We start from the raw sequence: 288,358 nt of genomic DNA, 5'->3' as shown, positions 1-288,358 counted from the left end.
GAACAAACATTTTGCCTTCAGGTTCAGACCTTAGGCCTCTTTTGGAAAAAAAAAGTGTTGTCTTAATGAAACTTTTGACATCATTAAACTTGAAGAGAAAGTGAACTTATTAATGCAATGTTTATTTTGACAGCTGAAAGTACAACGCCGTCTTTGTCTGATCAATTTAACAGGAATGTCTATTCTAGAGAACTCTATCTATGTGTGTGAAATGGATATCCAACTGTGGTTCACAAAGATAGTGTGTGTGTGTGTGTATTTTCATGATCAGCAGCCTCTGAGCATCATCAAAAACTCCTTCATATAGTTATCTAAGACCTTCTTTATGCTCTTAAAGACATGTAGATGCTACAAACTGCTTTGCAGAGTCAGCATTACACAATGGACTGAGATAAGCTTAAGTCAAGAAGAGGTTGCATCCTAGCCTGCGCTAGGAAAGCTTTTTGCTTAGCCAAAGATTCTCATCAGAGATTGAGTAGTAAGCTGTTTCTGAATTCTGTTACCTAGGTAGAAGTGCTTCAGCAGTGACTTGTACACAGAATGAGCTGATTGACCAAGAAATTGAAAACCTAATCAAGAATGCCAACATGGAGGCTAGTTGTCAAGGCATAGAAGCACTGTGACATAAAACCAGACCACAATGAAGCTTTTCAGTGTCTAATCTTTTTTACAGCCATGTGACTTGGACCTATTGCATGTGTGACTTTTTGTATCATTCCATAAGTTTGTTTGAGAAAGCCAAGTTTATTAGATGGTTAGAGAGAGCATTTATTAAATACTTATTATGTGCTAGACACTGTGCTGAGCACTTGGGATGAAAATACAAGAAAACAAGGTGGATGTCTGCTCTCAAGGGACTTAAATTCTAAAAGGGAAGGAAAATATAAAGAGGAACTTAAAAGGGGTAGGGTTTGGGGTTCAGGACGTAGAGCAGACCAGAGAGTGAGAATTAGGAATGCAGTAGGCATGGCTGGGTCCCCTCGTGAAATGGTAATCCCCACCAGGGACTCACAAATCAGCTCCCATGAATCTTCCATAAAACTGACAGATGTTGGAACTCCATGTATTAGCACTGCTACCTAGCATAAGCCAAATACCTGCTAAAATGTAGCGTCCATTCTTGGATGCCTCATTGTAGCATGGAAGGGATACTAGCTTTTCAAATGCCATGCCAGCAGAGTATAAGCTCTGGCAGGTCTGAGAGAGCTTGAAAACTTTCAAGAATGGGTCTGGTTTTGTTTGTCATCTGAAGGCCAGCCTAGCCAAATTCAGGGAGGCTCATCAAATCAGGTTGGTTTCGGAGTAATGGATTTTTTTTGGTCACAGCGACTATTTCCTAAGTCATTGATAGTTTGTTATTTGTATCAGGAGAGGGAGTATCACTGCTGATGAAATCGTAGATCCACGAAGTGCTGAAGCATCCCGTGGTACATTTCAGTAAATTTTTGACAGAGAGGCAGCATGGGGTCATCAATTGCATGCTAGCTTCAGGGATAGGAAGACCTAGGTCTTTCTTTCCTCTGTCCCTTACTAGATGTGGGACCCTGGGTAGACCTCTTAACTTCTTTAACCTTCAGGCATCCCTCTAAGACTATGAATCATTGAGACTCTAAGTTGTTGACATGTCATGCATAAAATTCATGAACCTCATCAGAAGTAAAAAAATCAGCATTCCTCAATGTGATTGCAAATCATTGGTTTAGGGTTGGGGGTGGGATTTTTTGGGTTGTTGTTTGTTAGAGTTGTGGTTTATTTTTTTTTCTCCCTAGGAATGTCTCAGATTGGCACATGATTCATTGCTTCTATAGCACACATTCAGTGGTATGTGGACTGTGTAAATATATCACTACAAGTGACGCAGATGGGAGATGTTGTCTAGCAATAGCAAATGTATGCTTAGGGAATTTCCTTATTGACCCATGCATGTATGCAGAATTTAACAACTATAGGACCAGGTGTCGTGTAACCAGAATCTTGCCAATGTCTGCAGATCTTTCAGTGGTTAGCTATTTCTCACATACAGATGAGGAAAAGACAGTCCTGGAGAAATTAATTTAGTGGTGTTTTTGTTTAATTTTATCAACTTTCTTTGCTATTTAAATTTATTTAAAAAGTTACATTCTCAGAGAACTGATAATTTTTCTTGCATTTCCCCCATATAGCCAACTCCTAATTATCCCTGTTATGTATGATGTATTAGCTTCTTCCCTCTGGGTTTTGGTGGATAAGCAAGCTTCCTGCCTAATTACAGACTGACCTCCTGTCTTCCCAAAAGGATTGCACATTGCCATAGCCAAGTTTATTCCTCTGTTAACTTTTGCCACTTCCTAGGCAAGTCCTACCTTCCTCTGTCAAGCAAAATTCCTCGGGTCAGCTTTGTTCCTGGTTAGGCAGCTGCCCATCCTAGTCCTTCAAGCTGAGTTCATTCATTCCAAGTATGCATCCCCATTGTCTCTCATTAGGGGTCCAATTTTGCTCCTTAACCTACCCAGTACACCATAGTGGGGGATCTCAGCAGAGAAGCTTTGAATGCTAAAAAGTATTCTCTTTCTTAGTTGCTAAGACACAGCCCTCATAAATACTCCCCACCAACCTCTGAGAGTTTTCAGCAATGGATTATTTAAATTTAGAGAAGTGGAAGCTTGCTTTGCCTCTGGGAATATCGGGAAGCAATACTTTAAAGACCAGAATTCCTTCTGTGTGGAATAAGCCCTCCCTTAGACTGGCTGAATTTCTTAGAACCTGAGAAGAATGAAAGTCATGACTGAACAATAAGGAGATAGCAAAGTAAGGCAAGTCAATGTATTAACTTCTGCCTGCCCTCAGCTATACTGGGTGGGTTAATAAAAAGCACTTCCCTGCCAAGTTTGTTGTGAGGATCAAATGAGGTAATATATATGAAGTGTTTGGCACACAGAAGATGTTAACAAATACTTGTTCCCTTTGTCACATTGGAAATAAAGGATAAAGGACATTGTAGGGGAAAAAAATCTTGAAGAAAATTTTTTCTCAATAGGATGGTTATATCAGTGACGACCCTATAATTGGTGAAAAAGAAAGGAAGAGGAAGCACTCCAATCTCTATAGGTTCCATGGTTTTAAAATGCTGTGAATTGCACTGTCAGAAAATTCCATGAGTGATTTTAGATTACTCACCATTCTATCTCAGACATTCCCGTATTTGCCTTTCATTTTTACCTTAACTTCAAAAAATCCATTACTTAATTGGCATAGGTGCCCTAGCTGATGAAAAAGGGAGCAGACCACTAATACCTTATCTGATTTATGAGTTGCCACAATAAAATCAATTCATTACCTGGCGCTCGGTTTTCTAATACTTTCTAAGGCTTATCTTCACATGACAGACATCACAAGTACATTGCCAGACCTGTCCTTGATGTTCTTCTGTGCTGATAGTGCCTCCTGGAATTGATATGCTAGGACTGTAGCCTTTGAGGACACAGAGTCACCTCTCTATTGTGGAGTGGGTAGTGAAGGACTGTCTTTTTTATTCCGGGAATATAGGAAGGATCTGTGATTTCATCAGTCTGGGGAATCCCTGATGATTGGATTACCTAACCTCTACCCAAACCATTTGTAATTTACTACACAAAGTCCTAAGAACTTGCCTGAGGCATGTATAGATTAAATAACTTGTGGAGAGTACTGTAGCTACTAGGAGGCAGGATCCATAGTAGCCCTGTTTTCCCTAATTCACCAATATAGGTTTTATTAATGTGACTAATTGAAAGTTGTCATTTTACCACCTTCAACTAAGGCAATATCTTCGTGACTTTATTCTTATGAAATTTAAATTAATTTTACTATTCAGTGAACTATATAATGGCCATTTTCTATAAACTCTGGAGGGGTCCATTTCTTCTCTTTCAGATCTCATGTTGTATAATCTGTTTCACAAATGGAATCCCAAGAAAGGATGGCAGTGAAGGCAGGGAAGAAACATTATCCCATTTCTGTTGGGTATGTTGGCCTTAGTAATCCAATAATAAACATTAGCTCTTTGTCTTGTAGAATTTGGGATCGTAAATCATTGTTTGCTTCGGACTGATGATTTTATAGAAAGGGAGTTGTGATATGTGATTTCCATCAACAACTTTTTTTCTCCTCTATTGAGTTGTAAAACATTGCATATTTTCCCTTGTGAGTAACATATGAATTTTTATGCCATCCTTGGAGTGATTCTTTTTTTCTTTATTATTATCTTTTTTGTCATCATCAAATTGTCACAGGGAGGAGCGTAATTTTAGGAAGAACTAAAGAAGTGTTTATTTACAAATTAGAAACAATAGTATAGTCAGTTTCTTAGGGCAACTAATTAATCTTTGAGGCCAAGCAGATGGATGGTGATCCAGAAACTTAAAAAAAAGTGTCTCATAGACCATTACAGATAAGAAAGGTATACATTGGTGCAGTATCAATTTAAGTCAAATCATCTAAGAAAAATTGAAATTGACTATAACAGATAGTAAACAACATATTACTAATATTAGACTGCCAAAATCAGTTGGATAATTTGGATTGCCAAATCAGCTGCCTGTAGAGTGAGACTTCTGACTTGTTAGAATAAAGGTAACAATTAATATAAAATTAGAAGAAGGAATAAAAATGAGAAACAAACATTATTTATAATTAGAACAATTTCAAACAAGATTTAAAGGCCTACAAATGACAATAAATGGAAAATGAAAAGAGCAGTGGCTGTAAATACCAATTATAACAATTTCCTAAAAAAAGTTTACACAGTGCATGTGAATTTTGTGAATGAGCAGATCAAAAGAGCCTAGAGATCTTCTTAAGCAGCAAAAGTGGAAATGTATGGCAGCCAAAGGCAATCAAAGTTTAGAATATAAGTTTGTTTGCAAAAATCTTACAGGAAATTCTGGTGCCTCATAAAATAGTAAGAAACAGCAGAAGGAAAAAAAAAAAGTTTAAAGAAAGCTTGGCCAGAAACCACCCTAAGCAAAACTACCCTCAGAACATTGAAAGATGAAAGTGGAAAGTCAACAAAACACAGGCAAATAATCGTGAAAGATCTATAAAGATTTGTATAACAAACTTTTTGTCCCATCAAATGCAACAAAACTGTTAACACATTTTAACTCTAATAGCACAATCCTAGCTATTCTATATGAGGAAGTAGAAATGACAATGAAGGAAGAAGGAAAAGGCAAAAGTGTAGGAAAAAAAAAAACCAAAACCAATATTACCTGTCCAGACCATATTGCCCATCCATGTGATTGAGAGAATATCAGTATCTAAATCCCAATATTCCTACTTTCCCATCTATAAAAAAATATGACTTTAATCTTCACCCACTGGGAACACATTTGAAAGTGAGAGAAAGCTTTCACAGGCATGTACCACATGTGGAATCTTTGGTCACACAATTGTCTGAAAAATGTAGAGAATACAAGATGTGCCAATGTGCCTATTGATAGACTCAAAAGGCTTGATTTGATAGAGCAAAAATGTTGCCTTAAAGACTCTCCTGTGAGGTGTTTCTTATAAGATCTTTTGAAAGATGTAATAGCAGTGATATTTTTGTTTGATGACTCTCTGACTACCCATCAATTTATCAATTAATGAAAAGAAACTTATTAAGCACTTATTCTTCCCTAGGCATTTGGCTAAGCACAAGGCATAAAAAGCAAAGCTAAAAGCTGTCCCTGAAGTCCAAGAAGGCTATTAATATCAAATAAGACATAAAAAGGCAGATGGCTAGTCATCGAAGGTGTTTACCTTGGTCATGGAGGAAGTCCAGGACAGAATCCAGATTGCCAAGAGTTTCCCCGTGTCGTGAGCGAAAGATGAAATGACTGAGGAAACAAAGGTTTGATCTTCTGAGCATTTCAATTTATTGAGGAATGCCAGTTGCCCAACAATTCAGGACCAGGCCGTTTCCTCAGCTTAGGGGCTAGACCTTGAATGCAGATTTTTCTATATCAAAAATAATTAATCAAGGAAGAGCAATTAATTAAAAGAAAACAATTAACCAGGATACAAAATTAGGTGATCTGATTTCTAATTGGAGGAAAGATTGGGAACTTTCTAATTCGGGGGGGGGGAGGGTGAACAGGTATAATTCCCTGAATTCAGAAAAGGAGGTATCCCAATTCCTGATGTATCTATAAATAATCAAAGGAATATGGAAACGATAACTGGTTGATCAATATGAGGCCAGTTTTAAGATAAGACATATGAGGTGCTTGAGATGTACAATTTGAGAAAATTCCTTGCATCATCAAATTCCTTGGGCCTGACTGGGTTTCTCGTCAGCATAACCTAGGTCCTTGGTTAAGGGTCTCTAAGCAGCAGGGAGAGGTGGTTTAGTTTCCCAGCCACACAGTGCTAAGTTCAAACAATTTAGGTTATCTCCCTCTGCTTATAGCTGATATTGGGTTGATTGAATCAAGTCCTAGTACACTTCAGAGTCTCTCAAATGATTGACATACTCAAAAGAGTTTAGCCTAATTATTTACAAAGAAAAAACCCAACAAAATGGGACAGTAATGCCTATTTTTCAATGTCATGCAGTCAGATGGAAAACCAATAAATTTCATGCATTAATATATGTATCTTATACCTACTACAAGTAGTAAGCCAGGCCTATAATTGAACAGGAGTTTGAGAGCTAGTCTTTGGGAAATCGCACAGTTTAATTATCTAGAACTTATCCGAAACTAATAGGTGTGTGTGTGTGTGTGTGTGTGTGTGCACGCATGCGTGTGTTGCCCATATAGGTTATGTATCCATGTGGGCTAGCTAAATTCCTCTTGCTGGGAGGCATGAACGAATCTTGAACACTCCTGTACAAGGGAGAATTTGAACTCTCTCCTAAATTTCGCTAGCCTGCAGGAAATGATTTTTAGGTTCAAATTGTTTCCCTGGTGACTATCCCTTTAAGAAGACAGGGTTGTAGTTTGTACCTGAAGGCTTAGTTCCTTCCCACCAAATGCTAGTATCTGTCTTCTCCCCTGCGTGATACAGTGGATACAGTGCTTTTTCTGGAATCTTCCTGAGTTCAAATCTAGCCTCTGACGACTACTAGTTGTGTGACCCTGGGTAAATCACTTAACTCTTTTTGCCTCAGTTTCCTCATCTGTAAAATGAATCATAGAAGGAAAGGGCTGACCACTCTAGTATCTTTCCCAAGAAAAACCTCAATGGGGTCATGAAGAGTCAGATCCCACTGAAATGACTCAACAACAAATAAGAGGAAATGATTTTTAGGTTTAAGTTGTTTCCCTGGTCTTTCTTTTCTGAATCCCTTGTCTTTTTGATGGTTAGTATTTATAAAACCACTACCTGTGCCCCTATAGTCTTTGATTTCTTGTCCAAATTTGCAATTTTTAGCAATGCTTTCTGCATCCCTTCTGACACTTATCATTTGTGTCTACCTGAATCGCCAAAAATAGTCATAGTCCTCAAGTACGATAAGTGTTTTTGTTTCATAAAAATTGTCATTTAGAACATGGAATCAGAATAATATAATTTATTATTTATGTAAAAACAATATATTTCCTGATAATTATGTCTATGTATTATATGACATATAATTATATAACTATATTATTAAGTATAGTTTTTTTCATAATTGTATCACCTGCATCTAATGTAGTAAGGCAGAACTAAAGAGAGAATACAGTTTGAAAAAATAGACCATGGAGCCTGATTCAATTATACTTGGGAAAAAAAATGGTTCAAAGGCCATACCTAAGGAGTTTTCACTTTAAAATTTTCAATTTTAATTTGGAAGGTCTCCAGCAGAGTGCCCAAAGGATGTGTCTTTGGGCCTGTATTACTTCACATTTTTATCAATGATTTGGATAAAGCCATGGGAAGATATACTTATCATATTTGCTGATGACAAAAAACTGAGAAGGTTAGGTAGCACATTGGATGATCGTCAGAGTTTAAAGAAATCTTGGTGGTGTGCTGAATTGGATTAAAATGAAAATCAATAATAGCACATTTAAAAATTTTTTTTTGGAGGGGGGATGTCAGGGCAATTGGGGTTAAGTGACTTGCCCAAGGTCACACAGCTAGTAAATGTGTCAAGTATCTGAGGTCAGATTTAAACTCAGGTCCTCCTGACTCCAGGGCCGGGGCTCTACACTCACTGCGCCACCTAGCTGCCCTCACATTTAAAAGCTTACATCTATATTAAACGATAGGTGTGGCTAATATCCTTTTATTGAGGGAATTTGTTCTGTGAAGTTTGAATTCAGTCAAAAGGCTGCATTTGAAGACCTGTAGGGCCACATGTAGGCTCAAGGCCACAGGTAACTATGTATGTTCATCTATAACATACCAAGGGGTTTCAGTGGACTGCTAGCTCCAACAAGAGTCATCAATGAGATATGAGAGACAGAAAAAAAGAATGCAATCCTGGGCTTAGAAGCATACTTTCCAGGACTAGGGAGATGATGGTTCTTTATCACTCTATCCTAGTCAGACTACACCTGGAGGATTATGTTTAGTTCTGGGAGCCATGTACTCAGAGGGACTTTGATAAACTGGACAGCATCCAGAGGACAGCTAGAATGAACGAGAGTCTTAATTTCATGCCAAATGAGAATCAATGGAAAGAACTTGGAATGTCTAGGGAGAAGAGATCATTCAGAATGAGTTCTCCATTAGAATTCTAATCTGTAGCTTCCTGCAATGACCAACTCAAAAGCTACCTTTTACATGATGCCTTTCCTGGTCTTCCCCAGCTACTCCTCCCCCAGTGCATAGTAGATAAAGTCTTGAGATAGAAGTCAAGAAGACCTGAGTGAGTTCAAATTTAGTCTCAGTTACTTAGTAACTGGGCAAGTCATTTAACCTCTCTCTTCCTCAGTTTCCCCAACTGGAAAATGTGGATTATAGTAGCACTTACCTTTCTGGGTTGTTGTGAGGTTCCAATGAGATAATATTTGTAAAAAGCACTTAGTACAGTGCCTGGTATATTGTAAGCATTAAATAAATGTACGTTCCCTTCCCTTTTCTCTCCATCTTTTATTCATTTTGCATTTACATGTGTGAGCATATTTTGTCTCTCCTATAAAAAGTATACTCCTTGAGGGCAGGAAGTTTTTGCACTTTGTGTCTTTGTATTTCTAGGGCCTAAAACAGCATCTAGTGTATACTAAGTGAATTTTAAGTGCTTAGTACATGCTTGTAAATTGATTAATTGACATGATAATTGTCTTCAAGGACTACATTAGTCTGTTTTGACTTCAAAGGGGAGAATTCAGAACGAGAGGTTACATTTATGAAAAAGTAAATTCAGCCTGGAGGTCAGTTCTTCATTAGAGGCCTTCAAGTCAAAGCTGAATGACCATTGATAAGGGTTATTGTAGGGAGAAATCTGAGTCTGGTTCAGGAGACGATGGATAGGGCTCTAAGTTCCTTCCCAATCCAAAAATTCTGTGATTCCGTTATGACTACGAATTTGGAGACATTAGTGTCAAAAAATACCCCAGTGGGAATTGATTGTGGTGATTTACCCACTATCAGGCACTCGTCTTTTCTTTCTGTCCCCTTTCTGCCCTCTCTTCCATCTGCTCCAGTATCTTGGTCTCATTCTTTGTCTTCTCTTTTTTTCCTTTTCTCATTGCCTGTGGTTCAGCTCTACTGATAGCCCTGGCAAAACTAGAGGAAGTTAGAGATAAAAGGGTTTGCCATCCATGGGCCTGCTAAGTACATAGGGAGGAGAAACCATGGAAAAATTAATCTTCTTTACACAAATTCCTCTCAGTAAAAACTGTCCAAAATAGTACATGAAAAAAAGGCACAGAACCTTTTTTAGTTTTAAGATGTTTAAGGTCACCATAGGGGAGATGACAAGCAAGTTAATGTTACCTTAACTCAATTTGATCTCTAGGATGTCTAAGATATTTCTTGGAATTTTATTTCTGAGTATTTATGAATAAAGCTCTCACTTAGAACTAAAAACAAACAAATCATTCAAAAGTGAATTCCTTTTTTTAATGTTTGGAAAGCATCACAAGCATTAGAAAGTTCTATGAACATTCTACATTTAACTAAAACATCCCACTTGCCACATATTTAGGTGTTAGGATGATTGATAGTATATACGTGTGTGTTTGTATTCATCATTCCTCAGACACTTCAATACTTTGATTGATTTATGATCTTAGTAATCAAGCTCTTAGAAAAAAGCTGACGCTAATTGACTCCACTTCCTCTCCTTTCATTCACTTCTCAATACTTTTCACTTTAGCTTCAAGTCTCATCACTCAACTGAAACTGCTCTGTTCAAAGTCACCAATGATCTTTTTTTTTAGTAGGAAAAAAATAATTTTCATTGATATCTTTTTTTACATACCTACATTTTCCAAAATATGTCTCCCAGACATACTTACAAAAATGAATAAAAATGGCAAATTTAACATATAAAATATGAAAGTGTCTGATATTTACTGTTTCTTGTCCATTGTCTCCAACCTCTTCAATGGAGGGTGTCTTCTCATCTCTCTTTTATGAATGATCTCCTATGGGACATTTTTAATTCTCATCATTCTTGACTTCAGCATCTGACAATGTGACCATCCTCTCATCCTGGATATTCTGTCTTCTCTGTTTTTCCTGATGCAGCTGTCTCTTGGTTCTCCTCTCATTATCAGACTATTTCCTTTTAGTCACTTTTGTGGGCTCATCACATTTATCATGCCCCTTAACTTTAAGGCTCTGTCTTGAGCTCTGTTCAACATGCCTGGAATATTCTTCCTTTTCATTTTTGCCACCTGGCTTCCCTTGGCTTCCTTCAAGTCCTTGTTAAAACCCTGTTTTCTATAAGAAGCCTTTTCTAACCTCCTCTTCTCCTTATGCTACTGCCTTCCCTCTATTATCTTCAGCTTATCTTGTATATATCTTGCTCATACATGGCTGTTTTACTGTTGTCTGCCCCATTAGACTGTGAACTCCTTAAAAACTGGGATTGTTTTTTGCCTCTGTTAGCCCAATACTTAACACAGTGCCTGACGCATAGCAGGCACTTAATAAACGCCTGTTGGTTGACTTCTCTCTCAAAACTTGTTTTGTGATCTCATCAATTTTCATGAGACTATCATCTCTATGCAAATGACTTCCTATTTTCAGAAGTTGTTTAGCACCCCTGTTGCTTGTTTGCACTCCTGTCACTTGACTGTTTCTTTTAATGGCCTTGCCTGGGTTATATATGGGCATTAGGGCCATCCTTGTGGAGTACTGGCCTCCCTGGAGTCGTCCTCACTGCTTTTGCAGCCATTGCTGAAGTCTCTGCCGTTTCAACTCAACACCCTTTGCTGTAGCCCTGCCCAGCACCCTAAATACAGTGTGGCTATGGATATATACATGAAACTAGTCTTTTAATGAATGGGAATTCGACTGCTTTGCAGTCAACTTTGTGGGTATAGGTGCCAGAGAATGCACTTGTGCTCCTATGGCCAGCAGCTAACACTTTTCTGAGCTCTTGACATGTAAGTAGATGTTTTATATACTTTTATCTTTGAAATTTATTATTTGTTTTATTATTTTAACTTGATTTAATTATTTAATTTAAATTCTCTAAATTCATGCTACTCGATAGAACATTTAATTTAAATATTTATTTATTACATAATTATTTTCATTTATTATTTTAATCCCTTGTTTGTAAAGATGTTTTATTTTCACTATATGATCCATGATAGCCTTATTGCATTTTAACACTAGAAACTGAATCAGTGGATTGATCTATGTGAGGCCTAGACTAGAATAATCTCAGGTCTATATATCCATCCCCAGTCTCTTTCCTGAGCTCTAGTCTGGCATATTGCACATTTCAAACTGGGTGTTTCAGAGACGTCTGGAAATGAACATACTCATGAACAGAGCTCATTACCTTCCCCTTCAGACCTGCTGTTTTCCCAAACTGCTCTATTCCCATCAAGTCTAACTTGTTCTTGCTGTCGTTGTTCAGTTGTTCAGGCATATCAGACTCTTCGTGGACCTGTGGACCATATGGTTCATGGGTTTTTCTTGGCAAAAATGTTGGTGTGATTTGCCATTTTTTCTCCAGTGGATTAAGGCAAACAGAAGGTAGGTGACTTGCCCAGGGTCACATAGATAGTGAGTGTCTGAGGCCAAATTTGAACTCGTGTCTTCCTGACTCCAGGACCAGTCCTCTATCCATTGAACCACCTACCTGCCTTCCAGGCAAATGGAGTTAAGTGACTTGCCCAGGGTCACAGAGCTAGTAAGTGTCTGAGGACAGATTTGAACTCAGGTCTTCCTGACTCCATGCCTGGCACTCTATCCACTGAGCCCTTTAACTAACACTGTACTCCTAAATTCTTTGACTTGTCACTCCCTCTCAAACATCTTTAGCATATGACCACTTCTCTCTTCACGCAGCTGTCACCCTATCGAAGGCTCTAACAACCTCTCACTAGGACTACGGCAAGTGTTCTAAATGCTCTCTCTGCATCAGTCTTTTTTGGTCCAGTGCATCCTTTAAATGTTGGCCAAAGTGATTTTTCTCAGGACCATGTCACTCCTCTCCTTAATATAATACTGTACTTCTAGGTGCTTAACTATGATCCTAGACATTTCAAGGCCTTCAGAAGCTGACCTCTCCAGCCTTATTATACATTACTCCCCTTCATGCACTACATAGCCCAGCCAAACTGGCTTTCTTCTTTAGAAGTCCTTGTTCTCTTTAAGACTCAGCTAAAATATAGCCTTCTCCATAAGGACTTTAATGATCTCAGTGCTCCTGTTCCCTTCCTCCAAAAGGATGTTGCATTTATTTTGTATGTATTCTTCATGTACATGTTATTTTTTTCAATAGATTATAAACTGCTTAAGGGCTGGGACAATTTCATTGTTGTATTTGTATCTCTAGCACTTAGCACAGTGCTTGGCACATAGTAGTATTTCATAAATACTTGTTGAATAATTGAGCAATGTGTCTATTTCCTCTTGCAGTGAACATCACAACCCATCCATATTTTCTCAACCTGTATGTCTCTTGTTTTCATCCTCTGGTAAATCCTCAGCATGTAAGGGGCCTTTTTCTAATCGCTTCACAGTATGTGGTTTTCTCAATGTAGCAGGCAGGCTATCAATCAATCTTGCTCTTGCTACATGGCAGCCTCACTTCCTTTTTTGGCCATATACTTCTTTGATGAAAATATCATCTCTGCCAATTTTCTTGCATAGTTCTTCATTAGTAATGCTCAACATGCTCCCCTCTACTCAGCTTTGAGAAACCATAAATTTTAATTCTTTAGACATTGTGGTATTCCATAACTTACAATCATGTTTTCAGAAGATTTTTTTTGGTATTGAGGGATAAGAACTGTGATTTCATTGGAGTAGAAGTAAAGAGACTCTCCCTACTAGTGCAAGTAATCAATCAATCAATAGGTACATATTAAGCACCTACTATGTGCCAGGCACTGTGCTAGGCACTGGGGATAATGGGAAGAGGAATGAAATAACCCCTACTCATAATGTACTTACATTGTACACTTGTTCTCCAGTTTAATGCTTTACAAAGGTACCCAGGGAAACTTAGAGGTTAAATGACTTGCCCAAGATCACATACCAAGCATGTGTCAGACACAGAGCTAAAACCCAGAATTTCCAGACTCTGAGGAAATACAGCTTTATTTATTATTTCATGCTATTCCATACCATGTTGAAGTTTAAAGGCCAAACCTCTGTTTTGAAGAGAGGGATGTAATCACCAAAAACACCACAAAATTACCCAGAGGCAAGTTAGCTTGTTTTCCCCTTCTTTTTCAATTCTAGACCAGGTTCCTTCTTTATCCACGTTTTTTTGTGGGTTGTGCATCGAGATGTACAACATAATCTGCAAAAGAGGCATCTTTATCCACTTGTTTTTTTGCCTTTTGTGTATCTGTGAGCTAAACTTCTTTGAAAGCTGTAGCAACAGAAGAAACTTTGTTTGACAGTCCTCTGATTATTAATATCAAGTGAAGGATAAAAAAAGTGATACATATAAAAGGTATTCTAAAGGTATTTGTTTCTGTCATTCAGGTTGCTCATTGCAAAATCCATATATGAGGGATTCCTCATAGATAGTAAAGTCTTCCAGGTGCTCTTGTTATAAGATGGCATTTTGTTGATTGAATAAGCTCTGGGGCATTGCCAGAGTCCCTAAATGAATACTATAATCACTCAAAATCTTAAGGAAGATCTAAGTTACCCTGAATGCATTGTTCGTCCATTTCTGCATTTACAGACAAGTCCTAATTTAGGCACAGGAAAAACTTACCTCAGTAATGAATGCACACCTAAGAACATCCGAATGGAAGCAGTGTCAGGCAGTCACGGTCATCTGAAGGTTTCTTCTATTCTTTCAACAAATATTTATTGATCACCGAATATATATGTGGCACTCTTCTGAGCACTGTTGTGTAGAGTGATATATAATCCATGCCTTCAAGTAGTTTGCAGCCTGTTTGGGGTTACCTAACACGCTCCCATGAGAAGTTGAATCAATGGTATTCACAGTCACAAGGAAATGGTGGAGTAATGGCAGGGGCTCCTCAATTCTCCTCCAAACAATGTTAAAATAATGCCTCAAAATGAATTCTGAAGTGGCAGAATCAACAAAATGATAGGGTGAAACAAACGGTTAGTTGGATTCTATGCCATACACATATTTCATTGCTTTCTTTTTTAATGATTTTTAAGAATGAACTCCAAGAAAATGTCCAAAGATGTGGTTCTGAAGGTACATTTGTAGTGGCTGTTGGTATGGGTAAATGAGATACTTCAAGGATCATTCAAAGACAATGAAATAGAATTCAGTCACACTGGAGCACAAAGGAAAATTGTGATCAGTAATGAAAAACACCAAAACCTGATGAACTATTACTGCATAACAGTCTAATTAATTTTTTTTTTTGCAGGGGGAAGGCAGAGCAAATGGGGTTAAGTGATTTGTCCAAGGTCACACAGCTAGTAACTGTGTTAAGTGTCTGAGGCTGGATTTGAACTCAGGTCTTCCTGACTTTAGGGTTGGTGCTCTACCATCTAGCTGCCCCCTAATTAAGTTTTACAAAGCAATCAAAGACCTTGAAAGAGACCTAGCATTTGGATGGGTTACTATTGATTTTGCTACAGAGAGGCATAGATGAAGATCAGTTTTAAAAAAAAAAGCTGCCAATTGTTGATTTAAAAAATATGCTTCTTTGTTTTCAAGACAATAAGAAGACTGGGATATGAAAGACTGAGAAAATATGTTTTTCTGATGAAGTTCACTTTTTCATCCAAGGCTATGTGAAAACTTTTGTCAGAAGTAGTCTAGGATGATCCCATAAAATCTGATGCTTTCATCAGACTATAAAATATGTACCCTCAAAAATGCTTTAGAAGTTTTTTTTTTAAAATTCTAGTGTGCCTGGAAGTCTTGAGACCAGTGAGGATTTCCAGTGAGGATGAATGCTGATAAATATATTGTTATGTTGAGAAAATAGAATTGTTCCACAATTACGAACATTCCCAAATGAAAACAGAATACAGCAACATGACTTTATGCCATGTTATATGTCATGAAATGTTAAGAAATTTATCCAAAAGATGAAGGTAAATATGTTTCATTGGCTTTGGAACTTGCCTTATTTAAATCTTATTGACAACCTATGGGCTTATAGTCAAGGGATATCCTTAAAAATGGCTTGTTCCTTAAAAATTCACTTAATATTCAATGCGATCAATGTGTTTTCATGATGAAGAATTTTATAATATGTATAAAATCTTGTGATTTTAATACCAATAATGTAAAACAAGTGATTATAGCAAAAGGACCTATTGTATATTACATTTTTATAAGATTTAGAATTGTAAGGTTTATTAGATGTCTTCTAATCCTTTCATAACTTGCCACCTTGTTTCTCTCACATCTCCACTCTGTGACCCAGTGACATAGGGCTCCTTGCCCTTCCTTGAACAAGAAAGTTCATCTCCTTGGGGCAGCTAGGTGGTGCAGTGAGTAGAGCACTGGCCTTGGAATCAGGAGGACCTGAGTTCAAAATCTGGCCTCAGACACTTGACACATGTATTAGCTGTGTGACCTTGGGCAAGTCACTTAACCCTAATTGCTCTGCCTTCCCCCTCCAAAAAAAACAAAAACAAAGAAAGTTCATCTCCTAACTCCAGGCATTTTTATTGGTTTTCCCCAAAGCCCAGGATACTCTCCTCATCTCTGCCTCCTGGCTTTCCTGACTTTCTTGAAGTCCTAAATAAAAATCCAACATTCTACAGGAAAACTTTCCCAATTTCCTTTAATTCTAGTGCCTTCCCTCTGAGACTATCTCACATTCATCATATATATAGTATATCTATATATCTTATATTCATATATTTGTTTGCATCTTATGTACATAATAGGCATTTTAGTGCTTTGATGGGATGAAAATGCCTATATTGTATTGATGAATCTTGAACTACTGCTAAAGTCAATGTTAGCCAGTCAATAGTTCTATTATTCATTCATTCAGAAGCTATTACATGTATGTCACTGAACTAAATGTTAAATATATCCCCCTAAAAGTAGGTTTTATAATAGTCCAATTTAGCTTTATTCCCTATTCCCATTTATTCAGGAGAGAGCTGCAAATGAAAAGTAGGAAGTGATATTCTCCTGGACCCACTTTTGATCAGCTGGAGCTAACTTGTCCAGCTTCCTGGGGCGAGAGTAAAAGTTGACACAATCCCGGTTGTATTTCTTCATAATCTATAACTTCCGAATGTAGTGGTAGGGGCAAAACTTAAGGACGAATATTTGCCACATGATATATCAGGAAGAATGAAGATGATCCTGTCTATGAATATTAAACTGACCTTTCATAGGACACAAGTGAACTCTTCAATGAACAGACTTGAAAAAGGTTTGACTTCCTTGGCACGCTGTGGAGTCAGGACCATTAAAATAAGTCAGCACTTCATAAAATTGTGGGGCACAGAAAGGCTAGGGGCTTAGGAATTTGCTTTGGAGTCCAGTCTTATTATCATTTTGAAAATATTTTTTGTCCATTCCAATATATTTTCATTGCAACAGTAAACCATATATTTTTATGTTTGGTTGCTCAATAGAAAAACCAAGAGGGGTTTGATTTTCTTGTTGGAAGCCTGTCAGATGAAACTTGTCAGAGATATGTTTCATTAGTACCAAATACAAACTTCTACATGCTCACCACCTCATAATTTTTTAGATTAAAAATATTTTAACATGTACAAAGAAAAAGCCAAATTAAAAAAAATATTTGGTCATATAAAGAGAGGCGTGGTATTTTCTTAGGGAGCCAAGTTACAAAAGAGTTATCCATTTAAATAGCCAAGTTAAACAAGAATAAGTAAAAGCCTGCTTGACACTCCCAGAATTAATGAAGAAAGTGTTGGTACTCATGAATTAGATCTGGGGTAGGGAAGTTAAGACCAATTATTTGCCCAAAGTAATTAAAAAACACTTCATTTCTGCTATTTGTAACAAATATGATCAACTCCAATAACAATTTCTCATTTTTAAGATGAAAAGTCTTCAGTAACCATGGGGACTTTTCTTAGTATGAACATATTACATGTAAGACAAATATAGTTTCTTACTGAACGAATCCCATTTTGCAGTTGTAAGGGCTGGTGACATACTTACTCATATGTCTAGGAATTAGTGGATAGAAATAATATCCTTATTCCACCACCACCCCCTCTTTGGAAAAAGTTAAAACAAATACAAGACAAAGAAAGTAATTATTAAAACTGTCTAGAGATGTAAGACTAGTCATAGAAAAAATAATATTTTAGGTCTTAGATTGAGCTTAGTCAGATATGACTATCTTCTTCACTAAAGGATCTAAATACTTTGATTAACCCAGCCCTTACGGCATAGAAGAACTAATAGTTTCTTATCCAGAGAGACATGTAGGACCAGTTACCCACTTTGAGTTTGTTAGAGGAAAATTTCAAACCTTACAAAAAGCTGGCAATTATTCCTATAGATTCCTTATAGATGAAGACTTGTTACATTACACCATCCTCGTTAGCTTTATATTCTCTTACTGACTTTTTTTTTACTTATTCTTACCCATATTTGCACTGAATTACAATACCGAGTTAAAATAAATATGAACATTGGGTAATATTTTTCTAAACTTTGTAGGACTACAGTAGAATGTTACCTGAATAAATGAATGAATGAAAAAAAAATTCATTGAGCCTTAATGTGTGCCAAGAACTGTGCTAAGCACGAGGCACACAAATCAAACATAAAAAAAAAATTCCTGCCATCCAGGAATTTATAGTCTGATAGGAGAGAGACATGTTAAGGGAAGTAGTATAGTAGCCTGACAGATGTATTTTAACCTGAAAAGTTTGGGGGATGGTTAGTAGAACCATAGGGGAAGATATTGACACATCCTTTCCTGTATCAATGACAGTATTGATTATATTACAGTTTTAGAACTAGAAAATGTGTGTGTGCGTGCGTGTGTGCGTGCGTGTGTGTGTGTGTGTGTGTGGAGGGCAGGGAGAGTGTGATGGGAAGTGTAGTGGAGGCTTTATAAATGACAACAAGGTTGCTGGTGAGGTTATGGGGGTAAAGTATTTCCAGAGTCTGACTTTTTATAGTAGACCATGTGAGACCCTCATCAATTGTTCACTTACATAAGCAGTTCTATGGTATGTGGAATGTTTATGTTAGAGAGAACTGGTAGAATCCTTTTCATGGGAAATACTGAAAATCAAGTTGTTAGCTATTTCAGATTGTTAATAATCCATTTACAAATGGATTATTTTACAATTTAAAAAAATAGTGTTTTGCAGTTATCCCATTCCACAAGTTATCTCCCATAAATTCTGTGCTCAGCATAGCATTCTTTCATATCTACCTTTGCTCTCATTTTTATCCTTTACCTAGTATTCATCCCCTTTCCATGTCTGCCTTATGAAATCATATTATTTTTTTCTAGACCACATCAGATGTTGCCTCCTCCAGGAAGTTTTCCACGATCACTTGCAGGCAACTAGATAGTTTAGTGAATAGAGTATTGGACCTGGAATTAGGAACACAAATTCAAATCTGGCCTCAGATACCTACTAGCTGTGTGTGTGACCTTGGGAAAATCACTTAATGTCTGTCTGCTTCAGTTTCCTTCCAACTGTAACATGGAGATAATAATAGCACCTACATCCCAGGGTTGTGGTGAGGATTAAATGAAATAATATTTGTGAAGCACACGGACCTAGCGCATAGTAGGTGCTTAATTAATATTTGCTCCCACTTCTCTCCCTCTTCCTGGTAAGAATTTATTTTTCTTTTTCCCAACCTCATGGAACACATTGGAGTTCCATATTAAATTACTAACTATAGCTCGAATAATATTATATACTTGTGCAAGTTTTATTCCTCTTCTAGACTGTAAGCTCCAAGAGGGAGCAGAACATGTCTTTCCAGTTCTGTAGTCCCTTATATGAGAGGTGTCAAAGACTGGTCTTGGTAGCCAGCAATACTCCTGAGTGTTGCCTGAACCAGGTTAAAATGTAATTGGTAAATTTAACAAAATAAATAAAAATGATAGAACATTGATAGTGTTAATATGTGGCTTTCTAAGTCAATATGTGACCTGCAGGTGTATATGTGTACATATATATGTGTATATATATATATACATACATACATACATATAGATAGATAGATAGATAGATATGGTTTAGTGGCTTTTGTTTCTATCCGAGTTTGACACAACTGCTTTATGATTCTATGGCTTAATTTCAGTTATTGGTCTGCTAGAAAATTTAGGCTGAATATCAGAGCTATAGCTAAAATATGAGTTGAGAAATGCAAATATACTTAGAGAAATTTGAACATAGTGTCATTTACTGACAGGCCCTGATGACTAGGAAAGTCTGGGAAATTTAGTTCAAACAAACAAATGATTAGAATTTCTGAGCATAAACCTGACTGTCCAATGTGGGCAGAGATTAAAAATGTCTGCTTCTAATTTCAACTTCTCCCTCAGGGAGAATTTATCATCCCAATGAAAGACATATGTAATAGTACGTGCTTATTACTGATTCTCACGTATATAGTTTTGTTGTGATAGAGTAGTGGGTCAGATATTTAGAAATTCACCCCTATCTAACAGTGTAAGTATAAATAAATGCTTTCTTAACTCTTAAATTAGTTGTTTTAGAGCATCTAAAATTTAGACTATTTGACTGTATCATAATTTATTTTTAAACGCATTTTTGTTAATGTCTCATTTCTTTACCACAAAAATTTCCCCAGTATCCTTTCCCTTCCCACATCCCCAAAAGTCATCCTGTATAATAACTTTTTAAGAAATAAGAGAAAAAGGAAAGAGGAAAAAATCAGCCAAAATGATCAGTAGATCAAAAATGCCTAAAAATATAAGTAATTACCATATGTATGAACCTCTCATATCTGCAGAGGGGTGGAGTGGAGGTGTTTCCTCATATGTCTTCTTTGGAGTCATGCTTATACTTTATAATTTTGCAGCATTTGCTTTTGATTGTTTTGTGATTGTTCTCATTTACATTGTTGTAGTCATTGTGTTGATTATTTTCTTGCCTCTGCTTACTTCCCTCTGCATCAGTTCATATAAATCTTTTCATACTTCTCTGGATTCATCATTTCTTACCATTAAGTGATATTCCATTATATTATGTACCATATTTATTTAGTCATTCCCCAAACGATGGGCATTTACTTTTCTATTTTCAGTTCCCCCCCGCCCCCCATCACAAAAAATGCTGCTGTAAACATTTTAGTGTTACATGAGGACTTTCTTCTTATCAGTGGCTTTCTTGAGGGTATAACCCTAGTAGTGGAATATTTGGGTCAAGGGGTATGGACATTTTGGTTACTTTATCAGTGTTACAGACTTTAAAACTATCTACTATGTTATTGCTAAAGTACTGTGTTATTCATCTTATTTCCTTTATGATTAAAGCGACAATAATCATTAGTAAATAGCTCCTTGATTCTTGTGAATTCATAGACACTTTTTTTCTAAAGAAGTTATTATTCTCATACTTGAAAAGACCTAAAACAAGAGGAGTAATAATAACCAACTTTTAATAGAATGAATTAGCTCACCTGTATATAGAAAAAAGATTCAAAATTGGCCTAGTTTCTGTTCTTTGTACTGCCGTTGTTGGAGTTTTTACAATTTATTAACTTATTTTACATATGTAGATACTGTGTAAGTATTTACACTGGCCTTAAATTAACTTTGTGCAATCAATAAATAAACGTTTATTAGGCACCTATGATGTTCAGGCAATTATGTTTAGTGCTTAAGAAGAAAGTGCATTGACCCTCCCGCTCTTTTGTGTATTTTAATAGTTAGGAATGGAACATATTTCTTAGCAACAATAGAGTTGTTAAGAAAATACAATGAAGTCACATCTTACATGGGAGTTAGGTTCTAATGTCAGTATGGAAGGTGAAAATTCTATAGAAACAAAATTCTCTCTGTCCCTGTGTGTCTCTCCCCATGTGTTTTTCTCTCCCTTTCTCTGTCACGCACATACAGTAGTTAAGTATACGTATGCTGTATTGCCAATGAATCCCCCTTTCTACTGGTGGAGAGTTATAGTGTCTTTAAATGATGTACAATCAATTCTATAGCAGTATATGGCCAGATCACTCCAGATCAATCCAATCTAGTCTGATCTCAGCATCTTATCATACGGAACACAAGCTCTAAGTGGAAACAAAAGACTTTTAGAGTTGGAATTTGTTGATGTGGAAATGCAGCCTTTAAGAAGGTTGGGGTTGGGAAGGGACCAAGCGCCTGTTATCAACAGCAACAATTATGTACCAGGCCCTGTGAGAAGTCCTTTACAAATGTTTTCTCGTTTGATCCTCACAACTCTACGAGGCAGGCGCTATTATCCCCATTTTACACCTGAGGAAATTGAGGCAGGCAAAAGGTAAGTGACTTGCCCAGGTCATAGTTGGTAAGTATCTGAGCCAGATTTGAACTCAGGTCTTCCTGATTCTCTCTCTCTCTCTCTCTCTCTCTCTCGACTATATGTGTATGTGTGTGTGTGTGTGTGTGTGTGTGTGTGTGTGTGTGTACACACATATGTATAGTTAAAAAAACCTAATAATTGTCATGCTTTATTTTCTATATTAGGAGATTACATATTATTGTATGTTCACATCTTCATGTGCAATTAAAACCTCTTTTATACAGAATGCTTAGGGAATTATACACTTTGTCCCATGTGAGCAGCAAGCCACAGCAGAGGCAGAAGAGAATACATGCAAGACACTGAAGAAAGTAGAGAGGCAAACGATAGTTTGAATACAGTTTTAAAACAAAAAAAACCCCACATCCTCTGACTAATGATCTTTTGCTTTTATACATATATAATATGTATATATATGTATATGTGTGTATATATATATGTATATATATACATATATATATATATATATATGGAATTTTATCTGGATCTTGGGGTAGGCACTCTCAATGGATGTAGATGGCATCCTATCTGTCACTTATAATACTATAAGGTTTCTTAGGGAACTGAGCAGTTAAGTGACTTGTCCATAGTTAACACAGCTGGTGCAAGTTGTACTAAAAGTCTTCATGCTTATTAGTATAATTAGCTTAAAACTGCACCAAGACTTTTGGAGCACCCCGTATACGTCAGAGGAAGAATTTGAGTACAGGTCTTTCTGACTCCCAGGCCAGACCTATATCCACAATGCCACATTGCCTTCTATGCATTTAGAAAGCAATACAGATACACACACATGCACACACACACGTGCACACACACACACACACACACACACATTATATCCAAGGTAACAGAGGCAATAACTAGTGCCACTGGAATTTGAACCCAAGTGCTCTGATTTCAAATTCAGTGCTCATTGTACTACATTACATGTTGGCTTGATTACTTCAGAAACCCTCTAGAGTACTATGGCATTTATAGCATTTTAAAATATTGTCTTGCTTTTTTGATCAAATGTTATTATCTTAAAATAGGATTAATTATCATATTAATGATTAGTGCAATCTATGTTCTAAAATGCAAAAACCCCTCAAAATTATATTCTTATTTGAAATAATATGAAATATTATTTTATCTTTTTCATTTTGACCAGGATATTGGCAAAGAAAAAAAAAAGATCAAGTTAATTGTACCGATGAAGCAGAAACAGGCCTAAGATGTGAGTGTAATCTACTTAGTCACATAATGTTAAGGGGTGTTTATAACTTAAGAGGTGACTTGGAGTAAAAGATAGACAGCCAGACTTGAATCCAGGAAGGGCAGTCTCTGACACATTCTGGCTGTGTGACTTTCAGTTTCTTTTCTTCTTAGTGCTCCAGATGATTCCTTAAGACTATAAATGCAGAGAAGGTGCTGATTAGCATGAGAAAACAAGATTCCTCATCTGAGAGTTTCACAAGGCACAATCCCTATCTCTTCCACTCAAATGGGTTTAATAATTTCTTGTGCATAGTAGGTACTTTATTGAGGTTTTCTTTGTTATTTTCTTTAGGCTATATGCCCTTGCATTCCAAATATTACTTTGCATAAATGATTATTATGTAATAGAGAAATTGCGTATGTAATACAGGGGAAATCTGTCTATGAGCAAGATTTCTCGTTCATGGGAACTCCCTTGGGCAAACATAATTTCCTTATTTGTATGGTGAGGGACTTGGGCTAAATGACTACTGAGATCCCTTCCAGCTCGAAATCTATGATCTTCTTGCAAAATATCATTCTGCCTATAAATTTAGTTGTTTCTCCCTAACCCCACCCCCTCTCCCTGGTAAGATCACCAGGTATTGGAATTTTGTCTCCATAGATATTATTTCATGTCATCTTTGGTTCATCTTTCTTTATTTCCCTTCATATTCCATCCAAGACAAATCCTGCTGGTTCTTTCTCCAAAGTTTCTCATAGATCTAGGACTATAACCATAATGCACGATTGGAAGCATTGGTCCTACTTCCCTTTTTGGCTCAGAGGAGGTGTCAAAGGAGATAGTAAACATCAGACTGAAGATTCTGCGGCATATTGTGCAAGCTCAGACTGCTGCCTGGGCCTTTCTTTCTTTGTTGAACTGGTGGAGGGTGAGGAAAGGGCACATGACCACACTAGGATTCCTAGATCTTTCCTCTTTTTGACACAGGTCGAGCTGTCCTTCATCATCAGACATATTAGAGATAGAATATAAACTCCATGACAGCAGCGATTTTCACTTTACTCTTTCATTATCAGCGGCTACTCTGATGCTGATTGACAGGTCAGCAAGCCAATGATATTGTTGGAAAGAGGGATAGCACAACTATTGTCTTATTTTAAACCTTTTTAATTCCGTATCTTGAAAATTGGAATATCCTACAAATTTATGTTACATAATGTCACCTGGATCCTCACTGCTGCTAGCCAATCCAACTATACCTCCCTCATCAACTCACTATCCCATTCTCGACAGTGGCTTTTCCAAACTTTTTATCCCTCTTCTAACTTCCCATGCTTCCCCCACCTCAACTCTTTCATAGAAAAAAATGAGGCCATTTGCCGTGAACTCTCTCTTCTCCCCTCTTCCTCACTTTCTATCACTGGGATGCCTTCTGCCCCTATGTCCTCCTTCACCCTTGTCTCACAGGGTGAAGTGGCCTTACTCCTTACCAAAGCAAACACCTCTAATTATGCAAGTGATCTCATTTCATCCCATCTCCTTTCCTATTTCCTACAAATATGCCCGTGTCTTCCTATCCTTAAAACAACTTCACTTGATCCTTCCAACCTGCTATCATCTTATACTTCTTTTGCTTTTTGTAGCTAAACTTGAAAAGGCCATCTGCTTTCTCTCCTCTCAGTCTCTTTTTAACCACTTGTTATCTAGCTTCTGACCTTATTTTACTGAAATTACTCTCTCCAAAGTTACTAATAATTTCTTAGTTAACAAATCTAATGGTCTTTTCTCAATCCCTATTCTCGTTGACCTCTCTGCAGCCTTTGACACCTTTGATCACTCTCTCCTCAATCAATTCTGTCTTCTTTCTAGGTTTTTGGGATACCACTCTCTCCTGGTTCTCATCATACCTGTTTAACCACTCCTCTGTCTCCTTTGCAAGATTCTTACCTGGGCCCTCTTCTCTTCTCTCTCTATTACTAATTTACTTGGTGATTTCATCAGCTCCCACAGATTTAATTACTATTCTGATGATTCTCAAATCTAACTATCCTACCTCAAACTCTCTACTGACCACCAATCTCACATCCCCAACTGACTTTCAGACATTTTAAACTGGATATCCAATAAACATCTTAAACCCAACATGTCCAAAACAGAACTCATTGTCTCTCCCTATGGTGTATAGAGTGTGTTCAGGGAAGACTAGTACCTCTGATGTGAGGGCTTCTGTGTCCTTTTCAGGGCTGCTTTCTACCTTTGGTTTCCACCTGATCCACCCAACTCTCACCTGTAGCTCCAGGAGACTATAGCATGCACAGCATGATGGGCTAAACCAGGTTGAGGATTACCAAAGCATCTCAAGCCCCTCAGTGAATTAGGGGGTTATCTATGTCAAGCATGTGAAGATTTTCCCCCGCCCCCAATGATGGAATGGGCAGATGAGAACACTTCTTTCCAACAGCCATGAAGGTGGCCATGAAGTCCACAACTGCTGTGGACTGAAGCTTGAACACCAAGGTCATCCACTGTCTCTTGAGCCATTGCCATTCATCTTGACTTTTGTCTTGCCACTGCACTTTGATTACTTTGAAAGAGAGCTGATGACTTTGTGCAACTCTGCCTCACTTAAATACAATTTATGTTCAAATCAAAAGACATTACTGTACCATTTTAGCATTTTTACCTACCTCAAAGTCCTGTGGCAGGCAAGTAACAAAGCACCAGACACAGATACGCTGGAATCTGTAGTTACAAGCCTGTCTTCTTCTCGCTGAAGTGAAGCAGCAGTGAGATTTGGCAGCTTCCTGGTTGTCTGAGCAGCCTTTTTGAAAGATGGCAATGCTCACCTCCTGGCATGAGGAAAGGGCTAGATAAGATGTCCTAAAAATTGTCTGTTTCACCCAACCTTGGCCTGCTTACTACAGCAGGCAGGGATCACACCCTGAGGTTGAAAGACAAAAAAATGTACAAAACATTTGCAAAGATGATTCCACTACCATTGGTACATGGAACGTGCACATACTTATGAACAACACAAAATCCAGCAGACCTGAGACAGCTCTTGGGAGAGAACTCAGCAGGTATCTCATTCAAATAGCAGTCCTGAGTGAATCAAGGCTGGCAAATAAAGGCCAGCTCTCCAAAGTCAGAGCTGGATACACATTTTTCTGGGGTGGCTGCAATGAAAGGGAGAGCTTTGAAGCTGGCAAAAGTTTTGCAATCAAAACTACTCTGATCAAGAAGCTTGTATGCATGCCAAAAGGAGTGAATGAGGCTCATCACAATGAGATTGACACTTGCAGGAAAGTGCCACACCACCATCATCAGTGCCTATGCTCCAACCATGATGAACCATGATGAGGTTAAGGAAAAATTTTATAAGCTCCCGGAGACTCTCATTATCAATAGGTCAAAAGAGGACAGGCTTATAATTCTGGGTGACTTTAATGCAAGAGGAGGCACATACTACTAGACATGGCAGGGGGTCCTTGGGAGGAACAGAGTCAGAAAGAGCAATAGCGATGGTCACTTACTAATGAAGATCTGTGTATCTCATGACCTCATCACCAACACTATCTTTCATATGTCTAAACTCAATAAAACTTCATGGATGTACCCTCGCAGCAAACATTGGCTTTTAATAGACTATGCCATTTGAGATACTGCAGTTCTGCTTCGCTCATAGAGCACAGCACCTTCTTTGTGCATAGGCACACCACACTGGACAGTCCTTTGCCAGCTTCTCCCATGTCATGCAGTCAATTCCAGAGTTCTTCAGAGAGACCTTCGGAGTATCTTTGTATCACTTCTTGTAACCTTCATATGAGTACTTGTCTTGTGTGAGTTCCCAAGGCAAGATGACTACCAGAAGACTTAATGTCAACAGATTAGAGTGCTTCTCTGAGGGGGAAATTTGTTGTTAACTTGGAGGAAAAGCTGAGCCAACACATGGTTGGCAACAGTGGAACAGAAAAGGAGTGGGCAGCACTGCATTTACTCTGGGCCAGAACAAACATCAAGATTGGTTTGACGAAAATGGTGGGGCAATTCAGAAGCTACTAAATGGAAAATGAGAACTCCACAGGGTTCATCAGCAGGCTAGTTCATTTGTCTCTAAGGAGACAGCATTTAACTTCATCAAAAGTAAAATGAAAACAAACAAAAACAAAGAGGTGCAGAATTCTTGGCTCAGTAAGAAGGCAGATGAAATTCAGTTTGCATTGATAGTAACAGTCCAAAGTGCTTTTATGATGCCCTGAAGTCTATTTATGAGCCAAAGACCTATGTCACATCCCAGCTACTTAGTGCTGTTGAAGCCACATTGATTAATGCTAAGGACACGATCTTGGAGGGATGGGCTGAATACTTCCATAATGTTCTCAACAGACTAATGCTGAAGCCATTAACTGTATACTTCAGGTCAAAGTCAATCGCTCTCTAGCTGAACTTCCAACTGAAGAAGGGGTTTTGAATGCCATTTGGCTCCTTTCATGTGGCAAAGTACCTGGTGCTGATTCTATGCCAGGAAAGATTTATGAGGTAGAGGGTCTACTGCTCATACAAAAGTTGACCAAATATTTCTGGATTATATGGCAGGAGAAGGTTCTCCCCCAGTAGTTCAAGGATGGCCTTTTGTCCATCTCTATAGAGGCAAAAGAAACAGATTGTCCTGTGATAATCACAGGGGTGCAGGGTATATTCCTCTTAGTCACTACTGGCAAGATTCTTGCCAGAGTCCTCCCGATCCTTCACCTGGAAGATGGTCTTCTACCTGAGAACCAGTGTGGCTTCAGAAAGGACTGAGCAATAGTTGTTATTGTGTTTGCTTCCTGACAACTCCAGGGGAAATGCCAGGAGCAGAACAGAGGTCTGTATACAACATTTGTTGATCTGACCAAGGCCTTTGATAATGTCATTCTTGAGGGCTTGTGGAAAACTATGGCAAAGTTTGGGTGCCCAGAGAAGTTCTTTAGTATAGCATGTCAGTTTCATGATATCATAATTGCGTGGGTTCTGGATAACGGGTAATGCTCTTGGGCTTTCCCAGTCACTAATAGAATAGAGCAAGGCTGTGTGCTTGCTCCCGTGCTTTTTAAGATGATGTTTTCAGCAATGTTGTTAGATGCCTTCAAGGAGGCAAAAATGACATCACACTGATGGTAAATTATTTAAACTGAAGGTCAGCTATCACACTGATGGTAAATTATTTAAACTGAAAAGACTACATACAAGCCAACACTAAAGTGAAGGGAGAATTGGTGCGTGATTTTTTGTTTTCAGATGATTGTGCACTCAATGAAGCCTCTGAGGCTGAGATGCAACAAAGTATGGATTAAATCTCTGCTGCTTTTGCCAATTTTGGCCTAATGATTAACACCAAGAAAATATAGGTTCTCTATCAGCCAGTAACACACCATCTGTATGTGGGACCATATGTTACAGCAAATGGAGAAATATTGAATTCTGTGAATAAGTTCACTTACCTTGGCAGTATACTTTCCAGGGATGTACACGTGGATATGATGCTGTTAGAGCTAGTTCCATGTTTGGGAGGCTCCAAAAAGAGTGTGAGAGAGAAGAGGTGTTAGACTGCTTGCCAAACTGAAGGTCTACAGAGCCATTGTGCTGACCTCATTGTTGTATGCCTCTGAAACCTAGACAGTCTACCAGCACCATGCCAGGAAACAGAATCTCTTCTATTTGAATTGTCTTAGAGGATTCTGAAGATTACTTGGCAATAGAAGGCACCAGACACTGATGTCCTTTCCCAAGCTAAACTGTCAAGTATTCAAACTCTAATGGAGAGAGCACAATTCCTATGGGCTGGCCATGTTGTTCAAATGTCAAATATACATTTGCCTAAAAGACTATTTTATGGAGAACTCACACAAGACAAGTGCTTAGATGGAGGTTACAAGAAGTGATACAAGGACACTCTGAAGGTCTCTCTGAAGAACTCTGGAATTGATTGCATGACATGGGAGATGCTGGCAAAGGACTATCCAGTGTGGTGTGCCTACATCAAAGAAGGTGCTGTGCTCTATGAATGAAGCAGACCTGCCGTATCTCAAATGAAACATGAGATGTGCAAATTTGGAGATATCTCCACTCCACATTTTCATATAGATTATTTGTGCCTGACTGGTGTTAGAGCCTCTTGAGCTCATATTGGTCTGATCAGCCACAGTTAGACATACTATACTTTGACCTCAACAGAGTGATGTCATTTCGGTCCTCTTCAAGAACTAAAGAAACAACAATTATCTTTCCCCCTAAAACCTCCCTGTTCTACCTTCCCTATATTTGCAGGGGGGAATACCATCCTCATACACCCTTCGTTTCACAATCTAGGAATCATCCTAAATTTCTCATTATTTCTCACCCTCTTCCCTTTAACCAATCTGTGGCCAAGGTCTGTTGATTTCATCTTTACAATATCTCTTGAATATTATCCCTTCTGTCCTCTGACACTGCATCTATGTGGTACAGACCCTCTTTACCTCTTTCCTGTTGTAATAGCCTGATGCTTGATCTGCCGGCCTCAAGCCTCTTTCCACTGCAATCCATCCTCCATCCAGCCACTAAAGTGATTTTACTAAAGTGCAAGTCTGATCATGTCACCTCCCTCCAACCCCTACCACCCCTACTACTCAATAAACTCTAGCAACTCCCTATTGTCTCTAGGATCAAATACAAAATGTTCTGTTTGGCCTTTAAACCATTCATAACATAGCTTTCCTCCCTCCTTTCCAATCTATTTTACAACTTACTCTTGTCACGTACTCTTTTATTCAATGACACTGGCCACCTGGCTTTTCCCCAAATAAGATATTCTGTTTCTCCACTCCAGGCATTTTTTTCTGACTGACCCATGACTGGAATGTTCTCCCTACTGACTTCCCTGGCTTCCTCCAGGTCCCGAATAAAATCCCATCCTTTACTGGAAGTCTTCCCCAACCCTTCTTAATTTCATTGCTTTCCCTCTGTTATGTTTTTTCCTATTTATCCTGTATATAGTTTGTTTTATATGCATTTGTTTACATGTTGTCTCCTTCCGTTAGATTGTAAGCTCCTTGAGGAATTGTCTTTTGCTGCTTCCTGTAACCCCAGCATTAAGCACAGTACCTGGCCCATAGTAGGCACTTTATAAATGTTCATTGATTGATCCTACCTTTCTCTACTATCCTCCCCACAACCAAATTCAAATCTATAAGTGCTAGAAGTCTTTAAATTCTTTTTTATCATGGCTTTTCCTTATTTAGTGTTCTACATTAGCTCTGTTTCTTATTGTGTCAAGTGCAAATTTCCCCCTTTTTACCTTTAAGATTTTTTGAAAAGCCAGATCTCCATTGTTGTAAGGCCAATTTGTAAATGAAAGATCTTTTCTACCCATTGAATAGGCTTCAGGTGGGGCCAAACAAGGGAGGCCTGATCAGAGGCAGGCCCAGGCCTTTGTGATGCAGATCAGGTATTAAACACTCTTCTGGCCCCCTAATAGACCTCAGGTGGAGCCAACAAAGTGAGGCTGGATTGGAGACAGGCCCACACCCTTTCACTAACTAGGTTTGAAGCCCCAGGCCCCAAGCCCCACACCTTTTTGCTAAGTAGGCTCTGAGCCCTCAGGGCCATGAACAGGGTACATAAGATCTGAGGTTGTTTTGTTTTGGGGCTTTCACTCACTGGAAGAGTGTCCAGTGCTTTGATCAGATGAGACTCTGGGTAGCTGCTGGAGTCCCCCAGCTTTGAAAACCCAGATATTGGTGCCTCTCTGTCTGGTAAATATGTATTCTTTGGTCAGACAGATAGAAGCCTGTCTGTTGATCTCTGTGTGTTATTTGCTCTGTTTATATAATGTATGTTTGTAATTTCTGTTTGTATTTGCTCTGAAGTTCACGGTGGTGGCCTTTCCCCTTGAACTAAGGGAATAGTATACATATGTTTAATTAAAGTAAGATTGTTAACCCCTTAAAGTTGCTTTCTTTAGAAAAACAGACCAAAGAATCTGTGCTAGCAGCCCTCCTGTGTGCTGGTGTTGTTGGTCTTACACAGCCACAGTAGCAGTAAGCAGCATTGTTGCAGTTGTGCATCTATAGGCGGCCAGGTGGTACAATGGTTAGAGTACTGAACCTGGAGTCAGGAAGACCTAAGCTCAGATCAGCCTCAGATACTCCCAGACTCGATGCAGGTCACGGTCTCTGTCTCTGCTTCCTTAACTCTATAGTGGAGATAGTAATAGCACCTGCCTTGTAGAGTCGTTATGAGGATCCAGTGATCTGTGTAATACTCAGTGCAATGCCTAACACATAGTATATCCTTAATAATTGCTTATCCCCTTCTCTTAGTCCCTCTTCCCATTTTACCTTGTTTCTCTAGCCTGGATACTTTGTCCAGCTTAACTGGCCCATATAGTTGCTTGCTATTTCTCGGCTCAGCAACAAATGAATGTTTAGTAATTCAGTGTGTTATTAATGGACTATTATAGTTAATGATTTTGTGGGAAATGAGATCCAATCAAAAATGAATCCCCTTGCTTCTTCAGAAGCAAAATAATTTTCAGAAGCTCATTTGATTCACCTATTAAATGGGGAAAGTAATATCTATCTCACAGAGTTATTAGTAGGCTCACACGAGACAGTATACATCAAGTATTTTGCGAACCTCAAAGCAATATATAAAATCAGCTATTATTATTATTATTATTGCTTTTTAAGGGAAATGAGAGTACATAAGATCAATATTCCACATTTGTTTTTTTAAATAAACTTGTTCTAAACATTTTTCCTTCATTCAATAACAATTTCTTAACTTATCACTATTGAAAAGCACTAAAGATACTTAAGTTATTGTGGCTGTGGTCCCAGAACCTACTAGAGCATCTTTGACAATGTGACACCAACAGAAACATAAAATTTTGTTATGATTCTGGGGAGCAGGAACATTCTAGAGTTAGTTTTAAGTAATGCAAAGCTGTGGGCATGTGTTCATTTTTCCATGTTTTAGTTCTTTTCATATCCTGGTTTTCATTTTAAAAACTATTTGGATTGGGAGCAATGCCACCTCCCCATCCCCTTTTTTCTCCCACTGCCTTTTTTTTTCTCTACCTCCCATTTTTGATCTGTTAGTACTTATTCTCTTAACCTTTTACTATATTAAAAGTCTATAAGGTTGGTTTTCCATCAGGATTTTAAGTCCAAGTCTTTGGAACTTGCAGCATGTGAATTAGTCTCACCAGCTGCAATGAATCTTTTATGGTTTTAAAGCTATTTTTCTTGAGAATGTCATGCATTGCATGTAGACTAAGCTTGTCATGGTAGGGAAGAATAACAGACTAGCTATAGTGCTTTGGTGCCTGATTTCTTTTTTGACTATTCAAGCCATAAATATGGAAGGTATACTTTTGCATATCCTAACCAAAAGTGGAAACCACATTTTATCCCTTTCCTAATAACATTTCAAGTTAGTGCCAGTTAGAAGAGGACCTATGTTTTAGTCTTGATTCTATCTTTCACTATCTGCGTAACCAGGGGCAGACCACTTCTCTCAGGCAGTTTCCTTATTTGTAGAATAAGAGGGTTGGACTAGAGGAATTCTAAAATCGCTTTCACTTCTAATATTCTATTCTAATAAAGCCTGGCTATCCTAAGTGCAGCCTTCCAGAATCCTCAGACCTTAGGTATATCGCTTCACCTAGAAGTATACAAAATAAAAACATCAAAATCCCTTTTTGAAGGGCAAGGCCCTGATCTTGCAGTGATGAAAGAGCATAGAGATGGGAAGCTCCAAGAACTCAAAGATTACAGTTCCTGACCTGATGTCCTTGGTTAGTTTGTCATATGAAAAGAAATGTATGATCCGATTGACCATTCATGCAGAAAAGGCCAACTTTTTTGTGTGAAAACAAACATGAAAGAGTGAAGGGCAGCAGGAGATGAAAAAAGGGACAAATAGAAGAAGAAAGAGAACAGAGAATCACAAAGGCTAATAGAGCTTCAGAGCTGAATAAAAGTGGGAATGGGAACAACATTTAGCAGATATCCATATGCTTTTAAATAGCCCTTGAAGGCTCAGAATTATGAATTTGTGTTTGTGTCTGTGTGTGCATATAACAAACAGTGCCATGAGCTTCCATGACCCTACAAACATCAGAGGGTATACCTACCAGTACAATTCAATACAATTCAAGATATTGGGGCAGGGTGTAAATTTTAATAGGGAAGTTACAAGCTAAGCTATAAGAAGTGTATCACTTCAGAATATTACTGTATCCTGCATTGTGGTATATATACAAGTAGTAGAGAAAAGCTATCATTTTATGGTAGAAGCCATCCTATCAGTGAGCACAGAGCCAAAGCACCCTTTGCTAGAGACAGGAAACTGGGGAAGCTTCTAGCTCAGTTGATAAAATTCAGATATTCCTGCTTAGCCTGGATCTGACTTCACAACTTCATGATTACTTTCTTCTTCATCCTGGTACATGATTTGTGAGTGTACTGGAGGAACCAAGTCATGACCCTGGATCAAAACAAACATTTGTGGACATCCTTTACACACCACATTGACAACACAAGGAGAGCTGACCCAAGGTCAAAAACCATAGGTAGGTGCTGTGGCAAGGAAATCCCAGTATACCACAGATCTCTCCCCCTGGAGCCTTCCTAATATTTACCACAAAGTTCATTGCCTCTTACCAAATACTCTATCACTACTATTCTTTCATCACTGAGGCTGGTCTACCAAAGTGTTAATAAATAGTACATCTTCCCACTCTCTGCTACCTCCTAAATGACCCTGCCAAAAATATTGACATGGTCTTGCACTTTGACTCATCCTCCGCAGTGGTTAGCAGAATCAATATTCAAAGCCTGGGCTTTTGATTCCAAATCCAATGTTCTTTCCATTACACAGCACTGACTCTTGAGTCCCACCTTGGACATGTTTTCTGTGAAACCTTGGCCAAATCACTTCAATGTTCTGAACCATATAACAAAATCCATGTTGATTGTCTTTCCATAGTACTTTACATTAAAAAAAAAAACCATCATGAGGTCTACCACTTCACTGAGAGGGTACTCTTTTCAATGGTAGAGATTCTGACCCATCCATCCGTGCCTTCTTATCAACAACTATTCTTGATCATTAAAAAAAGAATTGGGGCTGGACTTGTGGCTTTAGTGATGAAAAGTTATTCTATTTATTTCGTTTTCTGGAATAAAATGACCCTGAATATATTTGTAGGTTTCAGAGAAATTGTCAGTGGATCAAATGAGGTTGAAGATGAGAGAAAAGAGAGGAAAATATGGAGAGGAGAGGTTCCTAGAGGGGACGATAAGGGATATGCTTGGGAGCAAGATTGAAAGGGTTGACCTTAGCAAGGAGAAAGGGCACTTCTTAAGCAGAGATTACAACAAAGGAGGAGACAAGGGAAGATGATAAAGAGGGAGTTTTAATACAGAGTACAGAAGAGGAGAGACTCAAGATTTGCCTCTATTTCCCCAAAGAAGTAGGAGGAAAGATCTCCTGCTAGGAGACAAGTAGAGGAAGTGATATAGGAAGTTTGAGGAGACAGAAAAAGTTAGGAACAGCTATTACGAAGATTATGATATTTGATCAAGTAGGAATAAAAAGATTTCCTTACAGCCATGGTAACCAGTTGAGATTAGATATTGCTGTTTGTAAGTGAACCTATTGGTCATGATTGGTTGACTTTTCCTAGGATCATTTTATAGTACTCAGGTAAATGGAGAATGTGGTAGATATAAAGAGTAAGGGATTCAAGTAGCTGATAGTGTATATGCATGAAACTACTTCCGGAGCTTCTCCAAACATCTTCTACAGTGATGGCTTCCAGATCTTTCTACAGAGGATTCTTTTTGTATTCTTTCTGAATATTTTTATGTATAATTTTTTGAGTGACGGTTGCCATTGAGTAGATTTTAAGCTTTTGAGTATATTTTTAGCCTAGTGCCTAAATTTTCCTATTTTATAAGACACATTAGCTAATTTTCATTTGCACAATTTATCTAAATTGTTATTCTTTTTTTTTTGCCCTTGATAACTAACTCCCAGTCCTTACTGTTTTCCCTCCATTCCTTAACCCTCATTTCCATTAAGATTCTAGAAGTATGTTCTGAATCTTTTTTTTTTTCATTTCTCCAAATTACAGAGGACAATACTTTAGAAACACTTCTCTAAAAATAACAAAACGTTACTCAGTATTCTGTTTATAATTGGAATGAGGCATACGGAAGGTGTGATAGTTGCCATTGAGTAGCATTCTCATCTCTGTTTATTCATTCCACAAATTTTTTTAAGTGCCCTACTGTGTGCAAAGTCTGTAATTGACTAGTGTATGTTATGTTACTTTTCTAAACCATTGCTCTGTTTAAGTGTCACCATCATTATTGTGGTTGTTATACTAATTATCTGCTCATTTTAAAAACTGAATCCACGTAATACATTTTGAGACCAGGTGAGGACTATTACAATGCAATAATTTTTATTTCTGACTACTTGACTATGTTTATTTGTTACAAGTATCATGTTTTCCCCTTTTTATTTGGCAGGAAAAGGATTTGCGGAAAAGGAACCTAATAATAGTATTGCCAAAAAAGGAGAAAACAAAGAAAAGTGAGTCATAGAGGCATCTTTAAAAACACACAGAAGAGAAGAGAAAGAAGTTCAGAGGGAAACACAAACAAGTAAGACAGCTTTGAAAGTAATGTTGAATTTATATTCTTTCTTTAAAAAAGTTCCTAATAGAGTTTAATGGTTTCACATATAAAAAATTTTTAAAAATTAGAGTACAGACATTTTTATGGCGTGACAAATCAGTATTAACATATCACAATAACGTGATTTATAAATTAAGTGAACAATTCTATTTGTGTTAGCTATAGTTTGCCTTCATGAGGTGTTAATACTAGATTAGCCAAAAGAATTCACAGACACACCTTTTTACCATCAACAACAATAGCTAATAATAGCTAACATTTATAAAGTGCTTTTTATGTCAGGCACTGTGCTAAGAGCTTTACAATTATTGCCTCATTTGATTATTTAATTATCTCATTTGAATAACAGTAACTCACTCTTACACAGCACTTCACTATCACAAAGTCCTATGTATGCATTATCTAATTGGATTCTAATAGCAACAATATGAGACACAGATACTAGTCTCTCAGTTTTACAACTAGTGCAACTATGAATGAAAAGTATTAAATGAATTGCTCAAGGTCTTACTAGTAAGGAGCCGGGGTTGAAACCCGAACAATACTTCCTGGGTTTATTATACTTTTGTATCATATGAAGACTCTGAGATGAAAGCAAGGCATTTTGTATACAATGTTTCATCATCAACTTCATTAAGCTGGTGTATCACTTGTTCATAGATTTACAGCTGGATAGAATCTCAGATGGCATCTAGGTAATTTTACAGAGAAGGAAACAGGGGAGGTGAAGTGATTTATTCAAAGTCATGTATCTTCCAACTTCAGAGTCATGGTTCTTTCAGATGTATTATATTGTCCTTGCTGATGACACAGAATTCAACCTACTTGAGCCTCTGTTTTCTTTTTCTTTCTTTCTTTTTTCGGAGGAGGGAAGGCGGGGCACTTGGAGTTAAGTGACTTGCCCAAGGTTACACAGCTAGTGAATGTGACAAGTGTCTGAGGTTGGATTTGAACCCAGGTTCTCCTGACTCCAGGGCTGGTGCTCTACTCACTGCACCACCTAGCTGCCCTGTGAGCCTGGGTTTTCTTACCTCAAAAATGATATGTTTGAGGGCATGGTAGTTAGACTAAGTAGATGTCCCTAACTTTCATTTTCAGTCATCTTTACAAGGGAGGTGATAATAGTACTTACCTCAAATGATGGTTGTGAGGACTAATTGAGATAATGTATGCAATATGCTTTGCAGATCTCAACGTGTTATATAAATGTGAGCTATTATTATTAATAAATGTTTGTTGAATTAAAACTTAAATATGCCATAAACTTTTCCTGAATCATGTACTTCATTAATCAAAAAATCCAGAAACAACATAATCTGGCTTTATTTTTATAACTGATATTGTTTAGTGAAAAAAGTCTATAGCTCTACAATTATATTTATTTTGTTGGATAACTACTATGGGGTAATTTATGTTTATGATATTTTAATTAATTTAGTTTATAACACTATATATACGTGTGTGTGTGTATACACACACACACACACACACACATACACACACACACATATTGCCCTAGAAGTAGAATGGTTAAATGTTGGATTAAGATTGCCAAAGAACAGTCTAGTTGAGACCTAGCGCAGGACAGGAGAAAGAACAGAACCCTGGGTCCAACCTTACCTGTGATGCCTCTTAGCTGTGTAACCTTGGGAAAGTCACTTAACTTTCCTGGATTTCAGTTTCCTCATCTGGAAAATGAGAAGGTTTTACTAAATAGTTTCTGACCTTACTATTTGCTCAAAGATCTTAGATATTAGATACCATGCCATGACTTTTGGAATTTTTAATAAATGCATTTTAGGATATTAGGAACCAAGTGTCTATACCTGCATCTACCATGGCAAGTGGAAAGCAATATAACATAGCTGAAGGGGCACTGGAGTTAGGGCCAAAGGATCTGGGTTCACATTTTGCTTCTGCAGCCTATTTTGGAGAATTTTCCTGTTTCTTCCTTTGTTAAATGAAGGGGTTGGACTGGCTAAGCCCTCTGAACTCTTCCTGCTCTCGATCCTATGGTCCATTAAGGACCAATGTTTCTTGTCTTCTTCTTTGGCTATATTTAGTATGTCCTCTATCTGTGTGCATCCAGTTTTCTTTCTATGATCAGTTGCCATCTATTCTGTTGATAGGAACAGATTTTTGAGCCCAAATTTGCCATGATGTTTGTGGTATCCCTCATTATTTAAAACAATAACAACAGCACACCACCACCAACAACACTAAAACTATTCTGAAAAATAAAATGTGTGTGCCTTTGGACCCAAAGGAAAATTGTTCTTGTTTATAACTCAATGTAAGATACAATTTTCTTTCTGGAAATATCATTAACAATGTACTATACTGATCATCTGGCTTGAGAAATTCTTGTGTTATTTTGGAACCGGTTGCTGGTGAGTCAGAACATATTGGACATTCAAGCTGTGGTTAAGTGGTAATCAGGTTAGGAAATTCTGTTCCCATTAACTCTCCCTTTCTTAGACCCAGACTCCTCCCCACTAAACTGTTTTTTTGGTTAGTCATGCTTATGGTCTCTGCTGGGTTTTAGTGGGACCAAAAGTGGAAGCAGCGAAATACCCTAAAGAAGGACTGTTCTTGCTTTATTTCCAGCTCAGCTAAAAACAGGAAGTACTGGAAATTTCGTGGAAAAGCCCACTTTTGTGATATTTCCAATCCAGAGAGGTTTGGATCAACTTTGGATGGCATCTGAACTTTTGGCCACTCACCTACAGCAAACCACCAAACCTTTAGGATTGTAGCACCTATGACAAGTTCTTCCTTAGGGGTGGAAACTGCCCAATTTAGACAATTGTGGCACTTAACACTCAATTTCCTTTTTGCAAAATAATTTAATTTTACTAAGTACTTGCATTCCAAAGATGCATGGGAAAATATAATCAGATAGTTCAGATGAAATGATGGGTTATTCACCATAACACTAAGCATAAATCTAGCCAGTTCCCCATCTTAATTATTTCATGCATACTTCATAATTAACTTAGAATGTGACTATCAGCATAAGACTTCATGGTGAGTGTTTCTTGGAGGAATTTATAATTTAAAATAAAACCAGAACCAGAAATTCCTGGTAAGGGAAAATAGTCAGATGACTGGTTTATGCTAGGAAATGCATAAAAGTATGAATTGCAGTCATGTCTTGAAGATCAATCAGCTGGAATTCAGTTATTCCAGGAGACTGAAGATGTTGTGAGAGGGTTTTTTACATAAAAAAATTTAAAGCTCTTTCTTTGTCCCTTGGAATTAAAATCCAATGAATATTAAACTATGTGATCTTGAGTAACTCACCTAACTTCTCTGGGCTTCAGTTTCTGAATCTGTAAAATGAGGGAGTTGGTCTAGATGTCTTTGGAGGCCTGTTCTGACTCTGCATTTGTTATGCTTTGAGTATAGCTTGAGTGGTAGGGACAACAATTGTGTGCCTTTGGCACATGCTATAGCTGAGCAGATGCCAAAAGAAATTCAGAATTGTTTTAATTTGCATTTCTCCAATAAACAGATGAGTTAGAACATTTTTTCAAGTGGCCATAGATAACTTTGGTTATTTCATCTGAAAACTGTTCCCATCCCTTGATCATTTATCAATTGGAGAATGACTCCTATTTGTATAAATTTGACTCAGTTCTCTGAGAAATGAGACCTTTTATCAGAGAAATTTTTTCACAGTTATTCTAATTAAATGTATTTCCCTCCATCCTATTTGCCCTCCTATTTATTCTCTTCTCTCCTTTCACCCTATCCCTGCTCAAAAGTGTTTTGCTTCTGACTACCTTGTCTGACAATCTACCGTCCCTTCTATCACCTCCCCCTCCACCTTCTCTTATCCCTTTCACTCTTACTTTCTTGTAGGGTATGATAGAGTTCCATACCCAATTGAGTATGTATGTTATTCCCTCTTTGGACCAGTTCTGAGGAGCGGAAGGTTCACTCACTCCCTCTCCGCCCACCTCACCCCCTTTCCCTCCATTGTAAAGGCTTTTTCTTGCCTCTTTTATGTCAGATAGTTTATCCCATTCTTCCCCTCCCTTTCCCTTTCTCCCAATTCATTCCTCTTTCTCACCCCTTAATTTTAATTTTTTTTAAAGATATCATCCCTTCACATTCAACTCACACCTGTGCCCTCAGTCTATATATACTCCTAACTGCCCTTAATGAGAATTTTTATGAGTTACAAGTATCATCTTCCCATGTAGGAAAGTAAAGAGTTTAACCTTATTAAGTCCCTTATGATTCTCCTTTCCTGTTTACCTTTTTATGCCTTTCTTGAGTCTTGCATTTGCAAGTCAAATTTTCTATTCAACTCTGGTTGAAAGTCCTCTATTTCATTGAATATCTATTTTTCCCCCTGAAGGATTATATTCAGTTTTGCTGAGTAGGTGATTCTTGGTTATAATCCTAACTCTTTTGCCCTCCAGAATATATTCCAAGCCCTCTTGATCTTTTAATTTAGAGGCTACTAAATCATTTGTTTTTTTGACAATGTCTGCACAATACCTTAATTGTTTTTTTCTGGCTGTTTGCAATATTCTCTCCTTGATGTGGGCATTCTGGAATTTGGCTATAATATTCCTGGGAGGTTTCATTTTTGGGATCTCATTCAGGAGGTGATTGATGGATTCTTTTGATTTCTATTTTATCCTCTAGAACATCAGGGCAGTTTTTGGAAGGTTTTTTTTATTAATCATGGCTTTCAGGTAGTCCAATAATTTTTAAATTCTCTCTCTTGGTTCAATTTTCCAGTTCAGTTGTTTTTTTTTTTCAATGAGATATTTCACATTGTCTTCTATTTTTTTATTCTTTTAGTTTTGTTTTATTGTTTCTTGATTTGTCGTAAAGTTATTAGCTTCCATTTGCTTAATTCTAAATTTTTAAGGAATTATTCTCTTCCATGAGCTTTTGTACCTCCTTTTTCATTTGGCTAATTCTACTTTTTAAGGATTTTTTTTCAGTAAATCTTTGTGCTTCTTTTACCATTTGGTCAATTCTGTTTTTCAAGACATTCTTCTACTAATTGGCTTTTTGTACCTCTTTTACCATTTGGCCAGTCTGCTTTTAAGGTGTTATTTTCTTCAGTATTTTTTTGTGTCTCCTCTACCAAGCTGTTGACTTGTTTTTCATGATTTTCTTACATCACTCTCATTTCTCTTCCAAATTTTTCTTTTACCTCTCTTACTTGATTTTCAAAATCATTTTTGAACTCTTTCATGGTGTGAGACCAATTCATATTCTTCTTGGAGTCATGGGAAGTTGGAACTTTGACTTTGTTATCTTCTTCTGAGTGTGTATTTGGATTTTCCTTGTCACCATAGTAACTTTCTTTGTCAGAATGTTTTCTGTTGTTTGCTCATTTTCCAGTCCATTTCTTGACTTTCAGCTCTTCAGTAAGGTAGGGCTCTGCTTCCAAGCTTCAAGGGTTTTGTGCAGCTGTTTTCAGAGACACTTCTAGGGACTTTTGAGTTTTCAGTTTTTCCAAGGTAGTATGGTCTAGATTCTAAGGAGAGGTGTATTTGCTACTCTTCTGGTCTTTGAGTGCCCACAAGCACTCTCTTCTGCCTTGGAACTGTGAGGGGGGTCCTCCCTGCACTGCTGCTGCAAGCTCTTATGTGTTAGTGCTTCTTCTTGCCCTGCAACCTTGCCCTGCCACCTAGGACTGCAACCCAGATCTGAGCATGGGCAAAGCAACAGAGTCCTGCCCCCAGTGCCAGCAAAGAGACCCCTGTAACTCTTTCTGATCAGTTATTTGACCCCTCACCATCTGTGGGCTGAGAGTTATGGAAGCATCCACTGCCACTGCTGATTCAGTGGCTCCCAAGGCTTGCTCCTAGTTTGCTAGGGCCTGGTCTGTGTTGGCCTGGCCTGTGCTAGCCTGTGCCAGCCTGTGCTCCACTTTCACCCAGGTGTTACAGACCTTTCCTGTCAACCTTCTAAGTTGTCTTTGGCTGGAAAATTATTTCACCCTGTCCTTTTGTGGGCTCTGCCACTTTAGGAATTATTTTATGACATTATTTAAAGGTATTTGAAAGGGTTTTGGGGAGAGCTCAGATGAGTCACTGCCTTTTCTTTGCCATCTTGACTTTGCTTTGTTTCAATATTTCTGCTCTAGACTAGAAGCAAAGATGCCAGTTTTCTTAAAAGAAACCATCTGTGAGATCTCTAGGCTATCATGTAGACTTGGCCACCAGAAAAAAGATATGTAGACTTTTGGCTTCTCATTAGCATGTTATACACCAATATCAAGCTTTCTGTATTGGATTGACCTTGAACTAATGGTCCTGCAGGGGCCATCTCCAGTAATCCTGATTTATATCTTGCTGCTAGACCCAGATAGCTCTGGAGGAGAAAGTGAGACTCATGAATTTGCACAGCTCTCCCTCACTGAAATCCAATTCACTTGCAAGTCATGGCATCACCTTCCTGATGACACGGTCCTCTTCAAGAATGAAGAATAGACAAACAAACAATAATAAGATCAACAGCTAATGGTCCCACATCTCCAAATGCCTACTGAACATCTCTACCCAGATGTCCTATAAACATTAGTTAACATGTCCAAAGCAGTACTTATCTCCCCCTAGATTTACTCCTGCTTGTAACTTCCCTAGTTCTGTCAAGGAATCATTATTTTCCTAGTCACCCAGATTCACAATTTAGGAGTCATCCTTTCCTTTTCACCCTCCATCACCCAACACAAGCAAACTATTGTCTAGTATTATTAATTCTGCCTCCTCAACATCTCTCAAATCTGTCCCCTTCTTTCCAGTAAAAGCAGAAGCCATGTAATTCAGGCTTTCATCACCATTCATGGGGTCTATTTCAATAACCTAGTAATTAGTCTTCCTACAGCCATTCTGTTCCTTCTCCCATCCATTCTCCATGTAGTTGTCGAGTTGATATTCTTGAAGCACAAGTCTGACCATGTCACTCCCCTTCTCAAGAAACTCCAATGACTCCTTATTATCTCTAGGGTCAATCTTTTTGACATTTAAAGTAATTTACAATTTGCTTCCAGCTAACTTTTCCAGTATGATTATATATGATTCCCTTTCATACACTTTGCAAATAGCCCAATTGGTCTATTCTTTGCCCCTCACACATGACATTCTAGCTTCTGCACCTGTGTCTTTGCACAGGCTGGCTCCTGAATACTTTCCTTTCTCATCTCTGATTCTTGAAACACCCAACTCCCTTCAAGTGCCACATCATCCCCCACATAACATCTCCCCCTAATCTCCTTGTATTTGGTTTACATATATATATATATGTATACACATGTGCTCATGTAATATATGTATATATGTATAGCAATATACACATAATAGGCATATATATGTATAATATATGTATAACATTTTACCTCGAAATGCAGATATTTATATATAAACACATGCATACAACACACACATATATCCAACACTTACTTTTTGGAAACATGTTGTATTCTGCCAGTAGAATGTAACCTCCTTTAGGAATGTGAACATTTTCATTTGTGTTTGCATAGTGTTTGCTCCTTGGAAGAAAAGCTATGACAAATCTGGACAGCATACTAAAAATCAGAGACATCACCTAGCCAACAAAGCTCCATGTTGTCAAAGCAATGACTTTTGCAGTAGCAATGTATGCCTATAAGAATCGACTATCAGGAAAGCTGAGTACCTCAGAATCAACACTTGAATTGTGGTAGTGGAGAAGACTTTTTGAGAGTCCTACAGGCAGCAAGGAGATCAAATCAGTCAATAATTAAAGAAATGAATTCAGATTATTCACTGGAAGGTCAAATACTGAAGTTGAAGCATAACTGCTTTGGCCACATAATGAGAAGGCAGGAGTCATTGAAAAAGATCCTGATGTTAGGAAAGAGTGAAGGCAAAAGGAAAAGGCATGGCAGAAAATGAGATAGATAGATAGCAACACACATGATCTTGGACTGACTTCAGGAAATAATGGAGGGTGGAAGAGCTGGGTGTTATGGTCCATGAGGTCATGAAGAGTCAGATGTGACTGAATGACTTAACAACAGGTTCCTAATGCAGTGCCTGATGCATATATACTAGGTGATTTGTAATGTTTTTGTGTTGACTGAATAATGAAATAAAGAAAAGAATAGGAAAAGAAAGTAGTAGTTTAAAGAACTATATGAATAAAAAAATCTATTATTTTTTTATCAGGTGATATCCAAAACTTTTCCCCCCTCTAATTCCTGGAAAAACAATCCCTTGTGAACTACAATCTTATGTTCCAAATTTCAGCTCCAGCTGAATAACACTGCACAAGTTAGAAAGTCCACAAAATAGATTTATAATAAAAATGTCGACAAAACCTAGATTCTTGAAGGACTCATGGGTGCTGGGATTACAATAATGGTCTCCTTTAATACTCTTCCATTCAATGTTCCAAACTGTGGAATTTGTAGTTTTTCCTTTGGTGCAAAGATCAAAAACCTGGGCAATTTGACATTTCTAAGATTGGACACAGTTTGAATTTCCACAATTTCTGTGGGAATGCAATCCACCCTCTTTCAGTTTTATTAAAAACCACCTTCTTGGCCATAGCCTATGCCATTATAATAGGCACTTCCATTATGTCTCATATCTCATTATAGGAAATAGAAGTCTACCTCATATTCCAAGAGCCATGGCACAGGGAATCTAGAGGACACCACGAAATTGAAGGATAGTATGACTTCCTTAGATGACATCTTCTTTGAATGTTGTGTTTTTTAATCTTCAAACCTAAAATAACTTTAGGTAGAGATGACTATTTGAAGAAGAAGAAGAAGAAGAAGAAGAAGAAGGAAGAAGAAGAAGAAGAAGAAGAAGAAGAAGATGATAATTGGTAATAATATGAAAAAATTGTTAAAATTACCTACCTTAAAACAAAATTGAATTGAAGCTGATTTTTGATTTGGGAGTCATTAACGGTATCTGGAAAATTCAATTGAAAAATCAATACTGAATGCTGGCTAAAATTCATTCTTAATTTTTATTTTGGAAAGTGATCCTAAAATTTTTATTGAAGTAGAGATACATCATATATTCTGCTTAAAATGCTGTAGAGGTATATACATACAGACAAATAAGTGTATATAGGGGTGTGTGCATATACGTATATATGTATGTGTGTGTATGAATGCCAAAAACCCTTATGTGAAACCACAATGCAAGATGTCATTATTTCCGTTGTTAGCATGGTGTATATAGTTTAAATTCATGTGAAAAGGATATGTATTCATTAATTCATTCAACAAACACCAAGCATCTCCTATTCTGTGCCAGGCATCGTGTTAGGTATACAAAGACAAAAATCAAGAGTCCTTGCCCTCAGGGAACTTAGAATTGAATCAGGAAGGGAGATCCAACATGAACACAGGTAAAGAATACAAAATATATACAAAATAAATACCAGACATTTTCTTTTTTTTAAAAAAAATTTATAGCATTTTCATGCAAGTTATGGAACTAGCAGTTGGAGGAGTGAGAGTCTCAATGGATGTACCATATAAAGCTAATTCCTCATATTAAAGCAAAGAACTAGCTTCTAAATTCTATTTGAAAGTAAATTTAGTTTATAATATTCCCAACAGAAAAGAAAAACCTAAGGAGAAAACTTGGTCCTAAGAGGCAAATCTAAATTCAGAGTTCTATTTTCCAAGGAAGAGGAAATGTTATTCTGAATGACAAAGTTGTATAGATACTCTAACAATTTTCCCTTCAGTTTTATTTGGAGTCTTTTAATTGATAACATTTGATTCAACATTAAAGTATTGAGGTTAGCAGTTGTTGTTCAGTTGTTCAGTCATGTCTGACTCTTCATGACCCCATGCCTTTCTATCCTCCACTATCCCTCAGAGTCTGTCCAAGTTCATGTTTGTTGTTTCCTTGACACTATCTATCTGTCACATCTTTTGCCATCCCCTTTTCCTTTTACCTTCAATCTTTCCCAACGTCGGGGTCCTTTCCAATGAGTCCTGCCTTGTCATTATGTGACCGAAGTATTTAAGCTTCAGCTTCAGTATTCGACCTTTCAGTAAATAATTGGGATTGATTTCTTTAAGTGTTAATTAATTTGATCTCCTTGCTGTCCAAGGAATTTTCAAAAGTCTCCTCCAGTACCACAATTTAAAAGCATCGATTCTGCAGCACTTGGTGTTCATTATAATCTAACTCTCACAGCCATACATTGCTACTAGAAAAACTATAGCTTTGACTATGTGGCAAGGTGATGTCTCTGATTTTTACTATGCTTTCCAGATTTGCCATAGCTTTTCTTCCAAGAAGCAAGCATCTTTTAATTTCATGGCTGTAGTTACTGTCTGCAGTGATCTTTGAACCCAAGAAGAAAAAATCTGACACAGTTTCCATTTCTTCTCCCTCTAGTTGCCAGGAAGTGATTGGACCGGTTGTTAAGAGATTTTTTTAGATGTTAAGCTTCCAGCCAACTTTTACACTCTCTTTTTTCACCATCATCAAGAGGCTTCTTAATTCTTCATCACTTCCTGCCATTAGAGTGGTATTATCTGCATACATGAGATTGGGGATATTTCTCCCAGAAACCTTCAATCTGTCTTTTTATTCATCCTGTCTGGAATTTCACATGATGTACTCTGCCTATAAGTTAAATAAATAGGGTGACAATATACAGCCTTGTCACATTTCTTTTCTAATCTTAAACCAATCAGTTCTATGTTTGCTTCTTGGCTCACATGTAGGTTCCTTAGGAGACAGATAAGATATCTTATCTCTTATTATCTCTCCTTGCTATACTCTGGAATTCTATATTCAGTTGGGTATATCTTTCCCTTTCTCCTTTACCTTTCATCTCAGCTATTTCTAAAGCCTCATCAGACAATCATTTTGATTTCTTGAATTTTTTTTGCATGTTTTTTTTTTGCTGTTTTCTGTATAATATTGTGAATCTCTATTCATGGTTCTTTAAGCACTTTCCCAGATCTAATCCTTTTATTTATTTATATTTATCACCTCTTCTTCATATTCATAAGGGATGTTATTTAGGTCATACTTCTATGGTCTGATGGTTTTCCCTATTTTCTTCAATTTAAGTCTGAATTTTGCAATAAGAAGCTCATGATCCCAGCCACACTCAGCTCTAGGTCTTGTTTTAACTGACTGTATAGAGCTTCTCCACCTTTGGCTGCAAAGTATATAATCAATTTGACTTTTATATTGACTATTTGGTGATGTCTATGTGCAGAGTCACCTTTGGGGATGTTGAAAAAGAGTATTTACTATGACCAGTGAGTTATCTTTTTTTGTTTGTTTTTTGGCAGAGCAATTGGGATTAAGTGACTTGCCCAAGGTCACACAGCTAGTACGTGTCAAGTGTCTGAGGCCGAATTTGAACTCAGGTCCTCCTGACTCCAGGGCTGGTGCTCTACTCACTGCATCACCTAGCTGCCCCGACCAGTGAGTTATCTTGACAAAATTTTATTAGTCTCTACCCTGCTTCATTTTGTACACCAAGGCCAAATTTGCCTGTTATCCTAATTATCTCCTACTTCAGCAATCCAATCTTCTATGATTAATGTGACATCTTTTTTTTTTTTTGGTGTTATTTCTAGAAGATGTTGTAGATCTTCATAGAACTGATCAACTTTGGCCTTTTACTTTGGCCTTTTTGGCATCAGTGGTTGGGGCATAGACTTGTATCCTGTGATGTTGAATGGTTTGCCTTAAATTTGAACGGATATTATTCTGTCATTTTTGAGATTATACCCCAGTACTACTTTTCTTAGGTTAGCTATATTCAGTACTATTCACCTTTTGGAAACTCACTAAATATTTGTCATTGAATGGCTTTAAATGCTGGATTTACTACATTGTAAAACATGATACCTTTGTGGCTTGTCTTTTATTTGCATAGATAAACTATTGTTTCATTCAATAAGAAAAACTGAGTTTTTTGAGTGAATGTTCTTATTTACATGGTTGCACCTTACATTCATCTGAATTGTCAACTTTTGAGAGATTTTACTCACATATTCAAATATTCTACTAACATAAATTTAGTCTTTCACACTTTTACTGGACTAGCGTGGTTGAGTAGAGAGTGCATACTTCATTTACCAGCACTCTGGCATAAGGGAAAAGACATTGCTGGATACCTCATTTACCTACTTGCCTCTATGAAGGTGATGTACAAATGGCTTAATGGTAGCTTAGCTCAATATTGGAACAAAATGAAGCATTTTTATTCCTTATGACAGTAAAGAAAAGAAATTTTGCTTAGTTAGCAGGGGAAAGATTCAATGATAATATCATATTGATTCAGCTGCACATAGTTTTCTAGTGTTGGTCCTTACTGATTATCCATGATCAGAAACCTCAGAGGGTTGGAGCTGCTCATCATCTTTTGTACTCAGTTGACCATGAAGCTATGTCAGCAACCTGAGACAGTTTCCTTAGCCAATCAATTCTCAAAGAAAGTTTCAATAACTCTTAAGAAATATAACTAGTAGGGACTTCTAGGGTCAGAGTCAATATGTTAGATTAGAGAAAACAATCATATGAGTTCTCCCAATATTCCCCTCTGAACAACTTTAAGATAATGCCTCAAATCAAATTGTGGAGCATCAGAACCAATAAAAGTCAGAGTGAGACATTCTTCCATCCCAAGACAACTTAGGAGGTTAGAAAGAGAGATTTGTTTCACAGGAGTAGAGGTTGACTCAAAGCCCACATGGATGAAATAACAGTGGTGGGACCAGGTGGTGAAGAAAGAAGCAGCTTCTGGAGCTCTCAAGCCAGAGACAGTAAGGGGACCTGAGGAATGGTCAGAAAGAGATTGTAGGGGACCCCTGTGCCAGCACTGGATGCAGGACAAGATATTGTTTGGTAAATCCATTTCCTATACCCATTTCTGGGTCACAGTTCTAGGGGGGAGAGGAGCATTTCTGGTTAAAAGGGAGCAGAAGTCCAGAGGTGGCAGTATCAATTTTGGTGCCATCTTCCATCTTATGGGCAAGTTCATCACATTTACATTTGTAAAAATTATTTATGGATTTGTTTTTCCCTCTCTATTATAAAAGTTGAAGACATGGGTCAATGAGATAACCAAGTGATAAGTATAAAGAGAAAAGAACAGAAGACAAAACACAGAACTTTGTGGGCAAATTCAGAGTTAGGATACTGGAGGAGGAAGAGGAAATATCAAAGACAGAAATACTAGTCACAGAAGTAGGAAGACAAAAATATTTAATGTCATTGAATTCAAGACAAAATTTTTCTGAGTCAATAGTCAATCATGTCAAATGTAGAATTTAAGGATAATTAAATTAAGAAAGAGCCATTTGTTTTGATAATTAAAAAAATATTTGGTAGGGTGGAATGGGGGTTGAAGCTATGTTATAGGGGATTAAGAGGGAAATTAGCATGTCTAGGAAGGGAAGCTAGTGGATGTAATTCATATATTGACAATGTTTGACTATGAACATAAGAAAACAGAGTAGAGATCATAGGAGAATAGCTAGATAAACGAAGCAAAGAGGTAACTTTGGGGTTGGTGTTAAGCAAATAGAATTGGTAGAATTTTATAATGTTCAGTTAAATTAAATGAGTATTTATCAAGCAATTACTATATAGTCACCACCATGCTATTGCTAGAGAGGTAGAAAACATGTAAGATGCAGCTCTCTTAAAAACCTCCTATGCCAACATAGTGTACCAAATGGTTCAGTTTATACCATCGGGGGATAAACAGACAAAACAATGCTATCGAGGAGTGTACATTATGCTGACAGTCTTATAATTTTGTTGGAGATAAAAGACATACATATAAACAATGTCAATGGGGGTAGGCATGTGAAATGCTGAGGCAGGGTCTGGGAATCCATTTTTAACTGGTGGGCTGGTATGATGATAATTAAGGCTGGTATAAAGGTAATTAAGTATTTTATGCTAGTAATTTTTATTAAATTTACAGAACTAGAAATTATTGTGAAATCATAAGGACTTTTTTTTTTTATACTATTTTCCCTTTTGGAGCACTGAAGTAATCAAGTGCCTTTGAGGAGTCTGGCCTTTGTTTCTTTGATTGAATCAAGAGTCTTTGACCTGCTTAAGAAACAAGAAAGCCTAGTTCGCATAAGTTTGAGTCGTATGATTGTGATACCCTTTGACCCTGAACAGAGTATATAAACTCAGAGGTTAGTGTTTTGTTTGGGGCTTTCACTCTCTGGAAGAATGCCTTGTGATTTGACCAGACAAGACTCTGGGTAGCCCTTGTTAAGGAGCCCCCTGGCTTTGAAAACCCAGATATTGGTGCTTCTTTCTCTGGTAACTCTTGTTGTATTGCTTGGAACAGACAGCTGGAAGCCTGTCTGCTGATTCATGTTTATTTGCTCTGTTTATATAATCTATGTTTGTAATTTCTATTTGTATTCTCTCTGAAGTTCAGGGTGCTGGCTTTTCCTCCTGAACTAAGTTAGTGAATGATATATGTATGTTTGATTAAAGTGAGACTGTTAACCCCTTAAAGTTGCTTTCCTTAGAAAAGCAGATCAAAGAACCTGTGATAGCAGCCCCTCTATGTGCTGGTGTTGTTGGTCTTACACAGCCACAGTAGCGGCAAGCAACATTGTTGTTACAGCAGGGCGGGAAGCAGCTATCTTTCTCTTTGCATCAGTCACGTATAATATCCCCCTGCTCAAAAACTCTGTATTCCAGACAAACTGGCTTACTAGCTTATCGCAGATACAAAGTCCATCTTCTAATTCCATGCTTCTGTATCTGTGACTCTGTGTGCTGGAGTCAACTTAAACTGAAGAGAACCAATTGTTAAACTTTCAGGTTGAGCCTTAACACCTAGGAAATCAGCAAATGATACAAATCAGGGCTTTGATTTATTGTCTTGTTGATTGTCTAGACTTAAGAAGGAGAAAATGTTATTAATGTTAATAATGCAGATTAAACTTAAATGTGTGCTGTGCACATTTTTTTTTCTGCAGAGATCTGGTTGTTAAAAAATCAACTGCACAATAGGCCCAGTCTCTGTATCTGAAATGCTTTTCTATATCACTTCTACCTCTTGCAACCCCTTGCTCCTTTCAGGACTCAGTTTATGTCACCTCCAAGAGGTTTTTCCTAATCCGTTCAGTTCTTAGTTGCTACCACCACCAGAAATCACTTTCTATTTATTTGTAATATCCTGTATTTATATCCTACCCCCAGTTGAAAATAAGCTTCTTGATGGCAGAGACTGTATGTCTTTTGTGTTTGTATCTCCAGGATTTATCATAATGTCTAGCCTACAGTAGGTGGTTAATAAATTCTTGTTGATTAAACAATATAACAGGGTGTATAATTACATACCAAAGGGAGATGTACAGACAGTGTCTGAGTTCAGAGTTCATGTGCTTGATGACTTATACAAAGCTTCATGGAGGAAGTAAGACTTTTATGAATTTTGGAATGTGAAAAGAAAAGAAAGGAACGTTTCAGGTGGGAAAAAGACTAACAACATGGGTTAGAGATGGAATTCTAATTCTTTTCTTCATGGATTTGCTCCTAGCTCAATGTAATCTGAATATTTGATGAGCATGCTCTTTTATTATTTAGGTTGCATTATATTAAGGTTAAATAGCCCAGAAATAACACTCACTCATGTAGAACACTGCTTTCTCTACTAATACAGTTTGCCATTGAATCACCCTTTGTGTACAACCTTCTAAAAGAACAGTAAATTCTAGATAAGAGGTGGGCAAAAGGGAGGTAGATCAATTTGAGTCTAATAAACTTTTTATCTTTTCATGGTCCACTGACTCAGCTAACTGACAACTAAGTACTAAGTCTGGTGTACCCAACTTAGACTGGTGGTAAGATGAAAAAAAAGTAGTAGGCTGGGCTGGCATAGTTTTTGACCTAATCTATCTCTAAGATATATAGATAAGACATTTACTAAGTACTTAATGTGTTCCAGATTTACACAGTGCTAAGGGGCAGAAGAGGAGTGGGGAAGGTAGAATATAGAGAGAGTCATGGGATGACAAATTTTAGTATTTTATGTTAGTAATTTCTATTATATTTACAGAACTAGAAATTATTGTGAACATAAATTCTTCCAAGTTTCCCCTTTAAAAATAATATAGACATTCTTATGTCAGGAATAAAAGTTAGATAAATTTCTTACATTGTCAAGAACTTTTTTTTGCAAAGTTATTTCTCTCTTGGATTTAAAGCAAATAGAAAGTTCTGAATACTCTTTAGACAGTTTAAATTAAGTTGCTTCTAAAATAATATAAGGCAGCATAGTATAATAAAAAGAATGCTAGATGTGGGTCTGAGTCTTGCCTCTGCCACTTACTGTATGACATCAGACAATTCCCTGGGTCCCAGTTTCCTCATCTATAAAAGGAGAATGATATTGTAATATATATAATACCTACTTCATAGGGTGAAAAAAGTGCTGCTTAACCTGTAAAATGCTATATAAATGAGGTTTTAAAGAAATTTTCTTTTAAACATTTTGAGAGAACTTAGAGCCGTTGAAAGATACCAGGATGGCAGCATTAGACACTAAAGTCTGTTTATTCTCAGAGTGGGCACCAAATGGTAATAGTTGTCACGATCCAGCTGGATCTCCTTTAGACTAGGGTGTGGCACTGAGTTTCTTGAGTCCAAGTCACAGTTTAGCTGGGAAGTTGCCTTTCAAGGATGATGGGAAGGAAAACATAAGAGAGTTTTTACCATGGAAGGATCTGAGTTGGCAGGGTCTTTTGCCAAGATTCAGCCCATTCAACACAAGGGGGAATACAGTTGTGATGTAACCAGAAGATCAGACCAGGATAATTTGCCAGGCTATGGTAAAGAAGCCAGAGGAGAGAGAACAGTCAGAAGGGAGTTTCTGAAGTGGATGCAGCAGAAGTGTTTGTATGCCCATGGATTACAGGCAGGTATCTCTTTTTCTATGATATCTCTTCCATGCATATCAATTCAATTCAATACATTCAATAAACATTTATTAAGTATGTACCAGGTGCCAGGCACTGTGGTATAGTAGGGATAGGAATACAAGAAAATAGTTTCCAACTTCAGTTTACAATCTCATGGCTCTAATTACAATCAAATGCAGATGATATTTGATTGGCAGTTTTGCTTTATGTCCCTCTCTAATATGGTGAAGCCATAACTAAAAGGGGCTTCTTGAAGAGATAGAAGATTGTTTTTGAAAGTACTATAGCTGGAGGGTGTTATCATTTAAAAATGATGCCAATATCTGGTATGGGGAGATGTTATCTACACTCTAAAATCCTTCAGACAGCTAAGTAATGAAGAAAGTAGAATATTGGACTTAGAGTTGGGAAGACCTCATTCTAACTTTTACCTCAGATATGTACTGGCTCTGTGAACATGGGCAAGTGCCTAAAACTTTCTCAGTTTCCCCATTTTTAGAATTATAAGGTTGCATTCAATGGCCTTTAAAGCCTCTTTCAGCTCTAAATCTATAAAGCCTGGCCTTTTTCACTAGGTTCGTTTATACTTGGATTCATTCTATTGAATCATCCCAATTTTAACAGGAATTCATGACACAGGAAAAAAAAAACATTCCAACTCTGTCATTTGTGCATCTTTTGAATACATTATAACATGAATGCCATGCTAGATCAATGCCTTGTTGTGGCAGAGTGGCTTGCACGGCTCAATGAAACTATGAGCTATGCCATGCAGGGTTACCCAAAGTAGACAGGTCATAGTGAAGAGTTTTGACAAAAAGTGATCCACTGCACTATCTTTTCCAAGAGAACCCCATGAACAGTACAAAAATTATAAAAGAAATGATACTGGTAGATGAGCTATTCAGGTTGGAAGGTTGCTAATATGCTACTGAGGAAGGTTCAGATGGCACAGAATGACATAGATAGTTCCATGGAAACAGTAAACATGAACTTAGACAGGTTTCAAGAGATAATGGATGATAGATGTACTAGGGTCCACTGGGTCATGAAGAGTCAGACATGACTGCAAAGAATAACAACAACATAGCATGGATGAAATAAATCCAGACCTTTTCCCCAAAGTGTCCTCATAGCGTTCTTCTCAGATAGATTTGTGATCTCATCAATTTGGTTGTTCCCTCCAACGATACAGATGCCTTCTGTGTGTTGTCCATTTTTCAGTTCTTTAGAGATTATTTTGTTCCATGTTTTGAAGTCACAGCAATCTTTCTTTCTTTCTCAAGTCATTAAGATAGTCTATTTGTTCACTCAATCTAATCCAATAAATATTTCTTAAGTGCTTATGACATGCCAGGCACTGTGCTAAGTGCTGGGGATGCAGTTAATAAAAAGAAAGTCATCTTTTGCCCTCAACAAGGGGGAAACAACACAAAAAAGGCAGAAAAATAGTTGGGGGGGGGAAGAAACCAGGGAATCTAAGGGGCAGGAGCACCTTGTTACATGGAGTTGAAACCAAGGCAGGGCAGAAGATGCAGAGTGGAGTGGGTTTCTGCCTTCTAGAAAGGAAAGCATTGAGAAGAGTTTGGTGCTCCACCCTCTAGCCCTCCAAAGAGAGGAAGAGGAGACTGAGGAAAGTAGAGTCAACGGAGGCTTGAGTTAGCAGCATGGTGGTGAGTTTAGATGGGAGGGTCATCTTATTTCCTGAAATTGAAACCAGGCAGGGCAGCAAATGCCTGGTGGAGAGTCTTTATGGTTAATCTGTAAGTAGGACTGTGAGAGTAAGCTCAAAGACTTCTAGGCTTTTCTGGCCTCACCTGTATAAGGAAACTTGAGGACGATGGCTAGGCAGATAGGAGAGACAATGATATTGCCTCTTGGTCTTGGTTTTGTTTGGCCTCTGTGCTGTTCCCTAACTGACTCAAGAACAGGGAAAGAGATTGAAAGTCAGAAAAAAAAAATTGGAAAACTGGGGAAACCATAAATGTTTAGAACTGTTTAGAACTGATTGGGAGTAATAATTCCCACATATTTAATCTAGTTTTACGAGATTGAAAAGTAAAGGTATGCAAAATGATCACCATAAGTGAGCTTTAGATCACCTGTGGAGATACCCAATGACCAGGAAATACACTCTAAAGAAAAGATTAAGCCTGAGGGCATTAGCTCTCTGTATAATGTTCACAGCAGGAGGACTCTGTTGTGTATACTAATGAGCTTGACGCTAGGAGGAAAGAATGTCTTGCTGGGGATTGAAAGGCCTTATAGCAGGCCTCTGGAAAGTAGGAGACAAGATACTTCTTAAATGGGAGTAAAGAGGGAATGGGCAGGATTTTCTACTGAGTAGGGCTACTGCAACTCCTATGGCTGAGACAAGGGCACTTGTTTGCTTTTTTTTTTTAAAGGCTCCTAACAATATATATATACATATATATATATATATATATATTTTTAAACTAAATGAACTTGACATATCTCCCTCTTCCCTTGAGGAAGAAGTAGAGTTGTAGGCAAAGACTTCAGTTGAAGTCAGATGCCAGAAAGAGAGGAAAATGCCACAATCACATGCCACCTGATGCCATCCAATGGAGACTATATATTCAGCAGAGCAGCATTGAAATGAGCAGTATCTGGTGGAGTTCAGTGGAAGGAGGCCTGATAAGAGCAGGATTGGTAGGTAGGAGCAGTATGATAGGAACTATAAGATGATATTTCTAGAGGATGTCAGAATTGCCTCTTTGTACATTTATTCTTCCACATGTATGCCTTGGCTGCATGTGATCTCTAGCATGTTGCCTTACACATGTGCCTCATCTGCTTGTTCTCTCCAGATGTGATTCTCTATACATTTTCCACATCTGCTCTTCCCACCGATGGTGCGTATATTTGTTATGTCTGTATTCTAGTTTTATCCTAAAATGTTTTATTGCTACTTTTCATATTGTACCACTTCATCAAGTGTCTGCTTTGCACTAATTATGCTTTTACCAAAGGTAAACATATCACTTCATGCTTCTAAGCAATGATTTTATGGCTGTAGAGCCATAGAGTTCTTTGAACTTTGAACTTAAGATAGTCTTTTCGTGAACTCCCTATGATTGGAAGGGGTTTAATGGCATTTATTTTTTTCTATTGTATGATGTGGAGAAACATGAAAACAATTGTTCTTGCACTCATGGAGGTCAGAGCACTGAACTTGAGGAAATCTGAATCAAATTTAACCTTGGCTTATTCCTAAACTTAGTTCCTAGTCCTAAACTTAGAAGCTGAGTGATCTTTGACTCTCAGTTGTCTCGTGTGCAAAATGAGGATAAAAGAACAAATGACTCTTACAGAGAACCCCAGTACTCCCTTAACAGTGGTCATGGCACGCAGGGAGCTTCACAGTCAGATCAGAAAGACCCAATACCTAAAATAACAATGGCACCATGGACAGGGACAGGGTCATTGTCAATGAGGAAAGACAACAAACAGATAAATCACGGGGACCTCAGTGGTCTTCAGGCCATGACAAGAGAAATAAAGGTGGTCAGCAATTGTCCCGTGAAGAAGCTCCCTTCAGACTTGGCAGTCAGTTTCCTGAGGTCTATGATGAAATGGATCAAACACCAGACTTGGATTCAGGGATTTGAATCCTTTTACTAGTTTTATAACCTTGGGGAAGTCACTTAACTGTGCTCAGCCTATTTTACTATCTGTAGAATGGGATAATAATAATCCACCTCACAGGGTTGTTGTGAAGATTAAGTGAGAAAAAAGTTATTTTCAAACTTTTAAAGTGCAATTCAAGTGTTAGTAATTATTCATTTGATTTATGTGGGATGTCTGGCTTTCATTCTCCTGCATACCAGGGCAGCTCCCTGAAGCAACAGAAGCTAATGTGTTTTGCAGAGATGGGCAGGTCCTCACTCAGCCACATTTTGTTAGTTTCTTATCTCTGATGCCACAGGTTGATGCTAATACAGAGGGCATCCTGAAATAGAAAGTACAAGCATGAGCCATGAAGGTTTCCAAGAAATATCAGAGTAGGAGATTCGGGAAAGAAAAATGGGTTTTTCAGCATTCAAAGTCAAAGCAACCTGCTTAAAGCAAGCCTTACAGATATCAAAGAGGCCCAGAGGTTCCATGTTTTTGAACTATATTGTAGAATTGTTATAAGGATCAAATGAGATCATTCATACAAAATATTTTAGTATACTTTAATATACTACGCAAATAATGGCTCTATCTGAAAAATACATATTAAGTGCCGGTTATGTGCCAGGTACTATGCTAAATGCTTGTGATAAAAAGGTGGAAACAGTTCATATCTTTAAGGAGTTCATACTTCTAGCAGGGGTGACAATATGGAAATACCTTTGTACATTCACGATATACACAGTGAAAACAGAAGATAAATAAATAAAGGGAAAAGGCAACTAGGATGGGCACTAGATAGAGCACTAGGCTTAAAGTTAGACGATTCATCTTTATGAGTTCAAATCTGGCCTCAGACACTTACTAGCTGTATGACCTGGGGCAAGTCATTTAACACTGTTTGCCTCAGTTTCTTCATCCATAAAGTGAGCTGGAGAAGGAAAAGCCAAACTACTTCAGTATCTTTGCCAAGAAAACTGCCACAATGGGGTCATGGAAAATAGGGCATGCCTGAAATGGCTGAACAATAGCAACCACAATCACAAGGGGAAGGCAGAAGCCTGCAGAGCACAGCAAATGAGTTGAGTTTTGAAAGAAGCCAGGGATTATGAGATGTCAAGAGGTGAAGGTAAAGGGGTAAAGCATTCTAGGCATGATGCCCAACTATTATAAAGACATAGAGAAAGGATATAGAGTGTCATGTGTGAAGAACAGAAGATAAGTCATTGTGACAGAATCACAGAGGGTGATGAGGGAAGGAAAATGATGGAAACCTAGAAAGTAGAAAGGGATCAAGTTGTAGAGAGTTTTAAATGTCAAACAAAGGAATTTATATCAGATGATAAAGATAATAGAGAACCATTGGAGTTTATTGAGTATGCGGGTGACTTGATTAGGTCTACATTTTAGGAAAATAACTTTGGCAACAGGGTAGCACATGGACTGGAATGCGGAAAATGAGGCAGGAAAATGGAGTAGAATGAGAACACTAGTTCAGTTAAGAACTGAAGGCAAAGACACAAGCACCAATGGAATATTTGAGTGTTTAGAAAGATCAGAATAAATTTGGATTAATGGGAAAGAAAGCTTTCCCAAACACGACTCTTCTTTTAGCTTTCCAGATATTTACCTTTATAAATATATAAAAATGATAGAGATGAATTCTTCATCTGACACAAACATCATTCACTTGATATAAACTGTGGGGAACTGATTATGACTTTAAAAAATGTTTACATTTTCTAAGAAAGCTCAAGAAATGCAATCCCTGTGTTTCTTCACAATTTCATTTGTCCTTCCATTGCTCAAGAGCTTTGTATCATCATCTAACTCTTCCTTAATTGCTTATTAACTTTCCAGACTTGACTTATTATAGTGTTCCTTGTGTAAGTTGCACTCACCTTGCATAATCTTGCTTATGTAGACCTTTATCATGCATGATAGAGTCCAATTTTTAAAGTGTGATAAATAAATGTACTGTTGGCATCTCTTCAGTGAATATATTCTCTCTGGTACAGTGGTTGGTATATCACAGGCTGCTAAATGTTGATTGATGATTAAGATGATAAAGGTGAATATAATTTGATGTTCAGCATTTGGAAGATAGTTTTTTTTCCTCTTGGAGAGTAGATTAAGTATAAATTTAAATATTTTGAAATTTTTCTATAAAATTGAATATTTTACTTGAAGATATCTATTTCTATTTTATTAATCTAAGATTTTAAATGGGAAGCTTACTTTTTCAAGTCCATACTTTGGTAGATAACTAATCTCATCAAAATCCATTACCAACATAGATCACAACCCATAAAAATCTTTTTATTCTCCATAGAGTATCTACATAACACCTGACTGGCATTTCTTTGGATCCTTTAAGACTTTTAGAATACTTTTGTACTTTATGTAACATGCAAGCCATGTATCTGTTATCTCTTGCTTTTGTTACATGGCTAGGCAACTTCTTTTCCTGACTACTCATGTCCTTCTCGATCTTCACCCCTATTTACACAAGAAAGTCACTACTAGTAGTGACCTTTTGATTTAACCCACCATGTGTCTCTACATTGCCCATTGGATCGATTGGAATTTTAACTCCCCATTTCCCTAATTTCCCATGATTTACATGCATATGATTATCCCCATAGCTGTAGAACATGAAAAATTATGAAGAATCAAAGATTGATTTTATTTTTGAGAAGATGGGCTTTTTTTGTAGTGGAATAGCTTATTGTTAGTGAAAGTGCTACACAACTTCCTAAATGCTATCAAACTTCCTCTCTATTCAACTTCGGGCTTAGCTCATTGTCCAAGGTACATGTACTGATGGACTCAGTGGGTTGTCCATCAAAAAGCTAACATTAGTAATATGCATTTTTATTCATTTGTTTTTTCTCCCCAGCATAGAATTTAAATATGATCTCCTTTTCATGGCCAGGATTTCACTGGGGAGGCTCTTTAATGTTCTTGAGTTTAATGTCATCAGCACAATGCCATCTATAAGTAGGAGCATCTGGAGAACTCACCATCTGTACAGAATTTTCTTCCATTTGGATTCTGTACAGAACATTGTCCATGAAAATGGTGAATATTTTTGTGTAGCATATGTCTATACTTCCCTTGATGTTTATAATAAAAGGATCATTAAAAACAGGTACTTCCTGTTGTTGAAATGCTAGAGGAATAATATAATAATAGAAGAGGACAATGATTTGCACTTATGGAACATTTTAAGTTTTTACCAAATTCTTTCTTCAACATAACTCTGTGAAGTAAACACTGCAAGCATTATTTCCACTTCATAGATGAAAAAAAAAAACAAGCCTAAACCATTTATCTATTTTATAGCCTATTTGGAGGAAAGCCTATAAAGTGGAGTTCTACTCTACTGAGTCAACTGTTTGTATTCAAGAAATAGCAAATATAGTGGAATTATATGTTTTTTATCTTGTGTAGTCACTTGTGTGGCTGTGAATATGTGATTGGCTGTGAAAAATCACCTTCAAAATCCTGAGCATTTTACCAAGGACATCTTCAAATAGACCATTTCCGTAAATGAGAAATTAGGTATGTGAGTTAGTAGATACTGAAATCTTCTCAGTGGCTTTTTTGGGGATAGTAAGGAGAATGTCTATTAATGTAATATTAATTTTTTGGAAATCTCTTTTCTTTGAGACATCTTAAAAATAGAGTGCCATTGATCTTGTATCATTGCCACAACAAATTTCTTCTCTATATATTTGTTCTGGTAATCCAGAAACTTTTTTTAACTTCATTTTTGTGGATCATTTCACTTAATTTTATAGCACATCAGAGAAGAGGTGTTAGAATCCAAACATCGTGGTGTCAATGTTATCAATGACAAGAAAAACTTGCTATAGAAATGCTAATCGGTATATTTCATTTTCATCTATTTATTTTCCCCCTTTCAGTTTCATGTGTAAATGCTCTTTTTTGGTTAATATGAAAATGTTTGCCTGACTTCACATGTATACCTTATACCATAGAGCTGCAGGGAGGGAGACTCAAAATTTTTAAGAATGAATTTCTAAAAATAACTAGATTAAAAAATGCTTCTGATCCAACTTCCTAAATTTGTCCAAACTGGGGAAAAGGTAGGGTCAGTATCACATTAGCACCATGCTCATGCACCATGCTTTGAGTCAATATCACATCAGCACAATGCCTTGAGTGGCAGGAATCTTTTGATGACTTGACTAATCTTTTCTGGAATGTTTGGTTGTCTTGGTTTTAAAATTTGTATATGCTTATTTGGCCCTGATGACATTCCTGACATGTTCAGATATAGCAGATACTCTCAAAGCAATTGATAAAAATGTCTTTAATTTGCTCAGCACTGAAATACCATAATTGATTTCAAATCAAGCTATCTGTAGGTATGTTTTCCTGTTTAATACTTCTTGCTGTTTTATAAAATTATATTCTTAATAATAGTTCTAATAGTTACCACTTATATAGAACTTTAAGGCTTGCAAATGTAGGTAATGTTATCTCAATATATTATATTTATTCTTCATAATCTTTGTAGTTTTCCTGTACAACATTTTGCATATATACCTGTACTTAAAATTGGTATGATCCTTTGGTTCATTCTGATTCTTGGGAAGTTTATAAAGTGTTTGGGGGCTATTGTGTTTGTTTTTGAGGGGTAATCTTCATTGTGGTTATTGCTTTACATTTGCTAAAATTTTCTAAGAAACACCAGCACTAATTCAAGGGTTTAACTTTTATTTATTTCCAATTTGTCAGAGTCAACAGCTTGTTTTTTTGGTCACATTGAGTTCTTATTGATGGACCCAATGTTTTCTTCTCATCTTTATCCTCTTTTCTTGACTACTTAGTCAACAACTAATTATACACACAGTTGATTAGAAAATGACTCCCACATCTCCAACTAGTCACTTCCAGTGTTTTAAGATTAGTAACTTAATTTTTTCCCAGTGATTGGTGCTTCTTATGTCTAGAATCTTTAAAGTTCTTTTCTTGAATAAAGTATTCATAATATTACACATAAGGTTTCCACATAATTCACATGCTTTTTGCTTCTTTAATTTCTTGATCCTGAAACATATTTTCTAGCACATTTTCCATTATCTGCCAGCCTTTGCATTAAAATCTTTAAATATCAAAGAATATACCAACTTAGTTTAGAGGCTCTTTCTCTGCACTATTTTTTAAGCCTTAGCTGAAATTATGTTCATGATGTACTTTTACTTATTTTTCATATGCTCCTGATAACCACTATAGAATGAGATGAATGAAATAGTTACCAAAATGCATTTTTAAAAATTCACAGGTCCTAGGTCAAGAACCTCTAGTCTAGAACAGTAGAGGAGGAAGTATTGTATAGGAAAGGACACTAGCAAGAACCAAAGGCTTGTGTTTGAGTTCTGATTCTGCCACCTACTAGTTGGGTGATCTTGGGCAGGTCATATTATCTTTCCATTCTTCAGTTTCTTTATCTGCAAAATGAGGATGTTGGAATAGATGGTCAATTTTAGGTATTACGTTCTTTGTGAATATCCCAGTTGTGAGACGGGGGTGGATTTGATTCCAAATGTTATGTATTAAGGCTAAATAAATTGGCCTCCTATCCTGTGAGTTGTGTTTCTCATTTTGTCCTTCACTTCTCTTTTGTTGTGTTTCCAGGAAAGAAGGAAAGGGACCTATTGTATTTTAAAAAATTGTTTATAGTAAATGTAATACTTCTTTTGAAACACTTTTTGCCTGAGGAATCAAGAATTTCCTTTTATATTAGAGATAAGAATCCAGATCTTTCTGCTTATTAAGTAATAATAACATTCCACTGTGGTTTTAAGTATGCCCCATATTTGTAAAGCACCGTGTTTCAGCAATGGTAGCTACAATGGTAGCATGGTGGTCTGTAGGTCTCATGGATTTTCTGTGCCTTCTATCTTTGTTAAAAATGTCAGGACTTCAGAATTAGCCAGTGGCAGCCTATAGACCCTCATTCTGGACACTATGTCTCTCTTAATTAAGTTCAAGATCATGATGACTCTTTTGGCTGCCATGTTACACTTTTGGCTCAGATTTGACATAATACTTGCTAGAAGAACACTGGATTTAGAATTAGTTTTGACTTCTGCAAATTAGCCAAATGAGCTTAGGCAAATCACTTCCTTTTTGGGTGGCTTCATTTTCTGATTCACAAAATAATAGTGTTGCACTAGAATATTTTGATAACTGTATTTCAGTATAACCAGTTTTCTTGGTAATCCTATGTATTTTATGCATTTAAAAATATTCTTCTGGATAGGATGAGTGGAGAGATGAAAATCTGAGTAATAGCCTAGAGTTCGTATTCAGGGGTCATGGTGGGATTGGCATGGATATAGTGAACGTTGGAGAAATAAATATAAATGGGTAGCACGTGGCCAGATGGCATAGGAACTTGAATGCTAGGCTAAGGATTTTGCATTTTCCTCTCTACAGCTGTCAAATTTAAGAAGCTGTTAAAGATTTTTGATGAGACCATAGGATCATAGATATGGAGCTGAAAGGAATATCAGAGGTCATCTAGTCTTCTCCCTTCATTTTAGAGATGAAGATGAGGCCCAGAGAGGTTGAATGACTTACCCAAGATTATGTAGGTATTAGCATAAGAATGTGGATTTGAGCCTAGGTCCTCTGATACCAGAGTCAGTTAGTATTATTTCCACTGTACAGATGAACATGATGGAAACAGACTCTCAGGAAGAGTAATCTTCAGGGAGACTAGTAAGAGATACTTGCTCGGGTACAAGATAAAGAGGACTTGGGTAGAGTGATAGTGGTAGAAAGGATGGAATGATTGAATGAATGCAAAAGACATTTTAGAGGAAGAACTGACAAGTTTGGTGATTAGATATGGGAACAAAGGAGAATGAAGTATAAAAGGTAATTTTAAGATTTCTAGTCTAGGTGGCTGGGCAAATAATGATAAGATTTATAGAAACGGGACTAGGCATTGGGAAGTGTTACATCCTCTGTGCTGCCTCCCTCCCTCCCCCCTGCCCCAATCAATTAACTCTAGCAGCTCCTTTCCATCTTCAGGATGTGTAGTATTCAAAGCCCTTCCATGCCCCCTCCTCCCTTCCCAGTCTTATTCTTCACTCCCCTCCATGTACTCTGATCCAGTAACATTGTCCTTCTTACTCTTCCTCAAACAAGACACTCCATTTATAGATTCTGGGCATTTTCAGTTTCTGTTCCCCATATTTGGAATACTCTCTCACCTCATCTTTGCTTCCTGCCTTCCCTGGCCTCCTTCAAGTCCCAGGTAAAGTCCCATCTTCCATAGATGCCTTTTCTCATCCCCTTTAATGTTAATGCCTTCTCTCTCCTAATTATTTTTATTGTATCCTCTACATGTCATATTTGCCTATAGTTGTTTGCATGTTGTTTCCCCCACTAGAATAGGAACTCCTTGAGAGCTGAGATTATCTATTGCCTTTCTTTGTACCTCTAGCACTTAGCACAGTGCCTGGAACACAGTATGTGCTTAACAAATGCTTATGTGTTGACTGACTGGCTCAGAGATTTAAGTGGCTTGCCCGTGGGTATGCAGGTAATATCAGAATCAGGATTCAAGCCTAGATGTCCTGACTGCCCCTTTATAGTCATCTTATTGACATCCTGGGCTAGAATGGGGAAGGCAACATATAGAATGAACAGAGACACAATCATCCAGGAAAATTTTAATCTACAAACAATATACAAATTATTTAAAGGAAGGCATAGGCAGCAGAAGTGATCACTAAGCAAAATGAGAGAAGGGTGACAGGGAAAATTAGAGGAACTAATCTTACAATTGCTCATTTATATGTCATTTCAAGGTTTGCAAAGTGCTTTAAACATGTTATCTCATTTCAGACAAAATCAATAGAGCCATTGCTTCCAGAAGGGATGTGTCAATAGCTTGTTCTTTGAGTCAACATCATATCTTTGACTTCCCAGAACAAACTTCCATTCCTTGTCACCATTCCTCTGTGTGTATTGTTTTCCCCTAGTAAAATGTAATCTCCTTGAGGGCAGGGACTACATCTATTTGTAACTCTAGCACTTAGCACAATGTGTACCCCATAGCAAATACTTAATAGACATGTGTTTTCCTTCCATCCTTCCTTCCTTCCTTCCTTCCTTCCTTCCTTCCTTCCTTCCTTCCTTCCTTCCTTCCTTCTTTTCTTCCTTCCTTCCTTCCTTCCTTCCTTTTTTCCTTCCTTCCTTCCTTCCTTCCTTCCTTCCTTCCTTCCTTCCTTCCTTCCTTCCTTCCTTCTTTCCTTCCTTCTTTTCTTCCTTCTTTTCTTCCTTCTTTCCTTCCTTCCTTCCTTCCTTCCTTCCTTCCTTCCTTCCTTCCTTCTTTCCTTCCTTCTTTTCTTTCTTCCTTCCTTCCTTCCTTCCTTCCTTCCTTCCTTCCTTCCTTCCTTCCAACTTCACAACAACCTTTGGAAGTAGGTGCTATTATTTATCCTCCTTTGGCAGATGAGGAAAGAGAAGTTCAGAGAGGTTGTGACTTGCCCAGGTTCACCCAGTAGGTGTCTGAGATGGGTTGCTAACTCACCTTCCCAATGCCAGTCTTGTGCTCTATACACTATACCAACACTACTGATTAAATTTGTTGAAGAGATTATGGTAGGTTTAGGATATGAGTTGAAATCCACTACTGTAACTTCTTTCTAGTTAACGTATAGATGGCTATGTTTTAATTCTTGGACCGATATTTTTAGGCTTTCTGCCTTTGTTCCTGTGATTTACTCAGATGGACTTTTCAAGGAGAGAATTCTTGTTTTCTTTATTTTTTATAACATTTTAAAAATTTATTTTTAGTTTTCAACATTCATTTCCACAAGATTTTGAGTTACAAATTTTCTCCCCATCTCTACCCTCCCCCCACCCTAAGATGTCATGTATTCTGATTTCCCCTTTCCCCAGTCTGTCCTCCCTTCTATCACCCCAGTCCACCCCCACATCCCTTTTCCCTTTATTTTCTTGTAAGGCAAGATAGATTTCTATACCCCATTGCCTGTATATCTTATTTCCCAGTTGCATGCAAAAACAATTTTTTTTAACATTTTGTTTTAGAACTTTGAGTTCCAAATTCTCTCCCTTCTTCCCTCCCCACCCACCGTCCTTGAGAAGGAAAGCAATTCAATATAGGTTATACATGTGTCATTATGCGAAACACTTCCATAATAGTCATGTTGTGAAAGGCTAAATATACTTCCCTCCATCCTATCTTGTCCCCCTTTATTCAGTTTTCTCCCTTGACCCAGTCCCTTTTCAAAAGTGTTTGCTTTTGACTACCTCCTCCCCCAATCTGCCCTCCTTTCTATCCTTCCCCCTTTTATCCTCTTCCCCCCTACTTTCCTGTAGGGTAAAATACCCAACTGAGTGTGTCTGTTATTCCCTCCTTAAGCCAAATCCAGAGAGCAAGAGTCACTCATTCCCTTCCACTTACCCCCTCTTCCCTTCCATTATAACAGGTTTTTCTTTTCACTTTTATGTGAGATAATTTACCTCATTCTATCCTCCCTTTCTCCTTCTCCCAATATATTCCTCTCTCACCCCTTAATTTTATTTTTTTTAGATAGTGTCCCTTCATTTTTAACTTACCCTGTGCCCTCTGCCTATGTATATATTTGCCTTTTCATGCTTCTCTTGATTCTTGTATTTGAAAGTCAAATTTTCTATTCAGCGCTGGTTTTTTCATCAAGAATGCTGGAAAATCCTCTATTTTATTGAAAGTCCATATTTTGCCTTGGAGCATTATGCTCAGTTTTGCTGGGTAGGTGATTCTTGGCTTTAATCCTAGCTCCTTTGACCTCTGGAATATCATAGTCCAAACCCTTGGATCCGTTAATGTAGACTCTGCCAGATCTTGCGTTATCCTGATTGTGTTTCCACAATACTCAATTGTTTCTGGCTGCTTGCAATATTTTCTCCTTGACCTGGGAACTCTGGAATTTGGCTACAATATTCCTAGGAGTTGAGAATTCTTATTTTCAAATGTGAATCATGTGGAAGTGTCTTTTTAAGATATTTATTCATTTGTTTATCTATCTACCTATCTCTCATTTATTCATTCATTTTTTTTCCTATGAGGACATGGTCTCCCCATCTCACTTAGGCTGGAAGTACAGGGGCTACTCAGTAGCCCAGTTCCACTATTGACCTCCATTTTTGATCTGTGCTGGCTCACCCTCCATCAGGTGAATAAGCTAGTCAATCCCCACTCCTTGGGGGATTACCACATTAATGGTGAACTTAGTGAAGATACCCCATTGGCCACTGCAGTTCAGAACTCATGAGTTCAAGAGTAATTGTACTTTCTTGCTTTTCTTTTCCTGTCCCCCCACCATTACCCAAATACTGAAATGAGATTTGTGATCTTGTAGTTGTGTATATATTTTCTTTTCTTTCTTTTTTTTTTGGAGGGGAAGGCAGGGCAATTGGGGTTAAGTGACTTGCCCAAGGTCACTCAGCTGGTAAGTGTGCCGAGTGTCTGAGGCCGGATTTGAACTCAGGTCCGCCTGACTCCAGGGCTGGTGCTCTATTCACTGCATCACCGAGCTGCCCCCGTTGTGTATATATTTTCAATGATACAGACTGCAATCCATCTATGCTTGCTTGTCCATCTTTTCTCATGTTTACCATAGGGGACTTTCCCAAGGATCTGGAAACAGCTTAAAAAAAGTTGTTATTTGTTTTTGACTATGCCTTTCAGAACTGGCATCTCAAAATCAGTTCATGCAGAATATTAAATTGATAGAGACATCAACCCTTGTGGTATCTTGCATAGAGTAGGCGTTTATTTAAATATTCATTGACTGCTTGATGGATAAGAAGACATTGCTTAAAAAGAGCTGAATTTGTGGTTCAGTGGGTTTGATAATAACACGTCTTGTATAACAGAAACACCTTCACACACGTCCATTTTCTTATACATGAGTAGAAGATGAAGAAGAGGGACAGTTGATTCTGCTAAGTAGATTAGCTGACACATTGCTATAGGCTAAGGAAATCAAAGTTAGAAACTCTTGCCAAGTTTAAAGAGTAACTTTAATAGGTATTATTCTGAAATGTAAAGGACACTCTAGTAAGTGACTGTGAAGCTGTTGACCTTGTCATTTAATGAATATGAGTCACAATGGCCCTTAGATTATTGCACTAGGGAATAAAATGGACTCTGTAGCATTTCAGACTCAGACCTGACTTTTTTTTTCTGCATCCCATACCTGGATGATGACTCCTGATGATACAACAAACAATAACATGAAATACAGATGTTTATAAGCCTTTCCACATACTTCTTATGTTCAAGACCTGAGACTGTTATAAAAGAAAGGTTGTAAAGTCTGTAATAACTTGGGCCCATAGGAAGGTGTGAAAGCTATACATTGATTAAAGCTAGGCAGTTAGGTGTCACAGTGGATATAGTCCTAGGCCTGAAGTCAGGAGGTTCAAATCTGGCTTCAAATGCTTGCTAGCTATGTGACTCTGGGCATATTACTTAACCTCTGTCTGTCCTTGTTTTCTCAACTATAAAATGGAGATGATAACAAAAAGCATCTACCTCCCAGGGTTATGATAAAGATCAGATGACATATCTTTAGCTATATCTTTATATCACTTTGAACAATGCCTTGCACACAGTAGGTGCTACTAAATGTGTATTAAAAATAAAACTTTGTAAGTTGAGGTTTAGACTCACCTCTGAATTTGACTCTGGCTGTGCACAGACAGGATTCATTCTTGGGAGCATCTCTCATAAATTCTCTCTTTGATGTGTGACCACCCAGGGTTTTCCTGGGCAACATTAAACATCAACATTTGATTTGCTACCTAGTTTTCCCACCCTGGGCACTTTAGAGTTTGGCTCGTGGCTAGATCTTTACAGGAAAGAGAAAGAGTTGTTAGCTCCCATGCTTAGCTCCCAACCAGGCTAATGCCACATTGAAGAGGATAGTAAGATCACAGATTTAGAACTGGAAGGGGCTTCTGAGGCTATCTAGTGCAACCTTCTCATTTTCCAAATAAGGAAACTGAAGTCAAAGAGATGGAGTGAGGCCTAAGGTTACAGAATGAGTATATGGTAGAGCTGGGCTTTGACTCTGGGTCCTCTGATTTCAAATAATGGCTCAGTTTGATAAATTACAAAGGGTGGTGGAGGGTGGTCCCTGGTTCTCATTTCTATGAATACACAGTAGACACTTCTAATATTCTCATGATTCTATAACGCTGTCAGTTTGGGTACTCCATTCCTGGAAATCAGGAAAGTTACTAGGGAAAATAACACTTGATATGCACATACATATATACATATATATATATATATATATATATATATATATACATACACACATAAGTGTATATATATGTATATGTGTGTGTGTATGTATATACGAGAGAGGAGGGGGGAGAGGGAAAGGGAGACGGAGAGGGAGAGGGAGAGGGAGAGAGAGAGTAACATAATAACTTGGTTAGTGGACAAAAAAACTACAGTACCTCACAATCAGGGAAAATCTGGGCTTCAGTCCAATCTCTGACACACTCTGGCTGTGTGACCTTAGGAAAGGAACAACCTCTCTGTGCTACAAACAAACTCTCTTTAAGACTTTAAGTTATAGAACAGGTTCTTACCTGTGTTGTTAGAGAAATTTTTTCTCATGGGGAGGAAATTGTACCAAGGAAAGAACAGATCTAGTCTAAAAGTGGGGAAGAAAAGCATTGATTAAGCATCTGCTATGTGCTAGGTGCTTTAAAAATGTCTCATTTGATTCTCACAATGATAGGCGCTATTATTATTATTCTTATTTTACAACTGAGAAAACTAAGATAGATAGAAATGAAGTGGTTTGCCCAGAGTCACATAGCTAATAAGTGTCTGAGGCTAGATTCCAAGTCAGGTTTTCCTGACCCAAGGCCTAGGTCTCTATCCACTGTGCCACCTAGCTTCCATGTCATAAGTTTAGAAGTGGAAAGAATTTATTCTCTATAGAATCAACAAGGGTTCTTATACAAATAATCTACTGAACTCTGCATAACTGAAAAAAAATTGAAGTCAGATCTGAAAATGTTATTCAGATTTTCCATTTACAAGATAAAGCCATGATATTTAAACAGATCGATTATACCAGGCAACCCAAGTGACCCTTTCCCTACTATTCTGATTTTAAACACAGAAGTGGCAAGTTTAATGAAACATACTGTGCTGTAATATCTCCTTCCTAGTATATTTACAATTTTTTTCTCTTTAATTGTGACCCAAACAATCATTAACAAATATAAACATTTCAATATGCAAAGAACAAGGAAGAAAATTGTAAAAGAACCATGAACTTCTGTTACATAGAATTTTTAAGATATATATATACATATATATATATATATATATATATGATACAAATATAATTGAATAAGGTAGTAACAAAATTGCTCTTTTTTTGTGTGTGTCCAGCTTTTTTTGAGATGAGCTTTTGAGTCAAGTGGTCACCTAACATATTGTTTAAACTAATGGTCATTTATAGTTATTTTTCAAAATCGATGCTCTTGCTATGAAAGCAAACACTGTAAGTAGCAGAAAATTTATAATTAAAATGTACTAGTGTATGTTAAAACCTGATTCAATATATACTACCTTCTATATAAACAAAGACATGTATACAGACTTTCTTAATTGATACCTCCTTTACCAATTAGAGCTAGGTTCTTCTAGGATCAAGTTGTTTAATTCTGTGTAGGTTCACACATATACACATACATATACATAATAAGTACATGTATATGAATGTATATGTAAACATATATTATTAATTTATTTTAGGTGAATGACAAATTTCTCAGAACTTTAAAATATTTTATAGGTTTAATATTGAAATATGCACAGAATTAACTTAAACATTAGAGGAAACAATCACAGTTTGAGAATATGTTTCCTAGAATATCAAATTTGAAAAATGATCTTAAAGACTACATATTTTCCACCCCTCTCATTTTACAAATGAGGGACCCAAGGTTCAAAATAGTGAAGTGATTTGCCTTCTATCACACAGTGGGTAGAAGAGCCAGGAATATGAAGCTGGGTTTCCTGACTCTCACCTAGTCCATGCCAATTTCTATTATACTACATGGCCAATTCTGAGGTGCATAGACTACAGTCTACACTTTACCAAATAATTTTTTCACTATGCTGGGTCTGCAAGTTGATAATCTAGATTGAAATAGGCCAAGGACAGGTCATGAATCTTAGATGTGAAATAAATTCATGTGAAAAATCACTTTCTTATTTTTTCTTTCATTTGTCAGACAAGTTATGTGTTCTGAGATAAATGTACCTATTTTTAGACATTTTTAGGAAAACTTAAAAATCTTATAAAAGATATTGGAATGTAAAACAAAGAAAAAATGTTTTTGCCAGGAGAAAAATATTTAAAATACTTTTGATTTCTAGAAGGCATATGTGTATGTCTACTCATCTCAAGTAAGACAGGCAAAATAAATCATTCATTTTTAAAGAAGCTATTCAAATTTGATAGAATATTTAAAAAATGAGAAACATACAGACATGCTTGGAGAAAATAGGCATAAATTATTCATTTCCCCTACTATATTTTTTAAGTCTCAGGGTTGTTGCTATTGTTTTAAAAAAAATTATTTCCATTGTGATAGCCTCTACCTTCCTGTATGATTTGTGATTATTGCATGGGAAAACCTAAAGAACAGGTGTTTCCTTTAGGTCAAGGGAAGTGCATAGTATCCTCAAGGGTTAGTCCCAAGCTGGAATTCCATAGATGAGAAAGAACTCTTTCTACTACTAGACAAACAGCGACATAGGTTTCTAGCACCTGTTGGCTTTTTGATTTGTGAATTCAGAAGGTTAGGGATGAAGGGTTGCAGAAAGAACTTGTAAATGATTATAAAATCATGGAAATGGCATGAAATAGAAAACAATTAGGGGAGTTGAACTAGCTTTGCGTGAAGTCAAATGAGGTATTATGATAAGGGAGATACAAAACAATATTGATATATGAGAGTGAGCAATACAAAAAATACATCACTTATGTAGTTATCCTACCTAGACATTCATAGAACCCTTGAGCTAGAAGGCACTTTGCAGATCACACAGTCTCATTTTCTCACTTTACAGATGGAAAGACTGGCCCAGGGTGATGAAGCAACTTACCAAAGTTACAATTGTCTTCCTCTTGGGGACTATGTCTAAACAGTGTCCCAATTATTGTTATTGCTTTTATGCATGGAAATGTTTTGTAAGTGTTATGGGAGATGATTAATGCTTAGAGAAATATTATTGAATATTTCCTGTTTTTAGGAATCATTTAACTACTAGTATCTAAAAATCCACTTGATAAAACAAAAAAAAATTAGGTATCATGTAGAATTAAAAGATTTGAATATTTTATTGTAGTAACATTAGTCATTGTTTAGGAGGATTTAAATACTTTTTCAGACATTTTAACTGAAACTTTTAAAAATTTACTAAATACTTTCACATCCTATCGTTGCACAGATTTATCTTTGATTTCAAAGGATATTTGGAGCAGGGGGATTCATTTGAAGGTGAGCATCTGGGCTGGAATGGAGATAAAGACTTGGTAGAGAAGTAAAGGAAATATTTCTAGGAAGCCTAGGAGATGAGCTGTGTGGAAATCATGAGGATGGAAATTGTCAAGTGTGGTAGTTAGAATAATGTCAGGTGGGAATCCCCTAAGAGAACTTTGGATAGAATTCCGGAATATTCCTACAGATATATTTTAAGAATCTTTGATGTCATTGGTATTGACACTGCCTCCATAGTCCCTTGATACCTTAGTTGATCGTATTTCTCAGTTACTGTATCTGAAGAATATCATCCTCACCTAGATGCCAACTTTCTTTTAAGGAGCATCTCGTAACTTGACTAAGATGGTCCTTGGAGGTTGATATATATATGTATATAGACTGTTCTAAGGCCCTTGAATTCAAAGCCTTTCTAGCTTGAGAAGATCTACTAGAACTCCATTGGAAAAGCTTTTGAGATTAGTGGGTCATCTCTATGTCACAATGAGGCATTGACTAGGGAAGGACTTTAGTGGAGAATGTACACACATATACATACACTTGCACACATGCACATAAATGCATACACACATATATCTATATGTTTGTACATACATACATGGTGCCCCAAAAGTATATAATGTATAAAGACATGCATATTTGTGGGTATGTATAGGCTCACATATAATCTATTTTTATACACTCATGTTTGCATATATCCATACATGTGTGTGTTTGATGTATGTGTGTATACGCATATATTCTGTACTAAAGTCATGTGCATGTGTGTTTGTGTGTGTGTGTGTGTATCAGAGAGGAAGCTACAGAATAGTGAATAGGGAACTGACCACAGAAGGTTCTGCCCTCTGGAACCACATTGAATTAATCCTATCCATTTTTCTATATGACTACCCTTTAAATATTTGAAGACCATAATCATGTTTCCTCCAAGGTCAGGTGTCCTTAAACCCAGGCTTCATAAACTTGTGTTTTAAAAAATATTTTAATAACTACATTTCAAAATAATTGGTTTTCTTTTTAATTCGATGTATTTTATTCATTTAAAAACATTCTGAGAAGAGAGTTGTGGGCTTCACCAGACTGCCAAAGAGACCCACAACCTCCAAAACCTCTAAGTATTCTCTTGTCCATATTAGTCATCCCTTCTTCATGTGACTTGGTTTTTTTCCCTCTCTTTCTATGGGGTACTTTGGACATGCTCCAAGTCATTTTTTCCCCTTCTCATGACATTCCCCAGCAATTTTTTTACATTTCTTATAAAACTTGTCTTTTCTTTTATTATAGTTATTTTTGGATATGTCATCTTCCATGCTATATAATGCTATGGGCAAGGTCCATGTCATATTCATATTTATGTCTACATCCCTGCCAATCTCTCATTTGCTGACATAGTAATAAGTGCTCAATAAATATTGAATGCTGAATGAGTAAGAAAATGCTTAAGAAATATTATATTCAGACTCACAATGTTTTTTGACTCTCATTTCCAGTTCTAATGATCGCATCATGTTCTCTAAGGCAGCATTTGGGTTCTGATGAACAGATCATGGGGAGGCTAATTCATCTGAAAAATCAGTCAAGCATAAAGTCAGGGGTTCTTGAGTTTGACCTTAAATAACAAACATTCTGTGAATGAAGTGACAAATTGTTTACATGCCACATAAAAAGACAATTACAAATACAGGTATTGTGTTTTGATTCCTAAAGTATAGCCTTCATACAAATATGCAAACATGTGAGTATATACGTGTATATCCAGATGTCTACATCTATCTATCTATCCATCTATCATCCACCCATCCATCTATCTATCCAGCTGTCTATCTGTCCATCTATCATCCATCTATCCATCTATCCAGCTGTCAATCTGTCCATCTATCATCCATTCATCCATCCATCCATCTGTCTATCTGCCTGTCTATCTGTTTATCTGTCCATCCATCTCTCCATCTCTCTCTCTCTCTTCCTCTCTCTCTCTTTCTCCATCTGTCATCCATCCATCCATCTATCTATGTATCTGTGTATCTATCTATGTATCTATGTATATATCTACCTATCGATCCATCTATCATCCATCCTACTATCTGTCTATCCAGCTATCTGTCCATCTATCATTCATCTATCTATCTATCTATCTATCTATCCATCTATCTATCCATCTATCATCCATCCATATCTCTCTCTCTCTCTCTCTCCATCTGTCATCCATCCATCTATCTATGTATCTATATATATATATATATCTACCTATCTATCCATCTACCATCCATCTATCCTACTATCTGTCTATCCAGTTGTCTATCTGTCCATCTATCATCCATCCATCCATCTGTCTATCTATCTATCTATATGTCTATCTCTCCACCTATCATCTCTCTATCTATCTGTCCATCTATCATCCATCCATCTATGTATCTATGTATCTATCTATCCATCATCCATCCACATCTGTCTATCTATCTATCTGTCTATCATCTATCTATCTATCTGTCTGTGTGTCTGTCTGTCTATCTATCTATCCATCTATCATCCATCCATCCATCTATCTATTTATATCTATCTATCTATCTATCTATCTATCTATCTATCTATCTATCTATCTATCTATCTATCTATCTATAATCCAAGTCAAGAGGTGAAGAATCTTGTTCAAAGGACAGCAATGTCACTGGATTACAGAATGCATGGAATGAGTGAGGTGTAAGAAGACTGGAAAGGGAGGAAGAGGTGAGGCTATGAAAGGCATTGAAAGCCAAACTGAGGATTTTATACTTGATCCAGGATATGGGATGATGTGGTTATACCTGCATTTTTGGAAGATCAATTTGACAACTGAGTGGAAGATAAGCTGGGGTGGGAAAAGATTTGTGGCAGGGATACAGATAGATATAGACATATAGGTATCAGGGCTATGTAGGTACAAACATGCATACATACAGGAACACACACATGTGTATACACACATGCATGCATGACCACACACACACACACACACACACACACACACACATATACCCATGCAATATCTTTGTGTATTTCTGTTTGAGGACGTTCTCCATTACTGACAGTGGACATTTGTAAAGGCTTCATCAGCTGAAAAGAGACTTTAATTATTGAAAGGTGTGTGCTTAAATAATGGTTGAATCAACTGAATGCCTATGAAGTTAAAGGATCTTTTTTTTAAATATTACTTCCCAGCATGGTGTATATGGTCACTAGTGACTGTAAGGATCCAGAAATGGCTCACAAGAGGCCTCTAAATACTAGGCTGCCTTGGGTTCTTGGCACTAAATTCAGACAACTTTGAAAAGCAGTTCAAATCTTCTGTTTTTTTATTTCTTACTTTATATTTCTTTCCGTAAGAAAGCAGAGTCTGACCTATTTTTAGGCTTTGGCCTGTGGAGTTGAACTTGGTGGTTTTAGGTTCCCGGTTGTTGTTCTTCCTCCCTTAAGTTAAAAAAAAAAGACATAGGAGTTCTGGCTGTCACGATCAGAGAGGCATGAAGACTTTCTTCCTTTTAATTACATACTCAAAGGTGTTCTAGGGTGGAAAAGTTCTTTATATTTCCTGTGAAAAAGAGGGTCCTTGATTCCTTTAAATCCTTATAACCTTTTCCTGTAAATAACTCACTGATTTCAAATGGCCCTTAAAAGTCTGAAGGCATCAGCAAAACACCTTAAAGTTAATGTACCTTAACACTGGCATTAATTTTATTTGAAGGAGTACCTTCTCCAAGGTACCTTCTCTATTTTTCCTGGTTTTGTTCTCTATTTCATTCCCTTGGCCATATTTTGTAGCTTCTGCTAATCTCTTGATAACTGAAGAGAGCTGATCCAAGCCTACTAGCTAGTCAACTAGCATTTACTAAGTAACAGCTATTTTCTAAGCACTGGGAATTCAAAGAGTGGAAAAAACAAAACAAAGCAAAACCCTGCTCTCAAGGAGTTCACGGTTTAATGAGGGAGACAACATGTACAAACAAGATATGTACAGAGTGAATTGGAGGTGATCTCAGAGGGAAGGTATTAAGATGAAGGAGGATCAGGAAAGGCTTCCTATGGAAGGTGGGACTTTAGCTAAGACTTAGAGGAAGCTAAGAAAGTTAGGAGGTTGAGGTAAGTAGTGTGAGAGTTCTAGGTGAGAGGCAGCCAGTGAAAACACATGGAGTTGGGAGATGGGAGTATCTTGTTCAAAGAACAGCAAAGAAGCCAGTGTCATTAGATCACACAATACATGGGGTAAGTGAGGTGTGAGAAGACTTGAAAGGGAGGAAGAAGGTGAGGTTATGAAAGGTTTTGAAAACCAAAATGATTTTTGATTCTAGATACGGTATTTGATTCTAGACGTGATAGTCACTAGAGTTTATTGAATAGAAGGGTGATGTGGTCAGAGTTGCATGTTTGAAAGATCAGCATGACAGCTGAGTGGTGGATGAACTAAAGAGGCATGAAATCTATGGCAGGGTTTAATAATACAGGCTTGAAGTGAGCGAGAGCCTACAGCATGATGGTGGCAAAATCAGGAGAAGAGAAAGGGCATAAACAAGAGATGTTACTAAGAAAGAAATGATAGGACTTGATTGGGGATGGGGTAGGAATTGAGGACGAAAACTAAGTTGCAAACTTGTGTGACTAGGAGGATATTGGTATCTTTAATTGTAATAAGAAAGTTAGAAAGAAGTAAGGGTTTGTGGGGGGGGGATGAATTCATTTTTGAACATGCTGAATTTAAGATACCTGTGAGATCCAATCAAAAGTTCAACAAGCAGCTGAAGATGCAAGACTGGAGGTCAGGGGAGAAGTTAGGGCTGAACAAATAAATCTGAGACTCATCTGCATAAAGATGATAGTTTAATCCAATGGATGAAGTCACCAAAGGCCATAACATAGATGAAGAAAAGGAGAAAGTTCTCTATAGTCCTGGGGGACAAACACAGTTAACAGCCCTTTCCTGAATGAAGATCCAGCAAAAATGACTGAGAAATAACTGTCAGACAAATAGGAGGAGAACAAAGGGAGGATATTATCATGAAAACCTAGAAAGAAGACAATATCAAAGAGAAGGTTATCAAGCTAGGGTAGAGGGATATGCTGAGATACTTTATCTATCAGAACTTGGCTATGTTATTTTTCTTTTTCTTTCTGTTTAGAAGCTTGCCACTTTTTCCAGTTAAGTAATATTTTGTAGTTAAATAGCATTTTAATTATTACAACAATTTTGTGAGGTTGGCATTATTAATTTATGTCTTGGCCAAGGTCCCAAAGCTAATGAATGAGGGTAGCAAAGACTAGATCCTAAGTTTTTCAAATCTGAATCTGAATCTAGGTCTCCTGATTCCAGTTCCAAGGTTCCTTTCACTATGCTGCACCATTGCTCATCAGTCTGATTTGAGCTTTTGTTAGAATGTGTGCTTAGTAGATTGGTGCAAGATCGGCTATCGAAACTTTCTATTGGAATATGTCTTGGACCTACAATTTCATTGTCATTGGGAACCCTCAGGTGAGGAAACTCCCTCTAACCAATGCAGACCAGCACCCCTTCTACAACTTAAATCCTTCAAGAACTTTCTAGAATATTGATAAATTAAGTAACTTGTTCAGGGTAACAAAGTCAATATTTGTTAGGAGATATGACTCAAACCCAAGTCTTCTTGGATTATGATGCCAGTTATCTATGTCCTGTACTTCATTGTTCCTTGTCATTCATAAGACCTTTTCAATAATAGCTTTGTATTTGTAAAATTTTAATGATCTGATCATTTGACCCTTATCAGCTTGTCTGGTGGGATTGGGCTGTATCTCTCTTTTTTCATATTGAATTTTCATTATCGCCCCTCCTGACAGCTGTGAAACATTAGTTGTAAGTCATAGGAAGCAGGATTACAGATATGAATGAAGCCCAGAGGTCCCACAAATAATGGTTATAACAGTTATCAAGAGCAATTGATTTAGCTCAGATAAACTCAGAAGAAACACTGCTTCATTGATTCTCTGCAAGGAGTATCCTCCATCTTGTGCCAAGAAGTCACCAACATGTGACTCTTGACCCACTTCTTTATTCCAAAACTCAAACTTCAGTAGCATCTAATGAACTTTTCCCCTATCTTAGCACACCTCTCTGACTTTGCAGAGTCTGGCCAAGATGGGAAGCAGAGGTGTGAAAGAATTATGAGAGTGGCTGTTTTTGCAGTATTTGGGGCCAGAATGGAAATAATCAGGAAACACTAAAAGGTCATGAAAAAAAAGCTTGTCTTCAAAAGAATTTTTGCCTGATTTTCCAGACTGGGATTCAGACACTGGGAATAATACATAAACACTGGAAATTGTTGTTAAGAAAAACAAAAAAAATAACAATACTGCATGTTAATATAGTACTTTATTATTTTTCAGAGTACTCTCATATGAGAGGTAGCTTGGATAGAGAGATGACCCTGGAGCAAGGAAGACCTGTGTTCAAGTCTCACCTCTGATACATTCTTGCTATGAGACTCTGGGTATGTTACTCAATGTCTCAGGGTACAAGACAACTAGTTGCAAAAATGATGCCAACATGTATTGGTAACCGAATTTCCTCCTTGCGATCTTCCTAAGTTAATGACATCACAGGTCAATACCTTATCATGACTCATATATTATATCATCTGATCTCCTCTACTATGCTGTCACATTGGTGGGACATATGTTTTTTATTCCCATTTTTCCAATGAAGAAGTTGAGTTGCAAGGTTACACAGCAGTTCCATATCAAGAATCAAGATCACAATCCAATTATACTAGAGTTCAGGAAGGTTAGACTGTATTCCCAGTATCATGTCGACTTCCTTATAGACTTTTGGGAATGTGCTGAGTTTCCACACATTCTTTGGGAATGATGACACTTAGGTGGTGGCATAGTGGATGGAGTGCTGGGCTTGGAGTCAGGAAGACCTCAGTTCAAATCCGGCCTCAGACACTTACTAGTTGTGTGACCCCTAGGCAAGTCACTTATCTCTGTTTGTCTCAGTTTCCTCATATGTAAAATGAGCTGGAGAAGGAAATGGCAAATCACTCTAGTATCTCTGCCAAGAAAACCCCAAATGGGGTCATGGAGAATTGGACATGCCCGAAACAAACCAAAGTTAGGTGGTACAGTGGAGAGAGCACTGACTTGGGGTCAGGAGACTTGAGTTCAAAACTTGACTACTAGTTGTTACTCTTAGGCCAGCCACTTAAATAGTGGAACTCACTTTCTTTATCTATAGCATGGGGATATAAAATTATCACATCTCTCACAGGGTTGTTTTGCATACTGAATGATATAGTGTATGTAGTGAGTATCCTCTGGCCAGGCTTCCCAGCGTCTCCACATGGGGAATTTGCATTAGCAAAGCAAGCTGCTGGGGGCTTTCTTACACTAGCCCCCAATTACATATGTAAAGTGCTTTGCAAACCTTAAAGTATTGAATAAGCAGGATGTGGCAGCACAGGCTTGTTAATCTCGGAAAATGGCAAGTCTAAATTTAGTGGATTGCTTAAGTTCGGTAGTTCTGAGCAGCAGTTGGGTTAAAGCTGATGGAGCCATCACAGTAAGTTTGACACCAATATGGTTAGTCATTGGGAATGGGGGACCACCAGACTGACTAAGCAGGAGCCAACTGGTTTAGATCACAAACAGAATAGGTCAAAGCTTCTGTGCTGAACAGCAGTGGGGTCAGGCTATAAATAACTCCTGTACCTACAGGCGTCAGTGAGAAAGGAAGATACAAAACAAACACAAACAAACAAAAGGCCTCTTGAAAACAAAACCAAAAATTAGCCCCACTATACAAATGCTATCTATTACGATTATTATTTTCATGTTTATACTTCAGATTCATCATCGCAAAAAATTATTAACAATAATTCAAGCTGGGGCAGCCAGGTAGCATTGTGGATAGAGTGCTGGCCCTGGTGTCAGGAAGATCTGAGTTCAAATGTGGCCTCAGACATTCACTAGCTCTGTGACCCTGAGTAAATCACTTACTTTGTAATTACTTACAAAAAAACCTCAAACTATATAGCCTTTTCCCAACATCCCTGTGAGAGAGGTAGTATAAATATTATCCTCATTTTACAGATAAGGAAAGTGAGGCACTGGTCGGTAATTGTATTACTTGTGGTTGGGTAGCTAATAAGTACAATCAATTGAGCTCAAGTCTTTTGATTCCAACCCCAATGCTCATTCTGCACTCTGGCACTCTGCCTGTCATTAGATGCCTAATGTTGCATGATGTTATGTTAAGGATTGTGTAATCTCACTGAACCATATCATCAAGGTGTTCAAAAGGATGGAACAGTGAAAACAAATTTAAAGATTGTTCCAAATATCGTAGCACGTTCTAGGATTTATTTGAAAGCTGAGAATAAGGAGCATGATAGGATATCTGATAGTAATTTGAGAGCTGGATGACACCTCAGAGGTTTCATCTAGTTTAACCCTCTCATTGTACAGATGAAGAAAATGAGTGTAAGGAAGCTTAAGTGACTGGTCCACAATCCCCCAGGCAAAGACCCCCTGTCTCCAGAGCAAATATTTTTTCCACTCATTGCACTCTGATGCCTCCCCCAAAATATATAGATATGCATTCACTCGAGAGGAGGAGAAAAGAGAGAACGCGGTCTGCATTACTCTAAGTCCAAAAGGGAGAGGTAACCTGGTTACTGGATCCAACTCCCTTTTCCTTTTATCTTATGCTACTCTCTTTTGCATACCCTACTCCCCACTTAAGCAATTCTACTTATCATTCCCTGCATGTACTGTGTATTTACCTGACTCCATGAACTTGGCCACATTGCTCACCATACCTGGAATTCCATCTTCCCACCAAAATCCAGCTCATTTTTAAGGGTCTCTCAAATACTTCTTTTAGCAGATTTTTATACAGTTGTTTTTCAGTTGTGTCTGAATCTTTGTGACCTATTTTGGGGTTTTCTTGGCAGAGATACCAGAGTGGTTTTCTTTTTCCTTCTCCAGATCATTTTATAGATGAGGAAAGTGAGGTAAACAGGGCTGAGTGACTTGCTGGGCTCATATAGCTAGGAAGTGTCTGAGGCCAGATTTGAACTCAATGAGTCTTTCTGACTCCAGGTCCAGCACTCTATCCACTGTACCATTTGGCTGCCCCAACCAATACCAGATAGATTTCCTTTATTCCTTCAGTTACAGGCCATGTGATCCTTACAGATATGCACAACACTTCCTTTGTTGTTCTTATGTATCATCATATTGTATTTTGTTTTTTTGGGGGGTATGTTTTTGTCTCATTCTTCTCTTTTACTCCTACCCCTTAGAGTAGGACTTCAGTCTTATTTATTTGCAACTCTCTTAGCATAGTGCCTTGTATACATACAGGAGACAGTCAAAAAGTGTTTTTTCCTATTTAATTGGATAGTGACTGAATGAAAGCAATTTCTGGGGTATATAAGTTCATTTTTTAAAATGGCATCATTCCTCTAGAAGGAACAATATGCCATTGAAGAAGCTATAAGGAAAAGGACTGGTGATTTCATTAGTGTTAGAACTATAATAACTAGTAGAGTGCTTTATTTGTATAGGGAACTCTCAGGAGTGGTGTTTCTCTCTCTACCAGTGTAGGTAGTTACCTTCTCTGAAATTTATAGTCTTAGAGAATTGATTAGGGCACTGAAAGGTTAAGAGAATTGTCTAGGGTCACACGTGTAGTATGTTTACTAAGGAAGACTTGTGCCTAGATTCTCAAGAAATAAACATTTACTTTGTCAATATTAATCATTCAAGTCCATTAACCTAAAAGCTAGTTTGCAATAGCTTTTCACTTGTCTTTTAAGGAAAGAACATTTATAGAAAATGTGGATCTACTAACTAAGGATCTGGGTGATTAAACTACTCTAATGTTGCTGCTGTGTTTTACGTAAATCTGACTACAGCATGAAACGTTTTCATTGCTGTTCTGAGTATGTACACATATAAATGAAGAAAGGGGTGTGTGTGTGTGTGTGTGTGTGTGTGTAGAGTTATATCCTATCCTTTTCTCCAGAGGTTAGGTTGTATACAAAGAACAGCAAAGTAAGGATGGAAAATTTAGTCCACCCAATGTTGAACATTCAAATGGTTCAAAATAGTGTCGTGATTGATGGGCTTTGATTATATCCAGTTTGATTCCATTCAAGGCAATTGAACAGATGTTTATATTAAGTGCTTATTAGGTACAATGCAATGATTTTTTCCCTAGATTTTGCTTGTGTGTGGACTTGACCTAATCTTCACAGGAAAAGATGTGCAGTATGTATATTCCAGGAAAACAATCATAATTTATGTGGATAGACACACATATCTGTCTCTTCATATATACAAAAAAGACAACATCAAAGTAATACATGATTTAAAAAGATGGGTTGGTCATGTAATACGAGTTCAGGATAACTGATGGATAGGCACCTGCTCCATTCATATTGTCCTGATTTCAAGTGAAAGTGCAGACAGCCCCTAACATATTGAAAACCTCTGATGTGCCAGGCACTCTGCTAGCCAGTCGGGATAAGAAGGCAAAAATGAAATCGTTTCAACCTTCAGAAAGCTAGCATTCTATTAGAGCAAGAAATGTATGACAACAAATAGGTGTCTAGTCCTATTATTATCCTGACAGTAGAAAACATCTGTAATTATACTATTTGTATATACTTTACTAGTAAGTCTTGCTACGAAAGCAATTTTGCTTAATTTTAAGTACCTGACTATTTAGAGAAATTATAAACAAAAGGGTAGAAGTACCTTATTCCTGATACTCTGATGTTCCTGTAATACAGATATTATTTATATTAATTAAAATAGAATGAATTTTACAAAATCATAATCCTGATTATGGATAGGCATTGTTATACAGTTCAAGCAATGCTAATTTTCTATGTTAATAGAGGGGACCATCCATATCATAACAGAATCATAATTTCAGAGGAAGAGAGAATCCAAGAAATCACCCAGTACAAGAAGTTGTATAAGAAAATAGAGGACAAAACAGGGTGAGTGACTTCCTCAGAGTTACACAATTAGTTTGCTACAATCAGGACTAGAATCCAAGCCTCACAAGTCCTAGTCTGGGGCTCTAACTTACTCCATAGTGCTTGTTTTTGAATTTGAAATGTATTTCATGTTCTTTCATTCCTCTCAGCCTTCCTAAATAGATTTATATTCATAAATGGCCATAATTAAAGTTAATGATAAGCATTACCTTCTTTTTATGTGCCAGGTACTATTAGGGGATACAAATTTGTAAAAGATTAAAATTAGCTTGCCTATCCTTAGAATCAACTGTGAGCAGTGCTAGGAGTCAGTCTTGGAGCTTGCTGGTTGGTAGGGAAAATTAGGTATAATGCCAAAATTATGTATTAGTGGAAGTATAGAAATAGTTATAGACATATAAAAAGCTAAGTAAATGGAGTTAAAAGAGAGACACTTTTGGCCGTGACCTGGATATCCTTGAATGGGCAGGGATCTCCATGTGGCTCAATATGTTTATTCAGCATGGGAAAGTACCAACTGAGAGTGAAAATCTACTGCAGACAATACACAAGTTAGATACTTTGTGCATGGGAGGAAGCCATTATATAGTGAGAAAAATAAGACTGCCAATGAATTGATCTGGATTCTTATATAACTACAGAATTTCAGAAGAAATTGTGATCTCAAAAGTCATCTAGTGTAACCTGTACTTTATCAGCAATCCCTTCCATAAATATCTCCAATGAGTGGTCATCTAGCTTCCTTTAGAATATCCTCAGTAATGAGAAACTCATTATCTATAAGAGATCTCATTCCACTTTGGGTCAACTTTAATTTTTAGGAAGTTATTTCTTTTGCTGAACTGAAAGCTGCTACTGCATCTTCCAAACCTGTTGCTCCCAGTTCTAACAAAATAAGTCTAATTCTGTTCTACAAGACAAACCTTCAGATACTTAAAAATAGCTATCATGTACTATTAATGTCTTCTCTTGTCTAAGATAAATATCCTCAGTTCTTTTGACATGGCATGGATCCTAGTCCTGTTACCATCCCGGTTGCCTTCTGCATATGCTGTGTCTTTCCTAATTTGTGGTGCCTCAATGTCTTTCCTAATTTGTGGTGCCTAAAACTATATATGGTACAGCGTATATGATCTTACAAGGATACCAAAGATAGGGCAGAGTGGTATTATAATCTCCTTTGTTCCGACCATCATTTCTCTATTAATCTAACCTAAGAGTTAGCAGGCAGACAGACAGACAGATAGATGTATGTTCAGTTCAAAGCCACACAGATAGAAACATCACGTGGAAGATTTAAACTTGGCTCTCCCTTATTCCAGAGTCCAGAACTCTGATCCATTCAGCCGTGTTGTTCAAATAGTGCAGCATTATTATCTAGGTCAATAATACAGAAAGCATGATGTCCAATGGTTGCTAAGGGCCCAAGCTAGGCATATTTTTAAAATTATAAAATCACATTAGCACATGATATATCCTATATTTGTATTATAAAATGTGTATGGAGATACAAGCATGATGCTATTGTTTTGTATATATTACATTTATGAATTCAAATATAATGAAATGCAGCGTGGCAAAGTGTAGTGAATAGGATCATTTTCTTTTGAGTTGGGGATCCTCGAGTTCAAATCCTGCCTCTGTCATACTAACTACATCACTTTGGGCCACTAGGCAACTTTCTAAGACGAAAAGTTACCAACGAGTTGGTGTGCATTGATAGAGAGAATTCGTACACGGGAAAATCTATCACATAGTCAGTGATCCATGTGTCACAAAGCAACAACCACAACAAGAACACCATCAACAACAAAACTTTTTGTCACTAATTACTTGGATAATAACACAAGTATGGAGTAAAGGAAAATTATATATTATATATAATGCAACATACAACATGGAATATAGAATACTTTATTATAGATGAGTAGATTAAGTTGAGAGAGAGATCCCAATTAGTGTGAATATTGAATTCGCTGAAGTGCTCACATGTATTCAAATTCACACTATTTAAAGTTATATAAAATATGGCAATTGGTTCCAGCTCAATGGAAATATGCAGCGTGAATCTGAATAATTGAATAAATTGAATAATCCCACTTTAGGGGATTCATTAGTCATACCAATTGGGTCCTAGCTGTAGGGAGGTAGGGAAGTAGGTAGTTTGGTAGATTGGTAGAGAGAGAGATAGAGAGATAGCTGGGAGAGGCATTCTGGTATAGCAGATAGAGAACCCAAGAAACCTGGGTTCAAATCTTGCCTCTAATACGTACTGGCTGTGTGACCCTAGGAGATTCGCTTAACTGCTTAATGCCCACAGACAATCCTTTAAGGCTATAAGTTGCAGAGCAGTTACTGTGAAACATTGGTAAATGGGAAATTCTTTGATAAATATAAAACATTATGCTCAAGAGTTTATTTTTTATTTTTTAGAAAGTCCATTTCAGTGAAAAGAACCTGTGAAGCAGACTCTCTTTGTTGACTTGTTACAATCTACCTGTCAGAGTTTCTGCAAAACATACCCAAATCTAACTTCACACTAGTACTTGGAAACCAGAATGATCACTAGTGTGACCTCATTTTTGGGTATGAAACTTCCTTCGGTGATCTTTAAATGGGGGACATCTGGCCTTATTAAAACAGCGGCAACATAAGATGAGTAAACAATGAGTCAGTGTCAAAATGATTTGTGGGTGGTGGTGGTGAGAAAGGGCTTTGGTCCTGTTTTCTGGGTACACAATTAAAGTCAGATTTTTTGAGAACATGCAGTGTTTTGCGCATTTCAGACAATGCATGGTTATCGAAGAAGGCTAGATTAACATTGACTTAAACTTTCCTGTAATAGGTAGCAAGTCCAAATCAGTCCTGGCCAATGGATTCTTTTCTTGAATTCTGAGCCAGTGAAGAGGTGAGGCTTAGGTTGGATAAAAGATGGCCCTTGGGGAAGGCTGGAGCAAGAGACCTGTGCATTGTGCCTTCCAGACTTGAAAAGGGAAGTCAAATTTTAATATCTTTGGCTTACAAAATTAATAGCCTCCAAAGAAAATCCACCTGCTGCCAATTCTGGTGCCAGGTTCTGGATGCTTACAGTTCCTCCAACACTCCTGTTTGTTTTCTTTACTTTTCTTTCTCCTTCCTGTAGAAGATGCCAGAGTTCCCTGGCCTTTATGACATAAACACCAAAAGACTTCATAATCTGTCTTGTTGATGAGATACTTAATCATAAGCCTACATTGAAAACAGACAAATGTTTCTGAAATTTCCATTCTTAAAAATAACCTTTTTCCTTTCTATAGATTGCCCTCTCTGAGTTCCCCACCCATATGTAAGTACATAATTTGTTTGTGATTTTAATGTGGCTTATTTGAGACTGAAATCTAACTTAACTAAACATTAAACATTCTTTTTTAGTTAGGTGATGCAGGAAAGCAAGGGTTTTGCTAAACAGAGATTCTCTTGGCCTAAGAGCCCAAGCACTTCTCATTTTTGTTCCCTGCACCCTCATTTTTAGACAGTACATTTTTCCACCCACATAGGCAGTGGACACCTTCCTCTGTTTCACCCTAGCATCCACTCTTCCCATACTCTGACAACCTAAAACTTCTCCTTTGAACACAACATCTGCTCTAGAGCTCCATACTCAGACTTCCTTTCTTCCTGACATTCCTCTCCATCTCTTCACACAACGATTGCTCCATTTTCTGTTCTGTAACTCTCTCTCTCTTGACATCCTTTTGTATTTTACCCACTTCATTACTGCTTCATGGTTTTAACTATAGCCTCACAAACTTCTAGGATATGAGTCTTGATGATTTGATCTTCAAGAAAGCCTCTTATAGCCTGGGAAATAACGAAAAGTTGTAGATGTAGAAGACATCTAGTATACTGGCCAGAAAATAGCACACAACCAACTTTTATTTATTCACTCATTCATTTACTTTTATATGTTTGTTTGTTTACTTGTTTGTTTGTGATTGGAAAAGATATGTAATAAAGACAGGAATTTGAGCCCAGGAAAGTGGGAGGCAATGACCTTGTCTTTTTCACTTGGCTTTTTTTTCTTGATCTGGTGCTGAAATTTCATTTGCCTGGCAGTTGAAAAGGATCTTGAAAGTAAAATAGGCTACAGAGTTATGCCTTCACAAAGCTCCTCTAGAATTGTGGCAGTGCTCTGTAATAGATTAAATCAGTTGCAAGGAATTTTTCGACCCTAATGAACGAAGAAGCATTTATTAAGCTCTTGCTATGTACAAAACATTCAACTAGGCACTGAAGTACAAATAAAATGGTGAGACAATGTTTTCTCTCAAAGAGGTCATGTTCTAATAAAAAGACAAATAAAAGAGGGTTTAGCAAAAGGGCAGATAAAAAGGATCAGGGTCCTTGGGGTGTAGTGGCAATTCAGATGATAATATATCTTCTTTTATGTTTTTTCCCTTGTTAAAACCATGTCCATTTCTTATGTCAGTCAATAAGCATTTATTAAGTGCCTGCTATGTTCCAGGCGCCCTGCTAAGTAAGTGTGGGGGATTCAGAGAAAGAAAAAAGAGAGTTCTTGCCCTCAAGGAGCTCACAGTCTGATGGGGGAGACAAAAAGCTAACAAATATCTATAAACAAGTGATAGATTAAATAGGAAATAATTAACGGAGGGAAGGCCCTGGAATTGAGAGGGATTGGGAAAGCTTTCCTGTAGAAGATGGGATTTTAGCTGGGACTTTAAGGAAGGTGATAAGAAGGAACAGAATTGTAGGTATGGGAGACAGAGAAAATATCCAGAGCCAAGAAATGCAGTTCCTTGTTTGAGGAAGAGTCAGGAGCCATTGTCACTAGATCAAAGAGTACTGGGCAGGAATTAAAGTGTAAGAAGACTGGAAAGGCAGCGGGGTGGACTATGGTTATGAAAGGCTTTGAATGTCAAACATATCTGGTATTGGAGATGAAAGGGAGCCATAGGAGTTTAATGAGCACGGGGTACATGGTCAGACCTGCACATTTGGAAAGTCACTTTGGCCACCGAATAGATGATAGACTGGAGGGGAGAAAGGCTTGTGGTGGGTGAGCCAACCTGTAGGCTATTGCAATAGTCCAGACATGAGGAGATGAAGGCCTGTACCAGGGTGGTGACAGTATCAGAAGAAAGAAGGTTCATTAGAGAGATGCTACAAAGATAAAATCAATAGGCCTTGGTAATAGGTTGGATATAGGGGTGAGAGATAGTGAGGATTGATGGATGACACTTTAGATTGTAAGTCTGGGGGGCTTGAGAGGATGGTGTTGCCCTCAGTTGTAATGGGGAAGTTTGGAAGGGGGAAGTGTTTGGGAGCAAGATGATGAGCTCAGTTTTGGATATGTTGAGGTTAAGATGTCTACTGGACATCAGCTTAAGGTGTCTGAAATGCAGTTAGAAATATGAGTTTGGAGATCCCTAGAAGGGAAAGAAAATGGAACATGCATTTATATAGTACCTACTATGTGCAAGGCACTGTGCTAAGTGCTTCCCTCCCCACCCCCCCAACGACTCATATCTCATTTGATTCCCTATATTAACCCTGCAAGGTAATTGCTATTACTATCCACATCTTTTACTTGAGAAAACTGAGGCAAACAGAAGTTAAATGACTTGTGCATGGTCACGCAGCTGGTAAGTATCTGAGGTTAAATTTCATCTCAGGTTTTCCTGACTCTAGGCCCAGCATTCTATCCACTATCCACTATGCCACCAACTGCCTCAGTAAAACTTACTGGACCTTGTGTCCATCACCTCTCTATTGGCGTATGAGTAACATAGTTCAGCGTAAGTCCTCGAGAGACAAGGAACAAGCACTTCTTATTCACCTACTGTGTCCCGGGTACTGTGTTGAGCACTTTACAAATATTATCTGATTTGATCTCATTCACTCCTTATAACAATCCTGGGAGGTAGGTGCTATCATTATCTCCATTTTACAGTTGGAGAAACTGAGGCAGGCTGGTTAGAAGCCTTGGCAGAAGTCAGATAACTAATGAATGTTGGAGGTTGGATTTGAACTCATTCTCCTGACTTGAGGCCAAGTACTCTTAAACCATTGTACCATATAGCAGAGAAATTAGGGCTCATAAGTAGGTTTGAGAATCATCAGCATAGGAACACTAATTAAATCCATGAGAGGTGATGAGATCACTAAGTAGTATAGAAGGAGAAAAGAAGAGGAACCAAGGTAGAGGCCTACGGGTCACCCATGCTTAGTCGGTGTGACCAGGATGAAGATCCAGCAAAGAGACTCTGAAGGAAGAGTCAGAAAAATAGGAGTACCAAAAGAGGGGAGAGAGTGTAAAGGAGGAGAGGGTAATCGATAATGTCAAAAGCTGTAGAAAAGTCAAGAACTGTGAGGATTTGGGAAAAGGCCATTGGATTTGACAATTAAGAGACCATTGTCTCAAAGATAAGGCCAGAGGCTAGATTATAGAGAGGTGTGTTTGTCCTTTGTCCTCAAAGAGGACCATGACTTCAGGGAGATGATGACATGGCTTGCAGTTGACTTTGATTTGAGTGAGGGAGAGCTGTGCAAGGTCACCAGCCTCACTTTCTCCTCCAGAGCTGTCTGGGTCCAGTGGCCTGATATTCACCAGGGTAACTGGAGATGGCCCAGGATGCATTGGGGTACCCTGGCCTTTCCCGGCTAAGGTCTTTTCAAGTTCTCATTTTGAGTGAGGTTACACTCGTTCAGTGAATAGGCTTCTTTAAGACGTTAATCAATGGATGGCCCCTTTAATCAAAATTCAAAAAAAAAAATCAAACTGGGAGGGGAAAACCTTCAGGATTCCTGGCCAAAAGACAAACAGTATTTACATTCACTCTGTGCAAAGAGGGTGGCGACCTATTGTCCAATCTATGAGCTCCAGAGTGAATTGGGTTTAAGGCTTGGTTTTTGCGAAAGAAATCTAGCCGGTAAACCTGGAAGTTAAGGACAATGCCTAAAGAGAATGAGAGGAGAGGAAGGTTTGGCACCTACTGTAGATAACCTTCTTAAGGAGTTTAGTTACAATAGGTACAGGAAACATGGGACCATAGTGGGTATGGAAGGATTTTGCTCCACTTTGCATCCGCTGCCCTACCTGGTTTCATAAGATCAGAGGAAATACCCAACAGAGATAATGCTACATTCTAAACAGAGATGGCCAACCCAGAATAGAGTGAGGGTGCACCCAGAAGAGACAGCACACCTTCTAGAGAGCAGAGTACCAGAGGAATTTGGCAGTCCTGCAGCATCTGGGGTATTATTCTGTTTAAACTCAGGGAACAAAAGATGAGCAATTGATAGAAGTTGGAAAGGTGGATTTTGCCTAAATATCAGGGGAAAAATTTTTTTAACATGATTATCTAAAAGTACAATGACCTGCATACCTGGGGATTTTCAAATGGAGGTAGCACTTTTTATTGCAGGGAGGATTCCTGTATAGGGTTGGGTTGGAGGAGACAATATCTGGAGTCCCTTCTGATGCAAAAGTTCTGTGATTCTGTTTGCAAACAGGCTTTCTTTTTTTTCCCCCTTTGGGATGGATCTGCAATTTCATTGAGGAAGGGAAATTTTGGTTCAGAACCTCCCTCCACCAATGTAGACCAGCAACTCCTTTGGATTTCAGAGACCAGTCCAGTAATCTCACCTTCTTCTTCCTCCCTTCTCAGAGTCCTGTGGAAGTGGGGGAGGGTAGCTAGTGGGAAGCAGAGGAAGGAACCTGGATTAGCTCGGTTGAAGCAAGGTGAGTCCTCAGAGCCTAGGAAAGCTGCCTGCCTTTTCCCTAAGGGCGCTCAATCCTGGCAGCTGTATCGTGGTGAGGGGGCTTTTGGCACATTAGTGTGTATCTGGGCACACTTAGCACAGCCTCTACACAGGCCTACAATTATACATGAGAATGCTTTAGTTTGAAGAATTAGTCATCTATTATCAAATGAGTTTTAGATTTTAGTAATCATGTACAGTATTTCACATCAAATAAAATATCAGCCTTCCTTTGTAAAGAGGTTTAAGCAGAGTTAAAAAAATAAATAAATTAGCCCATTGAAAAGTACTGTCAAGATATCTTTCTCACATGGCTGTTGTGAAGAATCGAGTTAGATAATTTGCAAACCCTTTTAATATCATATAAATGTTAGCTGTTAGATAAAAGGTTCTTAAGGGGCCATCCATGAACTTTTTTTTGTTTGTTTTGTTTTTAATGGATTGATAACTTTATTTTAATATAATGGGTTTCTTTTGTAATTCTATGTATTTCATATTATGCATTTAAAAATCATTATTTTAAAGAAAGTACCAAACCCCTTTATCACATAAGCACAGTTGAGCAAAATGAAATCCTGCATTGGTCACATCCAAGCCTGTATTTCTTATGCTTCATATTAGTCTGTTTCAACAATTTGGCTAGCAGCTGCAGTGGGGGTGGGGGCAGACGGGGTGTAAAACCAACAACAACCAGCACACAGAACACTGCAAAAGCCCAGATCCTTTTGATCTGCTTTACTAAGGAAAGCAACGTTAGGGGGTTAACAATCTTGCTTTAATACAGCATACAAATATCATTCACTTAGTTCAGGGGAAAAAACCAGTACCCTGAACTTCAGAGCAAATACAATCAAATTACAAACAGAGCAAATACAATTTGTAGTTACCAACATCTGAGTTCAGCTGGGGAGCTCGACAACGACTGGCTCAGAGTCACACATCACTACTGCTGCAGCTCAGAGCTCCAAAAAAAGAAAGCCAACCCCTGGTTTTATATATCTTGTTCAGGGTCAAAGGTGAGTCACACTTGCAACTTACCCACGTGACCTAAAATCGTCACAAAAATGCTACTTAAACCCACGTGGTCTAAAAGCCTCTGATGTCATGAACATGTCACTCAAACCCATTTTGATTGCCAATATGCTTAGTCCATCATCTCTCTGTGACGAGATGAGAAGCATTTTTCTTTTTGGCACAGATGATAGCACACTGGGCCCAGAGTCAAGAAGACTTGAGTTCAAATGTGACCTCAGTCACTTATTAGCTATGCATTTAACCTCTGTTTGCCTCAGTTTTATCAATTATAAAATGAGATAATAATAACACCACCTCCCTCCCAGGGTTGTTGTGAAGTTCAAATCTGAACTTCTAAAATGATTAGCATATGCTTATTCACTCCACAAAATAATTTCCCATAAATTCCTTTTAACTAGTATTTCCCTTTAGTGCTATTATATTAATTCTATTTACAAAAATAAAATTTACAAATATACTTTCAGAAGCTTATTTATGTTTTTTATATATGTGTTATATTTATTATTTTGTTGCTGGGATACAAAATGCTGTAGTGGAAGGAATGTTAGTTTTAGAGTTAGAGGTCCCAGTTTTCAAACTCAGCTCTGTCACTTACTACCTGGGTGATTCTGGATAAATTTTCAGTGGAGAGCTCTGCTCCTCAGTATCCTCTCCTAAAAAGTGAGGTAGAACAAATGACCTCTACGGTCACTTTCAGCTCTAAATTTATGATCCAACATTAAGCAAAGCAAATCACCAATAATTCGTTGGTTGAGTGTTAAAAATTTATTGGGGGAAGTGAGGAGGGAAAAAAAAACTATTATGGCATCATTAAAAGGTTGATTCTCTAGGGCAGTATTCTATATTTATTTCTGAGAAGGCTTTTTGCTCTTATCTCTCCATAATGTGGATAAATACTTTTGTTCTTCCATTGTTCAATAAACTAGGAACAAGGAATGAAAATTGACCTTGGCCTACTGAAGTGATTCAGACAGCTAAATTAGTAGATGGCAGAGAGGCAAAGTACTCCAGGAAAGCTTGCAGTTTAACCGAGTTGGAGGCCTGATGATGCCAGCGATAGGAATTGATGTCAATGAAGGGATAGAAAGGACAATCATCAAGGCAGCTAAGTGAGAGGTGAGTGGGGCACCATTTTCTGACATGCTGTGTCAGGGCCTTTATAGTATTTCTTAGTTTTTTAATCTTAACTAAAGCACAAAATAGGACATTTCCATGAATGTAGTAGAACAAAATAAAGTTTTTATATGAATACTGCTTACTTTAAAAAAAAAGTATATAATGTATCCTACGTGTTATTTTCAACACTATCTTGCTTGTCTGGGCTTCTTTCTGACCTACTTTCTGTGCATTAAAAAATGTTATAATTGCCCTCTTTTTCTTTTGACATTACTCTTGCTAATCTCCTCCCCTGCCCCCCAACCCTCTAGAACAAAGAAAAAGAGGAAAGAGAAAACACAGCTCTAGTAACAAACAATCATAGTCATCATAGTCAAGCAAAGCAGGTCTATACAGTGGCCATGTCCAAAAAATGTATGTCTCTTCACTTTTCTGTCAGGAGTGAACATTTTTCATCATAGGTCCTTTAGAGATATGGTCAGCCATTGCTCTGAGCAGAGTCTTTTAAAAATTAATTTTTTTAAATTTTTTTTGGAGTGGGGAAAGCAGGGCAATTGGGGTTAAGTGACTTGCCCAAGGTCACACAGCTAGTAAGTGTATCAAGTGTTTGGCGCTGGATTTGAACTCAGGTCCTCCTGACTCCAGAGCCAGTGCTCTACTCACTGCGCCACCTAGCTGCCCCCTCAAAATTATTTTTTTCATGATGTTGCCGACCCTATATAAATTGTTCTGATTCTGCTCACTCTACTCTGTATCAGTTTGTAATGATACAGCAGAGGTTCTTAAACTATGGTATGAGGACCCTTTGGGGTCTCTAAGACCCTTTCAGGGGATTTTGCAAGAGATTTGCAAAAATATGTAGAAAAAGGCCATTCTTCTCACTAAAGATTTTGTTTTGGAAAACATTTATTTTTCATAAAAATATATTTTTTATGTTAACATTTTATGGGTTTATTACTGTTACTTAAAGTGAAAGAATAAGTATTTCTAAACTATGTCAATTTAAATTTCTAATATGGTAAATATTGATAGCTATAACCCCCACAAAAAAGTCTTTGGAGTCTTCAATAAAGAATGTAAAGGGGGCCATAAATCAAAAATTTGAGAATCACCGCTATATAGGATTCTCTGAAATTGTCTTTTTCATAATTTCTTTATATTCCATTACATTCATATACCACAATTTATTCATGCATCCACCTGCTGTCTAAGAGGCAGGTTAAGGCATCCCTTAGATCAGGCCTGCATAACATCCAGCTTGCAAATGATTTTGGGTGGTTTGAGAAAAATGTGGGGTTACCACTGGGCCGTCTCCTGTTTGTTGTATGACCCACGACAACCAACCATCCTCAGTCTGTCTCTAGTCTAACCTGTGTGTGGCGCGATGAAGTTTAGCCTCTTGATTTTGGTACCTATCTACTGCCAAGTTGTGTAGGTCTGCCTTAGGTTCTGGTATTTTTCTTCCTCTTAGGTCTTTCCTTCAGGATTGGGGAATTTGTTTTGCTTGTGAATATTCTGTCCTTGATAGTCTCTTCCCTCTTATCCACTTATTCCTCCCATTCCCATTTGTTTTCTTGTTGCTGGTTTGACCATTAGTTGTGTCTGACTCCCCACGATCCCATTTAGGGTTTTCTTGGCAAAGATACTGGAGTGGTTTTCCATTTCCTTTTCCATTTCATTTTACAGTTGAGGAAACTGAGTCAAACAGGGTTAAGTGACTTGCCCAGAGTCACATAGCTAGTAAGTGTCTGAGGCCACATTTGAACTCAGGTCTTCCTGATTCCAGGGCCAGCACTGAATCCATTGTACCACCTAGCTACTAAAAAAAAAATTCCAGTTTAGTCATTTTCATTTTTGTCTGCCTCTTTGTGACCCCATTTGGGGGTTTTCTTGGCAAAGATACTTGAATTCTTTACCATTTACTTCTCCAGCTCATTTTAAAAATGAGAAAACTGATGCAAACAGGGTTCAGTAACTTCCCACGGTCATACAGTTAGTAAATGTCTGAGGCCATATTTGAATTCAGGAAGACACGTCTTTCAGACTCCAGGCTATTCATTTTGCCACCTAGCAGAGAGGCAGACCTAATCCAGTTTCTTTTTGAGTTTGATGTATTTTTACCCCAAATTGTGTGATTTTGTGTGTGTGCATGTGTGTGTGTATGCGTGCTAAACCCTCTCTTGTCCTTTTCAGATAAGAATAAAGTTCATTTGATCATTCAATACCACTCCCCCAACCTCTTCCTCCATGTTTTTATGTTGTTTGTATATTCCTCTGGTGCATTTCAATTTTGAGAAATTACAAGTTCTATCTCCATTTTTCCTTTCTACAGTAGTGTATTCTTCCTTTTACCCTCCCTTAATTCCTCTTAAAACCCTCAAAACAGAACCAATTTACTCCAGTACCTCTGTTTTTCTTATTTATTTCTCATTCTGACTTCAATACCCTTTAAATGATATTAAGGTTCTTAAGGGATATTTGCTTCTTTTCCCTCTATTAGAATGTTAACACATCATCATGTAGATCCTTCTGAATGCTCAAATAAATTTACCTTTCTTGGTTTTTCCAGATTCTTGTGTTTGTATCTGAAAGTTCCTATTTAGTTCTCTTCATCAGAAATTCTTGAAAGTCCTGTGTTCCATTAAAGGTCCATCTACCATGTACCTTTCTTATGCTTCTCAGGCTATGTTATTCTTGATTTTAAGCCTATGTATTTTTATGTGTGGAATATTGTTTTCTAAGATCTCTGATTTTTAGTACAAATTGCTTGGTCTTGTGTGATGCTGACTGTAATTCCTTGGTACTTGGAATTTTCTTTCTGGATAGTTGCAGTATTTTTTCTTTGATGTGGGAGCTTGGGATTTTATTGTCACATTTTTGAGACTTCCTTTTGGGGTTGCTTTCAGGAGATGATCAATTGATTCTTTTTACCTTTACTTTGCCCTCTATGTTTAATAGATTTGGGCAGTTTTCATTTATGATTTTTTGAACTATAGCATCCAGGTTTTTTTTTTCATCATATTTTTAGAGAGTCCAGGGCATGTTAAATTTTCTCTCCTCAACCAGTTATCCAAGTCAATTGTCTTAACATTTATATTATTTTTTATATTAAAAATCTTTTGATTTTTTCTAATATTTTTTGCTCTCTCATAGTGTCATTGATCTCTGGTTGATCTATTATAGCTTTCAGAGAATCCATTTCTTGAGTAAGGTTTATCATGTTCTCTTCTAAGTTATTTATTTTCCTAATCTTTCCTGCAGAGTTTTCTCCCTTCCTTCCTCCCTCCTTCTCCTTGATTCCCTCCTTCTCTCTCTCTCTCTCTCTCTCTCTCTCTCTCTCTCTCTCTCTCTCTCTCTCTCTCTTTCTTCCTTCTTTCCTTCCTTCCTCCCTTCCTTTCTCTCTCTTTCTTTCTTTCTCCCTTCCTTCCTTTCTCTCTCTCTCTCTCTCTTTCTTTCTTTCTTTCTTTCTTTCTTTCTTTCTTTCTTTCTTTCTTTCTTTCTTCCTTCCTTCCTTCCTCTCTTCCTTCCTTCCTTCCTTCCTTCCTTCCTTCCTTCCTTTCTTTCTTTCTTCCTTCCTTTCTTTCTTTCTTTCTTTCTTTCTTTCTTTCTTTCTTCCTTCCTTCCTTCCTTCCTTCCTTCCTTCCTTCCTTCCTTCCTTTCTTCCTTCCTCTCTTTCTTCCATTCTCTCTCTCTTTCTTTCTTCCTTCCTCTCTTTCTTTCTTCCTTTCTTTCTTTTATTCTTCCTTCCTTCCTTCCTTCCTTCCTTCCTTCCTTCCTTCCTTCCTTCCTTCCTCTCCCTCTTTTTCTTTCTTTCATTCTTTCCTTCCTTCCTTCCTTCCCTTATACATCATCATACCATGCAGGTGACCTTGACTGTTTCACAAGAGTTGTAAGCTAGAGCAAGTCTTACCAAGCTGCAAAGGCTTGAAGAATTAGCCTGGTGATAGATTTTGCTTTCAGAAGCCCATCCTAGCTAAATTTGGAGAAGTTTATTCCCAGGTGATACATTTTTTCAGAAACACACAACAAATCACAAAAAAATTCTGCCAAGTCATAGAGGAGCTATGATCTATGTCTGTGGACAAGAATCTACACCAAAGAAATCAAAAGTGCTTGAAATGTTGCAGGATACATATGTAGAGCACCATACTGGGTACTGGGAAAGATATATAATGATGACATATTCCTGTAATCCCTTGCTTCTGGGGAAAGCTAAAGCTGGTAGATTGATTGAGTTTGGGGATCCTGAGCTTCAGTGTGCTAAGCTCATCTGGTGTTTGCATTAATTCTGACACCAGTATGGTGAGCCCCTGAAAGCAAGAGGCTACATGATTGTCTAAAGAAGGGGGAACTGGCCCACATTGGAAACAGAGCAAAAGCTTCTGTGAAAGCTTCTGCAATGATCAGCTGTGGGATGGTACCTGTGAGTGACTGCTGTACTTCCAGCCTGGGTGAGATGTGGAGAGACAGAAAAGGAAGGGAGAGAGGTAAGGGAGGAGGAAAGGGAGAGAAGAGAAGGAAGAGGAGAAGGAAGAAGGAAGGGAGGCAGGAAGGAAGGGAAAAAGGAAGCAAAGAAGAAAGGAAGGAAAGAAGGAAGGAAGGAAGAGAGAGGGGGAAGGGAGTTACTGTTTGAGATATTCTGAACTTTTAAAGTGAGAGGAAAAAATCAAAAAGGAAGGAAGGAAAAAAGAAGGAAGGAAGGAAATTACTGTTTTAGACATTCTGAACTTTTAAAATGAGAGGAAAAAAGTCAAGAGGGAAGGCAAGAATTGAGGTTAGTTTAGGTTAGACAGGAAACTTGCCTTCATGGGACTTATGGTTTGGTAAGGAGATAGAACATCAGTACTAGCAGCTAGAATACTCAATATCACATGATGGGGCATAAAAGAGGTGTGGACAAAAGTCCTATTTGTGGATCTCAGAGACCTGAGCTGTTTGTATCAGTATTGTCTCTCCCTGTTGGAGAGGAAAACTATTGCATTATCATTGCAATCGCAGAAGTATGTCTCGATCACTCCTTGATTTCCAATCAGTTTGGGGAGTGTCCTTCATTCTGTGTGTCCTCAGACACAGAGAAAGTCCAGTGGTAGATGGTCCTATCATATGCAGAGCTGGCTAGCTTTTCCTCCACTGATCGAATGCCTCCCTGGGCCTTTGCTTGGTGTGTGGCTGCTGTTTATACCTGCTCTCTGTGTTTGCATTGGCACTGCCAGGCTGACATGCTTCGAGCCCTGAGTTGTTCATGAGGTCTGTCTGAAGGCTTTGAAAACCTATGAGTCGGCGGCTAGGGCTAGAAAATGTCTCTCTCAGTTTTTTGGGTGAACTCCATGTTTTTTCCAAGAGGTTAGATCACTGTCCACAGTCCGAGGTTGCTAGACAGAATGTAACAGTTACTGTTTGAGACATTCTGAACTTTTAAGGCGAGAGGAAAAAAAATCAAAAAGGGGAAAAAGAGCCAGGGTCACCTCAACAGTTTGAAAATGAGCATTTTTATATCTGGTCAACAAAGTCTTGTTATTGGGTTGAAAAGGTTCATCACCATGGAAGGAATTTTTAAAATATGAACAATCCTTTTATGGTTTTTCTAGTTTGCCAGTAGGACATGCTGACATATCAACTGTCTATTTCATGTGTGAGGCCAGATGAATCCCAGTGGCTCTCTGGGCAGGGGAAAGAATTAGAAGAAAAGTGCTTTCTTCCAGCTGCCTCTTCTCATTCCACTGGTCCATAGAGAGGTTTATAGATGAGCTTTCATGATCTATGAGTAGGGAAATTTGTAAAACCCTGAAAGCACTCCTCCTCATCTCTGTTCCTACTGCTGATCATTTCTTCATACAAATGTGAACATCACTAGACTTCTTTGGCCTGGGACCTCACCATCTCACCTGTATCCTTTTAGTGCACGACCCCATAGTGAAAAAAAATCATTCTGCCACCTGAGCGTGTGTGTGTGTGTGTATGCCCACCATAATGTCTTTTCCTAGTACCCCAACTTGGTCTCCACCACCTAAAGGCCAAATATGTTACATTTCTGCTTTCTCCCAGGGTTCTCTGGTACGTTTAAAGGGATGTACTGGTGTATAGGCTCTCTGCAAATGGCTCCAACTCCTACCTATGGTGTTGCCCAATTCCATTAGCTGCTAACAGATCAGTTTTTACACAGAAATGTTTACTTCAAAAGATGTAATCACAAATATATAAACTTACTCCCCCAACACGTAGGAGGCAAAATCCTCTTCCTTGCCACCCCTGACAACTTCAGTTTCTGGAGTGGGGAAGAGGATTAGGTTTATAGCTTAGGTTTGTTCTCATAGAACATAGTCCATGTTCCACATCCCAAACCACTTTTGGGCTTGAGTCCTAGGCACACTGTCTTCTCAGGGCTTCCATGCTGAACTGGCTGGCTGCACTATCCTGCCTGTAATCCTGGGTCCAAGGTCATCATGGCTTGAAAACCTTGGCCTGTGGGGATCACCTTCAGTACCTGAAACTGAGGACAAATAACACAGAAGAGAAACAAACACGCCTAGGCCCATTTCTCAAAGTGAGGGTAAAAGAGATGGATCAAAGGAAGAAGAGCCCTTCCACTTTTACTCAAAGTGGGAGTGCCCAGACCAACCCAGGTTATGAAATTTGCCATCCCTGACAAATAGGCAGAGGTATGTAATTTTTTAAAACACAATTCTTGTCCCAAATTGAGAACAGTTCCCTATCATCTCTGAGGAGGCATAAGCAATAGCCATTCGCTTGCTTCCCCAGTGCTATCCAATGAAGTCTCAAATATCACAGGCAATATCATAATACAGATGAAAATAAATTATTTCCAAATACAAAATCTTGCAGATTCACGGAACAAGGAACATTTCAAAGTTCACCAAATAGTCAAACAAGATAAGAAGCATTTCACAAAGTTTACCAAGTTATCTCTGCTTGCTTAACCTTACAGGGCCTTTCTCAATCCATAAGCAAAAGAAAGCAAAGACAAAGAAAATTGACTTGTGTCTCAATCAGAAACCTTGTCCACAATGAGCTTGCCAAGCTACATGATGCTGTCTTGCACAGGGATTTTGGGACCTGGAATCAACTTAGCATTACCTCTTTCTCAAATGAGAAAATTATCCTGTGTAGAAACTCTTCCAATGACCTATCAATAGATAAGGACATCCAATTGAGATCTACACAAAAAAAGTATGCCTTTCTAGACAAGGCATTCAAAAACAAAAAAATGTCCCTTTTCAACACAAGCCTCATTAAAATTCTTTTCAAGTCTCTCTAGTAGACATGATTCCCAGGTCTAGATAATTTCCTTTGGTTCCCTTATCCCAAAGGGCACCCACAATGCCCCCATGGATCCTTGTAACTTGCCAGGGCAAATTAAATGAAATTGTAAATTCTCTCACCAGGACAGTAAGAAAATTAGGCTCAGTTACAGAAATAGCACAGTATATCAACTCCTTATTGATTTAAGGCATAGGTATTCTCACCCTACACAGTTGTAGGGCATTTTGCCTTTATAAAAGGCAAGCAGTCCAGGTCTGCTTAAATGCAAAAAAACCAACCAACCAACAAACAATGTAAACATTTTGACTATATAGTAGCAATTTAGTGATTCTAAATTTCTCAGTTAAAATGTATTTCAAGTACTTATATGAGATCCAGTAAAACAGAATGTCAGTGTATGAAATCTTATACAGAATTGAATAATATAAGAAATATAGAATTTAATAATACAAAAGTATCAGTATTTAAACAATCAAGCAATCAAAACATGAAAAGTTCTCAAAATTAAACTAATGTAAATGAAATGTATGAGTGATGTACACATATGTAGATTTGTAAAGCTATAAGGACTGCACCTTTAGAGCTGGAAAGGATGTCAAAGCTCACTTTAGTCAATTTTACAGAGGAGGTTCCTGAGACCCAGGAGGGTTAAAGTGACTTGCCTAAGGTAATAGATGTAGTAAGAGTCAGACGTGAGATTTAAACCCAGGTTCTCTGACTCCAAAGTTAATATTCTTGCCACTATGCCATGCTCCTTCATCAAAGGTATTACTGTAGTGAATTACTAAGCTGAAGTAAATGAAAAGGTAAGGACTATGAAAAATAATAATCTTAGAGTTGTGTATTGCTAAATTTCAAGGCTCACAGTATCTTCATTTACAGGAAAAGCATAAAATATTCTTTGTTTTTTTATTTTCAAATACAAGGGCTGTGTACTTGTAAATATTTTGAGAATTTTGTCTGTAATGTTTGCCTGTGGAGACCATAAAGAATGCTTGTGAATGGGACAGGAGGCAGTGCCACTTGACCAAGCCAAGAAAGGATGCTCACTCTTTGGTCTCCACCTAGAGAAATTCCAGTAAGAAATTGCTGGAGTCAGCCTGTTCCTGTGAAGCAGTACATTTATTCTGGGTTCAGAGGCAGTGGTCTTCCATTATTTCCAATTGCAGCAACAAGACTACCTTGTCAACATCTCTCTGGAGGGCCTATGGTTTAGTGGACATCACTTTGGGTTTCAAGTTAAGTATATAAGTCTCCTATTTACTAGTAGCATAACCTACCACAAGTCACCTCACCTCCTCTTACGGTCTCAGTTTCGTCATCTGTGAAGTGGGTAGATGTAGGTAAGGGTCCTTCCACCTTCAAACCTTCTGAAGTTCCTTTCCATATTCACACTCTACATCTCCATCCATGTTTTTTACCTAGTATAGCTATAAGGTCTTTACCTGGAACAGGAAATTTGACCATATACAAGACTAATGTCATTAAAGACTCATTTTGTTCTAGCTCTAATTTGATTGAACTGTTCCAAGGTACAATATGGTTTTGTTTGCCATTCAGGAGTTTTATCGGCGACACAGCATACATTCCCCTGGTCCTTTTTATGAAAGAATGTTTATACCTGTGGGCAAGTGCTAATGGTAGTGAAAGACTTGCATTCATGGGAACAGCACTTGGCCATTCATGGTTGCCAAGGTAAGCAGCAAAGGCATGCCCTCTGCCACTCCATAGCCTGGAAAAGAAACAGTCTCTAAGGGAACAGGCTAGCACCCCTCAAGGCCAAAAATCCTTTGCTTTTTAGACTTCTTTTTTAAGGGGAGAGAGAAAGAAAACATGAAATAATACTAAGAAAAGCATATTCTTTTTGTCCAGGCATTTAAAAAAAGACAAAGCAAAACAATAAAAAGGGGCTTAGAATGTTCTATTTTTAGTTCTACACAGGAATTTAATTCAGGCCCAGCCCAATGCATTGTGAGCTAAATGCCCCTTTCATAGTTTAATTTCAGGGGCACATGGGACTAATGAGGCAAGGCATGACTGCAGTTGGAGTCTACAGGCTCCCAGGCCTGTGATTGTTATGTAGTGAATAGGCAGTTTCTCTGATGAATTTGGAATTTTCTGCATTCTTAGGACACTTGTTTGCTGCATTATATTTTCCCCCTTAATCCCATCCCATCAGAATGGGAAAATGTCACCTGAAAAGAAACGGTTCTCTAAAGGCATTTACTATCATGCCTAACAAATGAGGAGAGAATTTTTCTCCTTTGAGACAAATCAAAGACAAGTGACTTGGCCAAGTTCAGTGATAGTTCAGGTGACTTTCATTGCATTCCACCCAAATAGAGCTTAGATTGTGCTCTCAAAGGGGAATGCTGAAAGATATTGTACTCCTTTATGGTACGTAGTATAGGCTTGATGCTTCGTGTATGAGATATTAGGAGCTGGCTAGTTTTTGCTTCAAAAAAAAAATAGTTTTTGCTTCAAAATTTTGGCATTCCCCCATACTTAAAGAGTATAATGGCTTCTGGGACGGAATCATAATATCTTAGAGTATGCATCTGATTGATTATTATACGGAAAGAGAAAGAATGATTTTTTAAAAGTTGAAGTGATCAATATTCAGAATTTAACTTAATGACTATGACAGTGTCAATGACTTGAAAAATCATTCCATATCTGGTCTTATTCAAATCCTCTGAGGGAAGTGTGTTTCTAGTTAAACCTAGATCTCCCTTGTCTATTATATTAAATCAAATAATATCACGATAGGAAGAGCATTTAGGGCTTATCTAGTTTGCTTTTGTGGAGCAATAATCCTTTCCATAGTATTCCTGGCAAGCGGTCATACGACTTTTTTCTGGAAGATTTCCAGTGACAGGAATCTGTAAGATAGCCCAATCCACTTTTGCATAGCACTTTTCTTAGAGTGAGTCAGATTCCATCTTTTTCCAATTCCTTTTGCTGTCTCTCACCTCACTCACAAATCACGGTTCTGGTTCTGCCTTGTGAAGCCAAGAAGAATAAATATATAAACATTCTTCTACGTAATAGCCAGAAGAGTGTATGAAAACAGCTATCATGTTCCTCTAAGTCTTCTCTTCTCCAGGCCAAACCCTTTAGGTGCTTTTCAGCAGATAATTGTATGGCATGGTTTCTAGTCATCTTGGTCCTTCGTGGTTCATTAATGTCCTACCTAAGATATGGTATTCAGAACTGGATGCAGGACTCTAGATGGTCATTTGAAAAGAGCAAAATTCATCACAGCTAACAATTTAATCCTTTGGGACACTAAATAATCTGTCAATGCCATATAAGATCTTATTACCTTTGTGCCATGTGACAGTGTTAATTCATACGGATTCAATTCAACAAATACAAATTAGTTAACATTTACTGAGTGCTAATCGGGTACAAGTTGGGCAGCTAGATGGTGCGGTTTATAGAGCACCAGGCCTGAAGCCAGGAGGACCTGAGTTCAAATCTAGCCTCAGACACTTACTAATTGTGTGACCCTGGGCAAGTCATTTATCCCTGTTTGCCTTAGTTTCCTCATCGGTAAAATGAGCTGTAGGAGGAAATGGCAAACCACTTGAGTATCTTTGCCAGAAAAGCCCCAAATGGGGTCAGTGAGAGTTGGACATGATTGAAATGATTCAATAACAACAAAATTGAGTGAAAGGAACTCTATCTGGGGATGCAGAGGTAAAAATAACACAGCCTTTGTTCCTAAGGAGTTTATATTCTATTCTTTGGAACTGGGGCAGGGAGGATGCTACATCACGTTCACAAATAAATCCAAAGTAATCTGATGAGGTAATGAACATAAACCACATAAAGGAGTTGACACTAGATGAATCTTAGAGGAACAAGCATTTGCTAAATGACCTCTGTGTTGCAGGTACTGTGCTAGGCTTTGGGGATACAAAGAAAGGCAAAAAGACAGCTATTACTAAGGATAGACTGAGATTGAGTTGGGGTTTAGAGTGGAGGGAGGGGCCGACTTATTCCAGGAATGAAGACTAGCGTGAACAAAGGCACAGAGATCAGACACGACAAAATGATTTCATGCAAATTAAGAAGATTGTAATTGGTTTGAAATTGATTATAATGCTTGAAATCACATTGGTTTGAAATAGGCAGACTTTCTCATCTAAATCTGGCATTCACAACCTATGTGTGGGTTTATAACTGATGTTACTCTTCAGTATATACTTATATATAATTTTCTATAAAATGTATCTCATTTGCAGGATGTGACCTATAGTATAAGGTAGCCAGAATCTGGAACAATAGTCAGTCAATTCAGTCAATAAATATTTATTAAGCACCTGTTGTGTGTCAGGCACTGTGCTTGGCACTTGGAATATAAAGAAAGACAAATCTTAGTCCTTGTTCTCAAGTAGATGACATTCTAATGGGAGAAGATAAATGCAGAATAAATTGGAAATAACCAACAGAGGGAAGGCAATAGAGGGGAAAGAATTAGAATTAAGAGGTTTCCTATAGAAGGTGAGACTTTAGCAGGGACTGGAAGTGAGTCAGGGAATTTAGGATGTGGAGATGTAGAAGGAGAACAGAGGCGACTGCAAGTGAAAATGCCTAGAATATGGACTGAGATTTCTTATTTGAGGTCAGTGTCACTGGATTTCAAATTATGGGGGTGGGGGCAAAAGAGCAAAAAAGATGGGTCTTTGGAGGGAGGGAGGTTTTGAATGATAAACAGAGGATTTTATATTTAATCTTAGAGATCTTAAGGAAGTCCCTGGAGGTTATTGAGTAAGGAGGGCCATGATATGGTCTCTTACACTTACATTTTTGATTTGTAAAAAGTATTTCTAAAGAGAAGGCTTTTATTTGCAATTTTAGTATTCCCATCCAAAGTTAAACAGTTAATAAAAAGATTTATCACAAAACGGCACATTTGTCATTATGGAAACAGAAGGAAAGCAACAATATGGGCACAGTCAGAATGCTCAGTAGTGAAGTTGGCAGGGGTTAGTTCCACCTGAACCATGTCTTAGGTATGTGACCCTGGGCAAGTTACTTAACTCTGATAGGCTCAGTTTCCTCATCTTTAAAATAATAGTTAACAATTACTTTAAGCTTTTCAAAGAACTTTACATATATTATTACATCTGATCCTCACCCAAACTTTGTGAGGTAGATTCTATTATTATTGACACTTTAAAGATGAGGAAACCAAGGCTGAGGGAGGTTAAATGACTTAACAGGGCTATGCAGCTATTAAATGCGGAGATCGTACCCCCAGACTTGTGAGAAAAGTACTTTGCAAGCTTTAAAGGCTGAATAAATGTTCGATATTGTTATAATGACAAAGAACAGGGATAACTCGTAGAAAGATTGGAAAAATCTCTTAGGCCTAGCCTTTCAGGAACTTACAATCTATCTATTTTATATATCTATATACATACACACATACATATATATATGTACAGATATAGATGTAATTTATCATATATACATCCATCCATACATGTGTGGATATTTTATATATAATTATATATATATACAGAGAGAGGAGATTTTAATATATAAATATATTTTTAAATATATACGTATACGTGTATTGTGTATCTATCTCTCTATATTTGTCTATCTGTCTTATCTATGTATCTATATATCTGTCTATCTATCTGCTGATGCCATAACCAAAGGAGAGGGCATAGAGAGGCAAGATTCTAATCTTCCCTTCTAATAGATTAATATACATATTAGATTAGAATCTTCATTCTCTAGAGGCCCTGGCATCAGCTTCCATATTTTCAATTATCATCTCTGTACAGATGACTTTCAAATATAGCTATCCAAACGGATAATTTGCTAGATATTTCAACCCAGAAGTCCCGTAGGTATCTCAATATCAACATGTCTAAAATGGAATGCATTATTTTCCCATGCTTTTGTATAGATTGTCCCCTGTTCTCATCTCCATCTTGGAATCCCTAACTTCTTTCAAGGATCAGCTCATATGTCAGATCCTTTGCAAGGCATTTCACAATCACTCCAGTTATTCCATCCTAATGCCTTGGTCATTGATTTCTTTGGCTGTGAAGCATTCCTATTGCATGTTAGTAAAGCATCAAATACTGTGAGAGGTATCATAATAATGGTTATTTGTCTATTTCTCTTGAAGTGTTACTTCCACTGGTTGGAATGGAGTTTTTGTACTTGAGGGCACAATTCTTTTATGGTTTCTGTTCTCATTTATCTTATAATTAATCCAAAATAAATTTACCAGAGTTAGCAGGGTGTTGGAATAACTGTTCTGGATGAAGCCTTCAAATGAAAATTCCCAAGAATGTCACTGCTAAAACCCAAAACTTTCAGACAAAAGCAAAGATACTGCAAGTAATCAAAAGAAAGGATCAAAATGTCAAGAACCACAATCAGGATTGCCCAAGATTTAAAACCTTTCACCTTGATAGAGTGGAGCACATGGAATGAGGTATTTCAAAAGGTGAAAGATAAAGGTCCACAATGAAAAATAACTTATTTAGCAAAACTGAGTATAACCATACAAGGAAAAAAAATTGACCTTGAATGAAATAGAAGACATTCAAATGTTCCTGATGAATATATTGGAGCTGAAAATGAACTTTAAAATAAAATGATGAGTCAAAATAGAAACTAAAAAATGAACACAAGTGAACAATGAGGAAGGACTTTATAAGAATGAACTCTTTACTTTTAAATGAAGGTGGAATGTTAAAATGATTCTTTCAGAATCCTCATGTCATGAAGGTTAATAGAGGCAATCAGTTGAGCCAGAAGACCTATAAGTAAGACCTATAAGAAAATATGATAAAAATAAGAGAGGGGAATGATGAACTATTGGAAAACGGAAACAAAAACAGGGGAAGTTGTTAATACAAATAATGGCTATGTAGAAAAGCTATATGCAAACACAGAAAAAGGGAGGAAACCATACTTATCTTGAACCCAAACAGGTTGAAAGAGAATAACACAATTCACATACACATAATTTGGCATAGTGTTACAGAGGATTACAGATAGGAACAGGAAGTGGGGAAAAGAAGTAGATTCACAAAGGGATTAGTCATAAGCACAAAAACCCTAAACTTAGGAGATAATGAAGAGGAAGTGAAAAGTAAAAAATAAAGTAACAACTTAAACAGAGAATGAGACGTATATGATTTCACCTATACAAGATGGGGGTAAGACATGGTTAAACTGCTTTTTATTTGAAGAAAATCTGACTATTTTAGTGGATTAAAAGCTCAATATGGGTCAACAGTGGGATGTGGCAATCAAACGAGGTATTCTTATCTTGGTTGCACTAAGAAAGGCTTCCAGGGATAATAAGAAGGTGATAATTTTGCTGTTCTCTGCTTTTGTCAGACCACACCTGGGGTACTGTTCATTTCTGAACTACAAAGTTTGGGAAACAAGCTGCAAAGATTCAGATGAGGGAATCAAGGATGGTAGAGGGCTTTGGGTTCATGCTGTATAGAGATAGGTTGAAAAAGCTCCAGATGTTTAGCCTGGGGAGGATGTGTTAAGAGTCAGGGATATGATGATGGGGGACATGATAGCAGCTTCAAGTAGTTGAAAAGCTGTCAAATATAGATTTTGTTGTTGCTGTTTAACTTCAGAAGACAAAACTAAGAGCAATGTACAGAAATTGAAAGGAGGAAAATAGAACTAAAAAACAAACAACCCCCCCCCCCAAAACAATTTTTCTAGCAATTAGGTCCAGGTAGATCAGGAAATAGTGAGTGATCAACATTGTAGATCTTTAAACAAAGGCTAGATGACCATTTGTTGGGTATGTTGTAGTGAGGTTTCATCCCTGGGTGTGAATTGGACTAGATGGCCATTGCAGTGCCTTCCTACTCTGAAATTGTGTGATTAATTCAATAATTAAGCCATTCAGGAAAGATAGCTGCCTTTTCTTAAATACTTCCAGTGATGGAAGCTAAGAAACTCCCCTACAAAGCCTTTCCTTGGCTCCTTTTACTCCATTATTCTAATGGAGCTATGCTTTAACAAATCTCTCTCTCTCTCTCTGTCTCTCTCCATCCAACCATCCACATATACATACATACATATATGCATATGTGCATACACGTGTGTTTATATATATATATATATACAAATATATATAATATATATGCTCCCTCCATTGATGTAAGTAAACCTGTTTCCTTACTTTGTGAAAATAACCATTTTCCTTTCATCTAATCGATATAATAATAGATAATAAGAGCTAACATTTACATAGTGTTTATTACATGCCAGGCATTGTTCTAAGCACTTTAAAATTATTATCTTATTTGCTACTCACAACAGCTCAGGGAAATAGGTGTTATTACAATTCCCATTTTACAGATAGGGAAATTAAGGCAGATAGTGATTAGTAGACTTGCCCAGGGTCAGAAAGCTAGTAATTGTCTAAGGCCTGATTTAAAACTCAGGTCTTCCTGACCTCAGACCCCATACTTTAGCTACTGTGCCACTTTTCTTCCTTATTTTAATTTAAGCTTACTTCCTCTTGTTCAGTCATCTACAAACAATGACATCTGGCTCCATTCCTCCTTTAAAAAATCCTCTTATATGAACTTACTCCTGAAATACTCTTCTGCTGCAGAAGGAAAGTATGTGGCTGTATCAGTATGGCTGAGGTCATCTGTTTATCATACCTACTGGGCAGCCTCATCGCTGAAACTACACTACGCTTCACTAAATGGAGGTGGCATTTGGGAATGACAACCCAAACTTTGCATGCCAGTGCTCAAGGAATTGCTTTGGCAGGGTTCACAAGATGTAGTGGTCTTTACTATTTCATAAATATTATTTTATACAGTAGTGTCCCCAAAGGATGTGGAGGATTTGGAGATGATCCAGAGAAGGGCAGCAAAAAAGACTGGAAAACAGGATCAAGGTAGAAAGGTTAAATAAATTGGAATTATTTAGCTTAGAGAAGAGAAGGCAGATGGATGACTTGCCAGTCCTAACACACATCCAAGAAAATACCTGAGTAAACAGGTGAGGCTTTCAGTAACCTCCTCCCCCAGTGGGAAGGCAAATTTCAGAGAGATCAGGAGGAATAGTTAGGTCTGATTTATCTCAACAGCCAGAGGTGATTTCTGAGGAACTTTGGCCAAAGCACCGGGGTGATTTATGGATTGCTTCTTCTGGCTGCGTCCTTGAACATTTGAACTATAGTACTCTATGCCAATACTGCCATTTGCTAGTCTTGAAGGATGTCTTTCCTCTCTGCTGTGCTGACCTAGCTGGCCTAGCAGTGGAACTCCTGGTAATGGGTGTGGCCAGGTTGTGCTGAGGGTAAAACCTGGCCATGGCTTTTGCATGCATTTCTCTTGGGGAGTCCCCTGCAACATGCCTTAAAGTGGAAGGAATAAAAAACACCTGGGTTTACACAACAGGTTTCCTTGCTGCGACACTGAGGATCAGGAATCATGATTGAAAACCAGGAAGGATGTAAGCAGAAAGGAATAGAATGAACCTAGAATAGAACTTATAATAGAATGAACACTGCATTTAAAAAAAGGTTTCCCCCAATTACATGTCAAAACAATTTTTAAACATTCATTTTTTTAAAGTTTTGAATTCAAATTCTATCCATTCCTTCCTTCCTCCCTCCTTCCCTTCCCTCCCTGCTCTGTGAAATGGTAAGCACTCTGATATAGGTTATATATGTGCAATCATGTAAAACATTTCCATAGTAGTCACTGAAAACTTAAACAAAAAAAGAAAGGAAGAAAGAAAGAAAGAAAGAAAGGGAAAAAAGAAAGAAAGAAAGAAAGGAAGGAAGGAAGAAAGAAAGACAAAGAAAGAAAGAGAAAAAAGATAGAGGTGGTATGCTTCAATCTGTATTCAGACAATATCAGTTCCTTCTCTGGAGGCATATAGCATGTTTGATCATGAATCCTTTGTCCTTGTCTTGGATCATTGTATTGCTGAGAATAGCTAAGTCTTTCACAATTCTTCATCATATAATATTGCTGTTACTGTGTACAATGTTTTCCTGCTTCGGCTCACCTCACTTTGCATCAGTTCATGTAAGTCTTCCCAGGCTTCCCTGAAATCATCCTGCTTGCCATTTCTTAAAGCACAATGATATTCTGTCACAATCGTATACCACAGCTTGATAAACACTGCATTTTGAGCCAAAGTACCAAAGTTTGAATTCTGGCTCTGCCACACAGCATTTTAAGACCTGGGGCAAATTATTCAATCTGTATAAGCTTCAATTTCTTTAGCTGTAAAATATTTAAGATCCCTTCTACCTATAAATCTATTATCTGTTATCCTATGATGATCCTCACTGAGCTGTAAGGCAGCCAAAATAATTAGATTGACAATGTAGTAGCTTCAGGATTTTGTATAAAGAAATCCATCCTAATTACAGTGGTATTAAAATGCATTTATAATGTTTATGTATAATCAAATTCTAAGTTTACATTTTGTGAATTCTGACAGTAGCTCAAATCTGAAATTTCTTCCTCCCTCCCATATTTCTTTTGGTAGGTTAGAAAAGAGGTAAAAATGATATAACTTACCTCAGAGTTAAGAAGACCCTGGGTTCATATCCCACAACTAACATATGCTGGATGTGAAACCCTGGGTTAGTTACTTAATTTCTGACTGTACCAGGGAACTCTTGAAGACTTTATAATGTAGAAAATGGTCATTTGCATTGGTACAGGAAGGTTCCTCAGCAGGAATTTCTTGTTACTCATGACCTCACATATCTGGTCAAATAAAAATTAGAAAAATGTTCTGGAAACTTATGGGGAGACAGTTTTTTTTTCCCTGCTGAAGCTCTGATTTGATTTATCAAAATGTTCTGAAATAACTTACTGTATTTTTACTTTTTAGAAGTGGTATGGGAGAAGCTTTTCAGATGATAAAACAAAATTTCGAACAATAAATTGGAGTGATTTAAACTAGTGGGGACATATCTCCAATCTTCTAGGAGATGTTTTCATTCACTGAATGCCACAAAGAATCACACCTTCTAGTTCATGATACTCTCAAAGAACAACCCGAAAGCATTTGGGGTAGGTGGGCACTTATGTGATATGACTGGAAGAGTACCAGTATAGACCACTGCACAGAAACATCTTCCTCATTTAACAGAATTGCTTCTAATTTTATCATTAGGAATTCATTCCTTTGGGGTTAAGGAATGTTTTCCAGAGCCTCTTTTAAGGTTAACACATTTAATTGTTATTCATCAATACTTTAGTTTGAGTTACTTTTTCAAGGCAATGAAAGAAAAAAAATTTTTTTGGAGGTGGAGGAGTAGGAAAATATCTTTCTGGGTTATAGGGTCACTGACTGGGAAAGGAATGCCCTGTTAGAAGGTTGCAGTGAAGGATTCTGGGTCATCAATAGTCAGTCACAGGTTAACTATGTGGGAGAGGGAGTGGAATATGTCTGATGAAAAAGAAAAGAGGAAGACATTAAATTGAAGCTTCACAATTTTGCCGTAGGCTAAACCTCACAGTGGCTGTCTATGTGCAGAATTGATTAAGAAAATAATAGTAGTAACATTAGAGGAAATAGTTCACATTAAAACAAGAGCAAGGATTTCCCTGAATGTATTAAGATACAATAATGAATTTCTTGGACAAGGAATAGGAAAACACTGATTTCAAAGTTATTTTTAAAGGAGGTATTGAAAATGGGTCATTCTCAATTAGCTATGGGTGACAGACTTGAATACAATCATAAAAGATTAAAAATGGATGGAATTTGAGGGACCTATTCAAATAATCTTGATTAATAGATTAAAACTACTAGTACTTCTACATAAATGCCTACAGATGGTTTATATTATATTCATTAAGCACAATAAGAACAATCTTTAAACAACAGGAAAAAAATCCTAGATTCCATCCCAAATATGGAATGAATTTCTCTGTTTGGTTTTGGGGAATCCATCATTAGTGGAATAATACAATTGAGTGTAGTATGATGAATTTAATTTTGAGATTTCTCCAAATGTCTGGTCTATATCCAAAGTAGGCCACTGGAATGAAATTATTCCTCTGGAATATTGTTATACAACAGGCATCAGTATGGGATAGATGAGTGCAATGGAGACTACATTTGACTAAGAAATCCCTACCACATTGGCATATAGGTTACACAGTCTCCCCTTTTTGGGTCTGGAGTGAAAAGCCATGGCCGTCACTTCCCTGAGAACCCCTTTATTTGAAAGTATGGAATTGCCTACCCAAAGCCACCAACCTGTATGGCAACCAATTCTATAAGTGTTTTGTTCAATTTTAAAATGACATTGACACAGTTTTGGAGTGACAGCACAGGACCATAAGAAAATCCTGTCAACATCAGGCGGCCACTATCCCAATGGAGCTTAAATCGTCTATAAAGCATAGTCACACCATCTATAGTCAATATCAGTTCATTTGCAGACTAGAGGAAAACATGCTTCATTGAATGGTTCTTCCCTGAGTTAGAAACATACATTTATTGAACAATAATTTATTTATTTAATATATATTTATTAAGCACTTACTATGTATAAAGCACAGTAGGTAGCGTGATGTAGCAGGGGTGGGGAACCCAGGGCCTCGAGGCCACATGTGCCTCTTTGAATCCATACTTCACAGAACAAATCCTTTTGTTAAGGGGATTTGTTCTGTGAAGTGTGGATTCAGTCAAAAGGCCACACTTGAGGACCTAGAGGGCCACTTATGTATGATTTAGTGGCCCCTGTTTCTATTTGAGTTTGATCCTACTGGTCTAGACAACAAATGCTATATGCTTTCTAGAGAATTTCCTCACCTCAGAGCTCCCTACACTAATGAAGTCATGGCTTCAGTTCCTATCCCTAGTCCCTATGTATAAGGCACTGGGGAAGAAACACAGGTAGTTAAGACACTATCCCTGCCCTCATGAAGTTGAAAATCTATTAGAATGGAGAAGACATTCCTCTTTGTATTGAGGGAAATAAGCTCCCTGATGTACAAATAGGACAAGTATGCAGTCATTTGGCTGAAATCTTAAATCAATGACTCTGTTGGATGGGAGGTTAATTTATGAGGGCACTGGTCTTAGAATGAGATGTAGGTTTAAGCCTTTGGTACTGCCAGTTACTAGCTGTGTGACTTTAAGTAAATCTCTTTGTTCTTTAGTCATTTCATGTATAAAATGGAGTTAATAATGCTTGCCTTTGCCTACCTCACAGGGTAATGTGAATAGATCAAATGAGATCTGTATATATGTACATAAATATGTATATAAAGTACTTTGTATACTATAAGCTGCATAAATACCACTGATTTTTTTTATAACTCAAATGCACATACTTAAGTGGACCTGCGACTTCAAAAGTGTGAATGCTTTGTCCAGTGACACGGATCAGAGTATTCATATCTATTCACCTTGTCCATGGCCTCCCGTAAATTCATCATAGGTCCTGCAAACATGCTGAGGGTTTTCTTTGCCTTTTCTTGACACGATGGGGATATTAGTGCAGAATGTGATCTGTCACTCAGGTATCTCTTGCTGTCACCATTTGAACAACTTGTTTTTCTATTTTTTTGCTCATCCATTTCTTTGACCACAGGTTTTAGATATCTTCTTCACAATTCCTTGTTTGCAATGTGTTGTAGCTTCAGAGTAAGCCTAGTATGATAAATCACTCATCAATCAATTTATTAAGCATTATTAAGATCATTCATTAAGCTCTCACTATGTGCCAGGCAATCTGCTGGGTGCTGGGGATACAAAGAAAAAGCAAAAACAGCCCTTACCCTCAAGGAATTTACATTCTAATGGAGGAGACAATGTGCCAGGAACTATGCTTCATGCTGGAGTTACAATCAACACCAGAGCAAAAATTATCCCTGCTCTCAAGAGGCTTACATTCTAATGGAGGAGATAATATGTATATAAATAGATATATACAATGTACTCAGAAGTGATAGAATGTAGCTGTAGGGGAGAAGGGATTAGGAATTTGTGTACCTGTTGTGGGGAGAGGGGAACTGAAAAAAAAAGCTTCCTTTAGAAAGTGTTGTTCAGTTTTTTCAGTCATGTACTACTCTTTGTGATGTCCTTTGGGGTTTTCTTGGCAAAGATATTGGAGTGGTTTGCTATTTCCTTCTCCAGCTTATTTCATAGATGAGGAACTGAGGCAAACAGGGTTAAGTGACTTGCCCAGGGTCACACAGCTAAGTTAGTATCTTAGGCTAGCTTTGGACTTAGGAAGATGTCTTCCTGACTTCAGGCCCAGTACCCTCTCCATTGTGCCTCCTAGCTGCCCAGCTTCAGAAAGTGTTACTAAGTCAAGCCTTTAAATAACCAGGGATTCAAAGACCTAGGAGTGAAGTAGGTAACATGCTAGCCATTTGTGTGAGGTGCAAAGGCAGTGAGATTGGGCATGGATTTCATATACTGGTTGATGTCTTTAGTGTACTACAAGTATAGAGAAGTCATCTCTAAGAAATTGGTGGCTTGAGAACACTAAAGAAATGAAGTAGAATATTTGATGATGAGATCTAGAGAGGTTAAACAGGGCAGCTGCATGGCACAGTGGATAGAGTCCTGGGCCTGGAGTCATGAACACTCATCTTCCTGAGTTCAAATCTGTCCTCAGACATTTACTAGTTGTGTGACCCTGGGCAAGTCACTTAACTCTGTTTGCCTCAGTTCCCTCATCTGTAAAATGAGCTGGAGAAGGAAATGGCAAACCACTCCAGTATCTTTGCCAAGAAAACCCCATCTGGGGTCATAAGGAGTTAGACACAGCTGAAAACAACTAACCCACAAGAAAAGGGAGGTTAATCAATTTGCTCTGTTGTCATCTAATTATCATCTTCATCAGCAGTGTGCTGGTAAATGCTTAAGATATACACAATACTCTAGCATATTTAATCTGCATGGTTAACATTTTATCCATCACTTTCTTAAGTCGAGACAGTTAACACAAAAAATAAATCAAGCCCTGATTTGTAGCACTTGTGAATTTCACACTGAAAATTTAGCAGTCAGCTCTCAAGAGCTGCCAGTTGGCTCTGGTACACCACCATTTGTGCCCCATAATCCAGAGAAATTCCCATCAGTCCAGCTCTGGTCTCACATGGACTGGATTCCTCCTGGAGGGATCCTGACCCTCAGAAGGGGGGGCGGGGAGTAAAGTATCTCTTGATCTCTGGCTTGTTTCCTCCATCTAAAGTCACTCTGGGAAAATTTCTAAGGTTAGGTATGGCTCACATTAAGGTTCCCTCAAAACATTCCCTTCTAGAAAAGGTATTCTGTGCACACTATGGATATCAAATAGAGGATGGCCATTTTCTCTAACACACACAAAAGAGCTTGATACTAAATATTTATAAGCATATATTAAATATATGACATAAAAACTTTAAATGTATAACAAAATAAAACAATCCATCATACTCATTATATTCTTCTGGGAGGTAAGGACAACTTGTGAGCTGCTTCTACATAGATCCTTCACATATTTGCTCTGACCTTGGACCTTCACTGTCTGAGCTAATCACAGTATTTCTTGGCCAGCTAAGAAGATATAGCTTGAGTTTTCTTTAACCAACCTAAATCAACTCTTAGTGGACAACTAGCACCAGACTCAGAAACACAACCTCTCACACTAACAAGGTTACCACCAGGGCTGGAACTATGCATTCCTCGGAGTTTCTGGTCATTGGCCCATGTTCAGGGAAGAAAGCAAAACCAGATTACTGTGGCCATGATTTAGAATTATCTAGGGAAGCAGATATTTTTATTGCCATGTACCTTTTTCTGTCATACCTCAAGGCAGGGGAGAGGGGCAAGACAAGAAAATGCCCCTTTCCTCTTGTTGGAAGTCCAAGAGAGAGACCATTGGAAGCATCTCCAAACCAAAGCTCTCAAAAGAGATGGAAATCATCCTCAGCTCCTCTACGTAAGTTGTTTTTCTTGGCTATGTGGGAAATCATATTTGATGTAAGCCTTATTTAACAGGAATCTAGAATAAGTTGTCTGTGCCATTTTTAGTAGGGTGAATGTCTTTCAGCAAGGCCTAATGAATGTCACACAGGATGGATGCATGGTACATATCCAATTCCATGGGAGGTAGCCCAGTACAGAAAATCAAGGGATTCCTCTGATTATACAGAAAACTTTCAAATCTATATATCCTTCTCTAATCTCTCTTCTTAACTCTGGTTAGATATTACATAGTTCCACATTATTAGCTGCCTTCTGGATATGTCCACCTAAATGTCCCACTTGTCTACCAAACTCAAGACATACAAAAAGGAACTAATTACTTTCCCCCTAAACTCATCCCTAGGTCAGCTAGCTGAGACAGTGGATAGAACTCCTGGCCTGGAGTCAGGGAGATTCATTTTCCTTAGTTCAAATCTGGCCTCAGATACTTGCCAGCTGTGTGCCCCTGAGCAAGTCACTTAACCCAATTTGCATCAGTTTCTTCAGTTGTAAAATGAACTGGAAAAGGAAATGGCAAACCACTTCAATATCTCTTCCAAGAAAATCCCAGTTGGTATCATGAAGAGTCAGACAGGACTAAAACAACTGAACAACAGCAAAACTTACCCTCTTCCAAATTTACTTATTTTTGTTAAAAGCATCACTATCCTTCTTACCTTCCAGTTTGGACTTCCAATCTTACTCCACATGTCCAATTAGTCGCTAAGTCTTATAGTTTTTACCTTTACATCTCTCACATTGGTTTCTTTATCTTCACTGTCCTCATGCCTGGATGATTGTAATAACCTGCCAATTGGTCTTCCTGTCTCGAATATTTCCTCTCTCTAATCCAGCCTTCACATAGCTGCCAAAATGATTTTCTAAAACATAGGTCTGACGCTGTTACTCTCTTAAGCAATAAGCTCCAGAGGCTCCCTGTGCCCCTAGAATAAAATATAAATCTTTCTTTTTGGCATTTCAGGTTCTTAACAACCTTGATCCAATATACCAGAAGTATTCTCCTTCGTATACTTTATATTCTAGCCAAACTGGTCTTGATGTTCCTTACGTAGGACAGTCTATCTTTGGTCTCTAGACCTTCTCCTCTTCCTGGAATTTACTCCTTTACCTCTGCTCTTTAGAATCCCTAGGTTCCTTCAAAGCTCAGCTCAAATACCAGTCTTTCCTGATCCTCTCAGTTTCTAGTTTATCTCTCTGTAATTACCTAGTATTAACAGTGCGTTAATATATGTATATATGTGTGTTTATATATGTATATATGTATGTGTGTATATATACACACATACACACATACATACATACATAAGTGTGTGTGTGTGTGTGTGTGTGTGTGTGTGTGTGTGTGTGTACACACAAACTTGGGTACTTATGTCTCCCTCCCTCCTAACTCCCTCTTAATGTAAACTCCTTGGGTGTAAGCTGTTTCATTGTTGTCTTTGTATTCCTCCCTAACACCTGGGACAGTGCCGTGCACTATTAGACACTTCAATGTTCTTTAAATTGACTTGGCCAAGCTTATACAGCTAGTAAGTGGAAGGCCAAAAACTATATAACAGGTCACTTTCAAATCTAGCTCCTTTCCATTCCCTTGAGGAGATTATCTAATTTGAAAAGTTCTATCAGTTTTGTTGTTGCCAAAGCTGTATGTGCTTGAAGGCCAGTGTTATCCCATATAGAAAAAACATACGGTATTTTGTGTAGGGCATGTTAGCACACCTCTTGGCCATGCGATAGTAATTGCCAATTTCCCTTCTGGAAAGTACGAGTAAAGAAGGATAGATTTTTTTTCCAAACTCATAGCCCAAAGAAATGCTCAAGACAAAAGAGGAAAACAAACCGCTTCTAAAGGTGATTTTCTGTTAAAACGATAAAATAACTTAACTAGAGTCTTGAGGTCCTTCTTTTTGTTCTTCCCATAAAAGAGATTCTAATATTCAAGGAAGGATATAATCTCTGCTTGAAAATACATGTTTCCAGACAATTCACAATTAAAATGATATACTATGATAAAGTTTTTAGGGTTACCAGATAGTGAGCCTGGGATTCTCATCTAAAATGTGCTGTAAGAGTCAGTGTCCTTATGAGGCCAAGTGGGTGAATGAAGACTAGAAATAAGAAAAACCAGTCAATCAGAAGGATGGTTCCAAACAGCTAATGTCAATCCTTTCAGATTATTTGAACCCCAATAATATCTAAAGCCTCCAAACTGCTTTTGCTCTATTCTAAAAATCCCCTTTTCCTGCCTCAGCAACTTCAAAGACCAGGAGCATCTTTATTATCTGTGGTGACACAAAGTCTGGCAGCCAGAGCTGTGGGCTAGAGACATTTGCATCTCTAAGTGACCCTACCTTGTCATTTGTCTTGTTTACCTAAGAACTTCCTTTCTTTGACATGGAGATCATAAACCTTGGCTCTGAAGTGTTACTTAACCTTCTCTCTCTCTTGTTCAAGTGAATCAGAAGCTTCCATGATCATGTACAAGTTAGCTTAACGGAATAAATCTGTACTAATTTTTATTTCACCTAGTCTGTTTGCCTCCTTTAACTAAACTAAAGGTCAACACTAGAAATTGATAGCCTGTAGACAAAACAACTGGATGGCTGATCATTGTTTTCAGTTTCTATCCTGAAATTTTCTGTCATGGTTAGTCTTAGTTCACTGTCATTGATTAAAGCAAAAAGAAATGTGGATTCCTGATAGGAATAGGGCTCATTTTTTGACCAACTTTAACTATTGGCCTCTAAGTAAAATGTTACCTGTATAGTTTGAACGAAGTTTATAAAGTGTGTTTTCTGATTACAGACCTGTTGTGTAGCCCAGATATTGACAGATATTTTTAGAAATTAATCATTTTGGCATCCTTTCATGTCCTTTGACCTTTAAAAAATGAAAGGAATTTTGGACCAAAAAAATCTGCACTACTATGAGGGTGACCTTAGGTAGCTTAACCTTAGTACAGGGACTTGACCACTGCTAGTATGATCACTGGATGCTACCAGGCTATGAGGCTCCCGGGGTGCGCGTCATTGTGGCCAGGCCCGTTCCATCCAGGTGGTAAAAGGAGAAGAATTTTCTGCCGGTAAGTTCTGCCCGCCTGCAGTCAAGCAATTTCATGACTTCTAAATCAAGCTCCCTCTCCTCCACGTAGGCCTGTGTCACCAGCATAAACCACATTTACTACCAAGAGACCCAATACATTCTTCTAAATACAGAGATGGGGTGAATGCTTTATTTCTCCAATTTCTCAATTGGAAAAAAAAGTTCCTCATGTTGAAAATGATAGGCATTGGATCCCTCTAAGCTGAGAAAGCAGTAGATACTTCTAACTCTACATCCTCTGATGCTGTTATCTGTTGGAGAAGCATTGGAGAAGAATTATTACTAAGCATCGAAATGATAAGAATATGCCACTTCTATTCCAGAGAGCCAAAGACAAATTTACAACATAAGCAGAAGCAGAGAATGAAGTCTAAATGACAATGTTTGAGGTCTTTTATTTTAAGTAAAAAAAAAAAAAACCTTTTCTTTCCAACATTCAGAAAATAATATGCTAATTAAAATAATAGTGTTGCTTTGTGAGATCTGGGTTTAATTATGATCTAGCTCATGCCCTTCTCATCTAGCTCATGCCAGGAGCTCTGTGGCAACAGTACTTTCTCAGCTTCATGTTTCTTGGTAACAACTAAAGCTATGCAAGATAGTTTAGTTGAAATAACCAGTCTAAATTCAAAATTTAGACCACAATTTTGATGACCGCTTTTCTTAATTAGAATAGTTCTTCTGGGTTTGTTCCATCCCTACCCACCCCCAGCCTCCACTTTTAGCCTTCCTTCCCCCCACTCAACTCTTCTCTCCAAGATCAGGCAGAAAAGAGCTGACTTACCATTCAAGAGGTTGTTCTCATGATCACTCTGGCCAGCCAGCCCATAAGGAAATACCAGATGATATTTCATGAGAAAGCTTGAATCAGGATTCTTCCAGACCAATATAGGGAGGTTCAGATAAGCATCTGAATTCTTCATGCTTATCCAAACTGTTTCTGAAATCTGGATAACTTGAGATTTACTCATCTGTACAATAATCCTCTGGTCTCTTAAGGACACCAAAAGACATTATATAAGACTTCATTTGTGCAATGTTTCACAATTTTCTTTTCTTGGTTGTCCGTCTTTGCAATGGTAAAGCTTCATTAATTCTTGATAATTAAGGCCAAGGCCAGAGAATTCAAATTGCGCCTGTGTTCTTAAGGCTTTTACAGGAAAGTATGAGCTCTGACAGACTCTACTAAGCTGGAAATGATTATGCCTGACAGTCAGTTGTAGGACCAGCCAGTCTAAATATAAAGAGCCTCATCACCAGAGAATTAAATACAAGGTAATGATTTTTTTCTTTTCTTTTCTTTTCTTTTCTTTTCTTTTCTTTTCTTTTCTTTTCTTTTCTTTTCTTCTCTTCTCTTCTCTTCTCTTCTCTTTTCTTTTCTTCTCTTTTCCTTCCTTCCTTCCTTCCTTCCTTCCTTCCTTCCTTCCTTCCTTCCTTCCTTCCTTTTTCTTTCTTTCATCATAGTAACTTGTTAAACCATTAGGCATGGGTGGATTACAGTCTTCATCAGTGAAGAGAGAATCTAAAAAATTGTGAATTTTGAACAACAGAAGCAAGAAGTGAGTTTAATTTCAATCTTCCTCTTACTACCAAAGTGACCTTGGTCAAATCACTTTACATCTCTGGTTCCACTTTCTTCATCTATAGAATGACAAGATTGGATGGGGTTGCCTCTAAGGTTTATTTTAGCTGTAAATCTGTGACCTTGAATTTTATAACTTTCAAGCTGAAACTGTAACTGTAAGGAGAAATGACCTTATATTTACCTTGTATATAAATATATCTGTGTAGATAGATAGATAGATAGATCATTCAGCAATTAAGAAAAGGAGATTTACTTAACCATAGCTGGAGAAGGATATTCAACAAAATATATATTGAGGATAGCTCAGTTAATTGAGTTGATTCAGCTAAGCTTTGCCTTAGTTGTCCAGGCCTGGAGAGGGCCTGGAGATCTTTATATCTTTTTATACTCAGTGAACCAGGAAGTAATATCACAGCCCAAGATGTTAATGCTCTGAGCTAATCAAGTTTCAAGGGTGATTTCAATACCACTTAAGGAAAAATTAACCTAACTTGCCTGGAACAAGGGGTTCAGCTATTGTTCTCACCACACATATAGACTATAAGATCCTTGAGGGCAGAGGCTGTTTCATTTTTGTCCTAGCCTCTGGTACGATGCCTCACACTAGTGAAAATTTAATAAATGCTTGTTAATCAATTTACTTGTGTTTGTTTATACTTTTGAAGTACCCAAAGGATATGGAAAACAGCTTGCTTAATTTGTTGCTCCTGCCTTCCCACCCCAGATAGCATAGAGGGGAACCTCAACCTAGCCCCTGTCTGAATTCCATATGAGAGGAGTATATTGTATATAGCCTCCATTTGGGAAAACAGGAAGCTGAGGGTCAAAGAGGGGGTAGGTTCCCATTAGTTCCAGCCCATGTACCCCAGTTAGTGGTAGACCAAACATGGAAGCTTCCTAAGACCCATTCCCTTTTTGCCACATATTGAGCCACCTCTTTTGTTTCATCTAGGATTAGAAAAATCCTAAACCATGATCCAGAGATTGGGGTGGGTTTTAACTGCTACAGCTAAGATCCGACAAGGACAAGAAGACCCCCTAGAGAAAAATAAAGCACTCTGGATATATTAAAACACACACACAAAAAAACAAAAAAACCAGCTCACTGGTGGGATGAGAGGATCATTCTCGCTTTGCCAGTGTCTTATTGCAGTATTCTGTAGCCAGACCCCAAATAGCATTTGGCCTTACCATAATTCCTGCATTCCATTCCTGGTGCATTGCTCTCATTACCCGTGGTTAGCTTTGAGCCTTTGAAACTGTGGTGTGTGACTAGCTTAAATATTGCAGATTAAAAAAAATAACTAAACCATAATTTAACTTTATTTTCAAATATTCCTAGGGGCAGTGTGGAGTAGTGGATAAGGAGCTGGCCTTGAAGCCAGGAAGACCTGGGTTCAAGTTCTGTTTCTGACAAATATTAGCTATTGGACCCTGAGCAAGTCAGCCAATCCCTTAGTGTTCCATGCACTGGAGTCAAAGTCTATGAATTGCAAGATGCTAACTCACATTGGTATAAGGTGTTTTCTCACCTGTGAGTTCCCTACACAGATAAAATGACAGGTCTTGTGCCTATCTCTGTCTCCTTGAAATTTCCCAATGAGCCAATGACTTAACTTTCTCAAAGACATTCTTTCTCAAAGACATTCTTTCACAAAGACATTCTTTCCCAGAGACATTCTTTGAAGTTAAAATGGGATAATAAATGAAAAATTCAGTTCATAAAAATAAAAATTCATGTATGCCAGGCAGCTTAGAATAGTCAGAAATGAAATCAGTCAATCAATCTACCTCAGTACCTCCTCTGGAGATACATATAAAAGACTAAGACAGTCCCTGCCCTCAAGAAGCTTATATTATACAAAGGGAGATATAATATGTTCACAGATATATAAATGCAAGATATATAGAATATAAGTACAAAGTAATAGAGGGCACTACAACTTCAGGAAACAAGAGAGACCTTTTGGGGATGGGATGACACTTGAGTAAAGCCTTGAAGGGCTCTGGGGAGTTTTAAGAAGCATGGAGGACAGCAAAAGTATTGAGGTGAGAGAGAGAATGTCATTTTTGAGGAACAGCAAATAGGCCAGCTTAGCTAGAGCACAGTTTATCATTCAGTCGGTCAGTAAACAAAGACCATCAACAGAGATTTATTGTACACCTACTATTCATTCATTCAATAGACATTTATTAAGCACCTACTATGTACCAGGCAATGTGCTAAGGGCTGAGTATACATTAGGAAAAATTAATCCACCTCCCTGCCTTCTTCCTTCCCTCCAAAACAATAGGAGTAATATATAATTAAACTGAAAATGCAAGCTGGAATAATTAATAATAATAACTAATATTTTTCTAGCACCTACTATGTTTCAGGCACTATGCTAAGCACTTTAGAATTACTATCTCAGTTGATTCTCACAACGACAACTCTGGGAGATAGGTGCTATTATTATTCTTGTTTTACAGATGGGGAAACTGAGACAGATGGGTTAAGTGATTTGCCAGGGGTCACACAGTAAGTGTCTGAGGCCAGATTGAACTCAGCTGTTCTTGACTCTAGGTCCAGGACTCTATCCACTATGCTACCTGATTGCCCATTGCCTTAGGTGGCAGAATGGGGAGAGTTTTAAATGCTAAATAAAAGGGTTTGCATTTTATCCTAGAGACAGTAGATTGCCACTGAAGCTTCTTGAGCAGGGGATCACCATGGTTAGGACTGTGCACTAGGAATATAATTTTGGCAAGTGAATGGAGGATGAATTAGAGAAGGGAGATAGACACTGGATGCCGGGAACACAATTGCAATTGTCCTGGCAAGACGTGATTGGAGACTGGATTAGGGTGGTTGTGAACTAAGTAGAAGGAAGGGGACAGATAATAAGATAGAAGTGATGACTCACCAAGGATGTGTGGGTGAGGGATAGTAAAAAATTGAGGATGAATCCTGTATCGTTAACTTAGGTGACAAAAGAATTTTGGTACTACCCTTGAGAGAAATAGGCATGGTAGGAGGAGTGAAGATATCCAGTGGATGTTGGAGATGCTAAAATGACACTGGGTGGGGGGAGGGAGGGAGAGGGAGAGGGACAGGGAGAGGGAGAGGGAGAAGGAGAGGGAGAGGGAGAGGGAGAGGGGGAGAAAGAGAGGGAGAGAGAGAGAGAGAGAGAGAGAGAGAGAGAGAGAGAGAGAGAGAGAGAGAGAGAGAGAGAGAGAGAGAGAGAGAGAGAGAAATAGAGACAGAGACAGACAGAGAGGGAGACAGAAAGAGAAATAGAGAGACAGAGAGAGGGAGGGAGGGAGAGAGAGACACTGTGAGATTCAGATCAGTTGCTGATCTGAATTGGTAGAGGGGATTCCCCCCCCCCCAGTCACCAATGAAATACGGTTCCTTATGAAAATGCAATCTGTCAATCCATCATATATGTATTAGCATGAATGTATATGCATACATATACAACATATGTGATATATGTAATTTTACATACATCAGAGGTATATGTATACATAGAGTTTTTGTCTTTTATAATTTTAGGGGTAAGGAGAAAAATAGTTTCTGAATTAGTATGGTAAAAATAAGCCTTAGCCATGTCTGAATTCCATAAGGAAAACTGATGAAGCAAGGTTGCTTTTCTAACCTGGTGATAGGGTTCAAAGAAGGACCACAGCAGCTGGAGTCAGGAATGTTTTAATGTCCTGGCAAAAAGTGAATACATTTTCTGTTCGTAAATCCTCTCTCTCTTTCTCCTTGTTTCTCTTGCTCAATGGAGATGGGAGCTCTAAGATTCTGGAACTCCTGTGGTTAGGTGTCCCAGCAATGGATGGATTGTACCCTTGAGGGATCTCTCCAGCCCCTTGCCCCCACCAGGGTTACTGCATGGAATGTGCTAAAAGCACCCCAGGAAGTCATGATTTAGACACTCGTGTAAAAGGGCTAGGAATTCCATAAATGTGGAAGCTTTTAAGGCACAGCTACCTCTCAAAGCAGATGTATGCAGTTTTCCATTAATGCCATTTCGTATGTGCTAGCCAGGGCTGAGAAAACAATAGCAGCAGAAATGAAGGCCACAGGGTTTTAGTTATGCAATGAGATCTTTAACTTAGATCTTGAAAAGGTACTGGAAGAAATTGAAATGCATCAGGGGTTGGACTGTGACACTATTCCCTGATTCCTTAAAATTTACCTAGGAAGACCCTGTCAAGGGTCTTTCCCAAGTCTGTGGGAAAGGGAGGAGTAGAGGTAAGGGGTAAAGACGTAGTCATGGCAGTCCTATTGAAATATTGTCTTGGAACATAAGCTCTTAGAAATGAAGTACAAGGCTTTTCTTTCTCTTCCTTTTTTTTCCCCTCTCCCAGGGCAAACATATTGTGGCCACTTAAAACATGCTAAAGTTCTCAGAATTTAGGAGCCCAGATCTCATTTTGCAACAATTATTGAGCTCAGCAGATACAGTTAGGCACTTCATAACAATAACTGACAATGATAAAAAATTAAGGATTGCAAAATGCTGTTCACACGTTATCTCCTTGATTCTCCCAACAACTCTACAAGATAACCATTTATTATCCCTATTTTGCATATGAGGAAAGAAGTGTTCAGAGACTAAATTGAGAGAAACCAGAGGAGAACAGCTGGGATGGTAAAGGGTCTTAACATTATAGCATATGAGGATTAGTTGAAAGAATTGGGGATATACATTTTGGAAAAGAGAACACGTAAAAGAGATATAATTGCCTTCTACAAATACTTAAAGGTAGCCCTTCACATGGAAAAGATATTAGACTAAGAATACTTAATCCTAGAAGGTGTTAGTAGGGGTGGGGACAGGGTAGAGGAAGATTTGGCTTTGTGTAGGGAAAAATGAACTAATTAGAGTTAAAGGGAAATGTAATGTGCTGCTGGAGATCTTTGAACAGAAGTTACACGTCCACTTTGGGGCATGTTGTAGAGGAGATATTCTATTAGTCAATTAACAAGCAGTTATTATGCATCTGTCACGTACTTGGCACTGCCTGATGCCTGACTGTGACTGATTGACTCACTAGGTGCTAGAGGTAGAATACAAAAATGAAACAGTTCCTGCCTTCAAGAAATATATAGTCTATTGATGGGAAAATAGCACATTCACAGATAAATACATGATTTGGCAAGCCAGCAATTGATTTAAACAATGTGGTAGCTGGTGACAAAAGGGAAGCAACGCCCTCTCAGGTAGATGATCTGGGTGCCACCTTTTTTTCATCTGTTGGAGAGGAGCTTCTCTAAGATTCACATAAGGGTTTCCCCATCTGTTCCTCTGAAGAGCCAGAGAGCTGACAGAATGAACCTCCACCTCTGCAAGCTTCCTCTATCCAGGTTTGGTTACTAAGTAGACCTGTGTAGACAGTGGAATGCTCTAAGAGCCCATACCACTGTTATAGTAAAGCAATCTCTTGGTCACGTTAACACCTGGAATGAATTATTTTGTCAGAATAGAACAGATTTCAAATCTCAGCTCCAGATAGCAATATATACAAAACAAATGTGAAATGAAGGCATTTTGAAGGAAATATCATTTGAGTTGAGCTCTGAAGTGAGCTAGAGGTTCCAAGAGGCAGAGGCTGAGGAGGGGTAGTATTTGAGACATGGAAAATATCTGATGCAAAAGTTTGGAGGCAGAAGATGGAATGTGGTCAGCAAGTAGATGAGTTTAAGTGAAACATGGAGTATGTTGGGGTAGTAATGTGTAATCTTATTGAAAAGATAAACTAGGACCAGATTATGATGGGCTCTAAATGCTAAAAAGTGGATTTTATTCTTTATCCTAAAGGCAATGGAGAAACTCTGAAGCTCCTTCAGCAAAAGAGTGACTTTATTAGACCTGCATTTTGGAAACCTCAGTTTGAAAGCTATATATAAGATGCAGCATGGAAGGGAAAAACGATGAAGAGAAATAAATTAGGAGGCTGTTGCAATAGTCTAAATGAATGATGATATAGTCCTGGAAAAGGATAGTTGTAGTTTAAGTAGACAAAAGGGGATAGATGCAAAAGATGTAAGGAACATAGAATTGAAAACACTTGCCAACTGATTGAACATGGGGTCAATAAGAGTGAGGAGTTGAGGATTGCTCCTAGGTAGTGAATCTGAGTAACTGGAAGAGTATCTCAACATAACCCTCAACAGAAATAGGGAAGTTATGAGGAGGGTGGGTTTAGGGGAGGATGAAAATAAGTTCTGCTTTAGACATCTTGAGATGATGCTTGGAGATCCAGATAGAGTCTGATTCAGGTCTGAGATTCACGTGGAGGTTTTTGAGATCTCTTCCAACTCTGGGATTCTGTGATCTAATAATTCTGTAAGAGACTTACTCATGGCCAGTAAGTCTTGAAGGTAGGATTATAATCAGACAAAGAATAGAAGAAATTATAAAAATGAAATAGAATATTTCATTTACATAAAATTTTAAAAGCTTTTGTACAAACAAAATCAATGCAACCAGAATAAGAAAAAAAAGTAATGGATTGGGTAGAAATTTTGCATCAAATATTCCTAATAAAAATTTGACATTCAAAATCTTAACATAAAATAATTATTTATATAGATATTTAGGAATTGGAGCTGGGGAGTCATTTATCTATCAAGGAGCCATTCTTTAATAAATAGTAGAAGGATATAAACAATTTTTTTTCAAAAAATACAAAGTATAACAACTATATAAAAATGCTTCAAAACATTTATAAGAGAAATAAAAGCCAAAACAATTCTGAGGTGTCATTTTATTTTAATTAAATTTACAATGATTACAAAAAAGATAGAAAGAGTTAATAAGAGAGGAACTTTGGGGAGGCATGTATTCTAATACACCATTGGTAGAGCTATTAATTGTGTTAACTTTTCCAGAATACAACTTGAATTTATTCAATTGTTCATTATTAAACTATTATTTCCTTTGATCCAGTGATCTTCCTACTGGATTTTTACCCTGCCATAGTCGGTGACAGAAAGAAAAACCCACAAATACCTGAATGTTCATTAAAACACTATTCGCAGTAACAAAAAGCTAGAAACAAATTATGTGCCTAGTCACTGGACAGTAGTTAAACACTTTGTAGTATATGTGTATATGAACTTTAATGTAATGAAATGTCATTCTCAAGAAAAGTACAAATAATAACATCATCAACAATAATATCTATCTTTTTTAGTGCTATTAACTTTTTCAAAGTGCTTTACAAATATTATTTCATTTTATTCTCACAACAATAGTGGGCAATAAGTGCTTTTATTACCCCATTTTACAGATGATGAAACAGAGGCAAATTGAAATTAAGTGACTTGATCAGAGTCTAATAAGTGTCTGAGGCAGGCTTCAATTTCAGGTCTTCCTAACTCTAAATCCCATGTAATATTAACTGTACTGAATTCAGAAAAAAAACAAAACAAAACAAAACAAAACAGGGGAAGGTTTGTATGAACTGATGCAGAGTGAAGAAGTCAGAACCAAAATAGCAATATTCACAAAGACAATGAAGGCAACATTAAAAGACAATAATAACTTACCAAATGGCATATTAGATGATCAAGGAAAGTTAAAAACTCACTTTCTGTTAAGAGATGGTAAACTATAAGTGTTAAAAGTTATTCTGTGCTACCATTCACAATTACTGTTTTAGACTATTTTGCTTACCTCTTTTGTTTTGATGTGAAGGTCATCTGGGTGGTATGTTAATTAAGAAGTACTATCAAAACCATATCAGTAAAGGTTTTATTTTCTTTTAAAACGAGCAATGGACTTGTAAACAGCAGACTTAAAGTATTCAAATTCCAGCTTGATTCAAATCAATTCAGCCAACATTTATTAAATTCTTACAATGTACATGACTGAAATTGACTGAACAACAACAATAATGTATAAGGCATTGGGCTAGGCTCTGGATATAAGAAAGAAAAAAGGGAAATAATCCTCTCCTTCATGGAGCTAACATTTCTACCGGGGAATGCAGAATTTATTTCATTGTAGCAGAGATGGTCAGAGGAATATCTGATTTGGCATGCTGGAGCACCTTCCTTCGAGCTAGACATATGCTATAGTCCTTTTCTGAAGAACACATGACTTCCTGGGATATCACAATAACTATTGAAAACCCTGGTTACTAGGGTGTAATTGGTAGTTGCTATGTCAGGAATTGCCTTGTCATTCCAGCGAAGCAATTCTCTCTCTCTCTCTGTAGAGGGTCAAAATGTATATCCAACTCTGTGGGAGGTTCTCCAGTCCAGCAAATTGAGGTTCCCTAGATCACATTATTTACACAGATGACTAAAAATGGTAATATCAAGTAGAAGAGAAGTCTGACAACAAAGAAGATCAGGAAAAGTTTTTCTTAGAAAGTGGCACATGGGTGTGGGGAGAGCCAAGGTGGTGGCTAGAAAGCAGGGACTTGCTTAATCTCTCCCCCAAATCCCTCCAAGCACCTGTAAAAAATGGCTCTGAACAAATTCTAGAGCTGCAGAACCCACAAAATAGCAGAGAGAAACAGGTCTCCAACCCAGGAGAGCCTGGATGGTCACCGGGAAGGGTCTATTGCATGGTGTTGAGAGCTGAGGGCAGTCCAGTGTGGGCTGCACCAAGACAGACAAGACCCAGAATCAGCCAGCTGGAACAGGCCTTGGGGCCATGAAACAGTGAGCTGTGCCAGTTACCAGACGTCTCAACTCACAAATACCAAAGAGCAGGTTAGGAGGAAACTGCGGGATAGAGTTCAGAGCTGTCTGGCCGCCAGCTCTGGGGGTGGAGGAGGTGATAGCAGCAGCATGAAGAGCCTGAGGCTGCTTCCAGAAATCCAGTGTCAGCTGCTTCCCAAGTCCCTGGCTCACACAGTGGGAGGAATCTAGCAGTGGATCAGAGTGGGAGTGCAAGGAGTGCTTTGTGGGCACAAAGACAGATTCTCTTGCTGTGCCCTGCTTGGATCTGGATTGTGGTCCTGGTTGGCAGTTCTTGGGGGAGGAGGAGCGCTGCTGGGACAGAGCCTGGGGTGATGGTAGAGTAGAAGAAGCTCTGAAAACAGCAGTGCTTGGACCCTAAAGCTTGGGACAAAGTACTTTCTACTCTACAAGCAGTCACATCCTGACAAAAAGCTCAAGAATCAAGTAGTTGGCTGGGAACATGAACAGGCGGCGAAAATGAACTCAGACTCAAACTCAGACTCAAACTCAAACTCTGGATTCCTTTTTGGGTGACAAAGAAGATCATAACATACAGCCAGAAGAAGTCAACAAAGTCAAAGAGCCTACATCAAAAGCCTCCAAGAAAAACATGAATTGGGATTAGGCCATGGAAGAGCTCAAAAAGGATTTGGAAAATCAAGTAAGAGAAGTAGAGGAAAAATTGGGAAGAGAAATGAGAATGATGCAAGAAAATCATGAAAAACAGGTCAATGAATTGCTAAAGGAGACCCCAAAAATACTGAAGAAAATAACACCTTAAAGAATAGACTAACCCAAATGGCAAAAGAGCTCCAAAAAGCCAATGAGGAGAAGAATGCCTTGAAAGGCAGAATTACCCAAATGGAAAAGGAGGTCCAAAAGACTACTGAAGAAAATAACTCCTTAAAAATTAGATTGGAACAAGTGGAAGCTAGTGACTTTATAAGAAATCAAGATATTATAAAACAGAACCAAAGGAATGAAAAGATGGAAGACAATGTGAAATATCTCATTGGAAACACTACTGATCTGTAGAATAGATCCAGGAGAGATAACTTAAAAATTATTGGACTACCTGAAAGCCATGATCAAAAAAGAGCCTAGATATCATCTTTCAAGAAATTATCAAGGAAAACTGCCCTGATATTCTAGAACCAGAGGGTAAAATAGAAATTGAAAGAATCCACCAATTGCCTCTTGAAAAAGATCCCAAGAAGAAAACTCCTAGGAATATTGTCGCCAAATTCCAGAGTTCCCAGGTCAAGGAGAAAATACTGCAAGCAGCCAGAAAGAAACAATTTGAATATTGTGGAAACATAATCAGCATAATACAAGATCTAGCAGCTTCTACATTAAGAGATCGAAGGGCTTGGAATGTGATATTCCGGAGGTCAAAAGAGCTAAGAATAAAACTGAGAATGACCTACCCAGCAAAACTGAGCATAATGCTCCAAGGCAAAATATGGATTTTCAATAAAATAGAGGACTTTCAAGCTTTGTCAGTGAAAAGATCAGAGCTGAATAGAAAATTTGACTTTCAAATACAAGAATCAAGAGAAGCATGAAAAGGTAAACAAGAAAGAGAATTCATAAGGGACTTACTAAAGTTGAACCATTACGTTTACATTCCTATATGGAAGGATGATGTGTATAATTCATGAGACTTTTCTCAGTATTAGGAGAGTTGAAGGAAATACACACACACACACATATATATGTATGTATGTATGTATGTATGTATATACAGACAGAGGGCACAGGGTGAGTTGGATATGAAGGGATGATATCTAAAAAAAATGAAATAAATTTAAGGGGTGAGAGAAGAATATATTGAGAGAGGGAGAAAGGGAGAGATAGAATGGGGTAAATTATCTCACATAAAAGTGGCAAGAAAAAGCAGTTCTGTTGGAAGGGAAGAGGGGGCAGGTGAGGGGGAATGAGTGAATCATACTCTCATTGTATCCACCTTGAGGAGGGAATAACATCCACACTCAATTGGGTATCTTACTCCACAGGAACGTAAGGGGAAGGGGATAAAAAAGGGGGGATGATAGAAGGGAGAGCAGATAGGGAGTTGAAAAGAGACAAGGTCAAGGGAGAAAATTTAATAAAGGGGGACAGGATAGGATGGAAGGAAATATAGTTAGCTTTTCACAACATGAGTATTGTGGAAGTGTTTTACATAATGATACATGTGTGATCCATGTTGAATTGCTTGCCTTCCTAGGGAGGGTGGGTGGGAAGGGAAGAGGGGAGAGAATTTGGAACTCAAAGTTTTACAAAGAGATGCTTAAAAAATTTAAAAGAAAGTTGTTTTTTGCATGCAGCTGGGAAACAAGATATATAGGGAATGGGGCATAGAAATCTATCCTGCCCTACAAGAAAGTAAAGGGGATGGGGGGGGAGTGGGGTGAAAGAAGGGAGGGCTGACTGGGGAATGAAGCAATCAGAATATATGCCATTCTGGGATGGGGGGGGAGGGTAGAAATGGGGAGAAAATTTGTAACTCAAAATCTTGTGGAAATCAATGTTAAGAACTAAAATATTAAAATAAATGAATAAATAAATAAAAAGAGGAAAAAAAAGAAAGTGGCACATGAACTAAGTCTTGATTAAAGCTAACATGTCAGGCTAAGGAATTTATTGTTTATCCTAGTGTCAACAAAGAGCTGCTAAAGATTTTTGGATAAGAAAGTGATGAGGTCAGACCTATGTTTTGGGAATACTATTTTAGCAATTGCATAGAGCATGTATAGGGGAGGGAAGTGACAGATAGAAAGGAGACCAACACTTTCTAGCTGCTTGATATTGGAAAAAGAACTAAGTTTCTGCGCTCCAGTTTTCTCATCTTCAAAATGGGAATTAAAAACATTTGCACCATTTATGAGTTGTTATAAGAAAAAGACTTTGTAAACCATAAAGTTCTATAGAAATATAAGTAATGATGGTCATGATATTTTTGACATGAATTGAGAACATGAATCAGCAAGAATTCATTAAGCACATCTCATAGGTGTTCCTAAAGTCTGGACACATAGGCAAAAAAGCGTATTTCCAAGAATTTTCAATGAACGAAAATTTCAACAACATTTTATTTAATTGGAATATAAACAAATAACATCTTCAATATGATTTCCATCATTTGTGATACAAAGGTTGATGCGCTTGGCAAGATTCATGTGAACTTGATGCAATAACTCCACATTGCTGTCAATTTTAGCACATTGTCTTTATGCATTCAATCAAGTGTGTTGCATCTATGATTTTCATTGAGTACACCTTCTTCTTTAGCATACATCAGAAAAAGAAGTCAAGGGGAGCTAAGGTCTGTTAATATTCCAAATATTTCAAAATATGCATTTTTGCCTGTGTGTTCAGACTTTAGGTACACCCTCTACTGTGTTGGGTACAGGTATTAAAAAAATAAAAAATGAGGCAATGTCTTCCCTCTAGGGCTTGGGGGTGGGAAACCTGCTGCCTTGAGCCCACATGTGGCTTTCTAGTTCCTTAGGTGGGGCCTTGTGATTGAGTCCAAATTTTACAGAACAAATCCTTTTATTAAGAGGATTTGTTCTGTGAAGTTTGGGTTCAGCCAAAGGTCTGCACTTGAGGACCTAGAGGGCAACATGTGGCCTCAAGGCTGCAGGTTCCCCAGCCCTATTGGGAAATTGATTCAAAATCAGAGGTTCAAATGGACCTGCCTAATGTCAACCTTGTGTTCATCAGTAAATGCTAATTTGGTGATCTTCCTTTTCAAATTGAAGGGAAGAAATTAATTTCATCCTTTTTACTGGTCTTTGGAGACTAATGAAGAACAGGAGTGAATTCATTGTATAATATAATAAACATTCCTTTTCAAAATGCTAAGTGATATGTTAAATTGTCTTTTTTTTGATTCCAAATTCATGATAACATTTAAAACATACCTGTTCGGATTGTACTTTGAAACTTCATAAAGCTCAAAAATTAGGAGATAGACTTTTTCTTCTTCCATGTCTTCTTTACTCAGAATTTTAAGCTAATCAAGCATAAAATTAGGAAATACTCCTGAAACAATGGCATGATTTTCACTTTTTTTTTTTTCCAGGTCCCTTTTCCCTTCCCTTCTAATATTTCCAAATGAACAGTTTAAATAGGAAATCCCACCCAGCTAAGGGTTTTCCCTAGGGCAGATTTTTTTTTTTGAGGGGGTAGAAAGCAGTGTAGTTGACCTTCAGGGAAAATTAGAGTGAGCTTCGAGGATTTGAAATTTGAACCTCAAACCAGGTGGAGTTCCACTTAGCTTTGGGTCTGGTTTCAAAAATTACCATAATGTTGACTCAGCATTCTCCAGAAATCAAAGTGGAATAATAAGGGGAACAGGTATCCTAATGTAAAATCTGACCATCTGGAGACCATTTTACTCTGTTAAGCATCTACCTTCAACTTCAAACCAAACAGGAAGAACCTCGGCGAAGGAACCTCTAAAATTTGGGAGAATACTGCCTGCATTTTAATTTTTCAATTACTTCTGCAAAACACCTTTAGTTCCTCTTGACAACCTGGAATGTTTCTGTTAACATGAAATTCAGTAGGGTCCAGGTGGGCCATTGCCCATTTGATCCTTAAAAAATGTTCTCTCCTTTTCCTTTCTCCCTTTGGAATGCATGCTCTTGGATGTACATATCCTGAACGATGAGAGGCCTTGCTTAAGGCCTACCTCCCCACTCTTGATATTGATACCACAGCCACCTTGCCTACACCCAGATTCTTCCCTTGCCTCAGTTACAGTGAAAGCATAATATCCATCTTCATTCTCCCTCCTTTGACTTTGGATTTCAGGCCAGGTACCAAGCTATAAATTGAGGTGAAATTTACAGCTGGGTCAATAAAGCTGATGGACAGATAGGAAAGTGAAATGGGTTTCCTATCGTTTTTCACAAAGTTTGAAAAACAGAGTTGGCAGAAGGGGAAAAAAAATAAAACAGGAAGGAGGGTTGTACATATAAATTAAACTTTTTCACCCCAACCCTTTTTAGATAGCCCAGAAGTAATAAGAACGTGTGTGTTTTGGAAAGGCTAAGCAAGCATTCCAACAGTAAATGGCTTCCTGTTCAGTGTGTTCGAAGGCTGGGCCTGTCTTTTGGGGTTGGTTAAAAATATGTGTGAAATATGTACTTTAATTTCAAGCCAAATCAAATGTTTTTAATCATTCGTATCCCCTTGCAATTTTCCCCTCCCCCCTCTCCTGGAGTTTGCCCCCTAAAGACAGCAAAATGTAACCCAACTGTGTTTTCCTTCTCTAAGGAAGTTCCAGGATTAATCAGGAGTTATCTATAAACATTTATTATTCCCCTCAGAGCTACTTAGCAAGGAACTGGCCAATGTCATCCCAAGTTGGCATTTTTGCATTTTAGGCTGTGGGCAGTAGAGGGGAAGAGAAGTATGCAGGAGACCAGGTATTTGGCTCAAGTACAAGAGGGAACCAAAAGATATTTGAGGGTGAGAATTGGACTACAACATTTCACTCTACTGGTGATGAACCTATAATTCTCAAATTGTTCATACACTTTTTTTCTATTTCTACCACGTTAGTGTCAAATATTATTTTGTACTGCCTGTTCCCTGTGGATTTTTTCTTCAGTAAGGTCCAATTACGGATGTCCCAAAAGAAAATAACATACCTGGGGTGATCTTGGGTAGCAAGAAGTGCCACAGATGTTCTAAGGGAAGGATACATAGTCTCTTGGTGAAAGCCACACACAGTCCCTTTTTGCAAGACATTTCATAAATGTTCCTCAGTTTTTGTTTAGATTTTTTGTTGTTATTATATTGGCTCTAATTAGAGGGATCTTTTAGTTATACAAATTTGACATCATTTTGTCTAGGAACATTTTGCTTTAGCTTTAGCTTCAGAGTCTATAAGCTTGGGTCTGGAAAGATCCAGTATTTTCCTTTGAAGTAGTTTCCCATTTGCCATACTTTACTGAAATTCAGGGCTGTGTCTAGTAGGCTACTTTGTACAATGTTAAAATCAACTGTGATTGTCCCAGTAGGGCTCTAATACATTGACACTAGGTGTCCTCTGGAATTAACCCTTGCAGCTCTTTTGAAGTTCTTGCTTCATGGAGGGAGGTGAACATCATTCCTTTCATGTGAAAACCCTGACTTGTGAAGTTTCTAATGAAAGCTTTGTTGATGATTTAGTTACAGAGACATAGCTTGAGAAAAGGAGTGTGGAAAACACAATCTTGAATTTCCAATTTCTCAATGCTCAGGTATAATATGTAGTAATATAAAAATGTTACAAAAATTTCGTAGAAAACAATAGTGGTGAAACACAAAGGGGAGATACCACAGGTGTTGAACAGAAGTAGATAATGGAGTGCAATAACAGTGTCTGCTATTATAGTAAACATACTTAATTTTCTCTTTTGCCATAGGTCTGGCAATGTCTTCTTAATACCAATAGGAAGCAGTGTGATATAAAGAGTACTGGGTCAGTAGTCAGAAGGCTTGGGGATCTAGCCCCTATTCTGCAAATGATCTTGCTATGTGACCTTGGATAACTTCTTTCATTTCTCTGGGTCTTGGTTGCTTTGTCTGTAAAATTAGTAAGAGGAGAGAGTACACTCAGGAATCTCAAAACTGAGACTTACCAACAGCTAATGGCTCCCAAGGTCTTATGATGTAGATTTTTGTATTTTATATTATGTAATATCACAACACTTTCTTACCTGGTCTCTCTGCTTCTATTCTCTCCCCCATCTAATCCAAACCTTCTGCTGCCAAAGTAATCTTTTTAATGCATAAATCTGACCATGCTACTACCCATCAGAGGTCCCTTTTTGGCTCAAGAAATAAAATATAAATTCTTTAGCCTACCATTTAATACCTCTGGAATTTGGTTTTCACCAACCTTTCCATTCTAATCACACACTACTCTTTTTTGTTCATCCTGTTCTACCCTGTGTCTTTGCAGATGCCATTCTCCACACCAGTGAGAGATTCTTTCATTCCTCTCTCTACCCGCTGAAATCCTTCCCTTTCTTCAAGCCCCAGCTCAGATGTCACCTATTCCAACAAACTCCCTGAACTCTCAGCTATAAAACATCCCTCCCTTTTCAAATTTCTACAAGCAATCCATTTAAACTTCTTCTATGGACTGGTCTGTTTCTTGCAATATAGTTCTCTGTATGTATCTTAGTTTAAAAAGGCCAAGGTCTCCACTGCATCCTGGGCCATCTCCAGTCATCCTGATTAATATCTGGCCACTGGACCCAGATGGCTCTGGAGGAGAAAGTGTGGCTGGTGACTTTGCACAGCTCTCCCTCACTCAAATCAAATTCAGTTGCAGGTGGTGTTGTCACCTCCCTGATGTCACAGTCCTCTTCAAGAATGAAGGACAAACCACAACAATCTACTCTATTGATTGTGATCCTTTTGAAGGCAGTCACTATGTTTTATTTTTGTTTTATATTTTATATAAGTATATAGCATATTTATATATTTATTTATATATAATATATATTTATATGATATAACGTTATAATATATAATATATAGAAACATTTTTATATATAAATATATAACATAATATATGTATATACTATAAACATATAATACATAAATATATTTTATATTTATATTTGTGCTTCTAGCACCTGGGACAATGCATACACATAATATTTAAATACTTAAAACATTCATGATCTCACAAGAATAGGTTTATTTCTCATGAGTTGCAGATCACAATTCTTACTATATTCCTGTGGTTAAAAATAAATCATTATTTGATGATGAGCCTCTCAACTCAGTTAGGGTGAGGGTATACTTGAATATTTTTTTTGAGCGGGTGAATGCTGTGGCCAAATATGTGACATAGAAGATAGGTTAAATAGGAGGGAGAAGAGAAATAGGAAGATTCCTTACCAGGTTCTCACTGTGGTCTGGACAAGTATATTTAGCTTCTGAACTAGGGTGGTGGAAGCATAAGGAGAAAAATACAAGAGATACTGTGGAGTTAGAATGAAACAGACTTCATAATTCTTTGGATATGGAACCCAAGAGAGAGAGAAAACAAATCAAAGATGAAAGGCATCATGGTACAGTGAATAATGTTAGACTCTGACTCAAGAAGGTCCTCATAAAGGAGCATTACTCTGTATGGGTAGGGCCAACATATGTTTTGTGGACAAATGGAGATTTTATGATCTAATGAGTTTTAAATATCATTTATAATGCTAGTTTAAAAAATTATTTTCAGTTCCAAATTCTCTTCCTCCTTGCACCCCCTTTGCCACCCATTGAGAAGGCAAGAAATACAACATTTACTATATGTATGAATTAATGAAAAAAATCTTTCTATATTAGCCATATTGTGAAAAAGCAAGAAAAATTTAAAAAATAGGAATGGATATTGTTAAAAGCTTCTGCATCTATTGATACAATCGTATTATTTTTATTTGGTTATTGACGTGGTCAATTATGCTGATAGTTTTTCTAATACCGAATGAGTCCTGTATTCCTGGCATAAATTCCACCTGATCATAGTGTATATTCTTTGTGATATATTTCTGTAGTCTCCTGGTCTTCAATGACTCTGGAAGAGAGAGTAAGGCTGAGAACTTTGTGCAGCTCTGCTTCACATATCCAGTTCACACACAAGTCAAGACATCACCCTCATGAAGTCATTGATCCTCTTGAAGAACAAAGGACAAACAATAACAATGACAAGGATTCTGCATGAGATCTCTACACAGAAAGGACTTCTAGAGCAGGTATTGTGAGTTAAATCTCATCACACATATTTCTTACATGTGTGTCTCATTGACATTATGGTCTAAGTTTAAGCTTACCCTTCCTATGGATTCTGTGTGTATTTGTGGGAAGGAGTAAATCTTGTTCTTAGGAGAATATTTTGTATTAACTATCTTTTCCTTGTTATCTGAGAGTAGTAGTAGCTGCCCTCTGGGGATCCAACCTGCCTATTCAAGCAGAAGTCAGGGAATGCTTCTTGTACTTCTCATTCCCCTCCTCCTCCTCCTTCTCCTTCTCCTCCTTTTAATCTATCTTTCCAAAATCCTTTAGTGAATATAATTTTTATTGCATTGTGTTACAAAAGACTACATTTAATATTTCTTCTTTTCTGCATTTTGTCACATTTTTATGCCCTAATACGTGGTCAGAATGTGCCGTGTACAGCTGGGAAAAAGGTATATTCTTTTCTATTCCCATTCAATTTTCTCTAGAGGTGTATCATATCTATTTTTTCCTAAAATTATATTCATCTCCTTAACTTCTTTCTTATTTATTTTTATGGTTTCATTTATCTAGTTCTGAGAGGGGAAAATTGAGGTGCCTCTTTAATAGAGTTTTACTGTCTACTTCCTCTTGTAAGTTATTTAATTTTTCCTTTAAGAATTTGGATGCTATGCCATTTGGTACATATTTGTTTGGTATTGATATTACTTCATTGTCTAAAGTACCTTTTAGCAAAATGTAGTTTCCTGCCTTTTCTCTTTTCATTAGATGCATTTTTGCTTTTGCTTTTTATGAAATCTTGATTGCTACCCCTGCTGAAGGTCACAGGACTAGTAAATGTCTGAGTCCAGATTGGAACTCAGATCTTCCTGACTCCAGGGTCAATACTTTATCCATTGAACCAATTTTTTTTTAAAAAGCTGTTTCTTTCAGAGTACCAAATAGAACTAAGTGAATTTGAAATATTTTCAAGGATCTGACCAAATATGGAATTACCAAGTGGGCAAACCCTATTCTTTATTATGTACTATATCATTTGTCCACTATAGACTGTTTACATCTGCCTGAGTAACCATGGAGGGTGGGAGCCAAAGGCAATACATCTGGAATTGCTGCTGTATGTCTTGGAGTTAAAAAAGAACACCCTGACTGACTCATGAAATTAATAATGTATCTGACCTGCCAATATTGTGTTCAGTGTCTGGGAAGCCAATATGATATATTTTTGCCCATATTGGTCGTGGCTGTGATTCACTGAGACAGTTTGAACTATGCTGGGATCATGTAACAGGGTTTAGAGTTCTCTACCTGGCAGCAGAAAATGTAAGGTTTCCAAACTACTGTAAATTATCCATGAAATCATCCTTTGACCTAGTTCTCCTTCCCATATTTAGTCAGATTTTGCTTTGCAGAGTATAGTTCAATCAGAAGGACTATTGGCATAAAAATTCCAATATATTCATGTATTTTCTCTTTCCTCTGTTTAAAAAAAAGGATAGAGAGGGAAAGTAAGGGAAACCTAGGTTTTACATGGAATGTATAGTTAGATGGATACAGCACTTATTATGTGCCAGGCACCAGAGCTAGTGATCCAAATTCAAGTTTAAAAAAACAGGTGGTATCAACCCTCAAGGAACTTACATTTGAATGGGAAAAAACACATACAAGAAACTAAAAAAGAGAGAGTGATGAGGGAGAAGATATGAGGCAAGGCTGCTGGTAAGTGGTTGGAGAAATCTGGAGAGTGAGGAGTGGGGACAGGATGGAAGTGAAGATAAATGGCCAAGGCTCCCCATGAAATGATGGTCCAGGGCAGGGATTCACAAATCAGAAGAGAAGCATAGGTAGAAACATCTCTAGGGTGAAAAGTGTATTGTCAGGGAGGAGGAAAAGCCTGGAGACTGAGCATTAGAGTTTGGCTTTTGTAAGAGCGTACTAGAAGATCTATTGATTAAAAACTTTCCCATATGATCCTTGATCTCTTGTCTATGATCAGTGATCTAAATCAATAAATAATTTGTTATGTCTTCAATGTAAAAATTGGAGTAAGAAAGAATGGTGAGAAATGTATAGGAAAATATCTATAGAGAATGAGAAATGAAAAATTTATAGAATACAAAATTACCAAATAATCATTACCTTTTTTAAAAGTCCTATTATTTCAAGAACAAGGACTGTCTTTGACATTAAGTCCTCCCTGATCTCCAGGCACTAGTGCCTTCTCCCCAAATCACCTTGTATTTATTTTGAACTTGCTAATATATTTAGGGGGCAGCTAGGTCATGCAGTGGATAGAGTGCTGGGCCTGAAGTCAGGAAGACCCATCTTCGTGAGTTCAAATCTGGTCTCAGACATTTACTGGTTGTGTGACCCTGGGCAAGTCACTTAACTCTATTTGCCTCAGTTTCCTCATCTGTAAAATGATCTGGAGAAGAAAATGGCAAACCACTCCATTATGTTTGATAAGAAAATTCTGAATGGGGTCATGGAGAGTCAGACACAACTGAAATGACTCAACAACAACAACATATTTAGATGTTTTCTTCCCCTGTTAGATTATAAGCTCCTTGAGGTCAGGGACAGTTTTACTTTGGTCTTTTTTTTATCTCCATGTCTTATTAGCGTGCCTGTGACATAGAAATCTCTTGATAAATTATAGGTGATTAATGCAAACTAATTCTATTAAATTATATATTTATTTATATTATTTATAATATATAATATGAATATAATAGATAACATATATTATGCATATAATAATTATATTATTTATTTATAATATATCTATTCTTTATATCAAAATAATCTGTTAATACAAATAGGCATTAAATCTGTAATTGCTGCTGTACCTTCCTCTTTTTCAAGGCCTGGTTCAGGAGAAACCTCCTTTTACAGGTCATTTGGCTGGGCTGGGTAGAAGTAGCATTTTCATCCATCATATAGAGTATATTGGGGATTACACCTCAACGAGCATATATGGAGAATGTAGCCCTTGTCACACTCTATAGCACTGTGACATTGGTGAATCATCTGGTCATAAAGGCAGTTAGGTGGCACAGTGGAGAGAGTGCTGGGCCTGGTGTCAGGAAGACCCACATTCAAATCTCACCTTAGATACTTACTAGTGTTGTGACTGGGCAATTCACTTAACTTCTGTTTGCCTCAGTTTCTTCCACAGTAAAATGGAGATGATGATAGCACTTGCCTCCTAGAGTTGTGAACATCAAATGAGGTATTCATAAAACAATAACAGTGCTTGCCTGACACATAGTAGGTGCTTTATAAATACTTATTCCCTTTTCTTCCCTTCCCCTCTCCAATCTGTGCTGCTAATTACTTTCGATTAGGCTGAGCATCCTATGTTTACATCTCCGTATCCATTGGGGCCTTTCTGCTAGCACCCAACAGATTCCCACAAAGCACTGACCCCTGTGATGTCGAAAGAATGCTCCTTACCTTGCCCATCAGCTAGGGAGGTAGACAGTGTCTCACTGGATTTTTGCTAATGTCTACAATTTTACTCATGTATTCAGTACACAAGTATCTGTTATGTGACTAAACTGTTCAGAGCACTTGCTAGTGGCTGCTGATGGCTGCTAATGGCCACCCTCGTGATGGTTAGAACTGAACAGGCTGACTTAGCTGTACTGTGAGTTTGTTTTGGGGAAGACCCCAGCAGGGAGTCGGCAAGGTTTTGGGATGGTGAGTCTCCATGTTGTGATATTGTGTGTGGAATGTTTCACTACTCTGATAATGGCTTGTGGGATAAATGGTGTCTGCATAAATGGTTTACTTCTTCTAGCTTCTATGTGGAGAGTCTTATATACTTTGCAATAAAGAACTACATAGACATTTTGACAGTTATCGTCTACATTATTATTACCTTACTGATACAAAAGGATAGTAATTATATTGAAATATAATTATCAAATTAAAAAAATAAGTTCATAGAACTCAGGTTAAGAATTCTTGCTTTGAAGGATGAATAAGAGTTGAATTGGCAAAAAACCAAAAAAGAAAGGAAGGAAGGAATTCTGGATGTGGATCTTGGAACCAGAAAGACCTAATTTTAAATCTTGCCTCAAATGCTTGCTAGGTTTCTGGGCTTGTCACTTAAATTCTCTCAGACTTAGTTTCCTCATTGGAAAATGGGGATTATAATATACTACCTACTCACAGGGTTGTTTTGAGGGTAAATTCATAAATTTAAAGTGTTTTATATACCTTAAAGTACAACATAAACTACTACTATTAACTACTAGTTAATTACTACTATTATTGTTTATTATCATTACAATTATGGGTTTAGGGAATAACACAGCAATAATACAACATGGTGTTCAGAATGAGGCAAAGAGTACTCATTTGGATGGAGTATGTCTCAAGGGGTAATATAAGACTGAAAAGGTAATAGAGCTATTAGATTGTTCAGGGTCTTGAATTTTATTTAGACAATAATGAGCCAGTGAAGATTTTCAAGTAGAGGAGCAACATGACTGATGTTTATAAATAGGAAAGATTATTCTAAAAGATATATGGCAAGTGGATTGGAAGGAAGAAAGACTAGAAGCCAAAAAATCTGTTAAGAGGATAGTTTGATAGTTTAAGTGGTTGGTAGTAAGAGCCTGTACAAGGTGACTGCTTGATTAGAGATGAATATGAAAGATATTGGACAGGTAGAATTAATGGTACTTAATAATTGACTGGGTAATAGAGGTAAGAAAAAGGAAAAAAAATCAAATATAATTTCAGGTTATGAACACAGTGTTGTCATTGGCAGAAAAAAGTGGTCAGAAGGAACAAGTTTAAGGAGACAGATAATTTAACATTGGAGACATATTCATTTGGAGGTGGCAGTGGAACATTCCTATAGAGGTATTCTATTGATAGCCTGTATATATGGGTCTCCTTGTGATTTCAGTGAGGGCTGAATAAAGATAGTTCCTCTCTACCCTGCCATAATGGCAGCAGGAGTAATCACTCTGAGTGCTTTAAGACACCAGAAGTCACAGTAAAAGTGGAGTGTGGGCCTAGTTTGATTAGGAGAACAGCAGAGCTATAAAGATAGAAGTTTATGATTGGGGAGTAGAATTTCAAATATCGAGATTTGAGATGTGTTGAAATTCTGAGAAATGGTTGGGTCTAACATGATTATCTCAATTTCCAGCTAAAATGGGGTAGGGAGAGATAGAAGTCATTGGGATCCAAGAGGTTGAGCAGTTGAGAGGTCAAGTTGGTGAAGAGGTCACCAACATGACTAGAAATCTTTGAGGATGATGGATTGGAAAAGAAAACCGAATCAGATACCAAAGTCACTGAGAATGGTGGGAAAGTGATCTGGAGGTCAATAGATGATAACAACAAGGATTGGGAGAAATTGGAATGGAAAGATTGTATGGACCTCAAAAATGAAGAGGTACACCCATCCACCTGACCTTGTGATTCTTAGCAAAACTAAGCAGTCAGAAGGAAATTTTGATTGTTATGGAACTTTGCATGTGGGTTTTTTGAGAAACAAATTGCTAATGAAATGAGCTAGTTCTATTATTTGTAATTTATCTCTTTTCATTAGAAATTTCCATCTTCCTAAGTTTCATTTTTTAAATGTAAGTAAATGGACAGATATGCAACATGAGGACATTGAATAGTGAAGCAAAGAAAGACACTGAAAGGGAAGAAGAGAACATCAATGGTGAATGCTGAAGAAGTCTTATCAACTTCCTAATTTTGCCTTCAGCCAGTCCTACATCTCTAACACACCAGATGTCTTCTAAGTACATGACAAATATTAATAGAGTTGTTTTCAAATTATGGAGATAAATTAACAAGAAGTTGGATATTCCATTTGAGGACCTGAATTGTGAAATGTGTGCAGCACATTTCCCCCTGCTTCATTTCTACAAGGAATTTGAGAGTAAACTAACCAAAAACAAAAAGTAATTTCTGAGATTCTTGTGCTAGATATAGAATAAATGATATTGAAGTTGCAAACTCAGACCCAATTTTTCTTCCTAAAATACAATCCACTTTCTTTATTCAAAGATGAACCCAGAACTCAGATTTTTTGCTTTGTATTAAAATACACACACATAAGCTCCCAGGGTGTCTATTTTTGAAAACATCATGAAATACTGAGAGTCATTTTGTCATGGTATTATGAGGCCTCTACTTCTTTAAACAACTTCTAAAACTTACAAATTGATCTCTTCTCTTTTCTTTTTAAATTATCTTTTTGTACTGCTATCTTTTGTGTTTTTATCACTTTTATTTCCCAGTACATTTTTATACCTTCTCTCCATGCAGTAATCCATTCCTTATCATAAAATAATTTATTTTTAAAAACCCATAAAACTAAATGACATATTGTTCATGCTCAGGTGGCTATCCCAGTTATCACTCACACTGACCACTTGAGTTTCCAGGATTCTAAGGCACCTTTGGAGTTTGGCGGTCATCTTTATATCAAGCTCTTACCAGTATGCTTCCCATCATGATCATGGGTTGAGTATAATTTATTTCACAACACTCCATTTGCTTTTAGAAAGGGGCATTAACTAAGGTGGTACAGTAAGGACAGTTAACATAAAACATTCCTCTAAAGATCTGTGGTGCATTCTCCTACAAGGACATCCAGAGTCTCGGGGAAAGTGGGCTCAAGTTTAGAAAACACAACGGGTAACTCACAGCTCCTGAAAATCTCTTTGCTGGAGTTTTCAAGACATTCCCTTTCAGAGCTAGGTGGTGCAGTAGAGCTTTGGGCCTGGAGTGAGGAAGACCTAAGTTCAACTCTGGCTTTAGACACCTCCTAGCTGTGTGACCCTGAGTAAGTCATTTAACCTCTGTTTGCCTCAGTATCCTCATTAGTAAAATAGGGATGATAATAGCACTTACCTCCCAAGGTTATTGTGGGGCTCAAAAGAGACAGTAAAACACTTAGCACTGTGCCTGGCAAAAAGCAAGTGCTGTATAGTTGTGGTTGTTCAGTCATTTCAGTCATGTCTGACTCTTTGTGACCCCATTTGGGGTTTTCTTGGCAGAGACACTAGAGAGGTTTGCCATTTCATTCTGCAGCTCATTTGACTAATAAGGAAATTGAGGCAAACAGGATTAAGTGACTTTCCTGAGGTCACATACCTAGTAAGTAAGGATCTGAGGATGGATTTAAAATCAAGTCTTCAACCCTAAGCTTGGCACTCTATCCACTGTGCTACCTAGCTGTCCGATTGTTATATAAATTTAGATGGTGATAAAGATTATGATGATAAACTTTCTTCTGGGTTCTCTGGGTAGCTGTTAATACCCATCTAGGTTTGTCCTTGATTTACTGTTTGTTTCCTCCTGATTATCTACTCCTAAGCTATTCCACACACCCTGCTTGGACAATAGTGGGAAGATGGACTTCCAAAGTTTGCAAGGCTCTTCAAGAGGGTGTGTTGGTAAGCAAATGGGCTCCTTAGCACTTAGTTCAACAAGTGCCCTTGAAGAGTTTGGCTTTTGTTTGCTTTGAGTAATTCAGTGTATTTCATTGACCCTTACTAGGTGCTAAGCCCCAGGCCCAAACCCCTATTAGGTGTGGAACCTATGTGGGTGTGGATTGGTGACTGGGGTGGGGCCCAAGATGGGGCTGGCTAAGGGGAGGTGCTAACTCCAGAGCCATGCCCTATTAAGTGTTAACCTAACCTATGTGGATGTGAACCTCCCAGGGTCCTAAGGGGAGGGGCTAACTCAAGCCAATCATAGCAGCCTAAGTTCTGGTCATTCAGATGACGTTTGATGATGTCTAAAGCCCTATAAGAAGGGAGAAGGGAGGACAGAGCCATTTGTGCGGGGCTCTCGAGATGGTGTTGATGAGGAGACTCCGGGCAGCTGTAGCTAAGGAGCACTCCAGCTTGTAAACCCAGATGCTGAGACTTTGTTGAACTCTGGTAACTATGTATTGGGATTTGAATCAGACAGGGTCTGTCTGTCGATGTTTGTAATTTGTTTGTATTTTGCTCTGAAGTTCAGTGTGCTGGCTTTTTCCCCTGAACTAAGTGAATGATATTTGTGTGCTGAATTAAAGTAAGTTTGCCAACCCCTTCACCTTGCTTTCCTTAGTTAAGTAGATCAAAAGAAACTGTGCTGTTGGCAGCTTTCTGGGTGCTGGCTGTGGGTGGATCTTACACCCCCACAGAAGCTGCTAGCCGGATTGTTGAAACAGAGGGGAGGTAGGCGATGGAGGCCATGGTCAAAGCTTTCCTCCCTCAGAGGATGCTTCTCAGAGGAAGCTTTTTCTCTTCTCTACTGCCAGAGGCTCACTCAACTCTGAATCTCTCTCTGGCCTGAATTGGTTTGATACTTTATCATCAAACTCTAGGGCATGGACAAGTTTCTTCGGCCAGTCTGAAAACTCTTCCTATGCAACATCAATTTCCTGTCATCCACTGACTTAACATTGTTGTTGTGTTGCTCTTGGTGACCCCATTGTGGGGTTTTCTTGGCAGAGATACTGGAGTGGTTTGCTATTTCTTTCTCCAGCTCATTTTACAGATGAACAACTTAGGAAAACGTGGTTAAATGACTTGCCCAGGGTCGCATAGCTAGTAAGTGTCTGAGGCTGGATTTGAGACTTTCTGATTTCGAGTTCAGTTCTCCAAACACTGTATCATTGAGCTGCCTTCTATCCACTGCCTCAACAGCAACCCCTAAACTGATCAAGGCTTTTTTCATACTTAATTAGAATGCCTTTGATTGATTTCATCTAATCAATTCCTACCTGGTTAAGGCACCAGATCTTAGCATTTTATCATTTACTTTAATGTGGTGGGATAATTTCATTGATTAATTCAAATGTTCTGTGCCTTTCACAAGTGTGACATTGTATATTATCCTCTACATCCATGAGCCAATCTTATGTTACATTATGAGGGTCTAGATCTAGGATGGGCAGTTAGGTGGTGCAGTGGATAGAGTGCTGGGCTTGGAGTCAGGAGGACTCATTTTCATGAGTTCAAATCTAGCCTCTGTCACTTATTAGCTATGTGACCCTGGGTAAATAATTTAACCCCATTTGCCTCAGTTCCTCAACTATAAAATGAGCTGGAGGAGGAAATGGCAAACCACTCTAGTATCTTTGCCAAGAAAACCCCCAAAGGGGTGACGAAGAGTAGGGTATGACTGAACAGCAAGAAAGTCTATGAAGGTGATATTAGTGCTGTACTCTGAACTGGCCAGCCAAGTCTTAAATTGTCACCATGCCTGCAAGGGATGGAGCTGCACATGTACATGCACACACACCTGGCTTTTTCCTGTCTGCAAGAAGGAGAGAACTATCGTTGTATTGCAATCCTTTCACCTATCCCTTCTTGTTCTTGTTTTTGTCTTCCTGGAAAGGAGAAAAACATCATTCCATCCTGCTTCCTCTGTCAATCTCCTGGCCTGGCTTGGCCTATCTTTAGGAGAAAGGAACAGCCCCACTCACTGCTCATCTCACTTGAGCTGCCTAATGCCCTCAAAAAAAACTAGAGCCTGAGGCTGAACTCCTAGAGTCCTTGATAACCTACCTGAACTCATTCCTCAATGATTAACAAATTCTCACCTGGTCGTATTCTAGACATCAGTGATTCTAAACCTCCTCTTGTTATTATTCAAACCCTTATTGCAAGTGCAGAAAAGAAAGATAAATAAAATTCCATGTGACTTGGAGAAAAGTTATTTTTAATCAATCAGGGAAATCTTCACAGAGGAGAATATATTTAAACTGACTTTTGAGTGTTCCATAAATATGGAGTCTATCCCTCCATGATGAAAAGAATTAGACTCTGTAATATATTTTCCCCACATGTCAAGAAAATAATATATTTACATTACATTACATATATTAATGTGTGAGGTTTTAGACACAATTTTTGTCCTTTATTGAACTCATTTTACTTAGCAAGAAAGATAGGAGAATATTAATATAAGGACAAATGAATCATGTGGTAGACTTTTTCTAATATATCTTTTGAATTTTATCACCACAGAAAAATTTTCTAGAAGATACCCCTTATTCACAGGTTGTTATGCTTTGTGTATCCTCTAAGAAGAATTTTTTGGAAAAGCATAGGCAAGAGTCACATAAGACAAAAAGACTCCTAAAAGTTCACACTTCATTCAGAATATCAAAAGAAAAGCATTTTGTAGTGCCCATACTTTCCTTTATCTTCAGGTATTTTTTAACACTTTGGCCCAATATGTAAGAAGACAAGACAGTAATTTTTAAGAATGCTGTTTCAGAAATTTTAACAATTAATAAAATTGTCATTCTTTGACTTTCCTGTGTCTTCTCATAGAGAAAATGCCTTTAATGTTTAAAACAAATCATGAGAAAAACTGAATAAGAGCTTTCTGAGGCTACCAAGGATTACAGGCCTTAGAGTTTAGAGGGACAACTCCCTTTACTCCCACCCTCTCATTTTACAGAACACGAAAGGTAACCAAGAGAAACGTGATTTGCCTGAAGTTAAACTAATCCGAGGCAGAAGTCAAATCCAGCTCAGCCTCCAAATCCAGTGCTTTCTACTTTTCTGCCACACTGCTTTTTCAGATATTTGATGAACTATTTGGGACTGGAACAGCAAGAGAATGGAAGACATAATAAGGAATCTAAAACAGACACTATCTCTGGGCCTAAGAGACAGAGGAAAAGTTTCAGGGAAGAACAAAATGGTTTTAAGTAGCAATCTGTTAGGTATATCAAGAATACTCAGTGGATTACATCACTGGGAAAGAAAAGAGTAAATATTTCAGCAGACAATTAATCTACCTTAGAGCCAACAAGAGAAAACAAAAGCATCATTGATATACTTTACTTCCTTTTCCTGGCTACAGTGCTGGAAAGAGCTACATGAGCTTACGACTTTTTGTTGTTTTGCAAGGTCGCATGTTTCCAGATTACTCTGCAGCTGTTGTAAGGTTAATTGCTGGAGCATCATTGGTTGGAATGAGCCTAGCATCAGCCTTTGGATTTTCATAACAACGGAGAAAATCTTGGCAGGGATTAACTGGGAACAGTTTGTAAATATGAATCTATTTAGATCAATTCCCTGAAAACTGTTTAAAAAACTAATAAACTGAATAATTTATAAGTTTTAAATATTCTTTTGGTACTTTGTTACTTTGGTGAATTCATGAGCTCACTGGTGTGAATATTCCTTTCGCCAATGGAGGTTGAAACATAACTAGACTTTTTTATCCTGTGTGATTTTTGCCCAAGTCTTCCCAGGAGTCAGAGGACCACAGAACTAGCGATGAAATGGGTCTTGGAGGTCATCTAGTCCAACCGCCTTATTTTACAAATAAGGAAACTGAGGGACAGAAAGTTTAAGTGCCTTGCCCAAGGTGAAGGATTTGCTCAAGATTCAAACTCAGATGTTTCAACTCCAAGTTCACCATTCTTTTCATTTCACCACACTGTTGCCTTTCATGGTGGATTTGCCTGGTAGAAATTACTAATCATATAAATTATTTCCAAGATTTAAGTTTTATAGAAACACTCACATTGTTGACAGCCACCTCTGGTAGTTCTGAGTAGTCCAATAAAGCATCCAAGTAATTTAATGTATGATTAAGAGTTGAATAGTCTCCACAAAGTAGACAGGCCCAAATCCCAATGTACCAGGGCACTAAGCAGAGTTTCCAGGAAAAGTACACAAAAGGTCATTACCCTAAAGATGCTGGAAAACCCATTGGGAGAGATAGTCTGTTCCTGACTGTGACTAATTCTGTACGATTCAGGAATAGACTTGGAATAAATATATTTGAGGTTCATTATTTCCTTTGCCTTGTGTGCTTTTTGTAGAAGTGCTAGTAAGTAGGCATAGGGCACCAAATCCTGAATATATCACTAGGCCAGGTAAGGAGATCAGAGCCCTTAGTTAACCTTCTATCATTAATTACCTAAGCAACACAGGGCAAATCACTCTATCTTTCTGAGTCTTTGTTTCCTCTTCTGAGAAATGAGTTGTAGATGGTGTCCAGGGCACCTTCTAGCTCTAACATTTTATGAAAACCAAAGGAAGAAAGGGGAGCCTGACTATAACCCCTAGATATTCTTTCTGTTCTGAAAAATTGAGGTACTTGAAATTCAGTTTTGGTTCCTTAATGGTCCTAATAGACACAGTTCTCTAAGTCTTCTTTTCTACTAGGAAGTAGGCTTACCTAAATTAACATAAAAAATAGGTGTTTAAAATGAAATGGTCCATCATTAAGGAGTAACCAGCTTCTCTGATAAATTATTGGTTATTAGTCAAACATTGACTCATTGGCAATTCTTCTAGGGACTAGCTTATAAATGGAGAAGACTATAGTACAAAATTCCATTATTAACCTTGAATGACAGAATTATAGAATAGGAGAGTAGGGAGGAATCCTAGAAATAATCTAGTTCAAACCCCTTGTTTTAGGGATGAGGAATCTGAGAACTAAATTATATTGAGACTCTTACTTCAGTGGTCCAAAAAAATGGAGTCTTTTCAATGTGTTTGCTAACTCCATCAACACATTTCATAGTCTATCCATATCTTTTCATGCAGTGCAATTTTTGTTCATGTTTTCCCACAAAGCCTGCATAGAAGGCATACTTTTCCTCTTTGAATTTTCATTTTATTTTTTTGAATGTTTTAGGGATTTCATTGTAGCACCTGACTTGGAAGGAAGACAGCATGGTAACAGTGGAAGGAAAACTGGATTTATAAGGACAGGAAGAGAAATTCAGTCCTGACTCTTCTGCTTGCTATCTCCTGCATGCTGGGCAAATCACCTAACCTTGCCTGGCTTTCAGTTTCCTTATCCATAAAATGGGGAGTTTACATTTCTAAACTCCTGTCCAGCTTTATGTCTGTAATTCATAATCCTATATTTTTGTTGCACCTGCACTGTCTTTTGAAGCTGACCTGTGAAATGGAAGCTTGAATATAATCTGAAGTAAAACTCCATTAAGGTCTTGATCTCATGATATGCCATGTTCCAAAGAGAACTCTGGGGCATTAGACTATGAGCTCCTTGAGAGCAGGGCTTGGGGTTTTTTTTTTTTTTTTTGGTTTGTTTGTCTTGTATTTAGTCAACCTTTTTTTTTTGTTTCCCCAGCACTCAGAAAAGCTGCTAGCACATAGTAGGCACTTGATGCATATTGTTGACTAGCTTATTTACTGATTCATGAAACATAAGCTCTCATTTGTTGTTGTTGTTCAGTTGTATCTGACTCTTTGTGACCCCATTTGGGGTTTTCTTGGCAAAGATACTCTAGTGGTTTGCCATTTCCTCCTCTAGGTCATTTTATATGTGAGGAAACTGAGGCAAAGAGGGTTAAATGACTTCTCCAGGGTCACGTAGCTAGGAAGTATCTGAAGCTGGATTTGAATTCAGGCCCTTCTGACTCCAGGCCCAGCACTCTATCTACTGTGCAACAACAACAAATGGACAGTAAGTCTATTGTTTGAAGACAACTTTACTAAGTTTGGAGACATTCATCAATACTTTTCATTTCCCACCAAACAGCACTCCTATATACTCCTCCATCATGGCCCAGGAATCTCTTCATTTCGCAAGATCGCTTCAGCCTTGGAAATCAGTCCTAGTCCTCCTCTACTCCTGAGGCTGCTCACTTTGAATGGAAAGTGGAGAGTCCTCCCCAGAACCTCCATTTAAAGAGGGAGCCCAAGATAGCTTTCTCTTCATTTTCCTCCAGTCTGAATTCCTCTGGAGTTCTCCATCATTTCCCCACCTCCCTTCCTTTTATTTTCCTTTTGTGGGTTGTCTTCTTTCATTAGAATGTAAGCTCTTTGAGGGCAGGGACTACCTTTTGTCTTTTTTTGTATTCTCAGTGATTAGCACATAGTAGGTGGTTAAAAAAATGTTCATTGACTGACTGACCAAGTAGGTTTCAATGTGATATATTTTTGTTGTCACAGTAACTCTTGAAGATGATCTATTATATTTAAGGGGGTTGCAATTTGTATCAGTGGAGACATACCTATAATATTAGAATCTTGGATCCTTGAAGTAAATTAATTGAGACAAAAAACCTTTTTTTTTAAAATAACTAAAACCTTATGCAATCAAACTTTCCTGATATACACTAATTAGAATATTAAATCTATATTATGACATATTTTGAAAGAAAATTATTTCATTACTGTTAACTGTTACTATTAACTTCCCCATCATGCAGTGGGGATTAGTGGCCATTCAGTCAATACCTATTCAATTGAGTTTAATGTAATTATGCCAATGAATTTAATTAGAAAAAAAAGTACTTTCAAGTAGAGGTCCTTGGGAATTTGCTTTAATGAATGCCAAAAATAATTTGTAATTAGCATATTAATTATAAATGGTAATTCAGTGGTTGAAATAATTTGTTCAGTTAAACATCTCTACAATCTCATTTATCTCATTCATTTGTTTAGCAACTCCTTTCTTCAGAGATAGATCAAAAGTAAACTTCAGCTCCACCAGTACCTAGATGGTCTGAAATTCTCACAGAACACAGAAAGCCTTAGCTCCCAGGTGACTCAGAAAGCCAGGAAGTAAATGTCACCTTATTTTCTTATTGAAATTCATTACATTTGAATCTATCATCCCTGTAGATCCACTGAAGAGCTGATTTGAAATTCTACTCTTTTCATTCTTTGTCTAATTAGAGACACATAATCACACAATTTCATGGTTGGAAGATAATCCAGCATCCTTCTAGTCCAAATCATTCCAGAAGAATTCTCTCTTCAACATATCTGACAAGTAGTAGTCTAGTCTTTACTTGAAGAATTTGGAGACATTAGTAGAAGAAGGGAGAAGAAATGGTAGAAGAAAGGGAAAGTATCATTATCTCCTAAGGCAGCCCATTCTACTTCGGGGTAGCTAAATAGTGCAGTGCATGAAGCAATGGACTGGCAGTCAGGAAGGCCTGAGTTCAAATCCAGCCACTAGCTGCCTGGCCTTTGGTATATCATTTAACCTGTCTGTCTCAGTTTCCTTATCTGTTAAATTGGCTTGATAATATCATCTACCTCCTAAGGTTGTTGTGAAAATAAATTGAGATGATGGTTGTAAAGTATTTTGTAAACCTCAAAGTGCTATGGGTATATTAGCTGTTATTATTTTGAAAAGCTCTGATTTTTAGAAAGTTTTTTTCCCCTTCTTCTTCCTTATGCTTCCTCTACCTAAATTACAGTCTTTGCTAAAGTCCACCTTCTGCTCCTAAGTCAATCTTCTGGGGTGAAATGGAACCATTTAAAATCCTCATCTCTATGGTAGTCCTTCAAATTTTTGAAGATAGCAATCAGACCTAGTTCCTCCTCCTCCTTTTCCTCCATACAAATACAATACAGTTTTGACTTCCCATTTGGCTATTCACAGGTTCCAATCAGTTGCATTGATGGATGGTCTGCCCTTCATTTTATAGCTAAGAAAACTGAGACCTATAGAGGTGAAATGGTTTGTGCAGGACTAGAATTCAGGTCTTGTTGCTCCTAGCTCAGTGCTCCCTCTACTATCTACAAGGATCACACTGCTCCTGAAATTAATAGATTGTTATTGACTCTTTTTCCCTTAAAAAATAAAATAGCCCTTTTCCATAAAGTTGGATTTTCTCCAACATATAAATCTACCTCCAAAGTTCACCTTGGGAATTTCAAAAGATTCTACTCTTGGTAATGAGATAGAAAAGCTATTCATTATTGAGGGTTAATGTTCTTGATGGGAATAGAGTGCCAAGCAATTAACACCTTGTAAACTTGATTAACTGCTGAAACACTCCTGGGTGCTAAAGAATACATTTAATATACAGACATTCAAGACCATAACCATCTATTTGATTACAAGGCCAAGAGACAAAACAATGTCTAAATTATACCTGTAAAAAATCACCATTGGACTGTTTCCTTCATCATCTTACCTTTGTGATTAAGGGACTTGGAGATGTTTTGCACCTTCTTGTTGAAGTCTCTGGAGGATGCCAGTTTCAAAATGAGCAATGGGAGGTGAGAAGAAATTATCTTCTCAAGGCAATTAGGCAAATAATTGCTTAATTTTATTGCTGACATGAAGAAATGGCTGTCTCAGAGACACCAGGGGGCATCCATCAGGCTAAGTGCCAATTAAGAAGGTAGGAGAATGAGGGAGCCAGCAGTACTCACAGAATTTAACTTTTAGATTAGAAGGAATAACTGGAGTTTTCCCCACAAATTCTTCAGTTTTTTAGTGACCCTCCTGAATGGACTTCTAGAGACTGACTGCTCTTTAATCTCACTCTGGGGGGAGTTAATCCACTCAGTTTTGGGACTCAGCTCAGGCAGAGTTGTCTTGGATTGGAGGATGTGTGTTTGTCCTCTCCTCAGTCCTCTATGTCTTTCTAGCCCCAGACAATGCTTTAGTCTCTTCAACAAGACACCAGGGCCCAGTCATCACAGGCCTGATACTGTGTGTGTTCTACCCATCTGATCCTTTTCTTGTTCCTTCCCTATGTTCTACTTGCTCAGGTGACAATAACCAAATCAACATTACCCTTACTACTGGCAAGGGAGTGAGAAGCTATTGTTTTATGATTCTATTCACAATTCTTGGTGTTGCAGAGACTGAAATTACTCAATGGACACACCTAAAGCATGGTATAGTGGAAAAATCATTGAATCTGGAGTCAAAGGACCTGGTTTCAAATTTTTGCCTCTGACATTACTTGTGTGACTTTGAGCATGTTTCCTAGCCACTTTACCTCACTTTCCCTATTTGTAAAATGAGATTTTATTAGATAGTTGGAATGACTAGTCAACTAGAAACTATATGGCTTCTGAATTTCCTTCTGGCTGCATATTTATGATTCTGTGATCTATGTTGATTAATAGAATGATGTCAAACTGGATAGGGCAGGGGTCTCTAGCTGAGTATTGCAGAGTTATGTCCTATAAAATATTTTTCTCAGTGATCAAATGAAGATATAGATTGGCAGTATAGTATAATGGAAAATAGAATGCTAAACTTGCACTGGGAAAGCCTGAGTTCAAAGCCAGCATCCAACACTTACTAGGTGCTTGACTACGAACAAGTCACTCAATCTCTTTAAGTCTCAATTTCTTACCCTGTAAAATTGGAATAATAATAACTGTGGCATTTACTTCAAAGGTGTGTTGTGAGACTGAAATAAGATAATATATCAAAATTTTTTTTACCAACCTTAAAGCATAGCATAAATTTCCATTATGGAATACTTATTAAATTTGGACATAACATGAAGCTGAGAGGAATGGATAGCTAACACGTTGGATGATAGCATCAAAATCCAAAAAGAATCTCATATACCAGCAAATCTTAACAAGCTAAGACAGACTGCTCAGGTTAATGGAATGAAGTTTATTTTTTTAAGGGGCAAATGTAAAATCTTGTTGTTAAGTCACTCAGTCATGTCTGACTCTTTGTGACTCTATGGACTATAGCACATGAGTACGGTCCATGGGGTTTTCTTGGCAAAGATACTGTAGTGGTTTGCCATTTCCTTCTCCACAGGATTAAGTCAAACAGAGGTTAAGTGACTTGTCCAGGGTCACATAGCTAGTAAGTGTCTGAGGCACTTTGAACAAGATCTTCCTGGCTCCAGGCAGCCAGATAGACATGACATGGAGAGATTTCAATTTGAGTAAAACAACCTAGCACTTTTAGTGGATTCTGAATAAAATATGAATCAATAATGTAATGTGACTGACTAACAAGCTAATTCTATCTTGGGCTCATTAACAAAAGTAAAAAAGTCCAGAATGAATGAAATATTTTTTAAGTGCTTATTATTTTCAGAGCACTTATGCTGAGCACTAGCGACACAATTAGCAAAGTAGAACAATCTGTGCTTTCAAGTTCACATTTTAACGGGGGAGGCCACACATGAGCTGCTAGTCAGAGTGAGGTAATTGATCCTTTAGCTGTACTAGTCAGACTGCTTCTGGTATACTGGGTCTAGTTCTGGGTGCCACATTTTAGAAGGGGCTTTGACAGGTTGAAAAGAGTCCAGAACAAGGAAATCAGGATAGTGGAGAGATTGAAAGTCATCCCTTGTGAACACTGATTGAAGGAATATGGGTACTTAACCTGGAGAAGGGAAGACTCAGAGGAGGCCTGATAGCAGTCTTTAAATACCAGAAGACTGAAAGAGGAATTATTTGTATTTTGTTTTCTAAGGAAAGAACCAATTGAGTAAAAGTAAAAAAAAATAAACACAAACATTTGCTCAACATAAGGAAATTTTTTCTAAGAATTTGAGCAGCCACAAAATATGATGGACTATCTTCTGAGACATTTGAGTTCCCCACCAGTTGGGGTCTTCAAGCAGAGTCTATTTAATGGGTTGTCACAGTGATAGACTGAATTGATACTTTAGATCAGGATTGTACAAAAGTACTTTCTGACCTCTTTAAAATCTTATTTTGATGCATAGGATATTAGAATTTAGAACTGGGAGAAATTTCAGAGACCGTCTAGTTTACTGCCTTCATCTCTGGTACAAAAACTGAGTTTCACATAGCTGAAGTGAGTTGTGTAAAGTTACATGGGTACTGTAGTTGGTTGGCTGTTGTCCATTTTCAGAGGACCAAAATGACATCACTATGCTAGAGTCAAGTTACAGTTTGTCTGTGGTCGATCAGATCAATACCAGCTTGGAATGCTCTACCACAGGTCAGGCACAAACAGACCATGTGAACATTTGGGCTGGATTCTCTAAATTTGCACATCTCACTTTTCTTGAGTTACTTCAATTCTGCTTTGCTCATAGAGCACAGCACCTTCTTTGATGAGGATATACCGTACTGGGTAACCCTGTGTCAGTGTCTCCCATGTCATGCAATCAATTCCAAAGTTCTTCAGTGACACCTTGAGGGTGTCCTTATATCGCTTCTTCTGACTACCATGTGAGCACTGGCCTTGTGTGAGTTCTCCATAAAATAGTCTTTTAGGTAAGAGTACACTGGCATTTGAACAGTGTGGCCAGACCATTGGACTTGTACTCTCTAGTATAGTTTGAATGCTTGGCAGTTCAGTTCAAGAAAGGACCTCAGTGTCAGCTATCTTATCCTGCCAGGTGATCTTCAGAATCTTCCTAAGACAATTCAAATGGAAGTAATTCAGTTTCCTGGAATGTTATTGGTATACTGTCCTGTGTCCTGTTCTATATCCTATACTACAGAAACAGAATAGCAATTCCATATTTTAATTCTTGCTGAAATGTTGAAGCTAGGGTTGTCTGTAACAACCACTCCTTTAGTCCAAATAAGTGTATAAAGATATGTTCTTTCTAATTATAATTTCTAAATTATAGGTATGAAATCATGAATCCTCTCTGGGCTAAGTACCTATTAATACAATCAGGGGTGTAGCATGTTCTTAATGTCAGGGCCAAAGAGAAAGTTGTACTGTAGCAATTTATGGAGACAATGTTAATCTCCTAGAGTAAGGAATAGCTCATGTCATAGTTTTGCTATCTGTTTTTGTAGAGGATTGTACATCTATATTCAAAAGTTTGCTTTTGGTTATTATATTTTTCTATTATTTCATCTTTCCATTATTATATTTTTATTTTGATTTAGGGCATGCTTTTATGCAATACCCATTTCTAATATAAATTCAGTCAACAAATGTCTCAGAGCACAAATTTTATTTCTTGGTAGTTAGGACTGATCATGCATTTTAGTATTTGATGGTTTAAAAAAGTCTATTTCCAGTCTAATGGAGATATTTTCTTTTTTATGAAAATTTAATTCTGCTTAGTCAAAGAAATAGAAATTGTACAGAAGAACTTTCTTAAGTTTCTTTATATTTACTTACATATTTACACTTGGTTGAGGAGCAAATGGCTTGATAGGCTATTTTCCCCCATTTGTTAGTAGTTATTTTAAATATTCCTTAATTCAACTCAACAAACATTCACTAAGAGTAGAACACTGTGTTTAGCACTGAAGAGGCTGAAAAACTTAGATTAGATTCTCTCTCTGCTCTTATTTGGAATGGTTACCATGGGAAAGCTGGTCAGTGACTAGGATTATATGTCAAGATGTAAAATTAGTTGAAGCCTGGTATGGCACATTTGTAATCCCTGCCTCCATAGAGGCTGAGGCTGGTGAATTGCTTGAGCTTAGGTGTTCTGAGGCGCATGGGCTAACCCTATTGGTTGTCCACACTAAGTCTAGCATGAATATAGTGATTCTCTGAGAAGGGGGTTGAACACTAGGCTTCCTAAGGAGAGGTGAATTAGCACAGGTAAGAAATAGAGTAGGTCAAACTTTTCATGCTAGTCAGAAGTGAGACTGGTCTGTCAGTGGCTATTGCATTTCTAGCCTTGGTGATATAGGAAGACCCAGTCTCTAAATAAATTGAGGAGAGAGCGAGAGAGGGGGGCGGGGAGAGAGGGAGAAAAAACAAAATTAGTTCATCTTATTCTTCTGAGGCAGATCAAGGTTTAGTAGAAAAAATGCTAGTTCTGAGACAGTAACTGCATTCAAATCCCAACACATACTATGTGACATTGGCCCATTACTTCACCTCTCTTGGCCTTGGTTTCCCCATCTGTAAAGTGAGGAGATTTTACTAGATGATCAATAATATCCATTCCAACTCAATCTCTGATCCTATGGAGACTGCTGTCTAGATTACAACAATGAACAACAACCTACTAGTTCTTAGGCCCTGTGTTAGGCATTTAGTATACAAAGTCACAAACTACAGATCCTTCTCATCTTCATTGTTAAAGCATGGTTGAAATTCATTGGTAGTTCAAACTGTTTGGTTTGAACTGGAGGTCAGTAAGATGTGAATATGAATCTTGGCTGTTGACTCGGTACCTTTTATGAAGCCTTAAAATGCATTTTTACCAAGTTTTTTTTAATACATTGAAACAAAAAGACCCTTGAATCCAAGAAACTAGTTATTTGTTATTTTTTAAATGGTCTAAGATAAAAATATTAGTGTGGGGTTTTTACTTCAGTTCTGTTTCTTAAATGGTCCTTGACAGGAACTGGAAATAGTTCTTGTCAATGCATCCATTATCTCCTGTTACCAGAAGGGATGTGGGAGGCAGGCAGGGATTTCAGAGTCCTTTGTACATAGGAATTACATGTCTGTCATTTAATTAAAAGAAATGATTGATTTGTAAATCAAATGAAAACATTGACTCTTCACAAGCAACTCCTATGCCTGGAAGTTCGAGTTTGCCTCTTTTTTTTAAAGAAATGTTTTTCTCCATTTTATGACTAGCCAATTTTTTTTAAAGTGACCAAACAAAAACATGTTTTGGCATTCATGAAACCCAGAAAAGCCTAGGCAATTATAGGCTAATCCCAAAAGGTTTGAAGTTCCTTTATTTACCAGGAAAATGAACCATCCACTTTCTTATCTTATGAAGTAGGCAAGTTGAAAACATTCTTTGAAACAATTACAGTACTTAAAATCTTTTTCCTCTAGAGACCAGTGTACATACAAAGCTCAAATTTTTTTTTCCATACCTCATTACTTTCAAGTTTCAACTGAGACCAATTATTTGTGTCTGTTAGCAGAAGCTCAGCAGTTGGGATGGTCTCAAGAATAAGACAAAGTAGTGGTTTAGAACCATTTAGTGGAGGAAGTGGGATAGCAGTAGTTTCTATGCAGCACCAAGGTTTTGGTTCACTCCTGGGAATAGAAGTTGAATAGGATTTTGATTCTAAATTCCATAGCTTCAGGACTTGCAAAACTCTGCTGATCTACAAAGAGGCAGTGGGAATGTTTGAGGAATGACTGACAGACCTATTCTTTCTAGGATTTGGAAAGCCTTTTTTTTTTTTGGAGGGGGGAAGGCAGGATAGTTGGAGTTAAGTGACTTGCCCAAGGTCACACAACTAGTAAATGTGTCAAGTGTCTGAGGCCGGATTTGAACTCAGGTCCTCCTGACTCCAGGGCTGGTGCCGCTCACTGTGCCACCTAGCTCCCCCTGGAAAGCCTTTTATAAAATGCCATTCAAAGTTCAGTTCAATGGTATTGACAATATATATATATATATATATGTATATATAAGTGGTGCAGTGGATAGAGTACTAGGTGTGGAATTAGGAAGACTCATCTTCCTGAGTTCAAATCTGGCCTCAGACACTTCCTAGATGTGTGATCTTGGGCAAGTCACTTAATCCTGTTTGCCTCAGTTTCCTCATCTGTGAAATGAGCTGGAGAAGGAATGGGCAAACCACTCCAGTATCTCTGCCAGGAAAATCTCACATGGGGTCACAGAGTCAGATGCAACTGAAATAACTGAATAACAGCAATACCTCAAAGATTAAACCATTTAGTGTTTGTTCTGAAGAGGCCTTTGTGAAGGCTGCATAGTGTAACAGATTCAAGGACAGCTTTCGAGTCAGGAAGATTTTCCTTAAAGTCCTGTTGCTAACATATACTGACCATAGACAAATTACTTAATCTCTCCGTGTTAAGATTATAAGTAACAATGATGCTACTCTACATTTATGGAGGGAATTTCCACACCACAAAACTACCTTGATGAAGTCACAGGCTTAGACAAGGCCAAACCTCATTTAATAAGAATCCACTTTCCTCTAACAGCTCCATGGCATTTCTTATCTGCTTCCTGGTTGCTTGCTTCTTTTCAATAGTTTGGAAAATGAATCAACAGTTTTCTGAGCTATTAGAATAGTTTAGAACATATTTCTATAGTATTTCTGAAGTCATCTGACCAAATTCCCTAGCAAACTGCTTAAGTCTCATAAGGTCATTCCAGACCATTTGCCTTTCTCTGTTATGTACTGAGGCAGGAAATGTTTTTCTCCTTTTTGATATGAGCAATTTAAGGAGCTTGGGGAGAATGCAAACAGCTCAATATGCTATGCTATCAGCACCCTCCAGTTGTTTACCATGGCCTTTGCAATCTTAACTGGGACATCAAGTTCTCTTGGATACTAGTTAGGCCAGCATGGTTTTATATATAAGACAAAATAAACACTTCCTGTATGGCTTCAGAGGATTACTTCCCTGAGCCTTATCTCTCAATGTCATATGAGATAGGGAAGAAGAAAAGATTCCTTTTGACTGAGCACTCTCTTTCTTCCGTTAGAGGGTTACGGTAGTATGACTTCAGAATATTTGGCTTTGCCTCAGATGAGACAAAAAGCAGCACTCCTTCCCTCCCTGCATGTAACCTTTCTCTCTGCCTTCCCCTTCCACCCCCCACACTTAATTTTTCTGTTTGTGAATGGATCTGGCTCATGTTCAAGGTCATCTAAAAACAATAAAGCACCTCGAGCCCTCCCATTCTTAAGGTCCTGTTTGAAAAGGATTGTTTTGCGTTGCCAAAGTCTCATGAGCTGTCAGTACTGCATGCCAGAGATGCTGAGGAATTTAACTATTTCCAAAGGAAATTTTCTTATTGTAATGGGCCCCCATAGCGAAAACACTCAGTTATTGCAAAGTAAATGTAGACTTTGGCTTGGAAAATGCTGTCTGCACAGGGAAGGCCTGAGACCTTTTCATCAAGATAGGCTTACCATGAATTATTCTATAAAGTTAACTTCATGTGTGGGGAGATCGCAAGAGATGCCACCCACCTGAAAGACATCTTTCCTCCTTTTATCCTGTTATGAATTGCATTGGCTAGTATATCTCTATATACATATTTCTTTCCTCACTTAGAAGAAATAAGACCACCTTGATTGTTTATCAGATATGTTTTTCATCAAAACCATGCATTCTGCTCTTCAGTGTGTGCAATGGTATGAGGTTTTGAGCAAATAAATGCACATAATGTCTACTTTTTAAAAGTAAGACACAGTGGAAAGATTACTAACCTAAGCATGATATGTCATAAGTTTGAATTCATGCTTTGTCACTGCCTATGTAACCTTGGGCAAATCTCTCAGCTTTTCTGGGCAATTAGTTTCCTCATTTGTAAATAATGGACTAAGAAGTCACCTCCATGGTCCCTTTTAGTTTTAAAGTTATGATTCTATGAGGTAACACTTCAAGGCTGTGCAAGTAAATACTTAACAACCAACTCTATTAAAAAAATACATATGGCACCCTTTCAAGTTTAATCTGCTTATTACTATTTTTCTCTATCACTTTCGTAAGTTTAGACAATCAACAAAACAATAAATCAAGCCCTGCTTTGTAGCATTTGCTAATTCTCAAAATAGAAATGCTCATACTGAACATTTAAGAGCTGGCTCCCCAGGAGGTGCAAACTCCAACATTTCTATAACACTTGTACAGATGGTTATGCCCACATATTCTACCAGTCCTTGGGCATACCATCAATAGAATAAAAAAAGCATTAAGCAGTCCATGAACAGATCATACATTTTCATCACTTTTAAGCCATGCATAAAGGCATTTTAAGGGTGTGGAACAATAGTAATACATGAGAGTTTCAATATTGGGAGGGAACTCATAGGTCAGAAAGTCTCCCACATACCTAAACAAGAATTTGCTCTACATCAAATGGTCATCCAACTTCTGCTGGAAGAGCAACAATGAAGGGGAAACCACTTATGCATATCTCTGATTGTTACAAAGGGTTTTTTGTGCATATGTCAAGCCTATATCTTTCTTCAACTTCCACAAATCCTCCCTAATTCATGACAGTTTCAACATTGGAAGGGAAATCATAGGCCAGCCAGTCTACACATACCTAAAAAAGAATTCGCTCCACAATTCACCTCTCAAATGGTCATCCAACTTTTGCTGGAAGAGCAACAATAAAGGGGAATCCACTGTTATGCACATCCCTGATGTTATAAAGTTTTTTTCCCCATATATCAAGCCTATATCTTTCTTTCTTCCACTTCTACTAATCTTCCCTAGTTCTGATCCCTGGGGCTCAGGAGAACAAGTTTAATCCCACATTTATGCCAGCCCTTCAAATACTTGAAGACAAAGCTTGCGTTAACAGCTGATGTTCGAATGATCTCAGCAAAGTAGCTTTTGTGCTAGGTACCAAACCTTGTCTGCACTTAATGAAATCCTAACCAGTACCTCATTGGGATGGGAAGAGTCTGACTGTCTGGAAACAAATGTCTCCTTTACAATCCCTAGAGAATGCCTGCAAGCTATAATGCAGTAATTTTTTTTTGACTAGACCTGTGATTTCTTTGTTAGAGGGACCTTCCAATGAGGAAACTCTCTCTACCAGTGCAGATAAGAAACTGTTCCACTCCTTTCAGTCTTAAAGATTTGCCTGGTACAGCAAGAGGTTCTGTGACTTGGCTGGGTCAAACAACCAAGAACCTGACCTTCTTAGAGGGAAGGTTCTGACATTATTCCCTTGGCTAGAGTTCAAGTTCAGCCAACTTAGAAGAGCCTAGGGCTCCTTAGGGCCTAGCTATTGTAGCCATGGCAAAGCAAATTATCTCTCATTTTCCTATGAATGTTGTGACTTTCCTTTTATCTTTTCAACATTATCTTTTCAATTATCTAACTTTTTTTCTGCCTCTAATCTCCCTTTCTTTCCCTTCCAACCTTCCTAAAGAAAGAAATACAGAGTCCTTTTACCAAAGTTGAACAAAACATTTTCCATTTGGGGCACGTTGAAAATATATTTCCCATTCTATGTATTAGAGAGATGATGATTTCTTGGTCATGACACTGACAACATTCTCTTCAGTCCTCTTAAATCATAGTTGATAGTTTTGTTCATCAAAGTTATCTTCCAGAATTACTTACTTTTATAATTTGCATGTTATGGTATAAATCATTCTCCTGATTCTTCTCACTTCTTTCTGCATCAGGCCTTACAAGTCTCCCCAGGTACACTGACACTGTCTCTTTCTTCATTTATTATGGCACAATAATACCCTGTTACCTTTCACGTGCCAAAATTTATAAGATCACTGGTATGGATATTATCCTTCTCTTTGGATTTAGTATATTTGAATTCCTGTCCTCTATTCCCTGAGAAAGTCCAGTATAGAGGTAATCTATTATAGAGGTCAATTTTTTCTTTGCCTTACCTTTAAGATTTTACCACAACAAATACACACACACACACACACACACACACACACACACACACACGCTGATTTGAAAGAAGTAAACCCAAGGAACATGGAAGCTTCAGAAGTATTTCTGCATAACTTCTGTGTTACACCTTGAATTTATAGAAGGAATATGTCAAGGAAATCTTTGCGGTAGCTTGGAATTTGACTGTATAAAGGAACATATAAGACAATTTGTATTTTTTTCTGACATTGATTCATGGAAGGAAAAATTAAAGCTTTAAATGATTGATTCTAGAAAAGATTGCAGTTTAGGGTAGCTCTTCTAGGCTAAGAATTAGAGCTGTGATGTCAAGGGAAGTTGAGTTTTTGAATATAGAAACTGAGCCAGAGGGGCAGCTAGGTGGTGCAGTGAGTAGAACACTGGCCTTGGAATCAGGAGGACCTGACTTCAAATCTGGCCTCAGACACTTGACACACTTACTAGCTGTGTCACCTTGGGTAAGTCACTTAACCCCAATTGCCCTGCCAAAAACAAAACAAACAAACAAAAAAAAAAGAAATGAAAAAAAAAAGAAATTGAGCCAGAGCAAGGAAGTCAGAACATTAGGCCACCAATAAGTATTCTTATCCTAGTGGAAGAGCAACAATGAAGGGGAAACCACTTATGCATATCTCTGATTGTTACAAAAGTTTTTTTTTTTCCATATGTCAAGCCTATATCTTTCTATCTGAGTCCTCCCTCCTAAGGGGAATTCCTGATGCCAAGTTTGACCACTGAAAAATGAAGAGCATGGCTTTTTGCTAAAGGAAAGGATTAATTAGGAACAAGCATGCAGTCTTCCTCTTGTTTTGTAAAGAAACTCATAAGTGATCTTTTGTTTTTAATTAATGTAATTGATTGATTAATTAAAGTAATTTAATTAATTATTTCTTTCACAAGGCTCTTCTAGCTCCAGTGTCTCATGACTCTGTTTCTACATTTTTTTATTTGAAATACCATTGCTTGATTTATCAGGAAAGAAGGGAAACCCGCCCCCCCCCTGCAGAATCCTATGAATCCATGGTGAACTTGTTTTCAGTCATTTTTCAGTCATGTCCAACTCTTTGCAAGCCCATTTGTGGTTTTCTTGGCAAAGAAACTGGAGTGGTTTGCTATTTCCTTCTCCAGATTTTTTTACAGATAAAGAAATTGAGACAAACAGGGTTAAGTGACTTGCCCAGGATCACACAGCTAGTAAATGTCTGAGGATGGATTTGAACTCAGGTCTTCCTGATTCCAGGCCCTGCACCCTATCCACTATGCCATCTAGCTGCCCTCTGTGGTGAACTAGCCACCAAGAAACCATAGTACTGAAGAATAGAATTCAGTGGCCATATTTCATTTTTCATACTTCCCAAATAGGGACCATTTATGGGGATGAGAGGAGTAGACATATTCTTCAGAAGTGTTAGGTTTTCTTTGTTCCTGTTGCTAAATGCTGTTGTGTACCATAACCCCTTACTGTCACTTGACCTTACAGAGCTGTATTTTAATGTAAACAGTAAATGTTGGCTATAGAGACAGAAGACTTAGGTTCAAATCTTGGCTTTGCAGCTTACAAATTGTGTTACTTTGGGCACATCTTTTCACTTTTCTGCATCTCAGTTTCCTAATATGAAAAATTAGGGACCAAAGGGACTGAAATACTTTGTATATAGTTCTGCATTTGAGCCTCCCAACACCCTTGTGAGGTCGTTGGTATTATTATCCCCATTTTGTAGGTGAGGAAATTGAGGCTCAGAGACATTAAGCAATTTGCCCAGGGTCACATAGCTAGTAAGGGCCTGAGGTTGGAAATAAACACGTCTTTCTGACTTCAGGCATAGACCTGTATCTATTATTATTTTTGTCGTTGTTATTGTTGTTCTGTCTTTTTAATAGTTGATCAATAGACCTGCAATTCTAATGATCAGATACAAAGTAGGAATAAAATGTTATTCAACCATTTAACACAGTAGATGCCATACGATTTCCTGTTTTATTTTCTCTGCTAAAGCTAGGAGGTATGTTGTTTTATTTCTGGGACTCTCTAGGCAAACGTTTATAAGTTATCAACAATTAGGCATTCCAATTTTAAATTATTATTGCTTGCTTTAAAACATGCATTGTCAGACTGGAAAAGGATTTTAGCTTCCCAAAACCTAAGTGCATTAGCTGAACATCAGTTATATAATAATGTCCCTCTAGGTTCCCAAAATGTGAAAGTAAATACAATATATAATAACACTTGTCTACATTCTGCTAACTGAGAAATCACACAGAAATCTCCTCAATCTCCATCTCCAGTCCTGAGTCTATTCCCTTGTTCCAGGGCTACATCTCTCATCTTCAACTATTTCTATGATACCTTCACTTAGATGTCCCTCTGGAACCTCACATCAAAATGCTGGAAAATGAGCTTATTTTGTTTCTCCCTAAACCCACTTTCCCTCTTGATTTCTATGTAAGTAATGCCAACAACAAAACTCCATCAATGACAGTTTAAAAGTTTGCCATTACTTTGATTCTTCTGTGATAACAATGTTACTCGCAGCTGCTGTGGAGGTGGTAAGACCAACAACACCAGCACACAGGAGGACTGCTAGCACAGATTCTTTGATCTGCTTTTCTAAGGAAAGCAGCTTTAAGGGGTTTACAATCTCACTTTAATTAAACATACATATATCATTCACTTAGTTCAGGGGAAAAAGTCAGCACCCTGAACTTCAGAGAAAATACAAACAGAAATTACAAGCAGAAGTTATATAAACTGAGCAAATAGCACTAATCAGCATACAGGGCTTCTAACTATCTGTCCATAGCAATACATACATAGTTACCAGAGAGAGAAGCACCAACATCTGGGTTTTCAAAGGCAGGGGGCTCCTTAGCGGCTACGCAGAGTCTCATCTGGCCAACTCACATGAACATTCTTCCAATGAGTGAGCCCCTGAAGCAAAATGCTGACCTAGGAGTATATATATACACATATTCAGGGTTAGAGGGTATCACAACCAGGTGACTCAAACTCACGTGACTTAGGCTTTCTTGTAACTTAAGTAGGTGATCAAAGATTCTTGATTCAATCAATGACTCTTGATTGAAACAAAGGCAAGACTTAATCAAAGGCACTTGATTGCCTTAGTGCTGAGAAGCATTCCAAAAAACAAACAAACAGCAAAAAGTCCCACTTTGCTTGCCGTTACATCTTCTAGTTCAAGAGACACATATGGACCCTTTTCCTCCTCCTCCTAGCAAACCTACTTTTCTCTGCTTCTCGTTAGTTGGGTGAGCCAGCTTGTTCATTCCTAATTTATTGATTTAAATTTAGATCTCTTTGACCTGACATATAAACCTATACATTGCCATAGGTTAGGGCCCTGATATTCAGAACTGGCTAATTATGTTTCAGGTATGTTTTGCTTATATGTAGTAAGTGAATGAGGTCTGAAATGCAAACAACATATGAGGAACCAACAAACTTGCTTATCCGGCTAACAAGAGTAAAAGAAATGACTAGGGCTAGATGGAAGGTGTTTGCATTTTTACCTTGGATTGGTTCTTGCTGCCCAAGAGTAGGGAATCACTGACTTGGGTGATCCTGTATCACAACACAAGATCACTGCATAGCTTTTGATGATCTGTAATGGCTTATCTCTCAGTTTGCTGCCTACTTCAGGTCTGGGATCAATATTACCTTCAGCTCTCTAGTGCCTTCTTCCTGCTTATTCACTTCTTGATTTTCTTCTTCCCATAAGTCCTTCTTTTGGAGCAAACCTGAGAGTCAAGCTCAGCCACCCTCTACCCCAACTGGATTACGTGTGACATATGACATATGACATATGATATGACATGATCAAATGTAATATCAGAGACATTATTATATGGTGAATAGAGCTGAACTTGGAGTCAGGAAGACTCAATTTAAATCGTGCCTCTGACACTAATTATATGATGGGATGATTATATGATTATATGAGGCACTTAATCTCAGTTTCCTTATCTGTAGAAAGTAAAAAGAGAGGATTAGATTCAATGACCTCTTATGTCCTGTCTAGTCTTAAAGCTATGATTCTTGGAATGTGACGTGACCACGACAGGTTTGAGAGTCATCCAATAGAAGGTTGAACTATATCCTCTGAGGAGGAAATAGCTTTCTGTACTCTACAGAGGACTGTATAGCTCTAACAATGACAGTAGGTGTAATAACACCCTTTGCCGGCCTTGAAAATTCGTTTCTGAGGGGTGCCAGATGTCACCTGGTGTGAAAAACAAGAAGGTATTCTACCTTTCTGGGGCATATATGTGAGACACTATGGAGATCGCTTGGATTTGTCAAAACTAATTATCAATCCCTGCTGTTGGTGATAATGTGGGGATTAATGAAACAACTTTAAGGAAAATAAAAAAAATGAAGATCCTACAGACCTGGCCACATTTTCATGATTATTGTTTATTAAAAGGCAAAGGCTTTAGAAGATAAAGGAAGATATGAGAAGTAAAAAGATGATTAGGAAGATGGTGTAGATAATTTAATTGATTCATTTAGCAAACAATGAGTAAATACCTGTTGCTTACAAAGCATGCCACTAGGCCTGAGTAATAACAGAGTTTAAGGTTCAGTTACTCTTGAACTGAATCTTGAAACTGATAGTTTATTATAGGGATAAGACACTACAGAAAACTTTAATGCATGATATTAAATGATAAAATTGCATTAGAGAGTAGCAGAATAAAATGCCACAGGGGTGGATAGTGATGAGGAAGACGAACTCTGAGTCATATATGTGCTTAATCCAACAAAATAAAGGAATATATATGTATGCAGACATACACATGCACACACATGTATATGCATGTATGTATATGTACATATATCCATATACAGTGTATATATACATACAATGTACATAATACATAATATATGTGTGTATATGTGTGTGTATATACACACACACATATATACACACATACACACACATTTAGATATATGCATACACACACACACACACACACACACACACACACACACACATATATATATATATAAAATTTTCCTGGAAACTTGCAGATATGACCAAGAGGATTTTAAACAGATAATGAGAGAAGGGGGAGAAAACCGAACATACATAACTGTTAAGTCAGAAATAAGAAAGTATGACATCAGAAGACTATTATCAGGAAGGTGCTCAGAAATAAGCAGAAAATAATAGCTGGGACTAGTGGTAATAATAAAATTTTTGATTTCAGATGTTTGTGTAAGGATGTACCAAGTATACTAATTAACCCAATGAACTAGATTCTTTGACATAGAAAAGTAAATATGATCTCATGAGTATCACTGAAATTTGGAAGGGCATGATTCATGATTGGAACAGAATAACAGAACATGTCTCATTCCAAATGAAGAGGTCAGATAAAGGGGAAGGTGGAGTCACATTTTATATCATGAAGAATGAAAAGAAATCAACTGGGAATCCACTAACATGAGGAAGAAAGATGTTGTAGAGAAATTGAATGAAGATCAAAGGAAAAAATGATGGTGTTAATAATAATGTCTCACATTTCTATACTATTCTAAAAGCATTCTCATTTTGCATATGAAGAAACCGAGAAAGATTAAGTGACTTGACCATGGTCACATAACTAATAAATATCAGAGCCTGGATTAAAACCCAGCTCTCTCCTGACTCCAAATCCAATGCTCTTTCCAAAAGGAGGAAATAGGTGGTGAGTTGTAGAAAGAATTCACAAAGCTGAAATGGAGGTAGGATATAGTTTTTATAGGCAACCAATTATCTAAACATATCCTGGAAATCTTATTAAGAAAGGAAAAGATTTGGCATGCAACTGATTCCCCCTTCCCAGCCAGTGATTCTTGAGATCATTCAAACAAGTGAAATATAAAATGCTAGACTGCCAAAAGCCCACTGAATAAACAAAGACAGGCTTGTTTGAGAAAGTAGGAGAAATACTAGTTGAGGTCTTACTTGAAAGCATATGGACTTTGACTGTAGATCTATACAGACTTTCAAGTCAATAAAAAATAGTATTTACAGATTGTGTTTACTATTCTTTGCTAAAGATACAAACTTTTCTGTAAATGGAATGGAGTTTGATTATTTATAGGCCCAGTTTGGCATGTGGCCGTTTAAGACCCATCTCCAAAATAAGGGAAGATAAAGGTTAGGATAAATTTAAAAAACATTAGCAGGTCATCTAGTTTGACCTTTTCATTTTGCAAATAAGGCAATTTAGGTCCCATAGCCATGAAGCAACTTGTCCAAATTCGGGTAGTAACACAGGTAGATGGTTACACGGCTTGGATTTGAGGACAGTTGAAGGTGCTACCCCATTTATAAGGGACCAGCCAACTTTTCCAGTCCTATCAAAACATAAACCTGTCTCCTTAATTTCCATATTACCTGTTGTTGCCCTCTCTTTATGAGACCTATTATTTAAGATGGTGTTTCCAAATAGCTAGAAGGGAGTCATAATATTGCTAAGGAGAGCTTAGCAGGCATGCTCCTAACAGCATCTTTCTGCCAAAAGCAGAACAGCTTATCAGTCTTGACATGTTGATAATTTCAAGTTTTAAAAGGCAGAAGTAGCTATCATGGACCTGATTCTGACCAATAAGGAGAAACAGAGTGCTCAAAGAGAAATGAGTATAACTTTCGGAAGAAATGACCAATCCCATATTAGATCTCATGACTGATTTTTAATATCTTATTCATTAGAATCATATACTTTGTTATAGAATGTTTATACTTAGCTATTTTAATAGGAATAGTCTTGCCTTGGATCTAGGATGACCAGAGTTCATGTCCTAACACTGATAGGTACTGGCCACATGACCCTGGCGAAATCACTTAATGCTCTGGGCAACTCTCAAGGACTCTGTGTTTCTAATAGGCACGGGCAGAGGTAGTTTCTCCATATAAAAGTTCCTTACATCAGTGAAATCACAGGTCCAGCCCATATCTTTACCTTATTTTAATAGAATTACATTTATTGTTAGGAGGAGGAAGAAGAAGAGAAAGAGGATTAAAAGAAGGAGGAAGAAGAGGAGAGAAAAAGAACTGGTAGTGGTAGTATCAAATATAGTTGAAAGGAAAGCATGCTAATTTCACACTTTAAGGGAATCTGGGTGATTTGACTCATAAGTGTATGGATAAGACACCATTTATCTCCTAATGTCTTGTTCCAGCTATGTTGGCTGTACTGGAACCATCACCGTTAACCCTTCTCTACTTGGATGTCACCCCTGGAATCCTTGGTTCTGATCAGTCAGTTTTTGCTTTATATTGCTAGGGTCCAGCCCTCTATGTCTTTACTTGTTCTATGCCATATCTGTACCTCCCCTACCCCTTCTGAGCTCTTTATATATCACCTTCCCCTGTTAGAATGTAAGCTCCTGGAGGGCAGGGGCTTTCTTGTTTTCTTGCATTTCTATCTCTAGCATCTAGCACAATGTGTGGATACATGGTAAATACTAAATAGATTCTCTGTCTCTGTCTCTCTGTCTCTTTGTCTTTCTTTCTCTCTCTCTCTCTCTCTATATCTGTCTATCTATCTATCTATCTATCTATCTATCTAGCTATATATCTATATATCCTTGCCCCTTTCTTTTTTCCTTTCTCTCATCTACTACAGTGGTCAGCAAACTATGGATCAAGGACCAAATCCAGCTGCTTATTTATACAGCCTGTGACTTAGCTCATGGGTGATACAAAAGCAGGCAGCACACTGGTGGCCCTGATCTGGTGATTAAAAAAAATAGGTGATGTCATTAAGAAGAAATTGCCTTGAATGCTAAACCTGTAAACCCGACTTTATGAGCTGACAGTCAGCACAATAGTCAGCTCTGAAGTCCAGTAACTGAGAGCCATTAATTTATGTATGATATTTGAAATGATTATGAAACATTGTGCATTCCAATGGTCAGAGAATTAAAATATTTTCTTTCATAGGACTTACACTACATGTTCAAATTTTCAGAGGAATTAAAAAAAGGAATGAATTTTATATAAGAACTCTGTATTTAAAGCTGTTTAATGATTTAATTTGTACAGATCTGTTTCAAAGGTCAGAGTTAAGAATGGAGCATTCAGAGGAAAAACAATCTCATTAAAAACATATACACCACTACATCAGCATTTACCCAATTTCCTTTTAAAACTAATGGGAGAATTTCAGAGAAAAAATATGCAGCTATAAATTATAAACATTATGATCACATTGTTAAGCCTTAACCAACATGGTTTGACTAACAACAGCAACTAATGCCAGAGAAAGCCTCCAGGTCTGAACAATGAGAGTATTTTTTTTTTCATTGCACAACAAAATTCTGTTCACGCAATCACTTTTACTTCCCCAAGATTAACTTTATTAAAATACAACTTTATAGTTGCATTGTATACCAATGTACTGTTGCTTGTTGGCAAAAGGTTACCCTGAACCTCTGATGTGTATTAGTGGTATACTGTTGCAACATAAAGTACAGGAAGATGCAAATTCTGAGATTTCAAGTGATAAACTGAAGAGGCTTAACATTCTCCTTTGAAAAATTATTTCTGATTGGAAAATATGAAATAGTGATTTTATCCCAAAGGAAAGAAGAATACAGGGCACATATTTATGAAATCCCGATATTCTACATGTGTTGGTGAACCCTTCATATTCAAGCTCGTATACCTTCTCTCTCCTTTGAATGAACTGTTACGGGAAGAAGAGATATGGTATGATGGGCTCATCTAGTGTGAAGGCATCCATGTACAGGAATGGGAAATTTCTAACATCAATATTGCAAAACAAACACTGAGAGAGATTTTCTTAACTATTTTTAAACACACGAACAACATAATTAGCATTATAATACAGTCATATTTACACAGATGTTTTTGAGATAATAACCCAGGAGCTACATTTGCTAAAAACCACCACATCAAAAATGTAGCTATGGAAAGCCTGTGATTATTACTAAAACTATTCATTAAAATATTAAAGTAGGGATATAAACAGGAATACCACTTATTAGTTAAAATGTGGAAAATGAAAAAATCTACTAATTTTCTTTCTTAATAATCTTAGGCTATTTTGAATTATAACCTTAGCTGTTCATTCAGAGGGCATGCATAAATACCCATATTTGTTTCTATAAGAGAGGACAATAGCAGTTTAGAAGATGATAGCTGTTCCTTTTATCAGGTTATGAGTGTGCCAATGTTTGTAGTTAGCTGTTGTATTAGGACAATAAGTTTTCCCAATTTCTCTTCATTCTTGAAGATGTTGGGCATTTGGTTCATGTATAATGAGTTTGCTGTGCCAAAGAAGCAGAACAGATTATTGGGATCACCTAAAACATGCTAAATTTAACCACTGGTTCTCACTGAGAGTTTTAATATTTAGGGCAAACCTTTGTAACACGATGAGAAGCATGAAGATGAAAATGATAACGATGATGATGGCATTAGGTGGTACAAAGCACCAAATCTGAAGTGAGGAAGACCTGAATTCAAATATGACCTCAGATACTTACTGTGTAACCCTGAAAAAGTAACATAACCTCTGTTTGCCTCAGTTTCCTCATATGTAAAATGTGGATAATAATATCACTTACCATAGCATAGGGTTATTGTGAGGACTAAATGAGGAAATAATTATAATGCACTTAGAATAGTGTCTGGCACATAGCTACTTTTTAAAAGTATTTACTACACATAAAGGTTACATATGTCCACATCAGTTGTCTCTACAGCTTGTGGGAAGGCATTGGTAAGTGCAACAAATTCAGGCGAGGCTTTGTCTGGCCATCAAGACCCTGGAATTCGTAGTCCAGCTTTGAAAGAAAGGAATCTAATGGGAGATCAGCCATTCAGCAAAAGGTTTTTACTTGTACCAGGAGTTTTGAGGATTGAGGAGAAGAGAAGAAAGTGGTGATCATCATCCCATGGCAGCAACATAACCATCATGTCTGCTGTTCGCCACACATGTAGTTCCCTTCATCAAGACCATGAGAGGTCACTTCTAAATGACTAAGCGGAGTTCTGGTATGGGAGGGTGCTGGACCTAGCAGCAACAATGCTGAGAAGAGAAATAAAAAACAGCTGAAAAGAATAGGTAGTCTTTACTTTCCCTTGGCTTATTTCTCCTTAATTGAGTTTTCCTCTTTATTCTGTAAAATAATGCTTTTGCCAGATTCAGTATTCTTTCTTATGAACACTGTTGGTTGATCCTGTTCTTGTGGTATCCGGTTTAAGGCATGGAGATGCAGTGGGAGCCACACAAGACTGATCTTTCCTAATACAGGGCTGGGAGCTCAACTCCTCTGCCCATCCTTAGACAGCTTTGCTCTCTATCTGGGGGCATAAGCACAAACCATTTCATAGCTACACTTCCAATGCTGTGCAGAATTATTATGGATAGCAACTAAATTGAATAAGTCTATCTGATAGCTAAGAGTTTGGGTACAATATTAAGTGGATATTACAAAGGTATTTTACTCACCCCTCTTTAAGGAGACTTCAATTCCTGCCTTGAGGGAAGCAAGAGGAGAGGCCATGAAGTTGGGCTACTCTCTTTTCCTTTTAGAGAGGGATATAGGACTATAGTTTCATCTACCTGCTATCCTAAATATTGTTTGTCTAAGGGAAAAACTGGTTCTGAATAAAAAGTCATTTTCTCTTTAGGTGCCCCCCCATCAAGCGTATCCTAACTTTATACCCACCAGCTTCGCCTCTTTCTACAAATACTAGCTACACAAAAGACCATCACAAAAAGCAAATAAGGAGTAAATCCATTTATCTAAGCAAATAGAAAACAGAAATCAGAGGAATTATATAGATTAGAGTATAACAGAAAGCAAACAGAAGAGATCATGCTCAGCCAAAATAGCAGCCCTGATATCACTGAAAAGGAAAGTCCCTGAAATCTCTTTCTCTTCCTTGGATATTCTTGGAGATATTCTTGGAGAGAATAGTTTGGAACCATAGGTATCTCTCTCAAAGAAGAAACAAAGAATACTTCTTCTTTAAAGCTCTCACACCAACTCTGTCCTCACTTAGGCATCAGCATATTTGCCACCAAATAGGAGAGTTTTATGCAAAATTCTCCAAGTTTGTCCAGAACCAGTACTTGGATATGGGTACTTTTATTCGTGTAGACCAGAGTTGTCAAACACATAGCCCAATGTGCCCACAACGCTACTGAATTCATTGGGACCATGTTAAAATATAATTGGGATATAGTTAACAAACTAAATAAAGTATAGCAGAATCTAAATAATGTTAATGTGTGATTTTCTAAGTCAATAGTGACCCGTGAGGACCCTTATGTAGAGCTTACCTTCAGTGAGGTGCCTATAGTGGTACCTTTTTCTACTCAATGTTGACACCACTCATGTAGACCATACCTAGCCATGACTTTTTAATCTATGTGCATCTTTATTAATAAATCCACCATAAAATATCTGACCAAAGTATATGAGGCCTTCCTGTGATTCCTTCCATAGCTACCAAGACAACACTTGAACTGTTTGTCACCTTTGCCATGACTGGTCCACATTTTTATAGTCATATATGACCTTAATGCTACTTTTCAGGCAAGTCAAGACAGGTAATATTTTATAACCTTATACTTATCATGAATCTTTCCATTGATTATTGAACTAGTGACAGTTTTGACTCCTTCAAGATATTGGTATGCTATGATTCTTAGTCATAACAAGTATACTAATATTAAAAATGAGAATATTATTGTCTAGTGATGAGCTTTGGAAGCCACAAACAAAGTGGGATCTTGGAAAGCACTCAGTTATAGGCCCAACTCATTATCCACCTGCAGGGCCTGATCAAACACTAAGTATTGATAAGCTAACACAAAATATGCATGGCTTCCCATCCAACTCTATATCACCAATATAGCAAAGAAAACATCCTTTATCCCTAGCTATTTCCTGCATGAATTGTAAGGCTAATCTCTTAAGATACTGAGACTTTCTTTTTAAAAAAAATTGTTTATTTTTAGTTTACAAAATTCAGTTCCACAAGCTTTTGTGTTCCAAGTTTTCTCTCTCTCTCCCCCTCCCCTCCTGCCTCCCCAAGACAGCATGTAATCTGATATAGGCTTTACATAGACATTCATATTAAACATATTTTCACATTAGTCACGTTGTAAAGAAGAATTATAACCAATAGAATGAACCACGAGAAAGAAGAAACAAAACAACAAAAATTCTGGCATGTTGTTTCATTCTGCTCATTTTCTTTCATATTATCATCAGTATTTTGATTCACTAGTTATTTAAAAATTCCCTAAATCTCCATTTGTGTCTGTCTTTTGTTTGTGTTCCCTGAAATTATTAATATTTTTATCATATTATGGTCTATAAAGGATATATTTACTGTTACTGCTTTAAAAAACATTTTTTTAGATTTCTCTGTTCATAGTAAATGTTCATGAAAGTTCCATATCTGAGAAATATATGTGTACTTGTAAATATATATATATGTGTGTGTATATGTGAATATATATATGTCTATACACACATATAAATATATTCTTTTGTGGTTTCATTTAGAAGATAGTCTAAGTCCTTTAGCTTATTTCTCCACCAATTTTTTTTTCAGTTCTATATTTTCTCTTTTGTTTATCTTTCTGTTTGACCTAATTAAACCTGAGGGAGTGACATTGAAATCAGTCACTATTGTGTCTGTCTATGTCTTCTTGTAGTTCAGATAATCTTACTTTTATTAATTTAAATGCCTAGGCATTTGAAACATATAAGTTTAATGTTGATTTGTGGTATATGGTTCATTTTGGCATGATTTAATATCATTATCCCCTTTTATATTTTGAATATTTGTTTTTGCTTTATCTGATAACATGATTTGCTGTTTTTTTTATTCACTGGATGCACAGTAATTTCTTCCAATCTTTCATTTTATTTTGGGTATATATTTGTTTTTAAATCTGTTTCTTGTAAGCAAGAGATTGTGTAATATATGTTTCTTTTCCAGTCTATCACACTTTTCCATTTTGTTGGATTATTTAATCCATTCTAATTTACAGTTATGAGAATTAGGCTTCCCTTTTGTCTCTAATTTGCTTTCCCCCAAACCATGATTTCCGCCTCTTCCTTTGTAAATATAGTATGATGTCTCTTCATTTATTTTAGCTTAATCTGCTTTAAGCCACCCTCTTCCCACTTCTAAGTTCCCCATCTTTATGCCCCTCATCTTCTTTGCTGCCCCTTTCCCTACTTTTGGAGATTTTCTTATTAGTCCTTTTTTCCCTTTTATCTAGTTATAAATTCTTACCTTCTTCCTCTCCCCCCCCCCCAAGTTAAATAGTCAAATAGAATCCCTTTTCCTCTCCTCCCTTTCAAATTCTTTTGTTCATTAATTTTTAAAAGAAACTAATTTTTGTACCTTTTTCCAAAAAAAGTATTTTTCTCATCCTTTTTAATTATTTATCTTTTCTTTCTGCTATTCTAGACTTTTATCCTTTGGTTCATGGCTTTTATGCTTGTTTAATGTCTACATTTTAATATTCTTTATTTTCTATGTTTCTCAGGAATTAAAATTGTTGAGTTACTGATTTGGGGTTCTCTTTTCTGAACAGTTATTGTTATTGCCTTGTAGATGTTGCCAACCATCACATCATCCTTAGAAATGCTAGTTTCTGAAGGCGATAGAGACGATATTGTTCCATAGTAGGAATTTTTATGTTTCTCCAATTATACAATTAGTTACTGACCTTTGCCCTCTCCTTCATCATTTACTCCCACATTGACCTGGAAATCCATGATCTTCCAGTCTTCTGCGGGGTCAATTGCCCTTATGAGCTCTGATTCCCTTTCTCCTGAGGCAGGATGAATGCTATCTCTATGCACCAAATTCCTGCAGATCATACCCATTATAAGGCTCCCATCTCCCTTTGTAAAATATCCCCCCTCCCATCTCTGAATCAAAGTTTCCCCATTTTTTCCTTTTTTAAAAATCCTTCCCTTTGCATCCCTGCCCATTTTCCTACTTTCCCCTTGATATTAGTCTTTGACCTGATTAGGGTACATCACATATTCCCCTCTATCTTCTTTCTTTCCCCTCTCTACCTCCCCATTCTGTAATTTATTTACACAGGCACAAACAGAGACACACATACATAAAACATTGATTCAACCATAGATGGGGCATTGTGGTTTTTTCCATGATGTTTCAGACTTATTTCTCCATCATCATTTCTGTTTGACTTCTGCTTTCAACATTATCTTGTTATGTATATTTAGCAAAAAAAAACTCTCCTAATGCTCTCGCTGTTATTATTTTGTTGTTTTTCTTGGTTGCTATATTTATTTACCTTTCTTGTATTTCTGTTGTCTGGGGTATTTGAGAAGCAAATAATTTCTTCACAATTAGTTTTCCTTCTAGGAATATTTTGAATGCTTTCTTTTTATTGAACATACATATCTTTCATTTGACTGTATGTTGCTTAAAGGTGGGGATCTCATTTTATTTATTTTTGATTTTTCATAACAAACAGAGCAAAAATGCCATAGACAAATAGTACTGTAATTGTGGTCATAAGAGATCCAGGTTCATAATCATAACTCTGACACTTAGTACCTATTCAATTCTGGGCAAGCCACTTAAACTCGCTTCACCTCGGTGGATTTATCTGTGAAGTGGGAACAACAATATATGCGCCACCTACTTCACAAGGTTGTAAGGAAAGCAATTTTGAAATCTGAAGGCCCAATGTACATGTGAGCTATCATTGTTGAATGAATGAGTAGAGTTTTATTTCATTTAGCATTCAATTATTAATAGTTTATGAGCATCTATTTCTGAAATGTTTATGGAATTTTACTTTTAAAAATATTGCATATTTCCTCTTAAACTAGTTAAGTAAATCTCTCTCTAACCTCATTAAAACTGAGTTCATGTATAAAGCAGTTACTAAAAAATCTCGCACAATTAAAGGTTCTTTGTATACTTTGAATATTATAGATTGTCCCAGGGCTAAGCTGAGGAAATATAGAAGGGAAATTCAGGGAATTTCTTCTTTCCAACATAGTTTTTAATTTCCTCATACAAATTTCTGCTTTGGGAGTGTTCTCAAACTATCCAATATATTAAAATTCAAGTTATCATATGATAAGTTCATATGAACTTACAATAAAGCATAGTATTTGTTCCTTATTTCATAGTAATAGATTAGGAGCTAAATTTTTGCACAGGCTTAGTCTTCTTGGGTCCTTCAGTTATTCACCTTTGAGTTTCATCTTGTTCATAGAATACTTAAGTATATGCTCACTACAAGATTCACAAAAATGCCTAGAGATGCATTCCTTCACTGTCCAAAGAAGTGTCAACTTCATTTGAGTGGGAGGCATAAAGACTGTGCTATTTTTATTCTAAAAGAAGGAGTCCATAGGATCACGGGCTCATACATTTAGAACTGGATAAAGTCTTTGAAGTCATCCAGTCCAACCTCTTTATTCTACAGAGAAGGAAACTGAGAAGCAAAGATTAAGTAACTTGCTCAGGATCACACAGGTAGAAAAGGACAGAGGTCAGATTTAAATCTAGGATCTCGATTCTTTTCTACTACACCAGCATTGCCTACCCAAAACTTATCGTTTAACTAACTGGGAATCAATTCTGGACCTCATGACTACAGAGTGACAAGTACTTTGCTTACTTTCTCATATGGCTCCTGGAAATCATTTTCATTCATTCAGGCCTACTGTTTTTTTTTTTTTTGCATTTCCTCTAAGTATCTCTTCCTACATATTCTCTTTTCTTTGTTTTTGGTATACTAGAAGGTTGAGATTTTTGACTCAACCATATCTGAAGGCAAAGGGATGGAATTTCTTAGCTCTGAAGGTAGGGTAGATGCAACTAGAGGTAAGACTTGGCAAATCATGGGTCACATACATTTTGCTTCATTGAAAAGGATATCACTGATCTTGTTTTAATACTTTTGGTAATGCTCCTAGTTCTCCCACCCTCTCCACTTTTTGGACTTGAGTATATCACTCCCAGAGGTGGGAGAATATGTTTGGTTAATTTCAAACTGAATGAAAGCTTAAATATCTTTGTATAGAACTGAATGTTGGCTTTCTGTTTCCATTTTGGGGAGAAGAAGTATTAGGGAAAAATCTTAAGATTTCTATTCTAATTCATCCCTCCTACACAAAAAAAGTTAAATAACTAACATATACAAAAGCATCCTTGAGGGACTTTAGAAATAATATCTTTTCCCTTCATCATCTATCCAGAATAGATTAGTGGAATAATTCCTAGAAGCAGAGTGATAGAACCTCAAAAATTCCCTCTAGACCTACAATTCCAAAATCTGCATTAAATAAGCAAGCTCCTAATTACAATGGGCAAGAGATTTGCTAATGCCACCTGATCTCAAACCCCAAGAACCTCAAACCAGTCCTGCCCAGCTTAACTTGGAAGAAGTTGGATTCAGAGACTGCCTCAAACTATTTTGCAAATGGTCTAGGTTTGGCAGAACTCAAAATGAATTTTGTTAGGCACCTTTTCCTTCTAATTTTCAGACTCTGTACTTTAAGGGAAATTCATCCCATCTGCTTCTTATCCTATCCCACTAAACTCATAATGTTTCTTGGTATGTACCAGAAACCTTATGAGTGAGGATTAGAAAGCTTGAAAAATATTCCTTATGAGGAATAAGGAGGTTTTCTTTTTCCCAAGAGTAAACAAGCCTGAGTTCCAATCCAGACTCAGAGGTACAAAGGAAGTTCTCCCACTAAATTCTTCAAACCATAGGAGGCATAAATCTGCCCTGTCAAAGAAAAAATATACAAACAATAAATTTAGGGGAAATAATAAAAAGTTCAGATTGTTTTATGTTCTTGTTATGGGCACAAAGGACAATTATAACAAATCTCCACTCATCAGCAAAGGAATGGCAGCTGGATGACCCAATGCTATAAAATAGCCCATGATCCTGTTGCTAAGGGAACCTCATAGTTGTTTAGGATTTGCAAAAGTTCATGCTATCTTTGTATTACACAAATTTAGCTTTCCACATTGCAACTTGTATATCTATGGTAATTGATGCTGACCAGACCAACAGATGCTCATAGGATTCAACATCAAAGAAGCTTAACTTATAATATTTTCTCCTCTTTCTTTTCTTAGATTGTTGGACAAGTCTAAAAAGAGCACAAGTCCTGTGGTCCATTAGTCTAAAAAAACCCACTTGTCTAAATGATCTAAAGTTACCCTTTGCTTGGAAGGCTTAGTGATGTAGTTGAAAGAATCCTACATTTGGAATCATAGGACCTCACTTCAAATCCCAGTTCAAAGTAGAAGTAATAGGCTCTTTCACTTAATTGGGTGATTTGGGGTAAGTCACATAGACTCTCTGAGACTCAGTTTCCTTATCTATAAAATGAAAGGGTTTTATGAGCTATCAAGTCCTTTCTAGTTGAAAATTTATGGTATTGGTAGCCAGGTACTGCAGTAATAACAATAATAATAATAAAGATCATGTATTTGTTAAACTTGAATAGTCTTTTTGGAATAGAATTATTTGCAGATAATTATGTGCTTGGGCATAGTTGGGTGGCACAGTGGATAGAGTGCTAGGCCTGGAGTAAAGAAGACTTATCTTCCTGAGTTCAAATCTAGCCTCCAACATTACTAGCTGTGTGACACTGGGCAAGTCACTTAACTCTGTTTGCCTTCCTTCTTCATCTGTAAAATGAGTTGGAGAAAGAAATGTTAAACCACACCACCATCTTTGCCAAGAAAACTCCAAATGAGATCACAAAGAGTCAGACACAACTGAAATGACTGAGATGATGTCAGGAAAGACTTCCAAACAATTAGGGTGCTCTAAAAGTAGAATGGGGTGATAGGTTCCCCCTCATTGGTGGTTTTCAAGCAAAGATTGGAAGATCACTTGTTAGGTATATTGTAGAAGGGATTTTGGGGGGATGTGTGGGTTATACTAAATGTTCACTTGGCTCCCTTTCTACTCTGCTCCAAAATTCTGTGATCTATTCTAAGCTTCTAATTTGATGAATGAGGAAAGTAAAGCCCCAAAAGACTTAGTGATTTACTGACAGTCGTAAAGCTATTTAATGGCAGAACTTGGACTAAAATCTTCATCTCAACTCCCATACCAGTATATTTAGCACAACCCCACATTGCCTAAGAAAGTAAACATACTGTCATAAGGAACAAGGAAAAATCAATTTCCTTTCTCTTTGATGGCAGCATTATTCTTCAAATGTTTTCCTCATTCTTCTACATATTTTGTCTCCCACTGTGTCGTCCCTGTGGCATGAAGCTATTTAATGACACTGTGAGAGAACAAATTAGGTATCCCTATCAGTTAACAGCTTCTAACTAAATCTGTTGAAGATTTGTTGATAATAATTTAAATTTGCTTCCCAGAATTATTCAATCCCTTCTGAGAAGATAGCCGACTTGCAATAGGTTACATAGTACTCATGCAAAAACTTCACCATAAAAATAATAACCCACTGAAGGATAAATATCTACAAATAGACAGATTTGTCACATCTATGTTAGAGAATTATAGATTTCAGATACTTATGTTCATTTTTCTCCCACTGGAAAATGAATGCATAGAGATTTTATCTTTATCCTTTTATCTCAGAGGCCTCTCTGAGTCTCAATTTTTTTCCCTTAAAATGAAAGGACTGCAGGTTGAGTTGACAAGTAGTCAAACCATATCAACAAACAGTTTAAACAATACATTGTTGATGGAGCTGTAAATTTGTTCAGTCATTCTGGAAAGCAACTTGGAATTAGTCTAATAAGGTGACTAAAGTGTCCATGTCCTCTGACCCAGAGGTCCTACTGCTAGGAATATATTTAGAGGGAGTCAAAGCCGGTAAGAAAGTTCCCACATATGTTTACAACTATTTTTAGTAGTAAAGAATGAAAACAAATGTATAGCAATTATGAAATAGCTAAGGAAATTTTGGTCCATGAATATAGTAGAACATAGATGAGTCATAAGAAATAATGAGGATGAAGAATATAGAGAAGCATGGGAAAACATATGAATTGATGCAAAGTGAGCTAAACTGAATCAAAAAATAACATATGCAACAACTATAACGATATACTTGGAAGGAAAAAATAGCAGTAAAAATGAAATTTAAGGAAGTATAAGTATAATGATCATTATTGGGCCAGTAGAAAAGATGAGGAAAAAAAAGACAAAACCTTCTCTCCCTTCTTTGCAGAGGTGGGGGATTATGTCTGTTGAATATTTCACATACTGTCAAACCCAGTTGATTTGTCAGTTAGTTTTGTTGAACAGTTTTTTTCCTCTCTCCTTTAAAATTCTTTGTTATAGGATGTGGCTCTCTGGGTAAGAAATATATTCAGAAATGAAATTGGTATAAAATTTAAAACTGTGAAAATAATTTTTAAAAAGATATATGAGAAGATTGCATTCTCTTTCTAAGTTTCTTCCAAGTCTGACCTCCTCTGGCTCTAATTGCAATTATAAAGTGAGACCTATATTATCTGAATCACAAATTGACTGTCCCTTGGCATTAGTCAGAGGGATTTGTGTATTAATCTAGCCAGGCAAAAATATTTCCTCAAGTTTACAACTGATTTTGTAATTAAAATAGAAAACTTATTCTTGACACAGTTGTATGTATAAATATTGCAAAATTCATTTAGATAGTTTGAATGATAGCTTTTAGGTGTGTGATATGCCTAGTTTTATAGTTTTATGCTTGCTTGACATTAGTATTTGATGTGTATGGTTGCGTTTCCTGATAAATCACTGATTTTCCTCCTTACCCCCTCCATTGTGCCAAAATTTTATTGGAAGAAACCAATTTTTCCACCCTTATCTTAAAAAAAACACTTAATGGCTTATTTTATTCAAAACTTTATGGTAATTGCTAGGGGGTAATTCAAATTTAGATAAGACAAATTCTCTCCCCTCATTGAATTTAGAGTCTAGGGATATGACAGATATTCCTCAACAATCTCTGTTGGGTTTTTCATTTCATCTTTGTGTAAACTCCCTCCAACAATGAAGATCAAAATCCTGGGTTCTGCCCAGTTGCTGGAGGGCTTCCATGCAACAGTTCATTGATTTTCTCCTATAAGACTGACTGATCTTTTATTTTTTGTCATACAATATATTTCTCTGATGACATACTTTATAAAACTTATGCATAATTCTTTATAATATGTGGTAACCTAATTATACCTACCACTCACCTTTTCATGACCCTTTGGGTAATCCTCAATTTAAATTCTTTGGACACTATGGTATTCCAAGACTTTTTACCATATTTTCACCAATTAATGCTTTCTCAGTTTTTTTTTCTCTTTTTAAAAATTAGCAATATTTTGCCCACTTCCACTCTTTTTTGATTCTCAAGGACTCTTCAAACAGTGTTTCAGTGATCAGATATGCAAATTCTGTTAGTAACTTGGAAAATAATTGATCTGGGCCTTGAGCCTGAACTTTTTATTCTTGTTCCAGTCTCTTTCCATTCCAATTCATCCTTTACACACACATTTGAGAAACTGATATTCCTAAAATGTGGTATGACCATGTCAATTCCTGGAGGTTCCCTCTTGATTCTAGGATAAAATACTTGTTTCTTTCTGGCCTTTCACAATCCGGCTCCAGCCTACCTTCCAAAGTTTATTGCTTATTATTCCCCATTATGTATTCTATACTTTAGTTAAATGTGCCTTCTTGAAAATAACCTCCTATCTCATATCCCTCTGCCTTTGCATGGACTAGCCCCCATTCTTTAAATGTATGCCTTTTCCAACCCTGCCTTGTAGAATTCTGAGCTTCCTTCAAAACTCAGTTGAAGGATGACTTCCTAAAGGAAAACTATCTAGTACTGTCATAAGGAAACAACATTTAATATTGATACCTCTTACAAGCTCTTATTTACAAATATGTATTAAAAATTTAACTTTACTTTGCTCATTTCCTTTATATAGTACATTATTATATAGCCATAAGAGGCCAGAAGCATTGTTTATGACCATAACTAAATCATGGCATAAAGGGCATTGAAATTAAGAGAGTTAAAAAATTTACACCAGGGGAACAGCTGAACCTGCCTACTCCTCTCCAGTTGGTGATCTATCCAATACTAACCTTGTGGTATCCCTAAGGTTCCCCAGATAAGGGTTAGTGTCTTGGAATTTTTCTTACTCTGAGACATTATAGTATAATCTCTACGAAAATGAATCTAAGTCTTAGGATCTCCCTCATGGGGTCAATGTCAGACAGTTTCTCTTCTCCTAACCATGGCTGATTTAAGGTTGTGTTAGTACTATTTTCCCTCAATGTTTCAAGTTGCTTACCTGAAGCATGACATTTGCTAGCTAAAGCTCTGTTTGGAAACATGGCATTTGCTAGCTAAAGCTCTGTTTGGGACTCTAGTCTCAGTTATTTTATTTACAAATTATGGGACGCATCCTCATTATTATTTTACCGAAGTATCATTCTCATTGCCCTCCATAGTATGGGGTTTTAAATTTATTAGGGGCATTTTCTTCTTCCCTCTTAATTTTGACTGTAGAACTTTCTTAATCAGATCTTCAAGTCTCTGGCCAATTTTGTTTTTCCACCCTTAGCCAGGAATTCATTCTGACATTTTAAGATCTGATTCAAGAAAGCAAACTCTTTTAGGATAGACATTCATAACCCTATTAAATTTTTATTCTGTGGATGATGTGGCTCCTGGATTTTCAACAACTTTTGATTTGAACCTGGTAAGGGGGCTGAAAATAAAAATAGATAACCCAAAACATTTTTCCTTCTGCCCATGCAACACATAGAACTCAATTAGAATCTGCTTGTGTGTTTGGTCTCCATGGAAAAGGATTATATTTTACTCTTAAGCCACTGCCAAGATGTTATTTATGAATGAATGTTACTGTAATTAAACAAGTCCATTTGTGCATCTTGGAATGACTAGAGGCCATTTATCTAAGAGCAGTGATGTACCGAAAGAGATACCACATGCCCAGCATATTTCTTCTATGAATGAAAAGAGGTCTAGAATATTCTTTTCTTAGAAGTGATCTGAAACACCTCATTGAGTGGCCTACATTAGGCCTGTCAGAAAGTGACACAAGTTATTATAATTGGTGTAGTTTGTTTATTTTTGTCCTGTTTGAACATGGCAAGGCCTAGATGTCGACATTATAGTATGGTCTTACTGAGTGGCCACTAAATTTTTTTCTTTCTCATCCTAGAACTGTCTAAATTTAGATAGATTTCTTCAGTTTGCTCTGCTTTTTTCAGGATGGAGTGACAGAGGAAGCTACAAGATGAAATGGAGATAACATTAGAATTTATTATGCTATATACATTAAAATAATACGATATGTTTTTGAATAATAAATTCCCACTTAGCTGGAATCCAAACAACCTAGAATTCAAATAACCAGAATTTTTTTTTCATGGCATTTCAGTCATAAGCTGTTGTTAGTAATGATTCCCAAGGCACCTAAAGAAACTGAAGGATCTTCTGAAAAATGAAAGATTAAGTGAATGGTGCTCTATAATCTTGTTTAAGTGTATCTTACATTGTGCTTTAAGTCATTCTGTTGACGAGCATTTATTAAGTACTTACTATGTGCAAAGCCGGAGATACAAAGAAGGACAAAAACACAATCCGTGACCTCCTGCCCTCATTCTAATGGAGCAGGCAACATGCAAACAACCATGTATATACAAGATGCAAATGACACGAAGCCAGGAGAGATAACTAACATATTGGATGACAGAATCAGGGTTGAAAAAGATCTCAACAGTTTAGAAAGGGGGGGGGGAATAAAAGAAGATGAAATTTCAAAAAGAGAAATGTAAGGTAAGGTAAAAAAACCAACTTCATGCGTTCAGTACAGGTTTGAGGTGAGAAGATAGCAGTTTGAAAAAGCTCCAGGGGTTTTCCTAAGGTAATACACTTTGACCTAGAAAGGACCCTAGAGATGAGAAGACCAAGGCATAAGGAAGTTAAGTGACTAACCTGGGGTCACAAAATTAGTAAGTGGCTGAAGCAGGATTTAAACCCAAGTCCTCTTCACTCTAAGTTCCATGCCCTATCCAGTACACTATGCTGTTGATCTTAGTGGACTACCACGTTAAGCCTCAACAGAAGCAAAGAATGTGACATGGCAGCAAAAGCAAGGTAAAATGACTTTAGGCTTCATTTGTAGGAGATAGTTTCCAAAATGAGGAAGGTGATAATACTGTATGCTTAGAAAATACTTGGAGTATTTTCTGGGTGTCACATTCATTCTCTGGAATCTGCCACCATGTTTCAGCTGCCTCTGACCCTATCATTGCCTTCTGTCATCTTTCAGCTCCCTTTTATGTTATATTGTTGCATTAGAAAGTAAATTCCCTGAGGGCAGGGACTGTCTTTCTTTTCCTTTTTGTTTGCATCTCCTGTGTTTGGCACAGTGCCTGGTACATAGTAAGCACTTAATTGTGCTCTTATCTGTGTCTACAATGTTTCTTTTCTGTAGAATGTTAGATATTTGAAGGCAGGCGCTGTTTCTTTTGTGTCTTTGAATTCCTAGCACGGAGTACAGTGTCTGGAACACAGTGGTGCTCAATAAGTGCTTGCTCATTGAACTGATTTGCATCATAGGAAGGATTGCAACAGTGAAATCTCTTACTGATTGAAGAATAATCATAATATGCTTACATCCTAATTCCCCACTCATGTAATTCTGAAAGATATTATGAATCTTGTATTATTTCTACTTAAAAGAACTAGATTTTGGAAAATACTGTGTAAGTGGAAAACCTCATTTGCATTAGTAATAATATTATTATATACTCCTGGCCATTTATTATTTATCAATTGATCTATTGATCTATCATTTTATCACTGTATCTTTCTTTCTTTGTCTCTTTGTGACTATCTCTCTGTCTCTGTGTCCCTGTCTCTCACTCTCTGTCTTTGTCTCTCTCTCTCTGTCTCTCCTCCAAACTAAATCTCCTCATGTAGAGTAAGTGTTTAATCAAGCTTTTTGAATCTTCAAAGATATCTCACAGCATTTATTGACAATGTTACTAAAATACAGGGTGTTCCTAAAGTCTGGACACATAGGCAAAAATACATATTTTCAAGAAATGAAATGAATGAAATTTTCAACAACATTTTATTTAATTGGAATATTAACAAATAATATCTTTGATTTCCATCATTTGTGATGTAAAGGTTGATGCACTTTGCAAGATTCATATGAACTCGATGTAATACAACAATTCAGCTAGCAGCTACTGTGGCTGTGTAAAACCAACAACAACTAGCACACAGAAGGCTGCTAACATAGGTTCTTTGATATGTTTTATTAAGGAAAGCAACATTAAGGGGTTAACAATCTCACTTTAATCACATATACAAATATAACTCACCTAGTTCAGGAGGAAAATCCAGCACCCTGAACTTCAGAGCAAATACAAACAAATTACAAACAGAGACAATATAAATGGACCAAATCACAATTCATAGTTACCAGGAAAGCATCAACATCTGGGTTTACAAGCCAGGGGCTCTTAAAATGGCTGCCCAGAGTCCTACACTACTCTCCCAGTGACTGAGAGCCCCAAGGGAGAACATCAACCTTTGGGTTTATGTATCTTGTTCAGGGTCAGAGGGTGTCACAATGTGTGACTCAAACCTACTTGATCTAAAAGCCTCACAAACCTGGGACTCAAACCCACGTGGCCTAAAAGCCTTTGGAGTCACAAACGTCATTCAAAACCATGCAAACCAGGCTTTCCCTTGAGGCAAGGAGGTCATCAAAGACTCCTGATTTAATCAAAGAGACAAAGGCCAGACTCTTCAAGGGCACTCTATTAAATAAGTGCTAAAAGAGAAAACAGTAAAACAAAGTCCCAACTTAGTTACCAATACAAATAACTCCATATTGCCGTTAATTTTAGCACATTCACTCTTTATGCATTCAATCAAATATGTTGCATCTGTGATTTTCATTGAGTATATTTTCTCCTTTAGCGTACCCCAGACAAAGAAGTCAAGGGGGCTAAAGTCTGTTAATATTCCAAATATTTCAAAATATGCATTTTTGCCTATGGGTCCAGACTTTAGGGACACCCAGTAATATAATAGACTTTTATGGAACCTTCTATCATGTTCCAAAAGTAAGGAATGATGATTAGACATGTGATTTCATTGAGATCTTCAGCCCCTAGGAAGGGAACTCATCTACCAAGGCAGATCAGCATTTTATCTGCATTTTATAGTCTTAAAGATTACCCAGAGCACAGTGAAGTCAATTGACTTGCCTGGAATCATACAACTGATATATGTCCAGAACCCAGGACTTCCTTGGTTTAAGAACAGCTTTCTAATTATTATGCACCATTGCCTTTCACTGTATTGAATAAATGGTTATCTTTCTAAACAAAAACAACCCCCCCCCCCCCCAGCTCTGCCACACATACACCTGGAGTATCTTTCCTCTGCAATGCCATGTACATAATTCCTATCCATCTGTTAAGTCTTATATCCTTTACCTCACTCAAAATGAGAACCTGAAAAGACCTTAGCCTGAAAGGGTCAGAGTCTTCCAATGCATCCTGGACCATCTCCAGGCATCCTAGTGAATATCAGGCCACTGGACCCAGATGGCTCTGGAGGGGAAAGTGAGGTTGCTGACCTTGCATAACCCTCCCTCACTCAAATCAAAGTCAACTGCAAGTCATATCATCATTTTCCTGATGTCATGGTCCTCTTTGAGAACAAAGGACAGACACAACAACAATTCTAGGGCTCTTTTTGGTCACATTTATCCCTCTATTCTCTGAACTCCTATTTTACTTATAGTTCCTACCATAACATAAACAGCAACAATAACAGCCACTACCCTTAGCTAGTCTCCAGTTGTTCAATATAGACTAGTATTAGCTTACCAAATGGACGGTAATTAACTATTTGAAAGTTGAAGCTTTGCAAAACACTTTCATATTTGCTACAGGATCTACAATAATATGAAAGCCTTAAAAAAACAAAACAAAACCCATTAATGTTTGATTGACAGATGGAAAATTAGTTTTTATCTTTAATCTCTTAATTGGACCTCTGGAGTGGGCAAACAATGATTAGTTTGCTTCTCTAAATAGCTGAAATGGTGAAGATTGTTTATCCAAAATGATTTCAGATCTTCTCTGTATTAAAACTTATCCTTTGACTTCTCAGTATATCCCTGTTATGTGCCTACCAGACGACACTTCTTTTGGAAATACTTGCACAGTTTCCTTTCTCGGCATCTAAAGAACACTGTAGCTTGGAGGACTTTGCCATGTTACCATCTGTGGTTGACTTAGCTCAATAAAGTGCTGAGACTATGGTGAAATGGAGAATTAAGGAACACAGCAAAGTTACGTTTCCCCCCGGTCAAGGTTATTTTTACCCAATTTTCCCCTCGGAGCTAGAAAGTGAATCAATTGGACAACAGAGAGAAAACCTGTATTTTTGTCAGGTTCCTCTGAGTCAGCACTTTTCACAGGTGCATGAGATGATGAGACTTGCTGACATTAATTTTGAGAAGTTTAAAATGTGAAGAAAAGGAGAAATTAGAGCCTCACCATGGTTTTAACTGAAATTGAGATCAAAGCTCATAGTTAGGGGTGTGGATGCATTTTGAAAGTAACTCTAATTTTAATGTAAGACTTTTTTTTTAAATGTGTGCCCACTTTATCCTGGCTAAGATTCCATGTCTGTAGCTCTATTTATTTTAAATGTCTTCATTAAATTGAGGTGGGGGGATTGGTATTTTGATTTTTTTCCTTTTAACTTGATAGGACAATTATTCAAAACAGATGAATATGAGTTAATATCCATGGTATTAAAATAATAAAACTTAGAAAGACTTCATCACTTATATAGACATTCATTTGTTAATATACTCTTACCTACCCAATACCTGCCACTGTCTCTAGTTGTTATTGTACTTGCCATTTACACGTTATAAAAAAATTTAATTAAAGAAATTAATTTTCGGATTGTAATCCCAAAAGAAGTACTGAGTTGAAGTTATTTCTACCTCCCTGTTTTGTTAAAAAACAAACTTGCTATTTTCTTCTTTAAAATAGATTTTCATTGATATCTTTTCACTTTTTTAATTAAAGAAATTTCAATTGCTAAAATGTGTTTTCTCTTCCTCATGCCCCATTGGGGAAAAAAAGGAAAAAAAAGAAAAGGAAAATCCAATTAACAAACATGCATAGGCAAGTGAAATAAATTTCCACATTGGCTATATCCAAAAATATGTTTAATCTGCACCCTGACTCCATCACTTCTCTATCATGAGGTAGAGTCCTTCATCATGAGTCTTCAAGAATCATGATTGGCCCCAAGGCTCTATATTGTCTTTCAAAGTTGTTTGTCTTTGTATGGTTCTTGCTATTGTATAAACTCTTTTCCTCTTTCTACTCCCTTTACTCTGCATGAGTCTTTTCTTTGTTTCTCCAAAACCATTCTTTTCATCATTCCTTATAGCACAACACTACTACATTAAATCAAGTACCATAATTTGCTCACCCATTCTTTAACTGCTCATTTGTTTTTATGATGCCTGTCTTTCTCCCTGCACCTCTCCAGAGCTATCCTCTAAATAAAGATTTTTAAAAGAAAAAAAAATAAAGAGGAAGAAGAAAAAAAGTTAGTAAAACTGATCAATACAGCAAAAAAGTGACATTGTTGACAATGCTCCACACCTCTGAACACTCCACCTTTGCAAAGTAGTGGGAGGTGAGCTAAGAGATGACAGGCAAACAGCCAGAGTGCTCCACTCGTACACTCCAATGTCAGGAGAAAGTAAGGAAGACCTTCAGCACTTTGAGTGTATTTCTTGTGGTGACCTTGTGGCAGTACATGGACAAGAGTCATACAGGTTACATAGGCATGGATAGATCACAATCTCATAACTCTTCCTTGGGGCCAAGATTATTTTTTGGAATTTTGCAATATTCATTTTAAAAGTGGTTGTTCTTTCATTTGCATTGTCATAGTCATCGTCCATTTGTTTGGCTCTGTTGCATCAGTTCATGTAAGTCGTTCCTTGCTTCTCTAAAATCATCTTATTCATCAGCACAATAATACTCCATTACATCCACATGCTAAAATTTGTTTATCCATTCCCCAATTTATAAGCATCTACTTTTCACCCCAGTTCTTTGCTACTAAAAATATGCTGCTACAAAAATTTTCCTGTATATAAATCCTTTCTTTTTGTCAATTATTTCCTTGGAATGTATATGCCTTTTCTATTTTCTTAATTCTGAAAGTAGGCAGATCAGAAAAGAAGGTGGACTTCTCAAGTAAGCATGACCTGGGCCTCAAAAATATTGCCCTTTCCACCATAATTTCTTTAGTTCTTTTTACTGGATTGTGTGAGATTTGCAAAATGGAAATGAACTTAAGAAAGCAAAGAAACTTTCTCTTCTTTAAGTTGCATTTACAGCATGAATCTATCTGGATGACTCTGTGTGTGTATGTATGTGTGTGTGTGTGTGTGTGTGTTTTCCTTTGCATCTGAGTCTTTCAGTGGTTACATGGATACAATTTTAAAATGGGCATTTAATATGCTAGGACAAAGGTGACCCCTCATGACTGGGTTGAAAAGAGTATCTGGAGACTTCCAAGATAGGAAATATTTGAAATGATTCTCATAAATGAAAAATTCTCCATTAAAGAATTTGAGCTTGATGGGCTATGAAATTTTTAGAAGGCCCTTATGTAGAATTTTATAGACTTTTTAGAAGTCTAACTCTCTGATTTGACCAATGAGGAAATGTGAAGAGAAAGGAGATAGGATTTGAATACAACTTTGGATAAGAGCACAAACAATTTGAATTAATTTTCCCCCAGCATCTACTACCAGAATCCAAGCTAAGTACTTGTGAGACAATAATTTTTTTGGGTAGTCAGTCTCCTGTGTGTGTGTGTGTGTATACATATATACATGTATATATGTATATTACATATACACACATACATACATACATATATATATATATATGTATATAATCTAGGAGGGAGAAGATATATTCAAAGACATAGACGTGACATGCCAAAAGCAGCCTAGGAAATTCAATTTTTAAAATAGCCTTGTACTGGCACCATGCATATTTTTACATATAAATATTGGTACTTAAAATAAAGACAAATACTGATCCTGCTCCTCTGCATCCAAAAGCCAATGTTATTTAAGTCTTGCAATGTTATCCCAGTGGACTTCAGACTGCTTGCTCAGCATTTGAGCTAAGGACAAAAAAAAGTATAGTAGGCCCATCCTAAATTTTTTTATAACCCTCACCATTTCAATAATAGTTATTTTGATTATTAGTAAGTGAGCATACTGTACCCAAAATTCTACTTATGAAACTTAAGATAATTATTTCAATCATTGGTTGTCATTTCTTATTCCAAGTCCAATATTTCATGTGCATTAGAAGCACATCATAGTCATATGTAATTTTCTGGTTGAGTTTTAACCATGATATGTCCTATGAGATTAGACCAAACCAAAACTCGAAACTTTTCACTGAACTGTTTAAACTCAAGCCTCGGGTTTTAGATTTCCTCAATGCATTGTATATCATCACATGTGGTACATCCAGATGTTCCTGATGTGACCAAAACCTCTTTCCTCTTCGAAGAACCTAGAGTTCTTAGAGTCTAGTTTCCATGATGGTATCAGACTCTGTAACCACAGGACAAGTAAGAATCACTTTCTAAAATAAGAATTTGCTCTACACTAAAAATATTTCATTGAAGATCACTATAAAGTACAGATAGCTTTATATTCTAAAAGAATTAGGGAAATGCAAAAAGTTCAAACCCAGGATAACCTTAAACCAAGGACCCAAAGTTCTATCTGATGCTATTTTACCTTGAAGTAGGATTGAGAAGAGGTTTTCTAAGGCTCAGGAATCATAATTTCGTAGTTCCTTTTGGAAGGTTACACAGGTTCCCCAAACCTTAATAGTGATATTTTAAGCAGTCATAATACCACTTAAATGTACATTTTTCCTAGTGTCACTTAATGATCAGAAAGGGAATATAAAAGTCAGCAAAGGCACATGAAGTATGTAATCAGATTGCAACATAGCACCAACAAGGAACTTCCTAGAAAATCCAGAGTGAAAAATGACATCAAAGAAATGTAGGATATTAAGTGAAGATGTACTGGTCGCATGGCAAGTCTGAGAGTTGACAGTGAACAATAAGAGTGCTCCACTGGTATACCATCATTGTTAGGAGAAAGTAAGGAAGACCTCCAGCAGGATGTATACCCTGCGGTGGCTTCATGAGAGTACATGAACAAGAGTCATACAAAATGGGTAGGCATGGATACATCATGATCTGCATTGTTGAAGAGATTAAGCAAACTGATTAGATCCCAGACCCATTTGAGTTTTGAGAGAAAATGGCAATTTGCTTAAACACTCTGTATGTGGGTCTAAGTGAAAATACACACATAGAATCATAGAATTTGGAGCAAGAAAGAATCCCAATGATTATCTAGCCCAGCAGTTCCCAAAATTTTCAGTCTCAGGACCCCTTTACACACAATTATTTTCTTTTTTCTTCTTTTTTTTAATTTATGGAATAAAACAAGCATTTCCATAACAGAGCATATAAAAAGATGATTGCACATGAAACTGCAAATCTATTATGAACAACTTGCTATTCCTTTTAAATAATGATAAAGTTATCCTGTAAATTTATTTCTTTTTTTCCTTTTCTTTTCTTACCCTTTGCCCTAGAGATGGGTACCATTAGACACAAATATGTGTGTGTGTGTATATATATATATATGTATATACATACATATATATATATGTATGTAGACATACATATATACATACATGTATATGTAAAATAATTTTATACATACTTCTATTTATCAGTTCTTTCTCTGAATGCAGATAGCATCTTTTTTCATATATCCTATGTAGTTAATTTGGGTGTTTATAGTAGCCAAAGTGACTTATTTGCTCAAAGTTGTTCTTAAAACAATATTGCTGTTACTATATACAAAGACCCCTCAAAAAGCTTATGTTTTTGTGTTAGGTCTATTGATATTCACAGTATTAGAAAATGAAGCATCTTAGCATTATTATGAAAATAGTTTTAACCTGGATGACTCCCTGAAAGAGTCTCAGGGACCCCACCAAGGGCCCCCAGAACATACTTTTAGAACCAATGATATAGCCTAATGACTCACTCTTCTTCTCTGTCTCTGCCTCTCTCACACACACACATACACAAACACACACGTGCGCACACACCCACAGACATGTCACGTCATAGTGACAGAAAGCTTATGTAACTTACCCAAGATCATATAGGTAGTCAATAGTAGAACTAGCACATAAACCAAAGACCTATGATTCCAAACCAGTAGACCATAGATTTACAGCTAGAAAGAATCTTAGAGGATAGCTATTCCAATCCTCACTCCTCTCCTTCCATTACAGATGAGGAAACTGAAGCCCTGAGAAGTTGTATCTTGCCTCAGATCATACAGGTAAATAAGTGGCTGAGCTGGGATTCAAATTCAGGTCCTATGACTCCATATTCCTTTTAGCATCATATATTTAGAGCAGAGGTTCTTAATTTGGGACCCATGATTTTTTTTATATCTATACTTTAATATAATTGGTTTCCTATATAATTCTGTGTTTATGCATTAAAATTACTCTTAAAAGCATTCATCAGATTGTCAAAAGGATCTATGACACACAAAAAAGCTTAAGGACTCTTGAACTTGAGGGGACTTTAGAGACCATTGAGTCCAATCACTTAATTTCATAGACGAAGAACTTGAAATACATAAATGTTAAGTGACTTGCCTAGGGAGGTAAGGTTTGAACCCTGTTCTTCATTGCTCCAAGTCCTATGCCTTATCCTCCATAAGTGTTTTACTAATAATTGCTTGTTTCCACCTCTCTATTTATGTAGGCATATATCTATGCCTCTGCCAAAGTCTTAGCAAAACTTCTCCTCCTGAAATGAAAGTGACCTGGGATTCTTGAAGCTAGGACAATGGAACACAGGTCCAACTATATTGGAATAGTTTTGAGTATAGACTCAGCGGTGTACTTTGCTTTATTCTATTTTAATTATGATCTTAGAATGACAATATATAGAAGAAAGTGTAAGCAATAACATTTTAAAAATAAAACCAACAATTATTAGTAATTTCAAAGAATACAGGAGTGTTTTCTATCTATTATACAGGAACCTCTCCCTGAAGAGACAGGACCAGGTTCATCAGAGGGTGACACATGTTTTTGACCATGAAAATTCTCAAAGACTATCCATTTGTTTACAGAAAGTTTGTGATCTGAACAAGCGAAAGGAACACCGATGCTCACTAAATTTTTTTAAAGATTTAAATTGTTTGCAGTATTGAAACTTTTGTATAGATGCATGTTTGTATGTGTGCATACTTACTGTACCAATATGATCATATCACTCCCTGCTCACATACCTTCAGTGACTCCCTATTCCATATAAGCTAAAACATAAACTCTTTAGCCTAGCTTCCCCCTCCCCCCATCACATCCTTGTATGGAAAAACACAAAGCAAATCCAGTTTCCTGAGGCTTTATTACTGAGCTCATTTAATGACACTATGGCATTAACTCAGCATCTTTTGTAATGTGTTTACTAGTTGCTTCATTTATTGGCTCTCTAGATGTCCTTTTTGGACCAGCCCTTACATGAACAGTTCTCATTCCTAGAGCATGCAGGGTGACTGTACAGTTTTGGTCAAGATAATGAGAGTGCCTTTAAAGGCCAACTTGAGAAGGAAGGGACTGCTTCAGCACATTTTTACCGCTGATGTAACTGCCTCCTTTTATTTTTATCCATAAAACATCACATCACTCCCAAGGTTGAGAAACTCATTGGCCAAAAATGTATGGCTCCCTGTCTAGAGGAAAGTTTGGGGAATTTTTTAAAATCAATATTACAGTTCAGGCAGCCTTCCTGGGTGCTTCATTCCTTGGCTATTTTACATTCTTTCCCAGTGAGAGAGATTGATAAGCACCAGATTCTATTTATAATGGATGGCAAGTGCTATTTAGCTATGCTCTACTTGGATAAAAGCAAAAATCTCAACAAACTGGATAAATTTGCTCTACTCCTTCCATTTCCAATAAGGCATCCCAGTGTCCTTTGGGGAAATCAGTCCTGTGTAAAATTCAATACAAAACAACCTATGCTGTTTAAAATAGAGTGACTCAGGCAATTATCATACTTGGTGACACTTTTTATTTGTTAAATAATAAAGCTCCATCCCTTCCGACATTACTTTTCTGTCATATAGCCAATCTAATAGGTGTGAGGTGGTACCTTCAGAGTTTTAAATTTTAATCAGTAATTATTTAGAGCATTTTTTCATGTGACTGTTGATAGCTTTGATTTCTTCATCTGAAATCCACCTGTTTATACCCTTTGACCATTTATTAATTGGGGAATGATTTGTATTCTTTTAAATTTGATTCAGTTCTCTATATATTTGAGAAATGCAAGCTTTGTCAGAGAAAATTGCTTTAAATCCACCCCCCACCCCCAGTTTTCTGATTTCCCTCTAATCTTGGCTGCATTGGTTTTGTTTGTGTAAAATTTAATGTAATTAAAATTATCTATTTTACATCTTGTAATGTTCTGTCTCTTGTTTGGTCATAAACTCTTCCCTTACCTATAAATCTGACAGGTAAACTATTACGTGGTCTTCTAATTTATTTATAGTATCACCCTTTATGTCTAAATCATGTACCCATTTTGACCTTACCTTAGTATATGATATGAAATGTTGATCTACATCTAGTTTTTGCCAAACTGCCTTCCAGGTCTGTCTCCCCCCCCTCCCCCACCATATTTGTAGACTATTGAGTTCTCATCCTAAAAGCTTGACTCTTTGGGCTTATCAAACACGAGATTACTATGGTCTCTTACTACTGTGTATTGTGTACTTAACCTATTCTACTGATTCACCACTCTATATTTTAGCCAGTGCCAGGTTATTTAGATGATTATTAATTTATAATATAGTTTGAGAGCTGGTATGGCTAGGCCACCTTCCTTCACATTTTTTTTCCATTGATTGCCTTGATGTCTGTGAACTTTTGTTCTTCTAGATGAATTTTGTTATGATTTTTTTCTTTCTCTATAAAATATTTTTGATAGCTGGATTGGTATGTCACTGAATGAGCAAACTAATTTGGGTAGAATTGTCACTTTTATTACGCTGGCTCAGCCTATCCATGAGCAATTATTATTTTTTCAGTTGATTAGATCTGACTTTATTTGTGTGAAAAGTGTTTTATAATGTGTTTTCATTTGTTTCCTGGGTTTGTCTTGGAAGGTAGACTCCCAAGTATTTTATACTGTCTACAGTTATTTTAAATAGACTTTCTCTTTCTGTCTCTTGATTCTGGACTTCGTTGATAATATATAGAAAGACTGATGATTTATATAGCTTTGTTCTATATCCTGCAACTTTACTAAAGTTCTTAATTATTTCAATTAGCTTTTTTTTACTTGATTCTCTAAGATTCTCCAATTTACCATTATATCATCTTCAAAGAGTAACAGTTTTGTTTCCTCATTGCCTATTCTAATTCCTTTAATTTATTTGTCTTCTTTTATTGCTATAGCTAACATTTCTTTTTTTAAAATTTTATCATTTTTATTTAATATTTTAGTTTTTAACATTGATTTCCACAAGATTTTGAGTTACAAGTTTTCTCCCCATTTCTACCCTCCCCCCCCATCCCAGAATGGCATATATTCTGATTGCCTCATTCCCCACTCAGCCTCCCCTTCTGTCACTGCACTCCCACCCCCATCCCTGTTTCCCCTTTCTTTCTTGTAGGGCAGGATAGATTTTTATGCCCCATTCCCTATATATCTTGTTTCCCAGCTGCATGCAAAAAACAACTTTTTTTTTTGAGCATCTGCTTTTAAGACTTTGAGTTCCAAATACTCTCCCCTCTTCCCTTCCCACCCACCCTCCCCAAGAAGGCAAACAATTCAACATAGATCACACATGTATCATTAGGAAAACTCTTCTACAATGCTCATGTTGTATAAAGCTAACTATATTTCCTTCCATCCTGTCCTGTCCCCCTTTATTCAATTTTCTCCCTTGACCCTGTCCCTTTTCAAAAGTGTTTGCTTTTGATTACCTCCTCCCCCTATCTGCCATCCCTTCTATCATCCCCCATTTTTTTATCCCCTTCCTCTTACTTTCCTGTTGAGTAAGATACCCAATTGAGTGTGTATGTTTTTCCCTCCTCAGGTTGAATCCAATGAGAGTAAGATTCATTCACTTCCCCTCATCTGCCCCCTCTTCCCTTCCAACAGAACTGCTTTTTCTTGACACTTTTATGTGAGATAATTTACCCCATTCTATCTCTCCCTTTCTCCCTCTCTCAATATATTCCTCTCTCACCCCTTAAATTTATTTCATTTTTTAAGATATCATTCTTTTATATTCAACTCGCCCTGTGCCCTCTGTCTATATATATGAATATTCTTTTCAATTACCCTAATACTGAGAAAGGTCTCATGAATTACACACATCTTCTTTCCATCTAGGAATGTAAACAAAACAGTTCAACTTTAGTAAGTCCCTTATGAATTCTCTTTCTTGTTTACCTTTTCATGCTTCTCCTGATTCTTGTATTTGAAAGTCAAATTTTCTATTCAGCTCTGGTCTTTTCATTGAGAAAGTTTGAAAGTCCTTTATTTTATTGAAAATCCATATTTTGCCTTTGGAGCATTATACTCAGTTTTGCTGGGTAGGTGATTCTTGGTTTTAATCCTAGCTCCTTTGACCCCTGGAATATCATATTCCAAGCCCTTCAATCCCTTAATGTAGAAGCTGCTGATTGTGTTTCCACAATATTCAAATTGTTTCTTTCTGACTGCTTGCAGTATTTTCTTCTTGACCTGGAAACTCTGGGATTTGGTGACAATTCCTAGGAGTTTTCTTTTTGGGATCTTTTTCAAGAGGCGATTGGTGGATTCTTTCAATTTCTATTTTACCCTCTAGTTCTAGAATATCAGGGCAGTTTTCCTTGATAATTTCTTGAAAGATGATGTCTAGGCTCTTTTTTTGATCATGGCTTTCAGGTAGTCCAATAATTTTTAAATTATCTCTCCTGGATCTATTCTCCAGGTCAGCGGTTTTTCCAATGATATATTTCACATTGTCTTCCATTTTTTCATTCCTTTGGTTCTGTTTTATAATATCTTGATTTCTTATAAAGTCATTTGCTTCCACTTGCTCCAATCTGATTTTTAAGGTGGTATTTTCTTCAGTGGTCTTTTGGACCTCCTTTTCCATTTTGCTAATTCTGCCTTTCAAAGCAATCTTCTCATTGGCTTTTTGGAGCTCTTTTGACATTTTTTAAGGTGTTATTTTCTTCAGTATTTTTTTTGGGTCTCCTTTAGCAAGTCATTAACTTGTTTTTCATGGTTTTCTTGCATCACTCTCATTTCTTGTCCCAATTTTTCCTCTATTTCTTTTACTTGATTTTCCAAATCCTTTTTGAGCTCTTCCATGGCCTGAGCCCAATTCATGTTTTTCTTGGAGGCTTTTGATGTAGGCTCTTTGACTTTGTTGACTTCTTCTGGCTGTATGTTTTGATCTTCTTTGTCAGCTTGAAAAGGAATCTAGAGTTTGAGTTTGAGTGTGAGTTTGAGTCTGAGTTTGTTTTCACTGCCTGTTCATGTTCCCAGCCAACTACTTGACTCTTGAGCTTTTTGTCAGTGTATGACTGCTTGCAGCGTAGAGAGTACTTTGTCCCAAGCTTTAGGGTCCAGGCACTGCTGTTTTCAGAGCTACTTCTACTCCACCATCATTGCAGGCTCTGTCCCAGCAGTGCTCCTTCTCCCCCAAGAACCACCAACCAGGACTGCAATGCAGATTCAAGCAAGGCACAGCAAGAGAATCTGCCTTTGTGCCCACAAAGTGCTCCTTGCAGTCCTGCTCTGATCTGCTGCTAGATTCCTCCCACCATGTGAGCCAGGGACTCAGGAAGCAGCTGATGCTGTAGCTCTGGAAGCAGCCTCAAGAGTTTCCTGCTGCTGCCATGGCCACCACTGCACCACCTCCACCACCCCCAGTACTGTTAGTTGGACTGATCTGAACTTGATTCTGCAGTTTCCCACTAACCTGCTCTTTGGCATTTGTGGGCTGAGAAGTCTAGTAACTGCCACAGCTCAATGATTCATCACCCTAAGGCCTTTTCCGGCCAGCTGACTCCATGTCTGGTCTGTCCCGGTGCAGCCCATGCTGGGCTGTGCTCTGCTCCCAGCACCATGCTATAGACCCTTCCCAGCGACCATCAAGGCTCTCCTGGGCTACAGACCTGTTCCCTTCTGCTGTTTCATGGGTTCTGCAGCTCTAGAGTTTGTTCAGAGCCATTTTTACAGGTGTTTGGAGGGATTTGGGGGAGAGCTTAAGCAAGTCCCTGCTTTCCAGTCAACATCTTGGCTCCGTCCCTCTATAGCTAACATTTCTTGTACAATATTGAATAATAGTGTGAGAATGAGTATCTTTGCTTCACCCCTTACCTTTGGGAAGCATTCTAGCTTGTTCCCATTACAGATAATGGTTTTAGAGAGAGATGCTACTTATCATTTTAAGGAAAACTCCATTTATTCCTATGTTCTCTACTGTTTTTAAGAGGAATGCATGCTATATTTTGTCAAAAGATTTTTCTGCCTCTATTGAGACAATCATTATTTCTATTAGTTTTGTTATTCATATGGTCAATTATGCTGATAGTTTTCCTAATATTGAACCAATATTGAATTCCTGTTATAAATCCCACCTAGTCATAATGTATGATCTTTGTGATATATTGATATAATCTCTTTTCTAGTATGTTATTTAAAATTTTTGCATCAATATTCACTGAGGAAATTGGTCCATAGTTTTTTTTTCCTCTTTCTGTTTTTGCTCTTCCTAATTTAGATATTGTAAGGTTAATGGGGAATAAGATCTTCCCCACCCATCAATAGGCCTCATGTGGCACTCATTAAGGGACGCTTGCTTAGGGGAAGCTTTCTTGTAGGAAGGCTTGCATACCTTTAGATACTAAGCTAATTAGGCACTGAGTCAGGGGGATTGTGATATCTTCTGGCTTTGAGGCTATTGGCCAAAAGAGTATAGTTCTGAGAGGTGAGCTTTTGCTTTGGGGGCTCACTTACAAGAAGGATCTTGTGATTCCCTGGTCAAGACTGTGATTGGTAAAGGTAAAGATGTAAAGGCTCTCTTGATCCAGTGTTGAATGTAAAGTATATATAGTAGTTTCGCTTTGATTCAGGCAGCAGAGTCCTGTCTGTTGGTCTTTATTTTTCTGCTCTGTATTTTCTCTGTTTGTATTTTATATAGTTAAAGAAGATTGTTGACCCCTGAAACAGCTGTCTTTCCTAGTAAAGCAGATAGAAGAACCTGCACTAGCAGCCATCCTGGATATGCCAGTGTTTTTGCCATTACAGGTATCAGCACCATAATTGTGTCAAAAGAAAGTTTGTAGTTCTCTTTCTTTGTCTATTACTCCAAATGCTTTACATAGTATTGGAATTAATTGTTCTTTAAATACTTAATAGAATTATCTTGTGAATCCATCTGGTTCTACTGATTTCTTCTTGTTCAATTTCTTTATCTAAGATAGAGTTATATAAGTATTCTATTTCCTCTTTCCTTAATCTGGGAAGCTTATATTTTTGTAAATATTCATTTTACTTAGCTTGTCAAATTTATTGGCATAATTGGGCAAAATAGCTCCTAATAAGTGCTTTAATTCATCATCTTTGGTGGTGAATTCACCCTTTTCAGTTTTGATCCTGGTAATTTGGTTTTCTTCTTTCTTTTTAAAATCAAATTAACCAATGGCTAACTAATTTTACCAATGTTTTCATAAAACCAGCTCTTGGTTTTTTTTTACTAATTCAGTAGTTTTCTTACTTTCAATTTTATTAATCTCTTTTTTGATTTGCGAGATTTCCAATTTGGTGTTTAATTGGGATTTTAATTTGTTGTTTTTCTAGTTTTTTTTTAGTTGTATGTATAATTCATGGATCTACTCTTTCACTATTTTATTCATGCAAGTATTTAGAGAAATAAAATTTCCCTAAAGTGCTGCTTTGGCTTCATCCCATACATTTTGGATGTTGTCTCATTGTTGTCACTCTCTTTAATAAAATTATTGATTATTTCTATGCTTTGTTCTTTGGCACACTCATTATTTAGGTCTATATTATTTAGTTTCCAATTTATTTTACATCTATGCTTCCATGGCCATTTATTCAATGTAATTTTTATTACATTATAGTTGGGAAGGATGCATTTAATATTTCTGCTTTTCTGCATTTGACTATGAAATTTTTATGCCCTAATACATGGTCAAATTTTGTGTAGGTGCCATTTACAGCTGAGAAAAAGGTGTACTCCTTTCTTTTTTCATTCAGTTTTCTCCAGAGATCTATCATATCTAACTTTTCTAAGATTTTTTTCATCTATGACTTCTTTCTTATTTAGTTTGTAGTTAGGTTATCTAGTTTTGAGAGTTGAAAGTTGAGGTTTCCCACTAGTATGGTTTTATTGTCTATTTCCTCCTATAATTCATTTAACTTTTCCTTTAAGAATTTGGATGCTCTGCCATTTGGTGTGTGTATATATTTAGTATTGCTCTTACTTCTCTTTCTATGGGTTCTTTTAGCAAGAGGTAGCTTCCCTGTTCATCCTTTTTAATTAGGTTTATTTTTACTTTTGCTTTGTCTGAGATCATGATTGCTACTTTTGCCTTTTTTTACTTGAGCAGAACCATAATTGACTTTGCTCTAGCCCCTTATTTAACTCAGTGTGTCTCTGTTTCAAGTGTGTCTCTTGTAAACAATGTATTGTAGGATTGTGGGTTTTAATTCACACTGGTAACTGCTTCCATTTTATGGGTGAGTTCATCCCATCCATATTCCCAGTTATGATTACTGTCTATTTCTCTCCACCCTGCTTCCCCTCTGCCCCTATATCCTTCTCTATTTCTTCTTTCACCCTGTCCCTCCTCAAAAATGTGTTGCTTCTGACCACCACCTCCCCCACCCATCCTCCTTTCTGTCAGCCCCCAATTCTTTCTTTCCTCTCCTGCTTCCTTATATGGTAATCTATCCCAACTGAGTCTGTATGTTAACCCTTGAGCCAATTCTGATGAGAATAAGGTTCAAGCATTGCCCAACATTCTCCCCCCCACCACCATCTTCCTCTCACCTGTAAAGGCTCTTTTGTGGTTCTTTATTTGAGATAATTTACCCCATTCTATTTCTCCCTTCTTCCTTCCCCTGGTGCATCTCTCTTTCTCACCCTTTAATTTTTTTTATATAATCCCATCATAGTCAATACAGACTCATACCATCTGTCTATGTATACTCCTTCTAACTGCCTTAATAATGATAAAGTTCTTAGGAGTTATCTTCCCATGTAGGAATGTCAACAGTTTAACTTTATTGAATTGTTCGTGATTTCTATTTCCGTTCACCTTTCTATGCTTCTCTTGAATCTTTTATTTAAAAGACAAATTTTCTGTTCAGTGCTAGTCTTCATCAGGAATGCTTGAAAATCTCCTATTTCATTAAATATCAATTCCCCGCGCCCCCCAAAGGATTATACTTAGTTTTGCTGAGTAGACAACTCTTGGTTGTAATGCTAGCTCCTTTTCCCTCTGGAATATCATCTTCCAAAGCTCTCTAATCCTTTAATGTAGAGGCTGCTAAATTTTATGTTCTCCTTAGTGTGGCTCTATGATATTTGAAGTATTTCCTTCTGGCTGCTTGCAATATTTTCTCCTTGACCTGGGAAATCTCAAATTTGGTATAATATTCCTGGATGCTTTCATTTTGGGATCTCATTCAGAATGTGATCAGTGGATTCTTTCAATTTCTATTTTACCCTCTGGTTCTAGAATGTAAGAGCAGTTTTCCTTGGTAATTCCTTTAAACATGTTGTCTAGGCTCTTTTTTTTATTGTGGCCTTCAGGTAGTCCAATGATTCTTAAATTATTTCTCCTCAATTTATTTTCCAGATCAGTTGTGTTTCCAATGAGATATTTCACATTTTCTATTATTATTTTTCATTTTTAAATTTTGTTTTGTTGTTTCTTGATGTCTCTTTGAGTCATTAATTTCCACTTGCCCAATTCTAATTTTTAAGGAATTATTTTGTTCTATGAGCTTTTGTACCTCTTTTTCCATTTGTCCAATTCTACTTTTAAATGAGTTGTTTTATTCAGTGAATTTTCATACCTCGTTTTCCATTTGATCAATTCTGCTTTTTAATCAGTTCTCTTCAGTGAATTTTTGTACATTTTTTCCCCATTTGGCCAATTTTGCTTTTTAAGGAGTTCTCTTCAGTATTTTTTGTTTCCTTTACCAAGGTTTTTCATGATTTTCTTGCATTGCTCTCATTTATTTTCTCAATTGTTCCTCTACCTCTCTTATTTGATTTTTAAAATCCTTTTTGAGATCTTCCAGGAATTTTTTTTGAGCATGGGAGGAGGGGCAGGCTGAGACCAATTCACATTTTTTTCTTTGGGGCTTTGTATATAGATGCTTTGATTTCATTGTCTTCTTCTGTTTTTGTGTTTTGATCTTCCCTGTCACTGTAGTACCTTTCTATGGTCAGGTTCTTTTTTCTTGTTGTTCTTGTTTGCTTGGTTTTTTTTTCCAGCCTATTTCTTGACTTTTAACTTTATGTTAAAGTTGGGGCTCTGCTCCCAGAGTAAAGGGATCACTCCTTGCCTTTCCCTTTTCTCTTCTTTTCTCAGTCTCTATTTCTCTGTGGGACACACACACACACACACACACACACACACACACACACATACATAGAGACATGGTTTCCAGTGTTTACTAAGACTATCTCGATAATCAGATACCTTTAATACTTATTCTGAACAACTTGGAATGTGTTGACATAGCTTGCTAAAATTAAAACACCAGGATACAAGAAATCCCTGCTGGCCTTTAAAAGCTTCAAATTTTTGTGCTGCTGTTTTCAGAGGTAGTTCTTGGGGTCTGTGTGTTTTGTAGAGGTGTGGTCACTGCTCTCCTAACCTGTGCTTTGGTCTGTGAGCCATCACAAGCATTCATTTCTCCCCTGGAACTGTGCCCAGGGTCCCTGCTCCTGCTAGTATTCCTCCTTACCTGGGGATTATGACCTGAAACCACTTATAAGCAATGCAACCGAGTCTTGCTCCCAGTGCCAGCAAAGCATTCCCTGTAATCTTTTGACCAGTTTTCTGACCCCCTTACCATCTGTGTGCTGAGAGCTCCTGAGGCCATCACTGTTGCTGCTTCAGTCACCCCAAAGGCCTGCTGCTGGCCTGCCAGGGAATAGCCTGCACTGTATTACACCCTACTTTCCTGCTAACCTTTTAAGTAATCTTGGGCTAGAAAATTGTTTCATTCCATCTTTTTATTGGTTCTACCACTACAGAATTCATTTTGAGGCATTATTTTAATGTTGTTTGGAGAGGACTTTGGGAGAGCTCAGGCACGTCTCTACCTTTACCATCTTGGCTCTGCTTTCTTCATCATTTCTTATAGCAGAGGAACATTCCATTATATTCATCTGCCACAATTTCTTTAGCCATTCCCCAATTGATGGATGAGGTCTTTTACCATGTCAAAAATTACTGCTCAGAATATTCTCACATATATGGGACTTTTCTTTCTGTCTATGACCTCCTTGGGGAAAACTCCTTATTAATAAAAACTCATTTATATAGTGTTTCAGGTTCTCAAATTACTTTTACATGTATTATCTCATTTGAGACTGACATGAATTCTTGGAGATATAAAAGCAATTATTATTCTTATTTTATATTATTAACTAGTACAGGCCACTCAGCTACTAGGATATGGAGGTAGACTTTGAACTCAGTACTTCTGACTTCAAGTCCATCACTCTGTTACCCCATATTATCTCTTGATGTATTCAGATTCATCTTAATTTGAATAGAATTAAAATTTGTAGCCAGATAGCTTAGTTGTTTAGCATGTATGGCACTACTGAAACCTGGATTTTTGATTCAGTCTCAATATAGACAATCTCTCTATAACCACAGATAGTAAGACAGTTGTTCTCAACTCTCACACTCTCTGTGGTCATAGAAAGAATGGACAACTAGCTGAGAGAGAGCATGAATGGATCAATTTCACTTGAGAAACTACACAGACTGGTCTACTGAAACCAGGTTGGTAGTATCCATATATATATATATATATATATATATATATATATATATATATATATATATATATATATACACACACATATGTGTGTGTGTGTGTGTGTATAATGTATATGTATATATGTATATATATATTAGCATATTCTTCTTTCCCTTTCCCCTTTCTCTTTCTCCTCTCCACTCAGTCTCTGTTTCTCTGGGTCATACACGTACACATATTTAAGATGGTTTCCAGTGTTTACTCAGACTATTTGGATAGTCAGATACATTTAACACTCATTCAGAACCACTTGGAGTGTTTTGGGGTTTCTTGCTAATATTAAAACAGCAGGGCAAAAGAAATCCCTACTGGTGTTTACAAAATGGAAATCCTGTGACTGTAGCTAAGAAGTAAACATTTATAGCATTAAATTGCTTCTGAGTGTCACATTGCAGCCCAAGAATTTTTCCCTATTCAAAAACTGTAAGATTCCTGAACAAAGGCACATTTTTTTTGGAAGAAGACACCTCTGTATTAATGTCTCTTTCATGTCTGAGATGCAAGGGAAACTTGGGGAAGCAAATAACAAGAATATGATGTAATCATTATAGTCAATTCCTATCTCTCACCATGAAATTCTGTATACATTTCATTCTTAGGAGAGGAAATCTCTATTTAGTCTGTGACTTTGGGTCTGAATGGAAGTCAATCTCCCATTCAGGAGCTGACAGAGGCATACTTTTCTGTTGTGATTATTTTCTTGGGATTTTTGGTTGGCCTGCTTGGCTTCTTGAAGCTGGCAAGTGGGTTTACTCAATATCCAAACAATTGTTGGGCTCAGAATACTCAATGATGGCTATCCAGATCAGATTGACTTTCTTCTCCCCAAAATATCCCCTGGGAACAGGCACAAGGGCTCAAAAAAATTTGCAAGTTCTTTTATAGAAATCTATTTAGGCAAGTTAATACTTAATATTTTCAATAATAACAAACTTAAAAGAAGAAAGACATGATAGTTATTTGCAAGTCAAGAAAGGCTGCCCTATTGAACAAGGGGTAGATTTATTCTCTATAATTCCAGGGAACAGAACAAATATGAGTGGCGATAGTTAACAGGGAAATAGATGGCAGCATGGATTAGTGGATAGAGAACAATCTTCTCTGAAAAGTGAGAATAAAAAATCCAGAGTGAAATCCTATCTCTGGCACATACTGGCTATATGACCTTGTCCAAGTCACTTAACTTCTTGATGTTTTAGTCAACTCTCTAATGCTATAAGTTGCAAAGAAAATACCCATTTAACATCAATAAAAGGAATTTCCTTGTGTGGAAGTTCTTTACATCAGTCTCTATAAATTAAAGAAATATGTATATTTCTATGTGTGCATATATATATATATATATATATATCTGTATGTGTATATGTATGTATGTATGCATCTGTTTATCTAGAGCTATTCAAAAAGGCAAAGAACTCTCTTGAGAGTCACCATTAGGGGTATTCATAAAGAATAACCATCAGTAGTGCTATAAAGTAGATTCCTGGATTGGGTGGGAAGTTGAAATAGATGACTTCTGAAGTTCTTTCCAGCTTTAAAATTCTAATCATCTACAAGAGCTTTAAAACATGTCTCAGAGAATTAGTAAGTCAGACATAAAACGATAATCTGACTGGACACCTACTATTGAAGCACTGATTAGCTGGATTGAGAGGATCTAAACATGAATTTGGATACCACAACTTTCTTGCTATGTGACACTGAGCAAATCACTTAATTGCTCTGTGTATCTTTCTTCATTTATAGAATGGTATAGTAATGGTAAGTGATCCCTAAGGCTGTTTTCAGGTCTGATATCCTATAATTCAATGATACCATTCTTCATAGACTTCAAAACACTTTCACATACATTATGTCTTATGTAATCTCAATACATTGAGGTAGCCTGGGCAAGACAGACCATATTATCCCAATTGGACAGATGAGGTTCAAAAGAGTGGGTCAGTGATTTGCCCCAGGGCACAGTATTTACAGAGGGCTTCAGTCTGTGATCTGATCAATGGTCTCACAACCTCATCAATGCAGCTATTCCTTTCATTTAATAACAATTTCAAACTTAATATTGGAGCTGCCATTTCAAAATCTACTATAATTCCATCTAAGTCATGTTTTGTTTTCATAATTGATCTACTCCCAAACCACAAAACCAAACAAAAATCCCTGTTCTCCATAGCAAAATCATGCTATTAAGTGACAAAGATAAAAAACAGAGGATAGGAATCCCATTTCCCACATCCACAATCTGTTCATGAGATCATACTTCTTCCAATGTCCTCCAAGTACGTGGTACACTAAATTTGGAAAACAAGCTAGTATTCTCTAGGGGGGAGAATACTGTTTCTTTTTCCATGTAAAAATAAAATATTGTCTCATGACATTATAATCTTTTTAAGCCTTCACCCCAAGGAATATATTTCCAATTATTTCATCTATTAAAAATGCATAGATTTATATTTAGTTAGGACAACTAAAATGAAGAAAATCTTTAATGTTCTCTTTCATAGCCCTAATGATTCCTAGTATGAAATCATAATATGATTCCTAGTATGAATTCACAATGAATATCACAATAATGAAAATTAATCATATTTGAGGCAGCTAAGTGGCACAGTGTATAGAGTGCTATACTTGGAGTCAAGAAGACCTGGATTCAAATCCAGTCTCATATACATACTAGTTATGTGTCCTTGGACAAGTCACTTGAACTCCTATTGCTTCAGTTTCCTCATTTGTTAAATGAAGATAATAGCATCTAGGGGCAGCTATGTGGCACAGAGTGCCCTGGTGGAGTCAGGAAGATCTTAGTTCAGATTTGACTATAGACACACACTGACTGTGTGACCCTGAGCAAATTACTTAATGCTGTTAACAAAAACAACAACAACAACAACAACAACAAAATTAAAGGTGGTTGTGAGGATTAAATGAAAAAATATTTGTAAGGCATTTTGCAAACCTTAAAATGCTAAATAAATGCTGGCTGCTGCTCCTGCTACTACTACTACTACAACAACAACAACAACTACTACTACTACTACTAGATGTAGATTTAGATACTTTTTCTTTATTGAGGGACTGAGTATAAATTAAAAATAACATAATAAGATCCACAACATAATAGAAAAAACATCTGAAAACCACAGTATCCTTTTGGATGTGCCTTTTGATACTACCTGTCAGATATGGACTTAAGGATGAGCTGTGAACTATGTTTTCTGTCTTGAGTTTCCTTTCAGAAGGAAGGAAGCAGCATTTTATACTCTAAAGATATGTGATGGTCTATTGTATTTACATAAGCAACATTCTTGCCAACATGGCTTTGGAATCCATGTAGGTAAGCAAGAGTCACACTTCAGATGCATCATTGTGGTGGCTTTAAGCCAGGAAGAGTGGATTTCACAGTCTAGTGGTTACCAGATTACGCTGGGAGTGTTTAGACATCATCAGTGCTCCAGATTTTTCCAGGTTTCTGTGTGGGTATTGCTAGCTCCTTGAAAGCATGACCATTTCCTCATTCTTCAACGGAATATGTCTAAATTTTCTTCCTGTATCCTGAGTAAGTCTGGTTGCTCCCAGCTCTGTTATTCTTTTATTCTATGGTTCTGAGTCAGCACTATTACCGTTTTGAGAATAGGGGACATAATTAGAAAACTGAGTAAAACTGACTAGGACTGAAAGAGACTTTAGAATTTCAACCTCAATATAGGAATTGACATTCAAAATCTACCATAAACCCAAGTTTTCATGAATTGGCCACCATGTTTGCATCATCAACTCCTTTTGGAGATGGAGGGGGTGTATTCTAGGCATGGAAGATTTCCTTAATGAATTCATGGAAGTAGAAGAGGGCTTGTTAAGTCCAGGAAACTGTTACTAGTTCAGTTCATCTGGAATCTAGGGTGCATGAAGGGAGTAAAACTTTTGTGTTACTGTTCTGGGAAGAGGTTCCAGAGTATAACTGACTGCCCTCACTATCTCACTTAATCTCATCATTTTTAACAAGGAGTCATTAGTATATTGTGTTTTGTTAAACTTTATTGCATAAAGAGAGAAAATGTTGCTCAGAAAAGTATTGGTAATTAAGGTGGGACTTTTTTTTTTTTTTACTGTTTTAGAATGCTAAATTAATTAAGTGTCTTTGAGCCTTACTAGGTGCAAAGCCCCAGGCTGGTTAGCAAACTAGTTCGCTAGTTTGAGAGAGGCTGGAAGCCCCCAGGGCCCTAGGGGGAGTTGCTAAGACCAGAGCCAATAGTAGGCCCCTAAGTTCTGATCGCTCAGATGATGTTTTGATGAAGTCTAAAGACTGTAAAAAAGAGAGAACAGAGTTGTTTACTTGGGGTCCCTGAGCCACAGGAGGAGTGGCATGTAACTCTGGGCCAGCCATTGTTAAGAGCTCTCTGGTTTGTGAACTCAGATGTTGATCCTTTTTGGTAACTATGAATTGTGTTTTGGTCTGTTTATATTGTGTATGTTTATAATTTGTTTGTATTTGCTCTGAAGTTCAGTTTGCTGGCTTTTCCTCCTGAACTAAGTGAGTTTATATGCATATGTTGGATTAAAGTAAGATTGTTAACCCATTAATGGTACTTTCCTTAGTAAAGCAGATCAAAAGAACCTGTGCTGGCAGCATTCTTGTTGTTGGGCTTGTGTTGGTCTTTCACCCCTACAACAGCTGCTAGCTGAATTGTTGTAACAAGGAGAGAGGAATAGCTGTACTTGTAAGCACATGGACTTTGGGGAAATGTTCTAGCTAAGCACAAACATGCAAATTCATTAAAATTATTTCTATAAGTTGAGCATACTCTCCCTGATGACTCTTAAGGGAAAAATATACAAAAATTCAGTGAGTAGGATGAAATTAGTCTACCAATCAATATCTGTCCTAGATCCCATTGACCATATTTTAACACAAGATGGGGAAACCTCCCAATACCAGAGCAAGCAGTGAGGGGAACAGATCAAAAAGAAGATTAGAAAAGAATTCCCTAAGGGGAAGACTCTCAGCAAGAAAGGTATTTTTTTGCCACAGAAGCTGGGATGAGGGTGGGGATAGGGACACCAGGTTGGGGTATGATGCTACCATTAACCTGTACACAGGATAGGAAAAAGAAAAAGAAAGAAAGAGGAAGGAAAGGGAGGAGGAGGGCAGATAAATATGAGAGACAGAGACAGAAAGAGGTAGAGTATTGCCTGCTGCTCCATCCAGCAAAAAAAAAAAAATAGAAGAAATCAACAAAAAGCATTTATTAATTATCTTTTAGCTCCAGGCTCTATGCTTGGGGTTGAGAATATAAACAATGCCGGCCCCTTAAGTAGATTACAATCCATCAATATTATATAGGCAACTGGGGGGGGCAGTAGTGGACTTGGAGTCAGGAAGATCTGAGTTCAGATCTGACCAGAGATATTTACTAGCCATATGACCTTGGGCAAATCACTTAACCTCAATTTCCTCAACTGTAAATTGGAGATAATAATAGCATCCATCTCCTGGGGTTGTTGTGAGGATCAAATAAATACTATTTACACAGTACTTGGCAAATACATTCTCTGCTGCACCAAAAAAGCCATAGGTTCTCCACCAGCTCACACTGCAGCAGCCCTGTATTGAACCATCAGTTACAGCAAATGGAGAAGTTTTGAACGCTGTGGATAAATTCACTTACCTTGGCAGTACACGTTCCAGGGATGTGCACATAGATGATGAGGTTGATGTACACATTGCCAGAGCTAGCTCAGTGTTTGGGAGGCTCTGAAAAAAAAAAGCATGGGAGAGAAGACAAACTGAACATCTACAGGGCTGTTGTGCTGACCTCACTGTTGTATGCCTGTGAGACTTGGACAGTATACCAGTGACAGGCTAGGAACCTGAATCATTTCCATTTGAATTGTCTTAGGAAGATTCTGAAGATCACCTGGCAAGATAAGGTACAAGACGCTGAGGTCCTCTCTTGAGCTAAATTGCCAAGCATTCAAACTCTACTACAGAGTACAAATCCAGTTGGCTGGCCATGTTGTTCGAATGCCAAACATATATCTGCCTAAAAGACTTTTTAGGAGAATTCACACAAGGCAAGTGCTCCTATGGAGGTCAGAAGAAGCAATACAAGCACACTTTCAAGGTCTCTCTGAAGAACTTTGAAATCAATTGCATGATATAGAGGACACTGGCAAAAGACTGCCCAGCATGGCATGCCAGTATCAAAGAAGGTGCTATGCCTTTTGACTGAAGCAGAATCTAAGTAGCTCAAAAGAAATGTGAGTTGTGCAAATTTGGAGACCTCTCCACTCCAAATGTTCATGTGGACTATTTGTACCCAAACTGTGGAAGAGACTTCCAAGCCTGTATTGGTCTGATCAGCCAGTTGGATACACTGTACCTTGACCCCAACACAGTGATGTCATTTTGATACTCTTTGAGAATGAAGGAGAGCAACCAACCAACCAACCAATGCATCTGGCATAATAGTACCTAATAAATGCTTGTTTCCTTCCTTCCTTTAAGCACATTTCTCCATACTTTTCTATTTTATTTATGATAGCGTATGCTCACCTGTGTTTGAACCTTTGGATCATCTTTGACTCTTCTATTGCTTTTCATTTGTCAATCATTGTGCCTGGGATATTATAGGGATTACATATATGCTAACAATTATTATCCTCATAATTATTATTACCACCAGAGGAGACAAGATATGAGCATGTAAGTATGAATAGAATATTTATAAGCAGAATAAGTACAAGAAAAGGGCTTTTTATTTTTTGAGAAAGCACTGATAGCTGCAAGTGGGGATGAACGGCGATCAGAAATCATAGCGCTTGAGCTAAACTTTGAAGGATACTTGGTATTCTAAAAAGTAGAGATGAGGAAGGATTACCTTCCTTGGGGCACATCCTATGGAAAGGATGGAGTAATAGAGTATCTTGCATGAGGAGTGTGTATCTTTCCTACATTCTTCTGACTACTTCTAGTCTAGTTCACACTTGCCAGGCTATTTAGCAGTTTGAAAGAGGGGCATAAAAATGCCAACTCGCTGTTTCTCTGTAGCCTGTTCCTCAGTTCTCCCTGAGGGTTGATGGCAAAATTGTATATTCTGGATTCCAGGCTCTATGCCATCTGTATTTCATTAGGGACCATGCTTCTCCTTTTAAAGGTATAGGCTAACTGAATCTCAACTGTGCAATCTAGTAACAAGAGAACACTTTCTCTTTAGTTGGGCTACAGGATCCGTTGCTGCCTCACCCTCTGCCTCTTCTGAGACTTATTATTCTAGGAGGTATTGAAAAGGTGTGTTTGCATTATTCTGTCTCTTTTCCAAATAGCTATGAAATGATGAGATGTCAATTGACAATTATGATATTATCGAGGCCAGATGATCGCTTAATATTGCCTATCAAGAAAGCACTTATGATGAGTCATTCTGTAGAGACAAGTTTTCCAAATGTCTGATAGTTTATCTCTTTAATCCAACAAAAAAATTTTTTAATACTCTTTAGCAACAAGTATTTATTAAGCATATGGCAGCGATATAGCATAGTGGATAGAATGCAAGGCCTGAAGTCAGGAAGACTCATCTTCCTGAGTTTGAATATGGCCTCAGACACCTACAAGCTGTGTGACCCTGGGCAAGTCACTTAACCCTGTTTGCCTCAGTTCCTCATCTGCAAAATGAGCTGAGAAAGAAATGGCAAACTAGAATCTTTGCCAAGAAAACCTCAAATAGGGTCATGAAGAGTTGGACACAACTGAAATGATTCAACAATACCAACAACATTTTTATTAAGCTCTCGTGTGCCAGGCACTATGCCAAGTGCTGGGGATACAAATACAAGCCAAAGAGAAAGACAAGCGTCTGCCATCAAGAAGTTAACTTTCTAATGGGAAAAGACAACATTCAAAAGGGATCTGAAAAGGAGGGGTAGGGGCATGGTGGCAAAGACTGAGCAGTCTGAATCAGAGGGGAATGAAGGATGCCTAACCTGAAGGGCTTCCCAAAATGGAGGCCCAGAGAGGAACTTACCAGTGGAAGAAGGTGGTTAGTCTAGGGTAAGAAGATCACAGGGACATATGGATGTTGCAGAGTGGGGAGGTCCCAAGGTCTGAGGGGATTTCCTAGGTGAGATCTCAACTAGGCTATGATGGCAAAGTCCAGAAAGTAAAAAAGAGAATCAAGAGGATAATCAAAGTTGGATGGCCTGGGTCGCTCCCAAAAATGGAGCCCTGGGAGGAACTGACCAATAGTAGAAAGGGGCCAATTCGGTGGAGGAATGTTCCAAGTTGAGAAAGATGGAGTGGAAATATTTTTTGACTTTCCTGCCTTCTTAAACAGAGAGTACTAAACATAATTTGTCCTTTTTTGATAATACATTAATACAAAATAAATTATAGTGCTATTATAATATAGATTTGACCTCAGGGTTTACACTGAAGAGAATATTTGTACATTGTGTTACTTAATTCCAATGTTGTTCTCACTTTTCAAGCCTAGTTTTTCAGTCTGTTTCTTTGCTGTCAAGCTTTTAAGTATCTATTTTTACTGCTGTCGGTATTCTTGCTTATTGTGGACCTTATGGTTTTTTTTTCCTGCTATGGGTTTGGAAGCTGCATATGAATGAAAAGAATTTATGCAAGCTTGTTAAAACTATGTGAAAAATAAGAGTACATAGGCTGTGAGTAAAAATTTGAAGATTCTTCTGTGAATAAAGTTTATCTATGAGCTTTAGCATAAGAACTTTGTGATACCCTTAGTTGTTCAGAGTTCTTTTTTCTTTTCTTTTCAGTTTCCTTTTTCTTTTCCTTTTCTTTCTTTCTTTTTGCTATTTCTCAGCTATGTTCTGTGTATATAAGTTTGTCCATAAAATTTCCAAATATGTGTGTTTTAGAGAAGGACTTTAATTTCATAACTTGGAACTAAACCTCACTAATTTATTTTCATTTAACAGGGCAGAATTCTGTGAGTGGAACTAGAATTAAAGTTTGGTTCCTCTGATAATTCTGGCCTGACTCCAGGTACTTTTTGTGAGTCCAAAACCATATCAATAGTGACATCAAATTTTCAAACATCTGTTTATGGTTCTTAAGAAAGCTATTGTAATCTTTGTTCAAGTTTTTCTTCGGGTTTTGTTTTGTTTTGTTTTTTTTAAACCACTTAGGGAGATGTAGGAGAAGATTATGGTGTGAGGGCTTGCCTAGCCCTTTCCAGGGCTGCTAATTCACCTTTGGTGTCCATCTGTTCCCCAATTCTCACTTGTGTCTCCAAGAAGCTGTAGTATGCACATTTGCCACACTCTGGTAAACTTTCTAGGCAGATGGGCTAAACCAGGTTGAGGATAATCAACAGGTCTCAAACCCATTGCTGAGTTAGGGAGGTGTCTACTCCAAGCATGCAAAGACTTCCATGGTGGAATGGGTGCATTTGAACAATGGATTCCAATAGGCATGAAGATGATTGAAGCAGGCATTGTGGACTGCTTGGTCAGACATCAAAGATGCCAAGGTCATCTGCTGCATCTTGGGCCATCACCAGTTGTCCTGACTGTTGTCTTGCCACTGGATTTTGAGGACTTTGAAAGTGGATGTGAGGCTGACAGCTTTGTGCAACCCTGCCTCACTTAAATGCAATTCACAAGCAAGTCAAGACATCACCCTGTGATGCCATTGATCTTCTTTGAAAATGAAGGACAAACAAAAACAAAATCTCATTGGGTGTGCATCCTTAAAAAGGGAAGGGAAGGGTACAATATCAATCGGTCAGTCAATAAGCATTTATTAAATGCCTACTATGGGACAGGATTATATAATGTGCTGAGAATATAAAGACAAAAAATAAAACAATCCATACTTTCAAGGAACTTATTTCAATTGGGGGAGATAAAAAAGAATAAATGTATACAAAATAAGCACAAGGGACTTAAATGTAAGGTAGTTAGAGAAGAAGAGCATTGTTAGTTGAGGGAATCAGGAAAGGCATTGTGTAGAAAGTGGTGTTGGAACTACAAATCTAAAGAAGATAACTCCTGAGGGAGAAAGAAGAAAGTGCTTTCCAGGCATAAGAGAGGGCCAAGGAAAAGGCACAGAGATAAAAGATAGTGGTATGTGTTAGGAGCAGACAGAAAGGGGGCTTGACTGGACTGTGAGTGCAGGAAGAGGAGTAACTCCAAGGAGGTTTGAAAGACAGGTTGCTGCTAGATTGTGAAGAATGTTCAAAGTGAAACAAAAGCTTGTATTTTATCCTAGAGGACTTTGGCAGTCACCAGAGTTTATCTAGTAGAGGACTGATATGCTAAGGAAAATCACCTTGTTAGCCTTATGGAGGAAGGATTGGAGGAGGAAGAGAGTTGAGAAAGCAGTCCAATTAGGAAGCTATTGCAGTAATCCAGGGGAGAGCTAAGGCCCAAAATGAAAGTTGCGGCTGTTTGAGTAGAGAGAAGGGGTAGAATGTGAGAAATGCTGTTGAGATAGAAATAACAAGATTTGGGAATTAATTGGATATTGAGGATAAAGAAAAGTGTGGAGTTAAATATAAAATCAAGGTTATGAACCTGAAAAGCTAGAAGAGTGCAAGTGTTTCATTAACCCTTAAATAAGTAAGAAGAGAATCAGGAGAGAGAAATTTGAACAAAATCCAAAGAAGAGACAGGATCCAACAGGAGAGGATGATGAATAATGTCAAATGAGGCAGAGAGTTCAAGAAGGGTGAGGACTAGGAAAATATTATCAGATTTGGGAATTAAAAGATCACTAAGAGACATGCAGGTAGATGGCTCAGTGAATAGAACTCTGGGCTTAGAATCAGGAAGACCAAATTAAAGTCTGGCCTCAGATGCTTACTAGCTATGTGACCGTGGGCGAGTCATTTAATCCTGTTTGCCTCAGTTTCCTTATCTGTCAAATAAGCTGGAGAAGGAAATGGCAAACCACTTTAGTATCTTTGCCAAGAAATCCCCAAATGGGTCCACAAAGAGTTGGACATGACTGAACAATAACAACAACAAAGTTACTTACTTCTGACAGTTTCCTGATTGGCAAAATAGGCATGAGTAGCACCTAACTTTCAGGGTGGTTGTGAGAATAAAATGAGATAATATTTATAAAAATGTTCTAAGCCTCGGCGTGCTCATGTTTAACATGGAGGGTAAAGATACTTTCACTAGTTATATATTTCCCCAAAATACTTTTTAAAACTTAAAGGGCTTATTAATATTGTTATTTTATTGCAACAGTGCAGTGCAAAAACAAACTATTGTTGTTTAATGGCTTTTTTACAAATTTTGACAGAAATCTAGTGTCAAAATTCAATCATGCATGTACAGATTTTTTTTTTTTGTTTAGAAAAAAATACAACTCTTGACTGTATCTATCTTGAATTATTACTGGCTTTACCAATAGTTCTAAATTTCCCTATTTGTTTTGTATGCATCCCAGTAGGTAAGCCCTTTGAAAACCAAACACTTAATCAGCTACACTCTTGGGAAGATTTCAGTGTAATTGTGTTTAAGTTTCTGCTTTGTTTTAGCTTCTAGAGATGAATTATCTGTTAGCCAAATGGAGTGGTTCCAAGAAAGAATTGAGCAAGATAACAAAGGAGCTTCCTGTTTGAAATGAAGTCCAAGATATAAACAATTTAAATGATTTTTTTGTTTAATTTCCATTTTGAATTATTCATAACAGTTTTATTTTCCCTTCCATTGTAACAGATCTCTATAGTCAATCAAAACAAATTCTCTCATTGGCCATGTCCAAAAATTATACCTCTCAATCTACACCTTGTGTACACTTCCCTGTCAAGTAATGGGTAGCATGCTTCATCATGGATCATCTAGAATCATGATTGGTCATTGTGTCAGCTGGAATTCTTAAGTTTTTCAAAGTTGTATGTCTTAGCCCTGTCATTATTGTAAATTTTATTCTCCTGTTTGCTTATTTGATTTTATATTTATAAAAATGTTCTGAAGTTTCTCTAAAACTTTTTCTCTTTATCATTTCTTGTAATGTGACAATATTCTATTATATTAATATACCATAATTTGTTCAAGCCATTACCTAATTGATGGGTACCCTTACTTTCTAATCCTCTTTACAAAGAGAGCCACTACAAATATTTTATGATTTTTTTGCACACACAAGTTTTTTTTTTCCTCTTTCTTTGATTGATCTCTTTGGAATACATATTTAGAAGTGTTATCACTGGAGTTTAATAAGTAAATGGTGACATGATCAGATCTGTGATTTAGGAAAATCACTTTAGTGGCTTAATAGAGGATGGATTGGAGTGGGGAGAGACTTGAGGCAAGCAGACCACCAGCAGGTTATTACAAAAATCCAGGTGTGAGGTGATGAGGGTCTTCACTAGAGTGGTGGCAGTGTCAGAGGAGACAAGAGGGTATATTTGAGTGATGTTGCAAAGCTGAAATCAACAGGCTATGGCAACAGATTAGCTATGGAGAGTGAGAGATAATGAGAAATACAGGAAGACTCCTACATTATGAACCTGAGGGACTGGGAGGATGGTGTTGCCCTCTAAAATAATAGTAGGAGGTGGGAGAGTTTAGGGGAAAAAATAATGAGCTCTATTTTGTACATATTGAGTTTCAGATGTCTAGTAGACATCCACTTTGAGATATCTAAAGGGCAGTTGGAGATGCGAGTTTGGAGGTCAACAGAGATATGCCTTACACTGTTGTTTTGATAGTAAATGTAAAGTTGCTACATTCAACTAAGTATTATGTATATTCCTTTCTATTCTCATCCAACGATTAGTAGATATCTACCATATCTAACTTTTCTAAAATTCTATTCAAACTTCTAACTTCTTTCTTATGTATTTATTTGTTTGTTTGTTTATTTATTTTAGACATAAAGGGTGATATCACAAACAAATTAGAGGAGTAAAGAAGAAATTGCCTTTCAGATCTATGGATGGGGAAGAAACCATAACTAAAAAAGGGGTAGACAGGATTACAGACAGTAAAGTGAACAATTTCAGCTACATAAAACTAAAAAGACATTACACAAACAAAATCAATATGGTTAAAATCAAAAGAGAATCAGGAAACTGGGGGAAATCTCTGTGGCAAGTTTCTTAATAATCTCGTTTCAAAGATACATAAGAAATTCATTCAAATTTATAAGAATAAGTGCTATTCTTTAATTGATATATGGCCAAAGGATATGAATAGCAACTTCCAGAGGAAGAAATGCAAGCTATCAGTGCCCACATGAAAAAAAAGTTACCTAAATAATTAATAACTAGAGAAATGCAAATTAAAGCACTTTTCATTTTCTATCTCATACCCATCAAGTTGGCAAAATTGACAAGAAGGGAAATGACAAATGCTGAGAGCAGGAAGGCATGTGTAAGGTATTCTCTATCTTGTATAAAGCTTACTCTTTGCCTCTTGACAGAGAGTTGATGGGTACAGAGTGAAGAATGAGACACTCATTTTCTAATAGAGCCAATAAGCAGTTTGTTTTGCTTAACCCTACATATTTATTGTGTGGTATTCATTTTTCTTTTTAATGGGTTAGAGGGTGGGAAGGAGAAAAAATAAGTTTTCTTTATCAAAAAATTAAATTATAAAAAGAAAGTTCTAGGACAAATACCTAACCTCTATTGTTGTTTTATTTTAAAATATTTGACAATTATTAAGCAAGTAGATGAAATAACTGATATTTTATAATTGAATGAAGGTATTAGGATGCAAGTTTATCCTCTGTAGACTCAAAGAATCTTTGGGATGATGCCAGTAGCTGACTAGACAATGAAGATGATAGCTAATTCCTTTTTCACATGATTTTGAATTCTTTTACTAAGTCTTTATGTTGTGAATACATGGTTTGTCCACTTAACTTAAAAATTGGTTATAATTTTTCTGATATCTATAAATGATATCTATAAGAAACTTTTTTCTTTACTGTTTTTAGGGTCAGTGATATGTTCAGGCAATTATGGATGACAGTTTTGTCTGTGGTTACATTCCAATTCCAGTACCATTTATTTATTGAATTTTCAAGGCCGTTTGGAGGTTTGCATTTGTAGTATGAGAATTCATTGTTTGATAGTTTTGAAATAAAAGCAAGCTTCTTATAATTCTGGCTATATGATCATGTCCTTCCAGGTAGTACTAGGTGCTAAATTTTTGGAAATTGAAGTTAGATATTATCAGTTTTCATTGTTTCCTTGTAAAATCTGTGTCAATCTATATGTCTAAGCTTCTTAAGAATTAACCCTCTGTAGGTTTTGCTAGCATTGACCTAATTTTCTATCAATATCATGAACTTCTCTTTGCTAATGATAATATGCTTAGCTAAGCCATTTGTCTTACTTATTGATTGATTTATTTCACTTTTATGGTCAGGACTAGAATTAGTCCTGGGATTCAGTATCTAAGGAATAAATAAGGGGAAAGTATACTTACTGTTTCCAATTCACTACTAGGCAGTCTAGGCAGAAATGATCATTTTGTTAACAACGCCTTTTTGTTTCTGTGAGAAACCCTGCCTGGACAATTTCTACCTGAACTAGCTCTGTGATATCTACTTCTGAGAGTCCTCAAGATGCTAGGTGGACTGAGAAGTCCCCTAGTAAAGTGTTTGTATTCCTTTGGTGAGACTTTAATTACATAGGGATCAACTTACATGGAGTATTCTTCTTGATGAACCATCGGATATCAGAATCAGAAGGGATATCAAAAGTTATATAGTACAACCCATACCCTAATAGGAATTCCCACCATACCACCCTTGACTTATAGCTACTCAAACTATGTACAACAGTCTCTATTCCTAGGGAACGCATTACTTTTCAAAGAATCCCATTACATTTTGAACTGTTAGAGAATTGTTTTCTTATATTTAGAAGACATTGGTTCTTAACTTGTCATCTCTAAACCATCCATCTATCTGTCTATCTAACTATCTATCTGTCTCTATCTGTCTGTCTATCTATCTATCCATCTATCTGTATGTCAACATAGTTGTTTCCTTTGTGATCCTATGTATTTTATTTTATGCATTTAACATTATTCTGAGAAAGGGATTACTGTTTAACCTGACCGACAATTTCTCAAAGCAAGGCTAAGAAACATTGTTCTAGGAACAACAACAACAATAACAAAAATCAATTAATCCATCAATAAACATTTATTAAGTGCCTGTTGTGTACCAGTAAGCACTCTGCTAAGCACTGGGGATAGAAAAAGAAACAAAAGATAGTCCCCTGCCCCCAAGGAGCTTATGATCTAAGGAGGAGTTTAAAATCTAAAATAAACCTAATTCTCTTTTCACTTGATAGCCCTTCAATAACGGAAGACAGATATAGTGGCCTTTTTAGTTGTCTCTTCTCCTGGTTAAACACTAAAAAAAAAGCTAATCTGTCTTATATAGCATGGTTTCTTGTTCCCGTATTCCATTTGCTCTTCTCTGGATATATAAGTACTCGTCAACATCCTTCTTTAAAATGTGAAACACAGAAAGAATACAGAATTTCCGATGTTATCTGACCAGGTCAGAGTATAATAAGTCTACAATCTATACCATTCTGGATCTTGTGTAGTCTAAGGTATCATTAAATATGGGTTGCTGCAGAAATATCATCTGCAAAAGATTGCCTGGGATCTTCTCATACTTTCATGATCAATGTGTACATAGCATATCCTTATAAAGATGAAAAAAAATACAGGTTAGTAGTTGCTTATGTCTTCTTATTTATTTTCATAAAAGTATCGTCTGTGTTCTTACTTACTCTTGTAATCTTCCCAGTCTTGAAATCGGTAACTGGTAACATTAAAAATTGAGAAGCCTATAATAATTACTTTTGTACATTAGATTCAATTGTCAGATTCAGTTTTTCTTCTGATACTGCTATTCTTAAGTGTCATTGCCACCTTTTCACAAAGTGTGTCAGGTAGAGAGATGATAAGACTAGACTACTACAGAAATGCAGTCAGATCGGTTCCATTTCTTATTTGTTTGTTGTCTTCTCTCCCAATTTGTCTACAAATATTCTGAGAATGAATTTTCTTAGCTGAGCCTCAAACCATGCTGTCTGTAGGCTTTACTCTCTACTGTTTTGTGATTCTGTTTTGTGTTCTCTTCTGCTATGTTTTGAAAATAGGCATGTGTTTTCTAATCAGTAGTTTCTCACAAGATCAACATTCCTTGTTTCATGGAAAAATTGACTAAAGGCAGTTCTAGATTCTCCCACTGGAATGCTCCTCTAGTAAAAGAATGAATGATTTTTATCAATGAAGAAAAGAAGAAAAAATTGGATTTGTGTAAAAGTGGACCCATCAGGGTTCAGGAAACATAACAATTGCTTTTTATTTGCTGAGACCTTTATCCATCTCTGTCTTTAGGGTTACTGTCAAGAATGATATTCTCAATTTTAGAGAGGTTGTTTTTGGTGGATTTTCATGTTTGTACTGAACTTAGAAATTTCCCTGAAAATTTTTGTGCTTCCCCTCATTATATATCTCTACATTTTTTGAGCAAAAAATATCTAGGCTTATTCAGTGGGATACAGCCAACCTAGTGTTCTCTTGTCCCTTGCTTAAATATCTTGAGAGTTGTTGGGGAGAAAGTAGTGGAGTCAATTGTGCTTCCCCCTCCCCCTTCCATCCTGATGCCCTCAGAGCAACAGCACAGAATTAAAGGGTATTTTATATTTCATTCATTTCATGGAAAACAAAGTCATCACCTAGTAACCAATCTTCTGACAGTGAACTTCTTTATACTCACTTAGCCCTTCCTTGGCAGATATGACAGATATGACCTATGGCCAAGTTCATTCTCAAAGCTTTTTTTTTTTCACCTTGGTAGATCACACCAGAATATATTTGATATTGCGCTAGCCTTTGTGAACCCAAAGTCACCTCTACACCATGTTGAAGTAGTGGACAGGATTTTTGTGAATGATATAGCAAGGTAAAAATACAGGGGCCAGTGACAGTGTTTTGGGGACAAAGACTTTAGGGGTATTTGAAGAACAATAAACCTTAGCTTGTAAGATTGTATGGTTGCCCTACAGAACACAGAACACACTTGCTTGATGAACCACAGCAATCCTGGTTGGGCCCCAGCTTTGCAGTCCAGTAATACTATTAGTGCTGAATCACAGGCAGTTAAAATACAGAATGGGCCAAAAGGAGCTCAGCTGGGTGGGGTAGGTGGGCAGAACCACTGGAGTAGCACACAGGCTAGAAATCATAGCTGGGGGATATGTGATCATACTAAGCATAGAGAGTGAAGTTGAGCTTCACTATTGGACAATTAGATCAAACTAGAGAACAGAGGGAAGATAATGAAGTAAACAGAATGACCCAGGGTCACCAAGCTGAGCAGGAGGTCATAGGCAGCAGCAAAGTGTGACTAGATAAGCATAGTATTAAAACTGAGCAAGAGAAAACAGGTCAGAAATAGATGTGGAATTAGGAGTCTGGGAGTAAGTAGGCTAACAATCAGAGAATAAATATTGATTCTAAGACAGGTATTTTCTCTGCTCGGAATATAAGCTGCCTTCCTAGTATGGGTAAGAGGGTGTTGATTCTCTTAACAAGAAAGCATTCTGAGTGACTTTAAGAACAGAGGCTTTTAGTCTTTTTGTTCAGGTGTGTGTCATGGATCTTCTTGACAGTCTGGTGAAATCTACAGACCTATTCTTAAAACATTTTTTAAATGAAAGTAAATGCTAGGCCAAGATGGCGGCTGTTAAGCACGGACTAGAGTGAGCTCCGTACCCGAGTCCCTCCAAAAACCTATAAAAATGGCTCTGAACCAATTCTAGAACGGCAGAACCCACAGAACAGCAGAGGGAAGCAGGGCTCCAGCCCAGGACAGCCTGGATGGTCTCTGGGTGAGGTCTATTCCACACGGAGCTGGGAGCTGGGAGCTGGGAGCTGGGAGCTGGGAACAGAGTGGAGCAGAGCCCAGCCTGAGCGGTGTGGACGATCCAGACCAGAAGCTGGGCGGAGGGGGCCCTAGCGCCCTGAATGTGTGAGCTGCGGCAGTTACCAGACCCCTCGACCCACAAACACCAAAGACTGTGGAGAAGGTTAGTGGGAAAAGCTGCGGGAGTGGAAGGAGTTCCCGGTTCGGCTTCCAGCCCCGGGGGCAGCGGAGGTGGGGCAGCTACAGCTGTTGTTACTTCCGGCTCCAGGCCCACCTGGTGGGAGGAATTAAGTGGCGGATCAGAGCAGGAGTGCAACAGCCTGCTGAAGATCTAAGTCCAGTCTGGACTGGGGGTCCTTGGGGAAGGAGGAGTGCGGCTCTGACAGAGCTGGCACCTCCCCCCCAAACGTAGAACATAGAACTCGTTAGTCTACAAGCAGTCATACCCCACTGAAAAACTCAAGGGTCAAGTTAGTTGGTTGGGAATATGGCCAGGCAGCGAAAACGCGCCCAGATTCAGTCTCAGACTTTGGATTCTTTCTTTGGTGACAAAGAAGACCAAAACATACAGCCTAAAGAAGACAACAAAGTCATAGAGCCTACAACAAAAGCCTCCAAGAAAAACATGAACTGGCCCCAGGCCATAGAAGAACTCAAAAAGGATTTGGAAAAAAAAGTTAGATTAAATGCATGAATCATTGCAGAATGTCTGTGCCTCTTACATATCTCATCCAACAATCAAGCTTAGAGCATATGCACTCTTCTGTATGCAGGTGGTAAAAAGATACTGATGAATCAAAAGTCACTGACCAATCCCTCCCTCCCGCCCAAACCCAACAACAACACTTACGGAGCACTGTTAAGGATGCTGTGGCAGAACATTGTCCATGGAAATTTTTGGCTTTGACTGTATATTTTCCACTGTCAGTTATTGCTGCATTTCTAATTTCAAGAGAATATACATTTTTGGAGCAGCTTATTCTGACATTTGAAGAGACAGAAATCTAAAAAAGAAAGACATACATGTTTTATAAAGATCCCGAGGAAATAAAGATGGTCTTTATTCTCAAAAAAAAAAAAAAAAAGTAAATGCTAAAGATTAGCAGATTAGAGATTAGTGAAATTAGTGATTAGTAAAATTAGAGATTAGTGAAATTAAAGATTTTTTTTTCTTATTCAAGTTCATGGATTCCCTGAAATATATCCATGGACCCACTTCTCTCAAAGTCCTACAAACAAAGATCTTGAACTAGTTCTAAGGATTTCCTGAAAGGCTTTAAGGAGGGATCTTATGGTTTCAAGTTGTCATGTTAGTATCATTTTTCCTGTAGCACTTAAGGTGAAGAAGATAAAAAGCATGGACCCTCACAAGGAAGAGTAGCTTGGGCATCAAGTACCTAGTGAAACAGGGGATTGACCAATGAAGGTGTTGGGGAGCAATGGTTGGGGTGGGGCACAGCTTTGTCTGATGTCAACCCAAATTAGGAGGCTGGGGAGCCTGCATTTGGAAGAGCACAAGGATGTGGGAGCTAGGACGAGAAGTCCTAAAGTCTGTTTAGGCTATGGTGTTTACACTAATATATGGAAGAGAACTTTGGGGTAGAGGTGATGGATACCAAGACACCAGTCACCATTCTAAGTTTAGGGGAGGGGTTCAGACAGAGGAAGGGGAGAGGAGCTACTAAAGACGGTAGGAAACAAGGGTAAGATGAGATTTTTGCTATTCTTGGACCAAAATTATATGAAGAAGGCACTAGAAATCAAAAGATAAAATGTGGAGCAATTCTGGGAAGGGCTAGCCAATAGTAGCTATGATAATGATTTTGTTTAAAAAAATTGCTCCCAATTGGATCACAAAAATGTAAAAAACATTTTTTTTTCTAAAAATACAGGCCCTGTTAGATAAAGTTGGGTTGACTCCAAGTGTTTAATTTAAAAATACTTGCAGACTAGTGCTGAATGTTTATTGAATGCTTTTGCAAAAGAAGAGTTTTAATTAGAGTGGCAGCTGGGAACCTCATTGGGGAACAACAGATGACTGTTACTTTACAGCAAGACCTGTGGAAGCATCCATAATATATGCTGCTCATCACCAATTCTACCATCTTTCCAGCTAAAAGCTACCATTTATTATGCATTCCTGTTTTTAACTAGCCTCTCCTTACTTGGCTTAAACAAAAATGTTTTCTTAGCCACAAACTTAAGCTCGTTAAGGCCTGTCAGTCAGTTTAGCATCTGAATGAAACTCTGAGCTAGAAAGGGATTATGAGGCAACAGAAAACAAAACAAAACAAAAAAAGAGGAGAATAATCTGAGGAATGTCAAGGGTTATTTAGGAACATCTGATAAGAAAAATTCACTAAGAAATAAGCTCACTTAAAGAATTAGACAGAGTTCACTAGGTTTAGCTCACAGAAAGAAACCCATTTAAGCCTGAAGCTTTTGGGTTCCTGTGGTTTTTTACTGGAGCATCAAACTGTTTTTGTTTTAGCGTTATCAAGGTCAAGTGTCCCTACAATGCATGCCTCAATTCATTTGGCTCTTGGGGAATTTTGTTGTAGCAAATATTGCTTGGAACAAGTGAAGCTGTTGGTTGGGTCCTACTCAATATAAGTACATATACAAATGTTTTGTTAGAATGGTATTTATAGTAAGTGGGCTTTGAGAGGGGCCAGGAAATAGAACAAAAATAGAACAAATAGAACAAATGCTGAAGTCTGTGCATCTGAATTCAAATCCTGGCTGTCCTACTTGCTGCTTGTTTTACCTGGGGTGAGACACTTCCCCTCTCTGAAAACTTTCAGTTTCCTCATCTGTAAACTTGTTGGACCAGTGAAATTGTAAGAACTCTTTTAGGTTTAACTCTAAGACTCCAATAAAGTGCCCTATATAACAAAATATCTTACTCTCAAAAAACCATTTGTTTTCCCTACAGTATTCATACTACGATTTGTTATGCCTTTCCATATGATGAATATTCAGATGTTCAAAGATGAAAAAAAATGGACATATGGGTCAGTAGTTGCTTATCTCTTTATCTCTGTTTTTGTAAAAATATCATCCATGTTCTTTCTCACTTTTCTGTAATTTTACGTCTGAATGGGAGAAGGAGGTAATGATTCTCCTATCATCCACCCTTCCCTCTTGCAAAAAATGAGAATTTGGTTTGCATTAGGATAGCAGATAGTATTAAATATATATATATATATATATATATACACACACACCTGCATATATGTGTGTATACATATATACACACATACATATATAATGTGCATGTTTATGTATGTATATGTGTATATATTATATCTATATCTATACACACACATATGCACACATGTGTAGGCAACTAGATGGTGCAGTTGATAGAGTGCTGGGCCTGGAGTCAGGAAGACTCATCTTCTTGAGTTCAAATCTAGCCTCAGATATCTACTAGCTGTGTGACCCCGGACAAGTCTCTTAACCCGGTTTGCCTCAGTTTCCTCATCTATAAAATGAGTTGGAGAAGGAATAGTAAACTACTCCAGTATTTTGCCAAGAAAACCCCAAATAGGGTCACAAAGAGTCAGAAATAACTCAACAACAACAACAACAATTTAAAACAAACAAAAAATAACCAATTAGGTTAAAATTGATTTGGGAAATATATAAACATAAGGAATTTTTATTTCCCAGTCTGACCTATTAATTGTACTCTTTCTTCATATCTATGACTAACTAATGCATGTAATAATTTTCTTTTATATTACAAAATGTAATATGATTTAGAGCTAAAAGGAACCTTAATTCCTTAGTTCCAGTTACTCTTATTTTGCAGATAAAGAAATTGAGTACCAGAGAGGTTAATAATAATAATTAATATTAATAAGACATAATAAATTACATTAGCATTACAAAATAGTTTGTAGACATCTCACTTGATCCTTACCACCCTGGGAGGTGAGTGCTATTATTATTCCCATTTGACAGATCAGAAAACTGAGGTACAGAGTTGTTAAGTGATTTGCCCAGGGTTACACAACTAGTGTCTGAGGAAAGTCTTTCTAACTCTAACTCTGGTACCTGATGCATTGTGTTGCCTAGCTAAGAGTACAAAGCAAATAAGCAGAAGAGCTGGAATCTGAACCCCAGCCCTCCGATTCCCAATTCAATACTCTCTCCTCTTTGCTACACTGCCTCTCCTATATCTCCTATATTCCTTGGAAATATATTTTGTAAAAGACTATCCCAACCAGCCAGAACATATTAAAAAATAATGCTACATCAAAGAGTTTGAAATGAGATGGAAGGGAGGAGAAATAGTCTCACAAGTAGAGATCCTAACAACTCCAGAGATCACAATTCTCCTCATCAGGCAAGTTTTAGCCTTCGGGCCAGGAAGCTCCCAGGTTACCAGTGAGGAATCTAGTACATCTTCACATGATGTCTCCTTCTGAATAATGAGCACCTTGAGAATTTTCACGCATGAGATTAATTTTATTTCTTTAACCACCTGAAAAAAATTTAACCACTTTCAAAAACTGCACTGCCTGGAGTTTCACTACTTAAATCAAGTGGAGACTATGTGTGTGGATAAAAACAGAAATAGCCTGAGGAAGGAATACAGCATCTGGCATCACCAGTGGTCAAGCCAGAGTCCATTTTCAAGGTTATGAAGTCATTTGATAATGCTCATTAAATGTGAACATTAAAATGCAGCTATCTTTGGGGAAAATAATTTTAAATTACCTTCTTAATCAGAATTCAAATTGTATATTCCCTAGTCATTTACCAAAGAAAAAGTCAGAGATTACTACTGAGAGATAGTTTTAGTTAAAGCAGTTTCCTTTACCAAGCCTTAATTGTAGTTTCACTTAATTTTTTGTAATACTTGGGGCACCCCTTTATTGCATAAGTTATAGAGTGGGTGCCCCAGAGAAGCTTACTTCATATTCAAAGTACTTTGTCAGTCTGAATTGACCAAAATCACAACCTACAAACCTATCCCTCTTTGCTTGTATTTAATAGTCAGCCAGAGGAGAAAAAAATAGCTCAAAATAAAAACATTTAACAAAATGGTTTAGTAAGAGAAATAGTAAACTATTTCTCCCATAAATCTGAGACCTACTTTCTTATAAATATACATGCCATCAGAGGAAAGAATAGGCACACATAGAAAAGATGTGGGGAGAAATAGAGTGACTATGCATGACTATGGTACACATGTGACAGGCCATATTTAAGTTGAAGGAGCAACTCATGCTTCTGTTTCTACAGGGCAATTTAAGTCTTCTAATGACATCATCATGATGCTTGTGATGAGCCTGCATGCCACGGGTCATTCCTGGATGTTTAGTATCCCCTGGATGCTGCCCTGATGGATGTAGGCTCTGATGGAAACTGCTCTGTTGAATGTGTAGCTTCCACTAGAAACCACTGATCAGGGAATTGGTCTGTCTCAGCCACTGTCAGCCCCAGTGGGTGGGTGGTAGGAAGTCTCCCTCTGCTTTCAGCTTTTGGGTTTTTCTGACATCTTTGACTACAGTGCTATTTCTTCCTCATGGAAAGAAAGGGTTCTGTCATGCTCTTTTAGTTCAAAGTCAGTGTCTTTTTATACCTCTTTTAGAAAAGTAGCCACTCTTGCTTCAGTCATAAGACAGGCAACAGTCTTCCCTGGTGGTGGGGAGGGAAGAAGATTTTTTCTTTATGGGGAAGCCTGTCAATTTTTTTCCAGAATTTTGGCTGGACCTTTCTATTTCGAGGGAGAGTTTCTTTGCCCCAGGAACCAAGTTTGTTAAGACATAGAGCAAAGTCCTTCCAGCTAGCAGGCTTAATCTTTTACTTGGACTGAACTTCCTGCCCTCTAGCTTATGAAGAACATCCTGTATACCTCCTGATTTTTAATCTCAGAAGGATAGACTACAACTAGTCATCAACTACGAAAAGGCTATTCAACCAACACTGCCAAGAGCCCTGAGATTCTTAAGTCCCATGGTTTTAGAGTTTTGAAACCCTTTCCATTATCCCTTGTAGATGACTAGTTTGGGAAGAACACTGAGATAAAGCTAAATCCAAGGCACAAGGCTATTACCTTTCATACCAGCCTAGTTATATTCCTGACCTTTCATATACATTTATGGCCAGCCAAAAGATAAAGCCTTCTCAGACTTCTAGCTCACAGTTACATCATGTTGAATTAAATGGGATTGCTTTTCCCCAGTTTCTCCTATTATTGGCATGGTAGGTACATTAAGAAATTCAATGGTCATAAAAAAGACATTCTTTCTAACCCTAGTTAGAAAAAAGGTCTAAGAAAGTCATGTGTTGATTCCTGAGCAGACTCACTCCACACATTGGTTATTTCACACTTTCTCTCTCTTCCCCAATTCTCATTTTCAGAAGATGATGTGATCTTCATTCCTCTCCAGGCTCTCTATTCATGGCCCTTCCAGCTATTTCTACCATACCCCTGAAATGTCTTCATCCTGGAAGTTTATTCCAGCCCTGGAATTCCCACTTTGCAAGTAACCCCTGGGGCCTCTCCCTTTGATTTGGAGGCACCTACCAAAACCAAAACATCCATTTAAGGATGGGACCCAGACCAGTCATGTCTTTATTTTTTTCCAGACTTTGCTCAATCATTTCTATTCCACAGCTGGATCAAATAAAAACATCCTTTTTTCTTTTGTCTAATTTAGCTGAGATAAATTCTCTATAGGTCACAAAGTTACAATGAATAATTGCAATTATATATAAATCTAAACAATGCAAGCCTAATAAATATATCCCTCTATGAAAAAAAAATTCTCTTCCATATCCAGCACTGGGAACCTTCTATTCCATTCTCCCTTCTTTTCAGTTTCCCTTTATGTGTTGTCTTCTCCTATTAGTATGTAAACTCCTTTAGGGTAGGGACTTTTTTTTCTTATATTTGCATTCCCAGTACTTACGATAGTGTACAGAACATAGTAAGAGCTTAATAAATCCGTTTGTTGACTAAGAAAAATCAAGGCCATTCTGCCTTATTTCTATCTTAATATATTCCTGCCTCTTCACACATGTTCTCTTTCCTCTTTCTTAGAGGAAGAAATGTCTCTCTTATTGCAATAAACCTTCTCGTCATACCTTTGATTCCATCCTTATCCCCTTTTCACAAAACAAAACTCTTACTTCTTTCTTACTTCTCTATTTTGATTAATGGTACCACAATTCTGTCAGTGGACCAGGCTCAAAACCTGAGAGTTATCTTTGTTTATTCCCTCTCATTCTTATCATTTAATCATCAATTCACATTAATTCTCTTATCTTTTTATCTCTTCCTTTGCATTTTCATAGTCACCACCCTATTACTTCCTGCTTAGAGTATTGAAAAATCCTCCTAAATCAACACTCTGCCTTGAGGTTTTCTTGCCCCCAATACTTCCTGCATATTCCCTGATTAATCTTTCTAAAATAATGCTTTCATAATGTCATAGCCCCTGCCCCTAGACATTTGATTATTATACTTCACCTGCGGGGTGAATTCCAGTCAAACAACTGTTTACATAAGGAACACATTTTGCTAGTCAATGGAAATATATATGTATATATTATGTAAGCATATTATTAAATATGTATGTATATATACATATATGTCACATATATATGATATGTACATATATAGCTACATATTCATATATATTCATATGTTATATATATATGTACACACACAAACATATATATATATATATATAAATGGAGAAGGGCAAAGAATGACAAATTTGCACAAATAACTATAATTCTAGTTAGAACATGGTTAGGTGAATAGTGAAGAGAAATGTGTTATGACTGGAGGTAGGAATTATTTCAAGCTGGGGGTCTGAGTGATAGTTTCATAGAGAAGGCAATACCTAAGCTGGACTTTGAAGGAGGGAAAAGATTTTAATGTACAGAGATGGGAGCGGGGTTGGAGAAGAGAAGTACCTTCTGGATATGGAGGGGGGAGAGGGCAGAATGAAATGGGGGAAAAAAAAGCTAATCCAATTTCACTAGTGGTGGAGAGGAGTTGGTGAAGGGGAAGTCAGTCTAAAGAGATGATTGTACCCAGATTGTAGACTACTCTGAAAGATAGTTGGAGGAGATTTCCTTTTATTTGACAGTCAATGGGGACCCACATAATATTTTGTAGCAGAGGAATGATATGATCAGGTTCCACATCATACTGCTACTTTAATATCTATGTGAAGGATGAATTGAGAAGGGAAAAGATTGGAGACAGGCAGACAAGTCATGAGGCTGTTATCGTAATCCAGATGAGTGGTGATGAACAGGGCTGAGGAAGCATGAATGGAAAAAAGAAGACGGAAATCGAGGAGGAAAAATGGCAGCATTTGCCACTGCAGGTGAAAGAGGGAAGAGTCAAGGAGGACTGAAGTTTCAGGGCTGGATGACTTAGGGATTTGGGAGGTGACAAGGGCAGGGTTTGAATTGATGATTTCTATGCTTTGAGTAATTCCCGATGTAGGGATTTTCTGTGTTAATATAGATGGGGGGCTCACCTCCCAAAGTTTTTATTCTCCTGGAAGGGCATAATATTATATAAATAAGTAAATATAAAGTACATGCAAAGTTATCCAACATCATTTCAAGAGGAAGCAAGGGCTAACAATTGGAGATCAAGAAATAACTCTAAGAGAGGGGAAATACATTGTGCTTTGAAGGAAGCTAGGGACTCTCTAAATTGGAGTTGAGAAAGATTGATTTCCAGATGTCAGCCACCATGGGTGCAAAAGCATGGAGTTGAGAGATGGAATATCACACAAGGGTCATCTAATGGTCCCATTTGACTGGAATGGAAAGCATGGGAAATTAAGTAATATGAGATAATAATGGAAAGGGAGGTGGGAGCTAGATTGTGGAGGGTTATAAAATGCCAGGCTGTGGATTTTGTACTTTATCCTAGAGCCAAGTTGATGGTTTTAGAATAGGGGATATGACGCGGTTAGTTCTGTGTATTAGGAATATCATTTTAGCAGATCTATAGTGAATAGATTGGAGAGGAGAGAGAATGTAGGCAAAAGACCATAGAGATGCATGAATTAGGAGGAGGGAATGGATGCTATAAAGCTCAGATGTATATAACTTGGCACATGATGGGATATGAGGGTTTAGGGAGAAGGAAGAGACAAAGACGATTGCAAGTTTGTTAACCAGGGTGACTGGTAGCACGGTGGTGACCTCAAGAGACATAGGCAGGTACATGGCAGAGAGGATAGAGTGTTGAGCCTGGAGACAAGAAGACCTGAGTTCAAATCTATCTCTAGGCATTTACTAGATATGTGACCCTGGGCAAATCAGTTGAACTCTGCCTCAGTTTCTTCAATTTTAAAATGAGAATAATAGTAGCAGCTACCTCCCAGGGTTATTGTGAAGATCAACTAACATATCTGTAAAGTGCTTAGCACAGTGCTCGGTACATAGTAGATGCTTTATAAATGTTAGTCATTATTATTAATGGGGCAGCTAGGTGTCACAGTGAATAGAGCACCAGTCCTTGAGTCAGGAAGATATGAGTTCAAATATGATCTCAGACACGGACTAGCTGTGTGATCCTGGGCAAGTCACTTAACCTCATTTATCTCAGTTTCATCTGTAGAATGAGCTGGAGAGAGAAATGGTGAACCATTCCAATATCTTTGCCAAGAAAATCCCAAATAGGGTCGAGAAGAGTCAGAGACTATTAAAATGAGTGAACAACAACAACAGCATTATTATTTCTTCCCCATTTAAGAGTATATGATTTTTTTCCAATTACACTTAAAAATAGTTTTCAACATTCATTTTTGTGAGATTTTGAGTTCCAAATTTTTCTACCTCCTTCTCTTCTCTCCCCAAAACAGCAAGTAATCTGATACAGGTTATACACATATAATCATGTTAAATATACTTTCACATTAGTCATGTGAAAGAAGAATCAGAACAAATGGGGAAAAGCCACGAGAAGGAAAAAACAAAAATCAAAAAAAAAGGTGAAAATAATATGCTTCTGTCTGTATTAAGACTCCGTAGTTCTTTCTCTGGATGTGGATAACATTTTCCATCACGAGTCTTTTGGAATTGTCTTGGATCATTGTATTGCTGAGAAGAGCTAAATCTATCATAGGTGATCATCGCATAATGTTAACAGCATTATTATCATTATGAAAGTTTAGGGGAGGACTTGGTTTTGAAAAAATGTAATGAGTTGAATAATGGGCACTATAAATTTGTTATATGATCTGAACTGGGCCTTCACTATGGCAAGAAAATCCTTTTACAATTCTCTAATTGATTCATATTCTACTCCCCCACTGTAGTTTTTCCAAAATTTTCAATACTCCTCAATTCTCTCATGGTTCCTTCCATTTCCTGCATCCTCTGAGCTGAAAACCTTGTCTCACAATTCACATTTAAAAAAAGGTCGTTTACTGAGAGTTCCCTTTCCTCCCTTATTCCTCATTTCATGTCATTAAGATACCTTTTTATCTCCTACTATCTGCTCCTTCATTCTAGTTTCACATGAAGAGGTGGCCTCTTCCCATACCAATGCAAACCCTTCTGCATGGATTACTGCAACAGTTGCTTGGTCTGTGTGCCTCAAGGCTTTTCCCACTCTAATCTATCTTCTTCCTGGCTGTCCAAATAGAGCTTCCTAATTTTCCTAAAGTACCACATCATTGCCTTTCCCCTCCCCTGACTCATTTCTATAAATTCAATGGCTCCCTATTATCTCCATAATAAAATACAAATTATGTTTGGCTGTTAAAGCACTTCATGACCTGGCCCCTTCCTACCTTTCTAGTCTTTTTACACCATAGTCTGTGATCCAGTAACCCTGGCCTCCTTTCCTTTCCTCATAGGTGACGATTCATCTTCCAACTCTGAGTATTTTCCCTGGATGTCCCCTATACCTAGAACTTCCTCACTCTATATCTGTCTTCCAGCTTCTCTGGCTTCCTTTAAGATTCAGCTAAAGTCTCATCTTCCTCCATTAGGCTGTGAGCTACTTGAGAGGAAGGACTCTTTTTTTGTCTTTCTTTGATTCTCCAGTGCTTAACACTGCTTGGCACATAGGAGGTGCTTAATAAATGCTTATTGATTGACTGACGGATGTGTTGAGACATTAAGGTGGAGATATCTGGCAGGCTATTGGTAATGTGGACCTGGAGCTCAGGAAAGAGATTGGGGCTGGATATATAGACCTGAGAGTCTTTCCATAGTAATGACAACAGAATCCATGGCCATTGAGATAGATCACCAAGGGAGTAAGTAGAGAGAATAAAGAGAAGTCCTAAGACAAAGTTCAGTGGGCAAGAGAAGGGTGATAAAGTAGCAAAGAATACTGGAAGGAACAGTTAGAAATGTACCAAGGGAAATTAGAAAGTCCAGGAGACAAGGGTAGTGAAGAGTGGTAAAAACTGCAGATAGTTCCAGTAGGATGAGGACTGAGAAAATGGTATTAGGTTTAGCAGTTAAGAGATGACAAGTAACCTGGAAAGAGAAGTTTCAGTCCAATGGTAGGCTCAGAAATCAGATTACAAGGGATTGAGAAGATAATGTATGTCAAAACACTTGGAAAATCATAATGTGATTTCATACATGCAAGTAGAAAACACTAATTGCATGGAATCCATTATTATCATTTTATCTGATATGTAAATCTCTCATTTACGTATTTTGGGGAATATGGCATTTTGCCACTTGGAAAAAAGCCATTGCAAAGCATTTTTAGTACCAGACCATCAACAGCAGTGCCAACACAGTTGGAAGAATGAAAATACAAAGTGATCTATATGTTCTGACTTTAAGCAGAATAAAGCTATGGAGGAAAATGTAATTTCCTCCCACAAATGTTACAAAATTATCTATTAGAAAGTGTTAGCATCCCTGAGAAATGAAATGTATTTCAAAAATGAGGCAAGAAAAATAAAATGTTAGAAACAGTTCCTAAAAACACTGGCAAAATTAAAAAGAAATTCTTGATTATCTAGCTAATTTGCCTCTAGCTAATTGAATAAAACTATGGTTTGATGACTCAAATTTCTTTCTCCCTCATTAAAATGTCCCATGTTGAAAGGACCTATGCAAAAATCAGAGGGAAAATCAATTTAGTAAATCACAATTGGTCAAAAGTTTTGAAGTGTTGTAGTTCTCTCCCTCTCCTAGGTCCTTTCCCTGTGGTTTATTGCTCTTTCATCCCATAAGCCTGTGCTGGGTTAGATTCTGCATTTTTCTTCCCTAACCAAAATGATATCTGTTTACACTGAGATTCTTTTTCTAACTTTCTAGTGCACAGATAACACAGGTGGACCATATTTATTCATTTTATCTCATGCAACTTAGATAGCAACTGTTTTACAGTCTTTGCTATAAACTGGCTTAGCTCTAGGATAGTGCCTTTATCCTTTTTGTAAACTTCATAGGTTTAGAGCTAGAAGATACCTTAAAGATTAATTTACTCAATCCTCTTAATTTGCAGATTCAGAAACTGATGCCAAAAACCTTAACTGACTTTCCCAAGGTCATATGTGGAATAAATATCAAAGCTAAGATTTGAACTCAGGTCCTCTGACTCTACTTCCAGTATTCTTTCAACTATAACATACTGCCTTCCTAATTAATATGTGTAATTTCTTTTGATGCGACTGCTAATTTTTTTTCTTTTGAGCATAGATCTTTGGTTCTTCTCATTTCCAGATCTTTTTATATTGTCTATTGTATGAGGTTTCTGGTTCAACTGGTGTTTGTTGACTTGCGCTTCCTAAATTTGGCAAGGGCTAGAGGGACCAGAGTAGATTTTGTAACCTTTCTCTAGCATGTGTGAAAAGATAATGCTTTTTAAAGGCCAAAGCCAATCCTAGAATAAATTATGGAATTAGTGAAGTTTAAATAAAAATAACCAATACAAAAAGAGAATTTGTTAAAGGGAAAAATATTTTCGCATTAAATATTTCAGATAGTCCGATATCCAAGTTATAAAGGGAATTAACACAAAGATATAATAACAAGGGATTTCCCAATGGATAAGTGATAATTATTAATAACCATAGCAGAGGAAAATGTTCCATATCACAGATAAGAGAAATGCAAATTAAAATAACTTCAAAGTTTGGCTTCATGCCGATCAAAGTGGTAAAGATAGAAAAGATGGAAATAGTCACTATTAAAGGGCCTATGAAAAGACACACCCACTAATACATTGTTGGTGAACCTGTGAATTGGTCTAAACACTCTGGATAATAATGTGGAATTAAGCAAGAAAAGTCACTATAGATGGTTGTGCCCTTTGACTAAGGACTCTCTCTCCTGAGTATAAATTTCAAGAAGATAAAGGGACAGAAGAAGTTAATGGTTAATAAAATATATTCATAGTGGTAATTATAGAAAAAAAATCCTGGAAACCAAGTGAGAGCCTACTGCTGATTGAACATGTACTCTATATGAATATAAACTATTGCATCTTAAGGAATCTAAAATATGAGAAATTTACAGAAACATGAAATAAACAGAACCAGGAGAATAATATGTTCAAAGGCCAGTATAATGTAATTCAAAACAACACTAAAAATTAGCCAAAGTTAAGATTAATCGTCATGACCAACTTTCTTTCTTCTGAAAAGGGAATTGAGGGACCACTAGGGAGGAGTATTGCATATACGGGTCTATTTTGTTGTTTGCTCTCTAGGTTTGGCTTAAGTGCTTTTCTTTTTTATAAAAGGAAAGGTCCAATTTTTTGAGGGGGACAAAAGGGAGTTAAGCCAGATATGATGATGATGGTATTAAAAACCTAACCTCCCTCCCCCTTTTCTTAAAGTTTGTTTGTCCCATATTATTTATATTCTAGACTCTGGAGCTATCTATCATTCAGGTCTTGCTACTACCACAACTCAGCCAGGACTAAAATCCTTTAAATAAATTCTGTCCTCTTCCTCCCCATCAAACTTTAATTCCTTTGTGTCTCATTCCCTAAAGAGATTGAAAGATATTGGTTTCCTAATCTCACTCTAGTCAGACAAAAAAAGAGTATTAGTGAGTTTATGCTGTCTTTCCAAGGAATGTTTGTCTTTTAGAAGAATATTTCTGTGGAAAAAGAAATCTTTAACACTACCCCTTCCACCCAATTAATCTCCAATAGTTAATTTCTAATGGGCCAATTTAAGGAATCAGTTTCTTTTTGATGGGAGAATCATCCCTTAAATCGCTGCCTAATGATCTACTTACTACTGTATCTTTTTAGAAGACCAAGTCTTATTAAAACTTTTTTAGAATAATGAATGATATTATTGTGAAATGGGATAATTTTGAAATTGCATTGAAAGAGAAACAAGTTGATAAGCACATGATTATTTATCTTTTTAAATTCAAAATTCCTTTTATGCAATAAAATATTTTCCATTTGTAACAACCTCACTTTGGGTTGGCTAAGTATTAGGTATTTTCCTTTCTTACAAAGTGTTACAGTAGAGGACCTCTGAGGTCCTTTCTAGCTGTAAAACTGATTATTTTCTTTAAAGTTTAGTAGAAGATTTAAAGTTATAATTCCTGTAGTTCAAAACAGTTTCTACAATTTCCTACCCACCAGCTTGGGTCTGGGCTGATTCTCTACAGTGTGGTGTTGTCAACAAGTAACTTCCTTTCCAGACCTAGTGTTTGGGGCTTTGGGTTATACATGGAGATCTTTGCTAATTCCAACATCAGTAGCAGTTAATACAAGTTAGTCACCCTAGGTAACACATTTACAATATAAACCCAGGCTCTACTCCTTATTAGCACCCAAATCACACAGTGCACCTTGCTGCCACACTTTGGAAAGGTGAATGAATGTAAATGTGTGAAACTGAAAGGACATGAGAAATAGGATACAGGCAAATGATTCCAAAAGCTTTAGCACAGCCAGAACACATAGCTAAGAATTTCTAATATCGTTCAGAACTAGGGCAGCATATCAGTGTGATCTATGTATGGCCATTTGGTCAGAGAAGAAACATTCAGTACAATCAGATCCTTGGAATGCTCTAATTCCTCATAAATCTCCAATCTTGAATTTACAGAAGCCAAAAAGGGAAAGGCATTTTCCTTCTTCCTAACTGCTTTGTAGTTTGCTAATGGTTCTTTCTCAAAATTCTGAGACATGTGTAATACGGGCTGATCAGTGGAGTCCTCCTAGCTTCCTCAGCCGCTAGAATGAGGCACCTCCCATGGAGCTGGGCATGTGTGCTCTGGCTCTGTGGGAAATGCATATGTTCTGGCTCAGCCCTGAAGGACGTGCCCTTTGGGATAATGCAGCAACCCCTGATGTACTCTACTTATGTATTTTAACCCCTGTATATTCTATTTTGAAGTGCTGAAACAATCCCCTATCTTCATAGTACCTGTAACCGAGGACTGTGTCAAAAATTATTTGTGGTTGCGTAAGAAGAACTTCTCACTCAATAGGCTTAAAAGGAGAAATAACATTCACTCTCACTCCTTTCCCTCTCTCATGACTAGTTAAAGTCTAGGTGGATAACAAATCATTTTAGAAAGAACAAATCTATTTTGTAATAGCCACTGGTTCACTTTGTTGGGGTCAGAAACAATTGTTTTACTAGGCCCAAATTCCTTACTGAGGTTCTCTTTCCAACAGTGAAGACCATATTCTGTTTACTTTATGAGTAGCACCTTTGTAGGACCCTTGCCACAAATATTTCCGCAATAGAGGACTCAGTGTACAACAGAGGTAAAATGTGGCTTTAAGGTCAATTGCCTTGTTTTGGATTATTGCTTCTGGGGAACTACAGTGAGAAAGAGCCAGGAAAGTAATTTAGTCTATGAACTCTTATAATAATTATAAAAACAACAACTAGCTTTTACATAATTCTGTAAGGTTTGCAAAACACTTTACAAATATTTTAACCTCATAATGACCCTAAGATGTAGGTTGCTATTGTAACAGCAACCACACTGGCATACTCGGGATGGCTGCTAGTGAAGGTTCTTTTATCTGTTTTACTAGGAAAGACAGCTATTTCAGGGGTCAATAATCTTCTTCAATTAAACAGAAAAAAATATGGAGAAGAGAAATAAAGACCAACAGACAAGGCTGTACTGCTTGAATCAAAGCAAAACTGATATTGATATATATGTGTATATATATATATAATATATATATATATATACATATGTATATATATATATCAATTTTGCTTTGATTGGGCATAAAGCATATGTATATGTATGTATATATATATGTATGTATATATATGTATGTGTGTGTGTGTGTATATATATATATATATACTTTACAGTCACCACTGGATCAAGAGAGACTTTACTTCTGAACAGTCAGGGAATGGCCACTAAGAGTATTGACCAGGGAATCACAAGATCCTTCTTGTAAGCAAGCCCCCAAAGTAAAAACTCACCTCCCACAATATATACTCTTTCATCTAATAGGCTCAGTGACTAATTAAAAATTAACAAAAGGAGAGTAAGCCTTCCTACAAGCAAGCAAGCTTCCCTTAGTGGCCTCCACATGAGGCCTATTGATGGGCAGGGAAGATCTTATTCCCCATTAACCTTACATCTATTAGTATCTCCATTTTATAGATGACAGAACTGAAGCAATTAGAGGTTAAGTGACTGCTGAGGGCTATACAGCTAGTGAATATTTGAACTCAGGTCTTCCTGATTTCAGATCCAATGCTCTACTCACTGGAAATAGTGAACAAATGCAGAAATGGGCAGCTACTAGTTGTTGTTCATGCTTTGTTTTTGAAGAGGACCAATGATATCACAGGATGGTGTCTTAACTTGTATGTGAATTGGATTAAGTGAGACAGAGTTGCACAAAGTCATCAGCTTCACTTTGTCTTCCTGAGTCACCAGAGTCCAATGGCAGGGCAAAAGTCAGAAGGATTGCCGATGGCCCAGGATACAGTCGATAACAGCTTTTTCCATGTCTAACCAAGCACCTGCTTCAGCCACCTTCATGGCTGTTGGAACAAATTGTTTCTCATCTACCCTTTCCACTGGAGGAAGTCTTCACATGCTTAGGGGAGTCATCCCATTAACTCACTGAAGGGTTTGAGGCCTGTTGATATCCTTGACCTGGTTTAGCTTGTCTGCCCAGGCAGTTTTACTGTGACCACAGCACATGCTACAGCTTCTTGGAGCCACAGGTGAGAGTTGGATGGCTGGTGGACACCAAAGTTGGGTGAGCATCCTTGAAAAGGGCTCAACAAGTCCTCACTAGAGGTGTTAGTCCTCCCTAAACACCCCATGCACCCCACAATGACTGGCATATGTACTACAAAGGGTATGTGGGTGGGTATAGGAGGGAGAGGGAGAGGGAGAGAGGGAGAGATAGAGAAAGAGAGAGAGAGAGAGAGAGAGAGAGAGAGAGAGAGAGAGAGAGAGAAAGAGAGAGAGAGAGAGAGAGTTTGTCTCTACTAATACTTTACGTTTATCTACATCTTCCTTTCAGTGGTAGGAATATCCTATGCAGCATTGCCTATCACAAGTGAGAAATTACCGACCTCTCCTTCATTTCTTGTTGTTGTCATTCTCTGTATACAGGTTTTCAAGTACAGACTTTGCTTTTTCAGCTATAGGTTATAATGGATGCATTTAAAGTGCTTTCCAACTCCGAGATTCTCTCAGTAGTTGTGTGTGTGTGTTTTCAATGTTTATTTCCTTTAGCCTGTGACTTGTTGGCTGATAAAATGGGTGGGCTTATTCTTTTTCTGTAACTATTTACAAAGTGATGGAGTGGCAGCTTGGGATAGTGGATAGGGAAGGGGCAATAGAGTCATGGAGTCCTGGGTTTAAACTTTGTCTGAGACACATACTAGCTGTGAGATCATAGTGAGTGTCAAATCATTTAACCTCTCAGTGATTTTTAGGTAATTCTTTAGGCTTTTAAATAAAGGCCCAGTGGCCTGTCTGCAGCAGTAGAATTTCCATTCTGTATAGCATGGAACACAAAGCCAGACCATTCTCCTCCTCCAAAAAAAATACAAAATACAAGGTGGACCTAAAGCACATGAGGATTCAATTAAAGATTATTTTGCTTTTTAAATATCTTTCATAAGTCTTTGAAATACACACATTAATTGCATTATTAAGACCAATTCTTGTCTTCTTTTTAAAGTCTTCTATTCATAGAATGTAAGAATCACAAACTTTCAAAGCTTCAAGGTGCCTTAGAGAGCTATTCTACCACCCACACGAACACCTCAAGTTTTGTGTCTTATACAGACTAAGGTTTCTCTTCTTTAGAAAACCTGGCTCTTGAGTTGCTCTGCCAAGCTCCGGTCATGGCAGGACTGTTTGCTGTCCGTTTCCCAAGGATGGCATGGAGTTCACAACAGCAAAGAATATTTTGGAATCCTGGCAAAGGAGCCGAAACAGTGTGTCCTTCCCACACATGTAGCAAAGCCGAGGGACTGGAGAACATGGCGTACTTCTTATTAAAGGTTTTTAAAAACACCACACCTCAGTAAACATTCCTAAAGAGCTGGAGGAAACAGTCTGGTCAAGGGCTTTACCTCAGTTCTTTTGGTTCTGGTTTACATGTAACACAGACAATGCAAAGGACAATACAATGATGCTAACTTGCGAGGAGGGTGACACCAATGTTCACGCTTGCCCCCTTTCTAGGCTCAGTGTTGCTCTTCAGGTTTTGTGTTATCACCAGAAACAAGCCATTGTGAGTCATTTCAGAATCTGGGTTAGGAAACCAGGTGCCTATGTTTTCTTCTAGCATGGAATTAAATCCTTAGTGACTTCCTCTGTCTTTGCTGCCTGGGTTCTTACAATAGTTCTGACTGTAGTGCTGCAGATGCAAAGGTAAGCCAGGCTATTCAAAGAAAGTCTACTGTCTTCTGGGTTAAATGAACTGCCAGTCAACAAATGGAACCCGGTATCCAGTGCGGTGGTGGAAGAATAATAGATTATCATTCCACATTTCCTCCCTTTCTATTTGGCCAAAGTAGCCAATGAGGGTTGCTGATCTCATAAAAAGAGCTCATGGTAGTACTTCAATGGAAAGTAGCCATTGGAGTAGTTCCTGCTTTCCATTACTCAGTCCCTCCTGGTGGATGTTTACACTTGTCTGGCTTCAGTGCTGTGCTCTCCTTCATGGACTGGTGCACGATGAATGATGATACAACAGGGCAAAATGAGTGACCTGCTTGTAGCCCAAGGGGTGTAAGTGACCTGCTTGTAGCCCTGGGGATGTCCACCAAAAGAGAGGAGGGAAAATTGGACCATGGTCTCAGAGATGGCAGGGCCCCTTTGCAGGGCAGTGGCACTTTGGAACGGGCATTGCCAAGGTCATTGCAAAGCAATGTACTCTAAGGACTGACTAGTGCACAGCAACACTGAAGGACTGAATTCTGATCCTGGTTCTTGGCTATATTCCCAGTATAACTTTGGAGGGAATGCATGATCTCCATCTGGAAAATGAATATCTGACTATTTGTCATCCACTTGTCAGTTGGGGGAAGCTTTGCTAGCAAATGATTGAAAAGCTATTCTAAAAGCCTTATGATGTTGATTTGGCATTGTTTGGCTAAAGGAAAAATACTCCTTGAATCTAACTAGCAGTTACTTCTAAGCCTCCCACCCCTCTTTATTTTGGTGGAAATCCAGAGCAGGGACTAAAAGTAGATAAATACATAAAGTAGATAACTATCTAAGGCTAATATCATTGGGGGTGGGGCACAATATGGCATATTTCTTAATATTGCTTTTTATAAATATATATTTTTATTTTTTAAAGAAAAATTATTTATGCATTTATTTTGACAATCATTCATTATGTCTCCCTTGCACTGCTACCACTCTCAATGATGCATTAAAAAAGCAACAAAATCAATATAAAACTCTCATATTTATGAATAGTCCTACAAAATAAATCCCAAATTGACTGTGTCCAAAAATGTAGGTCTCATTCTGAATTTTAAGTCCATCACTTCTTTGGCAGGAAATGGGTGGCATATTTCATCTTGACTCTTCTGGACTGGTAGTTGATTATTGAAATGCACATATCTTTAATACAATTCAATTCAATAAACATTTATTATGCACCTACTATGTGCCAGGGACTGTACTAGGCACTGGGACCATGCCAAAAAGTTCCTCTTTTCAGGTAATCTAGGGCTGTATTTTGTCATGTCAAAAAGCGTAATTTATAGTAAAAAGAAAAATGCCACAGGGAGTACATCTTTAGTCCTTGTCTAAAGAATGCAAATATCTTATATCAGTTCTGTGGAAACTCATTAACATATATATATATATATACATATATATATATATACTGAGCATGGCATATGTACAAATGAGAATTTTGAAATTCAGTAGTTGAATGTCATTATGTTATAGTAAAAATCCCACTGGCTCTAAAGTTAGAGCAGTTAGGCAGAACACACTTTTAAGTTTAATTTTTATTATTAACATTTTTCCACTTTCATAAATCTAAATAATTAATAAAAGAATAAACCAAGCTTTCATATGTATCATTTGCTGATTTCTGAGGTGTAGATGCTCACATTGAAAATTTAATAATTGGCTCTCATGGGTCAATATGAGCTTGCTCCAGTATACCCCTGCTTCTAGCACTTACTTCTATGATCTCAATAAAATCACATCTAAGATCAGGTAACTTCGGACAGGGTGTTAGAGTCAGGGCTCTGGGGGAGCAGAGGCAGATTTGGGGTGAATCTTCTCATTTATTTTCCTTCAGAAGTGAGGTTAGATTGTGGTTTATTAATTGTGTATAAGCCTCAGGCATTTTTGACAATTCTGAAGTAACCTACTCTTGTACTATCTAATTTCCAGCACCAATAGCAGAGATCCTGGTAATGTCGAGCATAGTTGTCTCAAATGGATGCCCCCTAAAGGATGTCTTTATTCCTGTCCTTTTAACTGTCCAGACTTTGTCACCATGGTGCAGCTGCCTTCTCATCTTGGTATGTGGCACCCTTCCCATCTCCTACTGGGAGTGTCCCCTGAAGGAGGGCTTCAGTGGAACTTTCTCTGCAGTGGGAGATTTCCATTGACTGCTGCATGGCCTAATCTCTATCCTCAGGTGAGAAGAGGAGCCAGACCATGCTCTTACCCTGGGCCTTCTGTTTCCTCTTGTTCTCTGAGGAAAAGTGGCAAGAGAACAGGTAGATTCCCATTTGTCCCAATGACTTCCCCCATGGGTCCATCTATGACCCCTGTGTATCTTAAGTGAGAAGAAGAGCCAGATGTTCCTCTTAACTTTCTGGAGATGTGGAAAGCCTGTGGCAAAGAAGAAGAGCAACCTACACTTTGATCTCAGTCCTTCTGTCTCCTATTACACCTGTCCCCTGAGGGAAGAGGAAGAGGAAAGTTAATGGAGATCAGGACTTGTATCTTCTGCTGTACCTTCTCTTGCCTAATCTCTAGCCTTCAGAGAGAAGAGGAATAGTGAAATGGGGCTTCCCATCTGACCATTTGCCTTCCATCTCATGCTGCACTTGTCTTCTGCCTGATCTCTAGCATCCTCTGCGAAGAGGAGTGGTGCCTTCTGCCCAGTGATGAACATCCTCATCCCCGGATGTACCTTACACATCCCTGTGATTCTGATACCCTGTATGTTATCATCCAATCTCATTTTCCATCTCCTTCTTTCCAATTCCTTATTCCCATCCCATCAAATGCCACTCACCACTTCCACTGTGTACTCTGGATGCCTGTTTGGTAGGCAAAAAACTTCCCTTCAACCTAAATATTTTCCTCTCTCATTCCTTCCATCTTCTAGCAGTCAACGAAACCTTGCTCTCCTCCCCACCATATGACATAGCTGAATGTAGGAGGAGAAAGTCATGCAACCAATCTGACTGGGGCCATTACAGACTTATGTTACCCAACCTCAACTTGATTCTCACTACTGCTAAGCAATCATTTTGTCCCTCCCTTATCAACTCATTATCCAATTCTCAAAAGCAGCTCTTCTACACCTTTTCATCCTTCCCCAACCTCCTCAGCTCTGCCTCATATTTTATGGAAAAAAAGAAACCATTTATCATAAGCTCTCTCTTCTCCCCTCTTCCTCATCTCATGTCACTCGGGTGTTTTCTGCCACCTTCCCTCTCACATTTTTCCTCCATTACTTCATCTCACACAAAGAGATGGCTTTACCTTTATGAAGGTCAACCATTCTACCTGTACAAGTGATCCTGTTCCATCTCATTTCCTCCAACAGATTTCTCCATCTATCATCCTTACCCTATCACTTAACTCCAATCTCTCCCTACCTACTAGATCCTTCCTTACTACCTACAAATATGCGCATTGTCTCCCCCACCCTCAAAAAACCCCTCAGTTGAAGCTTTTCCAACTCTGTAAACCTGTTATAACTCAAACTTGCTGGTCTGACCTTTGAGAACCTAGGATCACATTTGAGACATTATGAGTCACCAAAGAAAGATCTTCTATGATGCCCCATTTTTGTAGTTTGGGAAAAACAAAAACAAAACCTCTTTTGTTCCTAGTCTGGTCCTTCTGTGTCCAAGAAACTATCAAAGGATCACAGATCTGGAGATGCAAGAGACACCAGAGGCCATCTAGTTCAACTCCCTCCTTTTATAGATGAGGAAACTGAGGCCCAGAGAGTTTAAGTGACATATATATGGTCACACTGGTAGTAACCATCAGAGACAGGATTTGAATCCAGTTCCTCAGATTCCAGAATCAGTGGTCTTTCTTTCTTTGGTACAAGTCAACAAGCATTTATTGGGTGCTTACTACATTCCAGGAACTTGCTAAGTGTTCCTGATACAAAGAAAGACAAAACAATAAAAAAATAGTCCCTACTCTTTTTAAAAAATTTAAAATTAAAAAATTAAAATTTTCTTAATATTAGTCCCTACCCTTAAGGAGCTCACAGTCTAATGGGAGAGACAACCTACAACTGTTTACCAGGCTTGAAATTGTAGCTACATCATCAACAGTCATTAACCTGACCCAGAGTCCAGAGATGGAGTACCCTGTGGGAGAACAACAAGGAGGCCAATGTCAGTTGGTCATAGAGTACGTGGAGGGGATCAAGGTATAAAAAGATAGACAGGATAGGAAGGATCCATCATTTGAAAAGCTTTAAAATCTAAACAGAGGATTTTATAGTTGATACTACTAGACTCAGATGGCTCCAGAGGAGAGAGTGAGGCTGGTGACTTTGCATAGCCCTGCCTCACTTAATACAATTCACTTACAAGTCATGACATCACCTTCCTGATGTCACTGGTCCTCTTTGAGAATGGAGGACAAGCAACAACAACTATAGGTAATAGGAAGCCACTGGACTTGATTGAATGCATGGGCGGGTGTGACATGGTTTAGAAAGGTCATTTTGATATCTGATAGAGGATAGACCAGAAGAGGCTATATATGAAAGATATCATGAAGGCAGAATGAGAAAAACTTGGCAATTTATTGTCTTGACGTGACTTGTCTTGACATCTGCCCATGGCGCACTGGTGAACACATAATTATGTCTATTTCCTTCTGTTTTTAATACATGCTTTGGAAAGATCAGTCCCAATATAAGGAATGTGATGGGCTGTATTGTCACATTTACCTTATTTCTGCCTGCTGCCTCCTTGAGTGTCTCCAATTAAGCCATGCGGTCTTCTCTTTTATTCCTTCCCTTGAATACATCTCCTAAATTTGTGTGGTAGAAGCCTATGACTGTCAGCATTGAGTGACTCATCTAATTTTTCTGTAAAGTTCCATCATTCCCAGCAATAGACCCTGACACTAAGCATGACTTAGAAGTGACCCTGAATTCTGTTAGGAACTTGTCTGTTCAGTTATACTTGGTAATATTTAAAGTTATTCACTGACATATGGTTATCTTCCACAGAAAGTGGAAGAGCCATAATTTAAACCCAGGTTTTCTGATTGTAGATCTAGCTTGCTCCTCTTGATGACAGATCTAAATCTCACTTCCATAATGAAGGCTGGACACAACTATCTCTTGCTAAAGTGGTTCAAGAGCAGCGAGGTGGCACTGCGGATAGAGCACTGAGCCTGGAATCAAGAAGACTCATCTTCATGAGTTCAAATCCAGCCTCAGACACTTACTGGTTGTGTGACCCTGGGCAAGCCACTTAACCCTGTTTGCCTCAGTTCATCACCTGTAAAATGGGCTGGAGAAGGAAATGACAGACCACTTCAGTATCCTTGCTAAGAAAACCCAGATAGGATTATGAAGGGCTGGACATAGCTAAAGTGACTCAGCAACAACAACGTAATGGTCAGGGTGTCAATCACTTCAGGGGAATGAGGAGGCAATGATCTTATCTAGAGTTGAATTTGGTTTTCACTTTTATTCCATTTCCCTAAAAATTGGCCTTGGCTTTGGTTCTACCCATTTTCCTAAAGGGAATAGTTTGGAAAGGGTGTTAAGCTGGAGAAATGATTATTTTTTTAATATTTTCATTTGAACTAAAAAAGATGTTTTTTAATATTCTTCTACCCCACTATCAATGTACAATTTTTGTCTTTCATAACAATGAATTGACATATTATAAGTTACTGTCATTACTAAAAAAATAATTTAGGCTTAATGTTTAGTCATTCATCAAACATGCATAAAGTATGTTCTATGTACATTTCTAGAGTGAATTCTCAAAGCCATCATGCATATAAATGGAGTTACATATTGGTCACTGAAGGGATAGTGAGCACAAACAGAAGAATCAGTGGGCATCTACGCAGCATTATTTAGGATTTCAAAGGAATAAAAAGAAAGCGTGATAGACATATTTCACCTAGGTCACATGTGAACAAATATAAAGAGAAAAACAAAATATGTAAGGAATCCAAAGGGAAGAATGTCATGGAACACTAAGTTGCTATAAATAATGGAGACTTGTCCTCCTGAAAAAAAACCAGAAACATGCTATTAATTGAATTCAAAAGGCCCAGACACACAGCCAACATCTGTGGAGAAACAAACATACAAGTCAGTTTGAAAGCTGACCTGTTCTATTCAATGTTTAGAGGAAGAATAAAAGGCAAAGTCCATTTGAGATATTTGATAGGTCATGGTAGTTGCTAAGTCAGTTAATAAGTAATCTTTAGTAATTATGAATAGTAACTTTTACAGCACCTTACGCTTCGAAGATTGTTTGGGAGGGGGAGTTATAAAAATAGTTATTAACTTCTACCTATTTCTTTACACTTTGCTCTAAGTTGCAAAGTCACTTATAATTAATGATTCAATTGAAATGGAGGAAGGGCTATTGGTTAGTAATATTTTTACAGACAATGTACAAGTAAACTGTTCGTGTGCTAATTTGTGTTCTTTTAGTTCTGAATGAAAGGCAGTGTTGTATAGTGGATAGAGAGTGGTCTAAGAGTCACTAAGACTTGAGTTCAAATCCTGTCTGTGATGCATGCTGACCATGTGACTCTGTGTCATTGATTTAACTACTTGGTGGTCCAAACAAATTTTTAAGACTGTCAGCTATGGAGTAGGTGCCACTCTACAGAGGTAGAGGAAATTCCTCACAGAAAGGTCCCTACACCAATAAAATTATAAAGCTAGATGTTATCCCTGTCCTATCAATTATCCATGCCCAGAGTAGGTCAAGTTTGCTTGTCTATGAACTCAACTATGTCTTCTCCCTTGTGGCTATGGCTCAGCCTTTAGGCTTAGTAAGCATGGGGAAGTAATCGGCCTTTCTGGGGCTAAATGACCCAGACTCACTAGGTTGATCTCTGGACATCTTCATGCCAAATCTCCTGGCCACTTCTTGCTGTGTGTATTTCTGTTTAAAGCACTTAGGCCTCTGCTTGGCCCAGAATAAGCACTTCATAAATGTCTTTTCATTCATTTACTTATTCATTCATTCATTGAAATACAAACCTATAAAGTAATGGTAAATAAAACATTATTGCCTTGAACCGAAATATACCAATGAACAAATGTCAAAAGACATTATTTTGGACCATCACAAATAGAATGTATACAAGTGGTCTTTGAATTACAAATGTCCAATTTACAAATGATCTGCACATACAGATAAGTTGAAGGACATAAACTGTGGCATCAAATGTCCTTCACCCATTTACTCTTATTTTTCCTTTGCTATTTTTTTTCTGCCTATCCAGTGCACTTGAAGACTTATTCGCCTAAAAACACTGTCTTCTCTTATGCAAATGTAGAGTGTTAATCAATTACTGCTATCAGAAGTGTCTATTCACTATCCCCCACACCCATGGGTGAGTTAGGGGGAGTGTCTCCCCCAAGCATGTGAAGACTGACCCTGGTGGAATGGGCAGATGAGAACAATGTGTTCCAATGTAGCTGAAGCAGGTGCTATGGAACACTTAGAGCTTGGTCAGACGTTGAATACGCCAAGGTCATCTGCTGCATCCTGGGACATCATTAGTCATCCTGACTTTTGTCTTGCCACTGGGCTTCTGTGACTCTGGAAGAGAGAGTGAGGCTTATAACTTTGTGCAACTCTGCTTCACTTAAATGTAATTCACTCGTAAGTCAAGACATCACCCTGTGATACGATTGGTCTTCTGCAAAAATGAAGGAAAAACAATAACAATTCACGTTTCTCCCGACTTTGATGGAGCCACTGATCCCTAACTTGGTAGCCTCTCCCTCTACTGCTTATAGAAACCAGGAGTCTCCACTAGTGGGCAGGGGACATTTGCTCTTTTCTTCGTGGCTAGGAGCACATGATGCATTTCCTCACAGAAATAGTGTTATGAATGGCAGATGAGATACAGTTGAAATAGAAGTGTCAGTACCACACTTTGGCTACCTTATGGGTAATATAGGCTTTTGTGGACTGATCTGGATATCTAATAGATACTGACAGAATTTTTTCCATGAGAAAATGTATCCTGCATTTCAAACAACTGTTTGAAAGAGGGATTTAGGGCATACAACCTATTCATCATTTGGGAACTGACTGTACTTTTGGATGGTAATACATGTTCCCTCTACATGTGAAAGTGTTATCCTTTGGCTTTAGGGTTGTAGTCGGTGGCTATAGGATTGATTTTCTCAGTGTAGAGTTAGTAATTCCAGGTGCTGATTAAATCTGTTACATCTTATTAACACTGAGCTCTAACCACACAAGCTTAATGACTCAGGAAAGGAAGTTTCAAAGAAAAATTCAAATGGCAAGAACATATTTTTGGAAGCCAAATAACAGATTATGAGATTGACTTGATGTCGAGCTGTGGGGCTAATGTGAAGGCCCAGCCTTCATTATTGTAGTAAGATTTGGGTCTATCATCAAGATGCAGGATGTGGAAAAAGTAGAGCTGAAGTCAGAAGAGAGTTCAAATTGTGGTTCTCTGTCACCTTCAGAGAGTCATTTGTTTTTTCTAGGCCTTGATTTCTACATCTGTAAAATAAGGGGGTTGGACAAGATGACCTCTTTGAGTCCTTCCAGTTCTAAATCTATTATCATTTAGCTAGGTTTCAAATATCTTTTCCCACAATCACATTCAATCTATATGTTAGTTAATGTCCAATGACAAAATGGCATTATAGATGTGATCCATTCGCTCAGTTAAGCTATGCTAACTTCAGTCTGTCTCCTCTGGCCTTCTTACATGTCTATATCTAATAGATGCTATGTCAGCAGAGGAAAAACTGGCACCATTGCTAAGTATGAGTAGTTATTCTGCAACCTATAAGGTGTCCATTGATAATCTGGGTCTCTGGCTTCAAAGAAGCATAATCATAGTAGTTTTCTGACATTTTTGGACCCATTCATCTTCACAGTTCTTAATTTTTTTTTTTAGCATATCATGGACCCCTTTGGTCTGGTGAAGTTTATGGAGTCCTTCTCAGAATAATGTTTTTAAGTAAGTGAAGGCAATATTAAATTTCAGGTTGAGGTTAGTGAAAATAAAGATGGAAATATTTCTGGCATCCAAGTTCATAACCCCACCCCACCCCCCATATCTATGGTATCAGATATGATGAAGTGGACACTGGTGCTCCATTTCAGAGCAAATATAGTTATTCTATAGTTTTTTGATTAGCTCCATGGACCCTCAAGTCTACGGATGCCACATTAAACATAACTAACCTAGATGATTGATCAAATACATGCGGAAGGCAGAAAGAGATGCAGGAGATTGTATGTTGGTAAAGTCCCCTTGGATACAAAGGTGAGAAATGTGTTGACTCCTTGATCGCAGGGATTTAATTCAGTATATTGACTTAATTTATCCTTAATGACATGAATTAATTTCTTCTTATTTTTCTCCACATTTCCAAAGAGTTCATCACTAAATTCCTAGTTTACTAAAGATAAAGCCTCTCTGTACCTATAGAGACTAGTCCCTGGAAAGCAGACATACATAGCCTCATACCAAACCTTTCCAATATCATAGAACCTGCCAACACTTATGCTCCATTGACACAATATTTGAGAACCCAGAGTAGTCTCTATGCCACAATAAGGCATCGTAGTAGGATTTTAAAAAATTCACACCATATGGCTGTGGGAAAAAAAAGTAAACAATTTTCTACATTTCAATGTGATTTTTTTTAGTATGGGGAACTTTGAGAATATCAGTACTCCCCTGCATTTCTTCCCCAGAAGGCCAGGACGCTGGAGGAGCCAATTGCTTTTGAAAATATTATTCATTCCTCAACAGTAAGGAATGTCTTTTATGTCTTGCTGACACTGTTAAGGAAATCTGAGGAGCTGTGGTAGAAGCACATAGAGTGTAAACATTGAGTCCTATCCAAGAGTGAGAAAATGGCATTTGGCAACTAAAAAGATGTCAGTCAGCATATGAAATGGAAGCAAAGGTTGGGGATCCAAGGAAGAAATAGGGTGATGATTAGGGGTACATTATGGATTCTATCTGTCTAGAAGAAGAACTCCCTACGTAGGAGCAGGTGGTATTGATAATGAAGAATGAAGCATGTTGTCTGGTAGGGGATTGTAAAGGCTTGTAAACTAACATTAGTTTACATGATTTCAAATCCTACCACTGTCACTTACTAACTGTGTGACCTTACGCAAATTACTTGCTCTTCTTGGACCTCAGGATCCTCTTCAGCAGAATGTAGGGAGTTGTTCTAGATGACCTCTGACATCCCTTCTAGTTTTAGATTGAAGATTTTATGACCTTAGGATTCAAATCCCCAATTGTTTAATCAAATAGTTATCTTCATCAGTAAAGAGAGTTCTGAGAATATACTTACCGACCTGCAGCTTCACTTTAACATCAGAGATGTAGGGAATTTTAGACCTGAAGGAATTTTAGCACGACTTCCTCTTATTACTAAGGGTGAAATTGAGTCTCAAAGAGGCTGTGTGATATGCTCATAGGTCACATAGAGAGTTAATGGCACAGCAGGGATTAAAACTTACTTATTTTTATTTCCAGCCCAGTAATCTTTCCAACTTGGAGTTGTTTTTTTTTTTTAATTGGTATGTATCAAGTTTAGTGTGGCCTAGTGTCAAAAGATCTGGGTTAGAATCTTATTCCCAATACTTATTAGTAGTTTGACTTTTGATAAGCCATTGATTGACCTTTCTGAGTCTCAGTTCTCTCTTCTATGAAATGGGATAATATCTATAATATCTACCTCACAGACTTGTTTCTAATGAGATAACATATATGAAGTGATTCCATTTTGTTCAATTGTTCCAGTCATGTCTGACTCTTCCTGACTCCTTTTAGGGTTTTCTTGGCAGAAACACTGGAGTGGTTTGCCATTAGCTTCTCCAGTTCATTTAACAGATGAGGAAACTGAGGCAAACAGGGTTAAGTGACTTGCCCAGGATCACACAGCTAGTGAGTATGTGAGGCTGGATTTGAACGCAGGAAGATGAGTCTTCCTGACTCCAGGCCCAGCACTCTATCCTCTGTGCTACCTTGCAGTTACTGTTATGACTAATAATAATTATTACCATTGGAAATTACTATCTTCCAATAAGAAATGTTTGTCATCATCATCATTATTTGATGGGACACTGGCCAATGAAGGCTCTGTCCTGGGAGCATGTGTGTTTGGTGAGATTGCTTCTGGAAATGCCTGACGACACTGAATGGAAGACCTTCAGGCTCCACTCCAGTGAAGTCCATCTATGACTTTTTTATTAGCTACTTACATTGGATCCTTTAAATCTCTTTTTAGGGCTGTGCTAGTAGCAGACTCTGGAATGGATTCACCTCCCTGGATCTTCCGACCTTCCCAAGCTCACTAAGCTGCAGCCTTTTCTGTTCAATCTCCAACATGCCAACAGACACAAAAGCAATAGCAGGACCATGTGCTTGTGACTTCATGCCTCTGAATTCATTAGTACTCTCCCTACCCAGAGGTTTACAGCACTCTTTCCTTCCTCATTGAAATGAAGCCAGGTAGGAATGATAACTAAGCTGCTTCTGTTGTAATTTTTAAAAACATTATACTCTCAGTTGTGATTCAGCAGCCAGGCAAAAAGTCCACTTCATTGTGTGGTTAGTGGATTGGAAACAGAAGAGACTGGGAAAGAGAATGATTGCACCTCCTAATCATTCACTAAAGAAGCAGGGGCACCAAATCTACATATTCCTAGACCGAATCCTCTTTGTTCAGTCTCCTTCATGGCATAATTAATATAAGACATGATATGGAAAATATTTGATCAGAAAAGGTAGGATGAAAACATAATGTGAATGAAGGATAACCGATGAACAGCTCCTGATTTACTGCTCAGAAAGTATAAAAAGATTGAAAGGAAAGACTCCAGAGTATTAGGCAGATATGCTGTAGTCATATGCAACTCTTCATAACCCCATTGGGGATTTTCTTGGCAAAGATACTAGAGTGGTTTCCCATTTCCTTCTCTGGCTCATTTTACAGATGAGGAACTGAGGCAAACAAGGTTAAGAGACTTGGCCCACACAGTTGGTGTATGAGATGAGATTCGTACCCAGGAAGATGAGTTTTCCTAATTCCAAGCCCGATGCTCTATCCACTGCATCACTAGTTGCCCCATGTAGCAGGTACTTGATAAATATTTGTTAATTTGTAGGGAGTATCCTCATAAGGGAGCACCAATATTAATGAGTTTGCAATAATTAAAGTATTATATTTCAGTCAGTCATCTGGTCTCTTGACTTTCTTATTCAGGAAGGCTATATTGTTTGTAAGAAGTCCAAGTTTGACACTTAATAGTTTTTCAACTTAGCACAGCCTTCAAAGATTGCAATTATTTCTTTGCCCTCCAACCTGACTGATCAAATGGCTCTTTGAAAGGAAAACTTGAGCAGTGATACACAGCCTTAGAATGTACCTACTAGCAGCCAATTAGCTCAACCTTGGTCTTAATGAACTAGTCAAGTTTGCTCTTTCCCAGCTGATACTGCTTCCTGCACATGAAATAACTGTGGGACGGGGTTGTTGAATGATCATGGGATAGTAAATTAGGTTTACAGTCAGAAAACCAGAATTGGAGAGCCAGCTTACAGAACCGTAAAACTTGAGAGCTAGGAGGGACCTTCATTCCAACCCATACCTGACAAAGGATACTTTCTATAGCATTTCCCATAAGCAATTGTTTTTAGCCTCTGCTTCATGACCTCTAATGAGGGAGAAACCAGCTATATCTGGAAGCAGCAAATTCAATTTTTAGATAGCTCTAATTAGTAGTAATAAGTAAACTTTGCCTCTATTAACTTGGTGTTACCTTGGAAAAATCAGATAATAATGTTTATGTTAACCTGGGCTGCCCAGGAACATTTTATTAACTGCTTCTTAGGTGTAATTCTGGATTGATGGAGAGGATGATTTCTCTTACTTCTGTGAAGAGTAGAGTAGGAGGGGAGAAATATTCCAGTTCTTTCCAACTTCAAGAGGTTTCAGATTCTCTTCAGGGAGAGGTCCCAGGACAAAGAGAAGAAACTTTGAAAGGCAGACATGTAGGAGTAAGCCAACTCCTAAACAAGTCCCTGATTTTCATCTTGGCTCTCTAGAAGCTTTAGGGAATTTTTTCTCACTTTCTTGGTTCAATTATTTCATTGGGAGTCAAGAGTTAATAGGGAGCTTATTCACTCTGTGCTGGCATATTTTAATGTATAATTTTTTTTTCTGATTTCTATTTACTATGCACTTAGATAAGTGAGTTTTATTCACTATTAACTATTTGTGATTAACTATGTGTAACTAGCATTTGTAGGGTAAGAATAGGGATGAGTCAAGCTTGTGGATATAAGCCTGGGCTACTCTCTCCCCTTTAAGCATTGGCAATCAGGGAAACATCTTGAACCTAAAAATAACATTGCCCTTTAAGGAACAGTGAACAGGAAAGTCATTTAAACCTAAACAAAACCATTCCTCTAACCTAGCAATATTCATTGGGAATAGACAAATATATTCTTGAGAACCCAATCTCAGAGGAGAACATCATGACCCATCTCAGGGCCTACTCCCCTGCAGGCAGAAATCAAAGCCTTCCTTGGCAAAGAATAGACAATATTCCATAGATATTCATTCCTCCTGTCATCCAATTTAGACAGTCCACATGGAAATATATGCAAACTGCATGGGCAACAACCTCCCCCCCCCAAACACTTTATTATCTATTTTAGCTGATTACTACTAGGCTCAAATGAAATAATGTATATAAAGTGTCATATAAATGTAAGCTATGGTCCTTAAGATGTGCTACATACATACATACATACATACCACTATTATAAATTCTCTGTATGGAAAAATGTAGTCAGAATTCTAGAAACAATTGACTGAAAGAAACTTTTAGTCTCTTGATTTTGTAAAGAAGCCTGGCAGAGAGAGACTTCACCTTTCATTCAATAATAGCTCCACAAGGCTAGACTATTATAATTCTTTTAGAGAGTGCCAGTGAGAAAATGCGTCAGCTAACAGGTATTTGCTAATGGTAATAGGATTAAGTGATTTTAGCACACGCATTCACCATACCCAAACATGTCCAGCTTGTTTAAGTGCCCCATGCTAATGGCTCCTTTACATATTGTTTGTAAAATCTTTCAGCAGCCCCTCTGCAATCCTCTGAAATATTAGAGAGGTAAGTAATGAGTTAGACTTCATCTCTGAAGTGTTTCTGATCACTTTGGCATCTGTGAGCTTGTAACATCATCCTTTCTCTGTGATTCACATTTCTTTACGTAAGTGATATTTAGCCCATGTCTACGCAATGGCAAACAAACACTTTGGCAAGGCATAAAGAAAATAGTGCATACAGTCCCAGGAGGCAGTAGTCTCTTTGAAGTAGGACTGGCTCCCCACAAGAAGTGTTACACAGAGCTGTTCTGTTGTAGCGGAGACTTTCAATAAGAACATGAATTAGCTCCTCCATTTAGGCAGTTAAATGATCAATCAGCCTGTGTCTTGGTGCCAGCTACATTCTTCGAAATGTTAAGCTAGCCCTGTTTAGAAGATGTTGTCAGATCTTTGGTAGGTTATACATAATAATGAAGTCATTTTCATGGGACCATAGGTTTAGATCTGAAACAGACTTTAGATGCCATTCAGTTCAGCTTTCTCATTTTCAGATGCCTTCCCTTCCTTTTCCTTCTGACTTCCCTTGCCTTGGTTTCCCTTCCTTCCCATTCCTTTTCCTGCTGCCTTCCCTTCCCTCCCCTTCTCTTCCCTTGCTTTCCTTTCCCTTCCTTTGCTTCCTTTTCCTTCTGCCTTCTCTTTCCTTGCCTTCCCTTCCCTTCCTTTCTACCCTCCCTTCCATTCCACCTTCCCTTCTCTTCTGCCTTTCCTTCCCTTCCCTTGTGTTTTTAATGTGCTTTCTAGGGGTAGCAGAAACTAAGATGTTTGATGAGAAGCAAAGATGTCGGATCACATTTAGCTGCAGTGTAGTAGTTCCCTTGAGAGGGACTTTGGACACACTAGGTACTCAATAAATATGTTTGAATGCATATTTCATCCCAGTCAAACTAGCTGTCCCCATACAGAATAGTTTATCTCCTACCTCTATGCCTTTTCACAAGTTATCCCCCGTGTTTGGAATGCTCTTTATCTCCATCTCATGGAACCCTTAGCTTCCTTTAGAACACAGTTCAAGTACCTCCATCAATTTGAGGTCTTTCTTGATCCAACCAGTTATTGATTGTCTCTCCTTATTGAAATTACTCAATTATTCTGTATACATTTTATACTTGCTTGTCTATTTCTTGTTGTTTGTCCTCTATTCTTGAAGAGGAGCGTCACATCAAGGAAGTGATGCCATGACCCACAAGTGAATTGGATTTAAGTGAGGGAGGGGTGTGCAAAGTCACCAGCCTCACTTTCTCCTCCAGAACCATCTGGGTTCAGTGGCCAGATATAGATCAGGAGGACTGGAGATGGACCAGGATGCAATGGGAGACCTTGGCCTTTTTAAGCGAAGGTCTTTAACAGATCTCAGTTTGACTAAGGCAATGCCCATTCAGTGATCTCTCCAAGTAAGCACCTTGAAGGCAGCAGTTGTTTATTTGTGTTTTGGTATCCCCAGTGTCCATCCACATTGGAGAAAGTCCCTGCACTTGGGTGCCTTACATGGATGAAATTTTAGGCCTAGGAAACCCATAGCTTCCCTATGAATTACAATACAAATCCAGACTATCTCCTGATGAGGGGGAGATGAAGGGAATATACCCTTGGAAGGTAGGTACTTTTTTGATCCCTTTCTGTTCTAATGTCCTATCATCCATTCCTATCATTCCCTGATACCTCCATATATACCATCTAGCATTGGGTTTGGTCCTAGCAAGGTCTCATTTCAGATTAGATTATCTAGGATCTGATTGCAGCAGATTCTTGAAGATGTGTGTGTGTGTGGGGTCAGGGGCAGAGAGTTCATACAAATTGACCTTTTGGAGAGATCCATGGATTCCTAGGGTCAGAGTAGATTTCTTCTCACTCCTCACTACCATTGCTACCAGTTTATAATCCCCAGAGGTCATCTCAGGATAAAGAGGTGAAGCTTGGAGCACCTAGAAACATTACTTTAGCTGCTGAGCTCCTTCGATCTACCCTTTGCTTATGATCCAGCATGTGAACAGGAGATCCTTTGAACAAAAAGTCTTTCGCTGCATTTGTAACAGATTTTATAGCTCCCATCTTTGAGGAATTATTCCTGTCCTATAAGATATGTCTCTCTTCTGAGATCTAGTCCTGATTCACAAACTCCTTAGTTGATATTTCTAAGTGGATGTCTAAGTCATATCAAACTCAACATATCCAAAATAGGAATTCATTATCTTTCTAGTGCCTAGCACATTGTCTGAAAGGTGGTAGGTATTTAATAAATGTGTGTGGACTGATTGTCTTCCAACTCCCTTATTACTGCAGAGAATTCTGCCATCTGTTCAGTAGGTTAGGCTCATAGTCTCAGTATCATCCTCATCTCTTCACTCTCACTTCACACATCCAATCACTTGCTAAACTTTGTTGTTTCTACCTCCACACCATCTCCTGCATCCTTTCTCTTCTCTCCACCTACATAGCCCCAAGCCTAGTTCAAGCATTCATCATGTCCGCCTTGGACTATTGCAGTACCTTGCGAATTGTTTTTCTTGCTTTACATTTTGCCCCACAACCATCTACACACTACGTGTCTGACAATACGACTTTCTTCAAACATAGGTATGACTATGTTGTTATCCTACTCAATAAACTTTAGTTTCCCCGTGTTAACTCTATGAGCAAATATAAACTTCTCTCGTTGGCATTTAAAAGCCTTCACAACCTGGCCTCAGGCTTCCTTACTCCCCTCTCGTACATTCTGTGGTCAATCAAACTACTTTTCTTCCTATTCTCATAATACTTTATTTCCCTCTCCATTTCCCTCTCCATCTCTGTGACTTTACCTTGCGCCCTCCCCCCGCCCCTGCACCTGCAATGCAATTAAAAATGGTCTTTTGTCTATTTTGTACGTTGAGATATGCCCTGATTAGTGAGAATGCTGAATCGTATGAAGTGCCTGGGTGTGCATGTATATTTTAATTCACGTTATTAGAAGTTATAATTGTATAAAATATGGTTGCTCATTGAAAACATGCAGTGAGAATTGAAATGAGGTGAACAAGTCATGGGCTTCTTGTTCACACTAATCAGGAACCAGCTATATATTTATGTACATGTTGTCTATCCCCAATAGAACATAAGCTTCTTGAGAAAAAGGACTGTTTCACTTTTGTCTTTGTGTTCCAATGCCTAACACAGGGTAGGTACTCAATAAATGTTTGTTAATTGGTTGATCTGTGCATAAATCTAATTTGAAAGAATCTGGGACTGTGGAGAAGGATCTTATGTAAAGGATTAGTGAGCAGACTAGTTGCTAGTGCCAATGATTCTTGGAAAGGGGCCCAAGTGCGTCTACAGAGGACGAGGCCCCTCCAAATCTAGCCATTTGGTTCTTAAAACTCCCACTTATTGAAATCCTAAGGTTGCTTTCTCAATGTCATTGCTTGCTATTAAGAGCAGTGAAACAGAACTGGAGGAGGAAAACATTTGGGGCTAAATAATACCATTTACTTGGCTATGTTTGCTGCATGAACAGAGTCTATTCTCATAAAATCAGCTTTGCGAGCTTTGGGGTTGGCAGCAAATACTGGGGTCGAGTACAAAAGATAACATTCTTGGGAGGCTTTTTGAGATACTTTAGTCTCTGTTTCAGAAATAAATATGAATTTAGAAAGAAGAAGGGTTTATCTGTGAGAATCTCGTCCCTTTGAAATTTTATGCATTTTCAAGAGTCTTAAACTTTGTATGTTTTATAAAATCATTCTCCATAATAGTGGGAATTTTGCTCCTTGTGTTTCTAAGCACCTGAAACAAGTCAGCAGTCTATGAAAGGACTTTTGAGCTCTTTCGCCATATTATAAATCCAAGTGCACCGATTGGATGTCACCCAGAGATCTGATAAAAGAATCCTGAGAGATACTGTTGAAACCCCATTGTTATTAATTTGTGTGTGTATACACACATACATATACATATATAGACATATATGCCTATGTTTTCATATATAGTCCAATATGTACATATATGTAGCTTGTATATAATATTCTGTATGTCATATACACATAGACTCACAGACATATATGTATGTATGTGTGTGTGTGTGTGTGTCTGTGTCTGTGTATAACTCCGTTGGGAAAACCAATGACAAAAAGAGAATGAAATGTAGAGATCATCCTTTCAGTGCTGTGGGTGTAAAATCGGGGATATTACTTCATGGTTTTCTGACATCTTAAGTTTCTGGGATGCTTTGGTGATCCATCACTGCCCTGAGGTAAACAATCCAAATTTTCACTTACTTGCATGAGAAACATCAGCTGAGAAATATCATTGTTAATATTTAAAACCTACAATGAGATTGAAAGGGGTTATAGCAACTTCCCAGGATTATTTGCTATGCTGTGGGCAGGGGGAAGAAAGAAAGGAAGAAAGGAAGGAAGGAAGGAAGGAAAGAAGGAAGGAAGAAAACCTACCAGTTTCAGTCAGTGCAAGTTTTGGCCAGCCTGTTGGTTCACACTGTTACAACACAATTCCCAAGTTTTGACTTGTGCCTCAGCAAACTCCCAGCCAAACCATATATGTTAATATGTGTGTATGGTATTATGGTAGTTTAGGGTTGGCATTAAACCTGCCACCCCAGAGAAAATTCTCAGTTACAGTTCAGTTTCCCCTTCTCTCCTTTCTTTCGTCTTTTCCCTCAGTGATCACTGCCACCACCCTTTCTTTCTCCCTAGATTCTTCTCACCCAGCTCTCTTCCAGAAGGGAAAACAGAATTATAAGGTGCTTCAATAGCCATACAATTCAACCCATTCACAGAAAAGAATGCCCATTATAACATAACCAACAAGAGGCCATTTGGTCTTTTCTTGAAGATCTCCATTGAGGGCGAGGGGAGACATGACCTTCCAAGACAATCTATTTCTACTTTGGGATACTTCTAAGTAGGATCTAAAGATCAAAAAGAGGTGGAATGGTCCCTAGAGATTATCTACTACAATGTTCTCATCTTACAGAAAGGGAAATAGAGACCAACAGTGGTTAAGTGACTTGCCCAAGGTCATATAGGTAGTAAATGGCAGGGGTAGGATTTGAACCCAGGTTCTAATGCTAATCTACCACTGTTATTTTTCTTCTTTCTGGGGTTAAACAGAACAAACCTAACTCAGCTACCTTGTGATAGCCCTTCAAATAATTAGAAAAGAATATTACTCTTTCTTCCCCCAATATTTTCTCCTCCAGGGTAAAGATCCCTAGTTTCTTCAAGTGACTTTCACATAGCATGGACTCAAGGCCCTTCACCATCCCAACTGCTGTTCTCCTTATCAATATCCAACTTCCTTATCATTCAAACATCATTTAGAAATAAAAGGTTCTTCTGTCAGAGGAACCACTTCTTTTAGCTTCATCGACTTGATGAGGCTTTCCTGGATCACGCCATCTACATCTTCTATCCTATCTCTGATTTCAGCAAACAAACCTCCTTTAGCTGTTTTTTTTTAATATGTGTAATATCCTAGAGCAAGAAGTGAAGAATGAAAGCTTTATTTAATAGATAGAATCAGTCAATTGAGTTCTGTAGCCATTACTACTCTCTTTGTCAGTATAGTGCTCTCCTGCCTCCTGGAAGGGATGTGGACAGGAAGAGAGCCAGGAAGGAGGATGAGTGGATGTCTTTTGAAAATTTCAATGAATCCTCCTTCCAGAGGCACATAAATCACAAATGAGGAAAGGCTATAAATCACAAATGCCTAATCATCATGTATGAATGTTGTTCATGTCTTTCTGGAAATCTTTCATGTCAGATAATAAAGTGAATTATGATTATTGACATTTACAAAGTGCTTTAGAACGTACAAAAGTTTACACGCATTATATATGTGAGCCTCATCACCATCCTGTGAGGTAGGTACTACAGGACTTATCTTCCCCATTTTACAGATGAAGCAACTGAGGCTCAGAGAGGCTAAAAGGATTGTTCAAGGTCGCACAACTAGTAACTACCAGAGCGGGGAGGTGAACCCAGATCTTCTGGACTCCATCTCTAGCCCTTTATTCCACATATTTAAGGCTTTCCTCTGTTTCTTTTCATATTTCATGGATACCAGTACAGCATTTGAGCTGACCATCCCTCACTTTCTACATGATCAGCCCATTTCTTTCTCCAGTTTGACATTTCTTTGTTGATGCATTATACTTAAACAAGTTATTATTGACAATATGCTCCAGTCTACCTTGATTTAATTCAATAAGCACTTTTTACTACCGCGTAGAAGGTCTTGTGCTGGGGACTTGAGAACGCACAGACAGAAGAATCTCTGCCTTTGAGGAGCCAACAGTCTACTGCCAGTCACCCTTTTTTCTTTTGATGACCCTATGGATCACTTGCAATTTTGATTCTTCTGAGATCCTGCTGTCCCATAAGTTAGAGTCATCCAACCAAGACCAGGTGATTACTATTGCTTTTAAAAGTCCAATTAAAATAGATAAGAATAGGCTGCTTTGGCAAGGAACAAATTAGGATTCCTGAAAGAGGTGGAAAAATTCTTAAATGTGATCTAGGCTTCTCTCCTTCTGTATTCAATTCTGGCCCCAGTTCATTATCCATTATCAGTGGCAGTCCAATAAATGTGTGTTGATGGACAGAACAGTGGAGCTGCCTGTCCAAAAATGTGTCACAATATGGACTACACACACACACACACACACACACACACATATTTGTTCACTTGGTTTTCCTAAAGTGCTAAATGTTTCTTTTGTGTTCCAGAAAATGGACTGGAGGGATAATATAATGGATTTATTTAATTTTGTTTAAATTAGATGGAATCTGATTTTTTCATGAATATTTTATTTTTTCTTTTTGGACAATTTTCTCAGCAGTTGTACAGATAACTTATTTTGCATTCATGAAGACTATGTTGGCACAATCACAGAGCAGAGGAGAGTACTGGATATAAAGTCAGGGAACACTTGGGTTGAGAAACTTATTAGTATGTCACTGTAAGTCATCAACCTTTCTCAGATTCAGTTTCTCATCTGTAAAATGAGGGGATTAGATTCAGTGATCTCTTCCAACTCTAAATCTGTGATGCTAGAGGCAGCTAAGTAGCACAGTAAGTAAAGTATTGTTCTTAGAATCAGAAAGGCCCAAGTTCAAATCTAGTCTCATGCACTTATTACCTGTATAACACTGGACAACATTGAGTCTAATGTTTGCCTCATTTTCCTCATCTGTAAAATGGAGAAAATAATAACCAATAAATAGCTAGTTACCTAAGTCCCAGGGTGGGGGTTATGAGATAATATTTGTAAAGTGCTTTGCAAATCTTAAAGTACTATAAAATGCTAATTATTAAATAAAGTGAAAACTGCCCAACTAATTTGTATTTTCTATTTGATATTGAGGACACTTTCATGCTCTCTGAGAGCCCTAATTTTACATGATTCATTTTAAACATATACTTTCCTATCACAAACTAGTATGACAATTAATATATGGAACCACCAAAATATATTGTCAGTGTTTATCAATAAAGTTGTAAGAGTCAGCATGGGAGAAGGAAAAAAATCGTACCAGATTTGGTGGGTGAAGACCCTGGTTCCTATTTACTGGCTATATGACTTTGGGCAAATCCTTTCATTTTTGCCAAGTTCCATTTTCCTTGAAATAACATTAAAAATTGTACTATGAACTTCAGATTGCATGGTTGTTGTGAGACCCAAATGACACCTTGTATGTAAAGCATTTTGAAAATCCTCAAGCTAATAAAATCATGAGTTAAGCTATTCCTTCAGCTAAGCAGATGATGTAAGAAGCACTTTGAAAATATCATCTATTAAGTTCTCAACCATGCGTCATACCCTGGGGAAAGGATGAGACCAAGTTTCCCCTACTACATAGATAACTATTCCCTTTCTAAAGATGGGAGAGTGTACGAGTTGCAAAGATGTAGCAAGTGTTAGGCTGCAATGTGCAAATTCTGCAAAATTTTCCTTCCCACGAAAAATTATTTATTTTTTCATTGAGCAGTAGTGCTATGGGCCATAGTAATTGCTGAAACAGATTTAGGTTACATTAGGCAAAGGTAAAACACTCTTATTGAAAAAAGTGTAAAGAAAAAATGAGTTTTGATAGTCACTAATGTTTTCTTTCTGCATTTGGTTCTGAGACATTTTTTGAAATTGTAATTACGTGCAGCATTTTCCTTTGCAAAAATAAACATTCCTGTTTCCACATTAGAGCAATTCTTGCTCTCTCCTTCTGTAAGAGGAGCTCTCAGTCATAGGGAAAAACAAAACAAAATAAAATAATGATAACTGGCCTTTATGTAGCACTTTGAGTTGTATTGAAAACTTTATGTACACAGGATCATTTTGTCCAAACAATATTTTGAAGGAATCTCTATTTCCCCATTTTACAGATAAAGAGACTGAGACTCAGAGAGCTTCAGTGGCTGTTACAAACCCCTGTTACAAAGAATAAGTGCATGATTTAAGGCAAATCTTTCCTGGATTGAGAGTCTAGCACTCTATCCTCTATACCAGATTGTCTTTAATTCTTTCTGGGGCCTGATCCCCACACTGCACTCAGCCTAACATCTAGGACAGACCTGAACAACTTGGCAGAAGGTAGGGGTTCAGAATTAAAATAGTCTAAACTTCTTTGGGCCACAGATAGATTAGATTAGAGACAGACTGAAGATGGTTGGTTCCCGTGGGTCACATGACAAACAAGAGACCCTACATTTTTCACAGCTGCCAAAAATCCTTTGGTGGGCCTTATGTCGTGCAGGCCTGATATAGGAGATGTCATAAAATTCTCCCTGGAATCCTATCCTCCCTGAAGCCGTTGCTTAGACCGAACCTCTTTCCATAAAAAGCCTTGGAAATTTGAAGGCACTGTGAAATTATAATATGGAAGGGGAGGGATTTAGGAGTAGGAAACAGAACCACAATAGCTATACAAGAGATTTCTTGAAAAATTGAATGGTTGCTCTGTTTCCATGGTGTGTGTGTGTGTGTGTGTGTGTGTGTGTGTGTGTGTGCGCGCGCGCGTGTGTGTGTAGGTTCACTAGGAGAAATTTCACACTTGTTGCTGAATCCTAATTCTCTGTAAAAATACTCCTTTCCACATAAGAAAAGAGATCTCAGTTGGGTTTGGGAATGGTTAGTGAAATGTCTTTCCAATGAATATGAATTTAAATCACCTTATTGTATTCCAGGGCTTGATGGAATCATTTATCTACAATGAGGAACATTTGGGACATCAACCCATCAATAGAGAACCTTCCTTTGTTTGTTTGGGCCTTGTGTAGTTCATCTTTTCTGCCTTCATCCTTCATTGAAGAACACCTTAGGTGAGTATATGTCTCCCTGTTTCAGGCCTCATGTAGATTTTTAGTAGGTTGCTAAATCCAGCTATCTCCATAGTGGAGTCTGTCACAGAATTTTATCTGATTTTTACCATATTTATTGGAGACGTTTAGGTGGAGGAGAGCCTTTAAGGTAACTTTATCTTCAAGTAAGGTAAATATCTTTTTTTCTTTAATCAACAATCACAGAAGGACTATAAAAATGTGTTATTATTTTCTGCCTCTGAAAGTGGCTGCAAAGAACATAGCAAGGAATAACAAAAATTCTGGGTCTCACCTAATATTCTTAGTGTGACCCCACCCTCACTCTCTCAACCCTTTGGCTCTTTTATTCAGTCTTTGATTCTGGGGAGTCATAAAACTGGAAGGGATATATTTAGCATCATCTAGCCCAACTGTTTCATTTTATAGATGAAGAAACTAAGAACCCAAGATGTTAAGTAACTTGTTCAAAATCACAGAACAGCAAAACTGGGACTTACTGTTCTTCATAGAAAATTACATGTTTTCTACATATTGCTCTCCATTGCTTCCTAAGAAACTTCATTTGGCTGATGTGATATATCTTCATATAATATTAATTAGGACTAATCTCGTGCAAGCAAGAAAATACTTTCATTCCATATTCATTTATTAAGAACCATTTATTTATCAAGCATTCTGCTATCAGTGACTCTGGGAAAAGCACAAGCAAAGGTAATTATGATATTGTCTCTGCCCTCATGAAGCTCCCAGTCTTTCAGATCATAGTAACATCTTGGAGTAATTTTCAGAAAACAAAGTAAGGTATACAGGGATGGGTAATTTGTACTCATTAAAATAATCTTTTACCAAAAAATTATTTTGTAGAGCTAGAAAAATAATAACAAAATTCATCTGGAAGAACAAAAGGTCCAGAATATCAAGGGAATTAATGAAAAGAATTGCTAGGGAAGGTGGCCTAAATTGTAGTATAAAGCAGCAATCATCAAAACAACTTGATAGTGGCTAAGAAATAGAATGGTGGATCAGTGGAATAGGTTAAGTACACAAGACGCAGTGGACAATGACCATAGTAATCTACTGTTTGATAAACCCAAAGACCCCAGCTTCTGGAATAAACTGCTGGACAAAAACTGCTGGGAAAACTAGAAAATAGTATGGCAGAAATTGGTCATAGATCAATGCCTTACACCATATACCAAAATAAAGTCCAAATGGGCACACAATTTAGATACAAAGGCTGATACTACAAGCAAGTTAGAAGAGCAAGGAACAGTTTTGTCAGATTTATGGAGAATGGAGGAATTTATAACCAAAGAAGACATAGAGGACATTATGAAATGCAAAATGGATAATTTTTATTACATTAAATAGAAAAGTTTTTGTACAAACAAAGCCAATGCAACCAAGATTAGAAGAAAAGCAGAAAATTGGGAAAGAATTTTTATAACCAGTGTCTCTGATAAAGGCCTCATTTCTAAAATATGTAGAGAACTGAGTCAAATTTATAAGAATACAAGTCATTCCCCAATTGCTAAATGGTCAAAGGATATGAACAGGCAGTTTTCAGAGGAAGAAATTAAAACTACCTATGGTCGTATGAAAAAATGCTCTAAATCACTATTGATTAGAGAAATGCAAATCAATACAATTTGTATGTTCCACATCACACCTATCAGATTGGCTAACATGACAAAACAGAAAAATGGAGATGTGGGAAAATTGGAACACAATGCATTGTTGGTGGAGTTGTGAACTGATCCAACCATTCTAGAGAGCAATTTGGAACTATGTCCAAAGGGCTATAAAACTGTGCATCCCTTTGACCCAGCAATACCATTGCTAGGGCTGTATCCCAAAGAGATTACAAAAATGGGGAAAGGACCCACATGTACAAAAATATTTACAGCAGCTCTTTTTGTGGTGGCCAAGAGTTGGAAATTGAGGAGATGTCCGTTAATTGTGGAATGGCTGAACAAGCACATGAATGTAATGGAATATTAATGTGCTATAAGAAATGATGAGCAGGTGGACTTCAGAAAAACCTGGAAAGGCTTGCATGAACTGATGCTGAGTAAAGTGAGCAGGACTAGAACATTGTACACAATAACAGCCACATTGGGCAGTGACTGACTTTCATAGACTTAGCTCTTCTCAGCAATGTAAGGACCTAAAACAACTCCGAAAGACTCATGATGGAAAATGCCATCCACATCCAGAGAAAGAAATATGGAGTCTGAATGCAGATGAAAGCATACTATTTGCTCTGGTTTTTTGTTTTGTTTTGTTTCTTCTTTTTTATGGTTCCTCCCATTCGTTCTAATTCTTCTATACAACACGACTAATGTGAAAATATGTTTGATAAGAATGTATCTGTAGAGCCTATACTGGATTGCATACCATCTTGGGGGAAGGGAAAAGGGAGAGAGGCACAGAAAATTTAAAACTTATGGAAGTGAATGTTGAGAACTAAAAAGAAATTAGTTTATAAAAATAATCTTTTATCTATAAATAAAAGCTAAAATTATTACTAATATACTCACACATCCTTATTTCTAATCTTTTAACTATTTTGTGAATAGTGGCAAAGCCTAAAGGTGAGCACTGAGGCCTCACTTCAAGTAAAAGATTAAGATGTTAACTTGGGTTTGGCATGGCAGGGGAGGGAAGAGAAGGAACCTTGAATTAACTCAGTCAGAAAAATAATCTACTGGTAAGCTTGCTTGCATTCGTCATGTTATTTTTATTAAGTGGGTTTGTGTTACGTAATCAAGGTTACAAGGTACCTGAAACTGGCTGTTGGGAGGAAACATGATTCGGTCAAGGAAGAAAGATCTTTAAGGAACTGCCAAGATGATATGCCTGTAGTGTCAATTTCAGATACCATCCTTTGATGTTGAACAATTATGGTTCTACTAGATAAAGGATCATTTTCTGTTTAAAAAAATGAAGATTATATGTTTTTTTCTGAGATTTATTGCCCGGAACTTAACAAAAAGCATAACTGTTCAGTGTAAGTGATAAGTTACAAAGATTTCTTTTTAATGCATTCTGCGTAGTAACAAAGTACGGTAATCTCTTTTTTAAGCTTTTGCATTTTTTTTGTTTTTTTGCTATTCTGAACTTGGCAAACATCAACCTAACATTTCCATGCACAAAAAAACCAGAAAGATTATCTAATATGAAATTGTGAATCTTACTACAGATAGCTTGTTTCATTTTTTTAAGTACATGCTAAATTCAGCATGTTACTTCTAAAAGCTGTGCCACTTTTTGTCTACATTATCCTCCAAACCTCCTTTTCTCTTCTATGTGCTTTTAAAAGGAGTGCAATTCCTTTATCTGGAACCCTAGAAAATGAAAGAAAAATATAAACTATATGTTACCTTCCCTGTAACTTCTATTAAGATCAACCAGAGAAAGTTTAATCACTTTATGGTGCAAAAAAAGATATGGGGAAATGGTTTCTCATTCCTCCATTCAACATTGCTTGGAGCTGGAGATAGTTTTGTGTAATCTTTTTAGTTTTATGTGAGCTTTCCCATTTTTGTCCCCACTTTTAACCTGCATTCTGGCCCTTATCCTCTGCCTGCATTCCTACTCCAGACCTAGGCTTGCATTTGTTTCCAGCCTTGCCCAGGCACAGTGGACCAACCAAAGATTTAACTAAGGATTTAACAAAAGATTTAACTAAGATGTGATTGTTCTCATCCTAGATATAAAATTTCTTACTAGTCATGTGATAGGGGCAGGTTGTGGACTCTCCAGGATCCTGATTTTTCTCATCTATAGAATGGGAACCCATTACCTATGTCATAGAACTGTTGTAAGAAATTGCTCTATAAAGCACTACATGAATGTGAACTATTATTTAAAATAATTTCACTTAAGATTATAGTAGGTTCGCGTTTCAGGGACTTGGGAGCAAACAGCAGAGACTTTAAGTTAAATACCAGTCGGTATGACAAAAGCAAGAATATGAGAAAATCTATCAGGTAACATTAAGTGGGCCTTACTCTTCTTGTACTGAGGGTTATCTCTTTCCAGACTTAGAATATCTCCTGATGGTCTAGCTCTATATGTGTTCTGTCACCTACAAAGATCAGATGTTATCTTTGTTTAGCTGGTGCTTATCTTTCAGATGTATCTTATCTTCCTGTGCTCCCATCTTAATCCCCTAGATATCTCCAGTTTGACAATAAGCATTCATCTTTCAAAAAATCATTTATAATGTATCAAATTAAGATAATGCATTTAGCACCACTGGCCAGTTTGCCTCTTCTCTTAGTCATAAAAAGGTTATTTTGAACAGGTCTTTGCTAAAGGGAAGAGAATATAGAGGATCTACAAAGCACCTTCCTGGGATTGATTACTCCTCCTCTTCCTCCTCTTCCTCCTCTTCCTCCTCCTCCTCCTTCTCTTCTTCCTCCTCTTCCTCCTCCTCCTCCTCCTCCTCCTCCATCCTTTACCCAACACTCTCATTGCAGCAAAAACAGAGGTGGAAGTAGGCTTATCCTGGAGGTATTTCCTCCCCTTTGTGTAGTTTTCACAGTCTCTCCCAGGAAACTTTTCCTTCCCCTAGTAGTCACACCTGTGGTGAGACTTCTTTCCTTTTGACTTAGAAATAGCTAGTTATGTCTCTGTCTTCTGGGAAAACCTCTTTGTAATCCATAGCAAAGGCAATGGGTTGGGATGGGAAGATTCCAGGCCATGCCACAGATTTCCATCAGATTTAGTGGCCTTGTGATGGCTCTGGGATATGGAACTCCAGAACCTTATTCTTCTCCCTTTATTCAAAGGTATTTATGAATACCACATTGGCCTAAACATGGAACAAATGTTCTAGGTTGCCTTCAAAAGAAAAAGAAGGATTCGTAATTATATCAGAAACATGCTAAAGAGAAAAAGATTCTGGATCAGTATTCAGAAGAATTTCCCAACAAGTAGAGTTACCAGAAGATGAAAATGAAACGAATTGTCTCATGAGGTAATGAGTCTCCTCATTTCTGGAGATATTTAAGCAGAAACCCATTCATCAGCAGTGTTGTGGAGGGAATTTATCCCTTGCAGGGATTTAGACTAGATGGCATCTAAAAGCTCTTCCATCTTTATGATTCTATGTGATACTGAGTCAGATCTGGATTCCAAGGTACTTAGGTCACAACCTGTATTCTTTTTTTGATAGTGATACTAAGAAACCTTTTATGGAAAAACCTAACTATCCTTCTTGACATCTCCCTCAAAGTTTAGGGAGATACCCTCAAAACCTTCTTAAACCCTGACCCATGGCCCATTATTAATCTGTTGCCTCTGGCTTTATCTGAACCAGTATTATTCTCCTTGATAGCAGGCACTATCTCTAAATAATCTTTGTGCCTCTTCCAATGACTAGTTGATGGAATCTGTTAAACGTTTTAACTTGGTGCTTGCTTTGGCAGCACGTATATGAAAATTGGAATGATAGATGGAAGTTTTAGCTTGGTTTCAAGCAAGGATGACACACAAATGTTCCAAATTTTTAATAAAAACATCTACCAACCCATCAAGGCACTTTCAGGACTTACATAAATATGACTATGAAACATTTTTATAGAAATAATGGAAAATTTAAATAACTGAAGAATTAGTCATTGTAAATGGTTAAGCCATGCCAATGTAATGAAAATGATAATATTACATGAATTAATTTGCAGATTTAGTTCAATGCTGATTAAATTGCCAAGGTATTACTTGATAGAAGTGAATAAAATTACAACAGAATTCATTTAGAGGAAAAAAATCAAGTGAAAATAACATTTTTAAAAATAGGAAGGAGGTGGGCCTTTATATTACCAAATCTCAAAATATATTCTAAAGCATTAATCATTAAAACTATTATAAAGTGCTTTGAAAAACTTAGAAAAAAATTGAATCAATGGAACAAGTAAAACATGCAAGACCCAGAAGCAACAATAATACAATAATTAAAATAAATAATAATAAAATAAAACAATAGAAATTACTTTAAAACAATAATAAAAGTACTTGGCATTCATATAGAACTGTAAGACTTGCATAGCACTTTACGTGTTCTTGTGAGGTAGGTATTGTGCTTATCCTCATTTTAAAGATGTGGAAACAAAGGTAGAGACAGGTCAAAAGGCAAAGTCACACAGCTAATATGTGTTTGAGAGAGAACCCCTGGATTATTGACCTAGAACAACATGAGACTTACTTGTAAACTCTGTTTTGTTTGTTAATTTTACCGTGGACAAATAAACAAGATATGTAGTTAATTCTTTCAGTCTCTTTTCTTTTGCTTTCTTTTAGTATGTTTTATTATTGAATTTGTCTTTACATCAAAGTCATTTCTAGAAAAAATAAAAGCCCTTTTCTTGCCAAATATAGAACATACCCTCATGACAAAGGGTAACAATTAAGCAAAAACATTTAGTGATCATATCAGATAATTCATAAAACATTCTTCTTCTTCCATGAGTAGGGAGGTATGTTAAATTGTCCACTCTCTGAGATCTTCATTTTTTTTCAGTTACTCAGAGTTTGACTTCCCTTTAGTTATCTTTTTATTGACATTATTACAGATATTGTGTATATTATTCTTTTTGTTCTTATTTCACTGTTTGTACAAAGATTTCTGCATTTTTCTGAATTACTCATATTCTCATTTTTTGTTTCCCACTGTGCAATAGTATACCGTTCAAATACCACAGTTTTTCCTCAAGCTTTGACAGACTTCCTCTTTGTTGCAAATTCTTTACTACTAAAAAGAGAGCTGCCAGGAGTATGTTGGACCTTTGTTTCAGTCTTCGACTTCCTTTATGTAAAAAACCCAGTCATAGGATTTGGGGGTCAAAGGTCTTGCACTTTTTTTTTTGCTAGGCATTCGGGGTTAAGTTACTTACCCAGGGTCACACAGCTAGCCAGTGTCAAGTGTCTGGGCTTGCAATTTTCTTGCACAATTCAAATGGATATCCAGAATGATTGAACCAGTTCATAGCTCACCCTTCTCACAGGGTCCTCTGACCTTAACTGTTCCTATGTTTTGTGTTATATGAAATGAAATCTCAGGGTTGCTTAAATTTTCATTTCTCTTACCAGGAATTTGGACATATTTTGCTATGGTCATTTGCATTTTTCAGTGCTTAAAACTGTTAATATCCTATAGGCTGCTTCGGTGGCAGTTAGGTAAAGCAGAGGAAAAACTGAGTTGAAATCTGGCTCCAGACTCTTTCTAGCTGTGTGACCCTGGCAATTCACTGAATCTCAGTTTGCTCCAGTTTCCTCAGCTATAAAAGGGGAATGATAATAGAATAGCACCTACCTCCCAAGGATAAGATGAAATATGTATAAAGTGGCTTTCCCAATGCCTAGTACACTGTGGATTCTAAATAACTCCTTATTCCATTCACCATTTATCTATTAACAACTAGTTGGTGTAACAGATAAAACACTGAACTTGGAATGAGAAAGACTTGCGTTTAAATACTGACAAGCATTTACCGACTGTGTAACCCTGGGCAAATCGCTTCACTCAAACTGAGTTTCCTCATTTGTAATTGGGGATAATTATAATATCCAACTCACAGGCTTGTTACAAGTAAAGAAAACAAGTGAGATAATATGTGTACAGTGCTTTGCAAACCTCAAAGCACTACAAAACGTTTAGTTATTATCATCTATTAGTGATTAGCTCTCGATGTTATTTATTTGTATTAGTTTCCCATATATCTTAGATAGCAAACTATCAGTGATGTTTGGTGGAAAATTTTTTTCACCTTCTTTCTTTTTTCTTATCCTGTCTATGTTGATCTTATGTGTGCAAAAACTTAATTTTATGGAGTCAAAATTGTTCATTTATTTTCTGTTTTGATCTCTTCTGTGCCTGTTAAGAATTCTCCTTTTAATCAGAGTTATGAAAAATATCTGATCTTAGGCTCTTCTATTTCATTAATTCAGAGATGATTAGGGAAAAAGGAAAGGAACTATACATTCTAAAATATTTAGAGCAGATTTCTTTGTGGTGGCAAAGAACTGGTAATTCTGAAGATTCTTGTCAACTGGGGAATGGCTGAACAAGTTGTGGGATATGATGATGATCGTATACCATATATGATCCCTATTATGCTCTAAGAAATAATGTGCTTGATCATCTTAGAAAAACACAGATAAACTTGACTGGAATAATGAAGAGTGAAATAAGCAGAACCAAGAGAACACTATACAGTAAAAGCAGTGTTGTTTTAAGAACAACTTTGAGCAAGTCAATCACTTTAACTATTATAAATACCTAAATTGACTACAGAGGACATATGAAGGAAGACTCTATCTGCATCCAAAGAAAGAACTGATAAATAGAAGTATTCATAGAATGATTTTACATATATATATATATTTGTCCCTAATGGTAGCCATCTGTAGGGTAAGGTGAGGGAAAAAAGAAAAAACAAAGAAATTTACTGATAATTTTATTACATATAGTTAATTACATATATAATTATGTATTTATAAATATTTCTATTTGCATGTATTTATATAATTTTATATAGAAATATATTTATATTTCATTATGTGGTTATTATGTACTTAAAAGGAATAGCAAGTTGTACATAATAGCTTTGCAGTTTCATGTGTATAATCTTTTTTATTATACTATGTTATGGAAATACTTATTTTCTTCCATAAATTAAAAATAAAATAAATAAGAATTTAAAAAAAATCATTAATGATGTCATCCTTTACACATCTGTCATTAATCGATTTGGGGCTTATTGGGACATATGATGCAACATATTGGTCTAAATCTAATTTCTGCCCACTACTTCCAATTTTCCTGTAAGTTATTTTAAAAAATGTAATCCTTCCTCCAGTAATTCACATTCTTGAGTTTAGCATACACTAGGCTACTATTTTCAAATGCTCTATTTCTTGTGTATGTATTCTGTTTCACTGAATTATGTTTCTGTTTGTCAACTACCATCAAGAGAAAACATGATACAATGGGTAGAAAACCAGACTCAGAGTCACTAAATCTGGGATCAAGTTTTACTTAAAAAAATAATGCTTGTCTGAATCTGGGCAAATCATTTAAACTCCATATAGTCTCTAAAATTATAAATTCTATTGGTGCTAATGGACGATATCATAGAAAGAATTATGATCACAGGCCCAAGCATTATATTATCTAGTAACAAATAGTTTGGGTGATTATAGGGCAATAAAAAAATTAATAACAATACTATGCCTATTTCATTTGTACCTTTTTCATTATTTGCTTTGAGACTATAGAATTTTCATTCTTTCAAATGAATTTTTTTATTCTTTTGTCTAGTTCTATAAAGTAACTCAGTATATTCAATAAGTATAAATTAAATTTTAAATATAAATAATAAATTAAAATTTAAAAGTAATTTGTAGATTTTTTTCTCAACATATATGTATATGGTTTTGTGTGTGTGTGTGTGTGTGTGTGTGTGAGAGAGAGAGAGAGAGGTGTGTGTGTGTGTGAGAGAGAGAGAGAGAGAGAGAGAGAGAGAGAGAAAGAGAGAGAGAGAGAAAGAGACTTACAGGCAAACTTGTAGAGGAAACACGTTCCTGATACCTAACTTACCTCCCTAGAGATTTAGTGATGGGAAAGTTTCATGACTCTTGGTTGAACTGAGACATCTTACACCCAGTATGAGAGCTCACTATGTGTGTTATCTGGTATATTCTAATCTGTATAACTTCTCCAATATCTGTTTACTATTTACTCAGGTAAATGAATACACAGTTATCCCTTCCACATGATGGTTTTAGGGGCCCCACACCCTCATGATCTGGAAAACCCACAGAAAAAATTTTGGCCCTCGCTTTGTACCAGAGGAGAAGCCTGAATTATTACGGTATTAAAAAGATAAAATATGTTGATATTATACAACACTATACATATATTTTGTGCATTTCTGGGTTTCTAAATGTTTTCTGTGTTTTCTGCTGGCCTTTGTGTGTTATCTTTGGCTTCCTCAAAACTCCCCCCAAATTCCCATTTAACTATATTCTTCATTGTTTGTTATAGTCTTTGGTATAATTAGCATTTTGTGGGAAAGATTCAAGCCTTCTTTTATAGGGTGTACCCCTTATCCCTTAGGAATACTGTCCAAGAAAATAGCTTGAAACTAAAAATCATTTCCCCTAGACTAACAATACTTAAAGGGGCAGATAAATATAATTCTAGTCTAGTACCCTGCTGGGTTAGTTAGGTAGTACAGTGGATAGAGTGCTGGGCCTATAATCAGGAAAACTCATCCTCCTGAATTTACTTCTGGCTTCAGACACATACTAGCTGTGTGACTGTGGGCAAGTCATTGAACTCTGCCTCAGTTTCCTCATCTGTAAAATGAACTGGAGAAGGAAATGGCAAACCACTAAAGCATCCTTGCCAAGAAAACCCTGAATGGGATCACAATGAGTCAGACATGACTGGAAAATGACTGAACAACACACAACTTACACGAGCAAAACACATCTTACATGGACATGTTTTTTTTCCGGAAGGAATTGGTGATTTCACTTTTTGTATTTGTATTCCCTGTTCCTGGAATAGTGCCTGGTGCATAGTAGGTTTTAAATAAATGCTTGTTGATGGATTAATTAGCTGATTAACCAAGTTCACTTATAGTGAGGACAAGAAATCAGTTTTCTTAACTCCTAGTTGAGTATCACGTGACTATTGGATTATTTGTAATTTTATCAGAGTCTCTTCTCCCTTTGCTTTAGCATAGATGATCAGGAAATCTAAGTTAGATATGGAAAGTCATCCCTGAAGCTTTATACAATATCTGAGCAAAATGCTTCATATTTAAAATAACATTTCTCTGAATATAATAAAGAGAGGCTGATCATAGGAGTTCCTTGATCAACTTGATTAGTTCACAGACTAATGAGTCTCTGTGTGGAACACTGATTGCGTTTCATGGGTGGGTGGATATAGGTGTATGCCCCTTAACATTTCCTGAAGGAGGAGTATTAGTGATTGAAACTTCCCTACAGATGAATTGGTTGGTTGAAACTCTTGTGGGAAGCTGGTTTGGGAGCAGCCACTCCTTTGTACTATCAGAGTGATTTTTGGCCCCTTTTGACCTCTCCCCCACACCTTTCAGCAGAGCTATGATAAGACTGGGATAATGGTGTAGGAGGACACGGAAGCCATTAATATCTGTTTTAAGACAAGGAATATGCACATCAGCCATTGAGTCTGGAACACCTTTGGGCTGCTAGATATTTAGGTAGCACGCTGACATGCCAATAAAATCCACTTTCATCCCATTGAAACTCATATAGACAGCCTCATGATGACACTCTGAGTGTTGGACTATGTCAGAAAGGAAATGCACCCGGACCTGGTAGAGATAATATTCCTTCCATTGTACTTAATATATCCAGATCATTCCCTCTAATGATGTAGTGCAATGTCAATATCTACTGTTCCTGTATTCAGGGATGGGGAACCTGTGGCCTTGAGGCTACATTTGGCCCTCTAGGTCCTCAAGCGCGGCCCTTTGACTGAATCCAAATTTCATAGAACAAATCCCCTTAATAAAAGGATTTGTCTTGTAAAACTTGGACTCAGTCAAAAGGCCACACCCAAGGACCTAGAAGGCCCATGGGGCCTCAAGGCTGCTGGTTCCCCACCCTTGCTCATTATCATGGCTATAGTCCTCTGTTACTCCTCCAACAACATGTACAAACTCCACGTAAGCTGATGTTACTCAAGAACTCTCAGGAACCTTTTCTTCTCTGATAGAAACCTAGATTCTGGTAGTATTTGGGAATTTACACCACTCATAGTAGCCCCCAAATCACTAGGATCCAATTGAGGCCTCATGAGCCTCTGCTGCTGCCTCTCCAAGTACTCTCAATACTCCACCATCATCCTAGCTGCTTCCCTCCCTTGCTTGCTGAAAAGCAGCCATAATTTCTGCCATGTAGTTAAAAGAGCGAATGTCATTGCTTCTAGATAGTGCACCCTCAATTGTACTCACTCCCAACTTTGCTGCATCTTGGACTGATAGGCTGCTGTGTCTCAAACTTATGGTAATGTGGTTCCCTGGACTGACAACTGCTGTGTCATTGGGAATATGTGGCTCCCATGTTCCTCTCCCCTAGGCATCCGTTAATGGTTATTAGTTAGGGATAAGGTTATTTCATTCATTTTTCCCTGCCTCCCCACCCCCAAGTCTAATCTTTGCTCTGCTAAAAGATAAAAGAGCCAAAAAATGGTTTCCCTACTACATATTACAGGCCAACACATAGGTTTTCTTCTCACACGTTCCATCAGGTGACAGGACTCAGTCACTATAATTCATCCTCTGTCTAGACCAAGAGGTCCTTGACTTTTTATTTGTGACAAGGACAATTTTGGCAATCTGCTCGGGAAACCTCGGGACCCCTTCTCAAAATGATATTTTTAGATGCATAAAATAAAATACACAGGATTACAAAAGAAAGCAATTATATTGATATGCTATTATCGAAATTTAAAAAAAAAATTCCGAGACTAAGAATGATTAATCTAGGGCGTATCCAGGAGTGTGTCAATACCCTTTATCACAAGACACAATCAAATTTTAAGCGAAGACTCATCAGTCTGTAAGTTCATCAAATTGATCAACGAACTCTGTTCTCCATGACTTATGATAACATAGCAAGTAGAAGTCACATAACTTTAGAGCTGGAAGGAACCTTAAGGGACCGACTATTCTAATTCATTTTGTTCATCAGAGAACTCAGGCCCAGAGAGGTTATAAGTGACTTGTCTACTATCACACCCAATTCATGGTCCTGGTACACCGCTCTCTTCACTATTGTTTGTTGTTCAGTTGTTTCAGTCATGTCTGACTCTTGGTGACCCCATCTGGAGTTTTCTTGGCAAAGATACTGGAGTGGTTGCCATTTCCTTCTCTGGCTCATTTTACAGACGAGGAAACTGAAGCACACACGGTTATGTGACTTGACCAGAGTCACACAGCTACTAAGTATCGGAGGCCACATTTGAACTCAGGTCTCTCTGACTCCAGACCTGAAGGTCTGTACCACCAAGCTGCCCTGTCCTCTTCACTGTACTATCTAATCACTGCTATTTAATCAGTCAAACAGTAGGCAATTACAGAACACCTTTTGTATTACGACCGCTTGCTTTAGGTCATGAGCTGAGAAATCTTAAAAACAAACCAACTGACCTCTCTGAGTGGTTTCTGCTTTATGCTTTGTGGTCCCCTATTCCTATGTAGTCTCCTCAAGAGTAGGGGCTGTCTTGTCTTCTTGTATTAGTGTCCCTAGTGCTAAGCACAGTTCCTGGCACATGTAAAGTACTAAATGATTATCTATCTGTCTGTCTGTCTGTCAATGTGTATCTATCTAATGGCCTCCCTGTCTGCCCTATCTTCCCCAAAAGCATAATACAAAGCATAATAGTATAGCTTGAGATAGTAGCCAAAACTTAGTTTCATGGTTAGTTCTGAATTTCCTTAAAGGTTCCTAGGCAGAACCTAACTAGATGCAATTTTGTTTGTACTTGAATCCATGTAAAATGACGCACCTTTCCCCAGATTCTCTGATCTGTTGCCCACACCGAGAACCCCAGCCCAGGGCCATGTAGCTCAGGAGAATAAACAAACCATTCAGGGTCTTTGGCTTTGTGTATATGTATGAGTCATGGAGGGGCTGCTTGCGGGAGTATGGAGAAAGATAAACACATAGCAGAGCTCTAAAGCCTGTTTCTGGAAATCTCACAGGAGGGAACAGATAGCCATTGTTCTGAGCCTGCAGAAGCTTATGTGGCTGGAGTGGGCAATGGCTACTGACTGGGAACTGGAAATGGATGTTAATGATCTTGCAGGAAGAGACGCCTTCTTGGAAGGGGGCCTTAGAATGGAATGGGAGAACAGGCAAAGAAACAGAAGTCAGTGAAGACCTCAGCCAGAGATGCTTTGTATCAGGATTCTCAAAAGGAAACAAAACAGAGTTTCCCAAAGGTAAACCTCCATTTTCTCCTGGAAAGAAGACTTAATATATCACTAAGCGTATGAATCTACCAATCCGTATTGTGCTAAAAGCATCTATCATTCTATTGTCACATGTACATGTCTGTGAGAGAAATTTCACACTGAATTCATTTCAACAGCTATTAAGGCCTGCTATGTACAAAAGCATTATTTCAGGGCAGCAGTCACATGGTAGTGCAAAGCATATTGGACTTGGAGTCAGGAGACATGGGCTTGGATCCCAGTCTGCTACTCAAAGCCATAACAGGAATAATTTTCCATGGGGAACATTCACTTGGGGGGAGGTGGGGTGTGGCATAGAGGACTGTCCAACTGGTAGATGTGGTTAATGTGGGAGAGGGGGTGGCCAGTCCCCCAGAGCTTCTGGCTTACACTCCTGCTGAGGTTGGGGGAAAGGCAAGTCCTTGGCATATGGGAACCATGGAGACAGGACTCTGGGGGTTAAGCACGGGCTTCTGTGGGGAGGAAACATATGCTTCCCGGGAGTTGGTTTTCTCTCACCTAGATGTCAGTGCCCTGGGGCTTAGCTCTAATTGCTACATGCTAGTTTGGGCATTGGTGCTACTTACGACCTGTATTATTCTAGACAAATCATTTCTCCTCTGTGGGCCTCAGTTTCCACATTTATGAAATGTGCCAGATGGTTGTGCCAGATGATCCTTAAACTCCTTTGCTATTCTATCTTCTTTTATACTGGTAGTACCTTTCATAGGATCTCTTAAACTAAGTTTCCCAACCATAAAATGTGGATAATAACATTTGCAGTACCTAACCACTCACCCCAAGTTATGGGAAAAGTACTTCGTAAATTTTAAAATGCCCGATCAATATAAGTTACTGTGGTTGTGGTTAAATAGGCACTGTGAAATAACATATACAATGTGAGGCTTGGTATCAGGAAGACATGGGTTCAAATCTCAGCTCTGACAGTGGCTGTATGAACATGGCACTCCGAGCCCTTGGCATCCTCTAAGACTATTAGTTGTATATGGCTTATCAATTCTGTGGGTGTAGAGTGTTTCCACAATGAGGGATTTATAGGGTCTTAATGTTTTACAGGCTGCCCAGGGGAGCTGTAAAGACACATAGGACTCAAGTGATTCGCCATCTAATCAGAGATATAGGACAGGCATTATAACAATGAAACCATAAAGCATTGGAAGTGCATGAAAGAGATATGTCATTTTGTAGATAGTGGGTCTTAATCATACATGTATGTTGTACAATGAAGTACTATGGGAATTTAAGAGGGAAATATCTTTCTCCTTATTGCTATTTTCTTTAGGAAGACAGAACAGATAAATAAGTTATTTTGCAGTTGAGGTAACTGAGGCAAATGGGGTTAAGTCACTTGTCCAGGATCACACAGCTTACAAGTGTCTGAGGTTGGATTTGAACTCATGAAGATAAGTCTTCCTGATTTCAGGACCAGTGCTCTAACCATGTGCTGTCTAGCTACCATCCCTCGACTACTTAAGATTGCAATATTTCCTTCTCTTTTATGAAAAGACATGACCTTGTCACATTCTTTCCTCCTTTTCAAAGACCATAAGGTGTTTGATATTTGTATTCCAAAGGAAGTATTCCTATTGTATTCCAATGGGCCCAGTTATCTAGAAAGGACCTCAGAAGACATCTAGTCAACCCACTTATTTTACAGAAAAGGAAACTGAAGGCTAGGGAGATTGTGAGTTTGCCCCAGGTTACTCAGATACTATGTTAGAGGCAGGGTAGGACCATAGGTCTGCTCACTCCAGAGCCAGCACTCTGCCCACTCTACCACATTGATTTTATTGAAACCCTTTAGACTTGGGTTCAGATCTTCACTTTTCTTAGTATCTGTCTTAATCCCCACCCCCTTCTTGAGGACATCTCTCCCATTTTTATGACTTTCTGAAAATCTCAAGTATATTTTTGCTTCTCATGCTTACATTCCTCATTTCACAATCCTGTAGGCATTTTTACTTCTCTAATTCATATATGATTTAAAATCATTGTAAGTGAAAACATAGTCCTGACCATGTCATCTCCCTGCTCAAGAACTTCTAGGGTCCTTATTACCCCCCTGGATGAAATCTGATATTTGGCATTTAAATATGATACCAGCTCATTTTTCTAGACTTGCATAACTGCCATTGCATACTCTATCTAGCTATATTGAAGTTCCTACCATTCCTCACATATGACACTCCATCTCCTATGTCTATGCCTGTGTACAAAGTGCTCCCCATGCCTGGAATACCTTTCTCCTCATCTCTGCTTCCAGTAGTCCCTAGTCCCTTTCAATTTTCAGTTCAGGTGCCATTTAATTAAGTTAGTCAGTAAACATGTATTAAGTGTGTACTATGTGCTAGGTACTGCACTGAATGCTAGGGATGCATACAAAAAAAAAGAAGCAAAAGACAGTCCTTGCCCTCAGAGAGCTTATGAGCTAATGATGGAGACAGCAAGCAAACAAATATGCACAAACCAGCTGTATATAGGATAAATAAGGAAAAATTGAAAGAGAGAAGGCACTAGAAGTAAAAAGGGCTGAGGAAGGCTTCTTGTAGAAGATGGGATTTTAGCACTGACTTAAAGGAAGCCAGGGTAGCCAGTAAGTAGACATGAGAGGAGAGAGAACATTCTGGGCATGGGGGGTGGGGCATCCAGAGGGAATGCCCAGAGCCAAGAGATAGAGTCTTATTCATGGGATAACAAAGAGGCTACTTCATCTGGGACAATGGATCAAAGAGTACATGACAGGGAGTAAGGGATAAGAAGACTGGGAAGTTGAAGGGTTTAGGTTCTGAAAGGCTTTGAACACCAACAGAGGATTTTGTGTTCGATTCTGAAAGTGATAAGAGAGTACTGGAGTTTATAGAGTCAGGTAGGTAACATGGTTGGGTCTGTGCTTAGGAAAATCACTTTGGTGGCTGAATGGAGGATAGATTGGAATAAAGAAAGACTCAAGACAGGCAGACTCACCAGCTAACTACTGCAATAGCTCAGGTGTGTGGTAATGAGGGCCTGCACCAGAATGGTGGACCGAAGGGGTGACATTCGGGAGATGTTTCAAAGGTGAAATCGACTGTCCTTGGCAACAAATTGGATACGAAGGATGAGAGATAATGAGGAGTCAAAGATGATACCAAGGATGTGAGCCTGAGGGACTGGGAGGATGGCTTTAACTTCTGCAGTAATGGGAAAAAGACTGCAGAAGGGGGTGGGCTTAGGAGGAAAGATAAGGAAATCAGTTTTAGACATGTTGAGTTTAAGATATCTACAGAAACATCCAGTTAGAGATGTCTGAAAAGCAATTGCAGATATACGACTGGAGGTCAGCACAGATCTTAGGGCAGGATGGGTAGATTTGAGAATCAGCAGCATAGAGACAGTAATTAAATCCATGAGAACTGATGAGCTCACCAACTGAAGTAGTGTAGAGGAAGAAAAGAGGTCCCAGGACGGGGACAATTTCGGTTAGACGGTGTGATCTGGACAAGGATTCAGCAAAGCATATAGAGTGTTCTGTGATGTAAGAAGAGAATCAGGAGAGAGTGAAATTCTGAAAATCTAGAGGGAAGAGAGCATCAAGAAGAGAATAACAGTGTCAAAGGCTATGGAGAGGTCCAGAAGAATGAGAATTGAGAAAAGGCCATTGGATTCTCCTAGGCAATATTTATTACTCGAAATTACTGGATTTTTGCTTGTTTGTGCACATAGTTTATCCCTAGAATATAATATTATATATAAAATTATATATTATACATTGTATAATAATATATAATGCTATATATTATATAATATATTGTAATATTATGCAACACATATTACATGTAATAACATATGTAACATAACATGCAGAATATTTCTTTTAGGCAGAGATTGTTTCACTCTTATCTTAGAATATATCTCTAGTGTCTTGTACATAGTGCAGTTTTTTTAGTGTCTTCCATAAGAATTAGTGTTTTACTAGCAATTTTAATAAGTGCTTAGTAAATGTTTGCTCTTGTTTAGAGGAGGGCAGCATGACTGGGTGTAGTGACTGTTACCTGTCATCTCAGCTGCAAAGGAGGCTGAAGCTAGCACATCTCTTGAGCTCCATAGTTCTGAGCTGCAATGGACTATGGTGATAGGATTTATCACCGAGTTAGGAATTAGTATGGTGAGACTCTGGAGGGGAAGGGGAACCAGATTACCTAAGGAAAGGGAAACCTTCCAAGATCAGAAACAGAGTAGGTCAAAGGTCCCATGCTGTCCATCAGTGGGACTGGGAATGTGAGTAGTCCCTGACCTTCCATCCTGAACAAGACAGGGAGACACATTTTTCTCTTTCTTTTTTTTTTAAGTTCAATGTTTGGAATATAGTAAGCATTAATAAATGCTTGTTGCCTGACCATCATATATACTTCACATGGTTGTTGCAAAGATCCACTTAGATCACACAATTAAGATAAGTGAAAAAAAGTACTTTGGAAACATGAAAAGACCTATATAAATGCTAACTTTGGGTCTGCTACTTTTCTGAATTTGGCAACCTATGGTTCATGTAACAGACATGCCTAATGGATTCCCCACCTACAAAGCTTTGGCTGCCAAGGCAAAGATGGAAAGAGCTAGACAACAAGCAGAGTAAGGACAGACCCCATGTTTGGGAAGTAATGTTGGACCTGTGTACTGGGATTAACAAAGAGAAAAAATAAAATGAAATAAATATGGGCAATGGTGTCTTGTGTATTCATCTACCTACCCCCACTTCATTGAGCTCTTGTTTGGGACTGAGGGGACTATATCAACCATGGTCTTCAGAGATTATTCACACCATCAACACCGTCACCTTTTGCATTTGATGGTGGAAATAGAGTTTTTCTTGAGAAGACAGCAACCAGCTAAAGTAGCAGGAGCTGGCCGGGGTTATCCATGTTAATTCTAGCCATGAGTGGGGTTTTCTCTCTCTGTCTTAGCAGAAGAATGAGGTCTGAATTAGAGGACTGGAATCACGTGCTGCCAAGCACCTGAGACACGGGCAAGAGGCTGGATTTTTTTCTGTCAGGTGGTTAACTATGAACCAAGAGGCTAAATCTACATGCCTTCAACTTCAAACAAGAGCTGTCACCAAAGAAAAAGGGGACAGAACAGGGAGAAGTACCCACATTCTCTGAGATGTATAAGAACTTGACATTGTTTTATTCTCAGAAGTTAGCAATGCCTGGCACATAATGGGCACTTATTAAATGCTTGTTGATTGATTTGACTGACAGCTTGGTGAACTGACTAGGATCAGGCAACTGACTAGCAGCTCCCCCTTGTGGTTAAACTTAGTTTTGTTAAGCCTTTCCATGGTTTACTGTGGAAAACTTGTGATGTAAGTGGCAGAATAAATAAAACCAAGAAATCAACACAAAAATATTTCTTTTTTTTAAAGGTTTGTGTTGTTTTTTTCTATTAATTTTATGGGAGCTGAAATCCACATGAGCAATATTTATACCCTTTATTTGATCTACAAAATATTTAATTTAATGGGGGAATGCAACAAATACTGCATGATAATAAGAATAATATTGACATCAAATAACATTAAAAGGATATTTTTTTCTTTTAATATTTCCATTTGTAAGAAAAACAAATCCCTAAAGACATTCCTTCTGTATTGGAATGTCATTTCTCATCCACCCCATCCCCATTTCTAATATCCTGCTATCCTTTATGACTTAGTTAAAATACACATCTTCCATGAGACCTTCCCTGTGCCCTCAGCCAGAGACAAACCTTTCCACTAAATAAACCCATACAGTAACTTGTTTGTTTCTTATGCTTTTCTTGTGCTTTTATCTAGTAGAATGGAAGATTCTTAAGAGTAGGAACTATTTTTTAAAAAATTTTTGTATCTCTAGCATGTAGCAGAGTTCCTGGCATTAATTACTTAGTGAGGAACTCCCCCAACCACTGGATATCACCCCCTACCAATCTTAGCTTATAATTCTAAGAAATCTTAGAGAGTTTCCTGAGGCTCAGAGAGGTTGAGTCATGTCCCTCATGGTCACAAAGCTAGTATCAGAGTAATAGTTAAACCCAGAGCTATCATGCTAGATTATTTCTGATGCTTTGTTGTATAGGAAAAGTTCAATAAATGGATTTTGACTTTGCTCGATCACATCCTTCTGTGTATTATAGTTATCTGGGTATATGTTTTATCTACTATACTAGATTATAAACTCTTTGAGGGTAGAAACTATGCCTTATTTATCTTTGTTTCTCCTTCAAAATCTATCATTATTTATTGAAGACAATAATGGGGGTATTAGGAAGATAATATGTGGTTGTAGAATA

This window comes from Trichosurus vulpecula, chromosome 7 (assembly GCF_011100635.1).
Source record: "Trichosurus vulpecula isolate mTriVul1 chromosome 7, mTriVul1.pri, whole genome shotgun sequence".
NCBI lineage: Eukaryota > Metazoa > Chordata > Mammalia > Diprotodontia > Phalangeridae > Trichosurus > Trichosurus vulpecula.
The sequence above is the reverse complement of the archived record's forward strand: the minus strand, read 5'-3'. Positions refer to the sequence as shown.